This window comes from Delphinus delphis, chromosome 5 (genome assembly GCF_949987515.2).
Source record: "Delphinus delphis chromosome 5, mDelDel1.2, whole genome shotgun sequence".
Classification (NCBI taxonomy): domain Eukaryota; kingdom Metazoa; phylum Chordata; class Mammalia; order Artiodactyla; family Delphinidae; genus Delphinus; species Delphinus delphis.
The window spans coordinates 17,707,819-17,943,690 of NC_082687.1; the positions used below are offsets into that span (position 1 = coordinate 17,707,819).

At 40.8% G+C, this 235,872-nt stretch overlaps 4 protein-coding genes across 16 annotated transcripts; 2 read left to right on the forward strand and 2 right to left on the reverse strand.

Annotated features, from left to right (window-relative positions):
* Positions 1-1,246: 1,246 nt before the first annotated feature.
* MTTP (microsomal triglyceride transfer protein) lies at positions 1,247-46,807 on the forward strand. Its single transcript, XM_060012023.1, has 18 exons — positions 1,247-1,398; positions 7,133-7,320; positions 8,792-8,935; positions 14,808-14,915; positions 16,126-16,242; positions 16,529-16,668; positions 18,413-18,563; positions 20,706-20,863; positions 23,849-24,017; positions 24,918-25,025; positions 29,468-29,680; positions 31,822-32,033; positions 34,185-34,282; positions 34,387-34,508; positions 35,868-36,095; positions 41,391-41,515; positions 43,777-43,947; positions 45,439-46,807. The coding sequence occupies exons 1-18, from the start codon at positions 1,338-1,340 to the stop codon at positions 45,608-45,610; spliced, it is 2,685 nt and encodes an 894-aa protein (XP_059868006.1). The 5' UTR covers positions 1,247-1,337; the 3' UTR covers positions 45,611-46,807.
* Positions 46,808-60,059: 13,252 nt separating this feature from the next.
* C5H4orf54 (chromosome 5 C4orf54 homolog) lies at positions 60,060-80,601 on the reverse strand. Of its 5 annotated transcripts, none has more exons than XR_009519497.1 (3): positions 80,506-80,601; positions 80,295-80,360; positions 60,060-64,870 (listed from the first exon to the last, which is right to left on the reverse strand). XR_009519497.1 is itself a non-coding variant. In XM_060012025.1 (3 exons), the coding sequence occupies exon 3, from the start codon at positions 77,543-77,545 to the stop codon at positions 72,218-72,220; it is 5,328 nt and encodes a 1,775-aa protein (XP_059868008.1). In that variant the 5' UTR covers positions 77,546-77,576; positions 80,295-80,360; positions 80,506-80,601. The 5 variants fall into 5 exon arrangements, 3 of the variants coding, with proteins under 3 accessions (XP_059868008.1, XP_059868007.1, XP_059868009.1); XR_009519496.1 differs by having other exon boundaries at positions 80,295-80,372; positions 80,506-80,587; XM_060012025.1 differs by lacking the exon at positions 60,060-64,870 and adding an exon at positions 72,218-77,576.
* Positions 80,602-98,113: 17,512 nt separating this feature from the next.
* LAMTOR3 (late endosomal/lysosomal adaptor, MAPK and MTOR activator 3) lies at positions 98,114-234,353 on the reverse strand. Of its 9 annotated transcripts, none has more exons than XM_060012029.1 (8): positions 234,221-234,353; positions 233,857-233,902; positions 231,242-231,276; positions 228,665-228,723; positions 227,004-227,137; positions 225,501-225,564; positions 222,803-222,862; positions 98,114-98,259 (listed from the first exon to the last, which is right to left on the reverse strand). In XM_060012029.1, exons 2-8 carry the CDS (start codon positions 233,863-233,865, stop codon positions 98,129-98,131), a joined length of 492 nt encoding a protein of 163 aa, XP_059868012.1. In that variant the 5' UTR covers positions 233,866-233,902; positions 234,221-234,353; the 3' UTR covers positions 98,114-98,128. The 9 variants fall into 9 exon arrangements, with proteins under 9 accessions (XP_059868012.1, XP_059868011.1, XP_059868015.1 ...); XM_060012028.1 differs by lacking the exon at positions 98,114-98,259 and adding an exon at positions 152,313-152,780; XM_060012030.1 differs by lacking the exon at positions 98,114-98,259 and adding an exon at positions 209,236-209,588.
* DAPP1 (dual adaptor of phosphotyrosine and 3-phosphoinositides 1) lies at positions 159,863-217,169 on the forward strand. The gene is made up of 9 exons (XM_060012027.1): positions 159,863-160,048; positions 179,914-180,036; positions 182,647-182,780; positions 195,802-195,932; positions 210,157-210,204; positions 211,593-211,655; positions 213,087-213,172; positions 215,629-215,716; positions 217,040-217,169. Exons 1-9 carry the CDS (start codon positions 159,948-159,950, stop codon positions 217,106-217,108), a joined length of 843 nt encoding a protein of 280 aa, XP_059868010.1. The 5' UTR covers positions 159,863-159,947; the 3' UTR covers positions 217,109-217,169.
* Positions 234,354-235,872: the final 1,519 nt, after the last annotated feature.

Consider the following 235,872-nt stretch of genomic DNA (forward strand, 5'->3'; position numbering starts at 1 on the left):
ACATCATAGGAAATGAAGTTCTAATCTCAATAGATGATAAAGACAAACAATTTTTACATTTCAGTTCTTTATACAAAAATATATTTCGAGAGGAAATATGCTTAACTGTGAGATTTTTAAATTTTAGATTTCATTTTGTGGCCCTGTCTATAAAGCTGACTGTCTTTTACCTGGGTTGTCTAGAAGATTTAAGCTTAAGGTTAGGATTCTAGAAAAGGGTTTAGAGAGAGATGAGGGTAGATTTAGGAACCCATTTTATGCTTAAACACGGCCATAAGTATTTTCAAGTTCATTCCAAAAAGCCCTTCACCAGCACTTTATTCCTTCCTTTGCCAAAACATCCCCACGTGCCCCCCCAAACCACCTCATTTTAGTAGGTTTTATTCATATCAGGTTTCTCTTGCAGAAGTTTACAAGGACAGAGTTAGTTTAGTTAATGTGGCCTTAGCCATACTAGAGTATTCACTTTAGAGAAGTGTCGTAATTAATTTTCTGTAGCAAAAGTGTTAAGGGCTGGAATCCCCCCTCTGAGTTTCTTCCTAGAAATGGGATTCAGAAAGCACAGGGGACTCCATCCAGCCAGTCTGGGGACTCAGACAAATGTTTCCTGTCATAGATATAGCTAGAGGTCTACTATGATAAACTCAATTGCCTGCTAGTATGTTAATGGTAGACAATGCTGATTCACACATAAGGAGAACCATCTAGGTTTCGGAACTGAATGTTTTAGCTAACATTATTTTGAAGTGATTGGTGGTGGTACAAGTTAAAATTTTTAAATTTAAATTCTAAAATTCAGAGTGATTTTTAAAATAATAGCATACACATGGTATAAAAAAATTCAGATGACCATACAAGACAATAAAATCCAAATTTATCTGAGTTTGCAAATCCTCACCACCCTCCCACATAAAGTGGTAAATGTGAAGACAGGCATTTAATGTTATAGGCGTGATGATAATTATGTACTGAGCAGAAAAGTATCACCACCAGTTTTCCTTGAATGCCCCTCAGTACTTCTAAATTTATAGGATGGTAGACTGGTTTAGTTTAGCTCTCAAAAAGTGAAAATTTTATTGATTTTTCTTATTGAGTAAAAAATAAATAAAAAGAGTGAGAGACTGAAAACTACAGCCCACCTAAGTTTAATCATTAATAGTGAGCCCTTCTGTGAACTTAGTTCCTGATTTTGGAGTTTGGAATCTGACCTTTCCCCCAAAGATAACCATTATTGTTGCAGGTTCTGAGGAGGGTCACTCCTTCGCTGCCATTGGAAGAGTCCACTTCTCAGTGACTCCTAGCTGGGAACTGGATGCATTAGAGGGTAGCTAGTCAATATGATTCTTCTTGCTGTGCTTTTCCTCTGCTTCATTTCCTCATATTCAGCTTCTGTTAAAGGTAAGTTTTTGTTGCTTTCTGCTAAACTTTAATTTTAATCGTTGAGGGAGAAAAGTGTATGTGTGTGCGTGTGTGTGTAGTGAAAGAATTCCAAATTAAGCGATCTTCAAAACCATGTAACTTTGGAATGTTGGTGAAGGCATGACTGGGTTGGAATGAAAAGCAAATTCAAATTCCTACATAAAGAAAACAGAGGTTCCTTTTAGTTTCAGTCCCTCAGACTAGCATGCTTCTTGCTTCATTCTCTCATTCATGGTTTATTTTTAAAAGGGAGAAAAAAAGACGCCAACTATTGTTACCTGCTGCTGTTGGTCACTCAATGAATGCAGCTCCTTCATTTGAATTGTAAAAGTAGATTTAAAAAAAAAAGTTCTTAAATTTCCTTCTAGTTGCCTAGCAATGTGATATCAAGAAGAATTAGACCCAATGAAAAAGGCATTTGACTTGCCAAAGGATTATGAATGAAATGGTAAAGGCTGTATTTAATTCCATTACTATTCAGAAGTGATAGGACTATCAGAGTTGGTGAATTACAGAAAATAAAACTACATGACGTAGATTTAAGAAGTAACACTTATCTTTGGAAAAATAGCGTTGCTCATTATCGTTTCTATTTTAAGATAAAATTGATTAAAAAACACATGAATTGATAACTTTCAGAGCAAACATTTTGAGTAATGACTTTAAAAAGCTGTATGAAATGTATTAATATGGAATCTTGTTTTAAATCAGCTAGTTTATGCGCGCCTTGAATTTCTCAATGTTGCACCTGTAGAATCATCACTTTTTAGAATCTCTTAAGAGGACTCACTGTCAAAGCCAGTTGGCCTAAGAAAAGACTTAGCATGATAGGGTCCAATTTTAATAACTGTGTACTCTTAGTAAGTGATAAAAAGTAATTCACCTGTAAACTTTTAAAAGCCTTTTGGGATAACTATGGCTTTTTTTCATAAGGTAAAGTTTGTCTCAAGATTTTTTTGCACAGAAAATTTCCACATGAGGAAAAGAGACAATCTTTGCTATTGGAGCAATAAAAGAGTGGGGGGGGGGGGGGTTAAATTGTTTCACCTAAGCAAATCACACTTTAGGTTCTTGAACTAAAGATAATATATATATTTTTACCAGATTCTAAAATGTTCAGTATTTAAAGATATAGTCCTTACTTGGATGAAAAGAAATTTTAATGAGAAAAAAGTAAAGGTTTGTAAATTATATCTGACAGAGAATTGCTATATAGAGAGCTTACATTTTATTATCTGTCAAATAAACTGTTGAATATTGGAAATATGAATGATTCATACACCATGAGATCAAACCAATACCATGATTATTTTGAGAAAAATAATTGAGATATAGTAGTTATTGTGGGCTTCTCTTTTTTCCCCCCGTCCTACAAAGAGTACATTGGATAACTTGATGTTTTCAAATACATGCATTTTTAAAGATTTAAACACACACACACACACACACACACACACACACACACACAGAGCAATGACATACAGGGAAATATGACTTAGAACATTAACAGATAGCTACGGTTTTTTGTGTGTAACTTCAGTGGCAAATCCAGAATTTTAGAACCTGAAGCTTACGCAATTTAGGCTCCATCTTTGAGAAAAAAAAAACTACTTTTTTACAAAAATATCCTACTTTTGCAAATGTTACTGAAAAAAAGATATGGCATGTGTACACAACGCTAGGGTCCCCTTCCAGGATCTTGGAAGAAGCCTGGGTAAGTGAGGGCTCCAATGCTTAAGCATTATTAACATCATGATATAAGCTGCTTATGCCAAATACCATGAATAAAAAGTACAGGACTTGACAGCTCTCTCTTACCCAGATGGGGTAATTTTTTGTATTATAGTACCATGGTTTAATTATAGATTCCTTGCCCTTTGCAATGATTGACATTTAATAAGCGAACTACATGTGAAGAGTTTACTTTAAAATCAGGCCATTATAAATTTTGGGATGTTATGCATCACTTCAAAACTCATCTCAAATTTAGTTGTCAATGCAACTATTTAGCAAATCCCCAGATCTGGGTGGATGTTGAGAGAGGTTGGACCATAAAGAGGATGGAGGAGGGGTTTAGAATTAGAATGGAAAAGGGTCTGTTTAGAAGAGATATGCTGATATGCTGACTGAATGTTTGGAAGACTCAGGTTTTCCCTACTTTTTCTGAATCACATTTTGTAATGGTGGGTCCATTCTCAGTGCCTTCTTTGGGTTTTCTTTATAGTGCTTTTCCTTTTGATAACCTGCCCATACACTTCCTATTTAATCTTGTTACCTGAACTGTTCCTTCACTCCCAGTCTTTCTCTCAGTCCCTGGCCCTACCATGCTTTTCAGTTCATTCACAATAATCATCTTCCATATTTTCTCCCTTATCCTTCATCCTACTCGTTTACTTCCGGCCTTCTAGTCTTCTGTCGGATTCGTAAATCCCATTACCTATCTTCCTTATCACCAACGCAGGTCTCTTCAAGCCTCACCTTTATTAACTTGTCTCTATTTTGTCTTTTTGCTTAAGTCAATGAACTATTATATTGATCTAAGTTTAATTAAAGAATATTTGAAGATATTTCTTAAAAAGTTCAAAATTAAGAGTTTTGTTCCTTTTACATGACTAAAAGTTTCACTTGAAGGGGCACCTTGAAGAGGTACTGACTCCTTCTGGGGCTAAAATTGATTTCTCATTCAATCTACCATCAGTTCCAACTGCCATTCTGCGTACTCTACAGAGCAACACCTTAAGACAGAAATTTAGTCACCAGTATAAATGGGACATGCCCCCACTGCCCAGTATTGCCGGATCTCTGAATAACAGAAACAGAAATATCAATAATTATCAAAGAGGAAAGGATAAAAGGGACAACACTTCAGCACCGTCAGCACTTATTTAAACCATTTTAGGCTTTATCTCCTGTTGAAAGAGGTAGGAAAAAGTTCTAGGAGAACAAAGCCCAGTCTTTCCTGTGCTTTATCACTTCCAAATCATAGTCAGGAACTGATATATATTGTCGCTTTTCACATTCTTTTGACCAGTCAAGTAAAAGAAAAGAAAAAAAAAAAGAACAACATGATAGTTTGGAAAGCTTTGGAATTAAAGAGAGGCTACTTTACTGCAAAGTTTTCATAGCTGCTTTAATCAGAAGACACCTTCAGGTAGTCCACAAAACTTGAATTTTAGCATATTCCAACGTCAAATCCTGCATCATATCTGCTATGTTGGATTATATGTGGAGTCAGCTTGTTTCAGCTGCCATATACTGCTTATCTTTCAGACTTGCTGTGAGGATTAGATAAGACAACATGTATTTCCTTTTTGCCCTATGTGGAATTTGATAGGTGTCATAAAAAGAAGGCCTCTTTGACCAAAATATCTTCCTGGTCAGAAAGCCAGTGTTTGACCCTGCAGCAGTGTCCCCAGTTAACATGCAGAAGAGGTGGAGATCAGGGAGGCTAGAGGGAGTCCCAGGCTTCACCTCCTGCAAGGTTTCTCCTGACTCTGTCTGCCTTCTGTATCTCATACCTGAGGTTCTGCCTGACTTGGTGTTTGGACACAGCCTGTTTTTGTGTACACACTTGGAGACCCCCTCCTACACTTCCTTCTCCTGGCTTTTCTTGATTCCTATTAAACGCCCTATTCCCTTTCCTTGAAGGTTTGTCAGATCATGTATAACTTCACCACGCAAAACTCTCCAGTGGCTCCTCGTGTCACTCAACCAAATTCTAAATCTATGCAAATGTCCCCCCAGGTCTCCCAGCCACCCATGGGTACCTATTTGACCTCATCTCCTTCTGCTATGTCTTTCACTTAGCCAATCCCAGCCTCTTTGGCCTCCTTGCTGTTCCTCCATTACACCTGCATGAACTCTCCTCAGGGCCTTTGAACTTGTTACTCCCTCTGCGGAGGGGCGGGGGGTGGGTAGGGATGTGGGGAAGGAGGGAAGGGGGATGCTCTTTCCACAGATATCCATGTGGCTAGCCTAAAGTATTTGCCCAGAATATTACCTTCTCACAAAGCTCTTTCCCTTAACATCCCAGTTCCCTTTCCTGTTTCATTTTTCTTCATTAGCACTTCTAACATACTTTATAATTTGTTTATGTACTTGCTTTTTTAATTTTCCATCCCTTCCTCATTTAAAGGTAAACTCCACAAAGGTAGAAATTTTGTCTGCTTGTTAACTGGTATAGCTCCAGAGCCTAGAAAAGTGCCTACTACCCAGTAGGTGCTCAGTACATCCTTGTTGAATGAAAGAATGAATGAATGAATTCCTAGCTCACTCCCCAGGAATGGAAGAGTTCAACCTAAAGGTTTTATGTGTATAGTATAGGTAAGAGCATGGTCTCTAGATCCAGACAGGGTGTTAGAGGCTCCGCCACTGATTTCCTGGGTGATCTTGGGCAAATTGTATAATCTCTGTGTCCCTCGATTTCTTCATCTATAAAATCAGGCTAATAATAGTACCCACCCCATTAGGTTTTTGTGAAGATTTAATAAGTTAATGTGTATAAAACACTTAGAACAGTTTATTAGAGACAATGTATTTGACCTTTTTTTCCTCTGGGCAGTAGGCGCCACAGTAGGTGATAGAGACAGTAAATAGTAAAGACTTTTCAGAGGTTTTCTAATTTCTGGCTTTCCAAGTCATTTCACTTCCTTTCTCAGCTGCCTCACTTCTGTCCTAGTCATCTCAACCTCCTTTCCTGTCCCTCTCCCATGTGCATATGTCCTGAGGGAAAAAAAAGGTATGGTTCCCTATATAGTTAACTAGGCAATGCTACCCTGTTAGCACTGAGGAAAAATGTATACTGAAGTCGTTTTTTTTACTATCTCCTGCGAGCTATGGATAGAAAACATACAAAGACTTTGTATGACCATAAACTGCAAGTCATCTCTGGGAAAGACTTGATCCTACTCTTTTACATTTCTTTGGGTTAAGATAAACTGACTTGGAGAGTGTATGAACTCCTCCATATATCAATTTTTTTTGGTCATAATACTGACTTGTATACTATTTGACATTAACTTGTCCCTGCCAGATTAAAGCCTGTGCTAGGATTTTATGTAGGAAAACGTCGTTTTATTCAGGAATAGCTAATTTAAATTTATATACGTGTAGCCTTGAAATGTATATTCGTACTAAAAGTTTACTAATTAAATTAATAGGATAAAGTACATTAGAGGGATATTTAAATACTCAAAATATCCAATGTAAGGGACTGCTTTCTAACTACTAAAATTACTTTGGCTTTGATCTCTTGTATTTAAATGATATGTTAATAACAAATGTTTTTTATTAAATTATAAAGCAATCTCTGGCTGCATCTCTACTTGAAATCATATTCATTATACCTCAGTAAAGCTGGGGTGGGGGGCAGGGAAGAAATCATATTCATATAATTTAAAGCAATACAATGATATTTCTTTAAAAAATATTCTATAGTTCAACCAGGGCAATATTTAGATAATCTGATTACTGATTAAGAATACAAACTAAGGTTTTCTGAAATGGAAGCTTATTTCTTTGTTGTGGTTTTTGTTGTTGTTCAAGCCAATAATTTCAGCAGATGGAGAAGTAGAACCATGTTTCACTTAGCAAAAATTTACTTCCATTAGCAAACATAAGCTCCCACTGTGTACCACTGTGCTAGATAGCACAGACCCTGGCCTGATGGGTGCTTTGCAACTAAGACTTGACTTGTGTCACTATCTTTATGCAGGTCACACAACTGGTCTCTCATTAAATAATGACCGACTATACAAACTCACGTACTCCACTGAAGTTTTTCTTGATCGGGGCAAAGGAAACCTCCAAGACAGCGTGGGCTACCGAATTTCATCCAATGTGGATGTTATCTTACTGTGGAGGAGTCCTGATGGTGATGACGACCAACTGATCCAAATTATGGTGGGCATTTTCTACCAGACAGATGCAAAGATTAGATGTCAGCAGTCTTTGAGAAGTGTACCATTCAACAGCACTTGTCTGTACTCTTGGTCATATAGTCATTGAATTTTTTGTCCATCACTAAAATAAGTAGAGATACAGTTTTGAAGTTTTTGCTAACCAAAAGTGATCTGATCTTTCCAAATTGTTGAAGCAGGCAAATGAAGGTGTATACGGGTGAGTAACTGAAGTATGATGTCCAGTTCTATATGTCATACTAATAGGCACATTAGACTAGAATCCATTTGAAGTGTTCTGAAACTAAGGAGTCTAGAATCCATGTTATGTGTAAAGCAATCGAGACCACTCTAACTGAAGGAGATAAATTGTGACCTTCCAATTTTTCTGAGTTCCTTGATCCAACAGGTAAAATTACCAATGAGGGAGTAAACCTATTCTGCATTCTTCTTGAGGACAGAACGAGGTGCTCCCCTGAATGGCAGTGTTTGGTCAGTTATGATGCTTTAGATTTAAGTGTTGACAAAGAGATTCAAATTATATGGCCTCTGGGGCCTGTTCCTGTTTCAATATATGGTGAGTCCACATTTGCTTTTCAAGGACCTAAAGGCAATAGTTTCTCTAGTATAGTCAGTTCTCCTTCTACAAGTCAGTGTGAAACAGGTACACAGGACCAAGATTTGCTTCATTGTCACTGATAAGCAGTTACTGATATACTTTATAATGAGGTGTTACTGCAATACATTTATCAAGTGATCTTTGCTTCTTTGGTTGTCTCTAATAGCTGTGTGTGTTTTCCAAGTTGGATCAAAATTTTATCATCCACCTCACTAAGCCATTTCTCAATAGAACAGTATTTTGCAGAAAACATTCTGTACCTCTTTGTTCAGTAATCAGACTGTTCATTTTAATTTTGTATGTACAAATAAAGTACAGTGGGGCAGGGCTCCTTTCAAACAAATGGTACAGAAAGTGAAGAGAGCAGGCAGACAGCAGCAGTTCAAAATAAATGAAGAGAGTGACAATGACATAAAAGAGCTATCTTCTAGCCACAATTATTGTAGACTTGAAGTCACAGATTTCTTTTTTTTTTAATTTCTAAAAACTTTTACTGGAGTATAGTTGATTTACAATGTTGTATTAGTTTCAGGTGTACAGCAAAGTGAATCAGTTATACATATATCCACTCTTTAAAAAAAATTTTTTTCCCATATAGGCCATTACAGAGTATTAGGTAGAGTTGAAGTCACAGATTTCCTTGATGTCAGTATTTTTACCTAATTCAAAAACCTAATTTTTAATATCTTCTCCATTCTTTTAAAGTTGATAATTAGGTCCTATGAATCATGAATTGAGAATGACAGAAGAAATTATGGCCAACCCTGTTTATTGCTTTACCATTTTATTTTCTAGGAGACTCTGATGGAAACAGACATAGGAAGTTTTTCTAATAGGTTTCTTTCCATGATTTCAGATAAAAGATGTAAACGTCGAAAATGTGAATCAACAGAGAGGAGAGAAGAGCATTTTCAAGGGAAAAAAGCCATCCCAAATCATAAGAAAGGAAAACTTGGAAGCTCTACAAAGACCTGTGCTCCTTCATCTAGTCCATGGAAAGGTAAAAGTGATTCTTGGAGTTTCACATTGTTTTTTCCAACTTCATATTTTTCTCTCCTTCAGTAGATATTATTTTAGGTGATCATGGTGTTGCTGCTTTTATGGAAAATGGAATTTTTCAAGAACTAATAAACAGAAGTTGCAAATTAAATGTTTCAGAAGTAAATCAAGGCATTGGATTCACTTATATTTCCTAGCCATTTATGTTCCCTATTTTTATGAAAAATCTTTATATAGGAAGTATATGTTTATTGGTAAGAGGCATAATTAAAAGGTACATTCCTTATTAAATTAGGAAGAATTCAAAAGATATTGTAACACAATAGGTCATCAGAGATGATTGGATAAATTCAGGAAAGTAGACAAATTATGAGAATGAAATGATCTAACTTAGATAAGTGATATTAACTTGTCATAAGAAATCAATAAGTGGATTAAGTACAAAATTGAAGCTTTTGAAGGGGTATGGCATTTCTAAGATAGAGCTGATTCTTTAGAAAAACATTTAGATTATTTTATAGCTACGACTGAAAAGCATTTTATATGTTAAAGTAATGAATGAACACTATAATATACATTGGAAATTTGCTCTGAAAATTCTGTAACTGTGCATTTCTTACGGTTTGAGTCTAGTCTATTAAAATGGTCTTACTATGTTTGGAATTGAAAAGAAACTTTGATCTGTGAATGATCAAGTATTACATATGTGGGTTTATGAAAAGTACAGATGTTATACTGACATGTATAAGAACATATCAGTATAAGATGAAAGCTTACTTTTAGGAACTAAAGTAGAAAAACAGAAAGGGATCATTATAGTTAAAACTACAAATCTCTAAAATTTCTCTAGATCCAAAATTTCTAGATTCAAACTAAAAGTGAAAACAAATACTTTAAAATATAAATTTCAGACATGAAATATTTTGCTATTCATGATGCTCATTTTTAATAAAGTACTAAAAAGGGACTCACAAGAAGGATTATTATATCATCGCTCTCCTGTAACCAAACATGAATCACCATTTCAAGAATCCTTCTCTTCCTTCTCCACTTGTGAAAATACTTACCATGCTTCAGGCTTTGCTTGCAGACCCTTTCTTTTACAAAGTTCCCACCCTTCTAGCCAGCTGGAAATAACCACCCCTCTTCAGAACCCTCTTAGCACTTTATAGCTCACTCATGCCCCTCATTACTTTCCTTTTGGTCATTTGTGTTCATTGCTAGATTATGGGTCTTGGTGGAGAAAATTGCTGTTCCTCTTGATATTCCAGCCCTTCTACTCCCTTCCTCCCCAAAGCACCCAGAACCAAGCCTTGCACTGACCAACTTGGTGTTCTGAAAGCCTTTCCCAAACCCCATACTCCCCTGAGCTTATTTCTATCCAAGCATTTATCACACTGTATTGTAATTCTCTCTTTAGTTGTCTGCCATCCACATTCAGAGTAAGCTTCTCCTGGGTGGCAGTTGTGTCTTTATCTTGTATATTCAGCACCTTGTTCATAGTGGGAACTCAACAAATGTTCGTAAATTAAAGGAATGAACAAATAAGGTTATATGGGGCTAGAATGAGTCAGACTTTGAGGAAGTCTGTGCCTATTGTTGCTTAATAAAAGCTAAAACATACTTAGTGCTTAATGCCTGCACTGACTGAAGGCATTACATGAATTCTCTCTTTATCCTCATGACAGCCCTAGGAAGCAGGTGCTACTTTTTGGTCCTCTTGTAATAGATGGGGAAACCAAAGTTAAGAGAAGTAAAGAAACTTGCCTAAGGTCACACAACTGGCAAGTGGTGGAGCTGGGATTTAAAACAGGTTTCTGTGCTGGAAACCTCTATATTTTACTGTCTTTTCGAGCTGGAATGTACTTGGGGGAAAAAAAATGTCTGGCTGCCTTGTAGTCTTCTTTTTATTCTTCACTGTATCTATTAACTCACTTGATTTTCATATGGCACAACTATATTAACAACATGAAATACTGTTATTTTCATCTCTGGCCTTCCAATGTGGCAAGATGCTTGATTTATAAACTATTAATTGCATTTATAATCTTAACGACAAACCAATTATTTTATAGCCCCTTGGGTAGCGGTTGAGTACAAAGTCTTTTGTTACACATACAAAAGCACTCAGTGCCCTCCCTGTTCAAAGGCTGGGATGGAGCTGCCACATCATTATTTCAGTGACTCCAACATGCCATTTCTACAGGAGCTATTACTTGTGATGATTTACTGTAGCTACAAGTCAAAGTACATTGTGATATCTTTCAATTACACAATAAAGTACTTGTTGGAAAAAACATGACCCTGGAGACTAAGAAGCCACCTGGACTCTTTTAGCCACATCACTGTCAGAAAGATCATTATTTAAACTATCACTTCATTTTACTATGAGAGAAATTATGAAAGGGAAGACTGTACTGCTGTTTTCTCAAAGAGTATTTTCTATCCCAGGCTCAATTTAAGAAATTTCTGTGATTTCAAGGATACTCATCAGCATGTATTTTTGTCCTCCCAGAGCCCCCTGTTTTAAGCTCCCACATTTACATTGTAAAAGATATCTCATGGAAATACTTACATGCATATTTATTGCACATATTTTTTTTCCATGCCTACTTATCTCCCCTACTTAAATGTTTGGGTATGACTCTAATTTTATCTACAAATCATAGATGAAGTCAGAAATATGACAGTTTTCTGGTTAAGACTGACATGCAAAAGATGCCTCAATTTACAGTGTTGAATGCTAATCCAATTAACTAGAATATTACCAGACTTCTGTTTCTGGTTTTTGCTCAGTATTGATTACATTAATCATGTGGCTGCCGAGTCTGTCCCTTGTTTTGTGCTGTTCCTAGACATTGATTTGCTCTCTGAATCTGGCAGTGTGGCTCCTGTACACACACGGAACCTCCAAAGGATATGTGGCGCCTTGGAAACCTTCTAATTCTTTATATATTTCTTCACTTGTCTGTCTTCCAATGTACCATTTCTTAGCTATGCTCTGTCTTAGATACATATGAAAGAGACATAGCTTCTGCTAAGTAGACCAGATAAAATGACTAATCTCTGTTTGCTGAGATCCTTTTTGTTTATTTTTGCTCTTTGACCAGTTAATGAAAATTTGTTTTCTCTTATTCTTAACGAATGTGTAAATTAAGGGAATGTATAGAAGTAATTTTTTCCTAAGGAAAAGAAATGTATAATCCCTACTGATTCCAAGGGGAGATTGGCCCTCAAAATTATCCCAGAAGAGGCACTGAGTCTCCTTTCCCACAACCCACCCTTCTCCCTCTATGTTTAGTTTCCTTGGGTTCAACTCTTAGTTTGTGACTAGTATACGATGCTGCCGGTCTCTGGCAGTTTGGGAGACTGTGAATTTAGATAAGAGTCCTGTGCTGTTGGATGTTCAGAGCTCATTTCAGAACTGAATGAAGTAATCAGCTTTATGGCCTGAATATAATAAAACTTACTTAGTTCCTGTTGTGAAATAATGAATTTAAGATTATTGTTGTGTCAGCCGTGTGGATTAAACTTCCAAGTTCTGATATTTTATTATTATTTTCTGAATTATCAAACCCTACTCGATTCTAACAGTTTTGACATTTAGCTAATATGGATACCAGTGCTGTCTTCACTTTGGATCTCATTGCTCTGCACTAAAGGAAGAGAATTTAGGCCCCAAATGTAGCAGGCAGACAAAGGGAAAAGGGACTTGTCCACTTCTCTAGTTCTAGGGAAACAATAAAAGCTAATAGAAGGAATGAAAACAATTTTTTCTGTCTCACAGTTTATGTTGCTCAGCCTTCCAGGAAAAAATTCAGCATACCATTTTCTTAGGTATCTAGCAGTCAAGATCAAAAGAAGTAGGAGTAACAGGAGAGCATTTAACCTTATGCATAGTCTAAAGATTAAATTTGAGACCTGGGTTTCCTGAAATTTTAGGTGAAACTTTATAAATAGTTCAGGCATATTTTGTAGCTTGGAAGCAAAGTGAGGATACTGATGATAGTACAAGCATTTTTCCCACTTAATGGCTCCTCTCACTTTCTGAAGTATTTAAGGCTCAGACCAAAAAAGTCACAGGCCTTAGGCATGTGCGTATTGCTACCAGTAAGCCCTTCTGACTGTGTATGGGCTCAAGCGATCTGGTTGTAAAGCTCTACTAGTCCTGATATTTGCAGATTCCATACTCCCAAATATTTGAAAAGAAATTTACACTATAATTCCTAAAAGGAAAGAAGACCTAGTTTACAAAATAGAACATCAGAAACTCAGCCTTGGTTCTGAGAAATTGCCAGTGATTTGTTTGAGAATATGATGCCATGGATTTTCAGACACTGAGATCACTATTCCAGTTCCTTTTTAAGCTGGACAAACACAATTCCAACATTTATAGGTTCATCCACTGTAATGACTAAAATTGTTTGCCAGATAAAGTACCTAATAAATCTATCACTAGGCAGAGTATATGTAGAAAATAAAAATAGAAAACTTGAGGCACTTGTTAGGATAATTCAGGCAAAGTATTTTCTTCTTCTAAGGGATGAGGAAGTTTTCATGTACACTAAATTGTTCAGATTGGTATTAATTGAATTTATTGCATAATGACTGAGCTTTCAGTTTTACTTGAGAAGTCATGGTTCGCTTTAAAGAGAAGTAGGAAGGCATTCAGAATATTTCTGGTAGAAATGCCAGCTATAATTATCATAGACCTTGGGAATTTTTACAGGGAAGCTATGTCCAACCTCTCCATTTCTAAATCATGTGACATGTTTGGAGTCAAAACAGAGTAAAAAATGACAGCCTACTTTCCAGAAAATGCTTTGTATTTTTATCCTTGTTTCCTAAACATGAGCTAAATGTTCAAAATGGTATGAGACATCGTTATTACCTCTGTGCCTATAAATCTCAAGGATGAAACAAAGCTAAGATAAGCCATTTACTAGTGCAGCCAAATCACACTCACCTTCCTCATTCCAACCTCTTTTTCCCACCTTCTGAAGAGAAACTCAAAGCAGCACGTGGGGCAGGCCATGCAGTGTTAGCACCCTAAACCTCAAGTCTTCCAACCTTGTATGTCTCCTTATACCCAAGGCCAACATGAATGCTATGGAGGGCAGAACATCAATCCTGTGGAATTTTTTTTTTTTTTTTTTTTTTTGCGGTACGCGGGCCTCTCACTGCTGTGGCCTCTCCCATTGCGGAGCACAGGCTCCGGACGCGCAGGCTCAGCAGCCATGGCTCACGGGCCCAGCCGCTCCGCGGCATGTGGGATCTTCCCGGACTGGGGCACGAACCTGCGTCGCCTGCATCGGCAGGCGGACTCTCAACCACCGCGCCACCAGGGAAGCCCAATCCTGTGGAATTTTGACCATGGGCATTTTGGCCACGTGTGGGCCCATATCATAGCCCTTAGAGGCTGTGCTGCCTCAGGAGTCTCAAGCATGGGGATTGCCATTCTCTTCCAAGAATCTATTTCTTTGATGTTATTTTAAACCTTGGTTAGTTTTTGTTTCAAGCAGAATCACAGGTAGAGAATACATTGACATGTTTGAAGAGAATGTTCCTGATTTCTCTTCCTTGGGCAATCCTTGTTTTCACAGAAATCCCACCCCGTATCGGTGCTCTCTTTCCTTCCCTATGTTACGCTCATCATATTTAGAGCCTTCATTAAAAGTCTCCTGAAATGTCGTATTTGGACAGTCTAGCTTCTTAGAAATGTAAAAAAAGAAGTCCCAGCTTTGGACTAACAGATCTCTTTCTCCCAGAATTGATAGGGGGTGAGAATCTAACCTTCTCTGCTATTTATTTAACCAAATCTGGTAAATGATGCATTTTTGCTCTATTTATGTTTGTCCTTTTTTTTTGCCTAGGTCAAAGAGTTCTACTCCTATCAAAATGAACCAATAGCCATAGAAAATCTCAAGAGAGGCCTGGCTAGTCTATTTCAGATGCAGTTAAGCTCTGGAACTACCAATGAGGTACTTACTAATATTATTAAGGATCCAGAAACGTATTTGTCAATAAAGTTACCAAAATTGTTTAGATGGGTTTCTATCTGCAGAAATTCAGTAAAAAAAAAAAGTTACTGCTATGGTAATGCTTAGAAAAGATGACTTGGGTGGTTATCTCATTTACATACGAAACGAATTGCCGTTTACCCCAATTTGTATTTGAATACAAGGTAGAGGGAATTAGAATAAGTCATACTAAAGAGACCTATAGAATGACGGAATGATAGAGATGCAAAAAACCTTGGAGAATATTCCAGTGGTATCACCGTGCATCACTATCCCACGGGGAGCTTATTAAAAATATAGATTCCCTGGATTCACTACAGAGATTCTGATTAAGGAGATTAGCATCTATATTTTAACAGTTTCTCAGCTAATGTAGACGCATTGTCAGTTGGAGGAACCACCGGTCTATACAAACCCTCCTCATTTTATAGATGAAGAAACCGAGGTTGAACTAGGGAAGTTGAGTGACTCCTTCAGTACCATACTTGGAGTCAAAAGCAAAGCTGAGTCCAAGTTTTCTTGTCTGAATTCAGCCAGTCCATCAGTGGGTGAGAAAATCTGATGGCAAGGCTGGGCCGAGGGAATGCTGGTTAGCTTTCTAGAATGAAGACTGGGGGTGGTGCTTGTAGAGGCCAGAGGGAAGACTCAGAGATGCTAAACTGAGTCTGTACTGAGACACATTTGCCTACATTCAAACTGTTGATGTGACTTATAATGAGTTGAATTAATCCCACAGGTTTTTAAGGATTTCGAATCATACTCAGCTCATCAAAGCATGTGAGCGCACGCATGCGAACATGCACACATACACACAGCCTACATGCAGCATTAAAAGTCAATTCCCCTTGCCACATAATTACCCACTTACGAGAGGTTTTGATTATGACCAGGCCATTTGTCCAGTTCCTATTAGACATTAGAGAGAAGTAGGAAATCCTTTATTATTCCTGGGGCAATATGAAGGCACTCATAAGACTCAAACAAAGGGAATGGAAAAGAATCCACACGCTGCAGGAAACACTGAATTCTTCTGCCTTCCTAGCTTGTCAGCCTGGGCAGAAAGTCAGTCCCCCATGACATATTAGAACCCCAATTTTCAAGCCACTTCCCACTGGAATTCAAATGGTCCATGTGAGAATCCCAAACATTGTATTTTTGCTTTTCTTTTTAGGTAGATATCTCTGGAGATTGTAAAGTGACCTACCAGACTCATCAAGATAAGGTGATCAAAATCAAGGCCTTGGATTCATGCAAATCAGAGAGTTCTGGGTTTACAACCCTAAATCCGGTATGCTTGCTATCACTTTCTTTGAGGCAACCAAGTAATTACCTTTTGTAGAGATTATTTTAAAATAATAGGTGAATAAGGTAACAATATAATTTGGGAACATTTATAATTTTTAGTTTAGGGTATTAATTTTGTATAATATCAAATGAATAGGTTTATCTTAACATATTGTAGGTTTGGGTGACGGGGAAGTTCTTGTGAAGATGAAAAGATAATTCACTGTTTGGCTTGATTCAAAGATAAAAAGCTAATTACTTGTTACAACCACATATATTTATTTATTTAGGTCTTGGGTGTCACTTCGAAAGGCACATCTGTCACTACCTATAAGATAGAAGACAGCTTTGTTGTAGCTGTGCTCGCAGAAGAGATACATGCTTTGAGGCTGAATTTTCTACAAACAATTGCAGGCAAAATATTATCAAAGTAAGATAATGTTAGAATTTAAGTTTTCTTTACTGTTCTTTGATATGTTATTATACTTGGTTTAAAAAAATATATGTGTGTATATACACGCACATGTATATGTAGTGCTTCCTCATTTTGACTGAGTTCTTTTAAAACAGTGATTATGTCTGTTCATCTTTATTTTTCATATTATCTACAGTAATATATGGCATGTAATAAATACTTAATGTTTTTAAATAGAATTTCATTAAAAATAAATTGTTAATTGAATAGAATTTAAATTTTGAAAAGGTAAACTACTTGATTCATTCTCATTTATTTTCTAATTTCTCTGTCAAATGATGTTAATGTTAAGCGTTAAAAAATGGTGGCATTTGTGAGTTCTCGCCTCAAGATTATTTTTTGTTATTGTTGTTAATAAGCACAGAAAAGTTCCATACTAAAGTGATGTGACAGAATTTTTGATGTGATTTATAGTACTTACATATTCGAGCCTATTATTTCAATTGGAGAAAATTTCTCTGGTCAGAATAGTTCTCACAGGCTAAAGAACTAGAATTTCAAATCTCAGAGTATGTATTATTTTCAAATTTTAATTCAGAAGAACATCTCTAGCATTAAATGTTAGTTTTATCTTATGTCTTGTTTCTCAAATGTTTCTTCTGAAGTAGCCCTAATGTCAGAGGTACATGGTTGCAAAATCTTGGGAGAAATGCTTCAAACCATAAATGCTTGAAATGTTATTGAAGTCTCCTCTGGATTAGAACCTTGTGTTCTCCTTTGTACTATATCCATATTGTTTTCATATATTTTCATATAAAATTAATATTTTTAATTACTTAGGTTTATCAGGTTTCCATTGCTCTATAACACACCACTCCAAACTTAGTGGTATAAAAAAACAACAATCGCTTTATTATTCTCACTCATAATCCTGGCACTTGCCTTGGTCCTGCTAGGCATGCCTCTCTTGGTGTCTGTTGTGCAGTTGCAGACAGTCACTGACCAGAGATGGTTCAAAGGCTGCTCCCTCACCTATCTGGTGTCTGGGCTGGGAGACTCAAACTACTGAGGCACCTTATGCATCTCTGTTTATTTCCATGTGGCCTGTCAACATGGCAGGTTTGGGTAGCCAGACTTCTTACATGGCAGCTCAATTCTCTCGAGGTATGTGCTGCTAGCGTGCCAGATGGAAGCTGAATTCCCTTTTATGACTTAGCCTTACAAGCCACATATTGAAACTTCTACTGTTCTCTGTGAGTCGGGGCAGTCACAGAGTCCTGCCCATGTTCAAGGAGAGGGCTGTAGATTCCACCTCTTAAAGGGAGAGAGGCAAGCTTCTGAAAGAGCATATCAGATAAAAATATTATTGAGGCCAGTTTTGGAAAACAAGATTTCCTAATTGTCTTAGTTAATAAGTGAAACGTGGTTGTACTGAAGACATCATTTTCAGAGAGCTGGGCTAAATCCAAAAGAGGTAACATCACATATCCAGGCAAATTTTCTTTCCTATAGTCTCTTGTCATAGTATTTTTACACTCCAGACTTAAATTTTCGAATCTTTGAGTAAAATTGTTGCTCCAGAAAAATTTCATAATTGTCTTGAGGTTTCTGTTACTGCTGGAGATATCACTGTTTGAAAGACATGGCCTTACAGAATTTGAATAAATTAGTATCTTGTTTGCCAAAAGAATGACAATTAGTAGCTTGTTCACTCAAAAGAATGCTGCTAATGTGACATTTCTCTTCCTTGGTTATGCAGGCAGAAATTAGAGCTGAAGACAACAGAAGCAGGCCCAAGACTGATGGCTGGGAAGCAGGTTGCTGCCATCATTAAAGCAATTGATTCGAAATACACGGCCATTCCCATTGTGGGCCAGGTCTTTGAGAGCGAGTGCAAAGGATGCCCTTCTGTAAGTGTGAGCAGCTGCGTTGTGTGGCCAAATCATGGAATAATCATGGCTTAAAGTTCTGTTTTCCTTTTGTCTCCAATGGAAGCTTCAGTTAATTTGTAAAGAAAGTTTACAAAGAACTACCAGCCACCACTGAGTTATAATGGCAGTAGCCTAATAATATGCACCCAAGGTGATGCATAATACAACAATAATTAACCAATGATTACCATCCACTCATTTCAAATAAAAAATGTTATGACTTAAGGAGAGCTTCCTCAGAGCAGCACTTAGAATGCAGTGGGAATAAGGACCTCATGAAGTTAAGGGGAAGCATGGCATCAAGAGCACAGACAGCGGTCTGAATCCTGAAAGTTCTGCCATTTGGTAGTAATATGTCCACAGGTGAAACGTTTTACTGACCTCAGTGTTCTCAGGATCGCTGTGAGGACTAAAAAAGGATACCAAACTCTTTGCCTAAATTGGGAACACTGATTTACCATGCCCCAACCTCCCCTACAGTTACAGCCAGAAATGAGATAGCACATCCCCAAGGCAAAGTGTAGATCATCTCGTAACATTTGTAATCCAGCAAAGAGAAATTTCATTTATTGCATGAATCATTCGTGATGTATGGCCACAGATATGACTCTGGGTTCCAGCATTTCCTAATACTTCACGTCTTGTCAGGAGAGCAAACCCTTGGCTTCAGGCTCTGTTTGTATCTACCAGAAGATGCTCTACCCTTGGCTATTATTAGTGTTGAGAAAAGTAGACACATCAAGCACTAATACCATAATTTGCTTAAAGTGTGAGGCACTAATTCCTTGCTAGTTTCTCAAATATACCAAAATTGAATTAAGGGAAAAACAAAATGAGACAAAAAAAGTAATTGTTCTCACACTTGGTTTTTTCTTTTGTTTTTCTTCCATAAATCATCTCATGTTCTGGTGTAATTTTCTAATGTCATATGAGATGGAAATTATTTAGAAAGTTGACTAATGAAACTAATCATCTTTTCTTACGCTATTAATTTCTCCCCCCACAGTTATCTGACATTATGAGCCATCTAAGATTTTTCATAACTATTTCTTCATTATTATGGGAAAGGTTTATGTCTTTGAGGAATTTGTTTTCCAACTTCAGTATAATGTCACCAGTGCAACCCTTTAAAGAAAAAAACAGATCTGACTTCACATTGATATGCTCTCTGCCCTCAGAAATGACCCAGTAAATCTTTAGCTAAGTACAACTGGAATTTTGTTTTGGAATATCCTCTTAAGATTAGGTAACCAAAAGGGACTTGAAAAAAGAGAAAAATATATATCTGTTGCTTATTGGAAGGAATGAGTAATTTAAAAACTGGCAGCATGGACATTATTCAGAGTTAGAGGTCACTGATGAGATTTAATACATTCTTTTACAACTGGGGAAAAGTGGTAAACTACGAAAAATAAGTTTTTAGCTTATTTCTAAGCCAAAGGATGTCATTAATTAGAACTATTTACTATTTTTAAAACCACAGTAGCATAATGATGGTGTATGTGAGAATTACCTTTATCTAAATAATACTCTACTTAACACGGATATATGAAATGAACAGTTCAGACCCCAGCAACATGTTTTACTATTGTTTGCAAACTATTTACTATTGTTTGCATCTCATACAGCAGTAAAATAAAGAGACTAGGGAGCTCAAATTATTACAGAAACTGGTTTTCAGTAAGGTTCCACTGCATAAGAAACCTGATACAATTCTTCAGCAGTTCTGATTTTTTTCCCCTCCAGAATATCCTGTTGTTAATGAAATTTTGGCATCATTTCACTATGGTGGTCAAAGTCTGGCCTCAGATAGAATTCCCTTGTTGTAACCATGGAATGACCCATATGCCCAGAAGCTTGAGGTCCTTTGAGCTAAGTGCTAATAGACAAAGACAGTCCTCCTACAGGGAAATTGTACACAGAGTCAGCAGGCCTCTGGGTTAGCCTCTGAGAGCCACAGTGGTATGGACAGGGGGCGATCAGATATATTGAGGTAAGACACAAAAAGCTTCTTTGGCTTGTCAGATACAAAGGAAAGTTTATGTCTGGAAAGAACATCCTTTGTAAGTGTGGATGTTCAGAATTATGAATGTGGTATGGGCCTGCGGCCATGTTTTACAGCTCTCGGAGCACTGGCAGTCCATCAGAAAACACCTGCAGCCTGACAACCTCTCCAAGGCTGAGGCTGTCAGAAGCTTCCTGACCTTTATTAAGCACCTCAGGACTGCAAAGAAAGAAGAGATCCTCCAAATCCTAAAGGCTGAAAACAAGGAAGTACTGTAAGTGCCCTGAACATTGTGTGGGGTTGTCTGTGGGAAAGCATTACTGGGTTATTGTTTATTAAGCAAGTAAGATCTCTTTTTAACCAACTGCCTCACCTTCCAATCAATTGTTTTGTTGTTTTGTGTTTTCATTGAACAGTTATACCTCAGTGCAGTAATGCAGTGGTTAATTGACCAGACATGCAATAACAAGTTTTCAGTAGTGACTCAGAGTGAACATTGTTTTTTGAGTATTCATGAGTTTACATCAGGTCTGGATTGGTACATAGATGGGGGGGCAGGGCTTCATGGTGACACCACGGTGCATGTGCTGCCTCACTGTTGTGAAATTGTGTTCCCTAGCTATTCATTTAGACTCGAAAAGATTTCGGAGTTGATTATAAAAACAAAAAGCGAATATGATTTTTTCAGTTGAAAATGTGCTTTCATTTTTATGTGATCATCCCCATTGAAGCCATGTTTTAAAAAGAAAATTGAGTACTGAGGTAAACAGCCAAAAGAATCCAGAGAAAAGAAATATGTACATTATTTGAATATTTGATGAGAGAATGCTTTATTTGACATGCATCGTAAAGAGAGTTGACTTATTTACCAAATTTACTTTGTAAATACAAATATACTTTCTAAGTAAAAGTGTTTTGGTCTTGTAATATAAAATTTGTCTGTAACTACAAATTCAACCATATGACACTAATTATCTTAACTGATGATATAGAACTTGGCTCAATTAATTTGACAAACAGTGGAAACTAGCCATTAAGATAATAAAAAGTAGAAAGTGGCCAAGTTACACACGCGCATGTACACACACACACACACACACACACACACACACACAGAGCAGCAGTAGTCACTGAGTTCAAGGGACTCAATTACCCAAGAATAAGAGAATTTAGTTTTTTTTCTGAGAAGTCTGTTTATTCTAGATTGTATTTGTTATTTACTCATCTTGAGGACACTAAAAAAATTGATATGAATTCCATATGACAAACCAAAAGTTAGTTGGGTACTATCTTCAAAAATAAATATTTAAACCAGAAGTTAAATATATGCAAAATCATAAATTCTCAGACTCTGTTTTAATCATAGAACTTAGGAAAAATATATTTTAGAGTGACTTATCTTTTTATCAAAAACAAAAATATGACAAGAATAGTGCAAAAATTAGCTATTTAGAACAGAGATTACACTAAGCCTTAGCCTATTTGTATCCTAAAAATTTTAAGGTGGCAATAATTTGTATGATTGCATGATGTAGTTTCTAAATCAGGTTATTTACGCAATATTGTACCATATCATAGGTAACACACACGTAACGTAGTACGGTAGAAAAGATACTAGGATGCGCTAATATCAGAAGACCTAGTTTTAAATTCTGACTTCCAACAACATACAACCTTTAAGTAGGTCATTTACATTTAGCTTCCCTGAGCCTCACTTTCAACATCTGTAAAATACAGAGAATAATTCCTTCTATTTATTGTAGGATAGTGAAAGTCAGGGTGGTGGAATGTAACATTTCCCGAAGTTTTTATTATGTGTATCTTATAACTTATACAATATTAACAAGTATGCCAAGAGGAAAGGCTTCTGTGAGCAACTGAGTTTGAAAAACACTGGAGAAACCAAGTTAAACAGTTCTCTGCTACAGAAATATCCAGCGTCTTTAATCTGATAATATTATGTATAAGTTTCCTTAAACATATTCCAAACTTACACGACTTTGAAAATCCCTTTTCTTAAAGCATTTGGTAGGACTAGTATTGCATGAAAAACACTTTAGGAAACACTGTAATTAAAGACCGTGTACTCCATTCAGAAAAACCTGAGTTCCAATCCTAGCTATATTTTTACCAGCTATGGGACCTTGAACAAACGACTGGATATCTCTGTTTCTTTATATATAAGGGAGAATATTAGTATTAAACTGATAGAGATGTTCAGTGAGGTGATGGTATTAAAACCAGAATATATTTATTGAACATTTACAATGTGCCAAGCACTATTCTAAGTGTTTTACATAGATCATGTAATTTAATCCTCTCAAAAATCCTAAAATAACTACTGTTTTTAGCCCCATGTTACGGATGAAGAAGTTAAAGCAAAAAGAAGTTGCACACCTAAAATTCCTAGTGCAATAATAGACACTTAATAAGTATTACCTCTCTCTCAGTTTGCTTCATTCACTAGGCTTTTTGTTAGGATCAAAATGGTATAGTGCAAGAATATCTTTCTTAAAAAGTATAACATATTAAATACATGTATGGTGTGAATGTGGAATAAAATATATATCAATACGTACCTAATATGTTCATTAGTATGGCAACTAGTTTCAGAAATTTTACCATCCCAAGACTCAGCCAACAAAAGATTCTTGATGAGCAGAATATGTAACTAGCACTTTCCTGCAGGAGTTTTGCTCTGCTCACAACTAATCATTGTGGTTGAACTTGAACTATACCATGGTGCTTTTTATTTTTTAAAAAATGAGCAAAAACATCTCTCTTGGATATAAATGAAAGTTTAAAGAATGTCCCACCTTTCCATTAAATAATACTGCCCTAGTTAAGTTATGTATTTGAGAAATGTATATATTTGCAAAGCTAATTAGAGAAAGAATTGATTTGGCGGACCATAGCTTTTATATATGACCCATACAGAAAAGTTTGAACCTAATTTATAATATTATTTATATGATTTTATTTATAAATCTCCAAATTATATTTGGCTTAGGCTAATACAGTAAAATTAATTTGTATATTCTGATTATACATTGAGGAGAAAGAAGGGAGTTAAGGGAGAGATTTCAAATAAAAGGGGGAAGGGTCTTTGGTGAAAGTCATTCATTTTTCTTTTGTTTAAATAAAAAATTTTTCACTTCTTTAGGAAATGTAAACCAATGGGGTCTATGAATGGTAGCGATTCAAAATAATTTCTTAAGCACCCTAAACATTGATATCCATGACCATGCCTTTTTTGTAGACCCCAGCTGGTGGATGCTGTCACCTCTGCTCAGACCCCAGACTCATTAGATGCCATTTTGGACTTTTTGGATTTCAAAAGTGACAGTAGCATTATCCTCCAGGAGAGGTTTCTCTATGCCTGTGGATTTGCCTCCCATCCTGATGAAGAACTCCTGAGAGCCCTCGTTGTAAGTCAAATGGAAACTGCAAAAATAAAGGCTCTGGGCTGCTCTTAGGAATCTAGGCAGTAATTAAATTTGCTAGCATCAGAATACAGGCTGAAATACAGCCTTCTGATTAGTCATATTCAAATTCCTTTGGACTATTTTCTTTCTGTTAATCATTAACTGTACAGTAGATTATTTCACATAGTGTCTTCTTTGTAATTCCTCTAAATAACTTAAACTATACTTTATGGAAATTTAAAGATTGTGTTCACCTATCATATAATGTAACATAGGACAAAATTTCAGAGGGGAGAGGTTTTGATTATGCTTCAAAATTTGATTTTAAAAGATTTATTTTGACTTCAAAAATCTTCATGGTATTTGATGTACAGTACATTGTATAATGTATAATCTTATACATGTTATATATATATATATATATATATATAAGATATAATTCTTCTGATATTAAAAATTATATCGGAAGCAAAAGCTAGAGTTCTCTTGGGTCCAAGGTTTAAAAACAAAAAGTGCACTTATTCACTTATGATTTAGGGGAATAGTTCATAATCTTTTTAGAAAATGGGTTTGTTTGAAAAATCTGATACCCATACATAAAATTACCCACACATAAAATTTTACAGATCAATTTTTGGATTCACTGACCCAATGAGCCCAGTCCATAAACCTCTCAGGACTTCACAGACCCATGTTAAAAATACCTGAAAGAACTCTAAGACTTTTCAACCCAAAGCTAGACAGTGAATTTGTAAGTGTCCCCAAAGCAAAATTCAGAGTTTGCAACCTAGGAACATAAAAACAATTTCCTCAGACTTTGGCTACTTTGTTTCTTTACTTAAAATATCCCTTGGAAATGTTTAAATGTTTCGGTAACCTATTTTATCCTTGTTTGGCTAATAGAGTAAGTTCAAAGGTTCCTTTGCGAGCAATGACATCAGAGAATCCGTTATGATCATCATTGGGGCCCTTGTCAGGAAGCTGTGTCAGAATGAAGGCTGCAAACTCAAAGTAAGTGCAAATCCAATCTCATTTATCGTATCTATAGTTCCGGACCAATCTATTTAACATTTACTGTGCTGCCCACCATCGGGGCAGAAATCAAATTTGTATGGTTTTTATGACATCAAAGGACTATGACTTCTTATATTTTTCAATTTCCATAATTATTTGAGTTGGCTGGTTTACTTCAGCAATCATATATCAAATATCTTGGCTAAACACAAAACTCACATATAAAAACATCCATTCAGTAGTATTTAATGAGTGTTTACTCTGTGCTAGGCATTATGCTAATACCTTAATATAAAGATACATAAAACATTCTACCATCCTCAAAGAACTCCTAGTCTGTTTATCAAATGCAAACAGATAAATAATAATATTGAAATATAAAAAGAGTGCTCTGGGGCTTCCCTGGTGGTGCAGTGGTTAAGAATCTGCCTGCCAATGCAGGGGACATGGGTTCGAGCCCTGGTCGGGGAAGATCCCACATGCCCCAGAGCAACTAGGCCCATGCGCCACAACTACTGAGCCTGCGCTCTAGAGCCTGCAAGCCACAACTACTGAGCCCGTGTGCCACAACTACTGAGGCCCACGTGCCTAGAGCCTGTGCTCCGCAACAAGAGAAGCCACTGCAATGAGAAGCACCGCAATGAAGAGTAACCCCCACTAGCCGCAGCTAGAGAAAGCCTACACGCAGCAACAAACACCCAACACAGACAAAAATAAATTAAAAAAAAAAAAAAAGAGTGCTCTGCAAATACTACAGAAGATGCACCAAACTATTCTGCTTGGGAGTGCTGGGGAAGCTGTCACCAAAATGATAATATCAAATAGCTTAGCCTAGAAGAGGTTTTTAGGTGAAGAGATAGTCTTGTGGAATAAAGGACGTTCTAGGAGAGATACAATAATGTATAAAAAAGCCCAACTCAAAATGAGCCTTGTATGCTTGAGAACAGTGAGAAATTCTGTGGGGCTAGAGCAAAAAATATGTATGTTTGTGGGGCAGATAGGTGGGAGTGCTGATGAAGGAAAGAAGGGAAGAGAGAAGAGAGGTAGGCTGGATCTCTATTAATGGCAAGCTAAGGAGTCTCGACTTCATTCTGTAGAGAAAAAGGAGAATAATGTGGTTTTTAGGTGGTGAATGACACACGCCGATTTTTTTAACCTAGGAAGAAGCAAAATGGTATATAGACTGGGTGTCAGCTGCATTAGGGCCAGTACGATCTGATCAGAAATGTTTGCAACAACCTGGGCACGAATTAATAAAGGTCTGAATTAACATAGGTGCTGTACGGTAAGAGAAGGAGACAGATTCAAGAGCCCTTTTGGAGATAGAATCGATAGTATTTAGTGACTGATGGGATGTGGGGAATGAGAAAGAGGTGAGAATCCAGGTGACTGTTAAGCTTCCAGGTTAGGATACTAGATGTATGGTGATGTGAACCACTTAAGCAAAATTTATATAGAACCTGGTTTGGGGGTGGGAGGAGGGTAGAGCTATTAATTTGGCTATGTTTTGGCTATGTTTGAATCCTTTGGGACACCAGGTTGAGTTGCCCAATAGGCAGATGGCCACATCCATCTGTAGCTCAGAAAAGGAGTTAGGACCAGGAATAGAGAGTGACTGAAACCTTAGGAGACAATGGGATTACCCAAGGGAGGCATATAGGGTGAGAAGGAAACAAAACAAAGGATTACATTTAAAGTTCTTCTGATAATGGGACAGCCTAGTTATCACATCTTTAAAGTTACCTTATGAGTCTAGCTGTAAACTATCCATCACTGTCATTCAGTTTTGTTAATGTTTTTGAGCAACTTTTAAAAAAATGCATCTTTGAAGATAATGAGACTTGGCTACCAAATGGACCATAGCAAATGTTCAGATTTTCTTTTCAACTTTCTGCTGTGGAATACTCATCTATCTTTTGCCCATATCAAAGACATCTGGATAGAAAGAAAACGATGTATTCTAAATACACATTTAAGGCATCTGCTGGGCACACAATCCACAATACCTTACTGTGCAGAAGGTACCTGCGAAGCTATCGAGTGCTATAGCTGTTCAGCATTTACTGGCATGAAAGCTACTGCCCTATGACAGTCTAAATGGCAGCTACACAGGTCACAATGAGTACTAAACCTCTATTTCTTTTTTCTATTTGTTTTTCCTTACATTTTGATCTCCCTGTATCCTAATTTCTTTTTTCACCAAATTTATATTTGAAAAAATTCAAACCTATGGAAAAGTTGTAAGAATAGCACAATTCCATTAATATTTGTATACCTGCTTCATCTGGATTTGCCAATTGTTAACGTATTATCATATTTGCATTACCTCATTCTGTTTTATTTCATTTTATATTATTTTGGTTGAACCCTTTGAGAGTAAGTTGCATGCATCTGACATTTTATTCCTAAAGACTTTTACTTCTTATTATTCGAGTGCCATTGCATCTAGGTTCTTATAATGGACAAAATACATATATTTACATTTATTAAATTGCTAGTTCATACTGCTACCTCCAGTTCTACAGGGTTCTTCCTCTCCTTCCGTCATTCTGTAATTATACCTTCCTTCTCCCACAGTGAGAACCCTGGTTCTCAAGAACATTAATATCCTGATTCATTTGCTCAATCCTAAAACATGTACAAAATAATTTTGGAATTGTTACACCAATGTCATTACAAAAACCAAACTGACTTAAATAAAGTTCAAGACTTCATCACAGTCTTTTTGACCTTAGAATATATTTCACTAAAGGTATACAGTCAGAGGACTATGTTCAAACATTGTTTGGATTAATTCTTTTTTATTCTCTTCTGTTTAGTTATGTTATTACTCATTTGCTTCTGTTTGAAATCAATTTTAGCCACCTTTCATCCTTGTTGACTTCATTTTATTTCTTGAACATATGGAATAGTAACATGATTCAAAAGTCAGGACTTTATTTGAAAAGTATTCTCAAAGAGGTCTCATTCCCTTTCCTACTCTTCCACCCATTCTCACCTACCTTTTCTATGTAAGCAGTATCATTAGTTTTAGGTTCTCCTTTCTGTTTCTTTTTGCAACAGTAAGCAGATGTACATACACATTTTATTTCTTTTTTCTTGCACAAAATATAGCCTTATATACACTCTCTTGCATCTTCTTTTTTCCACTTAACAACATACCTTGGAAATCACCCCATACTGGTTCACAGAGATCTTCCTCCTTCCTTTTACAACTGCCTAGTACTCTATTGTGTGTTAAACTGAGGCACAACAGTTTATTCTCCCATGTATGGTCATTAGGTGGTTTCCACTATTTTTACTATTACAAATAATGCTTAAATGAGTAATCTTAGGCACACTTTCTCTTAATTTTGGAGATATAGCTTCAGGGCCAGGGTATTGGATCAAAATGCAGATTTGTTAGATTTTGCCAAATTATCTTCCATGGGAATTGTAGCATTTTATGCTTCCACCTGAATGCCTATTTCCCTGTACGCTCAATAACAATGTATGTTGTCAAACTTTTGTATTTTTAAAGATCAATCTGGTAGTTGAGAAATGGTCTTTCTTTAATTACATTTGAAGTTTAGCATCTTCATTCTCTTTTGGGGCCTTTTATATCTTCCCTACCCCCCATCTCTCCCATGGTGTGTGTGTGTGCATGTGTGTGTGCACGTGTGTGTGTACCTGCAGCCTGGTTTCAGCGTTTATAAATCCTATAGATGAATTAGATCTTAGGAACCTTTCCTTTACAGATGATACTGAAGCCCCTAAAACATACGTAGCAGCAAAGGTAAAATAAGAACCTAGATGTCCCTATTTCTAATTTGCTTTTCCATTAAACTGTTAACTTGCTAGTTCATAGTTTCTAGGCCAGAAAACTAAAAGGCCTTTTCTGATTAAAGAATATGTTTGAAAAATACATGCTACATAAAAGGCATTCAAGGAATGTTTTTTGAACAGTATGTCAGCATTAATCAAATTTGGAATCAAGTGGAAACAAGCACTTTTTAAACATTTAGAACAAGACCTTACAGTTGGGTGCTAAGTGCTTTCACCGAAGTTGTTACTAAGGAAAAGGTGTGTGCCACTGTTTAGGCACCATCTAACCATTATTTTAGAATTTCAGTGAATGGGCAGTTTTAGGAATAATCGATCACAAGGGAATTTTAAAAATGACTTTATGCATTCAGAATGTGTTTAAAAGTAAATATGCCCATTATTAATTATACTCATTGCTTCTTAATATGTTAATGTATGTATTTTTAAAAAAAAACAACACCATCTTTATCAAGCTTTACTTGTTCATTTTCATTGTGTGCCTCAGTCAGGCAACCAGTGTAAAACTTTCTAAAACCTTAGGCTGTTATCCTGGACACAAGAGTGAAGCTGATCTTACCCAAGCTTTGTTTAATATATGGTTATGCATATGTCTGATGTAGAATGTGATTCTTTAGGGAGTGGTAGAAGCCAAGAAGTTAATCTTGGGAGGACTTGAAAAAGCAGAAAAAAAGGAGGACAAAATGATGTACCTGCTGGCTCTGAAGAATGCCCGGCTTCCGGAAGGCATCCCACTCCTTCTGAAGTACGCGGAGACAGGAGAGGGGTCTATCAGCCACCTCGCCACCACCACTCTCCAGAGATATGATGCCCCTTTCATAACTGATGAGGTAAATTCTCCAAGAATGTTTGCAACATTCACAAAAGGAAAAAAGCATGCCTAATCACAAGTCAGATGCAAACTTCTCTGAAATCACCCTATTTTTTTTTCCAAACTAACAATCTCTCTTTCCTGTTAGAAATAACTCTTAAATTGGATTTAAGGCTCTTCTGAAGCAGCCTCACATTTTGAATAGATAATGTCCTATATCCTGAAGCATAAATATTGAAGCACATTCTCTTGTTTTATCACCAAAGGTAATAGATAATGCTAAGATATAGGAAGTCAAGAATGTGAAAGGAAGATAAAGCAAGGGGAGCTGAATCTAAAGCTAAAAGATGAGAAACGGTCAGGCAGAAGAAAGGATATGTGTGTTGGATAGAATACGAGAAAGAAGTGGGAGTCTTTCAAGCAGGGGAAGCATATGGGTGAAGACCCACAAATGGGAAAGAGGGTGGAATATTCCAGGAAAAGAAATAAGTCCAGAATGACTGATACATGAAAAGTTAGGGAAAACATCTCTGCAATATGGTTATGCAGCCTGTACTTGAATGTTTCTGGTGACTAGAAGTTCAATATTTCACAAGACTTCTTCATTATTGGACAACTCACACTGTCCGATTTTTTTGCTCATATCAAGGTGATATCTTCCTTCCCGTGACTAACACTTATTTGTCTTAGTTTGGCTTCCCCTCCAGCAGGAGAATTCTACAAGTATTCGAATAGAGGCAAAGTCCTCTCTCCTTTTGGGTACCAATGCCAGTTCCTTCAGCAATTCCCTGTTAAATATGATTTCAAAATATCTTCCCCAGGATGAATTCTTATTGTCAAGTGGTCTTCTTAAAATTAATATCAAAATTCAATAAAGTACTCCAAATGATAATAAAAAAAAAGAAACAAATTCTTTTCTGAAATATCTTTACTTCCACAAGTTTTAAGATGCTCTTAAATTTTTTGACACTGGAATAACCTGGCTTAAGTACTACCATGATGGTTCCTACAGCTGCATTTTCAGGAAGCCATCCCAGCTATACTTTTTTTTAGGGCAGAGAATGTTTATAAAGTGTAAGATAAACTGCCTGTTGAGAATGATGTTCCCGGTTTGCAACTATGTTTTGTATCACAGTTGATAAGCTGCAAAGTGTGGTAATTAGGGTCATGAGTTTTTGACATAGACAGACCAACATATGGATTCTGGCTCTGTCCCTTCCTAGTTGTTTTTGCTTAGGTGATTCTTAATTCCTATATACCTGACAACAAAGCTCAACATTTGCGGAAGATAGAAAAAGACAGAGGAAAGTAGAACTGAAAGAAATATTTATAAATGCCTAGTACAGAACCCCAAGCACTGCATATTGTTAGGCAATGCTAGTGACCAATGAAATTATTTGTTGCCGCAGAATGTAATTATTTTGGCAAATTTTCTTTTCTGTTAATGTTTTGTTAAAAGAAGAAAATCCTCGAATATGACTTATGGACTTTAGATGGTAATGATGTATCAATATAGATTCATCAAATGTAACAAATGTACCACTGAGATGCAGGATGTTATACAGGAGGAGGTTGTATGTTGGGGGGAGAGGGGAGGCATGTGGAGCCCGAGGTATATAGGAGTTCTATATTTTAAGCTTAATTTTGCTGTGAACCTAAAATTGCTCTAAAAAATAAGAAGTCTATTAATTAAAAAGAAGAAGGGAAAATTCTGAGGTACCTCATTGTAAGGAAATGTAAGTTCATATAGCCATCTCTCTCCAGAGCCCCTTTGCCATGTGGCAGTAGTGTCTTTGAAAATTCTGTGGTTGTTAGGGAATACCATGATATGCTGCAATAACAAACAAGACTCAAAAATCTCAGCTTCTCATCCCCTCTATGGCTAAAGTAGGTAAAAGAAAATGTGGCCCTGAGCTCACTACCGTAGTAGAAAAGAGAGAGGAATAAGATACACCAGCTCTTAACTGCGTTGGCCCAGAAGTTACCCACAGTGATTCCATTCATGGTCCATTAGCCAGAACTATGACCCCAACATAATTGCAAAAGAATATGGGAAATATTGGAATACATGTCTATTTTATGAGCGTTAACTCTTCCTGCCCGATATCAATTTTAAAAATCTAGATGCGCACTAACTAAGCTTGAACATCTTACGAACAGGTGAAGAAGACTATGAACAGGATATACCACCAGAATCATAAAGTTCATGAAAAGACTGTGCGCACTACTGCAGCTGCCATCATTTTAAATAACAATCCATCCTACATGGAAGTAAAAAACATCCTCCTCTCTATTGGGGAGCTTCCCAAAGAAATGAATAAATACATGCTCGCCATTGTCCAAGACATCCTACGTTTTGAAACGCCTGCAAGGTATGAAGCAGTGCCCCGTCTCTGCTTATCCAAGCTTATTTGTATATTGATGTGGTACATGTGTGGCTAATAATAATGGTGTGGTCTTTATGCTGGGTTATGTTGCATAAAACCAGAGAGTTTGCCAAAACTATTTGGAGGGCCAGATTAAACAACTTCACTTTGGCACTGTGATTTGGAACTCTGGGTATGATTTTTTTACTCTAGGTCTCCCGTTCGGTCTGGTAACATCATATTGCCAAATGTTAGCAATGTTTTAAAATCCAACTGTATTTTCAGTAGGACTATTTTTATAACTAGCATCATAAAATGAGGTAGGTTCCCACCAAATGGTCTTTCATCTTAACTTTCCAAATGTTAGGAATCTTTGAAGCCTCATTTATCACAGGTTAAATGAATTTACCATTTGAGTTTAAAACCATAGACAAGACCCATGTTTCAGGACTATTCAAAGTACGAAGTATGGAATCAGCAGACTTCATTGCTCTCAGTTACTCATTGGAATCATCTTCCTTCCAGTTCCCAAGTCTCTTCTCCCAAATTCACTGCTGTCCCTTTTCCTCACTGAAATCAGAGGGCCAGGGAAGGAAGCTCCATTTCCCCTGAGTTACATGCCAAGCACTGCCTTCAGGAAGGATCATGTTTGCGTGTTCCCAGTTGAAAAGGGAAACAGACATGGGGGGAGGGTGGGAAATAGGAGAAAGGAAATGGGAAAAAAGGCAGTAAAGATCGAAGGAAAGAAACAAGGAGTAAGACTGAAGGGAAAAGAAACAGGAGGAGTAAGTACAGACAAAGGAGCAGGGCAAGTAAGGAAGCAGGGGGAAGCAGATCAGAGATGCAGAAAAGAAACAAATTCTCTCTGCAGCCATGTGTACCTGGTCAAATGCATTTGATTTCTCCTTCTATTGCTTTGCTTTTGTGAGACTCTGTGGGGGAGATCCTGGGTGTATTTGCTGCCATTGTCTTGTGAACCTCGTGATTCAGGGGACAGTAAAGAGGAGGCAGCGGAGTAGAGAGCAGCCTGGGAAACATGAGGAAGCCATCGCGAACACGGCAGGTCAGATTCTCAAAACTGAAAGCATCAGAGTTGGAAGGGACTTCAGAGGCCCCCTCGCTTGCTATCTCTCTCCAGTGAGGGGGTCTAGTCTCCTGGCAGGTGGTGTCCAGACTTTGCTTGCACCCCTCCAGTGGTGGGAGGGTCACCACCTCTGAGGGAACTTGTGTCATCATTTAGAGACTCTCTCCATTACTGCTTTGCATAACTGAAATCTTCTATTGGCCCAGATTTTATTCCTGAAGCAAAGTGGAAGAGATCTAATCATTCAGCCACATGCAGGCCCTTTGAATATTTGAGGACTACTCTTCATCTTTCCTTTTTCAGGCTAAAATCTTATAATCTAGTGATACTGGGGGAAAAAACCTATAAGATAACCATTCTTCCTCTCAGTGATGTTCTACCTCAGAACTAGGTCCAGATTTCTTTGGTTGGTTATTTTGATTTCGTTTTTGCTGAGTTGTTATAATTTTATTATTACTGATATGATTAGTGTTAAGTAGTCAGGAATGGAAATATCTCAACACTAATTAGTTAAGTAGATAAAATAGAGGTATGGGGTCAGGTTTAAGACTTACTTTAGAGGAGACTATTGGCTTTTACTGAGATGTTTCTTTAAGTGAAAACTACACAAATATAGAAGAAATTCCTGGGAATTTGCTGTTATATATCATTAGCCAGTGATAACATTAGAGGGTGTAGGAAAACATTTAAAGAAATATTGGGCAACCTCTCCAGTTTGGTACAACTTTCCTTAAAAGTATCTACTATTTAACAATAGAACCACGATGATTCAAAGAACATGTGTTTTCCACTCCTGAGGTGTGTCCATCAGTCAGCTTAAGCCATCTCATAGCTGGCTGAACTCGCCTCGCTGTCATTTTGATACCAAACTGAATTTCAAATATCCGAGGAATGGAGGGGAAAGCCCTCATCCTGATGCTGGTACTCCAGCTGGCGCCTCCCCAGTTTTGGAGTGGCATGAGGAAAATTTGGCCCCCTCTTTTTTTCCACTGAGGATTTGGGTTCTTTCCAAATCTGACCTGGGAAACAGCCATTACCATGAATGTGCAGCTTTTTCCTTTTACGTGTTACAGCAAAATGGTCCGTCGAGTTCTGAAGGAAATGTTTGCTCATAATTATGACCGTTTCTCCAAGAGTGGATCCTCTTCTGCCTATACTGGCTACATAGAACGTACGTAACCCAAAAAGGGGTTCTCCCTCCCTGCTCCGTCCCCTGCTCGGTATTGCTGGAACTGTTGTTAAATTACAGGTTTGTTTTTTTTTTTTTGTCCTTAGGTAGTCCCCATTCGGCATCTACTTACAGTCTTGACATTCTTTACTCTGGTTCTGGCATTCTAAGGAGAAGTAACCTGAACATCTTTCAGTACGTTAGGAAAAATCCTCTTCATAGTATTCAGGTATCTCATGTTTCATTAATTTTGCTTATTAAAGTATGTAAGAGGTTAGTGTGCAGTAAAATAAAATATATACTAATGATAACACTATAGAACGCATAAATTAATGGTGGATCTATCATCATCTGCAAGAGGCTGTATGGTTTACAGTCCCAGAGAGAGTTTCAAACATGAACTTGAAAACTTATATGTTTTGAGTCACTGGACTTGCCAAACATCCATAGTTTTTTCAAAGGTACACATAGTCACAAAATTGAAGTCATGCCAGTATTTCTCATGTATGTTTTAAAAACTGTTTTTATCCGTAGATATATTCCCTGGAGCTCCAGATATTTAGTTATAGAATATATTTCCTTCTCTTTGTGTTTCTATGAAGAGACTGATTCCCCATAATAAAAGCTTTCATGATAGAATATGGTTCTCCAAAGAGTCAATCTATATTTTTTCAATATTGCTAAGAGAGAAAAGAATAAAGTGTAGGCATTTGACAACTGGCTGACTTCCATCCCTTTAGTTTTACCCCAAATGTGGTGACAATCTCTAAAGGCTTCCTAATTGTGAAATATACTTTCTTTATAGTTTTTATGCATATCAAACTATAGCCTTCTCAATAAGCTCATTTAAGCTTTAAAAACGATGCAATGTATATAAACTTGAGATCTTATCAATATTGTATTACTACACCTTTGGTAGGAATCTAGTTAGGATACTATGCTTTCTGTCCTGGGTAATCACCATCTGTTTTCTGATATGCATTCTGAAATGCCAAATGCCCAGTGGCTAAGGTGCTGGGTGTGGAGGACAGAGAATCTGTAGGATTCCTGTGTGTGGCAGAGATCAGGATGTGAGGCTCCTCATAGCATTCATCATCTTTTCTTTTACTGGAGAAAATTTTATGTGGAAAGGTGTGAGTCATGGCTTAGAGAGTTCCACATCCTCTCATAGGGCAGACTGTCCCAACACTTCTCCGCCTCTTTTTAGGGGCTCTACAAGATAGCCGATCCACCATGTACGACAGTTCTGCAGAGACTGAGTCTCTAGGATGACGCCATTAAATGGAAAGCTCATGGTCATTGCAGTCAGACAGAAGGGGTTTGAGACTTACCTCTGCCATTTGAGCTTTTTTTTTGGCCTCATCTGCAAAATGGATACAAATCATATGAACCCCAAAGGGTGGCTGTGAGGAGTAAATGAAGAAAACGAACTCATATTCAGGCCTGGAGTTGTTTTTGTTTTGTTTTTGCCTAGCAACTGCAAATGTTTGAGTTTTTGACCCCTGGGAAAGTTCTAGTTGTCAGCTCATCATCACGTACAGAACAGGCATGGAGCTAGTGTCATGAATGCTATATCCATTTTCTCTAGGTGGTCATTGAAGCCCAAGGACTGGAGACCTTAATTGCAGCCACTCCCGATGAAGGAGAGGAGAACCTTGACTCCTATGCTGGCTTGTCAGCCCTCCTCTTTGATGTTCAGCTCAGACCTGTCACTTTTTTCAACGGATACAGTGATTTGATGGCCAAAATGCTGTCAGCAACTAGCGACCCTATGAGTGTGGTGAAAGGACTTATTCTGCTAATAGATCATTCCCAGGTAATGCATTCTGCAACTGTTTACTGAATGTACCAGGCATGCTTTAAATGTACTCCATGCTTGGAGGATACAAGACAAAGTTCCACCCACCTTGGAACTCACATTCAAAGCATTTGAACCTCTTGGTATTATTGCCCTTTCTCTTTTGCTACAGGTAAATGTGTTTTCTTTTGTCTGTATTATCTGATTAAGTCATCTTTTCACTGTTGAGGCAAAAGAAGAAGTACTCAACATAATATGAGTATAATATATAATGTCATTTATATCTCCATAGAACTAAAAGGTGGGGGTGGGGGGTAACCGATGTGAACAGAGACAAGAAATTATGGAGAAAATAACCTAGGATTCAACAGAGAAGAGATGGCCTTATCTCTTCACTTGGCTTTCCTGGGCACAAGGGCTTAGATGATATTTTTTTCTGAAGGCAAGAGCTAAACTACATGGCTTCATAGTTACTGATGACATTTGTCACGACAACAATGGTAAGATCCAAATAGTGCATCATCCCTGCCAAATTCGTAGAGACACAAGCAACCACTGACACCAACCACACGTTTAATGGAGACCCTGCCCCAAATTCTCATGTTCACAGAGCTTACAAAGGTTCACTCATTGTTAAAGAGTAGGATTACTTTCATTCACTTGACCTGCATTCTTCAGAATAGTTTTCAGTTTGCTTCACCCCTAAATCTTACATTACTGTACTAAGGTACGACAATACTATATTCTGTGTGGTAAGATTTAGGTGACCAGGTGACTGTGAGATGGGAGTGGGCTGCGTCATGGAATTTTTTGAGAAACAGAAAAGGGTTAATCTGAATAACCTTTGAGTTTGAGTGTTTGATGCTTAAAATTTTTTTCTTTAATGGCTTGACATTTCCTGCCTTACTAAGCATAGCAATATAAAAATGGAATATTTGCTAAAAAAGGATCTTATGGGAACTCCTTAAAGTGATCACTTGCACTCTGATTTATAATTATTAAATTAAAATTTATAGACTATAGGACTTGCTTGGGAAGTTTGCTTTTGTGGTTTAATAAATTCATAAGTAATAGCCTAGTTTTGACTTTGCCTTCACTACTTACTTTCTGTGTGTTCTTGGGCGGTTACTTAATAGCTTTAAACCAGGATTTGCTACTCATAAAGTGAGGCATCTGGAACAGATGATTCACAGTTTTTATCAGCTTTGTTCTTTGCCGGATAATTTGAGGATCTTGATTTGTTGGATTCTGGTTATGAAATCATAGATTTTAAGATCTGGGAGTGACCTTAAATATCAGATTTACTAAAACTCCACCAGAACATCATTGGTTGAAACTAGATGCTAATTCCCTATCTTTATTATTCCTCATAACAGTTCAGGATAGCTGTATATAACAAAAGAAGCCAGTTTGGGGTAGCTTAACCAAATCGTTTGATTTTTATCATGTTACAAGTATTTGGAAGTAGGTAATCCAGGATTGATATGGAAACCCTAAGATATTGTTAGGATCCAGACTCGTTTTCCTCAGGTTGGCCATCTTTACTTGTGGTTTTCAACCTCATGCTTGTCACCTCATGACTATCACATGGCTGCTGCACCTCCAGCACTAACTCTCATTCCAGGAAGGAAGAGAGAAGGGTAAGGTGCAGCAGAGTCTGAGACTCTTTTTCAAGAACTGTCCTGCAAGTACTATTTCTACAAAAGATAAGCATCTACAAAAAGAAGTCCTTTTTTATTGACCCAAACTATGCCATATGGATATCTCTAGCTGCAAGAGAAGCTAGTAAATATAGTTTTTCAATGGTTGTATTGACACTCTGAACAAAACTGTGTTTCTGTTAATATGAATGAAAAGAAGGACAACCAGCAATGCGTTTCATGCCCCTTAATCCTCAAAGTCACAGAAGAAAAATTGTTCTCAAATTATATTATAATTTTATACTGCATTTTTCCATTGAAGTATTACCTCTGGAGAGATGTATTCTTAATGCAAGAATCTCTGAAGAAGACATAAGAGTGCTGAGAAAGTAGTCCACATTTTAAGATGCAGGAATAATAACAGTTCAGTACCACCTGTACGTACTCACCTACCCAACAGCAATGCCTAATAGTCTGAATGGGGGTATAAATCTTGATGCAAAGATAAGTAATAACCTAGGTCAGGGTTGGCAAACTTTTATGTAAAGGGCAGAAAGTAAATAGTTCAGGCTCTGTGAGACATATGGTCTCTGTTGAACTACTCAACTCTGCCATTGTAGAGTGAAAATAGCCATAAGTGATATATTAACATATGAGCGTGGCAGTGTTCCAATAAAATTTTATTTACAAAAATAGCCAGTGGGTGAGATTTGCCTGCGGGCCATAGTTTGCCAACCCCTGATCTAGATTTATCTTGCATGATTTTTGTCTTCATTAAGCTAGGGCACTGCAGGCATATTCTAAGAGAAAGGTCTTCCCTTAGTTATTGAACATAGCCCAATGCCAGTGTCATTTAGATTGGAGTATTTGGCAGATCTGAGTTTATTATACAAATATACTGTTTGAGTCTCCCTGGCTCTGCAGAGCACTCCAGTAATGCCATCCTAGCTTCAGGGGCACATACCACTCTAGGTCAAGTGCTGACATTGAAGGAAATGTTGGCAGCGGATGACCGGTCACAAACGCCAGGGCAGATGGAATTACTCTGTGCTTACTCTCTCGCTCTCTTTTTGCAGCTAACTGGATTACTCTTCAGAGAAGGATGTCTGATAAAGTCAGATTAACAGGGGGATCCTCTTTAGCCAGCAAAGAACATATTTTCCTGAATGGGAGCAATGGGATGAGTTGTCAAAATATCAGCGTCTGAGCTGTAAGAAACACCTTTAGGCCCAGAAGTAAAAGATCAAAGGGGTCACATTAGCTACAAATACAAAGCTCCAGTATCTTATTCTTCTGGTTCATAAACAAGGATTTAAATAAATATGTCCTCTTGGTGACACAAGGACATAAGCCTATGCTTTATCTTGTTTGCAATATTTCTCAGAACAGGCTTCCTTGCACACTAGGAGACAAATGACAGTTATGATTTCCTGCTAGCTATGCATGTATGGTAGTAGAAAAGTCTCCCCACGAGAGACAGTCTGGGTATTCATTCTAGCTCCACATGCAGCCTCCAAGCCTAATTTTTCTTTTCAGTCTTCAGATATAATGCCCACCATGGAAGATTTGTATGAGAATTAAATGAGATAAAAAATGTAGAGCTTTGGGGGCACAGTAGGTGCTCAAAAGCTGTTAGTTCTACTTATTTGACACCCCTCAAAAATTAGAACCACTGCACTATGTGGTTTAGTCCCTTTCATGAAGGAAAGAGTGGTTTGTCCTTCTACAGGGGTCAGTGGTCTGTCCTTCTATTGCGGGGGGGGGGGGGCAAACAAATTCCTCTGTGACTATGCATAAGAATTCTTCCACGATCCCTTTGCAGGAGAGAAGTGGAATATTCCCGGAAAGCCAAGGCACTCCTCAAAACCCACACTGCAGTGGAAATGCTCTCTCCCCACAAAAGGCACCTTGTTTAATAGCTGTGAAATGTTCTTTTCCATGGCAGTTGGTGTGTTTTGACATCCACGTAATGTATGGCCAGTGGGAAGGCTAAAGTCCACATCACAGACCTCTGCCGAGTTAGGTGGACTAAGAAGATTATAGTTTTCAAATGGGGAAGAGAGAATATGATCCAAATAAGGAAGTACTTTTGAGGCAGGGCATACAATAGGGCCAATTTGGAAACAATGACAGTAACAGTGCAAGTGCAGAACTCACATCTTGTTTCTGCAGTTCATGGGCATAGGTTACAATTGGGACATGATTATCGTGGTTTTTTCAGGATAATTTGTCTTCCTTCATATCAGTTATGATGCATGAGGTAACCCCTACATCCCACCACCACCACATTTTGTTCTGGACCTAATGTAGCAGTAAGTATCCTTAGGGCTGTCTCCTAATACGGCCCGAGCTCTGTGTTGAGAATCTCATGCTTTCGTCCAAGTATCTTTCAGACTGAAGGTAGTTTCATGCCACAATCAGACTTTTCTAGTAAACCAAGTTCTACGATTGAGATTTCTCGCCACATTTTTTTGAAAGTTGGAGAAAATTCAGGGAGATCAATGATCAACACAGTACTTTCTAGGAAGTGAAATTGCGGCATTAATAGTTGGTGAAAGCATGGCTTATTTGGTCTGAATAGGGCAGTTACGTAAAGAAGTGAGTCACGCTGCCAGTTGCTGTGGACCTAAGATCTTTGGAGGAATATCAAAATTAAAGGTACTGAGCCTTTTTCCCAGAACCGTTATCATTTCAAACACTGTCCCAAGGCAATCTGATTCCAATCCAGCTGGAGAATTTTTCAGCCAACATCACCCTGTCTAATGTACATAGAATTGCAAGACTTAAAGGATAAATGCTGGCAAACAGCATAAAACAATGGTTTCCAGACAACTACAAAATTACTGAGGACGGACTATGTTCGTAAATGAGTACTGTCCCTCTGGAATATGCCGTGGAGTTCATGTTGGTCCTTTTTGTTATTTTGGTGTCATTCCAAATGTCAAACAATAGTGTATTATGGCTTAGTTAAGTCGCCTTGCCTTACTTTCCTAGCTTTCCTTTCCTAGGCAATTTCTGGAACTTGTATACTGCACCGGCAGTTTTGATCCTGCCTTTCATTTACCAGCAGGATGCAGTTTACTATATTTGACACAGAAGTGGTAAAGGACTTCAAGAGATCATCTATCCCAAAGCCTCACCCTCCACTCCAAAGCCACACTGGATTTCTGACGGATATGCTTTCATTTTGCCTAGTCTTGTGGTTCTCAAATTTAGGTGCAACAGAAGCACATGAGGGCTTATTAAAACACAGAGTTCTGGGCACCACCCTCAGAGTTTCTAATTCAATAGGTATGGGGCTTCCGTTCCTAACAAGTTCCCTGGATGCTCATGTTATTTGTCAGGGTACCACACTTTGAGAACCATTGCCCCTCCCAAAGTGAGGCAAAGATTGAAAGAAAGCACCCTTGTCAATTGACACTTCACTTCTTTAGTATTGTAATTGACTAAATAATTTAGCAAATCAATAATCCACTTCCGTGATCAAGGTTAGGATGTGTTTCCAAGCCTAGAGAAAGACTTCAATGTTAACACAACTCAAATGGTATTACCTACAGCCGGAGGTTGAATGTGCCTTTGGAAAGGGGGCTGGCTACATTGTGCCCCTCCCCCTTCCCTCCTCCTTCTTCTAATTCTTCTTCTTCTCACTGTTATTCTATATTTTTGTTTCTAGGAGCTTCAGCTGCAATCTGGACTGAAGGCAAATATGGATGTGCAGGGTGGTCTGGCTATTGATATTTCAGGTTCAATGGAATTTAGCCTGTGGTATCGTGAGTCTAAGACCCGAGTGAAAAATCGGTAAGCATATGTAAAGAACCACAGAGATAAAGTTTTTTAAAAATTTTATTGAAATATAGTTGATTTGCAATGTTGAGTTAATTTCTGCTGTGCAGCAAAGTGATTCAGTTATACATATATATAGTTCTTTTCCGTATTCTTTTCCATTATGGTTTATCACAAGATATTGAATATACTGTGCTATGCAGTAGGACCTTGTTGTTTATCCATTCTCTATATAATCGTTTGCATCTGCTAATCCCAGACTCCCAGTCCACCCCTCCCCCACCCCCTCTCCCTCTTGGCAACCACAAGTCTGTTCTCTATATGCAGAGAGATGTTTTCGGAATTGTTTAACTTTCCAACTTCTTGAAATCTGTGCTTTCTGTTTGTAATCATTAAATCGTAGAGTAGAGAGTAACCATGGGAAGTCATTCTTTCCATAGCGTCTTATGAGCAGCTAGGTACCTAATATGACTCAGCCAAGGATCTCTTCGCTTTTAAAGACATCCACGGGCAGCTTGCACAGTGGATGAGACGTTCATCTTCTCTTGGTAGTTGACAATGCTGTCAGAAGACTTTACTTTTAAGCAATTCTTTTTAGCTTATACCTCTCATTGGGATTTAAAATCTTTCCTCTTTTGCTGTCTTCAGTGGAGAAAAATAAAAAGATGATCACTTTTGTGAGAATCTAAGTCTTAAACATTGAGTCCTTAAGTGTTTCTATTAGTGTTCATTTTTCTAAACAGAATTTTCTCCGCTCTTTTAGTTTTTCTAATTGACCCATCAGATCAAATGAAAGTGTTTTATTTTGAACTTAAAACAATGTCTTTGAACCAATGTGATTGAACTTAAAACAATGTCTTTGAACCAATGTGATAATCAAAAGAATTATTCTTCTGTTTGTTGTAATACTGAAGAAAAGAACACGAAAATGCAATTGATTTTTACTTTTTGGATATTTAAAAATACAGTGGGGCAGAGGTGAGATAGGAGTGCTAAAATTAGATTTTTAGTTTATTTTGAACAATGGATGAAGGAATTGAGAAAAATCAAAAGGTGGCACATTTAACATGAAAGGTGACCCTCTGTTACTAAAAGGAACCAAAGAATGAGAAATGGGAGAGGCTTTCAGAGTGATAAGCAATATAATTTAGGGCTTCCCACTGCATCAGTCATCTTGGTCATCTTTTTGATGTATTTTCTAGACAGAAGTTTACCCAAATTAAACTGAACTGAATTATTTTCAGAAGGAAATCAACAACAGCTACAACAAAAATTTCTGGCTTTTTAAAAGAGACACGGTATCCCTAAGTGTCTGCCAGTGTCCACATTATAGCCAATTCATCTTCAATTTTCCATTTGTTCATTTAAAAAATATCTCTTAAGCCTTTGTTGAGTGTAAGATATTAGAAGGTATTCAGGGATTTAATGAATTCAGGGAAAAGGATTCAGGGATTTAAATGATACCACCTCTGACCTACTTTTGCACTGGCAATAGCAGCAGGTGTGCTGTGAGAAGCGCAGCAAAAATTAGTAGCCTATTAAAAGAGCACGAACGTACAGCTCTGATTTCATCTAAAGTCTACAATTAAATTAGAGTAGTCCTAGAGGTAAGCCTTCTACTAGGATTGTTTATCCTCTTCATTTTCATCCAAGCCTCTATCCTAGTCAATCCAATCTGTCTAGGTGATCACTGGAGAACCTATGATATCTGTCCTTGCTGGGGCACCCAATATACATGCTGTAGGAATGGTTCTTTGTGATACTGTATTTTTCAAATATCTTGGCAACCAAAGACTTCTGTCATCAGAGACCCTTTGGAGAAAGGAATGAAATGGAATTGAGGTAGCTACATAGAAGCCAACAGAGAGATAGTTACCAAGACAATTGTTGTAAACTTCAGCTGTCTTCTGGGTGAGCTTATACTTTGTTTTAAGATAACACAGGTATTTCTGACTTCCTGATAGGACCAGGTCCCAGGCATGTTTTCATCATGGCTCTTGGTATGCCCATACCAAACATTAATGCCTGATAGACATTTCATTCCCACATCTAGAATTGAAGGCTGGGGGAGGACTCAGGAGTAGGGCAAAACTTCACTGCCCAGTTGCTGGGACAAACCAGTTCCTGGTTACCGACAGACTTCTAAGCACATTTAGGTCACCTATTAGTCCCTTAAGTGTTTCTTTCCAGTTATCAGCATGAGAAATTCAGACCCTGTGGTCTGTTAGTTCAGCACAGTTAAATGTGATTAACAGCTTATTTTGTTCAATTCTTAGGGTAACTGTGGTAATAACTGGTGACATCACAGTGGACTCCTCTTTTGTGAAAACTGGCCTGGAAGTTGGTGTGGAAACAGAAGCAAGCTTGGAGTTTATCTCCACGGTGCAGTTTTCTCAGTACCCCTTCTTAGTGTGCCTGCAGATGGACAAGGATGGAATTCCGTACAGGTAAGAAGCAGTGCTTATGGAATGTTCCAGGGCCAGCCCCAGTTCACCAGGAACTTGCACCCAGTTTTGAGCATTCCGTTACAGAAATTAAAGGAAAATGGTAAAAACCCAGTGAAACATGACTTTTCTTTAAATGAGTAAAAGAATAATTGATAAGACTAAAAAAAAAAGTTAGTTTCTAGGATACCAAGAAACTGTAATGACTAGTTCATTTGATTCTGGAGATAATATCATATTCTAGCCCAGAAATAATTTATCAAGGCAACAAAGGGATTTGATTTACCATAAGAATTGCCACACAGTTTCAGCAAAAGCACTAGATGCATACTTACTATCAGCTATCTTCACAGCTGTCTCTTGGACAGAAAGTTCAAGACAGAACATCTGACAATCATTTACCCTGGTTTAAGAGCCCAAATGCATCACAATGTTTAGGTAATCCATACAACAGCAACTTGACCTGGTTTAAGTTTTGGCTCAAGCTTAAGATTTTGGGATTTTGAATTTAAAAAAAAAAAAAGCCTTTTAGTAGAGTACTTAGTGTCCCAGAAACTAAATATATAACGGTCCATGTAGTTTTCCCAACACCTTATCCACTCTAGAGCTTTTCATTTACACTGTGCCCTTTGAATTTTGTAACAATTATTCTAATAATACTATAGTGAGGAAGTAGGATGCTTCGGGTCTAGGGAGCACTGACTTTTCTGTAGTGGGTGTAGAGGTCGCCTTGACATGCACGCTTAACCATGAAGGGAATCTGTATACTTAAAACAGAGAACCATGTTTTACATTATCTCCTTTGATAAGTAGGGCAGAGTTAAGCACCTTCTTTCTTTATTTTTTTAATTTCATGATCCATGTAAGGAATGCTAGATGATGTAAGTACAAATATGAACAGGTTATGTTTTTACAGAAGAAAAGATTGTAGATTATAGTACATTAAGCTGTTGCTAATTTATTAACCTATGTCTAGAATAAACCTCCATTAATACATTTTAGAAAATCAACCTTCCAATGGTCAAAATGCAGTGACCAGCAGCCCAGGCACAAGGCTAACTGGTTAGGTTCCACATTTCACTTGGGCCAGCGCTCTGGGGATGTTTCCCTGTCAGCATTCTCAGCTTAACTCCAGTTGGATTTGCTCCTTTCTCAAAAGGGGAATGCTCCAGAGGTGGGGCTCCTGGAATGAGGGTGGGGGACATAGCAAGGCCTGCAAAGCTTAGCAGCCTCTGCAGAAAGCTGCGAGACATTTGGTCCTTCATTCCAGAAGAATGAGTAACAGCACTCCCGTATCCCAGGCGTGTGAAGAGAAACGCGAAGAAAAAAAATCACCCCATTCGTGGGAACGAAAGCTAGTCGTCTTTGGTACTCACATCCTTTCTCAAATGGCTTTGAAACAGAAGCTTCAAGTGTTCACTCAATAACTTGGCTCTGACGGGGGTGGGGTGACTTTAATATGTGTGTAATTTTGTTATTATTGTTATTATGCAGGCAATTTGAGACAAAGTATGAAAGGCTGTCCACAGGCAGAGGTTATGTCTCTCGGAAGAGAAAAGAAAGCCTAGTAGCGGGATCTGAATTCCCGCTGCACCAAGAGAACTCTGAGATGTGCAAGGTGGTGTTTCCTCCTCAACCAGAGAGTAGTTCCAGCAGTTGGTTTTGAAACTGATGGGGCTGTTTCACTGGAATCCATCTCCCCGGAAGGGATACGATGTGACGTGCCTAAGTACTTGCTCTCTGAGAGCACAGTGTTTACATATTTACCTGTATTTAAGAGCTTTTGTAAAAAGCAGTGAAAAACCTCACATAATTAAGCTTGGGCCTGAATCATTCAGTACTACCTACAGTGTCATTTTGAGCCAACCTATGTGACACTTTTAGTAGCATTCTTAGTTTTATTGTATCTCTCTCAAATCACATTTAGTACTATGAAAATAGTTCTTCCCTAAGAAGAAACTATTGTTTGTAAAAAATAAGACACACAGACACACATTCAGGAGAGCACAATTTTGTTTCAACAATTTTCAATCAATGTATATGAAGCCCTTGGTAGAACCTTACACAGCTTGTTTCTATGAAACATGCCCAATCAGGAAAAAACAGACCTTTTTTTCTTGGAGAGGGGAGCATGGAGGAAAGGGATAAGACTTTTAATGGCCTTTGGCAGCCATCTTCAGGAATTAATATTTATCTCTTCTGTTAGTTTTATTGAGTATTGAGGTAGGAGGCACACAGAATGAACACATACCATCTCTCCTTTCTGCTGGCCATGTAGTCAGATCGCTAGAAGAAAGCTAGTGAGTCCTCTGCCTTCTGCCTTACAAAAATGCCGGACTCAGCATATCAGAATTAGAAATATTAATTTCAGGAACTCCATTAGATTTTTTCTTGTGCTGTATCTCTTTGAGACTATAATGTGGTTCACTGTCCTTTGTAAGGGACATCCTCAAATATTCATCATTTTATTTTTCACTCAACTGTTTTGTGGTGGAAGTCCCAGTCTGTTGGACTGCAGTCTACAAAAGCCAGAATGGCCGAGAGAATTTAATAATGCTTTGAGAACCTGATGGATTTGGACTTCTAAAAAATGAAATCAAGAAAAGAGTGTCTCTATTTGTACAAATTAAAAGAGCCACGTTAACCATTTTCAAATATTTACTGACAAAACAGATACATGTTTTGATAGCGACAGGCCCAAAACAGATAACAGGTGCTCACTTGTCCATTAAACACACACACACACACATGCACACATACTCACACACACATGCACACACACACGGGAAGTTTAGCTAGCCCGCCACTAGTTGTAAATTTAAAATGATGTGTGATGAAATAAATATGTGGAATTCCTATTGAATTGCTTTTGTCTTCCGTATTTCTCTGTTCCTGCCACTTTCTGAGCCCAGACACATATACAGCTAAGCTTCTGAAGCTCTATAGAACAGGCCAAATGCTCTAATAGGTGGTCAGAGCCCTTTGGAAAATACGCTATTGAAAATAGCAGCAGAAGCAGTCAGAAGCTCTTAAAGACCGGCAAGCTTAAAAACAAGCTCTAAGCCCAGTTTTTATAAAGCTCTGGACCTGCACACGTATTGTTATGTTATTGAGAAGAGAAAAAGGAATAAAAACAGGAGGGTTTCGGGGGTACTCTTGGTGGTGGTGGCATTGGCCTTGGAGGAAGCGCTCTGTAGAGATACTCATGCTGCCGCAAAAGCAAGTTGATCCAGGGCACTGAGCTTGAAGACGCTGTGGGCTAAGGAACCTCACCCATGTGACACTTAGTAAATCACAGCTGCTTCTGGGATAATGACTTACTTAGTACGTAAAATAAGAGCTTACTTAAGAGTGATGACTGCAGGGTCATGGCTATTGCTGTTATGCCATTTCCCAACTGCTTGTCTGCCTGGCTGAGTCAAATATGGCCACTTATTTGGAGAATGGATGGTACCTACCAACTCTAACGTGCTCCAAAGAAAAAAGAAACCTGAAGCATAGAACAAACATTAACTCCTTTCTAGATAAATGAGACAAATTTAAGAGGAGTAAGGTGATAGTTCACCTTTTATATGACATATTGGAACCAGAAAGACTTACTTGGCATCCTTATTGTTGACCTGTTTCAAACACCAGTGTCCAGACGGCTGACTTTTGCAGAGGTGGCTGTCTCGGAACTTCACGACCCTCTGGCATGAGCCCCTGTGCCCAGTCAGCCTATCCTTGCAGACCTGAAGGATTTAGCCTGGCTGTTCTACAAAGCGCTACTGTCATGCCCTGTCTCTCACAGATGTACTGCCCATGGAAAGTTGCTCTCTGCTTCTTTGAACCTGACCACCTTCAAATACATTTTTATTTTTACTTTTTTTGCGGTACGCGGGCCTGTCACTGTTGCAGCCTCTCCTGTTGCGGAGCACAGGCTCCGGACGCGCAGGCCCAGCGGCCATGGCTCACAGGCCCAGCCACTCCGCGTCATGTGGGATCTTCCTGGACTGGGGCACAAACCTGCGTCCCCTGCATCGGCAGGCGGACTCTCAACCACTGCGCCACCAGGGAAACCCTCAAATACATTTTTAAAGCTAACACTTATTTAGCGCTTGTAAGGGTCAGGTATTTTTAAGCATCTTACGTATATTAAAAATTATTTAATTTTCACAACAACCACATTTAACGGGGAACGTTATTATTTCCATGTTGTAGACTGGCACTGTCCAATAGAAATATAATGTAAACACAGATAATTTTGACTTCTGTTTATAAATATAAACCTGTTTAAAAATAACCATAAATACAAATGTAGACTTGTAATATAAATGTTAATAAATATAAACATAAGCAATTTTAAATTGCTAGTGGCCATATTCAAAAAATAAACAGAAACAGGTGACATGAACTTTAATTATTTATTTATTTATTTATTTTTTGCGGTACGCGGGACTCTCACTGCTGTGGCCTCTCCCATTGCGGAGCACAGGCTCACAGGCCTAGCCGCTCCGCGGCATGTGGGATCTTCCCGGACCGGGATATGAACCCGTGTCCCCTGCATCGGCAGGCGGACTCTCAACCACTGCGCCACCAGGGAAGCCCTAGTAATTTATTTTTAACCCACTATATAAGTATTATCATATCAAATGGGATATTCTATTTTGGGGGAGAGGATTAGGTCTTGGAAATGTGATATATAATTTGCACCTATAGCACATCTCAATTTGGATTAGCTCATTTCAAGTGTTCAATAGCCACATGTGGCTAATGGCTACTGAATTGGACAGCACAATTACAGATGGAGAAACCAGGGCACAGAAGACACTTAACTTACCCCACAGGAGACCTTTTCTCAGCTAGGAAATGGTAAAACTAGAATTCAAATATAAGCAGTCTCACCCCAGAAACTGCTCTCTGAATCCACTATATGTCCCAGATTGTTTGGGTTTTTTTAATTTGGTGCTAAAAGAATACAAATAGTTATGAAAACAACAAGCCTAGAACAGTGGCTACAAAGCTTTAAGCTATGCTACAAAGTTCTGAGAGTCATTGCCTGGCTGTAGTTCTCTGTAGTTCTAGGTCTCTTTCTCTGACAGCATCAGAAGTCCTTGTACGCTCACAGGTCTCGACATTTTTCTTTGCCAAGTGTCCTGTGTCCCTTCCTCCATGAAAGGTGCTTCATCCCTAGAGGCAGGTCTGAATGTGCTACCAACAAATGTTCATTTTTTTGATAGCAGCTTTACTGAGATGCAATCCACATCACATGCAATTCATCCACTTGTAGTGTAGAATTCAATTTTTTGGTATTATATATAAATATAGTAGAGTCTCAAAGTTGTACAACTATCACTACAATCTATTGGGGAACATTTTCATCATTTCAAAAAGAAATCTGTACCCCTAGCTCCTACCCCCAATCTCTTCAGTCTCCCAGCCTGAGGCGATCACTAATCTGTTTTCTGTCTCTATAGCTTTATTCTGGAGATTTCATATAAATGTAATCTTATAACTACATGGTCTTTTTTGACTGGCTTCCTTCACTTAGCATTATGTTTTCAAGGTTCTTCCGTGTTGCAGCTAGTATCAGTACTTCACTCTTTTTTACAGTTGAATAATATCCCATTATGTAGATATGCCATTTATCAGCTGATGGACATGTGGGTAGTTTTCACCTTTGGCTATTATGAATAATTCTGTTATGAACTTTTGTGTACAGATTTTTGTGTGGGCATATGCTTTCATTTCTCTTGGGTAAATACCCAGGAGTAGAATTGCTGGGTCAAATGGCAACCCTATGTTTAGCTGTTTAAGAATTGCTAGGTTGTTTTCTGAAGTGACTACACCATTTTATACGCCCATCAGCAGTATATGAGGGTTCTGATGTCTCCACATCCACAACTACAATTTTATTATCTTTCTTTTTGATTATAACCATCCTAGTGAATGTGAAGTGATATCTCACTATGGTTTTGATCTGCATTTCCCTAACGACTAATGACGTTGAGCATCCTTCAATGTACTTATTAGCCATTACATATTATTACATTTTTTTGGAGAAATATTTATTCAGATCCTTTGCCCTTTTAAAAATTGGATTATTTGTTTTTATTATTGACTTGTAAGAGTTCCTTATATACTTGGGGTGTAAGTCCCTTATCAGATATATGATTTGCGAATATTTTTTTTCATTCTGTGTGATGTCTTTTCACTTTCTTGATAATGTCCTCTGAAGCACAAGCATTTTAACTTGTGGTGAAATCCAAGTAATCTATGTTTTCTTTTGTTGCTTGTACTTTTGGTCATATCCAAGCAACCACTGCCAAATCCAAGGTCACAAAGACTTACCCCTATGTTTTCTTCTAATAGTTTCATAGTTTTAGCTTTAAGTTAAGTATTTAGTCTATATTGAGTTAATCTTTTTATATGATGTGTGGTAGGGGCCCAAATTCATTTTTTTGTATGAGGATACCTGGTTGTCCCAGCAGCATTTGTTGAAAGATTATTTTTTCCCCACTAAACAGTCTTGGCACCTTTGTTGAAAATCAGTTGACTATAAATGTAAATGCTCATTACTGGATTGTCAGTTTTATTCCATTAATCTGCATGTTATCTTTATCCCAGTACTACACTCTCTTGATTGTCGTTGCTTTGTAGTAAGTGTTGAAATTGGGACTTGTGAGTCTACCTACTTTGTTCTTTTTCAAGATTGTTGTGGCTATCCTGAGTCTCTTGAGTTACCATATGAATTTTAGGATCAGCTTATCACTTTCTACAAAGCCAGCTGGGATTCTGATAAGGATTATATTCAACCTGTGCATCAGTTTCAGAACTATTACCATATTAACCATATTAAGTCTCCAGACCCATGAATGTGAGACACCCTTCCACTTACTTCAATCTTTTAAAATTTCTTTCAACAGCATTTTGTAATTTTCAGAGTATAAGTTTTGCACTTCTTTTGTTAAATTTATTCCAAGTGTTTTATTATTTTTGATGTTATTATAAATGGAATTGTTTTCTTACTTTCAGATTGTTCATTGCAAGTATATGGAAATACAATTTTTTTTGTATTTGATCATGTATCCTGCAACCCTGCTGAACTCACTTATTCTAATATCTTATGATAGAAGGATTTTCCATATAAAAGATCACATCAACTGTAAATAGAGATTGTTTTACTTTTTCCTTTCCAATCTGAATATCTTTAATTTCTTTTTATTGCTTAATTGCCCTGGTTCGAACTTGGAGGTTGAAGGTTGAATGCAAGTGGTAAGTGTGGACATAGCCAAGATGATGGTGCTAGTGAAGATGGCGGTGAGGGTGATAGTAATGAGGGATAATAATAACCCCCGAACCTGAAAGGAAGGCTCAAATCACTTGGCAACGATCTGGTTCTATTTTCACTAAGTAATATATTTTAAAATTCATAAAAACTTATTTGAAACCTTAAAACACATTCAAAATAGCCTAAATGCACTCCTGTACAGGGAGGAGGAACAGAATTCGAGATGTCTATCCCGACATTAAGAGTCTGTTCCAGACTCAGATGGATCACAGCTTTGTTGCTTCTTCTCATTAATTTAGTTGTCAGCTGAGACAGTGGGTCCAGCAGGGGAGTGGGGCAGGGAGGCCTGGCTTGGAATTCCAGTTCTGCTACCTATTGGTTGAATGATTTTGGGTATATGACTCTATCTGTCATCTCTAAAATAGGTATGATAATCCCTATTTCACTGGGTTGGTTTAAGGATTCATTGAGATAATGCATGTATAGTGTTGCGCACACAGTAGCATTTGATAAATGTTATTTTCCACTTTCATCAATTTTTTTTTAAATTTTATTTATTTATTTATTTATTTATTTTTGGCTGCATTGGGTCCTTGTTGCTGCGCGCGGGCTTTCTCTAGTTGTGTTGAGCGGGGGCTACTCTTCGTTGCGGTGTGCAGGCTTCTCATTGTGGTGGCTTCTCTTTGTTGCAGAGCACGGGCTCTAGGTGTGTGGGCTTCAGTAGTTGTGGCGCATGGGCTTAGTTGCTCCGTGGCATGTGGGATCTTCGCGGACCAGGGCTCGAACCCGTGTCCCCTGCATTGGCAGGCGGATTCTTAACCACTGCGCCACCAGGGAAGTCCATCAATGTTGTTTTTAATGTTAGAGATGTGGTGCGCAATGTTCTTATTTACCTATGATCGGTTTCAATAAAATGGGGTTTGTTTACATGTTCTTTCTACCTCTACCTTCCAACTAGTCAGACAGCACAGTGGTCGTGCTTCTCTAACTCTCAGGGCTTAGTGCAGTATGGCTGGGATATCTGCACCTCTCACATGCAGCATCCAGGAAAGTGGGAAGCAGGGGAGGACAGTAGTGAGGGCGATTCTGAGTAAGATACTCCTGTATATCTGAAATCTCACTTCTTCCACATAGTCCTGCTATATGAACTATATAAACTATATAAACTGCCAAGGCTTTCACATCTGTGAAATGAGCCTCTCCTCATGGGTTGTTGTGAGGATGAGGTGAGGTTATGCGCCAGCGCCTGGTACACAGCAAGAACTTAGTAAGTGTTCACTAATATTCACTTTCAATGTGTGGTCCGATAGAACTCCTGACAGAAAGCAACGTGTTACGTTATGACTACTCCATGGAGTGAATCTATTTTCTGGACTTTCATCCGTGAGGAAAATGGGTTTTAGGAAGATTACCAGGCTTATTTATTTGCTTATCATGAAAACACTACTTTCACATTGTAAGATTATTCTCATATTTTGTAAAAACATGACTTTCATCCGTTTCTCTACTTGCCTAAATTGACTTCAGATTTCACCAATCCTTTCTTTACCAAATTCCTTTGCCTTTGTTCTCTGTGAATGTGATAATTACCGAGGAAAAAGAATAAGTATTTCCATGAGGAAGCATGGAATGAATCAAAAATTCAGCCTTAAAATAAGCAGGTTCCGGTAGAAAGTTCTTCTAGAAAATAGTAAGAAGGACTCCATATCATAAGTGACAGGTACAACATTTTTGAGAACAAAGAAAATATGGGAAGAAGATTGCATCTCAACTCAGTCATTATCCTTCTTCAGGACTGGAGCAGGATATCATCTCTGTGTCTAAACTTCTGCGTGTTCTTAGTCACCGTCACCCTCACTGTCTCTTTCTTTTTCTCTGTCAGGATCCCTGTAGGAAACAGGGCCACTGCATAAAACTGATGGCACATCCAAACTGGGTAACTTGAGAAGAGCTTAATAAACCTTAGAAAGATAAGGGCAGGATATAAGGAAACCTCAAGGGTGATACAGCACCTCCAGGCTCATAACAACAGGGAGAAGGAAAGGTCAAGGGAGATCACTGGAACCCAAAGAGCCTAAGCCATGTGGACCGATGGCCTTGGATTAAGGGACACAAGCAGCCCTCACCACCTCCACCGGAGGGAACCAGGGAAACAAACATTCTGACTTCACTTTCTTTTCTCCCTTGGATCTCCTGCCTATGGTACCCATTGGCCGAGACCAGCCACAAGGCAGGGGGCAAGAGTTTCTATGGACCCAGACTATCCACAAAGATAGAAAGGGTAGAGAGGGGTTTGCAGGAGAAAATGGAAGAAATCTAGCCCCGGTTTATATGATAGGTTCTCCTCTACAATTTATTAATTTCTTTAATTAATCATCTTACAACGTGGAGAGTCTATTAGGATCAAGAGATATACTAGGTTAAAAAAATTTAGATGGGTTGCCTCAACTCAAGAAACTCAGTGAATTAGGGGAAACAATACAACTACAAATAATTTTAGTACAATGAATAAATGTTGTAAAAGCAGTGTGTTCACAATCCTAAGAGAGCATAAAGAGGAGACAGATAAAGAAAAAAGCATCAAGGAGGTGAAATTTGAAGGAGGCCGTATGATTTCTTTACCTCTCTTCATCTACCGTTTCACCAGCATTGGCTTCTTTGTGCATCAGCTTCCTTTACTGTCCAGGACATCTCAGACCCCCAGATGGAGTCAGGTCTGTTTGTCTTCAGCTTGAGTGTGCAGACTGTTCACATTCTCAGAGAGCCTACCGCACAACTGCATATGCTATTTGATGAGATTATAGAAGAACATAAAAATTGATATCAATAAAAAGTCCACCATTGGAGGTACTTTAGGTAACCATCTACCTTCCATAATGGGATTACAGTTAAGCTAGAATGAGTTAGTCATCCTTTGCTACCCTCCTATTAATAAAAGTTTACTTTATTCACAGCTGACTTGGAACAGCACGTAAACCTGTATGCTATTTTCATCCTTCTGTTTTTACTAGAAAGATTCCTGCCATAATCTAGGATTACATGTAAAAGTTTGGACGTTCTCTTTTCAGAATAGGCTTTAGGTTTAAATTACCTGATTCTTTTGTTGGTGAAAGTGAGTCACCTCCATTCTGTTTTGAGGTACCTATCCCCACTTCTGTATACTTCTTCCACTCAATCTGCCTGAAGATCAACCATGTAAACACAGTCATGAGTAAGATTTCAGTGTGAGATGAATCAAATTATTGAGAAACAAAGAGTTGCTTAAGAGTGGACATGGTCTAATATATTCCCCAATTAGGGAGGAAGACGTCAGCTCTTTAATAAAATCTTAGGGGCCTTGGTGAATACAAAGCACTTACGGGATGAGAAGACAATTCCTAAAAATTAGAATTATTTGTGCTTAACCAAAGTCTTCCACAGTCTCCCTCTACCCTTTTTACTCAACATTTTATATTACACCTGTTAGGCAACATGTACTGCTCTAGGCACTTCATAGGTATCCAATCGTTTCATTCTCAAAACAAGGTAGAAACTGTTATTATACACCTTTTGTGTATGGAGAACTGAAGAACAGAGATATTCAGTGACTTGTTTAAGATCGCACAGCTGGTGGAGAGCAGAGTCAGGATTTAACCCTGGAGTCTCCCTCTAGAGTTTAAGCATGTAACCATTGTCCTACACTACCTACCCAGGATCCAGTCTAAGCTCCTAAGCCTGGAAGTCAATTTCTTCTCCCCACTCAAGTCCAACATTTTATTCCAGCCTCATGTGCACTAGTCTTCACAAAGAGCACACCTCCTGTTCCTGCCACGTGCACTCTCCAAACACACCAACATTCGGCTGTTCTGGTTCCTTGGCTCTCATCCTTCCACCTGCCCTTCTGCCCAAATGAGTCTTCCCAAGCCCAGCTTCCGCTGCATTTCCTATGCATGGAAGCTGCCAGCTACTGAGCCACCTGCTTCCCAGGTACACTTATTACATATACCACCACTTGTGAATTAACCATACCAACCTGCCCTTCTCTCTTTCCTTATGTCATTAAAATTTTCTTTTATTATGTAGATATCCTATTTTCCCAAATGAAGGGTGAGCTTCTCAAGCTCAGGGCCACGTATATGTCCTTAGTATCCTCCACATAGCACAGCCGGTGTTCAGTAACTACTGAGCTATTCCCCAGGGATGTCAGTACATTTGTAACTTTCAGGATGCTCAGACTGCCTTCAGTGGCCAAGGAGACATTTGAAGCAGACAGAGCCTGCTGTCTGTCAGAGCCTCCATAGTGAAGCAATGTCCCTCATGGCCCAGTGCTCTAACGTTTTCCTCAAAAGAAAAAAAATAAAGGAACAAACAATAAGGGCTAGATTAACTTTGCCAAAAAGGAAGAAAAGCAATATTTCTTTTCTTATGATAAGCAATTTAATAAAATAAACATGATTTCATAAAAGCTCCTGGTCAAAACACAATTTTTTTATAAAATGTTTTTCTTAATTACAAAATACTTCAGATGGAAGATAGAGGGAGAAACATCTATGCATTTAAGATCCAGGTTTGGCACTTCCCTGGTGGCGCAGTGGTTAAGAATCCGCCTGCCAATGCAGGGGACACGGGTTCGTGCCCCGGTCCAGGAGGATCTCACGTGCCGCGGAGCGGTTGGGCCCGCGAGCCATGGCCGCTGAACCTGCGCGTCCGGAGCCTGTGCTCTGCAACGGGAGAGGCCACAACAGTGAGAGGCCCGTGTACCGAAAAAAACAAAAACAAAAAACAAAAAACTCATCGAGGAAAACGAGGGTGGGAGGGGAATATCTCTCTGGGGATGAGTACACTAACATGATGGGCGCAGAGCATAGTTTTCCAGTCAGGACATCAGCCTTTTGGCTTCCCTCCAAGAAAGAGGTCAGCTGGTGGTTGCCAGCGCCCTGTGGTCCAGAGCAGTGGGTCTCAAAATTGTGTGCAGAAGAATCACCTGGAGGGCTTGTTAAAGCACAGATTGCTGCCCCTCCTCCCCATTTTGGATTCAATTGGCCTGAAGTGTGCTGAGGATTTGCATTGAAACAGGTGAGGTTTCCCAAGTAAAGCGCACACCGTTGATGGCGGTCACACTTTGAGAGCCTTGCTCTTGAGAAAAAGGAAGACACTTAAAGTCATAAGAAGACCACCGGTCTCTCCTAAAGTTTGTAAGCAGTGTGTGTGTGTGTGTGTGTGTGTGTGTGTGTGTGTGTGTGTGTGTGTGTGTGTGTGTGTGTGTATTGGGGGGGATTGTTGGGGGGTTGAAAGTAAGAGTTTGTATTTTGGGCAGGGAAATATGTATTTCAGCAAATCACAAGGAGCTTCTCATCCCTCAATCGTCAGGATAATTGAATAAAAGTGCTAAAATATAAAGTTTCTAAGTGAGGTGTTTGCATGTTTCAGGGTGGATGGTGGGGAGACATCTGTGTGAAAAGTTTTAAGAATGTTTACGTCCTTTTATTCAGTAACTCTACCCAGAGGACTTTATCTCAAGGAAATCATCAGAGATGCTTGGACAGATTTGTGTCCAGATGTTCATTGCAGCATTTATTTTCATAGCCCCAAACCATAAAAACTAAGTACTTAAAAATATGAGATTGATTCAACATGGTATGATACAGCCATATAAAGAAATTTAAGATATAGCTGTTAAAAATCACTCCTTTAAGAATACTGGAAGATAAGGAGGTAGGTTTATAAATTTATGAAGAAAAAATAGACTACAAAATAGCAGGTAAAGTATCAAATACACTTGCAAGTATTTATTTCTGGAGGCCTTTTGTTTAGTGATTAAGAATTTTCCCTACTTTTCAGTTTTTAGAAATTTTAACATTTTCTAAATATCCTTCAAAGAACATTCACTATTTTTATAAACAGGAGATATCCCAAGAAATGGTTTGAGTATTTTTAAACACCCTGTATAAGAATGAACTTGAAGTTTTCAGGAGCAGAAATGTTATAATGGAGAGGTATATTGTAGTAGTTAATATTTCTTGAATACAACTACAGGGCAGGGGTAATATATATTATCTCACAATTCTCTCTTTATAATAATACATAGTATGTCACATATTATATGTAATAATGTTATTCTGCAATACTGCATCTAATGTGTGTTTGTGTGGAATATACATATGTGTATAATAAAACTTGTTTTCCCTCTCTATCCAGTAGTACTGAAGGTATATAAGCCTTCAGGGAAGATTACACTCAAGGGACAATCTGTTGATTGCCTTGTAACTTCAAGGAGCATGAAAAATATATATACGATTTTGCTGTGTCTTGGATGACTATCTTTTCACACCACTTCTGTTGGATAAACTTGCTGCCAAAGGGTTGAGTCCACACTACTTCTCCATACACTCTGCCCCTTATTGCCCTTCAGCAGCTCCCTGCTCCCTACACAACTAAACAGCTTTTTCTTTTTCAGTCTCTTGCTATTGCGCTGGTTTTCTGGTTCTCTTCACACCTAGCCCTCTTTGCTCCCTGCCTGTCCCATGCTGGGTCGCTGGCATGGATCTCCTCTTTGTGGCTGCTGGCCAGTTTCCTCTTTCAATCTCTGTGCATTTGACAAGGCTTACACTGGAGAGCTTCATCAGCGTATCAGGCATTCTCACCATGTTTAAAGGCTTCCTGAAATCCGAACCTCTTCATGAATCAGAGCACCTGGCATATAGCAGGCATTCATTCATTCCTCAACAACATTGATTCCCTCCATGCTGGAAATACAGCAGTGAAATTCTGCCCTCTGAGATTCCAGCATACTCCTAACACACACAAAAAGCATGCCCAGCAAATCTTGTATAGACCATTCTCATTCTAGATTTTTTCTAAAATCTTTGACCGAGACTACACTAATCTAAGAACTAACTTTAAAACTCCTTTATAAAAAAGTATCTGTTTACAAACACCCCTTAATGAGGATGGGGGTTAAAACAAGTTTCCAAATTATTTGACACTCTTTCCATTGAGAGCTGGGACTGTGTTCCTGCCCACTGAATCTGGGTTCTGTGATTGTTTGTCAAACAGAGTATGCTAAAAATGACGCTGTGTCACTTCCTGAACTAGGCCGTGAGAAGTGGGCAGCATCTGCTCCTGTCTCTTGGATACTCATGGTTGGAACCCAGCCACCATGTTCTGAGGAAGCCCAAGCAGCCCAAGGAGAGGCCCAGCTGAAGAGGAACTGAGGCCCTTGGCTGGCTCCAACTGAACTCTCAGCTGATAGCTATCATCAGCTCTCTAGTCATGTGAGTAGATTGTCCCTGGAAGTCACGCTGCCTTCTGAAGCAGAGCCAAAACTTCCATGCCGAGCTCTGCCCAATTTGCAGACTCACAAGTTAAACAAATGATTTTTGTGTTTTTTAAGCCATTAAGTTTTGGGGTGGATTGTTACTCAGCTACATAACTAGAGCAATGGTTCTGGACATAGTGCCGTGGATCTGCTTTAGTAGGGCTTTGTTAGGTGGTTAAATTGCTCTATATAAGAAATAATAGGGGGCTTCCCTGGTGGCGCAGTGGTTGAGAGTCCGCCTGCCGATGCAGGGGACGCAGGTTCATGCCCCGGTCCGGGAAGATCCCACATGACTCGGAGCGGCTGGGCCCGTGAGCCATGGCCGCTGAGCCTGTGCGTCCGGAGCCTGTGCTCCACAACGGAGAGGCCACAACAGTGAGAAACCCGCATACTGCAAAAAACAAACAAAAAAAAAAAGAAAAGAAATAATAGGAAATTAGAGGATTCTGAGCCAGCAAGCTAAGGAGCAGAGGAAGCAGAGGATGAAGAGAGGGAGAGGGTTCTAGCCATAGGCAGGATGGCTAAAGCACAAATGAACTCAACAACCAGCAAAATTACCTAGTGCCAGAGATGGCAGGGGACTGTATAAGAACAGGGATGCCAGTGCTCAGGTTTAAGGTGTTTGCTAATGCAGCTGGCTGCTTCGGGTGAAGCACCTGCTAATCTCCATCCCATGTACCCTAAGCCTTCGGCAAAACCCTGACACACATATACAGTCTCAAGTCTGGAATACTCAGGACGGGATGGGTGTCCTGCAATGAAGCCTGCTGGGGCAATGCAATGCAGAGTAAAGGAATGCACACTTGAGGCAAAATGGAAGAATGGAATTTGAGAATTCACTGGAAACAAGAGCTGGAAGCCAGAGGTGAGTCAGGAAAATACAAGGCCTAGAACAGCCCTCAACTTAATTTCTTGCCCGACAACCCCCACACCCTGGACATAGGTAAGGGATTCTGGATCTGTATGTTCTTGTGGAATGTGGTTTCAAGTCTCTTGGGGGTTCAATCTTAAGCTTTCTAGTGACTTCAACTAGTGCTTGACATTTTACGGTACTGATCCTGTGCAGTGGGTCTCCAAATGTGTGCTTCAGATATTTAGGTTTTGAAGGGGCCAGACCACAATTACTCTGCTGGGCCTCAGTGTGGACCCTCAGGGACACTCGTTGTCTGGGTTGCTCTTTGGTGTCAATGGAGCATCTCTCAACTTGGTAGGTGCCCCTCACAACGCTACTTAAAAATGTAAGCAGTTAGATACCTTCGGTTGATCAGGTGAAACACTCCGGGTACAGGGAAAGACCATACCAGACTCTGACCTCCAGAACTGTAAAATAATAAATTTGTGTTGTCTTCAGCCACTAAGTTTGTGGTTCCCACAGCAAGAGAAACTAATACAACCTGGATGTGAAACATTATAATAGAGTATTTTAGGTAAAGGAAGGATTTAAGTTAGAAGACAGAAGAAAATGAAAATGTCCAAAGCTTTTTTCTGAGTTAAAATAAAGAGAAAGAATGCATGTTTTCTTTGCATTTACTTTTACTGGAAAAACAACAACAACAACACTTTTTTTTTTTTCAAAAAGAGTCAAAATAAAAGACCATTACACAAGATCGCACAATCACAAATGCTGGCAATTAAAGGTAAGTAAGCTAGTCAGTCTCACAGAGTCCTTGTCTAAGTAGTTTTCTCCACATGCAATCCACTGACAAAGTAATTCTCAGAGCTTTTGGGCTGGATTCACAGTCACAGTGGCCATGCTCACTGCATTCCATAATTGAATCACATCAGACCTCAAGTAGGAACTCTTCCACCAAGATTTCTATCTTGAGAGCAGTTTAAATGTTCATGTTCTTTCCATTTCCCACTGGCTTTTTTCATAGTCAGGGGTATAATTCAGCGTTATCCAATGTCTTTCTCCATTTACCACACAATTTACTCTCCTCTGTTTGGGACCTAACTTCCTCAGTCTTCACATTCTCTTCAACCATCACTGTCTTTACTGTACAATAAGATGACTTCAATGTAAATATAGAAACCTACATCTTCAAAGGGGGAGAAAAAGAAAGGACCACCTGCTAGAAAAAGATACAGGGATGATAAGTAATTTCAGGGAGCCCTGGATAGCACTTTTTGCCATTAATACCAGCTTATAAAAAGCAAGTAGGAAACTTTAAAAAAGAAATCAAATTCGACGTGTTGTGTGTGTGTGTATGTTTTATTCTGCACCATTATGAATCAAATAGGAAAATAACTAATAATATGCTCTAGCTGCAACATAAAACAAGAATGTTAACAGCTTACAAATGCTACTGTGAACATTTAGTTCTCTTCTGAGACAAGGGGCATACAAATGAGTCCAATTTTCAGAATCCTCCCCTGGGCCTTGTAATGACATGTGACATAGACGGACACTTTTTTTTCCCCCCAAGGACCAGAGTCTGCAATTCCAATTAGATTCAAGCTCAAGGTACGATTTAGCAAATGCTACATGCTTTATTAATGATTTTATGCACCTGTGAGGTCTACTTAGGACCCAGAAGTTAGTTAAGAATATAGAAACAGTCTCTTGAAAATATGTATCATATCTATATGTATACTTCCTTAGGAATTATGTAAAAGTCTAACACAATTTGTGAAGTTGATTTTTATAAGTAGTTTTGTAAAACAAACCTACACATAATTTTTCCCCTCAACAGTACTGATAAAATACAGGGCACCTTTTTCTTTCAAGTATTTGGGTAAAACAGCATACCCTGAGAATTTGGGGTGCAAACCTACACCTTGTAAACTGTAGAATGAAACTCCTCAAGCACCACATTGGAAAATGTATACCGTGATAGCTTTTAAACAGAGACTATTACTGAATGTGTTTTTTCATGCACATATAATATATACTTATCATGAGATTATAGTCAATCTACTTAAGAATCAACACTGTCCTGCACTCCAAAGTATTATTTCAGGTAGCATGAGCATTCAGTTTGCAGCAAACACTGACTTCCGTTTCTATGAAATATGAAAATAATTAAAATGCATTAAATCTCTTTAAGAGGCTAGAATGATGAAGTTAAATCTGAAATTAAGAAACTTATATCGCTAGATATTTTCTAGTGATATAAGGATGGATTTGAAATGTGTGTTAACATTTAAGATTTATCATAAAGATGTCAAAGTGTCATTTGTTTTAGCTTACTTACTCAATGATATCCAGAGAGCCAGACACATACAGACATACGGAGACACAGGCAGACATACAGAGAACCGATATGTTAAGTCACGAACTGCATATCTGGGCTTCATTTCATCCTGAGGGCAATTTCAGTGAGTGCTTTTTAAGAAAAATACATTCTGTTGACTTAGATTTTCGTACGGGTTACAAATTTGTTCAGTTTTCCAAAAACAATTCAAATGGGGCATATTTCAACCTTACCATTTAACCAACAGGGAAAAATAGGAAATGGATCAAGATTTCTACACACAATGCCCTGTGATTCATCTGGAAAACTTAGTCACACATGTAACCCTGAGAGGAAACGGCGAAAGCCAGACTCTGCAATGCTAATTAGATTCAAGCTCCAGGCACTATATAGGAAACGCTACATGCTTTAGTAATGGTTTTGTGTACATGAGCCCTAAAAGAGTAGTTCAGCAGCTAAAAGGACACTGGTAGGGTAATAGTTTTATGGGTCGGAAGGCTTCATAGACTCTTGGTTTTTCCTACTTAACTTGGGTTGAAAAAGGAAGGGCACAACTGTTTTATTCAAATATCAATTCAACCTCAAGAAATAATAAAACAATGAAAATGAGGATTTAGATTTACCTCATGTTTTTAAAAATGTTCCTCGCTATCACTCGAGGTGGTAAATGGCCCGGCAGGTTTGATTTGCTTTCTTATGGCTTGATGAAATGGAAAGCCATAAAATTAACAGTAGATGATATGGTGTTCATAGAATACTATTGTAAAGTCACATTTTAACCACTTGGACATTTACTACATCCACAGCAGCTTCTCAGAGGACACGGCCTCTCTGATAGAACCGACAAATGAAAAGTTCTCCTTTCTTTCCAAGTTTCTGTCCTAGTTTACCTCAATGTGAGAATTTAAGGCTCAGATCTGCTGGTGATAAATCATGATAAATAGCGATAAATAGCTTATGGGCTTCCCAGACCCTTGGTAGGTAAGAACTCTACCACATGTTCTAGGAAAGGAGATGTCTCTCATTTTGAAGACCTGGCAATCCGTTGACTACTTGACACGAGCACTGGGTTTTCCTAAAAGTCATGCACATATAATATATACTTATCATGTATATATTATATATACATGATATTACATGATATTATATATACATGATATTATATATACATGTCATTCTAAAACAGTTTTATCAATTCTGCTTCTACCTGCCAAATCCTATCTGAGTTTCACAAGATGTGTTCAAATACGTGAGATTTCACGGTGCTGCTTTAAGTATTCTAAGCTTAAGATCTTTGATTGAGTCTACTTTCTTATTTCAATATTAAGTGACCTCTTACCCAGCACATCTCTACTGAAAATGAGGAAGGGCTGATGCTGTAAGAGAAGTTTCCCAGTGGTGAAAAATCAAGCAAGCTCTGGGGTGAATCTGTTGATGTACTTGGGTGAGAAGACCTCTATGACAAAGGAATAACGCTTTCCCCAATATGGCACAAGGGCATCTTTTCCAAACACAGAGACTGTTTCATATTTCATGTTCCATGTCTCAGAGAGGCTATCGCTTCATGTCATAGCTCATCAGCCCAATGACTGATTGAATTGTGACCAGAGCTGACTATTCCTGCCTCAAACCTTTCCTTTTACCCAACAGAACTTCTTTTCAGAGTAAGGTCCCTTTAAGGAAGTTCCTGAATGTGAAATTGAGGTTTTTTTTTTTTAAAGAGTCCAACTGAGATGGAAAGCATAAATACAAAGTAATGAGATTACACAAATCATACAAAAATCAGTCTCTCAGTTTTTCTACTCACACCTTCAGTTATGAGTAGTATAAAATTCTGTGGTTTCCAGAAGCTGTTTTAAGCAGAAACCAATACTGATGATCATTAAAATCAAAATAAGGCTTTAAAAAAATTACCAGAATGCTTTATCTTTGAACAAATAAGTAAATAAGAGGAGATTCCTTTAAAAAAAAAAAGTCTGGGAGAACCTTCAAGTTATTGTTTTAAAAAGTAAAGAAATATTCCAACGTAACATTTGTTGAATATATATTGACTCGTTATTATGATGAGCTAAATATTTATCTGTTCAATCAACTCTTCAAAACTCACCATGAACACTCATTAAAATAACCTTCAGAACTGGGCGACAACTGAGGCAGTACTGAATGTCAAGGAAAGATTCTGTGATTTAGATTCTCGACATCTCTAAAAACCATAAAGAGCAAATGATATAAACCTAGGTCACTGCTATGGGTATGGCTAGGGCTGGAGATAATCGGAGCCACCAAACCAGTGTTTACTTTCTACTCCACTGCCCCAAACAGGTCACTCTTCAGACTCCAAATAATCTGTGAGAGACAGGAGTGTGCAACTAAGGAGGGATCATTGAAGAAGAAAAATAATCCTATACACTCATAGCAGAGGTTGGATTCTGAGGGAAGTAGATATTTTATACCTTTCTGAAACTAAGAACTTAACTTTAAATGCAACCACTGGCTCTCTAGTCTTTCAAGCCATTCTATTTTACGGCAACAAATAGTGTCATAGCATTGTACCAATGGGAAAGTTAAAACAAGGCACAAAAGTTAAAACCACCTTTTCACAATCACATTTGAAATCATGCTAAACCCAATAAAAGAACATGTAAAACATAACCAAGAGAATGACTAGGCATGATCCAAAATGCAGACCCATCATATTTAAATCCAAACAAGTGCTACAACTCTGCCAGCCAGCCCTGATATATTCCAAGATTCTGCAGGGAGATTTGTGATGCAAATTACTGATTTGCTCATTCGGTTTACAACAGAACCAATCCTACTCTGTTGTATGTTTTGACTGAACTATGAGAACATGTAAGAGATTGTTTGCCTAGTCACAAATGCAGGAGGGAAAGATGAAGGGAAAGCTTATATTCTGTATTAAAGTATAAAAAGAGATAGTTTTATACAGGAAAAATGCAACCATTCAATCAGCTTTGTAAAACTAAAAGAACACAAGCTGTCTTAACAGGGTTACTCAGGAAAATATAGGAACTTACACACTTGGTTTATAGAAGCAAAAACTAAGAATAACATATGTAGAGGAAGGTTTCCAGATAACTTCTTAGTGCTGTTACAATGCAGCCTTTTGATTCAAGAAGATTCGTCCATCTTTCTGTCTTACTCCTATAAACAAACATAATCAAGGAAAAGATTGTTAGTAAATCTCGCTCTTAAAGAAGGAAGAAAAATGACAAAATACATTTTATTTAACTATTTGGCTAATTTCAGTGTGAATAATGATGAAGTTCACATTTTAAAATGTGTTTGGTGAGTGTGTTTCTGAACCTACTAGACACATCCTACTGACTTTAAGAAATTGCCTCGTGGAACCCTCTCTTTGAAACTTGAATTAAATACAGTCAACCATTCAAAAATTATTTTAAAGTTAAATATTTAGTTTTACTGAAACCATCCATAACAGAGATAAAATAGTATAACCGATATGTTCCTAAAATATACAAAAATGATATTTAAACTAAATTGAAACATTTGAAATTTACCATGAGTTATTAATCTAGTTAAATGAATAAACTCTATACTCTAAAGTGAATGGTCACTACTTAAATTATTTGGAACTTCATATTGTGCATTTTGTTTAAAATGAGATATACTGGTTAGAGCCTATAACTTAGTTAAATCCATTCTAAGACAAGCATTGACATGTTCAAAAGCTTACTGAAAATTAGCCCTTTCTTTCTGTTAATCTCTTTCTCTATATATATCTATTAGAACTTTGCCTAAAAAACATTTTTAAATTAACCTTTGGGAGTTGATATTTGAACGTAATATTATGAAGACAGAAACAGAGTGGCCTACAGGTAGTATTTGTTAGGGATTAGAAGACTATCATGTGAAAAGTAACTTCTAAGAAGTATCAAATAACAGCTATCTAATCAATTATATGCAGAGTTCTGTGGCAAAGGATATTTTAATCCTGCCCTCTAGAAACTGACCTGTGTTAAGTATATACTTAAGGAAAAAGAAGTCTATAAGAATAATTATGGGTTTAGAGAATAGCTCATGTGTATATATTTCAAGTTTGTTGATTTTACTCTTTTGTGTTTTATACCGAGAAATGACTTTCAAGAAGAAAGGGACAGTTGTGGGTTTGGAAACTTCTCATTTGCTAAAGAAGTTTAAAAGTTTTTTTTACCTTAGGACACACGGAGTAGCAACAGGAAAAAAATATATAATTACAAGGGGGAGGAGAAGAAAATAGACTAAGAAGAAAAGTTTTAATGTGGATGCAAGGATCTAGTGACAAGTCGAGCTGAATTCCATCGCGAAGCAAGGTTTGCAAGGACTCTCTGAGCAGAAGGGGGACAGAGAGAGAGAGAGACAAACAGTGAGAGAGAGAGAGAGAGAGAGGGAGAGAGAGAAAACAGTACAGGATGGGGAGAGCAGTCTGAGGAATGGAGGAGAAATCTCTTTCTACCAGCTGCTGGGGTCATTTTCGGGGATCCACAGTCCAGACACGGCCTTTTCATTCTTTGGCAGGATACTGCTTCCGCTTACATTAACTTTCGAGGAATTTTGTTTGAAACTTTGAAAGTAAGAAAATGCTCCAATTCCTATTAAGGATGAAATAATAAAAATTGCCGGTTCAACCTAGCAGAGGGTCACGAAGAAGTCAGTAAAGGGAGAGGAGTGACTGCACTGTGTCACCGGGCAGTTTGGCCTGGATGACTTCCCATGATTTTAGGACCGGAACACATGACAGAGTTCAGCAGGGATGTTGGGTCAGATTTTCCTTTGCTCCACAGAGGTCTGTGCCCAGACTGAGAGGAAAATCACCACATGCAGCTGGCCAACTATGCCCAGAGTTGTGTAACATGCTGGAAAGCCGTGGGGCATACTAGAGGACCCCGACCACAGCCAACTGGCCTGACCCAGGGGATCAGGCAGCCCAAAGGGGACTGCAGAGCTGTGGGCATGACCTCTGGTTTGGGGAAATATCAAGCAATCCTGGGTACGGGTCCCTGGTGCTGTCCTGAGAGTCTACAGGAATAAAGGCTGACTTTCTGCCTTGGTGGAGGGCCCTGAGAGATGAGGGGCTTCTGAGGCATTGACGAGCTTCTAGTCTCCAAGGGAGATAGAACTCTTACTACATGCCATGGACTTTGTGCCACATCCTTTGCAGTGATTTTACCATTCAATCTTCACGACGTTCCTGAGAGGTATCCCCATTTTACAGTTGAGGAAACTGAGGTCCAGAGAGGGCAAGTCACTTGTCCAGAGGAGGAAGATTTTGCGCCAGGGCTGCCTGACTTCATGGTGCAGATACCTGGGTTTTAGTCAAAGCCACACTGTTTCTCTTAGACTGAAAGTCATGAGCCCATCAGTATCCAGTGGGATCCCACGCTCAGGTGACAGACCACACTCGCCCATCCCCACATACACACAAAATTATTACGGACCACACACACACTGGGAGCCACAGCCCCTAGAAGTGCTGGAACTGTTTCTCTTTGGGACATAGGAGAGCTAAACTTTAATCAAAAGAAAAACACATACGGAGGCTTAGTATACGCTAGACATCGCCAGGTTCAGGGTCAAATTCTTACCTTATTCCCTCCCTCTTTTTTCCCAAATAAGGGAAGAAGGACAATTCACAACAAGGAACTGAGACGGGGAGGGCAGAGAGGGAGAAAGTGGGCAAACTAGGGGTCATCAATAAGAGCATGGGCCCCCAAGCTTGAAGGGCCTGGATTTCAGCTGATCTCTTAATCTGGGACAAGTTATTTTTTCATTTGTTAAATAGGGGTAAGAATAGTACCCACTCGTTTAAAGAATCAAGTAGCACCATGTTAAATCTTAGTAGATAATAAATGATTAATACACATTACTTTTCATTTTTTTATTAATTTTGTAGAGAGTTGAGAAGAAAATATAAGGCAATAAAATTGTAGAGAAAGGCACAAAATAATAAGAATGGGGAAAGCTACCATCCAAGAAAAGAGAAAGGGAGAAAAGAAATGGCAAAAAAAAGACACGAGGAAGATAATAAAATAAAACAGCAGCTATATATAATAATCAGGAGAGGAAGCCACAATCAAATTAGGAAAAATATAGATATAAATGAATTGACTCAAGAACGTAATCATGGGATGAGCTGGAAATGAAATGTCGAGCTTGCAGCCTGCAGCCAGCAGCCTCGTCCATCACCTGGCCTCGTGCACAAGGCTGCAGAGAACGCAGGTGAAGGAGCCGCAGCTTCAAGCCTGCCCTTGAAGCTGTCCAGTCTGTGGTGACAACAGACTCCAAACAGAAAAGGGAGGAGAAGGAAAAAAGCAAAGTGGGGCTTTAAACTAAATCAACTTCAAGTGAATGGGAAAGGAGAAACCACAATAAGGAATTAAAAAAAAAATAGCAAAGAACAGAAAGTAAATTCTCAAATAAAAGGCAAGGGAAGAAAAGAAGGGAAGTAAACTGTGGGCCCGACCCCAAGATGGAGGACCAGATAGAAGAGTGGCCCTGGGGAGAAAAAAAGAAGGGGACTGGGAAGCAGGAAGAAAGAAGCAAATGGAAAATAGACTCTGGTCTGGGATGATTTAGGTTTTGAGTCCCAACTCTGCCCCAGAGGGACACTGTGACTTACGAAGGGTCACTTAACTCAGGGGGTAGAAATGACTCTGAGGGGGTGAGAAGAAAAGAAAGACCAACGATGCAGGAACAACATAAAGCACACTCAGAAATGAAGAAACAAATGGGTAACGTTTTACAGAAAAAAGAATAGACATTCAAAGGAAACAAAATAATTGTAATACCCACTGGGTAGCAGGCATGGTGCAAATTAAAGTTTTCTGTTGTTATTCTTACACATTTATCTTTATGCCCTTGTAAACGGTATTTAGTATCAAGTCTCAAATTTTAAAACAAAAATATGGTATCTAAGTGGCTGGGCAGGAGAAAGCAGGAAAGTGAATATGTTAGGAAAGGAAAAATACAGCTACTTGTCTCGAATGACAGAAAACAAAAAACTCTCATCAGAAAAGGCATCAAAGGTCCTGTGGAGAAGGAACTTCCAAAACTAAAATGAACAAATAACAAAGGCCTAAAACAGAAAAGGCCTAACAAAAACGGAGAGAGTTGTGAAGTTTTGAACTGTTGTGCTCAGCACACTGGTGTGTTATCAATGGGTTCCTGTTGTGACTTTCCGGCCACTGCGCCACCGGCTGGGAACAGCCTGGTCCATTTATCACAATGTGTGATGTCATTACTAAATACAAACAAAATACGTAATATTACTACTTATCTTCTGAGATGGGTTGTGACCTGGCAAAGTTTGAGGAGCACTGCAATTTTCACCACAGGAGGAAGAGAGGTAGGGAAGACCCTACCTATGAAAGCAAAACTAGAGGAAAATTCGTAACAGAATAATCCGAGAGTAGCAGCAGCTGGCTATGCTCAAATCTACACAGGGGAGAAAGAAAGGCTCCCTGTTACAACGTGCAGCTAAAAATAGATGATGAAATACTTATTATTTGAGCTGGAAGGAATCTTAAAGGTTAAGACAGGACTTGAACACTGGTTTTGCAGTTCTGCATGTACGGTCTGTGTCCTCCAGCTGGCTCTTGGACTGTGGGACGGTACCAGGTCACGTGTGGCTTTATAGCCTCACTGCAGAGTACACTGTGCCTGGCGGAGTGTAAACATGTAATTCACGTTTGTTGAATGAATGATGGAATTAGTGCTTTTTGTTCAAATATTCATTTCACAAATGTCTGGAGAGGCAGAGCAGATCCACTGCACTTCTCTGTCCTCCTTCTTGCGTTTCATGCCTCCTACCAACAAACAAACAGCGCATGGCGTGGTCCAGGAGCTGGGAGCCAGGCCCATCCTGGCTCTCTCACTCTCTGGGGACCTCAGCAAAACCATTTCTTTCTAAGCCCCAGTTTTCTTCTCTGTGAAATGCCGTGCTTGGATCAAACCATTTATGTGACTTCTAGTTGAAAGGGGCACATAAAACCCTACCCTACCGCAAGGAAAAACTCTGGAGTAAGTCTGGTTTTCAAAGGAAATCTCAAACCGAAAACAGCTTCCAAGCCTTCTCACACTGACCATCCATCCGTATGAACAGCAACTGATGGATGGGGGTGTACAATGTAATTTTTGATATATCTGAACCGTGTTTAAATTTTTTTCACACAAGGAAAAGAACTATACACTTCTTTTTTATGTATCTGACTTTTCTTTGGAAAGTGGCATAGAACTTTCAGGATGGTGAGTTTTGAAGGATTTTTATAATAATTTCAATTATTATCTGAATTTGGGTAATTAGATTTTTGCCTGTACACAAAAAGCTAATAACTAGCTCCTGACTAGTCTTTTGCTTTCTATCTTTAGGACTGTGGACTAAAATAAAGGTTAAAGAAGGGAAAGCTTTCAAAGAAATCACTGTTCAAATCTCCCATACAGAAAACTCTGATTTGTATTTGTGTCTGATGGAAACAACTCCAGGCCTAATCTCTCCAGGCTCATCAGACAGGAGAAAGGCCAAAGGCAGCTGCTACAGGGACACGATTCGAGCGTGTGCCCGGTTCCTCCCTCCTCTGGGCCCTGTCCTCCCTTCCCCTTGCTCTGCACCTGCACAGCCCACACAAAGGCCTCGCAGGATTAGCTGCTCCCAGAGAGCCGTAGGTAAACATCCCACCTGTCCAGAAGATGAAAATGCTTTTATCTAGAGGCTACTCTTTTCCTTCTACAAAATGAATTCTCTAAATCTGCCCCTCTTCCACATGCATATTTCTTTATTTTCTACACCGAACAATAGGTACATTATTTATATTTAATCTTCCCTCCCCTCTGTATTTGTGGTCATTACATAGGGCCCGTTGCAAATTCTTGGAAAGGAAATCATCTGTTTCTAGATTGCAAGTAAAATGAGCCTTGTGCTTTCACCTGAATTCTTACAGAAAGACCCAAGGATTTTTGAACAGTGGCCTAAGAAATGTTACTATGCATTACATTTCTTGCAGTCCAAGAAATGTAATGCATAGTAACAATCCCTTAATTCGGAAAGGTTTTATATTTTTCAATACACTATTGTATCATCTGGCATTCAGATACATTTTGAGGAGTAGAGATTACTGACACATGAGTGTCATGTGTGCTAGAGAGTTTGCATGTCTAAGAACACACAGCCGGTGAGAAGACGCTGGGACTCTGATCTAATGATCCTACTTCCTAATTTAAGGCTCTTTCCTTGAAGAAAGAAACAATGTTCCTGTTTCTTTTAAGCACAGAAGAGAGAGGAATGGCTTATTTCTTTCATACAAGCATAGAAAGGGCTCCTCTCCTAAAAATGAAGGTTCAGTATGATCTTACCAAAGAGTGAACCTCCTTAGAAGCATTTATGATGTCAACCCTTCCTCATGTGAAGAGGACAGGAGAATGAGAGGGCAAATTTCTCCCCACAGGGCTGGCAGCTTTGTGCTGTATCTGAAGGTTGCCCCTGTCTTATGTTTTTGACCTGAAGTGTCCTGGTTCGGAAAACCCGAGCTCACCTTTCCTATCAAGTTCCATGGACTGTAGTTACAGCCAGGATTCCTGTCGGTGAATCTGAATTAATTTGGGTGTCAGGATCTACGTCTGCTTCATCTGATTTCCTTTAGTGGGGGCAAGGGGGAGTTGATTCTTTTCTGAAGGGAGAGGATGCAGATAGGAAAATGAGTGCCCTGTAGGGATCAGCAGCAGAGCCTAGTGGATTCAGTCTGAACGAACTGGATCAAACACAGCAGCTCCATTTCAGGAGTCACTGCAGGCCCGGAATCTCCTCCTCCCCTGGAGGTCAAGCCGAGTGTGTGTGTGTGTGTGTGTATGTAAAATACCTTAAAGACTGGACTCACCTAAGAAAAAGTATTCTGATGGTCTGAAAACAAAAACAAGAGCTTAAAAATATAGCCTTTTTGTATAAGAAACTCCAAGAGGAAGATGTGGTGGAGGGAGAGAAGCCTTTCTGTAGATTTTAGAAAACCTCCTAACAAGAAAATGTCAGTCTTTGACTCTCTTTACTCTGAGGAGTAACCAGAGTAACGGTGTCCCCAAGGATTTTCGTGCCTGTCACTGGGGTTGCTAAGAATAGAGTGGAGCTCGCTCACTCCACAAAATCCAGACCGGGTTTTTATTGCTTCCCCCTGCCAGTCTTCACCCAAGGCTAACCTGAGAGATCCAGGGTTCACCTCCCTCCCACTCACTGTGGGAAAAACACTCAGGCAATTTGAAAAGGTCAAAGGGGAAAGGCCAGCTGTGGGACTGAGGAGTGGGCAAGAAAATTAGCTCCTTAATAATACGGATGCAGTTTTTGCTCTGTTCTTCCGAAATGCCCATTTCTAGAGACAGCCTCCGCTGCTGTAAGTCTGCCCCTTCAAACACAAAGAAATAGGACTGCTGTTAATCCCTTAAACGTGATTATCGAAGTGATGTCCACTCACCAGCAGCTGTGCCCTTCTGCTTTCTGGTGGCCGCCCATCATCTGTGTTCCACCACGAAGCTCATGGTGGTGCCGTCAAAGGAGGGGGGGGCGATGATCCGCGGCCCCAGGGGCTGCGAAGTGATGCTGATGACAGGCTTGCCATGCAGCTGGGCAAAGCCCTTGGCCCCCACCAGCTGGGATGTGGCCGCTGGGGCAGAGGAGGAGGTGGGAGACTGACCGGAGGACATGAAGTAAGGGGCCTCGGTGAAAGATGCAGCTGCCTCTTTGCTGGGGGGCTCTGCTGCCACGGGGGAGAGCTCGGCGCCCCTTGGAGTGTGAGCAATTGGCGTGGGCTGCAGGGCATTGGTGGGCAGCACCGTGGGCAGAAACCCGGGGTAGATCATGTAGGCGGGGCCGTAGGCCCCCGGACTCAGGGCCAAGGGAGGCCCGGGGAGGGACATGGGAGCCACAGCCTGCTGCTGGGAGGTCATGGGCACGTCCACATACTGCCCCGTCTCGGGGTCAAACAGTCTCCGGGTCATGGGCTGTACTGGTGTGTCCACCAGATAGTACTGGCCGGTTGTCACATCCAGGAGCATCTTGCGCTGGGTCTGCGGAGGCTGCGGCTGCTGGAAGGGGTCTGTGGGGACCGGAGCTGGGCCCACAGGTGCCGGGGCAGGCATGCCTGGTGGGGAGAAGCAGAGGACCTGGGGCTGGGCCCCCTGGAGGGTGAAGGGCAGCAGCTGCTGGTGGTAGATCGTGGTGGGGGGATGCTCGGGGCTCTGTGGCTCTGCGGGGGCAGCTACCGTGCCCCGGGGGTCGTCAGGCTTGGTGCGCCAAGCTGGCCGGCTGGTTCCGCTGACCTGAGAGCCTTTGGGGCTACTGGGGACCTGACTGCGGGCACTCAGCGGGGGCAAGCTGCAGAGAGTGGTGGCTGAGGAGGGAGGGGCCTCCCTCCCCGCCCCAGGCCTGCCTGGAAGCTCCCCAGCTGCAGAGCTCCCTTTAACGGGGATGGTCAGGTAATTCTCGCAGTCGCTGTGGCTCTTTTCCAGATGGCTGCCATTCTTCCTGTTGGTCACCTCTTCGAGAGATGCCCGAGAGGCCGGAGAGATCTTGAGAGACCGGAGTCCCTGCGATTTGATGCCCTTTGCCGCCGAAGGGCTCTCTGCAGCGGGGCCTTGTGGGAACTTGCCAGCGACACCCCCAGTTTTCTGGGTGCTGCTGGCGCTCACTGTGAGCACGTTCCGGTGGCTGGGGAGCGGGGGCAGGGGCTGGGTTCTGTCCACATCCTTGTGCACCGGGGGGATATAGAGGGACCGGGGCCTCTCCCTGGCCAGGTTCTCAAAGGCGGCCGCGCGGGCGGACACACTCTCGGCGCTCGGGTTGGAGTTCCTCCGCTGCAGACGCTCTATGGGGCCCCCTCGCAGGACCACACCTGCGCCTTTGTGCCCGGCGCCCCGCTCTTCCGCCCCACCCACCCGTTTGGCCAACTTGTCGGGGTCCCGCTCAGCACCCCCGGCCCCTTCTCTCTCCTCACTGGCGATGAGCGACAGGACGTGGCTGTCGGTCATCAGGGGCAAGGGGTCGCTTTTCCGCTTCCACTCGTTCCTGTTGAAGCTGTACAGCTCTTCCATGGACCTCACAGCCGCCGTCAGCTTCTCCAGAGCATTGCGAGATGTCTTGGGGCCTCTTCCTTCCTCCTTGACCTCCTCCTCCTTGGCCTTCTCTGGGGTCTTCTGAGCCTTGGAGACGATCTTGAGCACGGGCAGGTACGAGCCCTGCTCAGGCTTATTGGGGGCGATGGTGGCCACGGGCAGCCTGCCAGATGCCCTGTGAACCAAGACTGTCCCTTCCGGCGAGGAGGAATTCAAGGCCCTGCTGCTGCCCTCCATGCCCACGTTCTCCCTGGGCTCTCGGTCTGTGCCGTCTTCCCTCTGGTTCACCACAGCCTGGCATGTAATCACCATGGGGGACAGGGATTCCGAGCCACCAGCTGCAGGAGCCAGCGGCCTGGGTTTGGGCCCGGTCAGCCCCTGCTCTGGGGTAACGCTGCCCTTGTCACTGCTGTCCCCTGACGCTTTGATGAGTTTCCGGACATCTCTTACCTGGTGGAGGGGGCCTTGGGCCTTGGACTTGTCCCTGACATCTCTCACCTGGAACTGGGGCACTTTTTCCAGGTTGTCCCCCCGGAAGAGTTTCTGCTGTGCCCTGCTGTTGTCCTCAGTGGTCTTGAAGAGGTTCGAGGCGCCGCCACTGGCCAGTTTGGGTGTGAGCAACTTGGCGATGTTGAAGTCCGAGCCCGGCTGCTGCACGCTTCCCAGCCGGATCTTGATCTCGGGAGCCTTGGGCCTGACCACTGCTGTGGAGGTGGCCTGGGCAGCGGGGTGCTTGGTGGCCTGCTTGCCCGGCTGCTTGTCCTTGGGTGTCTGCTGGATGTTGGGGACAAAGAGGCGAGACATGATGGTGGACTTACTGGCAGAGATCTCCCCGAGATCAGCCCTCCAGTCGCCCCCTTTGGGGAGTTTCAGCTTCCCGATGGGGGCCTTTTCTTCCCGCTTGTCAGCCTCCTTCTCCTTCCATGACCGGAATGCACTGTTCTGACTACGGAGGAAGATGCTCTTGACAGTCTCTGATGCACTCTTTTTAATTTCACACACTTCTACCGGGGGTCCATCGGCGAAATTACGGCCGGAGCCTGCATGGCTCTCCCGAGGGGCACTGGCTTTGAAAACTGGGGATTTAGACCCAGCTACGGACCCCTCCCCACCTGCATCAGACACGCTGACCACCGTGTACTCAGAGCCGGCCTCCGAGTGACGAGAACTCTGCCTCTGCAGGCCCTTCTCCCGCTGCTTCTCACCCCCGGGGGGAGTGCCCTCCGTCTCCTTGGAGGTGCTGGAGAGGTTATGGTGGGATGTGTCACTGACTTCTCCCCTCTCCATTTTGAACTCATGTTCCCGCTGCATCTTCTTGGAGATGACGTTTTTGAGCAGACTGGAAGCAAACTTGGACTTCTTCTGGGGGCCGTCAGCTCGGGAGGCAAGCCTGCTGCCCTCAGAGGTCTCCGAGCCATCATCCGTGTACACTGACCCGGGGCCCTTGCTGGGGCCTTTGGTGGCCCTGCAGGGCCCCGCGGCGGAGCTGGCTTTGCTCTCACTGCGTAAATTCAGAGGCTCGAGAAGGGTGACCACGTGGGAGCCCGACTGGACCTGCTTCTGGAAACACAGAGGTGTCTCCACGTGTTTGATCTCCCCCTCGACTTTGCTGACCACGAACTCCAAGGCCTTGGTCTGGGACTTCTTGGACTGGATGTAGAGCTGGTCTGCGGTCGTCCTGGCCCCACTGCCCTTCCTCAGACCCGCAGCCATAGAGGCAGCGCTGCTCCTGAGGAGACTCTGTTCCACCCTGGCTCCAACGCCTGCGCATTTCAAGTCCAGGAAGGCCGACCAGCGCCCAAAGCCGACTTCGGAGAGCGACGAGGACTCCCGGGAACTGATGTTCAGAGCCTCAAAGTAGGGGTAAGCGAGGCTCCGGAAGGCCCGGGAGGTCAGGTTACGCACCTCTTTGTCGGCGTCGTCCAGCTCGCTCACGGCACTGGAGGCCCCGCTGGAGGAGTCCACCAGCTCCTTCGCCCGGACGGCCCCGCACCGCGTTTGCAGGCGAGCAGGGACGGCGATGAATTTCTTCGCATGGTCCTGAGCCACGGCTGCAGCCGGGTCTTGCTTCAGTGAACTTGAATTGTGTTCAGCAGCTGTAGAGACGCGGAGGCTCATGTCGCCTTCATGCTTGGCAGCGTAAATAATGTTTTGCTTTGCACACACGTTGCTAGGCTCATTTATAGCCCGGGAAGTCGGTTTGATTGATAGGAGGATCTGGCCTGCTGCACTCCCGCAGCTGCTTGCGACGGCTGAGGCTGCCTCCAGCGGCTGCAGCAAGGGCTCACACGGGGTGGCAGTGCCAGGCCCCGTGGCTGGGGGAGTGGGGTTGCTGTCCGAGGGGCCGCTGCCCACTTCCGTGCTGCTGGTGTCGCCACCGCTGCTGTCCGCGCTGGGGCGGGCGGGGTCACTGTCGGTGGGGCTGGGTGTCCGGGTGGCGTCGGTGCTGGGAGCGGTGCTGAGGTAGCAGCTGTTGTCATCGTCCTCTTCGCTCGGCGTGGTGACGTCCTCTGGGGTCTCGTCGCTGCCACCAAAGGAAGCATAGTCCACGAATGAGTAGATCACGTTGTTGTCCTCGAAATCCCAGCGGGAGGCCAGGCCCACGTCGAAATCTGTGTCCTGCTCTACCTCGCTCAGCTGGATCTCGTGGGTGGTGATGTAGTGAGCCTCCTGATTCTGGGGGGGGTCCCTGCTGCCCTGAGACTTGGCAATCATGTCTCTGCACTCGGTTCTCTCTCCTCCTCCTGGTTTTTCCCCTTCTTCTCCTCCCTTGGGCTGGCAGCTCACTGCGTTCTCACAACTGTCACTCTCAAAGTCTAACAGTGAGGACGAGGTGGCCAGAGCCCCCGTGGATGTGGTGGTATCACCCGTCTTGGAAAGGCCACCTTCCTCTGCTTTGTCCACCAGGGCGGAGGAGGGAGACGAGAGGCTGCTGCCTTCATCAGTGCCGGAGAACTGGGGTCCGGAGGCTTCCAGGGAGGCAGGATTCTTCTGGGGGGCTGGAGCCTCACACTCTTGGCTGCCGGCTTCGTCTTGGGCTTTCTCCTTGGGGCTGCTAGAGCCCCTCTGATCCCCCGGGCGCTGCTCCAGAGTAAGTCTCATGGTCCGGGGACTGTCCCTCTGCACTCCAGCTGAAGTGCGCATCTCCACATATTTCTCTTCTCGCTGCGAGGAGGCCGATGGCTTGAGAAGTGGCCGCAGCTGCTGCTTGAGCTCCTGGCGATCTTGAGCTCCGCTCACCCCCTCCCTGACCTCCTTCGGTCTGGCCTGCAGATTCAGCTCAGGAGGGGCGCCTTCCATTCTGAGCCCTCGCCTAGGTTTCAGTGACAGGAGAAGACAATGGGGAGCACCGGGGCGGTCCCGGGCCCCTCCCTGGCCCTGGAGGGGCTGCAGAGTAGCCCGAAGCAGGGTCCCACGTGCCTGGATTGGCCCCAAGGCTATAGGCACCACTGCCGCGGCTGCCACCAGCTTCCGGTTCTTCAGCCCCTGTGGCGGGGCCCCGGCGAGGCTGAGGGAGGAAGGAAGGCTCCTGGATGGGGCGGCAGAGGTGGTCTGTGGCCAGGGGGCTGCGGCTCCGGCCGAGACCGTGGCCAGCTTCCCGTAGCTGAGCTGTTCTGTCCAGTTGTTTGCCTGGCACCATCGGCAGCTAGGAGTCTGAATGCCATCGGCCACGGAAGGAGCAGCATCTGTAGGCCGACCCTGGGACTCCCAGAAATGAAAGGAAAGCATGTGCTGTTTCTTGTGAAGCCTTGTTCCTTTCCTGGATGGGGTAAGAGTGGGTCACGTCATTCCAGAAATATTTTTAGTGTCTATTCCCTAGTCATACGGAAACCACACTTGAGGGTAGAGAGAAGAGGCTCTAAGATGAAGAGAGAGTGTTGGGGGTGGAGGAGGCATGTGGGTTCTAACTGAAATCAACCAAATGTCCTATGTAATCTATTACAGGGATGTCTAGCAAGTATGAAATTGTTCTTTACTGACTGTCATCTTTCACTCCCAAGTCTGATTAGATGTTTTTTTCCCCCTTGTTCTTAAATAAAACCCAAATTCAGCATTGCATTTCAAATCAATTAAGGACAGCTCTGAAAGACTTCAAAATCTCCCTTGAACATATGGTAGCTTTAAGTTTGTCTCAAAATCTATGCATTTCCTTTCTCTTTCATCTCAAATCAATCAAGTTCTGGTCATAAAACTTTTCACAGGAATAAAACACTCTGTCCTTCCTTCCCCAAAGTCCTACTTTACGAAACGTAATCTGTTTGTTTAAAAATAGGAAGAAACCCTTCTAGAATCTTTACTGTGCACTCGAAGTGTACAGGGGCAATTTTTAAAGACTTAGAACTTAACATTTCAAATAAACTTTTAATTATAGTCACTAAAAAGGAGCACATGGGTTAAAAGTGACACGACTTCAAATCCCTACCACCTCAAGCAAGTTCCTTAAACTTCTAAAACCGTGGCAAGACAATAAACCTCCACTTAAATATAGCCTGGGCTGCAGCCTCACGGGTCAGTTACACTGGCTGAATTCCAGACCTGCAGGGCACCAAGTCAAAAGGCACAGAAGAACAACGAATACTCTTACCCTTCCTGAGTACAGTGCGGCTTGGAGGGAGGTTCAGAGAGGAAATGTGACCCACTGGCATGCCCCGTGGCAACGAAGCCCAAATCCCAGTTCACTGGCTCTGAGATCCTTCCATTTCAAACAGTTCAGTAGTTGTGTAAATGAATTTGCCAGGCAACCCAAATGGGGGTTCTGTACTGGCCATCCCCAGAGCAGATCCCTTGGCTGCTATCCATGGAGAACCACGACTCTTGGTTTGGTGAGATCTGGCCCTCATCGTCTGCCAGGCCCAATTCCACCACTATACATAGTCTATGTGTCACTTATGCCGATTGAATAAAGCACTATTTTAAACATTCACATTTGTGGGGAACAAAAATAACACCATCAACCATCCCCTTCCAACATGAAGGCAACCCTCACACAGAAAAATGTTCCTTCCTCTGCATGGGCGTGGGAGGAGGCATGGAGTGGGGGCCCCTAGCAACTGAAGCATCGCCTTCTCATCCTTGGGATGTGGACGGCACAGCCCTGCCATTCTCCCCAGGACAACTCCCTTCTGCCCACATCACTGCCATTAAAAACAGGACATAGGGAAGGCTGGCAATATCAAGTATCACAATGTGGATATAAAGCCAGAGCGCTAGATGAAGAGAGTAAAAGAGAAAAGGAAACAGAGAGGGGGAGAGAGGAAGGGAACGAAAGAAAAAGAAGGAGAGAGAGAGAGGATTTGCTACATTTGCAATCAACTGTTTTGATTATGGAGAACCGTGTGCAATGGCACAAAATCGTGGATTTTTTTTTTTTTTTTCTGTAGGTGGACCTCTCACTGTTGCGGCCTCTCCCGTTGCGGAGCACAGGCCCCGGACGCGCAGGCTCAGCGGCCATGGCTCACGGGCCCAGCTGCTCCGCAGCATGTGTGATCGTCCCGGACCGGGGCACGAACCCGTGTCCCCTGCATCGGCAGGCGGACTCTCAACCACTGCGCCACCAGGGAAGTGCCCTGGATTCCTAATGATAATAAAAATTTTAAATCATAATAATTACAATATGAGTTACAAAGTGTTTACTATGTGTGAGACGCCATCTGAAGCACCTTTAAATGTGTCTGTATTAATTTATTTAATTCTCATCACAATTTGGTGAGTTAGGTACAATTATTGTAGTGGTTTTACAGATGGGAAAGCTGCAACACAGGGATGTTAAGAAATTGTGGAGCAGAATTCAAACCTGGGCTGTTTAGTTCCAGACTTTGACCCTAAACCGTGATGCTACAGAGTCTTGCTGACTTCCACGCTCAGATACTCTCTAGGGCGCCCAGATGCTCAATTAGACGGGAGCAACGCATCCTAGGCAACTTCACCTGCATGACCACAAGTCAACCACATCACCGTTTCTCGGTTTTGTTTTGTTTTGTTTATATCATCAACCTGTGTACACATTATGTATTCAGGGATTAAGGAACATGAGCGTATACATAAAATGAAATAAAATATAATCGGCTCCTCCAGGCAAGTAGAGTGTTCTCAATGCCCCATTTCAATTTTGCTTTGAAGCCTTGGACGAGAAACCCTGAACACTTCCTCAAGCTCTGTGGGCCATGCACACTCCACAGCTGAATAGAAGATGGAGTTTCTGCCCATCAAGGCAATTATAGTCTAAGAAGAAATTTTTCCAGCACTTTCCATATGGCCCTGTCTGTCATGACAACTCAGCAGATTTGAGCAGTTTTGCCTTGCAGTTGGCAAAGTACAAAATTGGAAGGTCAGATGCCCTGGATGTAGGTTAAAGCATAATTGTCTAATGCCCTGAGTTCTGGAAACTTACTTCCAGAGTTTTGCTTCCTCCAGAGAGTGCACCCCTAGCCAAAGCCCCCCAGCAAAGAGAGAGGGTTATCCTAAAAGAGGTACTTACCTCCAAAATATCCGTGTGCCTCCTTTTCTCTCTTCTGTCTAAGTGAATGCCAGTGTAGGGAAAAATCTGTAGAAAAACCTTTTTTAGATAAGGTCAATTTCCGAAAAGTGGGGTTTAATTCAAACCACAAATTCTGTTTAAAAATCAAAAAAGCAGAGAATTTGGAGTAGGACAGATTCTATTAAAAGATTTTAAAAAAAGAAACTCATACCTGGAAAAACAAAAACCAGTTGTAGGGTAAAGTAAAACAATTAAGAACACCAAACTTCTGCCCTCTGGCATTTTCAGAGCTCTGGATCAGTGTATGTTACTATGCAATACTCTCAATTCTTTTGAAAAAAACTTTTGTCATTCATTAGCCATAGAGCCTTATATTTCCTCACATGACTACAGTCATCTTTTTTTTTTTGCAGATGAACTCAGTGGTTGCCTACCTGATCTCAGCTCTTGAGCAATTAACAGTGACTAATGCCACCAGCATTAAACCATGTTAAGCAAGCATGCTTGCTAGACCAGGCAAGGTATACTCGGCAGACAGCTTTATATGGGAATTCAAAGAGCAACAAAAAGGAAATGACTCGTGTCATTATTTTTATCTCTGCAGAGAAAGTTTCTTAGCATTCCCTGAAAGTCTTGTGAAATGTATCATAGTAGGGAAAACTTTAACATGATTAAAGAAATGAAGAATGAAGGCCAGGCTATCCACCAACTGGTAAAAGGGTATGGTTATGTTTCAGGTCTCTGACAGTGACATAGTATGATAGACAAACACCTCATTTGAAAGGAAGAACAGTTTATCAGAGGTAGACTGGAAGAGCAGAAATGAAGAGGTAGGTTTAAACTCTGGCTCAAACTAGGAGTTGGACAAAAGATTTTCCAAACAGAAACAGTCTCAGGATTCTCTGGGGTGCAACAGGAGAGAGAAAGGGAGAGAGAGAGAGAGAGAGAGAGAGAGAGAGAGAGAGAGAGAGAGACTGATTATATTTTGTGTAAGGCTTTCCATAAACACCTTCACGCCTATCCACGCACACTGATGAAGGAGGCTTTGCTTCAGGCCGCTGCTTAATGCCCAGAGTGTAGCCAGCTGTTCCTCTTCCTGGCCCAGGTTGACACCTGTAAGAATTACATCTGAAGGAACGGCACCATTTTCATTTGTTTGTTTGGTTGGTTTTTTGGCTGGTTGTGCCAGAGTGTCTATTATTTAGTTACTGATATAAATGTTTTACACACTTTAACTCTTTAAATCTTCTCAAAAACACCATGCAAGGGCAATTATTATTCCCATTTTATGGATAAAAAATTGAGTGAAGACATGTAACCTGGATGACTTTTCCCAACTAGTAAGTGCTGGAGCCCTCACTACTGGCTCCGAGTGACTCAAGCCCACACTCTGTTGATGGTTGAGTTTTCAGTCCGTGAGGTGGAGGTCACAGGCTCCTTCCCAGTGCTGGCCAGTTAGCTGTTCCACAGCCTCCACCAGCTGCCTGCACATGGGAGAGCTGGTCACCATGGAGACCAAGGAAACGGAGTGGCAGGATTAGTGTCAAACTATCCCTGTGAATAGAAAACAGCATGTCCCGTGAGGATGAATAAGTAGCACTATCTTCTTGTGCAAAGAAGAGCACGTTATCGTAGAAGCGTGCCGTGCACATTGGAGATGCAACCTCTTAGCTATGCCCTTAAAACTTGGAAGGACAAGAAGGAACAGTTCACCACCAGAAATAAAATGTTCACAGACACAGGGCATGCAGAGGGCAGAAGTGGTGCAAGAAGTCCTTTACTTTTCCCCTTGAGTCAGGATGTGTATTGGGTGTTGCTCCTCTCTGGTCCCTCCCAGCCCACCACCTGTCTCAATGGTCTCCTGCACATTTGCCCTCCCTTTCCCCAGACCCATGCCCCTTCTTCTTCCTCTTTCTCAGTTGTTTCCATCTCGTTCTCTCTTGAGGGAGTAGTGGAGTTTCGGGTGTTCCAGATCCTACTGGATAAAGAAAAATTATCCCTTCCAGACCAACCTCAAAGTGAAACTTGGACAGGACAAATAAGTCTTCTTCTCTGGAATACAGACCACTTTGAAGAGCCTAACTCTCAATGTTTGTCCATCTCACCCAAGGCTGTCTGTTATCCTAGCCTGTGGGAGGCAGGAGCCTGAGAGGGCTGTTGCTAAGGTGGCCTCCTTGGTCTGGGAGAGCAGGTCACGGAAGGTGCCTTCTTAGGGTTTCACAAGTTACTGTAAATTTTTTCTGGTTGGTGTTGAAACAGAATTTAAAGCATCAATCAATTCAGCTGTCTGTCTACGGAGTAACATCAATGGCTTATTTCTGAGACTTTAGAAAGGAATTTTTTTTTTTGCCTTTTAATTCTTGATATTGCATTTTGGGGGCTAAAATCATGTTTCTGTTTTGTGTTACTCTGGAAACTATTTCTTCTCCCCACATTTCTGATTTCAGGCTGCAGCAATTTCAAACCGGAGCCTTTAAAGATATACTCAGTGTTTTATTTTTCAGCTTTCTATTTTCTATGACTATTTGGAATCATTATGAAAATTAATAGCTCATTTCTTTCCTTGCTTCAAATCTCACATTTAAATCTGCTCAAAATTCAAGTACTGAGATGCAAATTAAGCAACTTTTTAGAAAACAATCTGACAGTTTCTATCTATCATACATAATAAGACCATTAGGGTTTAATAACATACGTACAGGAATGCTTATTGCAATGTGTTGTGACAGCAAAAATAAATTGGAAACCATGTGAATATCAACCAGTAGAGGACGGTTGATGGATTACAGAGCATGCACGCTATAGCTCATTGTGCAGACATCCATTCTTCAGACATGAAATGAAGAGAAACATATGTTCCAATCTTGGAAGAATTTCCATGAAAAGAAAATTACAGAATAAAAATGTATTAGTATGATTCTACTTCAAAAACAATAATAAAACTTACTGAACATTACTTACCATGTAGAAGTATAACACCAAACTGACATTGTTTTTGTATATGTAGGAAGGTAATATTGAACAATTATTATTAAATTTTCCTTTATGCAGCTCAGTGTTGTTTGAACTGTTACAACAAACAAGTTTTTCTTTTATAATAAAAAAAATTTATTTTGGAAAAATTTCATTTCTCTGTAAACTTTCCTTAAGTTAAGCCAATGCAGCTTAGAGTGGAAACAAAGACAACTCACTGCAGAAGACCAAAGAGACTTTTTAAATTTACTTTCTTATTTCATTAATGTAGGAAATGAAGTTCAGAGACTGTAAGTGACTCACCCAAGGTCACACAGCGGCAATGAATAGTAGAGGAGGAGTAGAATCCATTTCCCCTGACTCCAAATTCAGTGCTTGTTCCTGTGTTGCTCAAACTTAGTCATCGAAGTGACCAAAGGGAATAGGAGATCAAATTGCATTCTCAAAAAATTGGAGTATGATCCCTAAAAAAGCAAATAATTTTATTGTGGAGTTACGTTTTACCTTAAAAACTAATGTCGATTAAATAAACAAAGTATTGCCACATGCAGCAACATAAATGAATCTCACAAATGTAATGTTAGGAAGAAGCCAACTGCAAAGAGAACATACTAAATGATTCTATTTATATAAAAATCTGAAACAGGAGGGCTTCCCTGGTGGCGCAGTGGTTGAGAGTCCGCCTGCCGATGCAGGGGACACGGGTTCGTGACCTGGTCTGGGAGGATCCCACGTGCCGCGGAGCGGCTGGGCCTGTGAGCCATGGCCGCTGAGCCTGCGCGTCTGGAGCCTGTGCTCCGCAACGGGAGAGGCCACAACAGTGAGAGGCCCGCGTACCGCAAAAAAAAAAAAAAAAAATCTGAAACAGGACAAACGAATCACTGGTGTTGGAAGTCTATCAGGATGGTGGTGACCTTTGGGGGTAGGCTCAGAGAACGGCCAGTGGGGCCTCTGGGGTGCTGTAAGTTCTATTTCTCCATCCGGCGCTGGTTACATAGATGTGTTTACTTTGTGAAAGTATATTGAGCTATATGCTTACGATTATTCACTTTTCTGTACACACGTTACACAACATGTTCATTAAAATATTAATGTGATGTTTACAACCATAATATACCCGTATCTAATTTCATGGTTTTTTTCCAATCTTGAAATAAAGTTGACAGCTTGTTAAAATGTGCAGTATTTGTCACTTCACATTCCGCTTGGCAAACTCCAGGGTGTCTCCAGATGCACCAGGACCCCTGGTATTGATGAGAAGCGAGGAGTCACGGCCATCCTTAGCTGCAGCAGAAGTCAGGATATTTGGGGCCAGTCAACAGAGTGTTCCAGAGCTTGGGCACTGGAGTTACACTGCCTGAGTCTGAATAATGACTCCACCTCTCCTAGCCGTACAACTGAGAACAAGTAATTTAACTTCCCTTTACCCCAATAGGGTACATGTCAATAGAGCTGGGAGGATTAAAACTGGATAATCCACTTAAAGCACTTAGCACAGGGCCTGGCCCAGAGTAGGCACGGAATAAATGTTAATTATTGCTAACTCTTGTTATGCTGTGTGGAAATTTTAACCCTTCTCTACCTACATGTGTATCTCCCATCTCCACCTCCCAACCAGAACACCACATGTTGCTTTATACGTATCAAATGTTCAATAGTTTTTAATTGAATTGAATCCAATGCTTCCCCGTGGTCTGTAGGAGAAAGTCCAATCTCCTAGTTTTCATTTAAGGTTGTCCCTCGTTTCATCCCCATCTATTTTCCAACTTCAGTTTCTTCGCTCTTCCATACTAATCCCCTGTCCCAATCATGCAAGTCTAAAACAATTGCCAGGCGTGCCTTGCACTTTTGTATCTCAGAATGTTTCATTGCTTATGTCTTGCACTGTCCCCACTTCCCATAATATCCTTCCTCCTTCTCTGTACCTTCTATAATTTAACCAATCTTTTAAAACCGAGATTCAACTGATCTCCTATAGCAATGCTTCTAATCTTTTTTGACTTACAAAACCCTTTGAGAATTTGACAATTGCAATTTAATAATTCTCTTTCTTAGAAAAAATACGTACACACATACAAACCACCCAGTTCTGGAAGTTTCACAATCCCTCTGAGCCCGGGTCCAGTCCCTCACCTGTGGTCCTTAGACTACTATCACCATTAGAAAGTGACTCTTATTCTCAATGCCCATAGTAATCCCTCTCTGGACTAATACATTGTCCCTTCTTTTGACATTTATTTTCACTTTTTTGTGTTTTTCCTCATACCCAGAATGTAATTTTCTTGAGGATAAAGCCTTTGTCTCACACATCTGTTTGCCCACAATGACTAGGCAGTATGCCTTGAACATAATGTGTTGACTGTTCACTTATCATCTGTCTTCTCTCCTCAGGTGATCTCATCCTGGCCCATGGTTTTACATGCTTTATGTTTGCTGGTGCCTGCCAATATTATGCCTTCAGCCTAGCCGTTGTTCCTCAATTCCAGATTCTTATACCCTGTGGGCTACTTGACGTTTTCATGTGAGTGTCCAATAGGCATCGCAGATATAACGTGTCAAGAAGGGAACTCGTGATTGTTCGCACCACCCTTCCCCTTCCCCAGACAACCTTATTTCTATCCCAGGCTTTTCCATCTCAACAGTGGTACTTCCATCAGTAGGGAAGCTGGTCCTCCCTTTTACTCTCCTCATCCCCATCCCATTCTGTGGTAAAGTCGTCTTAAATCAATCTCCAAAATATATTCCAAAGCCATCTCCAGAGCTGACACCATGGCCCCCGCCCTCACAGCTCTCACATGGCCCCCAAACTGCTCTCCCTCTTTTCCCCTCAAATTCATTCTTCAGCGGCTAAAATGATATTTTACAAATACAAAGGAGTGCTACCACTCCCTCTCTTAAAACCCTTTCCATTGCTCTTAGAATAAAGTCCAAACCACGCACAACCTGGCTCCCACCTGTGTTTCCAGGGTGGGCTCCCTCAGTGGTCCTCCAGAAGCCAACCCTTCCCTGCCTTGGGCTATCAATCTGTCTGAAAAACCCTTCTTCTTTCCCCCTGGCTCTTGAATACCTGGCTTCTCCTTATCCTTCATATTTTAGCTTAATCTTCATTTCCTCATGAGATCTTCCCTGACCATCATATTTAAAGTGGGCCTCAGAATGACCGTGTATCCCATCACTCTGTATATTCCATTCCAATCCAATTACCTTAATAAAATGTAGGTCTTTATTTACTGCCCATCTTTTCCAGCAGAATTTAAACTCTCTGTAGGCAGGGGACATGTCTGACTTGTATATTACTTCAATCCCAACATCTAGGAAAATATAAGCTCCTCAGGGAAGAGAATTTCTTTTTCTTTTCTTTTTCTTTCTTTCTCCCCTCCCTTCCTCCCTTCCTCCATCTCTCCCTCCCTCCCTTCTTTCCTTTCTTTTTCTTTTCTTTTTTGCTCCTTTTGTTCTCTGATATTGTCCCCAGTACCTAAAAAATGTTGTGCCACTACTAGGCACACAACGAACTTTTGTTGCCTGCGGCATGAAGACTAGGGACTCAGTAAATGCTATTTTGTCTACTTTATTGAATCAATCAGTCAATCAATAGTTTAATTATTACTTTTGGGTAACTGGAGAAAAGCTAACAACATTATTTAGGGAAAATCCTCCTTAAATGACCAGCTAAAAAGGATTTATAACTAACGTACCAGAGCACTGTGATCTCTGGGAATTATTAACACATTGTTTATAAACGGTTTCATCCAAAGTCCTTAGAAACACTTAGTACTCAAAAGTCAGCAAACGATTCCCTCATTATCTTGTTTACCTTAAAAATTTGCCTAGTCAAACACTGTTTTAAATAAAGCAGACATAAACTTCTGAATACACTGTTATCAAATAATACATATTCAGAATGAATGAATCCTAAAGTAATGACTTTTGTATATAATTCAGCTCAACAGTTGATGAGGTAAATTCAGAAGAGGCCTCTTTGGAACATGTCGTAGCACTTCATCAAACCAGTCACTGCGTCCAACAAAACTCTCTGCTGTCTGTACATCGGCCAATTATATCAAGCAGGAGCTTCCTGGGTCCAAAGAGACCTCTGAATACATAGTCTTTAAAAGGTCATTCATCAAGAACGACTGTTTCCTTTAAGCTCCGAAAGCTGACCATTTTCTGCCAGCAGCCACGGGTGATGAAGGATGCAAGGAGATCTAACTTTCACTGCTGAGCATCTAGGCTTAGTGGGATTACAAAGGAAGGAGAAATCAGCCAGATACATTTCAGACCCACAGACCCTTCTTATATTTATAACAACATGTTTTCCTAGTAACAGTTTATTTTGCTGAAAACATTTAATAAAAACGCTCAGAGCCTCTTAGGAGAAGATGGCTTCACATTCCCTAGTCAAGCACCTGCCTGACTTTAATGTGGTGCTATTTTAGTCCCTGGAAACATATACCGCCTTCCGTAAGACTCAAGTTGGTCTCTGTATAATCACCAAGCTCACAGCCCCTAAGAATAGAAATAGGTGCAGAGGATTTTTCTGGCTAACTCTGGTGAACTGTGCTCTCTCAAGCCCTTAGCAGCCAGGGAAGCAAACTCATGGGAAAGAATACCATTTCTAACTCAACACAACACACTCTAAAAATATATATATTTTATTGAAGTATAGTTGCTTTACAGTGTTGTGTTCATTTCTTGCTGTACAGCAAAGTGATTCGGATATATAAATATATATATATTCTTTTTCGTATTCTTTTCCATTATGGTTTATCACAGGATATTGAATATAGTTCCCTGTGCTATATGGTAGGACCTTGTTTATCCATTCTATATATAATAGTTTGCATCTGCTAATCCCAAACTCCCAATCCATCCCTCCCCAACCCTACCTTAGCAACCACAAGTCTGTTCTCTGTATCTGTGAGTCTGTTTCTGTTCAGTAGATAAGTTCATGTGTCAACACAACACACTTTTTTTTTTTTTCCGGTACGTGGGCCTCTCACTGTTGTGGCCTCTCCCGTTGCGGAGCACAGGCTCCGGACGTGCAGGCTCAGCGGCCATGGCTCACGGGCCCAGCCGCTCCGTGGCATGTGGGATCCTCCCGGACCGGGGCACGAACCTGTGTCCCCTGCAACGGCAGGTGGACTCTCAACCACTGTGCCACCAGGGAAGCCCACAACACACTTTTAATATGAGAGCTCACAAAACATTTTTTCACTGATGTTGACACATGTTCTCCTAGTTTTGAAAGTTCTTCTCACCTGAGTTTTCTCCCAACTATCTTCGTGTAACTAAAGTAACCTCTATACAATTCTGGATAAGACCTCACAGACTGATCAAAAACACAAAGAGAGATTTGGATTGGTACTTGGGACCAGGAGACATCCTTCCCTTGGGCCTTTTCACTCACTAAATGGCAATTTTAATTCACAGTGGAGTCACAGGCTGGTTGGGGCCTATGGGTTTCTAAGACTGTGCTTAAGGTGAAAAAGACAGGTAAGGTCAAAATTACCCTTGGAAATCCCTTAAACTGCCCATAAATTCTGATTTCAGGGTTTTGAGTGTACAACCCTGTATAACGTAATTTGCGAATCTGTATGATTATGTACAATAGGTAATTTATAAGTGCACATGTTTATTCAGTATATAATAAAAAACATATATGCAGAAGAACACTTGATAACCTTTTATTTCCAGCCTCCCAGCCCCCCACAAACAGAGTGGCTGAATTTGCGTAAATCAAATTTACTGGAATTGCAGATGGCCCTCTACTTCAGCAATCAGAGATACCACCTGGGCTCTGAGTTCTATCATGAAACCTTGACTTCCATTCTATGCTTGAAACAAGCCCATTAGAACCAGTTGTGTACCTTAGATATTATTCCCATGGAAAAACTTTAATAAATATCAACAACCTTACTTAGACAAACAAAACATTCACAAGAAACTCATATTTGGGTCATCTGATTATCTAGAAAGGCAGGTAGTTTTTCTTTCTAAGCCAGAGCCCTGATCTTTTCAAATTCGCATCTGTTATTTGCTGCCTTTCTTCCATAAAATGATTCATTTTATTCATTCATCATTTGATTCATTCACTTGATGGACTTTTGATGTTGTACTTGAGGTTTTAAAAAGCCATTACATTTAAAACATGTTCCATTTCTAATATTGTAGTATGTAATCAAATCTAAATTATTTGAAATGGCTGAAGTGAATGCTTTGTGGATGTGTATATTTGTGCATATGTGTGTGTGTGTGTATGTGTGTGTGTAAGTGGAGGGTGAAGAGGACTGCATTTCACAACCTCTAAGCACAGTTATAGCTCTCAGAATGGACTCTAGAGCACATGTTTACCCATTTGCTGCGAATGGATGTGTTTTACTCAGTTCTTGCTTTGCAGAGCTGCACCTTTTAAAGTCCAGCTCTCATTGCTACTAGCATAAAAAAGATCATGCTGAGGACTCCACAGAAAAAATAAGAACGCTCTCCTCTCTCCGGTGTCTGATGAGTGTAGAATGTAGAATACTGTCAATGAGAAACCAGGCAGGCAACTCTGAGAACTGGGATAACCAGAGCTAACATGTTGAGGGTGAGGATTAAAGTAGGTAAAGCATGAACGTGTGAAGTACTTAAAATATTGCCCAGCATACAAGGAGTCCTCCATGGTTGTTGGTATTGCTTCTATTGCTGCTCTCATGATAACAGGCATCCTGGGAAGGAGTTCAGATTGTTTTGAACCATCTAGTGAAGGTTTTATAACTCACCGACCCAAGATACGACCAAGATATATAAAAGGCTGGTAGAGTTCACTTTTAATACTAGATATCCATTTGAAACAAAGACTCAGCAAAGCCTTTCATCTTTTATAGCCTTTGTGGGGGGAAAAAAGTAGGCTGTGATTTCTCTGTTGGAGAATGAGTAGAAATCTGGAGGAAGAGTGACTCTATAGGTTATTTAGTTCAACCTAGTTAGTGTAAAGCTGATAAAATTGAGAATCAGACAGGCACCAAGGCAACAGACACTTGTCACGACCAGTGTCTACACTACAAGTAGGTCTTCTTCCCACATTTGTCCAATTCTATGGGGAAAGGAAAAGCAAAATCACATTTAACCATGAGATTGAAACACAGCCCAATCTTCTTTAAAGGATGTGAACTCTAATGTGTCTTTTTAAATTAGTCCTACTATGAAGATTTAACTAAACCCAAAAAATTTTCAGACACTTGACCAAAGCTCTAGTTATAAATCTCTATGAAGAGTTGAACAGTTGAACAATTTATGCATTTTCATTATCTATAATAGGTAACCTACCTGTAAAAGAGTAATCAATCAGAATATAAATAAACACCAAAATTAGATTTATTGTTATAATTTTGCCTTGGTTCGGTAATACGTGCTTCCATCATGAGAATACCTGCAACATACTTGCTATACTGTGAGTTATAGAAAGGAGTGAAGAAACTAGAAAAATAGGTATGTTGTAAAATAAAATAATGATTATTATAGATGTAATTACATGTGTGCAAGAAATACAGGGTAATAACTGAGACTGCTACAATACAGAAATGAAAATTTTTTATCTTTTACCTTGTAATGAATTTACCTGCAAGTTGAAAACAAGGAGATTTTTGCCTTCTCCATAATCCTCATCATCACATTGTCATCATTATCATCAATACCTTTTAATGAGTAGTTTTTATGAGCCAGCAACATGCTAAGTGTTTTACATATATTATCTAAGTAATCCTTACATCAGTCTTCTGGGTTCGGTTCTTTTTAGAATCGTGAAGCTGACAGGACAACTGAGGCACATCTTTCCTAAGGTCATACTGCTAGCAAGTGGTGACAGAGCAGTGATTTAACTATTTCCAAAGCCTAACTTCTGAATCACTAAGCTTTATTGCAAAATTTGGTAAATCTCAATGAAAGGGGTAAAAAATCCAAAACCCTGAAAACATTTTCAAATGGAAATTAAACTGTACACGAGAGACCAGATAAAGTTGATGATTTATTAGCGCTCTAGGATTTGAGGGAGGATCGTACCTTCAAGTTCTATGTGACACTGTGTTCATTATCATTTGCTGACAACATATTCTGCCACAACTTAAGGGTTTAAACCAACATGTGGTTATTATTTCACACGATTTCTGTGGGTCAGGACTTTGGGAGTTGCTTAGCTGAAGTGTTCTGGCTCAGGATCTCTCGTGAGGTTGCGGTGAAGGTGTCAGAGAGGGCTGAAGATGCATGAAGGCTTAGCTGGGGCTGGAGCACCCACTTCCAAGATGGCTTACTCACACATTGGCAAGGAAATCCAGTTCCTCACCAGCAGTTGGTAGGAGGCCTTAGTTCCTGACCATATGGGCCTCTCCATAGGGCTGCTTGAGCGTCTTCCTAACACAACACCTGGCTACCCCAGAGCGAGTGATCCAAGAGTGAGAGAACAAGACAGAATACAGGGTGCCTCTTATGATCTAGCTTTGGAAGTCACGTACCATCACTTCTGCCTCATTCTCTTGATCACAATGTGGGAGGGGACTACACAAGGGTGTGAATTCTAGAAGGGAGGGATCACTGAGGACCATCTTGGAGGCAGGCTACCACGAACACCTTCCAAAACTCCCCATCATTGTCAACTGAAGTAAATGGTGATTTTTACACACAGTTTCTATTAGGATGTCTAACCTAATCACGATGGCCATTCTCAGGTATTATTGTGTTCATTTTCAGGAAGTTTTCCTAAAATATTTGGACTTAAGAACACGGGCAAAGAGAATTAATTTGAATGTCCTCTCTGGATAGTATCCTTTAGCAGTCATTATCCAACAGTCTTCCATTATTATCCCATCATTCCTTTATTTTTCAAGGATATTTAGATCCTGGGATTACCACCATCATCATCATTATGGTCTTTCTTGGTATTGAATGGAGCTATAACAAACATAAGGGCCAACATAAGACCCTGAGAAATACTCCTTATGTTTTTTTGAATGACAAGAATATATGAGGGATCCTCTTGACCTTCTTCTCATTTCTGTGTCCCTGACATTATAGCATATTCTGGCATATAGTGATGCAAATAAGATGAATGTTAGAGCTATTGTTGGTGACAAGAACTTAGTGACCATTCTTATATGGGATAATCTTTGAAAGAGAAAGTTCTAAAATAGCTTCAAAGAAATTCAGAGGAAGATAGGCTACTAAGGATGTAGAACTCTCCATGGGAGCCAGATGGCCACGAAGAGAAGCTAGGCCTTGTGGGCAGCTCAAGCCATGAAGGGTCTCAGCTTCGTGGAAAGGTAGAGCCAACTATGACATCCTGGTTGGTGAGTCTGCCTCAGGAAAAAATGACACTGACTGGGTTGAAGGGAAGAAAGGAACTTGGTATGATCATGTACCAGGATAGCTTTGCCAACAGCCCAGCCTATGGTAAGCTCTTTGACACTTGTATCTGGTCGCCTCTAAAGCCGGGACAAATCCAGTAGTAATAAACCATGAGGATAATGTCAGAGTAGAAAGGGTCAGGGTTGGAGAGTTGGGAGAGATTTGTATGTGAGGCATCTAGACACACATACCCAAACAGACACTTTATGAGCTGACCCCCCCCATTTTTCTGACGTCATCCTTACTTCTCTCCCCCCTTACTCTCTGTTCCAGCCATAATTTTCTCTTTACTGTTTTGAAAAACATGAGGTACTTTTCACTTTTGCGGTTTACGTTGACTGTTCTCTCTGCCTGTAATACTCTTCCCCAATCATCCTCATGGCTAGCTCCTTCCCCTTTTTAAATGTCAATTTCTCAACGAGGTCTACCCTGGCCGCCCTATTTAAAATGTAAACCTGCTCCCAACTCGTCCACTCCTGATGTACTTTCATGGCTCAGATGATTAAATAGTACCTACTACTTTCTAATATACTATAACATTTACTTATTTATACTTATTTATTATGTTTTTCATTGTCTGACTCTCTTCACTGCTAGAAATAAGTTCAGTGAGAGCAGGGGTTTCTGTCTGTTTTGTTTACTCACATTTCCAAGCATCTAGCAGAGCACCTGATGTGAAGTAGGTGCTCTATAAATATGTGTTAAGGAAATAAACGATTTACATATTAAAGGGATGAATCTTGATGCACTGTGGAGAGAAGACTTCTGGAGAAGAGTGAGAGGGGAAGCAGGAAGACCAAGTAGGAGCCTAGCATTCTAGTTCAGGTGAGAGGTGACAGCAGCTGAGTAATCCTGTTTCTGGCCCAGTTGCCTTGTCTGAACAGAGCTGGCCTTCCCGTGAGTGATTGCTGTACAATGTGTCCCCGTTTGGTCCTGGCCTTACTCTTAAATCTTGTTGGATAGTATCTCTTTAAAGCCCGGCTTAAATGTTAATATCCATGTGAAGCCACAATGAACTTCTGCCCATCCCAGGCCAAATTCATTACTACCTCGTCTTGTTTTCACAACATCTTGCCCATCCCTTTATATATAACACTCGTTGCACTGTATGAAAATTAGAATACATATCTTAACATAGTCATGAACGTGTGCTTCTCCTGCCAGATTGTGAGGCCCCTGAGAAGAATGAATATGTTTTATTGGTTTTTATCTTTGTAACTAAAACAAGTTTAATGCCTGCCTGTGGTAAATGGTCAGGAAATAAATAACAATTAGTTTAGATCCAGATTGATTAATTTCATTTTAAAGAGGGATATCTTTTTGTCTTAAACTATTAATTTAATCGTGTGGTAACAATTGATGTAAAATGATTATTTTTGAAAGAAGTCATGCATTTTTACAATTTTTAAAGTCATTTTTTTAAAGTGAACGAGAGGAGCTACAATTTCTGCAATTGAATTTTTTTAAATGTAGAATAGTTCAAACATAATAGTTTGCATTTTGGTTTTGGTTTTGTTTTTTTCCCAGAAGAAGAAAATCAGAATTTGAGGCAATCGCTCATTAGGTCCCAAGTTTCTGGTCTGGAAGGTTAAGCATGTCTTCAGCTCCAAAGGAGCAGATTAAACCAGCTGTGCTGTCAGCTTGAGGCATTTGGAAGCTGGCCAGAACTGCCTAAGAATTTTTTTTTTCCTTCTTATTCTCTTCCTTTCTGCCAGGCTGGCTCAGTGAGTCCATTTGCAGAATCAAATGAAAATCAATCCCTTTTATGCAAACCTTCCTGAAGCAGCAGAGCTATGTTTGGTCACAAGAGCAGAGGTTCGTGCAGTGAAAGCTCTTGTGGTGATTTCTCTCCACCCAGGGCTCGCCAAGAGCCACTCCACCATGCAGTGATGAAAGGGAGGATCAAACAGCTCTCTCAAAGCTCAGCTCCATCAGACTGCCCTTTTCTAAATATAGCGCACTTCAGTAAACACCACTGTGAATGTGCAGTGTGCCTGCTGGGGAATACATTGCCACCACCATCAAAATTTTACGTATGCATGTACATATCTAGATCTTATTGGACCCTCTTTCATCAACGAAAATACTAAGCAAATTGTCTTTTTATTTTAAACTTTGACATTCCATCAGTTTCTGCTCAGTGCTTTAGATAAATTAACTTGAGAGAAAGGGCTCTGAATGACGGAAGGTTGAATGAATGAAGTTTAACCACAGACAAGGTTGAGTTCTCCGAAATTCTTGAAAATATTACTGTAGGCCAGGTTACTGAGGTCCACGGCCCTGTGTCCAGGATATGACACTTTGCCAGTCAAATAAGGACTGGGTTCATCAAATGAAGACATTGCATTGCTTTAGACAGATTCTCCTGAGCAGTGTTTCTGATATAATTATAAAAATGTGTTCTGTTTTGTTATCTGAAGTCCCCAGTGGTGAAGGTGCTGTCCTTATTTTTGGTTTACATTCACCTTTGATCCTGATGGAAATTATACATCTTTGTTCTGGAGCCAGCACCTGGTCCTTAGGCTTCGGTTCACCCTCCCCTAAAAAAAGATCAGGTGAGAAAGCATACGAAGTGTGCAAAACTCAACAATGGTTTAGGACATGCACCAAGAACGTGGTCTCCAGTGGGAGCCCTAGGGATCACCATCAGAGGATGTGAAGGTTCAAACTGACTTTGACCCACGAAGCCCCCATGCGGGTGGGAGAGACGTGGAAATCTAGGGGTGACGCTTTCTGAGGTGAACTCCCCTCACCACTGGGCTCAACCACTTTAGTTTTTACATGGAAGAAAGTTTGGAACCTCAGTGATTCATGACTCCCTCCATGTATGGTTTTTAATACCTGTGATTTGGGGCTGGTGTGGTTTTTCATTACTCTACACACCAATTTCTACTTCATTCATCTATCAAGTCAACTCAACACGTTAGGATCCCAGTTTTAGAAAAAAAATCTTTCAGTCTTGAATCAGACAGAGAAAGAAATAAAACATGAGATAATGCTGGCCAAATGTGAGAGATGTAGATTCTGATAGACAGGACCAAAGAGGGAAAGTTAAGATCCCCAAAAAGACTTACAAAATATACATTAAGGGTGGTTTTCTTCTTTACAAAAGGATTCCTCAGTAGGTTCCTTTAAATCAGAATTACGGAGACCAAAGCTGTCAAGTGGTGGAAAGAATCAAAAAGTCTTAATTAATGTCCCAGCTACACCATTCATTAGCTATGTGACCTTGAGCACTTGTCAGTTAACATTTTTGAGCTTCTGTTTTCTCTTCTATAAATGGAGATAACAGCACCTACTTCACAGACCTGTTAGGATCAAATGAGATAATTTGTGTAGAAGCACTTGGTTAACATAACTCATTTATCTGTGAGTTCAGTGAACGTTCAGGGAGCACGTACTATGTGCCAGGCACCATTAGGCACTGATATTATGATCTGCACAGCATGTGACACTTTCATTTGCAATCTTCGTCTCTTAGAAACTTCCAACTTGGTTTGTATGTAGTATAATCCCAACTTCTCAGAAATATATCAACTGGCGGGAATTTCCTGGCGGTCCAGTAGTTAGGACTCGGAGTTTTCACTGCCGATGGCCTGGGTTCAATCCCTGGTCAGGGAACTAAGATCCCGCAAGCCATGCAGCATGGCCAAAAAAAAGGAAAAAAAAAAGAAAAGAAAAGAAAGAAAAGAAAAGAAAAAAGAAATATATCAGCTGGGTAAAGTGAAAGAAAATAACACACATTTATTTACCTTTTGTATATTTCATATGCACCACGAATTATGAACAAAGGGTCTACTTCTAGAAGACTTACCATCCTTATTGAAATGAGAAGTTTTGGGACTCTCAGACTTTCCCAAACACAGAACGGAAACGAAACACCTCTTAGTGTGTGGGCGCAGATGTTACTGAGGGGCTGGCCATTCTGAAGACTCTTCCACGTTCCTCTGCAGTCTGTACCTTGGGCACATAGCAGGGCATCCTTGTTGGGGCTGGTTTCTATATTCCAGAGCCAGGCTGTATTGAAGGAAGTTCTGCCTCAGTCTGTTCTGATGTCAAGTGCCTTGTACGACCTCCCTGTGTCCTTCCTCAGCTGCTGAGAGCCCACTGCCACCGGCCCTCCTCTCCTCCCTCAGCCCTGTGTGAAGCAAGGACGGTCTCGGTCTTGCATTAGATCCTGAAAGCGACCATCAGTAATCTTGCCTTACCCTCACCTCTTCTATTTAGTAGGACTTATATGCTGCACATAACATTTCTCAAGCAGCTTTGCGGACTACGTCTAGAAACTTCTGTTTGCACAGTCATAGGGAGAGGGAGGGTAGCATTGCACGACTTCAAGAGATTTTAAACACATTGCGGTCTGTGTCAGCGGCATCTCCCGGAGCTGTGCAGTGCACAGCCTGGCAGCCACACCTGGTAGCCTTGATAGGAAAACTAGAAGCTTGGGAAGATTCCCTGCAATTGAATCTGAAGCTTGATCACATGTGAAATCCACACTCTGTCTGTCCCCCAAAATTGTTTTGACCACTTGAATCTAGCTTTCTAGCCAGCAGTGGAAAGAGTTCTGTCTAAGTACAGGCATGCTTAATGCCTTGCAATCTCTCTCCTCTCCTTTATCCAAATAGTCAGATAGTCACCACCTTAGTGCAGGTCTCTGTCATCTCTCCCCTGAGTTCCTGTAGGCACCTCCTATCTGGTCTCCCTGCTTTCTGTCCCACCTCCCATCACCATCCATTTGCTAGTGTTGACAGGGTGACCCATCTCAATCACAAATCCGCTCATGTCGTGCCTCTGCTTGCAATCCTTTAATACCTTTCCATCGCCTTCAGGATAAAATCCAGACTCCTTAGCATGGATATAGGACCCTTCATGATTCTGGCTCGTGTACTGGTCTTCTGCTCCTGAAACACCGTACTGGCCCAAGTCAAGCCCAGGCCTTTGTGTCTAACATTTGCTTTGCCTAGAATGCCCTTTCACCCCCTGCCCCGCCCCCTCCTCCTGACCAAACCCAGCTCAGATGTTGAAGACAAAAGCAGGGACCAGGCAGTCAGCAATGAAACTATCTCTTCAGCCCACAAAGTGTGGAATCTTGAAGAAAGGTCAGGAAGAAAGTCATAGCTGGCCCTGCACACGCTGGTTCACAGGGGCTAGATGCTGGTGGCAGGAAGTTCAGAGAGCTCTGCGGAGAGCAAGGCCGTGCTGAGTCTATCTCACTGCTTTCCTTCCTGGCTGCTGGGCCGCCACACAGAGATAACTAGATGGCAGAAAGACCCCAGAGGCACAGCCTCAAGTTGCCTGGAAAATAAAAGTCAGAAAATGTAGCAGAAAAATTTAAGTTCAGGAACCAGAAAAACTGAGTTCCGGTCACAGTATCTTTAGATCTCAGCTTATCATTTTATTGTGAAAGGACTGACTCAGTGGGAGACTTTCATATTGTGCTTCATACAGCCCTCGGGGTTTCCAGATGTTTTTCAAGGGCCACATCAGGGGAAGAGATGTCGAGGGAGTGGATGCAGGTCCCCCAGAGCATCCCCACTCTTGTCCGATATTCTGTTCCTCTGTGTAAGATCGCATCTGAAGAAAGGGTTATGTTGCTTAAAATGCATTGGAAAACCTGAAAAGAGATGAATACACAGCAGACATTTCATGAACCGACATACGCTTCATCTTCTCCCAGGGTTAAGGAGGACTTGTTGACCGATGTGGTCAGTGGGAACTGGGCACTGCTTGTGGCTGTTCCTTCAGCAGCCTACCTCCTCTGTTCCCTCCAGCTGGGCTGCATACCGTCCGAGGATCAGTTGGACTTTGTCCCCAAGCCCATCAGTGCCAGTTGTGCTTATGATTTTGATTGTATTCTTTTAATTACATATTATATACACCAGTGTAATACAGTGAAATGAGTTTCACGAGTATTTCTATGAATGCTAAGGAGAAAGCTTTGGAAAGACAATGAAAACAAGTCACTAAAACTATTGCTATGGAATTACGTGTGAGCAAGTTGATTCTTTGGGGAAAGACTGTAAACACCTAGATGGAATCTACTCTCAGATTGTTTCACAGGTATCTTGGAGTTCTAATTCCACTTTAAAGAAACCCAGCCGGGGAATTGTGCATGGGGCATCAGAAAGTGGGGTTCACCTGTAAGAGGCAACAACACAACTCCAAGCAGTGTGTCCACACTCAAAAGAAGACCTGGGGCTTCCCTGGTGGCGCAGTGGTTGAGTCCGCCTGCCGATGCAGGGGACACGGGTTCGTGCCCCGGTCGGGGAAGATCCCACGTGCCGCGGAGCGGCTGGGCCCGTGAGCCATGGCTGCTGAGCCTGCGCGTCCAGAGCCTGTGCTCCGCAACGGGAGAGGCCACAGCAGTGAGAGGCCCGCGTACCGCAAAAAAAAAAAAGAAGACCTGGCCCTAAATTAGACACTGGAAAATAGACATCTATGTTTTAAGGTAACATAAAATATTTAAATATATATGCATATTATTTTTATCATTTTCCACTTCGATTTTTTCAATTATCTGATAGTCTGACCACCAATGTATGTTTGTGTATATATCTAGAGACAGACTAGAAAATATTCTTTCTGTAAAAACAAACAAACAAACACAAAAACAAACCCAGAGCAACAGCCCAGGATCCGAGGTTCTGTTGGCATTTTTCCTCCAAACAGAGAAGACACTTCTATCGAAGTGGACCTTGACTGGCCTTGCATTTGTGCAGCTGTCAGGCTCAGCGGCCACTATAACACAGACAACACGGTCGTTTCCAACTTCAACAGGTGTCCCTGATTTTTAGTCTTTCTTAAATTTCAGCAGAGACTGCAGTATGATCATGGAAAAAAAAATTTTGGACTAGAAGAAGAAAGATAGTCGAGGGTGCGGAATGAATGGTGTGCCCTGGGGGCCTCTCTAACTGGTCGGTACATTTGTGGTACCAGAGGGCTCTTCTTGGCAAACCCAGTATCAGGAAGATTTACTGATTCTGCTTTCAACTGTGATCAGTCACTGAATGACTTAGCTCGTTTGCGTCAGGTAGTGACAGCACATCTACCACACAAATCCATCTCTGCCCAGTGGTAGTTGTAACTGTTTACAGCAAAATCTGCATTACTAGAGGTCAACAGAAATGTACCAACTGGGTGGGCATTGGCCTAAAAAGAGTAATACATTAGTGAAAGGAAGATGCCCTATTTCAGTTGGTGGAGGTACAGCCATTGTGCAATCTGAGTGTGGATCCCTGGTATGTAAAGCAGTTTTGTGAAAGAATAATAATTTATTTTATTAGGAGTTTCTATGACCTGTAATTAAATTACAACCTTTAGTAAACAAATCAAGAGCTTAGTGCCTTAAATTATAGATCAGGCATGAGCTCCCAGAGTGGCATCTTGGCCCAAGTAGAATTCCACCTGGGAAAGTGGACTAGGTCTCAAAAAACCTCCAAAAAGTAAATCTCCCCTACATCCAGCCACTCTCTGATCTCCGCAGCCCCTCTTCTTTATGATAGCCATTGTCTCAGTTCGACAGATTTTATGTATATTAAAATATGTTTTCTTTTTATAACACAGTTGAAATCACATTTTATATACGTTCTGCAACTTGCTTTATGTGTCTTATTTTTTACGCTATACCTTGGTGCAGAGTTCTCTTCATAACCAAAGATTATTTAGCTAGCTAGCTCATGTCATACTTTAACGAGGGAATATGGGCATAGTGGGGAAAAAAAGCATGAAACCAGTACAGAAGGATACAACTTTTTCAAAAACTGCTGACAACATGAGAGATACAAGAGATCATGTGAGGGGTGGGGAAGGGGCTGACATCTGAGAGGAAGACATTTTCTTTTTAACATCTTTATTGGAGTATAATTGCTTTACAATGGTGTGTTAGCTTATGCTGTATAACAAAGTGACTCAGTTATATATATACATATGTTCCCATATCTCTTCCCTCTTGCGTCTCCCTCCCTCCCACCCTCCCTATCCCACCCCTCTAGGTGGTCACAAAGCACCGAGCTGATCTCCCTGTGCTATGCAGCTGCTTCCGACTAGCTATCTGTTTTACATTTGGTAGTGTATATATGTCCATGCCACTGTCTCACTTCGTCCCAGCTTACCCTTCCCCCTCCCCGTGTCCTCAAGTCCATTCTCTAGTAGGTCTGTGTCTTTATTCCCGTCTTGCCCTTAGGTTCTTCATGACCCTTTTTTTTCCTTAGATTCCATATATATGTGTTAGCATACAGTATTTGTTTTTCTCTTTCTGACTTACTTCACTCTGTAGGACAGACTCTAGGTCCATCCACCTCACTACAAATAACTCAATTCGTTTCTTTTTACGGCTGAGTAATATTCCATTGTACACATGTGCCACATCTTCTTTATCCATTCATCTGTTGATGGACACTTAGGTTGCTTCCATGTCCTGGCTATTGTAAATAGAGCTGCAATGAACATTGTGGTACATGACTCATTTTGAATTATGGTTTTCTCAGGGTATATGCCCAGTAGTGGGATTGCTGGGTAGACATGTCTTTTAAGAGCAGGGATAGGCCTGCTGTGATGAGCCTTACCACCTTCTGTGAAAAGCAGGGCTAACCTCAGTCTCAACGAGGCTTCATTTTCCAGGGAGCAACCTGTAGAACAGAACTTGAGGAATATCAGGAAATGTCTTCCAGCACTGTCATTATCCCCAGCTCATCTCTGCTAGTTTATAGCACCTCAAGTAAGGTACTAATTAAGTAGGAGTCAGAGTTTTTGAACGCCAGGCTTTCTGGTGAAGTGGGAGTCAAGCTATTATGAGGGCTCTTTATTCCCTTGGTTAATATTTTTCCTTTCCTCCAGGACTGTGCTTACTCTTTGTGGGGAAGCTGAGAGAGTTTAATGGAGGCCTCTGTATTAACAGGGCCAACTGGAGCACAGTTCTTAAGGAGATGAAGAGTCTTGGGTGTCTTTACCTTCCATCAGCATGGATGGAGTTGTTGGATTCTACAAAAAGGGCATTGGCTTTGGGGTCAGACCACGGGCTTCGGTTCAAATCCAGGGTCTACTACCTACTAGCCATGTGACCGAGGCATGACTTAATCCTTCAAGCATATATTTACTCATATGTAAGATGAGGGATATTAATAATATAATAATATATAATATTATATATAATAATATATATAATATATATAATATATAATAATATATAATAATAATAAATATAATATTATAATATGATCCCATTATAGGGCTATTGGTAGAAGTCACTCAGATAACGTATGTTCTCATGGGTCAGGTCCCTAACCACACTGGGTCAGGCACTGTGCTAGATTTCCAGAGATTGGACACATGTTAAACACGTGGTGGTCAGTCACTAGAGACTTGTTGAGCTGACACGATCTCCTAAAGTAATAGGGAGACTCAAAAATAAAACAAATAAATAAACACCATCGTCAAAAGGGCTTTGGAACTGTGTTATGAGACAGTAGATTAAATAGCTCTTTCCACATAAGTTCCACAGGCCTTCTTCCCCAGAAACAGAAACAGAGAGAAGTAGGGAGAAGAAAAATAAGATTTCTTGAGACTAAAAAAAAGATTCATAGAAATAATGTATGTAATACGTCTACTGCAGCATGATTATTAATGAAAAATTCCATTGTGAAGGGTCACAGCTTAAACCCTGGCCCTGTTCTCTTTGGATGCAGATACTGAGGACAGTGTTTCTCAACCTCGGCACTATCGACATTTTGGGATAGATATGGCTTTGTTGTTGGGGGCTGCCCCATGCTTCTTAATGTGTTTAGCAGCACACCTAGCCTCTACCCACTAGATGCCAGTAGCACCCTCCTCCAAGTTTGACAGCCAAAAACGTCTCCAGACATTGCCAAATATCCCACGGGGGATAAAATTGCTCCTAGCTGAGAACCAGGGCTCTAGGGTCTATTTGACCAAAGAACTTAAGAAAAAATATATCCCCAAGGAAGAGACTCAGTACCCAGGCTTAGCCCAATAGCAACACCTCAGTTGCTGGGACACTTCTGAGTGTGGGTGTTTCTGCCACCCAGATCTGACCTCCAGTCCAGCTGCATATTTGTGCCCAAAGGGGGACAGGACTACAAAAATTGGAAAGATCTGCTTTCACGGAAGTGTCTCCGAGACATTGAGAAATATCCCTCCTTGCCATTGCTCCCTCCTGCTAGCTTTCCTCTAGCCACCCCGCCCCTTTGATATTCCGCAAACATACTGTATTAATTGTGTCTTTTATTCTGTACTTTGGCATCTTGGGGCTTGCTGACCCTGGTGGGACTCCCATCCAAGGGCTAGGCAATTTCTAGAGAGAGCAAACAGCTTGTCTGTGAGTGTGCTCTCCTATGCAAACCAACCAACCCAGAGCCCATACCACCAACTGCCCCCTTGCACACTCAGGGCAACTATCATATTTCCCTGCTCTAACCACCTCAAGACCAGATACCAGACAAGTAGGGACAGTCCCTCTTGCCCAGAGCCTGCTGTAACTATTCAAACTAGCCAGTTCTAAGCTGCATACCCTCCTTGCCCGTTCCTTCCCACAGAAACCATGATAAAGGCTCTTCCACGTGTTTCTCCCTTGCTCCCTCAGCCTCCAACCCTTGTGCTTCTCCGTGTGTCCCTTCCTCGTGGGATCTGTGAGCATAAGAAATGATCTTTTCAATAGCAATTGTCTCCTGTTCCATTGGCCTCTCCATACCTGGAAAGTAACGGAACCTACTTTTAAAAACACCATGTTGTAGACGTTCATAGCTCCAGGGCTTTCTCCGGTTCTTCAAGCACACCTGCCGCTCCTACCATGGAGCGTTTGCCCTTGCTATTCCTTCTGCCAGAGATGACCCTCTTTCTTCAGAACCCCTCCCCCCAGACCTAGCGAGCCCACCCATACCCACATCTCATCTCAACAGCACCTCCCTCACAGAACTTCCCTGAGACCCAGCCTGGGTCAAGTCCCTTTCGCATTGTTCTCAGGGCATGCTACTTTTTCTTTGTGGCACTTAACATAGCTTGTGTTTGATTCCCTGGGCGATGGTATGATTCAGGTTTGGTTTCCTCCATAAGACTGGAAACACCAAGAGAGCAGCAGCTCTGCCTATTTTTCCTCACTTTTGCATTCTCAGTGCACTACCCGGTACATGCTATGTGTTCAATATTTGTTGACTGAATGAATGGATGAATCCCTTGGGGACTCCTAGAAATAAGAGGTGGAGCCTTTGAAGAGAACCTGAAGCCCAGCAAAAAAAAGTTGGAAGAGAGTCAGAGAAACGTATTTTATTATTGTTAACATGGCTTCATTTTCCCCAGGCAGCTGGATCGTAAGAGACAACATAAAGTTGACAACATAAGGTGTTAAATAAATTGTGGTATATACACATGACGGAATATCATACAAGCGTCAGAAATCATCTTTGCAATCTAAGTGTCTCATACTTATGTCATAGTCATAAAGAAACACTATGTAGTTATTCAAGTTATATTGCAAATTTAATTTTTTTTTTTTTTGCGGTACGCGGGCCTCTCCCTGTCGTGGCCTCTCCCATTGCGGAGCACAGGCTCCGGACGCACAGGCTCAGCGGCCATGGCTCACCGACCCAGCCGCTCCGCGGCATGTGGGATCCTCCCAGACCGGGGCACGAACCCGTGTCCCCTGCATCGGCAGGCGGACTCTCAACCACTGCACCACCAGGGAAGCCCGCAAATTTAATTGTGTTAACATGTGAAAATGATCCTGACATATTATTCAGTTTAAAAAAAAAAACAGGTTTTAGAACAATTTGTAGAGGTTGATATTGCCTTGTTTAAAATTAGTATGAAATTATAAATATGTGCTTATGATACGCCAGGCACTGTGGAAAACATTTTCCCTTTATATCAAGTATCTTATACTTATATAAGTATCCTTACAAGGAAGATAATATTATTAGTAGAGATTTTAAAGATAAGAAAATGAAGCTTTTAGAGGTAGAACACTTGTCTATGGCTCAGAGATAACTATATTATTAGTGATCTTCTCCAGTTAGTTAGGACTATTTGCTTTCTCTATTTGCTAAATTTTCTTCAAATAAACATGAGTTAATTTAATTTTGCAATAAAACATAATAAATTTTAAAATACATTTAAATGTTTTTAATGGCAAAAATGTTCTTTATGCAGTATTTATTGTCAGATAAGACAATAAGATAAATTTTATATACAGGAGACCTTCAATTATGTTTTCTAAAATGCTGAGAGAACGTACTGGAAGGAAATGGATACAACTGTTATAAATGAGTCTTTTTTTCTCTCTTTATTTAGGCGTGTTAATTTCCCAGATTTCTTACAATGACTTTGTATTTGCCGTCACTATTAAGCAAAGTTGCCAAAGTTGCCTACTGTGGAGCAGTTAGCCCTGAGATGCTTTAACTTCAGGCCAATTCCCCAAAAAGTATCTGAGGCAATTTCAACTCTCCTCCCACAGTGTCAGGTGTGCAAGAAAGAGATTGAAAATGTTTTCCTATAGCAATATTCATTTTTATTTCAAATCTTCACTTTCCAAGAATGGAAAATCTTGGTCTCAATACATTTCACTCTCCTTCATTTCCAGCCCACCTCTTCCTTCACCTCTGTCTGCACCCCCATCCCAGGGATTAACCGCAGTGTTTTAGCACATCTCGGATATCAGGGAAAGAGTTACATATGTTAGTATTTCAGAAATATTATCCTACCTCACATCAGCGGTGCTGAAACACTGAAACAAGCAATCTTGATCCCAAACCAGACCAACCTGGATGTACCCGTCTGAGTGATTGGCCTTTGCGGGGCAGGACTAAATTATAAAATCCATCCTCCTGTGACTTAGTCAGCCAGGCCGACAAGAGCTCTCTTTCCTCAGGTTGAGAGTTTACTGTCAAATGGAGATAGAATCCTCTTTACCTAGAAAGGGTGGTCACACCAGGTCATCCTGGAGGGAACTAAAAGAGTACATTGAAACCTAAGCGGACAGCTGCTTTTGCCTAGTAAGTAGTCTTTCTGCTCTAGAGCAGATGGTGTTGGCAGTGCCACGCAAGTCACTCTGGAAAGACACAAACACATTTAAAAGTTGGCTTTGACGTTCCACATTGAATATCCTTTGAGTTTGTACCTACATTTAGAAAATATATCTTTTTGAGTTCACATATATATATTGTATATGTATATATATATCTTTGAGTTTGATACATACATGATATTGTATGCCCATATCACTAGCATTTATGTGATGTTTACTTGGCAGGCGGGTCTGTCCGTGAATTTTCAATGCCTGTCTAATCCAGCACTTGGCACACACTGGGCGCTCAGTATCTCTCTGCTGTATCGATGATAAACAGAATCCACCTTTTCATAAAAGGTGAATGTCCACAGATAATATGCACATAGCTATGACACAATTCAAAAGTATTTTACCTATAAAATGACCCCTGGGGAGTCTTAGGGAAAAGAGTGTAACTAGCTGCTTTTCCCAGAGCTCCAGAGTTGGAGCAGAGTTACCTGGCTGCAGGAGTCCACCTGGAGTAGAAAATACTTAGAGCTGCGCCATGCTGAGTGTGGGGAGGAGGGAGTTCCTCGCGTCATCCTCGGGTATACCAGGTTCAGACCAGAGTGGAGGCATGCCAGGGGACCCGCAGAGAGTCAGCTTCAAGAGCAGCTTATCTCACAACTCAGGAAAGCCTCAGGTAGAAGAGCATCCCTAGATATCCTAGGACCAGCCAGAAGTACACAGGTGGTGACTCCTCATAATGGCTGTGAAGTAGGAGATAGATGGGCCCCTGGGCTGGCAGCTGGCATTTGTCAGGTGGAGTAAAATGGAAGCTTTGTTCTCCCCAGATGCTCCAAGGACAAAGCTAGTGGCAGAAGCTGAGCTCTGCTGAAGTAAAGAGATAAGATGACCACTCCTGAGGTCGAGGAACGCTTCCCTGTCTGCACATGCGCAGGAAGGCTCCTTGGGGGGGTCAAAAAGGGAGAGGCCACCACCCCATGATACGTGTGGACATGCACCCACAGACCTCTGCGGTGGGATCCATCTTAGCAAAATGTTGCGTACCTGTGTCAGGGAGGGTCCTGGGACCAGTCAGGTGAAAAAAGAAACAAGATAATTGGCCAAATGTAAACAAAGACCCGGAAGGACTGTCCCATATAAGGGATTTTAATCTCCTCTTTACTGCGCCCCTCATTCAGGACTCCCGCACTCCTCTCCGGGTGTGTATTTCTGCCTAGCTAACTTCTGCCTTAAATAAGTAAACTTTCTCTGTGTGCTCTCCCATACGTTGTGCTGTGTCTCTAATAATAAACTTTGTACCTGTTTTTATATTTTTTGCCTCCTTGAAACATTCTTGTTTTCAAAGGGGGGAAAGAGCTAGGGCCCCTTTGCTTCTAGCCTCTAGCCCCTGGTGGTCGGGTGGCTAGGAGTCCTGGTTTTCATCCAGGCTTCCCAGGTTCAATTCCTGGGCAGGGAACTAAGATCTCTCTTAGGACCACTCACTGCTGTCTCTCCGAGATCAGCTGTAGAGTGTTAGCCTGTACTCTTCAGAACCTGGTATTAGAATCAGACAAAAATCCAAGCTCAAATATAGATCTCATAAAGAGTTTAGGTATTTGGAACTTGGTGTCTGTGGACACCCTCTGTTTTCATTATCATCGTCATGATCGTTAACTTTGCAATTACATTTATTTGAACACCTACACACCAGGCACAGTGCCAAGTACTTTGTTTCTAATCATTGCAACCTCTCTGGACGTTTTCATTATCTCCACATTACAAAAGAAAACATGTGCCCCAGAGAGGGCTTACATCTAGGAATGGGCTTGCCTTCTCAGCTCAAAAATCTATTACTGGAATCCAAAAAAAAAAAAAGGTTCTGAAGAACCTAGGGACGGGACATGAGTAAAGACGCAGACGTAGAGAATGGACTTGAGGACACAGGGAGGGGAAGGGGAAGCTGGGACGAAGTGAGAGAGTGGCATGGACTTATATATACACTACCAAATGTAAGATAGATAGCTAGTGGGAAGCAGCCGCATAGCACAGGGAGATCAGCTCGGTGCTTTGTGACCGCCTGGAGGGGTGGGATAGGGAGGGTGGGAGGGAGACACAAGAGGGAGGGGATATGGGGATTTATGTATACGTATAGCTTCACTTTGTTATAAAGCAGAAACTAACACACCATTGTAAACAATTATACTCCAATAAAGATGTTAAAATAATTAAAGTAAAAAAAAATCCATTGCTGACTCCCCGTTACCTAAAGTTCCCATTTGTATCTATATTTCAAAGAACCCCAGATGGAGCCACAGAGGTACCTCAGGAGTCGTCTCAAGGCAAGTCACAGAGTTCCTCCCTGAAGCACACATTTGATGAAGCTTCCCTGATTTCATCTATTTCCAATAATAGGCAGTCATGTAAGGTTTCATTTCATTTCTTCAGGGCTCTGCTCTGATATTTGATAAAAATAACAGAAAGAAAGAAAGGAAGAGATTGAAATAGGAAGGGTAGGAGGGAAAGACGAAAAACGACTGGCCTAAAGAAGAAAATCTAAACTTCTTAATTTTGGCATTTCCAGACCTTCAGAAACTTTCCCCAGGATATCATCCCTTAAGGAACCACAATCTCTATTGCGGTACGCGGGCCTCTCCCGTTGCGGAGCACAGGCTCCGGACGCGCAGGCTCAGCGGCCATGGCTCACGGGCCCAGCCGCTCCGCGGCACGTGGGATCCTCCCGGACCGGGGCACGAACCCGTGTCCCCTGCATCGGCAGGCAGACTCTCAACCACTGCACCACCAGGGAAGCCCGACAATCTCTATTCTTGACCACTTTTACTCCTGCTTTTAAAATTGTAAAGCAAAAGCAACTTAGTTTGAAGAAGAGCAGAGGAAGTGAGAGAATTTAAATTCTGTGTCCTGTCTGATCTTCAACAGATCACGTGCCTTTATCTTTGCAATCAGTTTGATTCATTCCATAATGTTTCCTGAGAAGAAAATCCAAATGTTAAACCAAGGTAGGTAGTTATATTTCCAGTAAAACTAAAGGATTATTCTGATGGTATTGCAGAGAAGCTATCATCTGTTGAAGCAGATATAAGAGCACTACTCGTGTAATTTACCTTTAGAAGGCATCCTTTAACCATTTGCATGCCACACATTTCCTTTGATCACCACCGTGCTGCACACATGCTCAGGGCTGCCCTTTGACATGAATACTCGTCACAGCTGACACTGCTGGACACAAAATCATTTCTGACTGGCCAACTGGCTACGTTGACTCATCAGAATATGGATCTCTAATCTTTCTTAAGACGATAATGTGGCAACACAGAATGTTCTTTGATTAAGACAATTGCAAAAATATAAACGACCATAGAAATAAATTTTCCAATAGAAAATAAATCTTAGAATTATAGAACATGCTTATGGGTGAATCAAAAACCCTGTATGTTTAATCAATGCAATGTCTAAATGATGCCAACACTGCGTGCCAGAGGTCAAATCTATTCTAAAATAACATCTTACTTTTCCTGAATCATTCCTTTTGCTGTTGTAAAACAGTGAGGGTGGGGCTTCCCTCGTGGCGCAGTGGTTGAGAGTCCACCTGCCGATGCAGGGGACACGGGTTCGTGCCCCGGTCCGGGAGGATCCCACATGCCGCGGAGCGGCTGGGCCCGTGAACCATGGCCAATGAGCCTGCGCGTCCGGAGCCTGTGCTCCGCAACGGGAGAGGCCACAACAGAGAGAGGCCCGCGTACCGCAAAAACAAAAAAACAAACAAAAAAACAGCGGGGGTTACAGGAATTTAGAAAACGACGTCTCAGAGTTTTCTCGTTGGTGAGTCACCGAGCAGAACCCGGGGCAGTGAGTAGACCTGTTTACATGAGTTTGGTTACTCATTGATAGCCTCTCTCATCTGATGAGCTAAGATCTAAAGGTTTCTTTTAGAGAGGAAATAGGTGAGGAAGATAAGCTTCTTTTGAGGTTGAAATGAACCTTAGCATCTCACTATCTAGTGAACGCGTGTCAAGTAAATCATACAAGTTGTACAGAGTGGATGAAGGCTTAAGGCAGAACATCTAGGGGCCCAATGTCACAGAGTCCTCCATGAATGGAGTAAAGAAAATGATGATGGCTCAAGATAGAAAGCTTGAGTTCCCACAGACACTCTGAGAAATATCTTCCTCCCCAGGGGCCAGTGAAGGGGCAGAACTGAGGACACAGTGATTGAGTGGCCCAGGATCCCCCCAAACCTGGAGATGCTAGTTGGAATCAACTTTGGGAGAGACCATCACCATGTTTTTAACAGTGCTCATCCAAATGTGTTTAATTTACTGTAGCAAACTCAGAGTGGGATTAATGACAAAAAAAACCCAAGGTGCAGTCTCTAGCTAAGAAGGTGCAGTCTCTAGCTAAGAAGGTGCAATATCTAGCTAAGAAGCATGGGATTAGGTTTAGTCAGATTAAGGGGAAAAATCTATGCTTTCTGTGTCAGCCAGTTCTATGCTAGAGTCAAAGACGAACGCTGCCTCAGATTAACTAAAAGATGAAATCATTTTTCTGACTTGGTGACAGTGAGGACGAGGGGAGCAGTATAACATGTCCTGAGGATGCTGTGTGCAGATGACAGGGGCCATCCTAGCCAGGAGGCTGGAAAGAGACAGCGGTACAGCAACAGGAAAGGTAAAATACAGGAGGGAAAGAATCAGGACAGCTTAAGGATGTTTAACCTCGTCCAATCTGAAACTTTCCCTGTAGGCATGTTGATGTATTTGATATGGTCATTCAGTAGCTGGTGGGAAGTTTTGAAGTCCCCAGAGGTTACCAGTGGTTACTTCTAACGATGAAAAGAGAATTTACACAAGCAACAGCTTTGTGAACACAGCAGTGGCCCACAGCAATACTCTTCTTAACCCAACAGCAAGACTCAGAAAAGATTTATGATAGAAATCTTGAAATAGGACAATGTCTTGTGCAGAGTGGTGAGTGATACAGAAAGGCCTTCTTAGCCGCCCCAGGCCCACTAGGGCCTCTTTCCTGGGATAGTTTTCTAAACCCAATCTCTGGATTTTGACTTTTCAGTAAGGATCAAATATCATTTTCAGATATAACCCTTGTTAAGGTTATTGCTATTGGCCAGTTTTTAGAAATGTACACTTTAAGTGGGGCCATAAGCACAGACACTTTTTTTTTTTTTTAATTGCGGTACGCGGGCCTCTCACTGTTGTGGCCTCTCCCGTTGCGGAGCACAGGCTCCGGACGCGCAGGCTCAGCGGCCATGGCTCACAGGCCCAGCCGCTCCGCAGCATGTGGGATCTTCCCGGACCGGGGCACGAACCCATATCCCCTGCATCGGCAGGCGGACTCTCAACCACTGTGCCACCAGGGAAGCCCCAGCACAGACACTTTTGAATGAAATAATCCTTTATGCATAAGTTACCAAACTTTGTATCACGTGATGGTGTTACCATGAGTACAGCTAATTGGCCAAGGGCAGGCAGGCCTTTGAGCCAAAGGCAGTCATCTATAGCTCGGCCAGTAGCTTATGAGCTGAGGAGCCATAATGATGCATAATAAGGACGCTCCCTAGGCACTTCATGCATATTGCAGTCAGATGCTCTCTCTCTCTCTCTCTCTCTCAGGGAGTTTAACTCAGGGAGACGGAAAAGAAAAGAACCTGAAAGATGAAGGAATAAGGCAGTAAACAGAAGCCTGAGACCGCCAGGTAATAGAGGCTGTTTTCAGTGGCAATAGAGAGGTAAGAGCAGTAGAGGCAAAATGTTCAGTCACCACAATGGTGGAACGCTGGCATAGACAATGAAAGATGTGTACTGTTGATGGAATGTGGACGTAACCAAAGGCCAACCAAATGAGAACAAGAAAAGGCTCTTGCTTGTTCTGAGCTTGCTATAGCAAGGGAGTTTGCTACTGTCACCTGAATTTGGGCAGAGGCTCAAAGGCAGGTAGAGGAGTGCGAAAGCTTTGTAGTGGACAAAAGGGGAGGCTTCAGCTGTGCCCTGATTGGAGGCTGTTGGCCTCTATGGTGAAGCCATAGGCCGATTAACTAGAAGTGGGCCATCCAGTGGGGTTGGTTAGGGGTGGGTACTTCTCTTTCCCTAACTGGTTCTAAGTTGGAAGCAGGAACAAAAATTAGGGAAGCTGTCAGTTATTAAGCAGGTCCCAGCCATGTTGGACTGATTATTACAAAAGTTATTGTTTAGCATCCTAAACTGTGCTAGAGATAGCAATCTGGCTTCCTGCAAGTGTGACTTAGAACAGGTGGGCTTCCTGGGTTGTTTACTGCAGGCGAAGGGTTGGTTTCCGGGGCAACTTGCTGCAGTGTGGGTCAGAGATCTGTTTTTATACATGATCTGGCCATTGTCCATTTGTATATTCGATCTCTCAGGAATCTTTAGCATTTGTGTCTGAACTGATAATCCAGTTCTCCATATGACCTGACACTATGGTGCTTGAGACAGTTCCCCTATATTTTCTGCTTCTGAAATGTTTTCTGTTTCCAAAACTGGGACTGTTTTAGGTTTAATACAAAACCTCCTATATCCTGGGAAAGCCCTCAGTTCCAGGCACATCGGGATGGTAGGTCATCCTACTTGTATACATTCTTTCAGTAGCCCTAATTAACTGAGTTAATAAGCAAAGCATTGATGGTTTTTAAAATCTCATCATGCTCAATATTCTCTATTCCTTGAAAAATAAAACAGCCTAGCTAACGCAGGGCAACATGATATCCTCGTTTTGTATAATCAGAGTAGTGAAAAGTACATTTGTCTAATATCATTTGCATATGAGTGAGATAGAATGCCGCCCTGGCAATTAGGAGGCCTGCGTTTGCTGCCAACCAGCTCTGTGACCTTGGATACATTGCAAAAGAGCATAATGGTCACCTGCACACGTTGTGGACACAGTGTACAGGCTTGGTTTTGACAGTTCCTTCTCTAAAACTTCGGAAAACTGATTTAATTTTTGAGCCCAAATTTTCTCATTTGTAAAAATAGAGATTCTAATAATCTAGATTTTAAGATCATTGTAAGAAGCATGTGAAATAATAATGTATGTAAAACAGTTATCCCATTGCCTGGCATGTAATATGCTTCGATACATTTACGCACGTTGCAAATATATTTTCTTGCTGATACCTCCTGTTATGGACTGAGTTGTGCCACCCACACCCCCCCAAAAAAAAAAATTCGTATGTTGAAGTCCTGATCCCCAGTAACTCAGAATGAGAGTATTTGAAGATAGGGCCTTTATAGAGGTGATTAAATTAAAATGAGGTCTTAAAGGTGACACCTCATCCAATATGATCGGTGTCCTTATAGGAAGAGGAAATTAGGACCCATGCAAGAAGATGATGTGAAGACACAGGGAGACAACGGTCATCTACAAGTCAAGGAGCGAGGAAATCAACTCTGCTGACACTTTGATCTCATAGTTATAGCCTCCAGAATCATGGGAAAATTTGCTGTTTAAGCCACCTAGTCCGTGACACTTTGTTATGGCAATCATAACAATCTAACGTACCGCTTAAAGATGATACCATCCTAATTTAAATAAATAACTTGAAAGAGAGTAGCAATATATTCAATACTATAATCTGCTATTTGGTTGGTTATTATTTGATTTGATCTATATCTGATTCTCATACATAAACAAGAAAATATCGTGCAAAATGTTTCTATTCAAGAGATCGCTATAGTAAGCAAATGTTTGAATGTCTCAGAATCAGTGGGTTTCTAATGATGTCTACTGAAATTACATTACTTTTGTGCTATACAAATCTTAAAATCACCTATTGGAAAGCAGATTTCAATTTTTTCACAAACACCTGATTCCTAATCTCAACAAATGAGAAAATCTGTGTTCCAAAGAGCAGTCTACAGACTCCATGAAAAAATAGAGTGTTTTCATTGCCAGACAGGCAGGAAGATGCCTCTTAGAAGAAATGGCTGTTGTCAGGAGGGATTCCCTCTTCCCCATCAGTCAGGCTCAGTTGCCAGGACTACAGCCTGGCCTCAGGGTACAGTTGTGAATCTTCAGGTGCTGATGAGCTCTAGTGCGTTAACCACCACACAGCAGGGTACTTCATCCAGGGAACTGCTGGAGAGAGCCAGGGGTGGCCCTTGTCCTGAATCTGTCATCCCTGTGATAGATTAGCTTTTGATAAAGCACCCAGTTAAGGGAGGGAAGAATATTTCAGTGATTCCAGTTAAAAGGTCAAGGCTGCAACTTCAATGCATTAGACTTTTCAACCCAAAAGACTTCAATCCTTTTCTCTTAATTGTCTGATAACAGATGCAGGTTGTCTGCAAATGCCTGACTGGTTTTCAGAGAGACTAGGGTTGATCCATTTCCTACATTCCCGGAGGAGAGTGTGAGCTACTCTCACTGAAGAACCAACTATCAGCCTGGCTTTGGTGTCAATTTCCTCCAAAAAGACAGGATCAGTGCAAGAGAATAAAATCAAATTGAATTAAAAATAAAATAAAATAAAATAGGCAATCTTGCCACGCTAAGTTGCAACCACAACTAAAACAAAGTAACACCACAGCAAATATGCTGTGAAGCACAGTAAACTTGCCCTTTCAAGAAAAAGACATGATAATTTGGTGCCTTTCATTTGGAACACACACCGGAGCTTTGAAAAACAAAAAAAACTTGAGACAACCAAGCTCATGGAGGTTTAAAAAGGCCAGCAACATGGAGTATCTAGGAAGGAAGAAAATATCAAACTAGTATATGCGGAGTGCCAAAGCATCGCATCAGTGTGAAGCCCCAATTTAGTCGGTCAGCTACAACTATACCGCATGCTTTGACGGCAGTTTGGGATATTTGGGTCTCCTGTAACATCAGCCTCCACATGCTTCTGAGCTCGATTCTCTTCTGCTCCCCTGATGTTAGCTGGGGGAAAGGGATGAGGGTCAAGGTTGGAGGGGGACATGAATTGCTTCTCAGGCTGTCAGAGAAACAGCTGTTCCCTCCTATCAGGGACTGGATTTCAATCACGGTGCTCTTTACCTCTTTTCCAGTTTTCCAAATTTAAATTCTATAAACATTTGGGTATTATTTATTACTACAGAAAATAGCTACACTGATTTACTTTTTAAATAGCCTTTCAAATATTTTGAAATCATTTAGCACTATAATTTGAGAATCCTTAGTTTGGGGAATGTTTTGTTCTCCAAGGAGACAAATGGCAGTTCCCAACCCACAATTACAAAGTTAAGGGAATGTTGCCTGTGACTCTAAACTCTCAACTTCGTTTTTCCGGTCAAATGAAAAGGAAGGTTAGGGGAAAAGAGGGTTTAAGTCTTTAGTCTTTGGAAAGTTTGCTCAGCCTGCAAAATCCCTACCAGTCTTTCGCCTTTTCCAGGGACTGTGGCAGTGAAATGCCTGATGACTATAACTTAAAACAGTTTTAATAACCTTCTCCAAAGGTATGGTTTTAATTCAAATTTATACTTCTGTTCTCTCAAAAGCTGACTTCTTTCATGCTTGCTTAATTCCTTTCTTGCCTTGTGCTACCGTAATTATTTTAATATGAATCAAATGCAAAAGGATAGAATTTTCAACCACATCCCTTTACTTGATAAAGTCCTACGTTACACCACGGCCCAACTCAGAGCCTTCTAACAACCTTGAAGAATCTTCTCCAAATGGATCTAGTTCCATCCTCCTGATTATCCTACAGCATCATGTTTGTCCCACCTATAATAGCACTCAACACGTCAGAAATGTCTCTCAACACTGGATTATAAACTCCTTGAGGAGAGAAATAGTACATGATTCTTCTCTGCATTCTCAGGGTCCAGCACAGTCCCTGGAATACAGGGAAAGTAAATCCTTATTGAATTGAGTTTTCAAGGCTCTGTTGAAGTCAAAGACATCTTTGGACACCTCTGTTTTATGAAAACTCATCCATGATCCAGGTGCTAAAAAATAAAGACAGTCCCAAGACAATGTTTATACATGATAGTCTATCTTTGTGATGATTTTCTATAAAGTTACAGAAACAGTCTCAGACCTGTAACATGATGCTTATCAGGGCCGTTGTCCTCGGGATTCATAAAAATGATTGAGGGAAGAGCTGATGTCAAGATCCTCGCAACTCTGCAGGCCAGAAAAAAGTAGCACAACATATTTTAAGATCCATGCAGCTCTGAGGGCTACAGTTATTAAAAGGGTGGCTAGAGCATGTGAAGGACCTTCTGAGTTCTCTCTCTTTCTATTTCATCAGGAAGGGCAAGGATCAAAAAGAATCAAATCAATCTTTGCCTTGCATGCTTGTCTCCATGACCATTAAATTTTCTCAGTCACATATATTAGTGACACCTGAAAAGGGCTTGTGAGTTCAGAATGTGACCATGACTTTTCTTAACATACTAAGGCCTCATTCAATAAAAGTGTGTAATTTACTCTTTGCTGGGCACAATGTTAGATGCTGGGATTGTGGCAGTCACTAATGTTTTCCTACTCAGAGTCCAATTGTCTTGCCCCTTAGCTCCTTATTAATTTTGTTCAAGCTAACAATGTGCTGAGATGAAAGTCTCAGCTTCCCGGAGTCTCTCAGAATTGGGGGTGGCAAAGCAACACTGTCATGGACAATAACATATAAACTAAAGGTTTCTGGGAGGTCATCCTTATGCATTTAAGCCATGTGGGGGACAGGTCTCTGATACTTGCAGCTGAGTGAAGACAAGACAGCCAGGCGAACCCAAGTTGGAGTGTGGCAGTTATCTGCCTGAGTAATGACGGGGCTTAAATGTTGACATCTCATATCCTGAGCCTTTTATCTCTCTACCGACCTGAAATCTTCTCCGTGGGTGGATGAATGAGAAGAATTGAGGAAATACACCTTCTCCTGTTTTAGGGAAGGAAGAGGATTATGGGCCCATATGATTACCATTCACGGCGTGGGCGTTTGCTGTAAGGCAGCATGCGTGTGAATGAATCCATTTGGATTTGGGAGTGTGGTCCCGGTGGGTAAAGAAGTGAAGTTCAAAGTGAAGGTCATTTCCCACAGTGCTATGAAACTCCTCCAGGGCAGCACTCTGGCCCTTCCCGGGGAGGAAACTCGATCATTACAGGACACAGAAGGCATTTATCTCCTATTTCTCTAAATCCAGATTTCCTTACAGACACTGCCATTGATGCCCTTGAAGAGGAGGCAGTCCAGGGTGAGAATTTCCTTATTAGCAAACAAATTATGGCTGAAAGCCAAGACCACTGGTAGAGGAGTATTGGGTTTGGGGAGAGGGGGCAATGCTAAATACAGTGAAATGGCATGACTGAGTTTCCTGCCTCTTTGTTGAAGTCACCTCAGTCCTGAGATCATCTTTGTAACCATCATTCGCTTTTGACTGGAGAAGCAAAGTCCCTCCCACTGTCACGGGTAAAGATAGTAAGAAACTGGAAATGCAAGCCTTTGAGGAGCCAGGATCCTCTATAGGGAGCAACCTCATCTCGATAACACAGAGATACTAAAGCGACTCCAGCTGGCCTGATGGGTGTTCTGGAGCTCAAACAGCTGCTTCCGGATGCAGCATTCCCACTTTTCACAGCCTTTTGGCAGAAAGAGTTATTGGCTCACTCATGGGATAGAAAATCTTTCCAATTAAGCAAGTTGTTGTAAAGGCACAAGGAAGGAGCTGGCAAAGTTTCCTGGAGGAGCCCACCTCGAAGGGCAGCCTGACTCCACACCGAGGGCAAGGGTGCTCTGTGCACATCAGACGCTTTAGGTCACAGACAGGGGACCAGGGTGCCTAGGATAGGGTCCTGCCCATTTTTTCTGTACTATCTCATTTCTGGTGTTGGAGTCTTTAATTTTTTCAATCATAACCGTAAATCCTTTCTGGGCAGCTGTGTGTGTGTGTGTGTGTGTGTGTGTGTGTGTGCGCGCGCGCGCGCGCGCATATGCCTGTATGTTTGGAGAGAAAGGAAAGTGGGAGGGAAGAAAAAGCCTCCTACTCCCTGGAGAGTGATATATTTGCAGTCATGAGAGATGTTTATAAATAAATATACTTAAAGTACTTTCTGAATGGCTCGAATATGAGAAACATAAAAAAGAAAGGATTGGACTAAAATAAAAAGTGAGTCTCAGGAAAGGGTCTTGCTGTTTAGTTTAAAGCGTAGGCTTTTTTCCCCTCTCCATCACCTGCCTATCCGGTCTGGGCTGATTCATCTCGCCAAGGCCAGTGACTCAGCAGAGCGTACATCCAGCAGCTACTGAGTGACACCCCGGGAGCCGCAACTGTTGGTCTCTCCTCTTCTGAGCGGCAGAGTGACCTACAAGGCATTGTGTCTTTGTTCTCGCCGTTCCTGTCTTGACATACATGCGCATGGCTGTGTGCATTTTCCGCGCGTTTCCGTGTTGCCTCCTTATCATAAAGTAACCCAGTAAAGGGCTGCTAGATAGGCCGCCTGCAGTCTTCTGTCTCAAGCCTGCAACTTTCTTATCTGACTTGACATTTACAACAGCTAGATGGCTCCAACCCCTGGCAAACATTGCTTGGAGCTGTGCACCAGGGGTGTGTTGCTTTGTGATATGATTAAGTAAAAGCACATGCTTTCTCTTTTGTTGACTTTCTCTGTGCTCAGAACTGCAGTCAACCCAATCAGTAAAATCCTGATGCAGCAGATGAGAAACCCCAAGCCTTCCTACTGTTACCAAGAAAAGCCCATACTCAGCTCCCTTGATCCCCTCAAGGGAGTTTACCCTTTACCTGGAGACCAGTAATTTCCCTCCACGTTGAAAAGCCCGGAATTGCCATTAGATGGAGCTCAATGAAAGAAAGAATAGAGGATTGGCTATTTCTGGGTTAGAAAGAAGTTTTAATGTCCGAGAGATGAAACCTCCATGTAAATTCAGTAGACATCTCTCGGACATCAATGTAATCAGTGCAAACTCATAAGCGTGAATGTCAGTGAGGAAACTGCTAAGTGTGGAATATAAGGCTCTAGGAAATGATCTCAAAATCAAATAGAATAATCTAGTTGATATGACAGCGTGTAGAGCATACGAGCAAAGCCAGAGTCCTCGTAATGTGTAAAATGAGATCTCTCTAGCTTGTTCCCACTTCCTTGCTGCTCGGGCACCCACACCGCCATCTCACAAATGGAGCAGACTAGAGTCAAAGAGACGTGCAGCTTGAAAAGAGAAAGGTTTACGGTTAGAAGGCAGTTTCCAGTCTCGCTCTGTGCGATGGTGGCGCGACGGCCGAGCCAACTGCCCAGCCAGGCAAGATTGTTCTCCTTTGCTTTATGGATTGGGCCAAATTAGGTTGTACACGATCCTATGTGAAACAGGGAAAAATGTATGTGTCGTGGGAAAAGTACAACCCTTCTGAGTGACACAGGGGGAAAAACCCCTGAAGATGTTTGGTAACACCAAGCCAGTAATATAATTTAATGGTATCATCACCATTTATATTCCATTGAGTGACACTGGGAATTTGCGAAGGACATTTCATTTAAGCACTTCTGTGTGGTGAGGTTTTCTACTACTGTAGAGCTCAAAACATCAAGGGAAAGAAAAGAAAAATAAATCATTTCACTGCATTTATTCGTACCCATACTAAACCACAGTATGTGATTTCTGGCTATAAGCATTTAAAAGGTGAATTTGGTTCTATGAACTGATCTGTACTGATCAGTTTTTGAAAGAAGTCATTTTTCTGCTCTTTTCTAATATACACATATACAATTCTTCCCTTAATGCAGGGATTGACCATTTGTCCTTTCCTTTTCCCCTGTAGACATCACTTGACACATGAGAAGAGATGTGCCTTTAACACATTTGTTTGTAAATCAAAATATGTTTTAAGGGGCTTCCCTGATGGCGCAGTGGTTGAGAGTCCGCCTGCCGATGCAAGGGACACGGGTTCGCGCCCCGGTCCGGGAAGATCCCACATGCCGCAGAGTGGCTAGGCCTGTGAGCCACGGCCGCTGAGCCTGCGCGTCCGGAGCCTGTGCTCCGCAACGGGAGAGGTCACAACAGTGAGAGGCCTGCGTACCGCGAAAAAAATATATATATATGTTTTAATTGCAGTGGGACAGTCTTTATTACACTGTTAGGAATAATTTCAGAGGCAAAAAACACATCTTTTAGGAGGTGAATAATTAAACTGTTGTAAATCTTTTCACATAAATAGAAGTTGATACGTTAAGTGTGCATAGTATTAAATGTCCCACAGAATGTAGTAAACTGTGGCACTCTCTACACCTATGGTAGGTGTTCCCAGTTTGACCAACCAGCTCTTGCTTTCCAGAAAGACTTCCCAGAGGTCCTCAAAGATTCCAGACATCTGAGCTCCTCCACCAGAATTCTGGTGACAACCCCACGTGCCTTCACTGACATCCTGATTTCCACTCTGAAAATGACCTGGTCTTGAGTCTAGTTACATCTAAACACAGAGGTGGGAAGGTATCAGGAAACAATAAACTTGTTCTTGAGTCTCCAGGAAGATACTTCCTCCCAAAGAATCAGGGAAGGAATCTTGAGATGCAGGAAGGCAAGATGCCAGAAGAGGGAAAGGACAACAAAGCATAATTAAAGGGTCGTGACCTTAGCCTGTGGTTCGACATGAGGCTTACCAGTGAGTGCCTGGGTGGAATATTAATTTGGATTTCTATTCCTGCATTTACCTCCTTTGAAAAAGAAAAAAAAAAATGTAGGACTTAGTGACTGACTGGAGAGTGAGAGGGAAAAGGAGATCGGGAGGATATTGGATTCCTGACGTGGATGACCCATGGGTGATGGGCTCTTCACTGTGCTCAGGGTGGACCCTTCTATAAGTTCAGTGCTAGGATAAATGCAGAACATGTCTGTCCGCAAGGGTAAAAGTGTTATAAAGAACGGCAGTACTATGACTTTATATTTATATAATGCCTTGTAGTTCTCCAAGTATTTTCAAAAACACTATCTCTTCTGATACTCATAGCAACCCAATAAAATATGTAGGTTAGTTATCAATAGCCTCGTTTTAGAGATAAGAAAACTGAGGCTGCAAAAGCTTAAATGATTTTCCAAAGGTCAAGGGGGAAATAGGTGGCAGGGTGGGGCTTGAACTTTAGTTGGCTGACTCTAAATCTTTAGGCCACTGAATTTAGTATTTAATTATTTTTCATAACTTTATGAGTGTTAGGTTGCTGGTTTGAAATTAGAGTATAAAGTCTCTGAAGCAGAGGAATCATAGCATATATTTAGTTCTGGAGTTTCTTGATCTTAGCACTATTGATCTTTTGAGCTGGAAGTTGTCCTATGCATTGTAGGGTGTTTAGTAGCACCCCTGGCCTCTATCCACTAGACCACTAAAGGCCAATAGCCTTCTCCAAGTTGTGACAGGTAAATAGGCAATCAGTCATTGCCAAATATTCCCTGAAGGGCAAATCACCTCGGGTCAAAAATCAGTGAATTTAGTCATTTCACAATCTTGGGCACTAAAGAGAAGCCCAGTAAATTCCTGGTGATTGATTGGAAGCTAATACGCATTCTGAAATGTTTTTAATAGAAAGCAATCAAACAGGGAAGTTAAAATGGAGTGTAGTCAAGGCCATTGCCTTTTTAGAGATTGGAATGGTGCCTAACAAATCAGGAAGGCTGTGATGGTGACTGTCCTTGTGCTGACTAGCAGACTTAGTTTAATAGGGATCAGTTTGGGAACAGAAGAGGGACATTGTTTCTCTCAAACGTAGGTATGTGCACAGCCCTGCATCTCCCGGCACACAGCAACAGCGACTCTTGAGTAGAGGACGCACTCATGTATATTTCATTTGTTTAGAAATCCCAGCCACCATGCAAGAGCTCATTAACGGGCTGGAGTAGAAGGAACCCAGGACTTGAGCACCTTGGGAGTGGAGTCTATTTCTAACCCTGCTACTAATCAAGGAGTAAGACCTTTGGCAGGTCACTGCCCGGCTCTGAACTCAGAGTCCTCATTCATAAAACGGGGAGGTTGGAATGTATTATCTTGCAGGTACCTTCCAACTTGAACATTTATTTATGATTCTATGATGCAGGTCCTCAATCCTCTATTTGCAAACGTAGATATTGCATGTGTTCCTGAATTCAAACTCTTCCCATTCTTTCAAAAATAGTAAAGTGCATAAGCTAGTTTTTATAACGCTTCCAGTGAGGGCTGAGGCAACACTACCAAATTAAACACATTAGTATTTCTCCAGGAAAATGTATGGCTGTTCACACTCAGTGAAATAAATTAAGGTAATTAACAGCCTTTCATCTGTTCAGGGAAGCTTTTGTTGCCAAATGGGTTTGCCACAAATACAAACAAACAAAAACGCTTTTGGTATTCAGACCACTTTAAACTTCAGGATTGTGGATATGCTATCGTGGATGTGTACTCAATTCTGATTATTGATATTTCACTAATAAATCATGCTATAGGTAAGTAAATTCTGTTAAATAAGTCTAGGTATACTTTTTTTTAACCCTTTGAGAGGTATAGTTTCATTAAAAAAAAGAAGGTCTTTTCTTAATATTTATTTTCTTGGTTCCCCAGTTTCAAAGTTAACACAATAGGCATTTTTTTCAGGCCTCGACTTTTATTCTACTATTTCAGTATGACGCAAAAAATTATTATCCCAGGTAATGCGTATGGGAAAAGTACGAATGAAAATGAAATGAATTCCTTCTTTAGCTTAATGTAAAAGCATATAATAAATTTCATGAAAATAGTAACTGAATGAAAACTTATCAAAATAAATGTAACAAAATTAACAAATAAAATATTATTGTTTGTTTGTCTCATGTTATGTTAATTAGGGTCACGTTAACCTGCAGTTTGGCAAAATGAAAAGGGAACAAGATTCAGTAAATATCCTTCCCGGGGCAGTAATACCAGAAAGCTTGGGTCGTTTCCGGCTGGGACGGACGTCAGGCTCTCAGGTCAGACATGAGTCTCACTCCTACGGGGTCTCCGTTTTCCAAATGACTATTAATAGTACTGCCAACCGTGGCACCTTCCTTCACTCACGCAGCCCTTTCTGTCACATATTAATAACACTCCACAACAGAAAAAAACCTCTGAACTAAATATGTTTAAAAGTCTTTACCAAATAGAACATGCGTGCTCATGGTACTGAAGGGGAAAGTAAGGGAGGTCGTGAGTCGACAGTAAACGTCATGCGATCTTTCAGTCAGGAGCCAGGAGCAGAATACAATTGTCTCGCACTTTCTGTGAGCAGCCAAGTGTGAAGCTGAAGCTTTACATATTTCAAGCCGTAGAGAAATGAGAGAGAGAAAGTGTTGGGGGAGGGACAGAGCGAGGAAGGGAAGGAGGGAGGGAAGAGTTTGTGAAATGGTGTCGGTTACAGAAAATTTCCGTGCAACGTCCACCGGTTCAGTTGCCCATTTCGTCTCATTCATGACTCTGCTGCTGATAAATGTCAGTCACGGTGCTAGGGGTGGGGACTACAGTGATGAACGAGACGCTTGAAACTTAAAGCTTAGTGGTATAAACAGACAGTAAACAAGTTAAGAAAAATATAATTTCAGATAAATGCTGCGCAGGAAAACAATCGTGTCATCAAATGACACGCCACTTGTACGGGATGCTTCCGATGGGATTGTCGGAGAAGGCCTTTCTAGGAGGTGAGAGTTAGACTGAATCCTGAAGGAGGAGAATAAGTCGGCCCCAGGAGGCACTCCCAGTGCCAAAGCCAGAGAGAGGAAAGGGCTTGGAAGAGAAAGGAGGCCCGGGGATGAAGCGGGAGAAGAGGCAGGCTCCAGGGCTGCAGGGCCAGTAAGTCAGGTTGAGGAGGCCGAGATTTAGGCAGGGACAATGAGAAGGTCCTGAAGGGCTTCATTCAGCAAAGGAGAGATGGGCTGGTTTATATTTTAAAATGAACATGTCAGCTGCTTTGGGGAAAAATGGATTGGAGAGGGGAAAAAGTCAGAGCACGTCTGAAGGCTGATGCAGACGAGGATATTGCAATTTAAGAACGTTCTATTAGGGCTTCCCTGGTGGCGCAGTGGTTGAGAGTCCGCCTGCCGATACTAGGGGACACGGGTTCGTGCCCCGGTCCGCGAAGATCCCATATGCAGCGGAGCGGCTGAGCCCGTGAGCCATGGTCGCTGAGCTTGCGCATTCGGAGCTCTGTGCTCTGCAACAAGAGAGGCCGCAACAGTGAGAGGCCCGCGTACCACACACAAAAAAAAGAACGTTCTAATAGACTAAGGACTAGTTAACGAGAGAATGAGATATTACCTTTTCATATCATTGTCCTCCAAGCCTATAATTTTTATAAGCTTTACGTGTATCTTTTTATATTGTCAAATTGCAACCTCTTTATGATTAAAATACAGATGCATTTCTTGGTGTGGATGCTTTTTTATAATCCAAATATAGACAAGACTTTCACAAAGACCGTATTGTTAAAGACCTAAGCATTCACACTGTCGTCAGATGAACAATTCCTCTTTAACTTGTTCACCTCCTGTAGGATATTAAAGACTTAAATTTTATTTCCTTTCAACCTTTATCTTCCTAGATTGAAAAATATCTGTCTCATATATATGCCCCTTTATTATTGTATCTATTTTCAGTCCTCCTGCCTCTCTTTTTTCTCCAAGTTGACTAGTGGATTTTCTTGAGGTGTGCAATTAGCACGGCATCTGAAAAGCCGAGCGTGAATCCTATGATTTATTTTGTTTCTTTTAGAGCAAATTTTTACCTTGTTTTGGAATTTGTATTATACTTCAATGGGTCAGCAGTTTGTTTCAGCTCAGAACCATGAAAGGTGAGGAGGACTGAAAGGTGAGGAGGACATCTGTTGTTGTTGTTGTTGTTGTTGTGTGTGTGTGTGTGTGTGTGTGTGTGTGTGTGTGTGTGTGTGCTGGCTTTAATGATCCTATTGTTAAACTTCTTAATCAGGATTTCATATGTTGATGTCAACTTTAGTCATCCTGTTAAGACTAAGCTTTGTGTTCATACTCATAATGACTTGCTGTTGAGTTGTTTTTAGTGACAGCTTTTGTTTGCTACACACCTCATTGGCTTGCTTACCAACACCAGTTAGATGTGGTTCCCTCTTTCATATCCAAACCAGAACACATTTGGGTATTCCTGAGACTGTATAGAGCGTGTCTTGTTTGTTATATGAACCTAACCCACCTTGTTGTTTTCTCATATTAAGAAATGTAAATCTACTTTGCTTTAGTGGAGCTATTTTGGTAATGTTCAAGCAATTTTGGTTCTGTTTAGGGAGTGAATTCAAGGTTTCCATCACTTGATCTGGGCTTTGTTAATTTTGTCCCAGTAATACACCATTTTGATTTATCTAAATAAAACATTGCTTCCCCTCCCCTCAACCGAAAGACTCTGCTTTCATGGTTGTCTGAGTAGCCTCAGTGTTCTCACTGGTGAAATGAGGTTAAAGGAGGGATTTAATTAGTTATATGTTGGTGTGTAACCAATTTCCAAACCTAGCAACTTATAACAAGAACTATTTACTATCTCACAGTTTCTATAGGTCAGGAATTCAGGAGCAGCTTAGCTGGTTGGCTCTGGCTCAGGATGTCTCATGCAGTTGCAATGTCTGCCAGGGCTGCCGTCACCTGAAAGCCTGAAGCTAAAAGATCTGCTTCCGAATGTTCACAAACTGAATCTGGCTCTTGGCAGGAGGCCTCAGTTCTTTCACAGGGCTGCTTGAGTGTCCTCCTGACATGGCAGCTGGCTCCCCCCGGAGGTAGGAATCCAAAAGAGAATGAGGCTGGAACCAAAATATCTTTTATGACTCAGCCTTGGAAGTCACATTCCATCATTTCTGCAACATCCCATTGGTTACCTAGGTCAGCTGTATTCAGTGTACACCCAGGCATGAGTACCAGGAGGTGAGAGTCATCGTGGACCATCTTGGAGACCCCTACCATAGGACGTAAGCTAGAACAGGGAGAGGCATACAGGGGAGGAAGAGGCCGTGGAACCAGACACACGCCATGACAAGGAGACCAGCTGTTGTTCTTTTGGGGAAGTCCCACTGGCTAGATGCAGAAGCTGGAAGGTGTGGTAGCAGACGCCACTTCTAGAATGTAGAGAGCTGTGCAGTGTTACACATGTGTGGATCGGGCATCAAAACATGGCATCGGTTCATGTCAGAGCAGGAGGTATTCTGATTCAGATGGGCACTAAGCAGCATCTGGAAAAATATTTATTATTCACTTATATATTAAATATTTACTGAAGAACTATGGGCACTGGGCACTAAGGATACAATGGAAAGATTGACTCCCTGACATCATGAAGCTTTGAATTTAGGAAGGACTGCGTGTAAGTGAAAAGGTCACTATAATGCGATGAGGTCTGTGATAGGAGAAGCACAGGATGGTGGGGATTTCATAAGAGGAACATTTGACCATAATTTGAAAGGTCAAGAGAGATGAAAAGAAGAAGTGACATTGGAACCAAAGCTTGAAAAGGAGTTGGAGGTGAAAGACAGGAAAACAGAGAGTATTCTAGACTATGAGCATAGCACAGGGAGCAGAGATGACCCTGGAGCAAGAAAGAACAAGTCCCCTAAAGCAGATAAAATGTGTCCGGAGCTATGCATGTAACCCTGAGAAGCAAGAGTGAGAAGGAAGTGGCGATCCAGTGCAGGGTTTCAGATGGGGTGACGGGGCAGAACCACAACCTTGGGATGGGGGGAAGCTCAAGGGGAGGGAAAGGAATGTCCAGCCCTGGAGGCACAGGGATTCTCTGAAGTCTTCCAGACAGGAACTGTGAGACTGGAACCGACATGGGCGGGAGGTCACAACAACACAGGCAGCATCTAAGGTAGGAGGTCTCTAAACATCTAACCATCTAAGATGAGAGGTCTGATTGTTCATATCAGAAGCCATCACGTTCATGAAAGTGCTGGGATAGGGGGGACCAGGAGAGGTGGGGAGTGACCCTGAGAGGATGAGGCAGTAGATGTGCACAGGAGTCCTCAGACAATAGTGTCCAGAGGATAATGCAGAAGTGAAGATGATGCAAATAAGGGTCAGGAGATAAACCCACAAACTCTGGACAAACATCCCTTCATGCAGGGCCCTAAACTTCTTGCCAGGAGAAGAGTAGCTTCTCAGAAACCCTCCCCAGACTAGACAAGATGAGTAAGGGGAAACTAGCCTGCTTCAAATTAATGTCACAAGAACAAAGCAGAAATGTAGCTATCCCTGGAGCCTAACATTAGAGCAGACCTGCGGGAGTCAGACTGGGTCCTGTTGCCTCCATTAAATCAGAGATCTTCAGGATTAGATTGGGAGATTGCATGGGCTGAGCTTCCAGAAAGGGCTCATCAGTGGTCCTGATGGTGAAGAAAATAAGTAGGACCCAACATCCGACGGTTCTTGACCCATGGAAAATGTGAGGCTCTGCATTATTTCATACCGTGGTTCTTAAACTTTATAGTCTGCATTAGAATAAGGTGAAATCCTTATGAAAGGCAGATTTCTAGGGCCCACCTCCAGGCACTCCAATTCATCTGATTAGCAGTGGAGTGCAGAAATCTGTGTTTTAAGAAGACTTGCTGGGCAACATTGATGGACCTAGAGATTGTCATACTGAGTGAAGCAAGTCAGTCACTGAAAGACAAATATCATATGATATCGCTTACATGTGGAATCTAAAAGAAGGGGTACAAATGAACTTATTTACAAAGCAGAAATAGAGTCACGGATGTAGAAAAAAAACTTATGGTTGCCAGGTGATAAGGGGGGGAGGGATAAACTGGGAAATTGGGATTGATGTTATACACACTTCTATATATAAAATAGACAACTAATAAGAACCTGCTGTATAGCACAGGGAACTCTACTCAATATTCTGTAATGGCCTATATGGGAAAAGAATCTAAAAAAGAGTGGATATATATATAACTGATTCACTTTTCTGTACGCCTGAAAGTAACACAACATTGTAAATCAACTATATTCCAATAAAAATTAAAAAAAGAAAAAAGACTTGCGGGTAATTCTGAGGCCAAGAAGGTGGCAGATCACACTTTGAAAACAATTATTTGGAACTTAAAATTTAGCCTAGTGGGTAAAAGTGTGGCCTCTGTGTAGATATCAATGCCCAGCTCTGTCACGTCCCACAGTCTCCCAGAAGGTCAATCTATGCCTTGGTTTTCTCAGCTGTAAAAGGAGGTGATGATACCCACCTGACTGTGAGGTGGCAGAGGTTGGACAAGTTAGGAAATGTAAAGTACAGAGCCTGGCACAGTTTGAATACTTAATGTTAGCAATTAACTGCAAATTCATGCAAATAGTGCTTGAAAAAATGTTACATGTGAAATTCCAAGCCTCATGGATTTTTTCAGGGCTAAAGATTTATGGTAGAAGAAAAAAGAATAAAATTTACATCAAAATCCATTTCTGTCTCAGCTGATCTGTCAAATACTTTATTTCTTTCTGCCTATCCTGAAACTCTTAAGCTCAGTATAATTATTTGAAAATGTTAAAAATGGGAGGAAGTTAGAAACAATATTGGAAACACTGATTAAATGGTATAAAGATGATGATTGTCATTTGTGTGACATGCTTCTTGCCTGTCTGCATTCAAAGGGTGGTGTGTGTGATGAGCTCTGATTGGGCCCCCTCTGTCCACCCCACCACCCATCATGCTGGTCAGTGGGTGATACCACGCACTCGTCAAACTCGCTCGGCACTGATACTTAGATATCAGATAAGATAACTCGGCCCTGACCTCTGATTCGCTACAAGGAAGACAAGATTGATGGCAGCTTCCACCTCTGTAATTCTCAGCCATTCCCTCTGTAGGGATATAAGGCAAGTCATATTGTTCCCATTTTTATGAAAGAGGAAGCTGGAGCCCAAAAAGTATACGTGGCTAATAAAAAAGAAAATCAGTATTCAAACCCAGGCCTTCAAATGCAGTCTAGTCTTTAAAAATATATATATATATATATATATATTTAATAAAATGTTCTTTATATATATAAGATATATACATATCTTACTATGCTGTTCTTTTATATAATAAAAAGAGTGACCATTAAAAATAACATTCTACCTACCATTAAAAATAACATTCTACCTAGGACTCAAAAAAGAGAGAGAGAGAGAAGGAAAGCAATACGCTAACTGTGCCCATGAGGAAGAGTAAGCTAGTGATATCACAGTCTAAATGTTTAGGTACCCCCACTTGAGGGGCCTCAGGTATGACACCTTTGTATGACACATGTAAGAACTATACATATAAAACCTGTACATATAAAATGATTTTGAGCTCTACAGATATGCAGAAATAAACGTCATGGCAGTTGTCGAAATAAGAGTAATATGATACAAGGGGTGTTATTTGATGCTTGTATGGAGATTCTGATAAAGGGTATTTTCACACCTGCTTTTGAGAATATGTAGGAGAACCATACTCAGTACTAGTTATTGCGCACCTACTCTGTACTAGGAATTTTAAAGAGGTGATCTCATGTAGTCTGAACACAACCAGAAGAGCTGGGAGTTGGTGTCCACATTTAGCAGAAGAGTAGCTGAGACTCAGAGTAGTTCGTCCAGTGGGCTGGGACTTGTAATGATGGAGAGAGTTGCTATTTGAAGTCTGGTCTGTCTGACTCGAGTCCACAGGGTCTTGCTCCTACACCAGCTGCTGCAAATTAACGGAACCTAAAGAATTCTCATTTCTTTCTCTTCCGATTCCTTGATGCTGAGTCTGCTAAAAACCTGTTCTCGTTAATTGACGTTTCTCCCAAATCTGCTTCTCCTCCTGTGTTTTCTCTCTGTGACTCCCCCAGCATTCATTCCAATTAGTCAGGCTTGAAGCCTTTCTTTCATTCATCCCCCATCCAATCTGTGGACCAGTTCTGGCAGTTCTAATCCTGTCTTCATTTTCACACCACTCCCCTATCTCTGCCTGACAGAAACCACCTACTGTAATGCCTCACTACCTCTAGCCTACTAGATGGAAATAACCTCTAAAATGGTCCCTGATGATCCCTGCTTGTTGATATTTACACTTTTGAGTAAACTCCTCTCCTTGCGTGTGGCCTGGGTTTGGCAACTCGCTCTGTATGAATAGAATAAGGCACCATAAGTAGAATAAGGCACATGTGGTGGGAAATCACTTCTGAGACGAGACTACAAAAAGACTGGTTTCCACCTTGCTTGCCCTCTTTTGCTCTCTGCCACACTGACTTTGATGGACGCTGGCTGCCGTGCTATGAGCTGCCCCTTGGAAAGGCTCACGGTGGCAAGGAAGTGCCTTGACCTATGGCATCGAGGAACTGAGGTTCCCAGTCCAAAAGCCTATGAAGAGTTGAATCCTGCCTATAACTACACCCAGATTTCTGACTTACAGAAACTATAAGAAAATGAATGTTTGCTGTTTTAAGCTGCTGTATTTTGGGATAATTTATCATGCGGCAATAGATAACTAGTATATTTCCTAATGGGTATGCCCAAATCCAGGAATAGCACTGTTCATTTTTCTGCTGCCAAATTAAACTTTTAGAAATACAGTTCTGATTCCATCATTCCCATGTTCAAAACTTTTCAATGAGTCCTCATTTGCCTGCAGAAAGTATCTAAGCCTCTCAGCTTGGCAATGATGATGCTTTATCACCAAGTCTCAGAACACCAGTTAATAATTAATTAGGGATTAGTTGAGTGCAATAGTGTATAATTCAGATATCAGCTGAGGCTGCTCTGTCCCTTAAAGGCTAAATAAGATTGACTCAAACCACTGCTACACATTTTTGTGGAAGATCCAACATCCTTCCCAAGATTCCTACCAATTCCTGGTGGGTTTATGTTCTCACAGTCACCTCTGGCTTCATTTTGCTTCTGCTGAATTAACTCAGGGTACGGATTACCTCTCCATCCCACACCTGTTATGGTTCCACATCATGTCAACCCAGATATGGAACTCTGTCCCTTCCCTTGACACACACACACACACACACACACACACACACACACAACACACATAAATATTTCATACAACACTGTTGTGTGAAACAGACTTTACCAAATGTCAAGAATTTGCCTCACAGCTCAAATAACTTAAGTTGAATATTAGACATCACTATTAAAATATTTTTGGAAGGAAGGCAGAAAATAAAATATAAATTACTTTTGGTTTGTATTTGCACAAATACTGGAAAGAAGCACTAGAAAGTAAAAAGGCAATTACCTGGTGGGGATGGTAGGGGTGAGGGGGAGGGTGTCATGGAGTGAATGGGACAGAAGTTGAACCACAACATTTCACTGTGTCCTCGATGTTATTTGGATTTATGAATTATGTAAATGGTTTTATTTTTCAGGCAATTAAAATTTAAAAATTAAATTAAATTAAGAAATCATTTAGATGCCCTCCACTGGGAAGTTCTCAGTGGCTGGACTCTGAACGGCCCTCTCTCCTCCCATTTCTTCTCCTTTTACACTCCCTGCAGGGTTGAGTCCTTTATGGCTCTAACCTAGATTTTTCTTACTCTTAATTCAACCAAACACTCTTTTGTTCCTACTCTCCAGTTCAGCTCCAGGCCCGCTTTTCCACATTAAAAAACTCATAAAAGTGCTCATATGAGCAAAGTACAAAGGGAGACCTAGGGGCGGTTCTTTTAAATGCAATTCCTGTCCCACCCTTCCATTAGGATACAGAGTAAGTGAGGGGAGTGGGAAGGAGTTATCATTGGGACTCTTGATATCACAGAGAAATTGGAAGGGAGGAAACCCTAATAGATGAGGCTTTTGAAAGGATATCAAGGGCAAATTGTGCTTAGTAAACAACTTTACTTGGGACCAAGCTGACTGTATTCTCTAGCCTTCTCATGGCATCTTTGTGGGGCATGTGTGTCCTGGATAAGTGAATAAAACTTAAATTGTCTCTGATGAAATAAGAAGTTGTCTAAGTGACTTCCAATTCTATAGTGTAACTTTAAAACATCAGAATTTTTTTTAATTGAGCAAAAAATTGAACTGGCACTTCATGAAAGAGGATATGTAAAGGGCCAATAAACATATGAAAAGGTGCTAAATTTCACTGGTCATCAGGGAAATGCTGATTAAAACCATAACGAGACACTCTACACACTTACCAGAATGGCTAAAATGTAGTGTTGATAACATAAAGTGTTGACAAGGTTGTAGAGACTAGAGACTAGTGGAAGTGTAGATTGTAGAACCACTTTGGAAAACTGGCAGCATCTACTGAAGCTGAACTTCTGCATCACATGACTACCTTCGACCCAGCTATTTCATTCTTAGCTATATTCCAAACAGCTATGTGTACATATGTCCCCAAACCTGAAACTTCTCAAAATGTCCATCAGTAGTAGAATAGATACATTGTAGATAATTCACACAATAGAATATTATATGACAACAGGAATGAATAAACATAATATTAAGCACAAGAAGCCATACACAAAGGAGCACACACTCCATGATTCCATTTCCATGAAGTTGAAAAGCAGCAAAGCTAATCTAAGTTGTGAAATCAAGATAGTGGTTGCTTTATGGTAGTAGATTGTGACTGGGAAGAGGAGTAAAAGGAGACTTCTGGAATCTTTGTTGTGGTAAGTTTCTTGATCTGGGTGCAGTTTTCACACTGTGAAGATTTTATCAAACTATACCCTTATGATTTATGTATTTTATCCATACATGTGTTACATAAACAGTAAGTTCTACCCCAATAAAGAGTTTTTTAAACACCTTATGGGCAAGCTTAGTTTTTGTATTATTTATCCATAGTTTTAGAACTACTCATCCCAACTGAAAATTCCACAGAGACAGAGATTTTTACTTGTTTTGTGCATAAATATCTATTGAATAAATTAATGAAGGAATTAAGCTCAGGTATTGATACCAAGAGATAACCAATGACTGTCTTTAGGTATTAAGAATATATTCCATCTAAAAAATACAACAAACTAGTGAATATAACAACAACAACAATAAAGAGATGAAGATAAAGATAAAGAGATCACAGATAAAGAGGACAAACTAATAGTTACCAGTGGAGGGGGAGGGGCAGGAGAGGGGTGTGGGAGTGGGAGGCACACACTATTGGGTGAAAGATAGGCTGCAAGGATGTATTGTACAACAAGGGGAATACAGTCAATATTTTGTAACAGCTGTAAATGGAGTGTAACCTTTAAAAATTGTATAAAAATTTTTAAAAAATTAAGAACTTAAAAAATAGTACATAAATAAAAACAAAACAACTGGTTGTAAATAAAGTCTTTATCGTCCTGAAAAAAAAAAGGATTCTAGTCTAGATATTTGAAATTTTGAGTATTAAGAAATCACCTGGACACAGTGACAAAGTTTTCATAATACGTGGAATATCTGGGGAGACAGAATAGCTTCACATTGAAAAGCATGTGGTTAGGGAAATAATTCAAATCCCAGCCCTGCCACTCATTTGCTGTGTGACTTGTGAACCTCTCCCAGCCTCAGTGCCTTCCTTAGATAAATGAAAATAATAACACTAACCACTCCATAGAGTTAACTGGAAGAGTAAGTCAGAGTATGTTTCTGAAACCAGCACATTGCCTGACTTATATTGGAAGTGTTCCGTAAATGTTTCGTTATTGCTTCCAATCATAGATAATTTATGTACAATTTCTATGCCATGGTGAAGATATTTAAAAAATTTACCTTATGTTAAATTCAACTACATTTTTGTAAACAATTGAAACATTTAAGCCCTCAATTCCACTGATTATTTTTATTCTGCTTCTTAGCCAGCTGTGTGACCTCAGGAGGTCACTCCACCTTTCTGAACCTCATTTTCCTCAGACATCAAATAAGCAAACAGAAACGAGCAATCCCAGATTAAAGGCCCTGGCAATGTTGACATTCTATGTATACATGTTTGGCTTCTATACCTTCCTAACTGTATCCCACCACATCCCCACACTTCTTCACACATTCCATGTGTTAATCAAAAAAACAGCCCACAGTTCCAAGGTTCGCTCATTCCCTGCCACCTGCATGCCTTTGCTTTTATCTCAACAGGCCCATGCACATCCAGAATGCCTCCTCCTTCAGCAAGCTCTCCTCGATTTCATCCTGTTGGATACCATCATCCTCTCCTCTGACATCCTGGGATACTTAAAGTATATGTCTCCTGTGACAACATCATTTTCTACCTTATATTTTAATTATTAGTTTACATTTTGTCTATTTCAGACTCTGAGTTCATTTGAGAGAAAGATATTTGCATTGCTGAAATGTACTCTGCCCATCAGAGATGTTTACCAAGAATTTGTTGAACTACTTAATTCATTTAAGAATGTTAATACCGTCAAGGCACAACTTACATCACAAAAGAAATCTTTTCATATTAGAAATTTAATATTAGAATCTAATATTAAAACATCTGAATCAAGTGATCAAGAAGTCATCATTATTTTAGAGGACAATATGTTTCTGCATCAAGGTTTGTCATGAGACAGCTAAATCAGTTGCGTCTGGTAATTGCTATCCCATAGGCCTTTAATCTGGAGAGAAGGACCATAAATGCCTGTCTGAGAAAGTGTGTGTTCATTTCTGAGACTGAATAGCACTAGCTTCCTAAGTAGGGCAGCAGGGAGACAGTAGAAGAGCTGACTCTGTTTGTCTCATGTTGTTGGTCTTTCTCTCTCTGGCCTCCTGGGTGTAACAGATGCAAAAGAAAGGCTTTGCACAGTTATAGCTAAGCCAGGAGAACCAACCCCAGGGAGGGTTCAGTTAAGCTTCATTAGTTGCTAAATATCTTTTGCAGGTTGTTGCTAAATTAAGTTCTGTAGATTAGTGACTTTCAGTCTTTCCATGCACAAAGCCGACTGTTCTTGCTCCTGTGAGTACTCCCTAAGGAAGTCATAGCCGTGATGATCAATGTGGGCTTGAGAGCTAAACTCAAGACCAGAGGGGTTATCAGGGTAATAGGTTTTTTTTTTTTAAGTCAGAATATAACATAATGATGTAGAATGCTAGCAGGTATTAAAACACAGGTATCTTTCAAACAAGAACCTTTACAAAATGATTTACAGAGAAAAGACAGGTGTGTCTGTTGCATCTGCAAGGAAATGATGACATCTGGCAATCAAAGACCAGGGGTAACTGAGAACCTCCTTCCCTGCTTCTCTCAGATTTCACTCTACCTGGAAAGGTGTGTCACACTTCTTGTTCCAGGGAGAGTTTCTAAGATTCACAGCAGAACTGTACCTTGCCTTGAATCATAGTTACATTGTCAAGGAAGAAGAATGATACATACTCAGACATGTTTTGCTGAATTTGTTAAAAAGCATCTCAATTTTGAGTTCAGCACTTACTGGAAAGCAATATGAAAATATGTATTCAAAGTTTTAAAATGTGCCTGTACTTTTTTTTTTTTTTTTTTGCGGTACGCGGGTCTCTCACTGTTGTGGCCTCTCCCGTTGCAGAGCACAGGCTCCAGACGCGCAGGCTCAGCGACCATGGCTCACGGGCCCAGCCGCTCCGCGGCATGTGGGATCCTCCCGGACTGGGGCACAAACCCGTGTACCCTGCATCGGCAGGCGGACTCTCAACCACTGCGCCACCAGGGAAGCCCAATGTGCCTGTACTTTAACCAAGAAATTGCACTTCTGGAAATTTAACCTAAAGAAACAGTTCAAGATTTGCTCCAAATATGTACTTCTAAGAATATTTGCATGAGAACTGTTTGTAAGAGTGAAGAGTCAGAAATAACCTCAATGCCCAACAATAGAGGATTGGTTACATCAATTATAGCCCAGCCATATGCTTGAGTATTATGCAACTCTTTAGAGGGATGTTATAGAAAAAGTATCATTGCAATTAAAAGATATTCACTATACATTCTTAACTTGAAAAATAATATGTAAGTTACACACTGTTAAAAAAAACTCAACAGCTAAAATGTATTCAGTATTTACTATGTACTAGCATTTTGGTGCATTTTCATACTTAACTCTAAAACAGTTCTATGAAGTAGGTATTACTATTACCTTCATTTTACAAATGATGAGTGTTCTCAAGGTCTTATGATAGTCAACAGCAGAGCCACAGGAAAAAAGAGTGAGAGAGGGAGAGAAAACTCAGAAGGGAGAGATAAATGAGGATACGACATTGAAAATGATCTGCTGCAAGATGTTAAAAGTTGATCTCTCTGATTGTATGGGATTGTGTGAATTTTGTTGTTTTCTTCTTTTTGTGCATATATTCTGTGATTTTTTTCCTCTAAGGGGCCTGAGTTGATTTCATAATTAGAATTGCTTAGTCTCTCAAGTGTCTTTTCTTCTCCTTAGTCCTTTTCAGGATGGCCTCACATTTACAGGAAGGAGGTCTGGCTCACATGACCTCATGGTTGGGGGAATGGTGGGTAAGACATGAATCCACACAGAGTCCTTTAGATCTTGCCACGCTCTGCTGCAGAGCGGCTGGTCTCAGGTGCTCCTTGGACCAGTGAACACTGAGGTGCAATGAGTCTTAGCTGACTTTTTGGATAAAGTCTTCCATTGCCACATGGTCTTTGGCCACTGGGATCCTCATTCTCAGTGACCACTTCTTCCCAACCCCAGGCTTTACAGATCAATGATGTTCTAAGAACAACTGTGCTCCTATAAGTCAGCACCTGGGCACATCTGCACCACATGAATAATCTGTGTAAACTGGAGTATTACCTCTTTTTTTATTGTGTTGAGAACAGATAACATGAGATCTACCCTCTTAGCAAAATTTTGAGTGCACTTAAACACAATGTTGTACGGCAGATCCCTAAAACTTACTCATCTTGCATTACTGAAACTTTATATCCATTTCCCCCGTTCCCTAAGCCCTGGCAACCATCACTCTACTTTCTGCTTCTATAAGTTTGACCATTTTAGATAAGAGGTTTTATCTCTTAAGCTCACTCCTGCTGGTACCCTTCCACCGTCTCTCCAAATCTTGTTGGAAATGGTCCCAAGGTTGGCTTCTCATAGAGCCTTGTAGCTTTTCTCCAGCACACTCAAGGATGTAGGACTCCTCTGGGTTGTTCTTTCTCCGTCACCCTCTGAAAGCTCCTTTCTTCCCCCTCAGTCCATCCCCCTTAGAAGGAGGAAGGCTTTCCTCCCTTCTTCATTCTATCAGATCGGGACTTTCCTTAAAGCCATCTTTATGAACAAGTACAGCAAGCCTGGTTCTTGATATGCTAAAGGTGAGTATAAAGGAATTTTATAATTTTCTTTCTCCAAAATGCCTAGCTTTCAAAATTATCATTACAAAATCATATTTTGGATGCCAGAAGAGGAATATTAATTCTTTCTTTCTCTTGATATTCCTGATGCTACAATTCGAAACCTTCCTAAGTGAATCAGTCAGAGGTAGCAAATGGATTCCTTTGGAGGATATAGGGGAGCTCGGTTCAGGAAAATTCAAACACATAATATTTGTATCTCCCTAGTACATTGCTATAGAAAAGATTGAAATTTGACATAAAGATTGTGTAATTAGGGAACAGGACAAATTATGAGGACTTTCAAAGTTATAGAAAAAAATCTAAATTAGTGGAGGCTTAAGAAAAATGATCAGATATTTTGTCTTCCTATAAAGCTCTGGGAAAAATATTCTGAGAACATCCTCTGAGAGTGCTAGGTAGTGGTGTACTCTGAATGGGAGTTAGAACAGAAAGGCAAATGTGGAAATGGCCACACAGAAGTACTAGTGAAATAAGTAGGATACTTCGAAACAGAAGTCCGTGAAGCCAACTCAAAAGTAAGAGGAACTAAAAGAGATGACAGTGGAGAACCACATGTAACCACCTGTCACGAAAGCTGTCAAGAAGGAGGAGCCTGAGCTTTGAGGTCACACAGAACACAAATCAAATGCAGCTTTGCTAGTTACTGATGATATGACAACTGGAAGTGACCAAACTTCTCCCTCACCCTCAGTTACCTCATCTGAAAGATGGAGAGGGTAATACCTAATTCAATGAGATGTACAGAGAATAAAAATTAGATAAGGAGTCAATAAGAGTAAATAATGTATGCAAATTTCTCACAGCAGTGTGTGGCATAGAATAGATGTTCAGTAAACAGTGGCTAAGTAAAACGCATCATCACCATCACCGTCACCACCACCATCATTAGAAAAGGCATCGTATGAAAAACTAGAAAAAGGCTCCTGGTCCAGGCCTAGAGGAATCTGTTAGAGGTCATGACACAGATGATGAGTGAGAGCCACAAAAGAAAGTGGGAGATAAACCAGACACTTAAGGAACTCGGAGGGAAGGTAAAAGGAGAATGGGGGTGCATGTGGGATCCTTATGGATAGGCAAACAGGCGTGGTAGTAAAATCAGACTCCATGCAGCTGAATTCAGAAAGGTCATCTTGCTTCCTCTGCTTTGAGCCACACAACTCTGAAGGAAGAGGGAAGAAGCTGGGAGGAAGAAGAGGAGAAAAAAATAGTGTCCGCTATATTTAGATTTTCCCAATTGCGGTAAGAGCCGTGAATCCTGTAAGCCTCCTCCACAAAGGTAGCTTCAATATCCAGGCATGAAGCCCCTTCTGAGCACAGGATATGTTGCAGCCTGGGTGTCCTCATGCTGCTTCTGCACAGGGCCTGCTCTTCCCCTTCTTCTCTTCATTTCCTCATCTTCCTGCGCAAGGCAGTTTTAACTATTGAAAAATCTTTACTAATTGCTCTGGCTGGTGCCGTGCTGGGGACAAGGCTCCTGACACACGTGGGTGGGCACAGTGGCTTACCACTCGGGATGGGTGTTTCAAGGAAAGGAGAGATGCCACGGTGAGGCTTCCTCTGGGAAAGCCTTCCGTCTGGCACAGGATCTAGGAGCGGTGTTCCAATAGTTGCCCCCGTTTAAGCCTGTGATCTGTTCTTTCACTGCGGTTCTTCGAGTCTGTGGAGCCTGTTTCTAGCCTACAGCGTGGCAGGCCCGGCCCCCGTGATGAGTGTGTGGGTGAATGGCTGCCTCCCTCTTTGTCTCTCTGTGCTCTCCTCTCCAGGAGCCCCACACAACTACGCGACCGAAGAGCAGACGTGTCTGCGGGCTGCTTTGTGGTCTACTTCTCTGCCAGGCAGGACAGCGCTATGTGGCAACATGCTATCCTGGCGTGAGTAAAAGCTTGCTTACCTCTCCCAGCAGACCAATGCATATGTCTGTTCCCACACCACATACGGTTTCACAGCTGGGTGGCTCTAATGATAACAGAGAATTATTTTTGATCTACATTAATATTATTCTTTGCCTACAATCTCTTCTTAGAAGGACATTGTTAGGAAAGCGGGGCTGAATTATCTCATCTTCATCTATGCATTTCTGTATGTACAGAGGTTCAGGAAAAAGCAATGTTGCACATTCAGAGAACTTGGAAATGAATGTTTGCATTATTTATACTATAAAAATGCTCTTCTCCCGTAATACAACTCCAGAAATCCTTTACTCAAATCATTTACTATGATATAAATATTGTGGCTAAAAGTACTAGCCTTTGGCTTATTCTGTCCTCCAAGTCTCAAAAATGTCTCTTCATTTAATTAATGCCTCAGTCTCAAATCACATTTATTAGCATACGAAAATACTGGCCAGGTTCAGATACCCAAAGTCTTCTGAAACTCAAACACAGCATTAAAATCCAAAGTCAGCTTAATTGATTAACGATCCTTATTTGTTAAGGGCCTGCTAGTTTTGTTCCATTCCACTCAGTTCAACAAGTGGAATGTGCCTTGCCAGGCAGAGGGGAGACAAAGATGCCCTCAGACACCTGATGGTCTCCTGGGGACAGCTGGAGCACAAACACGTCATTTCAACCCGATGCCGGAGTGCTCCGGCTAGTCCTCCCACCGGTTGCTATGGGAACAAAGAGAGGGAACAATTTAGCAGTCTGCAGTTTGGAGAGATCTGGAGGAATTCTCCACCAGACCTAAGATGTGAAAGATGTGTAGAAATTGATCAGGCCAGGGGAGAGGATGGACACCTGCATTCCAGCAAAGGAATTTACCCCCTCATGTGACGTATGAGTGAGGAAATGACAGTAGATGAGGCCAGAGAAGTTTTAGGTTACCCATAAAACATTGCTAGAGTCAAGCATTTTGACCTACAGAAATGACAATTTCATATGGTTCCACCATCTATCAGAGGGAGGCAGTCACAGACAACTTTGTATTAATTCCAGGTTGAAGAATTTGCACTTTTTCTTGCTTGGGGTGGGAAAGTAATGAAGAATTGTAACTAGATGAGTTTCAAACTTTACTCTTTTTTGTTTCTGCAGTGCCCCTTCTCTCCTGAGCAAGCACCTTGTTGCTTCACTTAGAATATTTCTGTGAGAAAAAGAGTCCCATGCCTAAAGGCTGTTCAGCTGGCAAGGGCACCTCATCTCCCTAAGGAGCGCTCACATTAATGATAGGTCTTTCTTGCTGCTCGAAATTAAAAGAAAAAAATTGCTGACATTTCTATAATGCTTTTTAGGTTATTTTATGTACATCATTACACAGCTTTAAATATGTAACATGTATTTAAATTTACATTGTATTCAAATTTACATTAAATTACATTGTAATTACATATTTAAATATGTAAATTATAATACAAAAAATTATTTAATTACAATATCTGTACATTTCCCAATTACCAAGAACTTTCCATAGGTGTATAATAACCACTTCCTATAACTGCAGTATCAAGTTTTCACTATTTTCCTTTCCTCTTTATTTCATCTGGAATGTGTCCTGTCCTTCCAGTTGGCTCTTCTGAATCTTTACAAATCTCTGACTTAGGCATTTCCACTAGATCAATAACCCCATTCATACAAATGTGATTCTGTGTGTTTCTTTTCCTCCTTCAATTTGCTCACACCTGACCAATTTGTATTCAAAGAATTCAGAGACCCTGCATTGTTCTTTCCTCCAGCCTTCTCCATCTTTTGGTCAGAGTATGCTGTAGGCCCTGAATGCTTCACTGCCTGTAGCCAGCAGAGAGCTATGTGAGTTTTCCATGTATTTCTGCCGTCTAAGCCCCTCTATTTCCTGAGCTCATGCCTCATCCTCAAGTCCACTCCTTCCTAAGGCTCTTCTTTATATAGTATAAAGCAGTTGTTTGGAGCTCCTTTTATCCATTCATCTGACAAATACTGTTTGTTGAGCTTATATTATGTGCCAGGCACAGGTGTGTTATCTCTATGTATCCAATGATGAACAAAATAGACATCATCCCAGATCTCAAGGAGCAATAAGGAAATATATGTTGTTTCAATTGGGTTAAGTGCCAGGAAGGAAATAACCAAGGATCACTGAGGAGAATAAAAGAGGAGACCTACTTAGAATGGTCAAGAAAGACTTCTTAATGAAATGTCATTATAGCTGGGATCCTAACAATTTTTCTATGATACACTTCCCTGATTTTCTCTTTGGGGACTTTTACCCTTGTCCTTCATTCACCTCCTAGGATTCTTTCATAGAGGTGCCTTTCTCTGTTAGCAAATCTCCTAGACTAACACACCCTTGCCCACACCTTTTTGCAGAACTGGAAAAACTTGCTTTCCTTGTTGTCATCTCTTGCCTTAGAAATAAAAGAGTGCTATCCTCTGGTGGCCTACACATGGGTACACGAGCCGCCAACCGTGCTCTACTATGTGGTCAAAATAAGATCCCCTCTATAGATCGCCCCACCACCCAGACAAACTTGGCCATTGGGAGAGAGATTTGGCACCAGGCGCCACGTGACCAATTTTATCCTGTTTTCTGAAAGCTTTTCTGATCCAGTCCTAAGATCTTTTTTCCACATTTTGATTTCCGAATTTCTTCTGCTGCCTCATCCCCTCTGAATGGCATATCAAGGTTCCCTTTAACCATCCTCCACGTGTCTAATACATCTTTAATGGCTTGAAGCGCCTTTATTCCCTGGACTCTCAGCTTTGGGAAGCAGAAAAGCACAGTGGTTAAGCACACAGCCATGCACTTGAACCCACACTTTACCACTTCTTCCTAAATGACATCTTTGGTGATATTATTAACTTCATCTTCCCCTTTCCACAGTTTACAGCACACTGTAATGTAACACTTTTTCTGATAGTTTTACTGGTGCTCTTGGGTTGGCCAAAAAGTTCATTCGGGGTTTTCCAGAAGATGTTACAGAAAAACCCGAATGAACTTTTTGGCCAGCCCAATATTAACTTATCACACCAGATTTAACCACTGCATAATACCATTTAAAACCCCTAATCAGTTCTGAAAGAGGATGAGAAGTTTTTTTTTTTTCCCCTGTCAATGGCTCTTTTTATCATCCCCTTTCCTTGATAAAATAAAGCTAATAAATGTAAAACAAATCTAATTACTTTGCTGTTCCAATGAGTGTGGGTTCCCCTCACACCCATTCAACAAGATTTGTTCCAGCAATGAAATTCTATTCTTCCACACATCTCTTCTTCCTTCACAGAATTTGAAGTGCTACAACCATTCCTTTGGTTTCATCTCAATGGAATTAATAATCAAAGTACTCAGTGCCTTGCTGTGGCCAATGTACGTTGTCTGCTTTCCTAGTAAATCCAGAGAGTCATGCTTTCTACATAAAAATGAAATTCCAAACAATACTAAAACCGTTATACTTTAGTAGGATGCTAAGGATAAACAGTAATAGATTTCTTAATCTCCAAAGGTTGAACCATATTCTAAACTTGATGAGAGACAGTTAGAAATTCTGTATTTTAAAACATATGTCTTGCAGAAGTTTCAGAAATGATTTTAAGCATCCAGCCTCTTCTGGTTCAAGATGTCCCCAAAAGCCCCTGAGCTCATCCTGCCCCTTTTGAAGGACCTCTCTGGCGGCTACTTTCCTCTCCATTATGTGACTCACAAGAGTAAAAACTGTGCCTTCCTTAAAGTCTCTCCCATTGAGATTCTATGAATGTTACTCATGCTGGGTAAGGAACCATCCACAAATTATTTAAGCTGTCATTGGTGTGAGAGTTGTTGTTGGAATATTTTTGGTCTTTAGGCAAATATATTTTTAAGCAACAATTCAGTTTTATTTTTGGTTTCTAAAGGATTTTTAGGAATCAGGGTGATCAAGAGACTGTTCTAGCAGTCGAAGCTTCCGACTTGATTTCAATGGCTTCCGAGATGTATTTGCCAAGTGAGACCATGGTGGGAGACAAAAGAGATACGTGACCTCAGCCCTAAAAATGCCTGCCTTCTGGCAGCGAAGATCAAACTAACTAGGATCTTTAAGACAGTGAGAGGCCAAGACATGCAAATTGGGTGGTACTGATGAGAAGTGTAAGAGCAGTTCAGAGAAAAGACAGAAGTGTGGTCTGCAAAATCAGGGAAGGCCTCAGGGAAAGAAACAGTATTTTAGACTGAACTTTAGCAGTGCTTGGGATTAGGGTTGATAGGGTAGGCAGGAAGGCACTGTAGTCAAGAGAAATAGCATAGGCAAAAGCATGGACATCTTTCCTGGAATTCTCAATGGAGGAGAAAAATCTTCAGCCTCCAGCCTTTCCCTCCAAGATGTGTGGGTGCCTGGCCCTCACAGGACTCTGAAAGCACCCCAACACTGAGGCCCATGTGTGTCAAGTGAGAGAAGACGTGGACATCTATCTCCAGAATACTTGTGAGCAGTCTCTTGATTTTTTTCCATTAGATTTTGAAAAAAATAAATGAGCAAATGTCAGATTCAAATAGATCCCCCAAGAAGGATAATTTTAATTGACTGTTTGGGACTGGAAGCCTGTCTGGGCACGTATAAGCACACAGATATCAGTTACCTTTGCTTACTGAGGAGGAGAACGTGTCTCAACAAAGCTTCTGCTAGCCAAACTGATTTAAAATGACACGGTCTTCCTCCGCAGCCTCAGGGATTAGCGAGAGCGACAGGCCCAAGATCACCTTCTCTACAGATGGCTTCTGAGGACATCTGTACTTAATTAACTGTCACAGTCGATGGCTACATCTGAACCTGATATTCTGTCCCAAAAGAAACACGAGGTTATAATAGTACAACGCCGTTGAGCTCAGGACCTGGAGAAAGTGACTCCAGGCTATCTGTCCCGGGTTCAATGACTTTTGGAACGATGCTGGGTCTCTCTGAGCTCCTGTGTAACTCTAAGTAAGTCAGGCAAAGGTACAACTTATTATGCTTTCTTATTGCTGTGTTATTACTTTTTCAATTTGTCAAGCATGTTTACTGAGCATTTATTTAGTCTGTGCAAGGCTCTCTGCAAATGTTTGAGGGAAAAAGGGAAACACAAAGGTGAACGAGGCAACTGATGTCTTCAAACAGTGTAAAATCTTCTCTGGTATCTCAGCAGGGCAGAGTAAGTCTGAGGCCATAAGACAGGTACAGAATATGCCAAGGGAAGCAGGGAGTCGAGTGATTAATTCTGAGGGAAAGCATCAGGGATGACTCCTCATAAGTATCTTTTGACTTGTATTTGGCAGAACAGACAATATTCTGACTGAGAAGAGAAACATTCGACCATACTGGAAGTGTGTTAACAGAAGTACCAGAATATGCAAATGCAAGGTGTATTTGGAAAGGATCGGGAGCCCGGTGTGGTTGGAGGGGATATAATGTAAAATGTTTTCCAAGGTAGGTTGAAGTTAGATGACGGGGAAGTCGAATGCCTGGCTATATACAAATAATAATATACAAATAATAAAGAGTGACTCAAAGTTTTGAGGAGGATATAGCATGTAAACATAGTATGTAAATATTAGTATGTGAAGGATGGCAGAATATGCCACCCCAAAATAGGCCACTTGGGCATGTGGATTATTTTGAGCTGAAGGCAACTGAGAAAAAGCAGACACGAGAAAAGCTCCCCACTCTCCTCTTATTTGTCAGTCTAACTTACAGGGCCCCATTCAATAATCCTAAGGTGGGTGGAAAGAAAATAACTTTTCCCTCCCCTACATATGCTATCAGGAACGGGAATGCTGGATGGGAGATTTTTAAAAAGGCCAGTTAGGACTAGCATTCACCTTATTCCTAGAGTGAGATGATGGAGGCCTGACCTGGTCCAGAGAGGTTGAGAAGGGCTAAAAAAGAGGCTGATTCAGTACAAGGTACAGAGAGGAGGAGAGCATGGCCCCGAATCTAGCTGGAGTTGATGTTTGAAGGCCATCTTCCACCACGCTTTTCGCTAACATCCCATCTCATGGATGGGACCTCAACCCTATTCACAAGTAAAGAAACTTAAATTTACAGACCTTCTAGAACTTTCCAGACCACAACTAGCTATGAGTAGACTAAGGCTGGCCAAGGATCTGACTTCAAATCCAGTAACTGGGAGAATAAAAATAGTTGCAAATGAGGAAGAGGGAAATAACCAGAACCAGGTCATGAAGGGAGACACTGAGAGACACACTTGCTCTTCAGCTGCCTGGTGACCATCAGGGTAGCGGTCACCCAGGGGTGATGAGAGATACTCCCTCGTTCTCTCACAGCACTTGACAGAGGTGACGGCTGCTAGTGCAGATATTTGGGAACACTTAGGGTGATCTTTTGTTTGTTTTCTGTTCCTCTGTTTGGAAAGTTAACAATTGGGGAAATATAAGTTTCAGTTCTGGTGAACCTTCCAAACTAAAAACAAGAAGAAGGAAAATATTCTGAGATCAAATTTCTTCTAGAAAACTTCAGCAGAGTGTAGAGGCAAACGTTATGGGAAATCTCGTAACAGAGATACAAAGGCCACGAGCATTTGTCTTTTAAGCGGGGAGACCAGGTCTTTGGCCTGATGGCATGGGATGAGGTTCATTTATTTTAATTACATCTACTAAGACCCTTATCTACATAAGCAATTGCTTTTGGCCAATTAGAAAGCGTTATGCCTTCCTTGAATGCCATCTTGAAACATGCTCTTTCCCAAAGATTCTGAGGAGGGGGACTTGTGATCTTGGGGAGCTCCAAAGAGGTGGTCCCCCAAGAACACACCTCTGCTCTGAGAAGCCTGTAGGTCTTGCCTCAGGAACAGGACGGGCAGCAGCCCTTTGACCAAAGAGCTCATTCAGGAATGGCAGAAGTAAAGCAATTCAGTGGAATTCCTGCTGAAGAGTTCCAAATTCCTCTGAGAGAAAGTTAATGCGCTCGTGTATTTCCAGAGCAATTATTAAAGATTTTATTGGTTGAAAACTTTTAAAAGATTCAGATTACTGGAATTAATACCTTTAAGTGATCTTGCCCAGCATCTAGATAATCAACTTGAACAACTTCGGTAATAACATTTGCTTTTACTCCTTCGAAAACACTTGTAAAACACGATTTGGAAAATACACTCTCGAATGACAAACACAGAAATATAAAGCAAATTTGGTACCCAGATGTGGGCATTTTGATATGTTTATTCATAGTTATTATTGAGCAGTGTGTTGATCCAATTGACAATTATGATCATTGTTACCTTCAAAGGAATATTTACAGCGTAGGATTTCAGAGTAATTGTGTGTGTGTATACGTGAGTTTGTGCGTGTTTGAGGTTTGCCTCAACTTACAGAAGAAGACTTGCATAAATTTGCCTCGTAGGAAACTCTTTGTCCAAAAAGAGTTCTTGATTCCTGTACTATATCATTACCTTACAGTTTGAGGATAATGAAAACGTCATCTGAAAGGAAAAACGTGCTTAGGAAATTCGCTACGCCTCTTTTTGATTTTTTAGGTAGTTTCCACAAAGCTGACATGAGGTTTTTTCTTTGTGACTGTTTCTCTTCCAAAAGAAATGAACAAATATATGACTGAGAAGATGTTTTTAACAAGAGTGAGTTTTACCGCTGTATATGATCCTAAAACCAAACATTCTCAAGACACGAACGTCCCAAGCGAGGGGAAACAAACAATAACATTCTCTGTAAAAATGCCGTCTTGCCACTAATAAGAATGAGTGTTGGTGATTACAGCTAGCCGTGATGCAAATTCCCATGACACAGGGGCAGTGTGACATTAGGCATGGAAAGTACAGACCCTTTCTCAGAGCCTTGGACACCCTCTCCGGTCAAGTCCTCTCTGCCCCAGGCCTCTTTCTGGCTCATTCCCAGCCCATGGCCTCTCATGTGGAACCTTGTTTAAATCTGCCAGCTCCACCGGGTCCTACACTCGGTGGAAACTTATCATCTGCCCATGCTACTTCCCATCCTCCATGCTGGAAGACGCTGCTGACATGTAATACTCCAGACTTCCAGAGTCATTGCCAGGAATTCACTATGTTTCATGGCAGGCGTCCATGAACCACTCTCCTCTATAGATGGTCAGGCTGAGTCCCAAGGAGTGAATGACTTGCCCTTTGAAAACAGAGCAGAGGCAGAGCCAGGTTCAGAAGGTAGGAGGGCCCCCCTAAAAAATGGGTCACCCCACATGCAAACTCAGGAAGTGAAAATGTGGCCTCAAGCTCTACGGCAGGGGAGGACTTTTAGTCCGGCTAAATATAGTGACCCGAACTGGAGGACAGCCAGCGCGCAGGGTACCAGCCTCACGGGAGCATTCTAGGATCCTTAATTGCCACAGGTGGGCTGCATAGTTCTTTTAAAGCTCGCCTAAAAATAAACCTTCAATGAGTCTAGCTCCAAGGGTTGATTGTATTATCATTATAAAAATCAGGATGAAAAAAGGTAGTGGTGAGGAAGAGAAAGAAGAAGTAGGTTATTCTTTGGAAACTGGAGGAGGTACCTTCCACGAGTTGCTGGGGAATGATGTTGAAAATCGATATTTTTTTTCATCTTCTTTTTAAAAATGTCTTACAGACAACTATTGTGTTTGCTGTTTACAGTATTCTCTTTGTTGTGTAGAAGCCCGAGAAATGTACCTGTCAATCTGTGATTCCTCACTGCCTGAGGTCTGACCATCTCACCTCCGGAGATGTCTATTTGCAGCCTGGGGCACCAGCCCTAAGCAGGGAAAAGTGAACCCACCAATAGGCCGGCAAGGTGCCTTCTCCACTCCCTGGGGAGCCCTAACCTCCTTGGGTGCAACAGGAGAACAGGGTGGGAATGAACAAGAGCTTTGGAGCCAGATAGACCCAGAGTTTGAAGCAGGGTTTCACTCTCACTGCCGTTTCTAGATGCAAGCCTTGGGTTTTTGTTTCTACCTCAGAAATAATAAAATACCCAACCTTCAAACAGAGGTCACGAGATCAGATGAGGGAATGGCACAGGGTGGCTTTCAAAGGGCCTGACACGTGATACCGTCAGTCCACTTTTAGGGGTCCTTGCTTAGCATCTAAATAATCACCTTGAACAATTTAGGTAATCGCAGTTACTTTTAGTGCGACTAAAACACTTTTGTTTAACAAGGTTTGGTGCTGGGAATAGAATACTGGGGACAGCATCAGTTTTACAGTGGCTTCCATGGGATAACTTGCAGAGACTAACTTATTTTATGACTATCAGAAATACAGAGGGAAGACCTCTTCTTTTTTTTAAAATTAAAAATTTTTTTTATTTCTCTTTTTTTGGGCCGTGGTGTGGCATGCGGGATCTTAGTTTCCCACCAGGGATCAAACCTGTGCCACCTGCAGTGGAAGCACAGTGAAGTCCTAAGCACGGGACCAACAAGGAAGTCCCAAGACCTCTTCTTAATTGGTATTTCACATGTCCTCTGATTTTTTTTATTTGACTACCCACTTAAGGTCAAATGAATTTCCTTCCTGGATAGAAGGTGAGTGAATTACCGGGGCCCAACTATGCCGACCTGGCTCCTTGTTACACGTTTGCTATCGGGCATCCTCCATACTGTCGTGTGCCTTTTCCCTTCCTGAAAAGCAGAAGCCTTCGTAGCCACATCTGTTGTTCTCTTCTTCCCCAAGCTAGTGACTCTCTAGTGTTCTGTGAATTCTTCATCCAGTAACATTGGACTCACGTGGGACCATTTTCTGCTGAGAGATTTCTCCAGACACACAACCTGCAAGCTGAGTTTCCCGGTCCCTGAAAGCCACTTTCTCCTCTCAAACGTGTGCATTTAAATATAATCCTCAATAAACAAACAGTTTGTGCCACTACCAGTTGGCCCCTTTTTTTGTTTGACTGTTTTTATTTCCACCCAAGTCTACTCCTTTGTTTTCTTCCTGTAAAATCTTTTTAAAAACGAAGTTTTACTTGGAGACTTTTAGCTTTCCTGAGGCCCGGGTTGGTGAATTTCTATTGGTTGAATTTTGTCGATGTGATTGAAAAATTCTAATTAGAACCCTCTGGGGAGTTTCTCTGCACGCGGCTGTATGAAAGAAGAGCTGGAAGGATGACCTGACACACCGGCGAGGATTAAACAGACATGTCACTTTGGGGCTGGGCACAGCTGCCGCAGCTCGTGCCCCAGCCAGTAACCCTGGGACAAAGGTTTGCTGTGATACATTGTTATATTTTCCTGGGTGCTTAGAAGGAGACCTCTTCAAGGAAGGATTCTGTAGCACTGTTGATTCAGGTGAAATTGGCTGCCTCTCCCAGCTGATTTAGGGTCACCAAGGAGTCCCCGGAAATAATCCCCCTACCTTATTCTCTGAAAATGGTCCAAGCCTTTCATCTTATAATTAAAAGGTCAAGTGTGGAATCTAAACAACCCTGCTAAAGCCACCGTGTGCCACTTTACAAGAGAGTCACCAACTGGTCAGGGAACGGTCACAGGAGACGCCGTGACGTCTTAGAAGTCCCCTTAGAAGGAAAAGCTTTGGAGAAGGGAATTTATGAATATGTGCTGTCCCTGGGCCAGTCCAATGAGAGGAAATAGATTTTCTCATTAAGGACATCCAGTGAGGTGTCTCAGGACAGCCACTGCCCCGACCCCCAGACTCTCACGGCCCTTGCTTTACCTTAGAGCCTACAACCCACCATGAACGTCTAGCCCTTTGGGCTAAGATTTGTCTTTTTCCCTGAGTGCCTATTTTTGGTTGCTGTTTGCAGATGTAGGGGCTGGGGGTGCCGGCAAGGAGAACACCAGGTTGCTTACACTTTTGCTTCTCAAAGTTCGGCCCATGGCCCATCACCTGGGTTGATGTTGATGAGAAATGAAGTATTAATGAATTGGAATTAAAGTCTGTATTTTAACAAGGTCCATGGATGACAAATACGCATATTAAAGTTTAGGAAGCACTGACTCGCAGCTTAATGTATACTTGTTTTTGTTTTTGTTTTTGTTTTTGCGGTACACGGGCCTCTCACTGTTGTGGCCTCTCCCGTTGCGGAGCACAGGCTCCGGACGCGCAGGCCCAGCGGCCATGGCTCACGGGCCCAGCCGCTCCGCGGCATGTGGGATCTTCCCGGACCGGGCACGAACCCATGTCCCCTGCATCGGCAGGCAGACTCTCAACCACTGCGCCACCAGGGAAGCCCCTAATGTATACTTATTTATTTGGGGTTTGCATGTCGGAAAGACAATGGACCATTTCTGGATGTTGAAAGAGGATATGAGGACACAAGAAAGTGGACCTCATTCTATTCCCTGGTAGATTTACTTGAATGTCTCCAAGGCCCATCAGCTTGGCTGTCCTAGGTAAAGCCCCTTTACCAGTTTGTCCCCGTGCTGACTCGACCCACACCCTCCACCCGCCAGTGGCCCGGTCCAAGTCACTCCGCATTCTTGTGTCTGTCTCGAGGGTCCTGGAAGGGGAAGGGAGTCTCTCACAGACACTCGGGCCTCTACCTACTGCTCCAGCTGCCGCTCAATTCTTGGGCAGTCTCTGCTTCCAGTCTCTGAAGTTTAATGCTGCTACAGACACAGGTCTCCAACCGCGCATGGGAAAAGTGGACACGTTCCAGACCTCCAAGCCCAGAGCAGCTGTTCTCTCTTCTACTGTCACCTGGAGCGCATTGCCATCTGCTTCATGGTCTCTGATACTCACCTCTTTTTCAGGTAAGAACATCTCCATCCACGTGGCCACCTCTTTTCTGGAGAGGAGGCCAGGGACAGAGAAAGTTGGGAGAAGAAAGGAGCCTCATGCAAGATGGTGGAGAATGTGATCAGACGGCAAAACTGATCCCTAAGTAATGCTCTGGGGAGGGGCTGAAGAAGACATTCAGCAGAGAGAGACTAGTATTCAATGTGAAGATTTTCTCTGAGCTGTACTACAGTATGAGTCTCTCTCCATCTCTCCAAGCAAACCTTCAGTAAAGCTTGCTGTCTCCAACTCTTTGGCAGGAGAAGTGAAGTTCGAAGGACCACGTGTGGCCAGAGGTCGGGGGTGCAGTGAGGGGAAGCATCGCCTGACCTAAGAAGGCAGCCGGCTGGCAAAGTGACCCAGATTTCAGTGGAAGCCAGAGTGGAGGAGAGCAGTAACTACGAAAGTGTAATCTTGGGGAGATCCTTGGATTTGCCACAGGATATGGGATGGGGAAGGCTGGAACAAGTACTTTTTAAATTAAAGGAGTGAAAAAGAATAGATACATGTACATGTATAACTGAATCACTTTTCTGTACACCTGAAACTATCACAACATTGTTAATCAACTACACTCCAATATAAAATAAAAAGTTAAATACATAAATTAATTAATTAAAGGAATGAATACCCCCAAAACGGATGTGGGTCACCTAGGAAACAGTTACACTACTGAGTGTCATCGGGCCCTTTCCTTCCAGGACACGAAGTGCAAGAGGGTGAGAGAGGTTAGGTTGAGCTGAGGTCAGGAAAAGCCACTGCTACCTGCCTGCATCGAGCCCTGAGGACCCCCTTCGTCACTCCCCAAAATCCAGCTTCTGCCCCTGTCTGTCAGGCATGTGTGTGTCTGAACCCTAAGTCTGGATAAAGTTCAAATTCCCTTTCATGGGACTCCAGGGCCCGCAAATTGCCAGTGATATTGAACAATCCCTGACCCCTAAGAAGGCTTGGAGCACACAGGGAGGATCCTCACGGGGGGCCACCACACCCTGACGCCTGCAGAGAGCTGAGTCTCAGCTGAGCTGCAGCTGAGAGACACGGGCACAAGAGAACTTGGCGTCACTTAGCTGCCCCCGTGCAAGCAGGAAGAGATCCTGGCCTTTCCTGCTTTTAGAAGTTCTCCTTTCTCCCCATCCCCAGCCCACTGCCAGCCAGCACACACAGATGTTTCAAGGGAATGACTGCGCCTACCTTGGCGAAGAATGTTGACAGGTGCAAACATGGGCAGCGGGCACACCATGCCCAGCTTCCTCGGCCCAGGCTTACCGCACTCATCCTTTACCCGCAAGGCCCCAAATCTGTCACCATACCACTCTTGGTCTGCAGGCTCTTCCCTAGTCTCCAAGAGTCCTCAGCTTTTGGAGGGTATAAGAATTACCTGGGGCAATGGTCAAGGATGCAGATTCCGGGCCCTGGGCACGGCTAGGATTTTGAGGCTGTGGACACCCTGGGAGAAGCCCAGCTCCAGTGCTTGGTCTTGGTTATCCAGTGCGCTAACTCCAAGCTCCCCGCCCTCCAGGGTCTTCTGGAGCCATTCATTTTTCCGTCTACATGGCCTTTGGATCCTTAAATTCCCTTCAGCTTCATCCTTTCTACTTCTGGTATATTATTGTTTTAACAGTCACCTACTTCATCAATTTAGCCAAGGGCCCTCTTTTTTAGTTTCCCTGATCCCTTCATTTTTCTTTTCTAAAACCCTCTTCTAGTTCCTCATAATTCTGCCCTTCCTCCTGCTTTCTCACTCCACTTAACCTTCTAGAAAAAAAATCACCTTTGTAATAGTCCCTTTAATATAGACCAAAAAGACCAAAATAAAACACAATTACATTTTAAGGGAAACTTCTCTTTATTATCATTAGAATGTTTAAAATACCAAAGACCTCACATTTATATAGTTAACCAGAGACCTATAGGCCAGAAAGGAGCAGTGACAAACAATCTACTTCAAAATTCTTGCTGTGGCCAAATCATGTTCTGTGTCAATGAGCGCCACTCTCAATTTGTTGCTGCGTGCAAGTTTCCTCTAGTTGTGGCGAGCGGGGGTTACTCTTCATTGCAGTGCGCGGGCTTCTCATTGCGGTGGCCTCTCTTTGTTGCAGAGCATGGACTCCAGGCGCGCGGGCTTCAGTAGTTGTGGCATGTGGGCTCAGTAGTTGTGGCTCGCCGGCTCTAGGACGCAGGTTCAGTAGTTGTGGCACATGGGCTTTAGTTGCTCCGCGGCATGTGGGATCTTCCCGGACCAGGGCTCGAACCTGTGTCCCCTGCATTGGCAGGCGTATTCGTAACCACTGGGCCACTAGGGAAGTCCCTGAAATGAAACTTCATTCAGTGAAAGGATTCTGCTCTAGCCGTTTAATAGTTAACAGTTAATAATAAAAGACTTCTACTTTAGCAGTTTGATAGTCACCCACATGCTTTATTTTACATGAAAAATTAGATGCTTTGAAGATTTATATTTACTAACTGGGGGGGGGAAGTAAGTACTTAAAATATATTGTAATTGCAGGAACAAAAATCATTTCTAGGTATACAATTGAAGTTTTAGGTTCAAATCTCTTTTTACTCATTCAAATCCTTTTGGTAAGGGTCGGAAAGCTTTAAAGGCAAGGAGGGCAGAATAATGAACGGAACCATTTAAAGCCCGATGAGAGAGGTAATGAATGTTACTTGAATCATTTAATGGTTTGGTTTTTAGTATATCTTCTACAAATGAGGTGTTGGGTAGTAGTGCTTAAATTCGGCTTCTTTAATAAAGAGCTATGCATGCTTTTATAGATAAGAGGAAAAAGCAATGGATCTAATCTCCACTCTGGATAAAGCAGCCGCCGCAGAACCCCCTAACCGGTGCGGTATGACTGCCACCTAGTGGCGGCATATCCTCACCACAGGAGTCCTGCCCAGTGGAGGTGAAGGAGAGGGGGAGCCCGAAAGCTCCCGGATGGCAGGGCTGATCTGCAAGTTAAAGCACCCGGTAACTAGAATAAAGTTATATTTTTCTATCATGTCAACTCTTACAGCTTCTATCTTAAGGTCTATTTTAAGAAATATACTTTTATTGATTCAGTTTCAAAAAGAGTTATATAAGGACATGAAACCTTGGTTTTCACTTGAGAGTTTATCTTTATTCCATGCAGGCTCCAAATGGACAAATAATATATATCATATGTGTGTGTGTGTGTGTGTGTGTGTGTTTGCGTATCATATATAAAATATAAATTTGCATGAATTTAATTCTAGCCCAGAAAGCATTTTGTGACTTAAAAACCCTGAAGTTTGCTGGCTTTGGAATCAGTAAGGAAAGAACCGTGAGCTAAGTCAGATTCACTCAGCTCCACCACTGACCAGCTGCCGGACCTCAGACAAGTACTTTATTATGTTCCAACCCATTTGCCCAACGTGTTAAACAGGGGAGTTGAAATAGATTCTCTCTAAGATGCTCTCCATGAAAAGTTCTAAGACCTCTCCTGTTGATTAATTTCCACCCTAAGGGTGACCAAACATTTTGAAATTATAGCTGAGCTACTCCATTCCCTCTGCACTCCCCATTGCCACTCCCACAGCATTATGGGTGATTTCAAGGCTGACCCATTTTCATAACCTGGTTCTGCCCTGGAGCCTCCAGAGAAGCTAGAATATCTCAGAAATATCTCAGCTGGCCAGCTGGTCAAATAATTTTTGCTCTTTGCTATTTGCCCCTATTAGTTAGTACAGCAATCTTTTCAAATGAACTCAGATCAAGACAAAAAGTATTAAAATAAGGCCCACAAGATCTAAAGGTGTGTAACCTGACATAGTTTCACTTTGTTGAGGTAGCAGCTAATTTTTGCAAGCTGGAAAACAAAAGCTGGTGTGTTTGAGGTTTCACTTCAGTCCGTGCTTTCACTATTCAGCAATCAGTGCAAAGACAGTTAAGCATGACCTTTCCATACAGACGGTGCCACCCTTCACCAGCTCAAAGAGCACCTGTCCCGTTAACCCTTGAAGGCAGATGTTTGCTTATTTTTGAGACCTAGTTTGTTAAAATGGCAGAGAGCGCTGAAGTAAGGACTTTGCGGAAGGGAACATAATATCACTTAATCTGCTTGCACTACTTGAGAACAAAGTCATACTGCCGTTCTAGGAAATTAGTCGGAGACACATAAAACAAAGCACTCTTCTTAAACCACATGTACACGTGCTTTCTTAAAATTATTACAAACACCGCTCTATTTGAAGGCATATTGATCACAGCGATAAGAGGTGTTCTGTTGAATGCAATGGTCCCCAGCTTCAACACAGAGCATAATGCGTACTGCTTGTGGGCAGGAGAGCTTCAGCAACCCTGCAGGATTGTTCCAGAAAGTCCGAATATCTCAAAGTTTAAAGGAATCTTAAAAGCGATTTCCTCCAAATACAAGAATCCTTGTATCAGTAGCTACAAAGGCAGGGTAAATGAGGGGGTGAGAGCAATCCAACCCCAAGATAGCCAGTAAGGAATGAGAAACAATGATAAACCCCATGAGAAGTCAGTCTGCTTTTGTTATCACCAGCCACCAGCAATTCTGAACGACCTCAGTGATAAGATGCTCCTCTTGGCAGGGGTAGGCCATCCCCACTCCCCAGACCCACCCTACCCCATCCCCTGCTTTCTACCCTATCTGGCCTCTGATTTAATGTTAGGTGACTAAGAGCACGCTCCTTTCTAATTTTTTAAAAAGAGGTTTTCTACTTCATATCTCCTAATTATCGAAGTGATATTTTATATCTTAGAAGATACACAAACAATATTAAGAAGCATTTAAGAAATTGTCGGGCTTCCCTGGTGACGCAGTGGTTGGGAGTCCGCCTGCCGATGCAGGGGACGCGGGTTCGTGTCCCGGTCCGGGAAGATCCCACATGCCACGGAGCGGCTGGGCCCGTGAGCCATGGCCGCTGAGCCTGCGCGTCCGGAGCCTGTGTGCCGCAACGGGAGAGGCCACAGCAGTGAGAGGCCCCAGTACCAGAAAAAAAAAAAAAAAAAAAAGTCATGCAGTGTCACCTCTACCCCAGGCCTAGCTGACACCACCACTTGGCTGCTTTGTATTTCTCAATGACTAAAATTTACCTTTATGAACTATTTCCTGAGCGTCTGAGAGCCTACACCTTGGGTCTGCTGATGCTATATTTTCAGAACTTTAAATCACCGAGGAAACCATATTTTCTGTAGGAATGCTTAGGAAAGTAAAATCCAATGTGTTTATATCCTTCCTTTCCCCTTCAGAGAAAATCCTTTCATTTGTTTCTGGTTTTCTGCTCTCCTGAGAGAGGAAGGGATCAGAGTGAAGTTTATACCTGGAAGTTGGCGAGTTATAGCCGCATACAGACAGCTTTATCCAATAAAGAAGCTAGGACTGGTTATCTAGACGAGAGAAGAAAACGAAATAGGGTCCCAGTTAATTCAAGACAACCAATTGCCTTGGCCTTTGATACTGTAGTAAGTGATCACATAATTGTGGCAGAGAACACAGAAGTGGCAGCTTGAAATAAAACTCCAGCTGACATACTTTTAAAAGCAATATGGCAGCTGTGAGCTGGCCACAGAATTAGGAGGAGAGCTGGAAGACTTCCCTTTGGAAAGCCGGCCTGCAGCTGAAAAACAATGGTTAGTTCTTTCTTCCTCTGCTGTTCCTCTGTTCCAATTTAATATGAAATGATAATTTCTTCTTTTTCATGGGTGGGGAGAACAGCCAGTGGGAAACAGAGTAAGGGTCCCTCAACCCCAAGCTGTGGTAACCTCAGTCCGTGGTAATCCCAAGTCATGGTTTCCCTTTACAGAATGTATCCTTTCTTTCCCACCAGCATCAGTGATGGAGAAGAGATCATGCTTATGTAACAGTTAACAGTTAACCAACCAAAGGAGCTAAAGGACCATTCCCTCTGTGCTGTGAAGAGCATGAGTAGAGCTGCCCTTGCCAGGTAAGCAGGTGTGAAGCAACGCTGTGATATGTGAGCTTTCTGTAGAGACGAATAAATTAGGAAAAGATTTAAAAGGGTCTTCAACCCGGAGGAATGGATAAGGAAGATGAGGTACGTATATACAATGGAGTATTAGCCATAAAAAAGAACAAAATAATGCCATTTGCAGTGACATAGGTGGACCTAGAGTTTGTCATACTGAGTAAAGTAAGTCAGACAGAGAAAGACAAATATCATGTAATATCGCTTATATGTAGCATCTAAAAAAAGGGTACAAATGAACCTATTTACAAAACAGAAATAGAGTCACAGATGTAGAAAACAAACTTATGGTTACCAAGGGGGAAAGAAGGGAAGGGATAAACTGGGAGATTGGGATTGACATATATACATTACTATACATAAAATAGATAACTAATAAGGACCTACTGTAGAGCACAGGGAACTCTACTCAATACTCTGTAATGGCCTATATGGGAAAAGAATCTTAAAAAGAGTGGATATATGTATATATATAACTGATTCACTTTGCTGTACACCTGAAACTAGCACAACATTGTAAATCAACTATACTCCAATAAAAATTAATTTAAAAAAATTTTAAAAAGAAAAAGTTTCTTGAACAATTATAAGAAAAAAAACCACATGGAACTATTTCTTTTGAAAAAGTTCTTCTTAGAGTAGTCCCAAATGTTAGAAATTCAAATCTGGGGAATTCCCTGGCAGTCCAGTGGTTAGGACTTGGTGCTTTCACTGCTGGGGCCCAGGTTCAATCCCTGGTCAGGGAACTAAGATCCTGAAAGCTGCGTGGTATGGCCAAAAAAGAAAAAAGAAAAAGAAAAGAAAATTCAAATCTGGACAGAATAGCTCTCCCTGAAGCCTCTTTATGAGAAAATTGATGATTTGAGTGTGATAGTCATCCCGACGATGACTATCTTGATAATATTTATAACATTTCTTGAAAAAAAAATATTTTTCCAACAAAAAATAAGATGTTCCAAAATTGTTAAAACGCTTGATTGTTTGTGCCCATTTCTATGTGCAATACAGTGTGGAAAGAATTCAGTTCCATGAACAAGCATCATTGAAAATAGAATAATGAAATAAATAAGAAGTGAACTATGTGCTTTTAAAAAATATTCTTTGTGCTTGTTTGCAAAGTGTTTGAAAGCAAAAGTAGCAGTTTCTTTAATTAAAAGAAATAATGTAGCATGTGACCAATCTAATATAAAAAATATTACCAATAGTTTATGACTGTCCAGCATTTTACTGAAACCATCTAGTAATTCTGTGGCAACTGGATCCCCTATGACGCTGAAAGCATGCGGACTTAGTGGAGCAGAGGGGTGGGAGGGGTCCTGGGGAACACGGAATAAGTGACAAAAAGAAAGAATGACAGCAAAGGAAAGGACAACAGATGGGATAGCAAAATGAGAAAGGGAGGGGACAGGAAGATTGAAAAGGGGATGAGGGTCATACAGAGTGAAGTAAGTCAGAAAGAGAAAAACAAATACCGTATGCTAACACATATATATGGAATCTAAAAAAAAAAAAAAAGGTTCTGAAGAACCTAGGGGCAGGACAGGAATAAAGATGCAGATGTAGAGAATGGACTTGAGGACACGGGGAGGGGAAGGGTAAGCTGGAACGAAGTGAGAGAGTGGCATGGACATATATACACTACCAAATGTAAAATAGATAGCTAGTGGGAAGCAGCCACATAGCACAGGGATATCAGCTCAGTGCTCTGTGTCCACCTAGAGGGGTGGGATGGGGAGGGTGGGAGGGACACACAAGAGGGAGGAGATATGGGGATATATGTATGCATATGGCTGATTCACTTTGTTAAAACAGCAGGAACTAACAAAACATTGTAAAGCAGTTATAAAGATGTTTTAAAAAGTAAAAAATAAAAATATGTTTTTTAAAAAAAGAAAAGGGGATGAGGGTTGTCTTAGTAAATTCTGCTACTTTCCTAAAAAAAAAGTTAAGCAAAAGAACAACCAGAATTTGCTTAAACAGGAACGGAATGGATACTAAAACCCTGAACAAAGAGTTGTAGAAAGGAAACAAGAACTCTGCCCGGCTCTCCCCCTATCTCTGCTGTGTTCACATTCAGCACCTCCCTGGCCAGGACTGGCCTCTGCTGCAAGTGGACCCTGTGCTTCTCTCCAAACAAACTGTAGCCAAGAGAATTTTAAATGTTGATGTACCATAATCAGAGCTCAGTCTCCACTCAGGAATCTCTCCCTGGCAGTCAGAGTAAGCCAAGGTCTCACACATCACTGACAAACGGATCATAGGGAAGGACTGTAAGAAAAGCTGGAATAATGCCAGGTGCCGACCAGCCCCTCCTCTTGGAACAGCTCTGCTATCTTGGTTTCCTATAAAGCGGTCTCCTCAAACTTTAACTCGCACAGGGGTCAACTTGGGGATCTTGTTTAAATGCAAATACTGGTTCAGAGGCGCTGGGATGAACCCAAATTCTGCATTCTAACAAGCTCCTGGGGACCCTGCTGGTCCTCAAGACGCACTGGGAGAAGTGAGTTATAGAGCACCCAGGTGAACCTTGAGTGAGTCAGGTGTGACAAGAGGGAGAGACAGAGAGAGAACAGGCGAGAGAGAGAAGCATACTCTCTCCTGCAGGTTACATACACAGAACACAGGAAGCAACATATGTTCTTTGTTCATTCATTACGGTACTTTGTCCAATTCCCCAGCATTCAGAGTGATGACAGTTTCCCTTCTGGACTTTTCGGCAGCTGGCATTCTCTACACATGAGTCTGGACCCAGAGCAATACCAGCTGTGAATAAGCCCAGGGAAGGAAGTGGAACTCGAAGACTCTAGGAGTTCTAACCTGCCCTGTTAGCTGGGCACCCGGCTGGCCCCCCTGCAGCTTTTCCTACCTTCTTCTCACCCAATCCTTCTTCCACGGAGGAACGATAATTGTCTCTGAATCGTGCTCAACCTGAACGTCAAGGGTATGCTGGAAAGCTTAGGTGATTGAAGCAGAACTATTGAGAAAGTGCTAAAAACCAGACTTGAGTCTGATTTCTTTACCCCTTTGAAAGATGTTCCAGATCCAGAAGCTTCCTCGACGTTCCTTCTGTTTGTGTGTGAGACGGAAGGTATAGGTGATGGAGTGCATCCTGGACAAACCGGAGGCAAATAGCACTAAGGAAAAACTATGCTTTGGCCTCATGAAGAGAGTTGGAATTAGGAGTCACTCTCAGTTGGAGCAGTTTGATCTTTATTTCCTTTGCCAGAAGCTGCGAGCGGCACGATGCCGTGTGGGTGTCCTCAGAGGTGCTACCTAGCTTTGCATGTTTCCTGACGGAGGCAGCACTCCTGCCAGCACCTAAGTGGGGAGTGTCGGTGGGAGGAGTAAGCAGGTTTCACTTCCTTGCTGGTTGGAGACTCAGCTACAGCTGGCTTCTCTCTCAGCGGGGAGAGGAGGGCGTGAGGGGCAGCAGAACGTGTCTCTCTCTGCCTCTCACCCAGAGCACCTCGCAGGGGCTTAGCGGACGCGAGGGGTGCGAATGGGCAGAGCAGAATCTCCAGAAGGGAAAATGAGCATCCAGGATCCTTCAGATCTGTGGAGCAGGTCGGACGGAGAAGCTGAGCTGCTCCAGGACTTGGGGTAAGTGGGCAGGTCCCCTTTTCCAGGCGTTTATTGGGTGAACCTTAACTCCTCACCCCTACGCAAATGCTCATCTTGATGAACGATTCTCTTTAGCACTCCTTCTCTCTGACACCCCAATCTTCTATCCTTTCCACTTTACTCATCTGTGTCTGTGGGGGCCCAATTCCATTGTGAAAGTATGGATTACCTTTCCACATGTGAAAACAAGTAGGTGGAGAAAATGGGACAAAAAAATCAAATGCTGGACGTTCTTTGAGATTTTAGGGACAGAACTGGGCTGTAGTCGCGGTTGTTGCTGGGTTTCCTTGTTATTGATCTGGTCTATGAATAAATGTGCAATAAAAAGTGCTGAGCTCCAAGCTACTGACAGTAAGAGGGCTGCGCTGCTGGTGGGATAAACAGAAAGCCTAGACCCTACAGTAAGGGAGAGGGACTTTTTCAAAAGAGAACGAACGAGGAAGTGTCTACAGCAGTGTCCCATGTGTGTTTCTTTCTCCTGACACTGCATTTGTGAGCTCTTGTATGCATGTATGTCTTTTAGGGCAACTTTGAGCCTTTTAAGTACTAACAAGTCAGGAAGAGGATAAACACTCTGCCCCAGACAGGTTACACATTTAGGTAGGAAGAGGCACTGTGGTCCTGTCTTTAAGAAGGGACCAGATGTGACAACTCATCAGGATACTTAATAAAAGAAGCAAATGTTACACAAGAGAGGCGTAGGGGATTTCCTACAGAAACTGCTCCTTTCCCCTGAAGCACCGGGAATAGCCTGGTGAGGCTGATTTTGACACCTGTGATTCCTAAGAGGCGAGACCTGCACCTGCTGTCTCACTAAATAGCTCTAATCTTCACAAACACTCAAGAGCTGTGATCATCTCCATCTCACAAAGGAAGAAAACAAGCACCAAAGGGATTGAATAACTTGCCTGCGGTCACACATCAGTTACCAATCAGGATTCCAATCTGCCAAGTCCACGTCCTTATCCAGAGAAAAACTAAAATAGGGATGAAATCTCTCTGCGTCAAGACTGCAGAGATTGTATTTTGGGGTGTTGTAAGCGTTCTCAATAAGTCCTGTCTTTAGATTTTAAACTTGAGGTCTCAGAATTGAACTTTACCTTCATAAGGTAAATCAAACGTAACAGCTAGACTTTTCAGTAAAGTAAACTCCCCTTATGGGGAGTCAGAGCTCCAGGACACCTCTAGCCTTCTAGACCAAATCCCCAAACTGCAGAGGTAAAATGTTCCCTGAGCATCCAAAGCGGTGTCACAGAGTCCAGGCACTAGAGCTGGACCCTGGGCTCTCACTTAGATCTGTATGAAATTATTAAACTATCATTCTTTATGTGTTTGGTTATGTGGATTCCCAGCCCACGATCGGTAGGAAACCACAGAGGAGAAGAGAGACAAAGGAAATATTCAGCTCTGGTCCTTTAATTCAACAATCTTTGAGCCTAGGCTCTGTGCTTGAGTACCCTTGGCACTCACTTGGATGACAAAGATGAGCTAAACACTGTCTCTTCTCCCCACCTTAGTGCCCGTAGCAGGAAGCAACCTTAGGTAAAACCCACTAGGAAACAGAACTGTGTCTTCCCTCCATGTGCAGAGATGGACATTCAATTCAACCCAGAAACACCCCAAAAAGGTGCTTTTATGTCCATACTTCACTATTTCATAAAGTCTGGAAATGTCTTAAACATTGGAAGATGGTTTCTGTAACAGGCAAGTTACAGTGGTCTAGGGAAATTGCTCTACGGTTGTGGTTCTTAACCTTGGCTGTGCACTAGAATTACCCAAGGAGTTTTTTAAAATTCCTGCCCAGGCCACACACCAGACAAATGACATCAGTATCTTGGGGCTGAGCGTTTTCTTTTTTAAACTTTCCAAATGATTTCAGAGCAAGACCAAGGTTGAGAATCACTGCATAGAATAGAAATCCAACAGAAGCACTGAGTAAATGTGCCCTTATTTGTTGGATACGTACCTGAATCTTAAAGCCATTAATAAACGCTGACATTTCGTCTGTGGGTTTGGGAGCATTTTGTTTAACAATTTTATTGAGGTATATTTTATAGATCATAGAGCTCACTCATTTCCAGTGTACAATTCAGTAACCTGTAGTGCCTTTAAAGAGTAGTACAGCCATCACCATAAATCAATTTTAGAACATTTTCATCCCCCCAGTAGGAAACCTCAGAAGCATTTTTTAAAATATACTCAGTGGTGTGTTAGTTAAACCACCTGGGTGAGGGATAGCCCTGATTCAAGAGTCTGCCTGTTTCCCTGGTATAAATACTCCAATCACAGGCATTTTCAAGCTGCCAAGGGTTTAACTACAAAATTCCTGAGAATTTAATAATGGACTTGAGTTAGTACCTGTGCCTCTGGGACAGTCCTGATATACCTCTCATAGGTCATAAGATCTGAGCAAACTTGAAAATGACCTGTTGCCTCTGGCAGAATTCTGAATAAAATGAAACTTCTTCTTTGAACCTCTAGGCTACTGGTTAGGTATAATCTACCCCCAAACTTCTAATTAATTCCGTTTTTAAAACGCTCCCTAAAAACAAAATGATTTAAAGCAGTTGATAGATAAAAAGTGGCTGGTTTTAATGCCTTCATTTTGAAATCGTTTTTAATAGGTTATCTGAGTAGTTAGATAGGTTCTTACCTTTGTATTTTTGATAGATACAGACAGACAAGGCGGTGGTTAAATTAAAGAGATGGGATCTTTGTTCTTTGGTCCCATTTTTCTTCAGGTTCTGGCATCTGTAAGCTCTGCAGATTAAACCCTGCATTGCAGCAAATCCATCCCCTGCCTTTCTAGGACACACACGACTTGCTCAGAAGACATTCTTTCTAAAGTACCTAAATCAAGCAACTCAGATGCATTTCTGTGTCTCACATGCAGAGTATCAGTTTAAAGACACTTAGTTTCCTTCATCCTAAACATATTAATGCTTCCAGAAGCAAAGGGGAAATAACACAATTTGCAATGGTTGCTCAGCTTCACGTACACGTTGGCCGAATGGGATGGGGGAGGGAGGGGCAAAGGCTGTGGAGAACGGTCGGTGAGAAGCAGGAGGTGTACTGGGAACAGAAGGCAGGCTGTGTGTGGCTTCCAAAATGAAGCGACGGGGCTGTGAAACAAATAGTGAATATTTGAGGCACCCCCTAAGGAACAAACTAGGATAGAATTGCTAATCAGTTAATAATTGATGATTCCAGCAATTCTTTGATTCTAACAAAGGTTCCTACAAAACCATGTAGTTTTGTATGTAACTACAAACTACATAACTACAGACACAAAAGGGATACTGTGGAATAAAAATATTTTAGCATATATTTAGATATTCAAATTATCTACTCAGACATATTCCTTCAAGCAAGAAATATAATAAATGTTCCCTTTTTTATATATTTTCCCGTCTCAAATTTTATAAGGAAGTGTCTGTGTTTGGCTGTGCTGTCAGAGTCAAGAAAGTAGACTCGAAGCTCTGGCAATTTAAGTAAATTAATTAAAAACTAATTTCTCTACTGCTTCCCATATAAGAGAAGGTTGGAGCAGATCAGGGATCAGCAAACTTTTTTTGTCAGAAGCCAGGTAATAAGTATTTTAGGCTTCGCAGGCTGTATGATTTCTGCTTCAGCTACTCACATCTGTCATTGTCATGCAAAAACAGCCGTAGATAACACAGAAACAGATGACCGTGACGGTGTTCAAACAAAATATTATTTAAGGACGTTGAAATTTGAATTTCATACAATTGTCACGAGTCATAAAATATTCTTCTTTTTTTCCCCTAACCACTTAAAAACGTAAAACCATGCTCGGCTCACAGTCTACACCAAAACGTGTACCCTGGTAGGAACTGGCCCTCACATGGTGGTTTGCTGACGACCCAGGGGATAAGTAACAATCACCAAAGCGCGGTCTTATGAAGAGGCAGACATTTTGCATTCAGGAGCTCTGGCCTTCAAAAGGTATCTACGTTCCGGCTTTACACATGAGGAGACTCATTAGCAGAGAAATCAAGCTGCCTGGAGTCCCAGAGAATCTGGGTCCCAAGGCCATGCTTATTCCACCAAACCAGGTTGACCTCCTGTTGTGAGGGTCATTGGCCAGCACCAGGTCGTTCACAGAGTTTGGCCTTCACAATAACACCATCAATACAGTATGATTATACTCATCTTATAGAGGCAGAAGGCGACTTCAGATCGGTCAAGTGAACTGTCCAGGTCACAGACCTCATAGGTGGTGCCCCGAGAGTGCCTAGGCGCGTACTCCAGAGCTGACTCTCTCTCCACCGCTGGAAGAAGGTACACCTTCTAAGAACCGCAATTTAGTAAGGCTTGGATGCTCACCATGTGCCAGGCACTATTTTAAGCCTTTTGCTTGTATGACTTATTAAATTCACACATCACTGCCAGGGAGTTACTACCACTAGTGACATTTCTGCTCACAAATGAGAAAAATGAAAGACAGTGCTTTTATCACATGCTCAAGATGACACATTCATAAACCTTCAAATCCAGGAGTTTGGCCCCAGAGCCCACATGCTTCTCCACTAACACAACTTCCTGCTTATTATAGCAGCACTGTTAGTGCTAGTGAGAACTGAGAGAAAAAGTAGTTCTGTGATTGCTACCACCAACACATTTTTTTACTAAAAGACATTATTCTTTCACATGCTTCACATAACAGACATGCATATACAAAGCCAGATCAATATCCTAATTCATCAGAACTTCTTTGAATTGTGTGTAGATTCCTTTCTTCGGGGCTAGGCAAATCGAATAGGCTCAGAAAAGCATAGTAAATTCAAAGCTTTAAAGGCAGCTGTTTACAGAGCTGATACCAAGTAGAGCAAAAAAGCTTGTTCCTCTTCTGGGCACAATTCCGTAATCTTGGACTCTAAAAATGGGAGGTGATTCTCTTGTGGCCGAGCGAGAGTATGTAACTAGTGTACAGTTTGATCTTGCTTGGACTCAAGCGAATTTCCTCTTCAGTTGTTGTGTTTCTGTTCCTCTGTGGGTAACGGTGACTTCCTTCTACTTACATGTGGAAATCCAGCCACACACGTTCTCCACATCGAGTGGGTCACTTTGTTTCATTCATTCTCTTTTCCATTTTTTCATAGACCTATCTGTTGAATGATGACATTATGCAAGGCAGTGTGGGAGTTACTGACAGTAAGAAGTGGTTGTCCCCTCAAGGAGTTTACAGTGTAGAGGACAGAGAATGCACGAGTGGGTGGAGTTAGAACGCAGGATAGAGGGACTGAGGGTCATTGCAGTGTCTACATAAAGAACACAGCAGATGGCAAGAAAGGAGGAGATCATTGGATGTGGAGAAGATGGCCTTGGAACCCATAGGATTTTTGTCAGTTGAAGGCAGAGAAGAAGACATTTTCTAAAGAGAAAATGGCATGAATAAAGCAGTAAAAGTGGCAAAACATATGAATATTCAGAAAATAAAAAGTGTCCACATGGACTCAGACCCTCCCAGTCCCTGGGACCAAGCAGTTACTCATCGTTCAGTCTTGCTCTGGTCTTTACCTCTCAGAGTGCCCACCTTCAGCTACATTCTATGAGAAAGCTTCCACCTGGCTTTCCTCTTCTAGTTTCTAGTGTCATAACCATACACTTAGCCTGTTTTGTTTTTTTTTTTTTTTTTAAGCCTGGGTTAATTTCTTGCTCCCACCAACTCCTCTCAATGATCCTGTCAACTAGGATAAATTCCTAGTCTGAGCCCCCATGCTCTGGCTACTCCTCCCTGAGGTGGACCTGTCTGAACCCAACCACAGCTCACGTAGCCAAGTCTTGGCTGTCACTCGGTCACCTACAGATTCCCTGTGGTCTTGCTTCCCCAACTACTAGTGCCTGCTCCTGTTATCTGTTGTTAGACTTTCTTTGCTCAAAAATATTTAAGTTTGGGCTTCCCTGGTGGCGCAGTGGTTGAGAGTCCACCTGCCGATGCAGGGGACACGGGTTCGTGCCCCGGTCCGGGAAGATCCCACATGCCGCAGAGCAGCTGGGCCCGTGAGCCATGGCCACTGAGCCTGCGCATCTGGAGCTCTGTGCTCCGCAACGGGAGAGGCCACAACAGTGAGAAGCCCGCATACCGCAAAAAAAAAAAAAAAATTTAAAAAGCCTAAAGGCAACAACTTAATTTGTTTTGATAAAAGTATAGCTATGTAAGAGAATGTTGCTTTTTAGAGACACATGTTGAATTACTTAAGATTAAAGTGCTATGATATCTGTAACTTACTTTTAAAACATTCATCCAAAAATATATGAAGGAAATCTGGCAAAAATTATTCCACCTAAAATATGGGTATTATTTAAATGTGGGTATTATTTATACTCAGTTTTCTACTTTCTTGTATATTTGGAATTATTTATAATAAACACTTTAAAATAATAAAATGTATTAATTATTGAAAATCTGGTGAATAAAGAAAAGCACCAAAAATGTCAGCCCTGTACCACCTCCCAAAATGACATATTGCTCAACTTCTCTCCAGTCTTTAAAAAATATTTTTCTGTAAACACACACACACACACACACACACACACACACACACGTGCACGTAGATTGAATTGCGCTCGTACCATGCATATAATTTTGCTCTCACTTTCTGGTAGCATACATTTTCATCATCTGCTTCTTGTTCGTTCTCAAAGCAGGTTCTGGGTCTGGTCTTTCCCAGGCTATCCTGTTGCCCTGTATTAAAATTTGAATATTTAGATTGATCCAAATTCCGGAAGGCCTTAAGTAGATTGAGTTTGGACTTTGGTCAAACATCATTTGACAATATGTAATCATTGAATGTTTATAGGAACGTGGAACTACATGGTCATCATGGGTTTTTTTTAAGGTAGATTAATCTGGTAGTTGAGCATGATCTATAGTAATGAGTCCAGAGACAATAAAACTAATGAGTGAGAGAGTTTACAGATTGGTGTATAAGAAACTAGAGTGAGGACCTGGGAATAGTAAGGAAGGAACAGGGGTGGAAGCCAGTAATTCTACTGAGCTAAAAACATAAGTGATTCACAATCAAATAAGAATGAGTTCTGCTTTTGTATAGTTTTTCAAAATGGCATCAAAGCAGTTTTGAAAATCTTAATGGCACGAAATTCTTCTAATTCATCCATGGTTTGCTTTCTCATTGTAAATATCTAAAGTTGCCTGGGTCTCATGTGATTGCTCGTATGATTCTGACCCCCCACCAGTTGAGTCTGTACTTTGGGTTAATTCTCTACATAATCTTAGAATCATTTTCTAGATGTCAGTCCTAAAGCCCTAAGAGGTTTGGCCACCTGATCTAGGCTGAGCACCGCACACTCTTTTTGACAGTGATCTCCTTAGGGGCAGGGCAGTAGGTTATGCGTATTTGTCTATTCCATCCAAGCTCAGCACTTGACGAATAGCAGATGTCTAAATATCTGAATTGTCCCAAGTTGGGTCAAAGCCAAGACCAGAACTCAAGGTCGCTGACTTCAGCCCACCACACCAACACTGGTGACGTACTTGTACTTATTACCCTCAGACTCACTCAGTCCTCTTAACAAAAGTTTTTACTGCTGGGACAAATTGACATTGGTTAGAGGCAGCATCTGAGCAATGGAATAGACAGGAAATAACTAATGAAACAAAGATCTTTTTTTTACATCCCCCAAAGTTTGGGACTTTTTCCTAGAGTTATAGCTTCCTGAAAGTGACCTTCTCTGTCTCCTGTCCCAACCCACAATGGTAGGTTGTCAATGGCAACTACAGTCCAAAGACAATTACCCTGAAGCAGCATTTTATGATGTATAGAGGATGCAAGAGTAACCACAGTAAGTGCAGAGTCAAGCTTGATTCCACTCCGAGATGAGCCCTCCTGAGAGAGCCTCTGGTTTGGAATCTCTGCCCAGGCGTTCAAGTCCCCCTCAAGCTCTTATCCATGAAAGTCTCTGAGCTTTGGTTCCCAGTCCAAATCAAACATTCCCTGAGCCCCAACCACTGGAGGAGCAATGATGCTCTTTCGGTTTTACAGCCATTTGTGTACTGTGCTGACCTGGGGACTGGAGAGGACCTCTGCTGGAATGAGACGCAATTTGCCTCCCAGCCCCCATTTCCCCATCCATGACTCTGCCCTCGGGTCTCTCACGTCTCTGACAGCCCTGGGTGCATTGACCCATGTCATGCTCTGTGGGTCTGTATCTTTCTCTCACTTTGGTTTCTCTGCCTCTGTCTCTGGACCACTCTGATTGGGTCTCTATTTGTGTTCCCTAGGTCACTGTCCCTAGGTGCCTCTGGCTATCTACATGAGCCGCTGTGCCTTTCTCTTGTCTCTAGGTCTGTATACCTCTCTTTCTACAGCTCTTGACTTATGTATCTCTCACTCTTTGTGCCCATCTGTGTCTCTGGATCTCTGAGTCTCTCTCTTTCTGTGTTTCCATCTCTCAGAACTCCTTGACTCATTCATCAGGCTCCTTCAAGAACAAGTTTATCCTGGTTTCCAACTCCCACAGAATTATCATACCCCTTCAGTCTTGTTTCCCTGTAGCTGAACCTTGACTCCCACAAAAAAACACTTGGGGCCCCACCTTTAGTTCATTGTTTGACCAAATACGTACTCTGCCTCTGTCATCACTCAGGTATGCTTCCTAAAGCCTGGGGCAGCTGGCCTCACCATTTAGCTCTGCTATTAGCATTTGTAAATGTGGACATTTAGAATGGTAATGTGGAAAGCCTCAGACAAGCTGGTTCCATCACAGAAACCTCCTGATTGGAAAGACTATTGTCTTTCTTCAGCCTCCCCTATGTATCACACTACGATACATAGAACTTTCAAACTTTTTGCAAAGCCTCTCCTTGGTTCTCTCCTTGGTCAGGGTCCATTTGCTATGATCAATGGAAAGGTAAGCCCACATCTGTGAACAGGGGACTTAACATGTTTATGTGGTCAACACCACATTGTCACATAATATACGCCACGGCCTGACTATAATACAAATTGCCGCACTGATACTTTTTGAGCTAAATAAGACATTTCCTTTTCCTTAATCCATGATTTCTGATGGCGTAAAGAGTCAAGGGCTTCGTGTTTTCATGAAGTCAAAGTGTCTAGCACCCACACTGTGAACAAATGTACACAAAGGCGAGCAGCAGTCAGGCAGATCCCATGGAGTGACTCAAGTGCTGAGGACACATGAGCCCAAGTTAAAATTGCTTCGATTGAGATTGCCTAATAGATTCATCTTTTATTCTATCACCATTGTGTTAGCAGGATTCTGAGGCCAAGCACAGACCTAGCAAGCAGAAGACAGATCAATGAGCTGTTATCCATGGCCTTAAGAGAAGCTCTGTTATCCATGGCGTCATAGGTTACACATTTACCATCTTTGGTCTAGAGAGTTCAGAAAGTGTGTCAGCATCATTCAAAAGTGAGACTAAGGTTGAAAATGAAAAAAAAAGTGAAAATTCTCCAAAGAAGAGAGCTTTCATTGGCTGTTCAACTCCAACGCCTGTTAGCCCTTCTTACACAATTAGGAATTTCTATTATTGCTTTGGGTTGAAACGTATGTCCTCTTTATAAGCCTGAAGGGACAGAATCTAGGTTCTATGTCACTTCTCTTTGCCAGGAAGGGGAAAAGTATGTCATTAAATATATGAATAATCTGTAAACATGGGTTACTAAGAAATTTTCTCCCCAAGATGTATGTAATGTAAACGGATGTATGGCTCATGTTTTACCATGCAAGACTGATTTCTGTGCCCACTTGTTCTTCCAGTCTTGTTTTGCATTACTCCTCAACATAGACCCTCTGTTCCAGGTAGGCATTGTGTTTCCTGTATACACCATGCATATGTCAACCTCAGTGCCTTTGCTTATGCTACTGCTCTGGTTGGAATGCTTTTTTCTCTCACACTTGATGAATTCTATATCTATGCTTCAAGTTCCAACTCATGGTATTCTTCCTCCATGAAGTTTTCCCTGATCATTTCATCTCCTCACGGGCTCCTCCTTCTATACCATTTACTGCCCCCATCACTAAGATGGCAGCTATTGGGGGATTTTTTGATGAAATTTGCCACAGATCCTTCTCTTTTCCTCTAAGTACTTATTTCCTAAGTACTGTAAATCTCCTTAGTACACTCTTTGCTCTCTCTGTCCCGCTTTTAGATACCACACTCTGTACACTCAAACCATCAAGGTTATTGAAATGAGTTAAAGTTTTTAGGACCAAGAGTTCTTCAGCTCCATGCCTCTCAAATGCTAAACTGCATAGCAATCATGTGGGGCTCTTGATAAAAACAGATGATAATTCAACAGGTCTAGGAAGCCTGCAAATGTGAATTCCTAACAAAATCTCAGGGTATTGAGTGGAAAGGCTTCGCATTGTTTTTCAAACACCAGGTACAACCCAAGAGTGTTCTTAAAGTGTATTTAGTGGGTCACAATCAATATTTGTTTAAAAAAAATAGAAAAGAATATAGTAAATAGTGTTTAGAAGAATAGTGTTGTTTCCTATAACACTTTTTGGGTTTTTTTGTACGTTTATAACGTAAGTGTGTGTGTGTGTGTGTGTGTGTGTGTGTAGAGAGAGGCAAAAGAGAGGGAGGCAAAGTGCATTTTATACCGTGGGCTAATTCGAAAAGTTTGAAAGCCTCTCCTTTAAAGGACAGAGCAGAATGAGATATAAACTTGTATCAGCAAATTAAGACAATGAAACCGATTGGGATAAGAAACTGTGAAGGCTCCAATAGGCAGGGGCAATTTCCCAGAAGGTTCTAACACAAAGGGCACGGGAATGAGAGAAGAGGCAGAACTGAGGACCAGCTTTCTGGATCAAGCCCGACTGCCTTCTCTGTGGTTGATCTTATTTCCTGTATCTTACTGAGAGGCAGCTACGAAAATTCTTTAGTGAGTGGGTGTTTCCTGATTTGTTACTGTATCATGGGAGGGATAAGGCCACTGTTTCCTTCAAGGCCAGCTGTGGGTTTGATAATCTCATAAACCCAGTACAAATATTCTCTGGAAGCTTGATGAGCCTCTGCTCACTATTAGCCCTGAGACTTATTTATGACGATGTGTGGACCTTGGGGGAAAAGGAAAATACAACATTGCTTCGAAAGTTCTGTTGTAAAGAGTAATTTCTTGCTCTTTTTTACTTCTTTAGAGAAAATGAGACAAAAAGGCTTTTTTTTTTTTTTTTTAAGTTTCAGGAGAATGAACCCTATCCCAAATAGCAGAGAAGTCGTATTCCCGGCACGCAGCACAGTGCCCAGCATATTCATAATACGTTGTATAAATAGCAAAGTGTTTACCTTGTTCTCTTCTGCAAAAGTTAAAGACTCATATAAGAAGTTTATTAAAGAAGTCAGTGTTCCAACATGAAAATAAGAGAGTTTTCCTACCAGGTGTTATTATTAGTCACCTTGGCAGATGAGAAAGACAGAGGTTGCTACTCGTGTGGTGTCACATAACGAACGCGTCAGAAGTCATTGGAGCAGAAGGACTCATTGCTAAGGAAAAGAGTGGAGACAAAGGCCAGCTCTCATCTCACAAAATTTTCACTGACACTGCATGGGTGTTTGTGACCCAAGTTAGCTGCTTATTAGCATTCCTTTTCGCTTGGCAGTTCCCAGGAGCAAAAAGGTTTCTTATTGCACTTAATTCTAAAAACATCATCTTTCTAATGCAGCTGTGGGAGAAGTGGCAGAGCCGCAGAGGAAGATGACTTGCTTGGGGGTTTTAACCAACAGCAGGTCTAGCGTGAATCAGCAGCATGATGCAACTGTCAAGAAACGAATGCAATCTTGGGTTGCCTTACGGTGTACCTGGCAGCCAGGATGGGGAGATCTTGTGGGGCTTTGTTTTGCACGTCAGGTCTTACCTTGAAGATAGATTTTGAAAATTTAGAAGGTATTCAGAGGAGATAAGTTCTCTGGGTGATCAAGGGACTGAAAATCTATTGTGAAAGGAGAAGTTGAAGACGATGGAAGCAAAAGAGGGAACATTCTAAATGCTTCTAACTATTTGTATAAGTATCATCTATATAACTCCAAGAAGTAGCTCTGAGACCATCTGTTGAAAGCCGTACAGCAAGAAACGGTAATTTGATATATAGGCAAGAGTTTTCTGGCCATCAATCATGGAAGTATGGAATGGGCTTGCCTATACAAGTAGTGAGTTCCGCATCATTAGCAATATGTAAACAAAGATTGAATAAGGGTCTTATTAGGGTTTAGACTTTGTACAAAATTTAGAAATATAAACCAGGCTGCTAGTTGTGATTTTCTCTGCGATGAGGGATTATATGTGGCTTTTATTTACTAAGTTAAACATTTTTAATTATTTAATTTTTAAAAAAATAAAAAGCAGACATGGCTTTTATAATCACCAGAAGTGAGAGAGTGAAGCCAATGAAGCTTCAGCTTCAGGTCCTCTGCCTTGCACAGACCCTAGTGATGTAGTTAAAATAAATGTAGTCAACTCAAAGTCCCTGAACATTACAATTTTAAACACCCTGAAATCTTACAGCTCATTTATGAAAGAAATTTGATAGAGGTTCTCAAATTTTCTAACGGTCCTAAAAACTTCATTAGCAATATCACATCGTGAAGTTGAAAATAACTTTTCTATGCTATCAATAATTTTAAAAAGCATTATAGGCAAAAGAGTGGCTTCTTATTCTATCCTCTATATAGAAAATTGTAGTATACAATTGTTTTTAGATGAAGAAATAACCAGAGATGACATGGCCAAAAGTATAGAGAAAAAAAGGTATAGGGGTATGTAAACACTTAATTAATGAATATAAGTTGTTTTCTCAGTTTTGAAATGTTTGTGGTATTTGTCAGTTTTTTATTTTTATTTTTTTAATTTGTGATATAATTGACATATAACATTATATTCATTTCAGAAGTAAAATAAATATAATGATTTGATAATGTATATATAGCAAAATGATCACTGCAATCAGTCCAGTTAACATCCATCACCACACATGGTTAACAAAACTTTCTTTTTCCTGTGATGAGAGCTTTCAAGACTCACTTTTCTAGCAACTTTCAAATAAGCAATACAGTATTATTAACTGTAGTCTCCAAGCTGTACATTACATCCCCATGACTTAGTCATTTTATAACTGGAAATTTGCACCTTTTGGTACCCTTTACCCATCTCACTATCCCTTCCTCCGCCACCTCTGGCAACCAGCAATCTGTTCTCTATATCCATGAACTTGGTTTTTCATTTGTTTTTTGTTGTTTTATTTTTACTTATTTATTATCTTTTCATAGTTAAAGCTTGGTGACTTTTTATTCTTTTTTTAATCAAAATATAGTTGACATACAATATTATGTTAGTTTCAGGTGTACTACCTAGTAACTTGACATTTGTGTGCATTATGAAATGATTGCCATGCTAAGTCTAGTAAACATCTGTGCCCTACAAAGCTATTACAGTATTATTGACCATATTCCTTATGCCGTATATTGCATCCCTGTGGCGTATTTATTTTATATCTGGCCGTTAGTACCCCTTAATCTCCTATACATAGTTCACACACAACCCCCTCCCTTACGGCAACTATACATTTGTTTTCTGTATCTCTGAGTCTGTTTTAGTTTAGTTTAGTTTGGTTGGTTGTTTTGTTTTCTGGATTTCTCATATAAGTGAGATCATACGGTATCTATCTTTTTCTGTCTGACATTTCGTTTAGCATAATGCACTCAAGGTCCACCCATGTTGTCAAAAATGGCCAGATTTCACTCTTTTTATGGCTGAATGAATATATATATATATATATATATATATATATATATAAAAAACATTTTCCTTATCCATTCATCCATCAATGGACATTTAGTTGTTTCCATGTCTTAGCTATCGTAAACAATGCTGCAATGAATATCGGGGTGCATATATCTTTTCTAATTAGTGTTTTAATTTTCCTCAGATAAATACCCGGGAGTGGTATTGCTGGGTCAATATAGTAGCTCTATTTTTAATTTTTTGAGAAACCCCCCTACTGTTTTCTATAGTGGTTGTACCAATTTACATGCCCACCAACATTTTCTCCACATCCACACCAACACTTGCTAGTTCTTGTCTGTTTGACGATGGCCATTCTAACAGGTGCGAGGTGGTAGCTCACTGTGGTTTTCATTTGCATTTCCCCAATGATTAGTGATGTTGAGCATCTTTTCATATATCTGTTGGCCATCTGTGTGTCTGCTTTGGAAAATGTCCATTCAGATCTTCTGCCCATTTTTAAATCGGATTGCTTTGGATTATTTGTTTTTTTGCTATTGAGCTGTATGAGTTCTTTATCTATTTAGAATATTAACCCATTATCAGATATATGATTTGCAAATATTTATTCCCATTCAGTAGGTTGCCTTTTCATTTTGTTGATGTCAGCTTTTAAAATTTGTAATCTATTGTGATTTCTCATTCTAAATAATTATTCTTTTCTTTTTTTGGTAATTTTACATTAATTTTCATAAAGAGACTTTCAAATTTTGTAAGTTTCAAGCCCCTTAAAATTGGACTCTTCCATCTAATAATCAGAAGAACAAAATAAAAAAATGTTAAACACAGTCCCAATTACAGGAACTTGAGGCCCATGCAATTAGGACTCTATGTAATGAGCTATTGTATATGCGTATTAATCCATAAAAAGCCCTGTAGACATCAGCCAGGGAACTGTCAGCATCCAGGGCCCAGTATAAGACAGCATCAGTCTCCCCCCAGCTTCGTCTCGCCATGCCTGACTGCTGCCCTTTGGCACTCACCTGAATTACTCACCCCACCCCACCATGCAGGGCTCTGACCTTGTACATACCTGGCATTCTCTTGCTTCTTGGCCTTTGTTCCTGTTATTCTCTTTGCACAAAATAGCTCCCTCAACGATTGTCACTCCGTATCCCACCAGACTTTAAATGGAGAAAAAGTCTCTCTCTCCCTCCCCCGCAAATGCTAGGTCATTTCCGGTGTTCAATAAACAATAGTTGAATAAGTAAATTAAGTAAAATAATTAAATAAAGCCAACATTAACAGGGCCCTGGAGGTTGGATCAAGGTAGACATACAATTTTCTCTTTTTCAAATTTTAGTTACCCAATTAATATATGCATGTATTTTATTTTATTTTTCATTAGAACAAGCTAAATTAGGAAAATTTGATTGCGCTGAAGTCCCCTTTAACAACACCCTCAATGCTGGCTCCTTCTTTTAAGGACCAAACTTATGAGTTTGGTGTGTATTTTATCAGACTTCTAGTTTGTGCTTTTATATATTATTGTATGTGTTGTATTGTTTGGAGGGAAGGAGAGAGATTTTTCAAAATGAAGTGGTTTCAGACTATACCTGCCACCAGTTCCTCTAAACTAACAATGTGTTTTGGGATCTGTCAACTTTGATGTGCGCGGACACAAATATTCACTCCATGTTTCTCCGTGGGGGAGTGATTAGCATTCTGAGCGGGACAATTCTCAGTTGTTCAGGACTGCATCGGCCATCAGAGGGTGGTAATCATTCCTGGTGCCCCCTCACAATGTGTTGGTAGCACCCAACTCCCTGCCTTTAGCATTTGGCAACCAACAACGCTCTTAGCTTTTCAAACTCTTTCGGTTAACTTCTAACATAATCTCATCCTATGAGCACTCACTGCACTGCACTTATCTGTCATCTCACTGTTGGTAGATATTTAGAATAGCTCCTAAATTTTATTCTCACAAACGCTCTTCAGTAGACACCTTAATTCACACTTCCTTCTGTGTACATGTGAGTGTTTCACTAATAAGCCACCAGAAGTGGAGTCGCTGGTCATGTGTGCATGTCCAGTTACACTAGATGTGCTAAGTTCCCCTCCAACTTAAACACCTGCCAACAGTAGATGATAATATCCAGGGCCCCCAAATTCTCCAGTACTTAATGCTAATCCTTCAATTTTAGCAGATCTGGTGGATTACAAAAGTACTGCATTGTTGTTTTAATTTGCATTTTTCTGATTAATAGTGAGACTGTTTATTTGAAATACATACTTCCTCTTCTGTGAAAGACTTTCATTTTCTCTTCTGTATGTGTACATATTTTAATTTTTACTACATATGCTTTATAATCAGAAAAAAATAATGCACACCTTAAAAAATAACTTACATATTCTTCAAGGCCTACTTAGATGTTGGGTCATTCAAAAAATGGCCTTGATCTTTCCTCCTATAACCCCCGCTGGATACTTTACTCTCTCTTGGATGTAGTTTGCAAAGTACTTGTCTTACCCTCTTGACTAGATTAATGGTTTCTTGAGGCTCGGCCTGGGTTTGTGTTTCCTTTGACCTGCCTAATACAATGCCTTGCACAGATTTGAGCTTAAGAGATAAAGATTTATAAAGTTAAATGATAGAAGGTAGAGAAGGTTGACTGTGGGAAAACTACCAGCTGAATAAGACTGTATTTTCAACCTTTTATTCTTTATGTACACAGTCTTGAACCATCCTTACCAAAGATGGACATATTCCTGCAAAGGGTATGTAATGTTATTTGGCTTTATAGTCACTTCCCTGGAAGATATGCTAATCGGAAGTTCCTAGGAAGGGATGCTTAACTCAATTAAAACAGGGAGTTTAGGTATTTGTGGAAGAGTTGTTTGGGGAATGAGGGTCCTCATTGCCCTGCAGACATCATGAAGCGTAGGTGGCTGCCTGGCAGCCTCTGTCTTAGGTTTGCCCAGGCCCAGGACTCCACGAAAACTGTGACAGTGATGTTGACTCAACCAAGTGATGTTTCTCACCCAGAAATTAACACTCGCTGAGATGTTCCAAATTAGAGCACAGTGTGATCCTTCTTGCTTTATATTCAAGGATTTCTTATGTGTTTATGATATATAGCTACTGTTTAAAAGATTACCATAAAAAAGTTCTCAGTAAAAACTGCCAAACTGGAATGATCAGAATTCTATAAATGGTTTAGATAGACATCAGATCTTGTTGAAAAGAATCCCAAGGAATGTTCAAATTCTTTACATTTTAGAATTTTGTTGATCAAATTTTGTTGCTTCAAGGGACTTCCCTGGTGGTCCAGTGGTTAAGACTCTGCTTCCAATGCAGGGGGCGCGGGTTTGATCCCTGGTTGGGGAACTAAGATCCCACACACTGTGTGGCCAAAATAAATAAATAAATAAACAAATAAAAAATTTTTGTTGCTTCACATAAGTAATCTATTGGCTCAAACTAAATGGTTTGCTGAAATGTTCATTCAAAAAATAATTACAGGCAAAATGTATTTAAGAACTTGTGACCTTGTAGAGATTTCACTTATCAAAAGGAGTTAGAATTTTGTCTGTAAACAAACCTGACGTTTTTGAGAGCCTCACTTTTAGCTCCTCCAATTGTCCTTTTTTTTTAAAAAAAAAAAAAAGAGGTATAATTAACATACAACATACTAGTTTTAGGTTCCAATTGTCTTTTATAGTAATTTCATTCCGTGAAGATTTGAGCATGTCTGGGAATTAGTCGAATGAATGGGTAAATAAGTCAATGGGATTTCTTATAAAATGCTTCACCTTGCCATTGCTTTCAGCTAGCAAGCACATTTCTAACACAGGGTGGAGGCATCTCTGCCCCAAAGAGGAAATGTGCTAAAGAAGCAGATATTAGCAAATGCAGATTTAGAAAACAGATAGCTCGGAGACCTATGTAGAAACTTCCTTCTACATTTAGTCTTACGTTTAATTTTTATCATCAGGTGAAAATATCGTGCCACAGGGACATCCCAGTAAGATCCCTCACCCCAGAGCAGGGGTCTTCCTTGTACACCATGCACATTTCTTTAACAGTACTTAGTTCACTGACATTACCAATATTTGTGTAATTGCTTGTGTTCACTTCCCCTCCACTGCCCTGGACTGTGGGTTCCTTGCAGCAGCTACTGTCCCCAGGACCTAGCTTTCTGTTATCTGCAGTAAGTTGAAAGTAATCAACAATTATATTTGAGCAACAAGAAAATCACGTCCCAGAAGATACATTGCAAGTTATGGCTTTGTGGATCTCAATGGCTTCGTGACAACTCCTAATGTGTTTTGAGCCCTGCTGTTTGCCAAGCCTGTTTTGACCATTTCATATGTGTTAATGTGAACAGAACTTACAACTGGCCCACAGGGTACAACTGTTACTAATTCTATTTTAGAGGTGAGAAGACGGAGACTCGGATTGGTTAGGTAACTTGCCCACAGTGGTACAGCTAATAAGAGGTGCCACCCAGATCGGGACTCAGGCAGATTGACTGCAGAGCCCACGGTCCTCATCACCACACTGAACTCTCTCTACCGCTCATTAAAAAGAACAGGAAAAAGCTGTCATTAGGAAGAAGGAGTGAGGTGCACAACAGTGTGCCTGGAATGCTCTTATTTCCATAGAACTGCGGTAGCAGACAGGCCTGAATGCGTCTAAATGCACGGGATACCTCTCAGGAGGAAGCACAAAAAATGGTTAACGTTGGGGTCCTCTGGGGAAAGGAATGGGGGACTGAGGATTAAGGGAGAGAAAAAAGCTTTATGTTCATTATGTTTTCTTTTGAACTACGTAGATTTTTTTTCTACTGTGGGTATATGTTACCTTTTCTGATGTGTTTCTGTTTTCTGGTTTTTATTTTTTAATTTTTTTTTTTTGGCTACATTGGGTCTTCGTTGCTGCACATGGGCTTTCTCTAGTTGTGGCAAGTGGGAGCTTCTCTTGCTGCAGAGCATGGGTTCTAGGCGTGTGGGTTTCAGTAGCTGTGGCACGTTGGCTCAGTAGTTGTGGCTCACGGTCTCTAGAGCGCAAGCTCAGTAGTTGTGGCTCACGGGCTTAGTTTCTCCGTGGCATGTGGGATCTTCCCAGACCAGGGCTCGAACCCGTGTCCCTTGTATTGGCAGGCGGATTTTTAACCACTGCACCACCAGGGAAGCCCTGTATTTTGTTTTTTAAAACACACACATCAGTTTGAATGTCCTTGGGACTTCCCCAGCTGTGCAGATATTTGTCAGTTTGAAACACTATTGGATGGGGCTTGCATCTCAGTATAAAACATCTGAATTCCTTGTGCTCAACTTCATTTCCCTCATGACAACGGACTCTGGTATAACAGCTCAGTGGTGTTCTACACTGCAAAAGGTGGTACCACACTTTCGAAAGAGAGTGTGAGAGAGAGACCAAAAGAAAGAGAGAAAATTGGCCAAAATCTATTCTTATGGTTATTTTTGACTTGGATTTTTAAAAAACTTTCTGTCTACAAAGTAAAGTGTGTGTTTGTTTGCTAGGACTGCAACGACGAGGTACCACAAAACGGGTGGCTTAAACAGCGGAAACTGATTCTCTCACAGTTCTGGAGGCTAGATGCCCGAAATCAAGGTGTCAGAAGGGTGGGTTCCTTTGGAGGGCTGTGGAGGAGGATCTGCTCCAGCCCGCCCTCCTTGACTTGCAGGTGGCCTTCTTCATGTTCACATGGCATTCTCCCTGTGTGCAAGTGTGTCTCCAGAAGTCTCCTTTTCACAAGAGGACGCCAGTCCTATTGAATTAGGGCCCACCTTAATAACCTCATTATAACTCACTGAAGACCCTATCTCCAAATAAGGCCCCATTCTGAGGTACTGGGGCTTAGCACCTCAACAGGATACAATTCAACCCGTAACACTCTGCGATTAGCCAACTCTCTCCTTTCCCCTTCAGCCTCATCCAGCAATTTCCTTTTCTTGATGTTTTGGCTCAGAGTTTGGTCTCGGGCCTCCCAGAGTGGAGAATATTGCTGAGAGGAAAAGCCAGTGCAGGAAGAGTCCCCCTGTGGTTCACCCTGAGTGAAAGCGCTGCTCTCTCCTCCGCAGGTGGTACCATGGTAACCTCACCCGACATGCAGCCGAGGCTCTTCTCCTCTCCAATGGATGCGACGGGAGCTACCTTCTGCGGAACAGCAATGAAAGGACAGGGCTGTACTCTCTCTCTGTGAGGTAGGATGCCTAAGAACTCTATAAATTCAGTGGGGTCTCACCTCTTATTTATCGGGGCACTGACTCCATGGTCACACTCAGATTGCCAGAGAACCGAATTCTCTTGATTCCTGCTAGACCAGCAGGTCCCAGGATGCCAAGCTCTGAGTGGTGAGCCTGCAAAAAACATTCTTGCCCCTTCCATTGGTGGAGAAAAAATGTTAGAGCTGAAGGAGGTTTTATGAATTGTTTAACCCAGAACTCTTGCTTGACTGATGAAGAAACTGAAACCTGAAGTGGTAAAGTGTCTTCCACCCAATAAATCAGTGATAGAAACAGCACCAGAATCACATCCCTGAAACCTGGCCCGGTACCCCTTTCACTATTCCTTGCTTCCTCTGGAAAATCAGAATGACTTGTGGCTGTGCAGTTTTCATGATCACAAACTCAAGCAGGCAGTATGCAACTTTTAGTTTTTTTCTATAAATGGACTGACCTTCTTTCTTGAATTTCCATTTCACCTATTAAGAAAGTTAATCTAGGACTTCCCCGGTGGCGCAGTGATTGAGAGTCCACCTGCCAATGCGGGGGACACGGGTTCGTGCCCCGGGAAGATCCCACATGCCGCGGAGCAGCTGGGCCCGTGAGCCATGGCCGCTGAGCCTGCGCGTCCGGAGCCTGTGCTCCGCAACCGGAGAGGCCACAGCAGTGAGAGGCCCGCGTACCGCAAAAAAAAAAAAAAAAAAAAAAGAAAGAAAAAAAAAGTTAATCTAGTGCCCACCATGTATGCCCTGCTCAAAACAGTGATTGTCCTTCCAGGGTTTCTCTCCCATCCCCTTCCTCCTGGTTGGCCTCCCTTTCAGAGAAGGTGACCTAGTCACGTGATAATCGGGGGGAGTCATTTGTTATCTGTCAGCATCTGTCACCTTGGCGTCCACTGACATGTAGCAAGTCTTTCTGGGTTCACAGGGAGTTGCCCCTGGGTCAGAATGGTGATGTGAGGACTCCATGTAATTGCCCTCGGCCACCCAGCCAATAACCTCAAACCATTATTGTTTTATTTTATTTACAAATTTTCTAAAAAGCATTTTTGGGAAAAATATTCACCAGAAATAGAATTCTGCTTTGGGGGAAACAGGAATTGTGCTTTCTCAGATCAACAGCAAACGTTAAAATTGCATTAAAGTGGTTAGATGGTTGATCCTTTACCGCATGGATCTCCCCCAGATCTCAAACAAATCTGTGCGATTGTTGGCTAAAAGAAGGTTAACTTTTCACTTTCGTATGTCTTGCCTGAACAATTATAAGCTCCTTACAAAGAGATGATATATATATTACATCTATATACAAAGTTAAAATATAAAATATTAATTTCCATTACAAGCACTTAGAAATGCTTTAAAAAATAATAACCACCAGCAAAAGTAAGAGGAATCACAGACCAGCTCAGGAGAATGATTGTTTTTATTCATTTGGTCATTCGCTTCCTTAATAATAAATGTTTCAAAGCATCCGCTCTGTGCCTACCACTTTGGTAAGTGCGGTAGAAGATTCAGAGACCTTGACATCAGGAAGTATAGCCTCACAGGGGCAATAAGACCATAGCCAAATACCTTACTACAAAGTAGAGCACTGTAAATGCCATGAAAGAAAACAAGGTAAGTGCTTGGGTTGTTGAGAAGAGAAAAGGCAAGTAACTCAAGCCGGAAGTAGCAAGCAATATTTGATAGAGTAAGTGGCATTTGAACTGAAACTTGATCAGGAACGAAGTGGAAGAAGTCACAGGTGAAGGGAGCTGTACGAGCTAAGGGACAGAGGCAGAAACTCCTAGGAGAACAGTAGGCGTGGCGGCACTGCAGCAGTTCCCAAGGTGTGGTCCCCAGACCAGTAGCATCACCAGAGAGCAGGTTAGGAATACAGATCTCAGGCCCCACCCCAGACCTACTGAATAAGGAACTCGGGGGGTAGTGTCCAGAAACCTGGGCGCTGCAGGTGATTCTGATGCTTGCTAAAGTTGCAGCATGCCCTGCAAGAGAGGAATAGTGGAAGTGAGGCTTGAAAGATAGGATTGGGTCAAATCAAGTATACATATATAAATTTTTTAAAATTTAATTCTCTGCCTTATTCCAAAAATGAAGTGGAGAAAGACAATGTAGGAAATCTGATATTTTATGCAGCAGGCAGTGGAATAGGTATGGGGGGCAAAGGGCTGGGCTCACATAACTGATTAAGTGACAGAAGCAGAATTTGGATTGACTCCCAAACAAGTAAGGGAGGAGGGCCAGGCACAGAGAAGAATACGGGGAGGGAGTGACTTGCCATTTCTATCATCTCTCTTCCTGCGCTTCTTAAACTCATGCCCCTTAAGAGGTTAATGTTCAAAGACTCGTTCGGCAAGTCAGAGAATTCACAGGGAGCACCGGCTCTTGTCTTTCATTAGAATGAAAAATTGAGAGCACGCTCTGCCCGAAGAAACCAGCGCTGTTCTTTAAGTGCCAGTGGTTTCAGTGATGGTGTCATAACTCTCAGCTTTTAGAAGGTTTAATGGTAATGCTAATGCCTAAGGTTACATTCCCCTTCAAAAAAGATACTCGTTTCTTAAATAATGTTAAACATTTTTTTCCCTTTTAGAGCCAAAGACTCCGTCAAACACTTTCACGTTGAATATACTGGATATTCATTTAAATTTGGCTTTAATGAATTCTCATCTTTGAAAGATTTTGTCAAGCATTTTGCAAATCAGCCTTTGATTGGAAGTGAGACAGGTAAGCTATGAACAGACACTTGACCTGTGAGATATCATTTCAGGATGGAGGCGGGACAAAGCGGATTTCAATTAAATAGTTGTCACTTCTATTGAATTATGTGCATACTATAGGCAACTGGATATGTTTAGAAACTTTTTTTCCAATTACAATGCCATATGCTACATTAAAATATATATATATATATTTCAGTATATAATATACTTCAGTATATTATATACTTCAGTATATTATATTTCAGTATATATATACTTCAGTATATATATATATGTGTCAGTATGTTAGTATTATTTTTAGGAGAAAACAATGTGCCTTGTGCAAAATAGGTATTTTTCTCAGAATGTGTTATTTAATGGATTGATTAAAAGCACACATTTCTTTAAAATGACCTATTCGTTTTATAATGATATATACAGTAAACAAAGAAAGAACAAAGGAAAGAACAGCTTTTTGATTCCTCAGAAGTTTAGGTATGAGAAGTTTGCATACCGGGGAGACCCCAAAATGATCATTTTGAGCAGTTTTTGAGCATTTTAAAATGAAATGCAATTTCCCAAAGATCATTGAATATTAAAAATACTGACTAGAAATTACTCTCCTGAACAATTTCTTAATTTCATCCTAAAATTCTGTTTCTCTTGTCTTGGTTTCTGATAAGTTTTTACATGGCACTTAAGTATGGCTGGAAATAGTTTAAAATTTCCTTTCTGGGTGGTTAGAGTCAAACCAGAAAATTCAAGTTAAAAAACAAACACACTCGCTTGGTATTTAAATTATCTAACTCATTTGTCTATACTATTTAAATAAAGTAAAGGATTTCCTCTGTATTTGTGACATAGAATCACAATTTTATATGTCCTAAATTGTTGATGATTCTCAGTTAATCAAAAGTTGGACAGTTCCAAGAACCAAGCACAAGAGGAATTCAAACCTTAATAGCAGAGTCAGTTGCTGCGAATTTGTACACACTCATTTTCGTGGTAAACTTGGTTAGTGGGCTTTTTGTTGATCACACTGGGAGAGATGCCACCAGTGCCTTTTCCTTTTCTGCTATTTCTGTGGCCTGAATAGACCCTGATATGACTCACACAGAGTCAAGGAAAGACAGAAAGCACAGTGGAAACCACAAAATAGTTGACTTACTTTATACTGACCATACAAGGTCTTTGATAGATTATTTCAAACCATAAAATTGAAGCAGTCATCTTTTTTGTTTCTGGTGGAAATTCTCCTAATCAACTCTGAAAATTACTTTATCATTTAACCAGCAATAATTCTCATAAACAAAGGGCAAGTGGTAATGATTTTATTTCCTTTGCTACTTTGGTCTTGGAAAGCATTTCAATTTCAAATCCCTTCCCTTCAGACTTATTTCTTACTTGTGTCCCAATCTACACTCATTTTCGTTCAATTCTTGGTCACTGGCAATGGACAGGAGATGTTGAAGCCAAGGACTCTGTTTTGTCTACTTCAATTTTTGTCCTTCTCTGTGTCTCCCAGGTCCTGGTACAGTGCATGGTGCTTTGGGTGAGTGAATGAATAAATGAATGAATGATGACTGTAAGTTGCAACTCTTTGTATCCTTCAAAGCCATTACCATAGTTACTTTCCAGCCTCCTCTTCTCACGCCAAGCAAAATCAGCTCCCTTCTTTTAAACTCTCCCTCTAGACTCTATTTTCAGTATCTTTGGTCATTCTCCGTACTCCTTTCCAAACTTTCTCCAAGTTAGGAAAAAGTACATATTCTGCCTGCTAGCAAGTTTCAAAACCCCCCCTTTTTTTTTAAAAAGTTTTTTTGTTTTATTTTAAATTCTTTTTAATTGAAGTATAGTTGAAGTACAATACTATATGTTACAGGTGTACAATATAGTGATTCACAATTTTTTAAAATTTTACTCCATTTATGGTCATTATAAAATATTGGCTATATTCCCTGTGCTATAGAATATGTCCATGTAGCATTTTTTAAGCACAATAATTTGTACCTCTTAACCCCCTACCCCTATACTGTCCCTCCCCTCTTCCCTCACCCCACTGGTAACCGTTAGTTTGGTCTCTATGTCTGTGAGTCTGCTTCTTTTTTATTATATTCACTAGTTTGTTGTATTTTTTAGATTCCACATATAAGTGATATACAGTATTTGTCTTTCTCTGTCTGACTTATTTCACTTAGTATAATGCCCTCCAAATCCATCCATGTTGCTGCAAATGGCAAAATTTCTTTTTTTTATGGCTGAGTAGTATTTCATCGTGTGTGTCTATGTATGTACCACATCTCTGAGATCAAAGTGAACGCAGTACTTTCCGGTTGAGCTTTTCTGGCACTGATCCAATCACTAGGTGAAAGGATCACCTAAGACTGCACCAAAGTAAAGGCTCCTCAGATTACATTTGGGTCAATATTAAGCTTCCCAGCAAATAGATTCATCTGACGAAAGAAGGTTTGTGATTAATGCAATAGGAATTATAAAGATTTGTAATCCAGACACCTATGGGAGTTTTCTTCAAAGTGACAGAGGGCGGGTGGTGGTGGTGTGATGAATTCGGAGATTGGGATTCACATATATACACTAATATGTATAAAATGGATGACTAATAAGAACCTGCTGTACAAAAGAATGAATACAATAAAATTCAAAACTTAAAAAAAAAGCTGAAACTTGCTGTAGCCTTATCATCACTATAATTGTTATTTTATTTATTGCAAACTTAGGAAACTGAGATTTTTGCTCTCCATTGCCTCTCCTCTGTTCTATTCATTACCCAGTTGGGAATTTGTTGCTATTTAAACCCCTGCTACAGACCCTGAGTGCCAATAGATATGTACTTGACAAACTGGCTTCCGGCTCTTGAGTTAGATCCCAGTAACTCTGAAATATTCCTCTTATCTGTCCCTGCCAGCTGAAGGCAAAGCCACCAACGCTGGGAACAAGGGGCAAAACCCATGACATAGGAGCTTCCGTTATGCCCCCTGAGAGTAATAGGCCTCAGGAAACAAGATAACCTGCTGAAGCTATGATGGCTTTTAAGCCCAGATGGTCCTTGGAAGTCACGGAGTCAGCAGTGTGACCTATGAATAACAGTGAATGGAAACTGGGATTCCATCTTCTAAAAACAGATCTCTTCTTGTTCATTTAAGAATTGGTTCCTGGGGACTTCCCTGGTGGCACAGTGGTTAAGAATCCGCTTGCCAATGGAGGGGACATGGGTTTGATCCTTGGTCCAGGAAGATCCCACGTGCTGCGGAGCAACTAAGCCCTTGCACCACAACTACTGAGCCTGAGCTCTAGAGCCCGCGAGCCACAACTACTGAAGCCTGTGTGCCTAGAGCCCGTGCTCTGCAACAAGAAAAGCCACTGCAATGAGAAGCTGGTGCACAGCAATGAAGACCCAATGCAGCAAGAAAGAAAGGAAGGAAGGAAAAAAAAGAAAAGAAAAGAAAGAAAGAAAAGAAAAGAAAAGAAAAGAAAAGAAAGAAAAGAAAAGAAAAGAAAAATAAAAGAAAGAATTGGCTCCTGAAGAAAAGGGAACCCTCCCACACTGTCGGTGGGAATGTAAACTGGTACGGCCACTATGGAAAACAGTATGGAGATTCCTTAAAAAACTAAAAATAGAACTACCATATGACACAGCAGTCCTACTCCTAGGTATATAGCCAGACAAAACTATAATCCAAAAAGATACGTGCACTTCTACGTTCATAGCAGCACTAGTCACAACAGCCAAGACATGGAAACAGCCTAAATGTCCATCAACAGACGAATGGATAAAGAAGATGTGGTCCATATGTATATACACTGGAATACTACTCAGACGTAAAAAAGAACAAAATAATGCCATTTTGCAGCAACATGGTTGGACCTAGAGATTATCATACTAAGTGAAGTAAGTCAGAAAGAGAAAGACCAATACCATATGATATCACTTATATGTGGGATTGAAAATATGGCATAAATGAACTTATCTATAAAGCAGAAACAGACTCATAGACATAGAGAAATGACTTGTGGTTGCCAAGGGGAAGGGAGAGGGATGGACTGGGAGTTTGGGGTTGGTAGATACAAGCTATTACATTTAGAGTGGGTAAACAACAGGACCTACTTTATAGCACAGGGAACTATATCCAATCTCCTGGGATAAACCATAATGCAAAAGAGTATTTTTTAAAAGAGTGTGTATATATACGTATGGCTGAATCACTTTGCTGTGCAGCAAAAATTAACACAACTTTGTAAATCAACTGTACTTCAATTAAAAATTTAAAAAATTTAAAAAGAATTGTCTTCCAGTGATCAGGAGACCTCCAGGCTGATGATTCCTTCTTCACCATCAGATGAAGTGTAAATTCTTATTAAAAATTTTGGTCGGTTAAGGATCACCAGGGGAAGCATTTGTCTGCACGATGGATGAGGCCCTGCCAGGGTTCTGACCTCCAGATCCCCAGAATGGGAAGGACTAGAACTGGGTATTTCAGGCCACTCTGCAGACCAGCCCAGACCCACTCAGGCCAGCCTCACCCTCCAGGGCCTGGGGAGGGAGTTTATTTAAGAGAGACTTTCTCACACTCATTCACCGGCAGGAATGGCATCACCTTTGAGGGCAACAGGGAAGATGTCCAAATAAACAACAACCGTACACTTTTGCCTCACAATTTTATATCTATTTAATGTCTTCAGTAGAGTGAAACCAGAATTCTTGGTCCTGGGTCATAAGAAAATATTTGCTCTCAGGATAGGTAAAAGTGTTAACCTAAAGGGATGAATACTCTTTTAAGATTTCTTTTTCCTATTTTATTCTTATTATGTAAACTCCCAGGATTTCTGCCTCCTAAGCTAAAGAATGAAGATCTTGTAAGCAAGGTCTAACCCTCCTGACAACTTTAAGATTCTATTATAATTTTCCCTTTCCCTTGTTGTAATCTACATTTAATCTCTCTAATCTGCATTAAAGTTTCCGTTCACTCTAATTTCTCCTTATGAATACCCACAAACACTCTTAAGATATTTCTCATTCTCAAAACCCAATCATCTCCCAAGTATATCATAGAGATATATACAATGTACCCACTTGCTTTACTCTCTTCAATGGCCCATTTACCTTCTAACATATTTTTAATTCACTTATTTTTTTAAAACCTTCACACTCATATGTAAGCTCTATGTGAAGAGGGATTTTTGTCCGTTCTTTTTCCCTGTTATGTCCCAGCACTAAAAGAATAAACACTAATCATTATCCACAGCATTCTGTGGTGGGTATCCCATTACCAAAGCCCGCATTGCAGCTTTCATGACAGCATCGCCACTAGCAAGCTACTGACAATTAATGTTTACTTCCAAAGTGGATACAAAGCATAATTTGAAAATGATGATTTGTGTTGTATGTACGCTCAGTAATGATCAAATTCAGACTCTGCCTTTCATTTGTAATAGTAAGATGTTATGTAAAACTTCTATTCATATTTGTACAAGGCTTCTAAATTCAACTCAAATAGACTTGGAAATTTGAGACTTTTTTTAGTATGAATATGTTTGGTCCATTATTAATTTTTACTGTTTCCTCTTGTAACTGACTGAGTGTCATCTTGGAAAATGTAGACACCATTTATCTTTATGCTTAAATGTCCAAATAGTATTAAAACAAAAATCGCCTTTCCCATTACCTTTTATTTATATTGCAATACTTTTGTACATGAAATTGTCTTGTACAATTTATTACAGGAATTACTGTGTTGTTGCTTTAATCACCTAACTAGCATGAAAAAATATGGTATAAGTCAAGTGTGCTGTGTTTGTGCTTTACCCTTTATAGTAATTGGTTCTCAATTTTGAAGATCCTATCTGGTTCTTTCTTAAATGTCAAATTTCCACTTCTCTTTTTGTTTTGATGTGGGGATTCCCAACCTTTTAATAACTGCTACAGTTACTATTTTATTTTGTGACACCAGCCATTTTACCCAGCCAGCATTTTAAAATAATTAATTTAAAATTAATTTAAATGTGAGAATTATGTGACGCTTCTGAAAATAATTGGTGACAACTTGGAACGTTGCCAAACCATGACCAAGAGTCGCTTCTTTAGTTTATGTTTGCCAAAAATATAAATCTTCTTAGTTTGTAGAGGAGCTGTGTTTGAAAAAGGAAAAAGCAGGCAAGGAAGAGAATGAAACAAATCTTTGTGGAGTTTTACTAAGTTTGAGGTATGCTACTAGATATTTTCACATATACCAAGTTATTTAATCTTCTGAACTACCCACTATAATGTGTAAAGTGGTCCCATTTTCAGATGAGGAAATAAAAGCTCAAAGATTTTAATTTATTTGCCCAAGCTGCGCACATAGAAAGCATCAGAGCTGAGACTGGAATCCGGGCTAACTGGTTCTAAAGTGTGTGCGCTTTCCACTCATTTTGCTGTCTCCTGAAACTGGTGTCACAGTGACACCGAAATACAGTATCGCCACATCACAGCATGGCCTTGAACGGATTTGAATGGGAAGAATCCCTGCCACATGATGTAACAGAATGCTTGTAGGATACGGCAGGCCTACAATACATGTTTTAGTCCTCAGTCTCTTTAAAACCTTTAACATTTTTGGTATGTGATATAAAGCCACTGTTCTAAAGAATGTGACTCAATTTGAACTTCTGTCTTCGTGTTTATTGCTCTTCTTAATTTATTTACATAAATTGCCATTGGAGAAACTATACTAGGAAATCATAAAACAAAAGAAGGCTGACTAGGAAACATCCCCCAAATACTTAGCCCCATCTCATTCATGCCTCTCCAGAAAGGATATAAAATAGCCTACATAATTACAGTAAAGTAAAATAAAATTTAAAGTTTGAAGAGAAGGTGGAGGAAAAGAAAAATGAGAGGCAAAAATAAAATGACATCAGGACTAAAGTATATCAAGTGAATATTGTACATTTGCAGAAACAGGAGAAACATTTTGTTACTAAGCATCCTAATATTTCTTGCCCTTCAGTTGGGCCTGTGCTTTTAACTAGATTTACAGAATGTTGGATTTGGAAGGGAGCTCAGAGACCATTTCATTTCTCCTTTACAAATGAAGAAACTGAGGCCTGGTGAGAAATGTTGAAGCAAAAACTCTCCTCTTCTTTCCTCAAGCTTCCTCTTAAAGAAATCACTTCTTCGAATTTTGATTTGTACATGTGATCTCTGGCCCACAATAGCCAAGAACAGCATTTCACATGCCGTAGAGAGTTTCCATGGTGGTCATTACCACCAAGGCTGAGAAAAACGTATGGTATAATGAGTAAATATGTGAACTCCCAGTTCTAACTCCAGCCTTTGCCATGTATCAGCTAACTGTGTGTCCTCGGGCAAGTTATGTGACCTCTCTGAGCTTCAGTTTCATCATCTTATAAAACTGAGCTGATGGTAATAGTTGATATCTTAATGACTTGCTGTGAAGATTGAATGAGATTAGGCATGTAAGATATTTAGAATCATTCTTAGCGTGGCATAAATACTTACTCATTATTACTGTTATTTAACGAAGCCCTTTTATGGTAATTCATTCCAATAATTATATGCGAGAGCTGTATATTCTTTGGCATATCATGAAGAGTTGGTTTAGGGACAATTGGATTAGTGTTTATCAAATCTTTGTAATGTCCTCTTCAGATTTTAAGCCAGCTCCATAGTGCATTCATTTGAAAGGTAGAATCAAGTGCTCCAAAAAAAGTGACCTGATTTGACTTGGTTGTTTAACAGACTCTTCTTTTTCTCTGGCTAACTGGTCTGCTTTTCCTACTTCAGTATATTTCTCTTCTCTTACTATTTTTAATATTAAAACCAATATTAAAACCCCTTCATCCATAAATGAATGTGGTTTTAATAGCCCCCTTTTATGATGAGTTCAAGTTTATTTGCAGAAAAGGTAGCAAAGAGAAAGATCTTAAATATTCTTATAAACCCCCTTAGAAAGTCACTTCCCATTGGTGGGAGGAGATAGAGGAACCCACCATGCATACACCAGTTGGAAAGTTTGCTTTCTGAACCTGAGGGCAATAATAAAACATGGATGGATATAATCTTATTTTATTTTAATTCATAATTAACAAATACGTATTGAGTGCCAGCTATGAGCTGGGCATTGCTGGCCACTGATAACACAGTGATAAAACAAGTATCATCCTTGCCCTCAAACATCTTACAGTCTAGGTGGGCAACCTGGCTGAGTAAGTATTGAATACTAGCTTTAGTGCATAAAAGAAATATTCTAAACAAAAGTGTTTTTTTTTAGGAGCTATATGTGCCCTGCCCTACTCTCTATTTTAGATATCAAACCAATGCCTAAGGCTTGAGACTGCCCTTACACTTTTTCTGAATTCCTGCTGGGATACAAGATAAGGAGTCCTTCAATGCAATCTCAAAGTATTACACACTGAGTAGGTGTCCTATAAGTTACAGTACAGCCAAAGCAAATTTAAATACGTGCCTCGATCCTGCTGTGATCACTTCAAAAATATACCTCCGCCAAGCATTTCTGATACCAGGTTTCATGTCAAAGGCAGGAAACAGCAGTCTCCTCCTTCATGTAGTTTAGAAACTGAAGTGAAACTTACAGCGAGCATTCCAACCTGTGCTTGCAGATCTGTGTCTCTTCTCCCTCTACCAGCCCTCGTCTCCTGTTGCCTTTTATCTGAATCTTCAAACCAAGTCCTGGGGTTAATTTTGTCTGAATATCACTAACCCAGAGTTCTCTCTAATGGAGCCAACGTGCTGTCTTGAACCTTGGGTGGAACTTATATAATGAGTCTGTGGTGGCAACATTAGATAAGTTTCGTTTGACTGCAAATGACAGAAAGTAACCCTGGCTAGCTGAATTTTTTAAAAAAAAAAAAAAAGGAAAAGAAGGATACAGGGAGAAAAGTGGAATTTTTTGGAAGGATATTCATATATCCGCTCAGAATTTAAGGGCAAGCTAAACCACGAGAGACAGTAAGTAATCAGCCCAGCGATCATGGCAACTCTGTAGCTTTCAGCAAATTGAACTGCCTGTCTTCCTCCAGCTCTGATCATCTCAAAAACGTACCTCCACTGAGCGTTTCTGAAACCAGCTTTCACGTCAAAGGCAGGAAACAAGTCTTCTTCATGAACTTAGAAACTGAAGTTAGTGGACCTTTTTCCCAGAGAAGTGACTAAGCAGATCCCTGGGTTGGCCCAACGAGTGTGTCCAGGTTAGGTGTTTGTGGAGGAGGGCCAGGGTCTTTGGGGTCTACTTCTGTGTAAGGGGATGGAACGATTTCTACAAAAGGGGAAATCATTGTAAGGCTAGCAGCCATGCCAAGAAGTCCATATATTGGCCCTTCCTTGGGCAGAATAGTTGGCTAAGGAGACCTGTTTCTCAAGAGGCCATACTTTTATCAATGGAAGTTATTTTATTCATTTATTTATTTATTTTCGGCTGCGCCATGTGGCATGCAAAACTTCCCCGCCCTGGGATCGAGCCCATGTCCCCTGCATTGGAAGCGCAGAGTCTTAACCACTGGACCACCAGGGAAGTCCTGGAGTTATCATTTTATAAGTAGTTTGTCATTTTCTTCATTCCACCATTCAATCTAGCCTCATTCATGGTCTTACCAGTTAATATCTATCTATGGTCAATTCTGCTTTCCTGGTTGACTCAATAGCATTTACCTTAGCTTAGCTCTTCATTGGTTAAACTTCAGAGGAAGTTTCAAAATGGAATTTGGGTCCCCACAATGGAGATTTGGAGAGCCGAATGTGGAGTTGTTGTCCTATCCTGTCCTTGCCCCAGACCAGGGTAATCATGGACCTGGAAGAGCCTGGTTCATCTCAGGCTCTTCCCTGCCTTAAACCTGAATTACTGCGGCATTCATTCATCCATTCACTCATCAAGCCTTCCCTATGTCAGAAACTCTATCAGGAGGTAGGGATACAAAGATAAATTTGGCACCATACCTGCTCTGAAGGGACTCACAGGGCTTGGAAATGCACGTGTTGGAGAGGCAATGGCTTTACAGTACCAAGTGGTTATGGCACTGCAGGCTCAGGCAGCAACCCTGGCCCAGAGATCCTTACACTGCAGCACAACAGGCCCCTATGGCTATGCTTACCTCCCAGAAACTGATACCGTGGTAAGCAGGGTAATGACCACCCCCCCAAAAGCATTCACATCCGTCCCCGGAAATGTGAATGTTACGTTACATGGCAAGAGGGAATTAAGTTTGCTGATAGAATTAAGGCTACTAATTAGCTGACTTTGAGATGGGGAGATTGTCCTGAATAATCAGGAGCAACCACTGTAATCACAAGGGTCCTTAGAAGATGGAGGTAGAAGAGGGAGAACTGGAGAGAGAGCAGCATCAGAAGGACTTGACCCACCGTTGCTGGCTTTAAAGATGGAGGAATGGGGCCACCAGTCAAGGAATGCAGGCAGCCTCCAGACGCTAGAAAAGGCAAGGGAATGGACTGTCCCTTAGAGCCTCCAAGAGGAAAGCAGCCCTGCTGATACTTTCTCTTTAGTGAGACCCATTTCAGACTTCTGACCTCCAGAACTGTAGGATAATAAATTTGAGTTATTTTAAGTCACTACGCTTGTGACGATTTGTTACAGCTGCAATAGGAAACCTGTATAGGTAGGCATATACCTGGGGTATGCTTGGTTCTATGCAAAAGGGCAGAGGATTGACCAGGTAAATCTTTCTTGGGCATCATTTTAAATATTATTTTCATATTAAGCATATGGAAAAGGATGAAAATTTAGCATCAACTTTGAAGATGAAGCACAAGATTTCGCATTTTTTTCTTATTTGCGAGCTGCTTTGAGCCCTGAGCTCCCGTCCCCCTCTCCTCCACTGTCAGATGAAATGTTTAAGAGGCACCTGTTTGTCTTAGTGCTATGTCGTCGGTGCCTACTAAACTACTGCCATTTTTATTCTTAGCACATCGTTACACTTAGATCTTTCTCATTTTAAAATCCACACCCAAAGATGGCACTCATTGGAATTTCACTCAAGGATTTAAAAATACTCTGTATCAAAGCATAACAACATCGTACGTTGTTATAATCCTTTCACAAACACTTCTTTATTTGGTGCTTAAAGCAACTTCATGAAGAAAGCGTAATTATGCTCACTTGTCAGAGGAAGAAACAGAAGCTTGTGATAGAATGTCCAAAGTCCACAGGTGCTGAGTGGCCATGGTTGCTCCTTCCACGATGCCTAGGTGGCTGCCAGGAGGTGTTTCTCTGGGGTAGGTCACTTAGAAGCCAGCCCCCAGTTCACCAAGCATCTGCCGTGTCACAGGTGCATCCACAATGCCCCTGAGCCTGCATAACGGCTGCTCTTGATTTAGCTGTTGCTGCTTTCATTATGACTGTAAACCTGTAACTGGCCCCTTGTCCTGATATGACTGGATCTGTTCTCATGAAAGAATCACATTGACAAAAGGGTGTACAGACAAGGTGCATGAACAGTACTGGAACTTCTCATAACTGCAAGAGCCATTCTTCACTGTGTTCCCAGGGTTCCTGAGGTGAATTGGGTACAGAGAGATATCAGAAGGCACGGCTCTGGTTTTGCAGTCAGTACATTGTATGTACTCAAGCCTCATAGAAAGGTTTTGCTTTGTTTGTAGGTTTATCGTTATTATTAAGGGCTTTTTAACTGCAGAGGAGGTATTTTCCTTTCCTCCTTGTCTCTTTCTTACTGCAATTCAAGGTCTATACTTTCTATGAGCTTTCTGTCACCCTGTCAAAGAAGGCTTCCCTGACCTGATATAAATACCACCCTCCCCAAACCCTCTTTTCGCTCTCTGTTCCTTTGCATTGCTCTGTTAGGGTTTTCATAACGATTCTCTCACTTGACATATTCTTTTGTTCAAATATTTTTCTGTTTCCCCTGCCATGAGAGCAGACGCTACATCTCCTTTGTCTGTTGCTGTATCTCCAGGGCCTAGACAAGTGCCTGGCACTTAGTAGAGCTCAGGAAATATTTGTTGAATGAATTACTGAATTCTTTGCATCTCCCCCAGTGTCTGGGTCTGCCCTATAAAAGACCTGAGTGAAATTTTAAAAGCAAGAAGCCATAGCAAAGGGAAGAAAACCCTTAACTTAAGTCTTTTTGTAGTCAGTTTCTAATTTCTGACTGACTGATTGACTGGGGAAAGGGAAGGATGCAGAAGGGGGAAATATCAATGTTGAGCTGAAAGCGCTCCGCCCTCTGAATGACTCGCCGAAGCCCCCAGTGCCTGGCGCCTGGGGGGACCCTTTTTCTGCCAGGACTCCCCTCCTCCAGATGGAAGTGAAGGTAATCACACAGGAGCCCCAGCCTATTTACTTCATGTTCACTAAAGAAAAGCAAAGATTTCATTTCCTCCAGTGTTTATTGGGTGGTAGGAGATACTACGGAAAATGCTACGAGTTCATATTTTTCAGGTCCACTGATTTGTTGCAAGTTGTTCTGAAACCAGTGAGAAGTAGGGCAATGGAATAAATCCTCCTATACCCAGAGTATTTGATTCGTTTTGTTTGCATGGCTTTTGTAAAGCCCACCTGGAAAACCTCCAGTTACAGCTTTAAGGTCTAGAACGGTGTTGCCTCCCCTAGGAAAGAGTTTCTGAAGCATTCCATAGAAAGGCTCTTCTTATGCATGATCTTTTTGTCTCTGTGGTACTTTTTCTACCCTGCCACCAGTGACATCTCACCTAAAAAGCACAGTTACCACATAGGCTCCCAGCATGCTTGGTTCACGTGGCCAACGTTGGTCTCATCACCCCGTTCAGTTAAATGACTATGTTCATTGCTGGCTCTGTCCCAGCACGAGGAGGCCAGATATCGTCTCATCCCGCTTTGTATCTCCAGCGACTGGCTTAAGTGCCTGGCATGTAGTTCGTACTAGATACATGTTGAGAAAATGAGTAAGTGAATCCATGAAAAAACAAGAGACTTTACAATTCAGCCACAGTTATCCAGTTGTTAGCATTTGGACCTTATTTCTGGGGAATCTACTTACAGTTTTTTGTCTTCATTCAGGCACTCTGATTGTTCTGAAACATCCCTATCCAAGAAAAGTGGAAGAACCATCCATTTATGAATCCGTCCGGGTTCACACAGCAATGCAGACGGGAAGAACAGAAAACGACCTCGTGCCCACTGCCCCTTCTGTAAGTGGCCGTCAATCTACCCACAGGGCTCACTGTCTAAAAGCGGTAACAGTTACACACTTTTAAAAATACATTTGTTCACATAAGAGTTCTAACTTGGGATATAAAAGCTGGAAACGTTCGAAGGAAGGGAAAGGAAAGGTTCCTTCGAAAGGAAAGGTTCGAAGCCTATGACTCAGTTCATCTGGTCCAGGGTAAATTGTAAAAAATTACAATGCGATAGTGATAGGATTTTTTTTTAACATCTTTATTGGAGTATAATTGCTTTACAGTGGTGTGTTAGTTTCTGATTTATAACAAAGTGAATCAGCTATACGTATACATATATCCCCATATCCCCTCCCTCTTGTGTCTCCCTCCCACCTTCCTTATCCCACCCCTTTAGGTGGTCACAAAGCACCGAACTGATCTCCCTGTGTTATGCAGCTGCTTCCCACTAGCTATTTTACATTTGCTAGTGTATATATGTCCATGCCACTCTTTCACTTCGTCCCAGCTTACCCTTCGCCCTCCCCGTGCCCTCAAGACCATTCTCTACGTCTGTGTCTTTATTCCTGTCCTGACCCTAGGTTTTCATAACCACTTTTTTTTTTTGGACTCCATATATATGTGTTAGCATACATTATTTGTTTTTCTCTTTCTGACATACTTCACTCTGTATGACAGACTCTAGGTCCATCCACCTCACTACAAATAACTCAGTTTTGTTTCTTTTATGGCTGAGTAATATTCCATTGCATATATGTGCCACATCTTCTTTATCCATTCATCTGTCGATGGACACTTAGGTTGCTTCCATGTCCTGGCTAATAGTAAATAGAGCTGCAATGAACATAGTGGTACATGACTCTTTTTGAATTATGGTTTTCTCAGGGTACATGCCCAGTAGTGCGATTGCTAGGTCGTATGGTAGTTCTATTTTTAGTTTTTTAAGGAACCTCCATACTGTTCTCCATAGTGGCTGTATCAATTTACATTCCCACCAACAATGCAAGAGGGTTCCCTTTTCTCCACACCCTCTCCAGAATTTACTGTTTGTAGATTTTTTGATGATGGCCATTCTGACTGGTGTGAGGTGATACCTCATTGTAGGTTGTTTTTTTGTTTTTTTTCTTTTTGCGGTATGCGGGCCTCTCACTGCCGCGGCCTCTCCTGCTGTGGAGCACAGGCTCCGGACGCGCAGGCTCAGCGGCCATGGCTCACGGGCCCAGCCGCTCCGTGGCATGTGGGATCCTCCCGTACCGGGGCACGAACCCGTGTCCCCTGCATCGGCAGGCGGACTCTCAACCACTGCGCCACAAGGGAAGCCAATAGGTCTTTAATCCATTTTGACTTTATTTTTGTGCATGGTGTTAGGGAGTGTTCTAATTTCATTCTTTTACATGTAGCTGTCCAGTTTTCCCAGCACCACTTATTGAAGAGGCTGTCTTTTCTCCATTGTATATTCTTGCCTCCTTTATCAAAGATAAGGTGACCATATGTGCGTGGGTTTATCTCTGGGCTTTCTATCCTGTTCCATTGATCTATCTTTCTGTTTTTGTGCCAGTACCATACTGTCTTGATTACTGTAGCTTATAGTAGACTCTGAAGTCAGGGAGCCTGATTCCTGCAGCTCTGTTTTTCTTTCTCAAGATTGCTTTGGCTATTCAGGGTCTCTTGTGTTTCCATACAAATTGTGAAATTTTTTGTTCTAATTCTGTGAAAAATGCCATTGGTAGTTTGATAGGGATTGCATTGAATCTGTAGATTGCTTTGGGTAGTAGAGTCATTTCCACAATGTTGATTCTTCCAATCCAAGAATATGGTATATCTCTCCATCTGTTTGTATCATCTTTAATTTCTTTCAACAGTGTCTTATAATTTTCTGCATACAGGTCTTTTGTCTCCTTAGCTAGGTTTATTCCTAGGTATTTTATTCTTTTTGTTGCAGTGGTAAAAGGGACTGTTTCCTTAATTTCTCTTTCAGATTTTTCATCATTAGTATATAGGAGTGCCAGAGATTTCTGTGCATTAATTTTGTATCCTGCTACTTTACTGAATTCATTGATTAGCTCTAGTGGTTTCCTGGTAGCATCTTTAGGATTCTCTATATATAGTATCATGTCATCTGCAAACAGTGACAGCTTTACTTCTTCTTTTCTGATTTGGATTCCTTTTATTTCTTTTTCTTCTCTGCTGTGGCTAAAACTTCCAAAACTCTGTTGAATAAGAGTGGTGAGAGTGGGAAACCTTGTCTTGTTCCTGATCTTACTGGAAATGGTTTCAGTTTTTCACCATTGAGAAAGATGTTGGTTGTGGGTTTGTCATATATGGCCTTTATTATGTTGAGGTAAGTGCCCTCTATGCCTACTTTCAGGAGGGTTTTGATCATAAATGGGTGTTGAATTTTGTCAAAAGCTTTCTCTGCATCTATTGAGGTGATCATATGGTTTTGTCCTTCAATTTGTTAATATGGTGTATCACGTTGATTGATTTGTGTATATTGAAGAATCCTTGCATTCCTGGGATAAACTCCACTTGATCCTGGTGTATGATCGTTTTAATGTGCTGTTGGATTCTGTTTGCTAGTATTTTGTTGAGGATTTTTGCATCTATGTTCATCAGTGATATTGGCCTGTAGTTTTCTTTCTTTCGACATCTTTGTCTGGTTTTGGTATCAGGGTGATGGTGGCCTCGTAGAATGAGTTTAGGAGTGTTCTTCCCTCTGCTATATTTTGTAAGAGTTTGAGAAGGATAAGTGTTACCTCTTCTCTAAATGTTTGATAGAATTCGCCTGAGAAGCCATCTGGTCCTAGGCTTTTGTTTATAGGAAGATTTTAAATCACAGTTTCAATTTCAGTACTTGTGATTGGTTTGTTCATATTTGCTATTTCTTCCTGGTTCAGTCTTGAAAGGTTGTGCTTTTCTAAGAGTTTTCCATTTCTTCCACATTGTCCATTTTATTGGCATACAGTAGTAATCTCTCATGATCCTTTGTGTTTCTGCAGTTTCAGTTGTTACTTCTCCTTTTTCATTTCTAATTCTATTGATTTGAGTCTTCTCCCTTTTTTTCTTCATGAGTCTGGCTAGTGGTTTATCAATTTTGTTTATCTTCTCAAAGAACCAGCTTTTAGTTTTATTGATCTCTGCTGTTGTTTCCTTCATTTCTTTTTCATTTAGTTCTGATCTGATCTTTATGATTTCTTTCTTTCTGCTAACTGTGGGGGTTTTTTGTTCTTGTTTCTCTAATTGCTTTAGGTGTAAGTTTACATCGTTTATTTGAGATGTTTCTTGTTTCTTGAGGTAGGATTGTATTGCTGTAAACTTCCCTCTTAGAATTGGTTTTGCTGCATCCCATAGGTTTTGGGTCATCGTGTCTCCATTGTCATTTGTTTCTAGGTATTTTTTGATTTCCTCTTTGATTTCTTCAGTGATCTCTAACTCTTATTAAGTAGTGTACTGTTTAGCCTCCATGTGGTTGTATTTTTACACATTTTTTTCCTGTAACTGATATCTAGTCTCTTAGCATTGTGGTTGGAAAAGATACTTGATACGATTTCAATTTTCTTAAATTTACAAAGGCTTGATTTGTAACCCAAAATCTGATGTATCCTGGAGAATGTTCCATGAGCACTTGAGAAGAATGTGTATTCTGTTGTTTTTGGATGGAATGTCCTATAAATATCAATTAAGTCCATCTTGTTTAATGTATCATTTAAAGCTTGTTTTTCCTTATTTATTTTCATTTTGGATGATCTGTCCATTGGTGAAAGTGGGGTGTTAAAGTCCCTACTATGATTGTGTTATTGTCGATTTCCCCTCTTATGGCTGTTAACATTAGCCTTAAGTACTGAGGTACTCCTATGTTGGGTGCATAAATATTTACAATGGTTATATCTTCTTCTTGGATTGATCCCTTGATCATTATGTAGTGTCCTTCTTTGTCTCTTTTAATAGTCTTTATTTTAAAGTCTATTTTGTGTGACTTTATGAGAATAGCTACTCCAGCTTTCTTTTGATTTCCATTTGCATGTAATATCTTTTTCCATGCCCTCACTTTCAGTCTGTTTGAGTCCCTTGGTCTGAAGTGGGTCTCTTGTAGATAGCATATATACGGATCTTGTTTTTGTATCCATTCAGCCACTGTATGTCTTTTGGTTGGAGCATTTAATCCATTTACATTTAAGGTAATTATTGATATGTACGTTTCTATTACCATTTTCTTAATTGTTTTGGGTTTGTTATTGTAGGTCCTTTCTCTCTCTTGTGTTTCCTGCCTGGAGAAGTTCCTTTAGCATTTGTTGTAAAGCTAGTTTGGTGGTGTTGAATTCTCTTAGCTTTTGCTTGTCTGTAAAGGTTTTAATTTCTCTGTCGAATTTGAATGAAATCCTTGCTGGGTATAGTAATATTGGTTTTAGGTTTTTCCCTTTCATCCCTTTAAATATGTCCTGCCACTCCCTTCTGGCTTGCAGAGTTTCTGCTGAAAGATCAGCTGTTAACCTTATGGGGATTCCCTTGTATGTTATTTGTTGTTTTTCCCTTGTTGCTTTTAATATTTTTTCTTTGTATTTAATTTTTGATAGTTTGACTAATATGTATCTTGGCGTGTTTCTCCTCAGATTTATCCTGTATGGACTCTGTGCTTCCTAGACTTGATTGACTATTTCCTTCCCCATATTAGGGAAGTTTTCAACTATAATCTCTTCAAATATTTTCTCAGTCCCTTTCTTTTTCTCTTCTTCTGGGACCCCTATAATTCAAATGTTGGTGCATTTAATGTTGTCCCAGAGGTCTCTGAGACTGTCCTCAATTCTTTTCATTCTTTTTTCTTTATTCTTCTCTGCAGTAGTTATTTCCACTATTTTATGTTCCAGGTCACTTATCCGTTCTTCTGCCTCAGTTATTCTGCTATTGAGTCCTTCTTGAGAATTTTTAATCTCATTTATTGTGTTGTTCATCATTGTTTGTTTGCTCTTTAGTTCTTCTAGGTCCTTGTTAAATGTTTCTTGTATTTTCTCCATTCTATTTCCAAGATTTTGGATCATCTTTACTATCATTACTCTGAATTCTTTTTCAGGTAGACTGCCTATTTCCTCTTCATTTGTTTGGTTTGGTGGGTTTTTATCTTGCTCCTTCATCTGCTGTGTGTTCCTCTGTCTTCTCATTTTGCTTAAGTTACTGTGTTTGGCGTGTCCTTTTCGCAGGCTGCAGGTTCGTAGTTCCTGTTGTTTTTGGTGTCTGCCCCCAGTGGCTAAGATTGGTTCAGTTGGTTGTGTAGGCTTCCTGGTAGAGGGGATTGGTGCCTGTGTTCTGGTGAATGAGGCTGGATCTTGTCTTTCTGGTTGGCAGGTCCATGTCCGGTGGTGTGTTTTGGGGTATCTGTGACGTTTTTATGATTTTAGGCAGCCTCTCTGCTAATGCGTGGGGTTGTGTTCCTGTCTTGCTAGTTGTTTGGCATAGGGTGTCCAGCACTGTAGCTTGCTGGTTGTTGAGTGGAGCTGGGTCTTAGCATTGAGATGGAGATCTCTGGGAGAGCTTTCATCATTTGATATTATGTGGACCTGGGAGGTCTATGGTGGACCAATGTCCTGAACTCCACTCTCCCACCTCAGAGGCACAGGCCTGACAACCGGCTGGAGCCCTAAGACCCTGTCAGCCACATGGCTCAGAAGAAAAGGGGTGAGAAAAAGAGATAAAGAAAGAAAAAACAATAAAATACAGTTATCAAAATAAAAAATAATTATTAAAAAGAAAAAAGAGAGAAGAGAGCAACCAAACAAAAAAACAAATGATAACAACGATAACACCAATGATAACAAGTGCTGAGAACTATACTAAAAAAAAAAAAAAACTAACAAAAAACAGACAGAACTCTAGGACAAATGGTGAAAGCAAAGCTATACAGACAAAATCACACACAGAAGCATACACATACACACTCACAAAAAGAGAAAAAAGGAAAAAAATATATATATATATGCTTGCTCCCCAAATTCCCAGCCTCAATTTGGGATGATTCGTTGTCTATTCAGGTATTCCACTGATGCAGGGTACATCAAGTTTATTGTGGAGCTCTAATCCGCTGCTTCTGAGGCTGCCGGGAGAGATTTCCCTTTCTATTCTTTGTTCTCACAGCTCCCAGGGGCTCAGCTTTGGATTTGGCCCCGCCTCTGCGTGTAGGTCGCCGTAAGGCGTCTGTTCTTCGCTCAGACAGGACGGGGTTAAAGGAGCCGCTGATTTGGGGGCTCTGGCTCACTCAGGCCAGGGGGAGGGAGGGGCACGGAGTGCGGGGCGGGCCTGCGGCGGCAGAGGCCGGCGTGACGTTGCGCTAGCCTGAGGCGCGACGTGCGTTCTCCCGGGTGAGTTGTCCCTGGATCCCGGGACCCTGGCAGTGCGGGCTGCACAGGCTCCCCGGAAGCGGGGTGTGGATAGTGACCTGTGCTCGCACACAGGCTTCTTGGTGGCGGCAGCAGCAGCCTTAGCGTCTCATGCCCGTCTCTGGGGTCCGCGCTTTTAGCCGCGGCTCGCGCCTATCTCTGGAGCTTATTTAGGCGTCGCTCTTAATCCCCTCTCCTTGCGCACCTGAAACAATGGTCTCTTGCCTCTTCGGCAGCTCCAGACCTTTCCCCAGACTCCCTCCCGGCTAGCCGTGGCGCACTAACCCCCCGCAGGCTGTGTTCACGCTGCCAACCCCAGTCCTCTCCCTGCGCTCCTACCAAAGCCCGAGCCTCAGCTCCCAGCCCCGCCCGCCCCAGCGGGTGAGCAGACAAGCCTCTCGGGTTGGTGAGTGCTGGTCAGCACCGATCCTCTGTGCAGGAATCTCCCCGCTTTGCCCTCCGCACCCCTGTTGCCGCGCTCTCCTCCGCGGCCTCGAAGCTCCACCCCTCCGCCACCTGCAGTCTCCGCCCGCGAAGGGGCTTCTAGTGCGTGGAAACCTTTCCTCCTTCACAGCTCCCTCCCACTGGTGCAGGTCCCGTCCCTATCCTTTTGTCTCTGTTTTTTCTCTTTTCTTTTGCCCTACCCAGGTACGTGGGGAGTTTCTTGCCTTTTGGGAGGTCTGAGGTCTTCTGCCAGCCTTCAGTAGGTGTTCTGTAGGAGTTGTTCCACGTGTAGATGTATTTCTGATGTATTTGTGGGGAGGAAGGTGATCTCCACGTCTTACCTGTTCACCATCTTGAAGGTCTCCCTTCAGTGATAGGATTTTAAAGACCTCGGAAATGGCACTTAAATCCCGGCCTTAGTTCACCAAAGAAGTTCGTGGTAGAATGGGCCAGAGATGTTTATGGTCACACAGTTGGCTAAACTGTTATTCTACAAATTTCTTAAATTAAGAATAGAAAAATCTTCTTTTACATTTCAACCTTCTATGGAAGAAAAAGATTCTCCACCTTGGCTGCAATCTCTCAGGATGTTATTTTTCCCTGGCCTTTTCTTCCTTCACTGAATGAAGGGTACGGACAGAAGGCACTTGCATTTCTTTGCAACGTGTGAGCCACTGTTCAGTTTCAGTGTATCTGGGACTTTCATTGTTCTCCTCAGTCCGTTTACGTTTGTTCTGGGAGCTGTGACCCTGCAAAGATTCTTCTCCAGCACCCTTTTCCCTTCATCATGCGCAGCGCTCCCCTATTCTTTCCCTCTTCCTCGTTGGCTACATGCTTTGGTATAAGACATCTGCATGTGTGCCGATGATAAAGGGGACAACAGCCAAATGAAATCTCAAGACCTAGTTCTAGACAGCAACCATGATGCTTGAAGATGTTCAGTTACAAATTATGTTAAAACACACGTGACCTTTTTGTCTTTGCGGTACTTTCTCAACCCCGCCAGCAGAGGCATCTCTCCTAAGAAGTAGGTTTACCATGTGACCTCCCTGCTTAACATCCTTCGGTGGTGCCCACTGTCTTCATCCGCCTGGAACCTGCTCACCCCTCTGGCCTGACCTCATGCTCCTCCTACACTCACGCTATGGACCCCACCTCTCTCCACAACTGTTCTCCTCTTCCCCTCCCTGCATCAGAAATGCTGCCAACACTGCTACTGTCCCCTCATCCTTACAGACTTGCATCCGGGATCAGCCTCTTCCAGGAAGCCTTTTTGGATCCCTCTTAGCTTCCTCTAAAATGCCCCTCCTCTGTGCACCCTGGGCTCACCTTTATCCTGGAATCATCATACTAGGGGCTGACTACCTGCACGCTGTCTGCCCTCTCCAGGAGCCTGACACTTCGCGGGACAGAAATCATTGCCTGTCTTCATAGCTTTATAGCCTAGCCAGGTTCCTGACATATTACATTGTTACTATGCTACATCTACTCAAAAATAAAAATTCTGGAAATTGGTTGAGAAAGATGTTTTAGCTTTGTTAGAGTTAGAAGGGCAAGTATAAGACCTCAGAACTAGAGAAATTTAGGAAAGCAAGACAACAAATAGTCTCACGTCAAAACAGACCAAAGAACACATTAAGATCTACCCTCTAACCAATTCTTTGTTTTCCCGTTGACGGGACTCTTCCTAACCTTCCTCTTTACGATCCTTACCCCACCCCCGATCACTTTAGCAGCGTTTTCATTTGTACTCTCAGTTAAAGTTTACATTCTCATCTGTTACCTTCCCCTAAAGATCTCCACTCAAGGTCAATCGAACCATACCCTACTACGTGCATCATTTTTCAACAGTAAAATGCAGATAAGACCTAATTTGTGGAGCTGGTGTAAGCATGAAACACAGCATACTTAGGTAGATACAGCCCTCTTGAGATCAAATTCTGCAAGTCTTATTGCTTACCTTCTTTGCTCGCTCCAGGTATCAGATGGATTCACCTTCAAATATGAATATACACAAAAGGTTCTGTATAATGGAGTTTTTAAAACAGTGATGAGTGGATAGTTGAAAATGTCTGCACTCACACTGTATAATGAGAGGTCCATGCATTTATTGTGTATTGATATAGACAGCAAACGCTAAAGGTTTTCTAGTGGATTTTGCAGTCACACTATTCCTCACTAAGGAATGATTGGTAACTGGACCAGCCTGCTGGGGAACCAGTTCTAGTCTGATTAGAAGCTCTTGTCCCTTGCTGAGCACAAGAGTTCACAGCCTTGATTGATTACTCCCATGCACCTATGATACTGCCCCTCCACCCCAACCTGAGAGCTCTGAGGGCTTCTAGACATCTGCCTTCTCCTTTGGGGATGGGGTTCTTGCACAAGCTCTGGCAGTGGAGGAAGAGGATTAAGTGCTATTTACAGGAAAAAGAACTTGCTTGAAGTGAAAATGAAACTAGGTGTCTTATTGCCCAGAAATGTAGATGTTTCTGCAAAACTGTTTACCATCCTTTGGCAACCACATTTGGGGAAATTACAATTTATATATTTTATACACAACGTAGGATCGTGCTTCTGAGATAGGATGAAATTTAACTGATTCATTTATTTAACAAACTTTTTTAAAAGTGCCTACAGTGCACCCAGGACTGTTTTAAGCACTGGAGAGTTGGGAATAAATTAGGTAAAGGTTCTGCCCTCACTGAGCTCACACTGTAGTAGGGGGAACACAGACAATCATCAACAGAATATTATAAACCCAGATACTAATAGGTCATAAAAAGAAAAAGTAGGATAAGGGTAGGAGAGGGAAGCAAGGGAGGCCTCTAGGAGGAGGTGACATTAGAGCAGAGGCTTCACAGAAGGGAAGGAATGACTCAGGTCAGGATGTAGAAGAGCGTTGCAGGCAGAGATCAGGACAAAAGCCTCGAGGTGGGAACTAAATTGAGGCCGTTTAAAGACTAGTAAGAAGATCTAGCAACTGGCATGGAGTGAGCTAGAGGGAAAGTGGTAGGAGATGAGATTATTGGGGTGATGAGAGTCAGATCATGTAGCCAATGGAGTTCTCAAAGCGCAGTGCCACCCAGCTGAGTGTTTGGAAATTTATGAGCATTTCAGTTGTCACAATGCTCTGGAGCACTGCCAACATTAGTGGGTGTCTGGAGCTGTGAAGGGTCTGGGACTTTACCCTTCTTGCCAGCTAACAAGTTCGCCTGCCACAGTTTCACAGGTGTTGAAAGACACAAAAGGCTTCTGCATGTCTGTCTTTTCCTCTGAAGGGAGCGCTATTTCTACCTTTTCAGGCTGTCTGCTATACAAATATGCTTTAAAAATTGATGTGGGACAAAGGGCTATCGGTGCCTTGCTCGTAAGACATGGAGAAACAAAAGAGACCCCTGGAGAATTGTCCAACAATGGGCAGGGGTCATGGAGGCTAAATATCCCACAACACATGATGAAGAATTACCCAAAATGCTAATTGTCCTTTCCTTACACAACACGAAAGGCCTTGTAGGATAAAGTAGAGAATTAATTTTTTTTCTAAGCATTGATAAAATAAATCATGGGAGTTTGAGTTACAAAATTTGTTTAAGTTTTAAATTTTTTAAAAAGATAATTTTCACTACTAAGTTGAAAATGGAGTCGGGGAAAAGTTGGAGGCAAGGAGACCAGTTAGGAGGCTGTGACAACCGTCCCGGTGAGAGACTGTGGTAGTTGAAACCAGAGAGGGGAGTAAGAATAGTAGTTAGAACAGGAGGAAGCCATAAGAACTGGTCAGCTTCACGATGTGTTTCAAATGTAGAAGAAACAAGACTTACTGATGGATTGAATGTACTGTGCGAAGGAAAGAGCAACGGAGTAAATACTGCTGTTTACTGAGATGGCTGAGATTGTGGAGGAATGGGGGATGGGAAAGAGGTGTAGTTTTGGACCTGGGGACTGCAAACCACCAGTTAGTTTTGTTAGTAGAGTTTACGGGAGGTAATATACGTCAAGTGCTTGACATAGACCAGAGCCTATCTCAAACGTTAGCTCATTAGCTTCCTTAGCTTCCCTTTTGTGGTATTTGACATTTTTAAGAACTCTCTTCCTCTAAAAATTCTGTTTCCTTTGCTCCTGCAACCTCTTTCTGTCTTTATTATGTTATCTTTTCAGCACATTTTACAGTTCCTCTTCTTAGACACCTCCCTTGCATGCTGGCCTTTCCAGTATTCTGTCTTTGAAGCTCTTCTCACAGTTTTGGTGTCTATCCTAGTCTTTTTCTTGAATAAATATATATATTTTGTTAACTGCACAAAGTCATGTTTGGTTTTGTCCATTTAAACATTATCACCCAATCCTATTCTAAAAGACAAATGCTCATTAAAAACAAACAAAAATAAAAACTCACAACCTTAATAACCTAGAAGATTTGTCATTTAAAGAAGGTTTAAAAGGAAAAAAAGGGGGTGGCAGAAGAGAGATTTTCTTACAAGCTTTTCAGCAAGTGTCACATTTTCTCCTTAAATGGGAAGGATTTCAAAACAAAGGTGAAATGGCTTAAATAGAAATATTCATAAAAAGGAACTTTACAGAATTGTCAACAATATTAAGACAACATTGACTAACCAGTTTCATTATGGCGTCTTCCCCCACTCTGCACTGTAGAGTTATAATATGCTTGTTTAATTAATTATATATTGTGAACATCTTCCACGTCACTACATAGTCTTCTAAAACATAATTAAAACAAATTCCTTAACATTTCATTATTTGGATATATCATAATTTATTTTGTTAATTCTCTATTATATTTTACATGCTATTTTTTTATTTTCAATAACTGCAAAGTTATAGAAAAATTGAAAGAACAATACAAAGAAAGTAAATTGCCTGCATGATGCCATCACCCCAGTACTTCAGTGTGTATTCCCTACATGCAAGGACATTTGCCTCATGACCACACGGAGCCATTCAAATGAGGAAACTCACATTGATACAGCACCATGGTCCCATCCACAGATCTCATTTAGGCGTCACCAGTTTTCCCAGTAAGGCCCTTTAGAGCAAAAGGATCCAATCCAAGATCACAAGTTGCTTTTATTTGTCCTGCCTCTTGAGTATTCTTCACTCTGGAACGCTTCCTCAGTTTTTCCTTGATATTGTGACTTTGACACTTCTGAATACTAAAGGCTAATTCTTTTGAGAACTGTTCCCCAACTTTAACTTATCAGCTGTAACCTTGTGATTAGATTCGGGTTTTGCATTTTTTGGTAGAAATACCACAAAAGTGATGCTCTGCATGTCTCACTGCATCCTGTCAAGTGGAACACGATTTCAATTTGTCTTATTCCAGTGTGTTTGATGACTTGATTAATCGGTGTCTGCCAGGTTTTTCACTCTGAAGTCACCTTATTCCCTTTGTCATTAATGAATATTTTGGGGGGAGATTATTTGAGACTAAGTAGGTATCCTGTTCCTCATTAAACTTGCATCCACCAATTTTATCATCCATTGATGTTTCTTGGCTGCTTTAATTATTACTGTGATTGTTGCCAAGGGGTGATTCTGTGGTTGTCTTATTTCTTTTACATTTATTGATTGTCATTCTACTGAAAAGAAAAGCTTTTTATTCTTTGAATTTATCCAATTGTTTTTATATTATGGGTTCTAATCATGACTGTTATTATTTATTTTCATCCCTCAAATTTCCCCAGTTTTGGCCAGTAAGAGCTATTTCCACATGACTTTTTGTATCCATACAACCTCATAATTCTTTGAGAATTTTCTTAATTTCTGGTACAGCAAAGTGTTCCAGGCTTATCTTGTACTTTTCTTGTATCCAGCTCTACAATTAGCTATTTCTGGAGAGTAGTACTTTAGAAATCCAGATCTGGTTGCTACAATTGCATTATTAGCAGAATGTCACTCTCCCAGCCCACTCTGCGAACAGAGCTAGGGAAAATATGTATGTCTATACATATGTACACTTACCTATATTGCTGTCTGTATTTCTTTCTAGTTCTATCTATCTATCTATTTATCTATCTATCTAGCATCTAACCATGGGTTTGCACCCATACCTCCAATCCTACTCTAGTTCCACAAGGCTTTTTTTTTTTTTTTTTTGCGGTACCCAGGCCTCTCACTGTTGTGGCCTCTCCTCCTCCTCTTCTATGAAACAATTTACCCTTAATTATTTTGCCTCTGCAGACTCAATAATCCAAAATGTTAACTTTTTTCTATTTCCATAATATAATACCCAAACTCAATTCAGTCAGTTCAATTTTGTTTAGTGTCAAAATAAATCAAGCTGATTATTTGATATCAAATTCTCCAATGTTATTTAGCATTATTTAAATGAACGCCTGGGAAGTTCATCCTTACTTAAATGCCATAGAACTGTAGAGGAAGTGGTCATATATTATTTCTAGTTTTCACTCTCTTTGTTGCTCCTTTTTTTATTTGGTAGGGAGAATTCCCCTCAGGGAAACTCCCAGGAAAAAAACATTGACATCAACAAGTCATTTCCCAGTTTTTATTCATTTTTTTCTTACTAATATAAGATATATTATGACATTATATTAGAACATAACATCTTACCAGGAATTTAATTTCTTTGGAAATTTATGAACTTAGAATATTTTTCATCTGAGGGTCCTGGTTTTATGCAAATTTCTATTCACACAGTTCCCCACCATTCCTTACATTTTGTAGGTGCCAGCTAAGTGTGTAATGTTGTCACTCTGGAATTAATGATGAGTGAGTTAAAAGGAATGACTCATTCTCACTTCAAATCCCTTTTGGATGAATCCCGTGTAAATAAGTCTGCACTCATGAAAATCTGTTCCATGGACTATAGGTCTCAAGAGGCTGTCTGCAAAAAAATAAAAGGGGGTTTAAAGGAGAATTACATGATAAAATAAATGTTGAAAATGCTATTTCTAATGTTCCTTCTTTACAATTCATGAAGCACATTAGCATAAAACAGACTCCGGGAAGTACAGAAATCCTTCTTTGAAGGATTAAAATCCTTCTTAATCCAGGGTTTCCCAGATACTGACCCCATGTCAGTGTGTGTGGACATATTTATGGGCATAACACCCCACCAACAATGCAAGCAGCTGGGATGCACACACACACTTTGCCCAATGCCGACTTTTATGAGTGGTATGATGTGGCTGATTGTTTGCAAACTGCGAACTCGTGTTAGAGGAGAATCTGTCCATTGTTGCCTGTTGCTACAGAATCACACCAGATGATCTGGTCTGAAAACAGTCTCTCACAACACAGGGAGGATTTTCAAGTGCCTAGATGAAAACTGAGAGGCAATTACTTAAAGATCAAAGGCAAACTTGTGTTTCATTTTAAAATAGGACAGAAATAGAAAAACAAAAATAAAGTTGTGATAGCTCTGGGCTTCACTTGTTTCGTTCTTTTTTCAGCTGGGCACCAAAGAAGGTTACCTCACCAAACAGGGGGGGCTCGTCAAGGTAAGGAAGCACGTTGCTGCCAGCCACAAAGAAAGAGAGCACGTCATGGGGGCTCAACCCTCATTTTGACTTTTTAAAAAGCAGAACCTACTTATTTTGACCCAGTTATAGTATTTACCTGTTTCCAGAGTTCATCTTTATGGGCAATATTAGTCAAAATTCTGGAAAATGACTTGACTATTCTTTGGCAAAGCCGAATGTATGAGAATAGCCTACATTTAATACCCAAGAAAACATATAATCCTTTTGATGCAATGATTGAGGATGAATGTAGCAAGTTAACTCTAGCACATATCTTGGCCTTTTAAGATTTTTTAACAAAAAAGAAGTCAAAATTGGATGCAATGTTTACCTAACAGTAGGCCCCAAAAGACCCGTCACCAACATGAATGTAACTATATTATAAAATCCCAAAGAAAACAAAATTTAGGACTTTACTAGTTGGGAGGGTATCCTCTATTTATGTGATTATACCTTTAAAGTTACTCTATTCCATTTTCACATGCCAAGAAGACCTTCATGGAATGTGTCTGTTCTTTCCCATTTTAAGAGTCAGGACACTTAACCTCTCAAGGATACTGGCCTGCTTGAATTTAACCTAAGTATTTAGTTATTTGTGTCCCTACTGGACTGGATGCTCCCTAAGGAGAGGAAGTATTCATGTTCACAGCATTATGTTTAAATCCAGTTACTTCTTTTAACCGGGAACATTGCCACCCAACATCATTAGTGTTCTGTTAGTACATAAGAAAGAGGCAGTGGGTAACTGCTGTTTTTCCACCAAGGTCATGGAGCTCTTAGGCAAGGTTTAGAATAGCATGTGGTTGAGCTTCCTAAACCTCAATCTGCTTATTTGTAAAACAAGAATAATAATATTGGGTTGGCCAAAAAGTTCGTTCGGGCTTTTCCATAGGCTAGTAGAAAACCCCGAACGAACTTTTCGGCCAACCCAATACTTGGCAATGTTTGGGGATTGGCTATAATGTATATAAACCTCCAAGGACAGTGTGTAGCCTCAGTAGGTGCTGAACAATGATATCTGTTTTTATTATGGAGTTTTATTAAGATTATTAAGTCTTATTAAGATGGAAATTTCAGCAGTTTGTTATAAGTCACCTTGAATGTTTATGATAGGTTATTTCTTTTCACTTGTTTAAAAATGTTGGTATCTTTGCCTTCGTTGTGAGCTTAATGCATGGAATCATTTTAATATTTGAAACTTTAAAATTTTAAGTTTTATTTTGAAAGTTTTTCCCTCAGAAACAACACCACAAGAATATCTTATTGTATCTAATCTTTTAGGTATTTTTACAACAAAAGGAAATTATCTAGTTCAAATATTGTGGTCCTGTATTCAAAACCTACATGTTTTAATTTTTTTTTTTCAGACCTGGAAAACGAGGTGGTTCACTTTGCACAGAAATGAACTGAAATACTTCAAAGACCAGATGGTAAGAAACATGGTCATATATTTTCCCTTTAAAAGTGAACCCAGTACCACTATGGAGAACACTACAGAGGTTCCTTAAAAAACTACAGATAGAACTACCATAAGACCCAGCAATCCCACTGCTGGGCATATACCCTGAGAAAACCATAATTCAAAAAGAGTCATGTACCACAATGTTCATTGCAGCTCTATTTACAATAGCCAGGACATGGAAGCAACCTAAGTGTCCATCGACAGATGAATGGATAAAGATGTGGCACATATATACAATGGAATATTACTCAGCCATAAAAAGAAACAAAATTGAGTTATTTGTAGTGAGGTGGATGGACCTAGAGTCTGTCATACAGAGTGAAGTAAGTCAGAGAGAGAAAAACAGATACCATATGCTAACACATGCATATGGAATGTAAAAAGAAAAAAGTGGTTCTGAAGAACATAGGGGCAGGACAGGAATAAAGAGGCAGATGTAGAGAATGGACTTGAGGACATGGGGAGGGGGAAGGGTAAGCTGGGACGAAGTGAGAGAGTGGCATGGAGTTATATATACACTACCAAACATAAAATAGATAGCTAGTGGGAAGCAGCCGCATAGCACAGGTAGATCAGCTCAGTGCTTTGTGTCCACCTAGAGAGCTGGGATAGGGAGGGTGGGAGGGAGACGCAAGAGGGAGGAGAAATGGGGATAAATGTATATGTATAGCTGATTCACTTTGTTATACAGCAGAAAATAACACAACACTGTAAAGCAATTATACTCCAATAAAGATGTTAAAAAAAAAAAAGAGCCCTGTAGATGAAATGTCTGCCTTCAAAATCCCTGAAATTTTATGAGCACCTGAAACATCCTATAAACGATTGGAGATGTGAATTCTTGATTCCTGATATGAGCAGTGTTCTTTTGCAAAGACGAGATGTGTATCCCAGACACGGCTCTCTCAGGCTGGCTAACCTCTAGCTCCCTGAGGACATCATTCCCTCCGTCTAAGGCAATGGAATTGTTTTCTTGCCACAGTATTAACTGTCTCTTGCAGCAGTGTCCCCCTTTATTAAAAATATGTCCATTTCTCATGCCGATTTCATTAAACAAATTTAAAATTATTTCATCTCTTATCTCTCCTACACAAAATTTCTGAGTAAGTGGATGTTTAAAAACATGGGAGACAAATATGACTCCCTTCCATGTGTTAAAAATCCATCTCCACCAAATTTAAATTGACAAAGAAAATCTCTTCCTAATGTCCAGTTTCATGAAAAGCCAATCCCCAGATGAGCATGTGACTTCCCTTAGGAAGGTTTTCTATAATCAGTCCCCGTAGTGGAAGGAAAGTTGACAGTCGCTCATAGTGGAGACCTGTTAGAGGAACAAGTGATGTACAGATTTGTATGTGTGTTCTTATGATGACACAGTTTGCCCTTTTATTTTTTTAAGTCACCAGAACCAATTCGGAGCCTAGATTTAACAGAATGTTCGGCTGTACAATTTGATTATTCACAGGAAAGGGTGAACTGTTTTTGGTAAGTTGTTTTATAAAGTAAATGTTTTTAAAATCTTCTTGCCAGACAGTTTAGCAGAAGAATAAAAAATTGTATGTCTTAATGTGTACAAATGTTCTGATCTGAGGCAAGTGGGTTTAACCGTCACACAGGGCATGTATGTCAGAAGTGCTTTCAGCCGAGTGTGACATAATACCTCATTTAAAGTGACTTAAACAAGTAGGAAAATCTCCTGGGTATAATTGTTTAGGTTGTACACTGCACAAGTATGATGCACTGCACAAGTAGGATGCCATTCACATCTTAGACAGCTTTTACTCCTTTGAGGTGTTTTATTCAATTTCAATTACAACCTTGTTGACTCCAACAATGAGTGATTTGTATAATGATGACAATTCTGGCAGACGGCACAAAAGTGTTTTGTTCTGTCACAATCAGTATATCATGACAATTTTCTAACTGGGAGAAGTAAAGTATCTTGAGAAAAGAGTGTCTTATTTCTCACCCTGAACTAGTTGAAGGTACGTTGCAGACATCATGGCACTTTATCCCTGAATACTTAAATTTGCATCTCCTAAGAAAAAAAAACCACCTATAGAACTACAATACCGTTGTCACACCTAAGAAAATTAACATTAACTACTATTAATGATTGTATAGTATCAACCAATAATGGAAATCTTTTTAAAATTCACATAAAGGTACCATATGAATTAACAGGGGTTATATTTCTCATATAACAAGCAATTGGGAGATAGGCAGCTACCTTGACAAGGTCAGGTCCAATGTCTCTATAATTGTCTTGGTCTTTTCCTCATGCTTACTGCTTCAGGGTCCAAGAGAGCTACTCTAACTGTAGGCCTCACATTTTCATGTAAGCCATAAAGAAAGATGCTGGGATGGTATTAGCCAGGTCCGCCCTTTGTATCAGGAAAGCAGACATTTTCCCAGAAACTCTTCTATCGGATTGTTCCTCATCTCATTGGCCAAGACTGAGTCCCATGGCCATCACTAGCAGCAGAGGAAGCTAGAAAACAGTATAGTACGATCATAAGTGGCTCCGACTAATTATAATTTATCACCTGGGGTTCTGTTAGCAAGAAGAGAGGAAAAATTATCTGTATTAACAGGCAATTGATCATGTCTCTTTCAGGGAGGACAAAACAATGACAATTCCAACAACTGGTTCTGTACACAATATCACACCTTCCCCCCAGCTCCCCCTCTCTCTACTCACTGCCCAACCGGACCTCACATCAGGGTTTACCTTTTATACACAGGGACTTACCTCTTGTCTATTCAACATTAATTACTGGTATAACCAGATGTGCTGCTTTGGTTTTAGGATATAGAAACCCTTCTGATTTCACTTTAAGGCTTTTTTTTTAAATTAATTTTTTATTTTTGGCTGCATTGGGTCTTTGTTGCTGCGCGCGGGCTGTTCTCTAGTTGCGTCGAGCAGAGGCTACTCTTCGTTGCGGTGCGCGGGCTTCTCACTGCGGTGGCTTCTCTTGCGGGGCACAGGCTCTAGGTGCTCGGGCTTCAGTAGCTGTGGCACGTAGGCTCAGTAGTTGTGGCTCGCGGGCTCAGTAGTTATGGCTCACGGGCTCTAGAGTGCAGGCTCAGTAGTTGTGATGCATGGGCTTAGTTGCTCCGCGGCATGTGGGATCTTCCCCTACCAAGGATCAAACCGGTGTCCCCTGCATTGGCAGGCGGATTCTTAACCACTGCGCCACCAGGGAAGTCCAAGGTTTTTTTTTTTTCCTTTTTCACAAAAAGGACAAAAAGATTTTTAGTGTTTGGCATCTCAACTGTAAGGACAGGAGGTGTGGGTGAGATATAAGTCTGACGATTTTGACTCTATAGCCAAAGAGACAAAGGAGGAGTTAACTCTATTCCTAGAACAGTCTTTCATGCCAGTAGGCAAGTTTGTCTTCCCTTCAGCAAAGATTAACTCATGGCCAGAAGTGGGCAAAATAAATAGTTGAAGAGATTTATTGTCTCTTTTTCCTGCCCTGAAAAGTTAAAACTGTCTTCATCCACAGAGGGCAGTGTCATCCTCGCTGAAGTCAGCTAACACAAATGAGCTCCTTCAATAAACTCTCTTATCTGTCTTGCTTGTTCTTTGAATCATAGCACAAGTTCTGAGTCATTTAACAGATCAGCTGAATAAACACATATGTGTATTCAGTCTAAGACATGAACAATAAAGTGATCTGGGGGTGACCTGGACCTTTTTTTTTCTTTGGGCTCTCATTAGAAAATACAAATTTGGCCTGTAATACTAATATGAATCTGCAGCCTCAACATTTCTGCGTTTGCTGGCAGGACTAGCTCCGTATATACCAACTCCTCAAGTTCTCACCCAGGTTCTTTGTCAATTCTTTTTCCCCTTGGAATACTCTAATTAGTGCTCAACTAATAGATGTTCAACCAACAATCTGGAGTGTCTTACACTCTTTCTTTTGTCTTATCAGCTTAGTATTTCCATTCAGGACATTTTATCTCTGTGCAAAGACAGGAGTAGAAGCTGACGAGTGGATCAAGATATTACGCTGGAAGTTGGTGAGTTATTCATGTCTCTGGATACCTAGCACTCAGAAATCACGTTGATGATTTCAAACATATTTCTATTGAAAGAGTCAGACAACCCCCGAGAACGGACAGGAGGTCTACTTGCAGACTTATGGAAGAGTCTGTTCATTCTTCTGGGATGTGGAAGGGATGGAGATAGGAGTAAAAGCAAAAGAACGAAAATGCACTGGGGTCTCAGCCCCAGAGCCTAGCCTCGCACCCTGGTGTCTATCAGGCTTCCTTTAAGTGTGTGGGCTGGTCCAAGTTTGCCTGGAGGAGGACATGTGGGACCAGAGGCCAGACAGAGGAAAGCAGACATATTTCTATAGTAGAAAATCCTTTTATTTTGTCAGAGAAGGAGGCTTGCCAGAGAGACTTAGCTTAATGTCCAGTGTAAGCGTTACTTTGTGCCAGTCAAGGACCAAAGGTGTGTTAATTTATCTGCTTTCTATGTACCTCCCAGGAGGAAGACAAAGGGCTTATAAGAATTTACTAGTCTCATGCATTTTTTGTGTGTTTGCAAGTTAGTGAGTTGTTAGCCAAGAACTTGTCCTTAAAGCTTTCTCAAATTTCCTATAAATACCATCTTGAAACCCTTCATGTTTTCAACTACAGACAATTATTCCTAATTGTTTAAATGAAATTAGCTGATATATACAATCTTATTGAATATTCCTTTCCAAATACTGGGATTTTTGCTTTTGGTTATCTTTTCAGTTTGAGATCCAAAGCAATATACTACTCATTCTGAGACAGTTCCAATGTATTTGATATTCAATGGGGAAATACTCTGCCATATGAAGCTTTTGCTCAAATACAAATCATTTTTTATTTCTTCTATTTTGTAACTATGCAAGTGACACAATCATTATAGAAAATTTAAAGTAAAAATATATCAAATGCACATCCTTTCAGACTTCTCCCTCTGCAAATAAATATTAGAAACAAAATTTCATCATTCTGCAGTGTTCTTTACTTGCTAACTCCACTTAACAATATATCATGAACATCTTTCCAAATCAATAAAGTTAGATCTATATCTTCATTTTGATTCATTGAATAGTATTGCATTTTATGGATTACTAAAAGTATTAGGCCAGTTCCCAATTTGTGCATGTTTTAGCAACCACTTTACAGTATAGTCTCCTGAGAAAAATACAGAAAACCAGAATAAAGGAGGGGACATGATAATTAATTTGTAGTTGCACGGTTTTCTTACTAGTCAGCATTTCTTATTTAATGTTTGTTAAAAGCCAAAGTTTGTTATCTTAACGTTGCTCAATAATAAATACACGTGGGTGTGCTTTCTTGCAGTCTCAAATACGAAAACAGCTTGATCAAGGGGAAGGCACAATCCGATCTCGGTCATTCATCTTTAAATAGACAGACCTTCCTCGATGAGGGATGCCCTGACCCAGGAGCAGGGTGGAATGTTCCTGATGTTGTGATCCACAGCAGGTTTCAGATGAAAGCTAAGGATTTTTCTGTAGAAACAAATCAAAAGCAGATGCGGATTTGGACCTCTCAGAAGACACCACATTTGCTGACTCACAGAAGACTGCTGCCCTTCAAGATCCTGCCATGTCCCTGAGAATACCGAAGGCTCCTTGTTCTGATGGAGACGGATGAACCACTGCGACCAGGTGTGCTCGATCTTAGAACACGTGATGGGAGATGGTTTTTGTTTTCCCTCATTGTTGTCCCCAAGCTGGTTGACATTAGTTACCCAAAGTCCCACTCTGCACCAGGGTCAACTCATCTGACTTCCAAGTTGTGCTATTATCCAGGAAGGAAACAGCTATATATGTAGCCCGAGGTTTAGACGGCTTTTCAGAAAGTGTATTGGGATAGCAAATGTCCAAGACTGGGGCAGAGGAGCAGTGTTGTTTTTACTTTTTTTCCCCTTTATACAAAAAACAAAACAATTTCCAAAACTAAAATGGAAAATGTTTGTAGTATTTATTTTCTCTTTGTAAAAGGCTCAGATATCTACCGGGTCCTTTCTTCCCCTCTAATGATAAACCTGTGAGAACTAAATCTCCTATGGGCTATTGGGTAAGATGATAAGGATAATGGAAGGTACAATCTTAAAAAAGCATCTTTTAGTCATTTTGGGGGAAATGCTTTAAAGAGTGAGAAAACATAAATTGAGGAAGAGTGATAAAGTAGTAACTTGTAGTTTAATAATAATTATCACGATAATTATTATTATAACAATAATAGAGCACTTGTAAGCACTAAGTTATCTTCATCCAACACTTCTCAAACAGACTGAAAGAAACTTCCAAAGTAGAGTGTGTTATAACAATCCCTTCCCCAGAGTGAGAGGGAGGTATTTGCCCAAGAGAAGAAAGATGTACCCTGCACTGCACGGAGCACCCTACACCTTATTCAAGAGGAACTTCTTTTGTCTATTGAGGGAGTAACACTAAATCCACATGCAAAGGGTAATGCTGTGTTTGTTACACAGCATTTTCAAGCCAGAACAAGGGGATTGAAATAGGGGGATGAGACACTGGCATCCAGAGCTCCTAAATAGATTTTAACCCCTTCTATTATCTTTATTAATAACTGCTTTTTTAGACTGAAGTTTGAAGGGAGACAAAAGTGGAGGAAGAGCCCAAAAATAAGGTTGTGGAGCAAAGCTATGATATGACGCTGCTCTTGCAGTCCAAAGGGCTACCTTGTTGAATACGTTTCTTCTGTTATTTAAACATCTAGGACTCAGAAATTACATTAAATTTTTGTATGTTTCAACAAGGTTTTTAATGTATTTTGTAATGTTTGTATCATACGGAATATAGCAAATGTCAAGTTAAAATGTATTGTGTTGGGCTTCCCTGGTGGCGCAGTGGTTGAGAGTCCGCCTGCCGATGCAGGGGACACGGGTTCGTGCCCCAGTCCGGGAAGATCCCACATGCCATGGAGCGGCTGGGTCCGTGAGCCATGGCCGCTGGGCCTGCGCGTCCGGAGCCTGTGCTCCGCAGCGGGAGAGGCCACAGCAGTGAGAGCCCCGCGTACCGCAAAAAAAAAAAAAAAAAAAAAGTATTGTGTCAAGTTTGCAAAGTAAGGAGTTAGACATAAATCTTCACTGAGACGTACAGTTTTGTTTTGTTTTCTTAGATCCAAGGGTGTTGTGTAGGTAACATTGTTTTCATTTTTTGTAAAATATGTCATGTTTATTTACATTCTTTGGTTATGTTTATTAAAAACAGCATGATTTTGCTGTGCCTGTAATATTTTGCTACTGAAGTGTTTTTAATAACTGTAATTTAAAAGAAATATAACCAATTAATATCATAAATAGCAATGAAGAGTCCACTTTGGTTAGACTATGAGCTACAAAGGATTGAAAGATTCAGAGTTGAAGAAATAGTCCCCGTCCTCAAGGAGTTTTCAGTTGAATATGGAAAAGATAAGAAATACATCCATGACGACGTACAGAAGTAAATACGATAAATACTTCAAGTGAGGCACACAAAGCTATATGATGGAGTGGGCTTCAGCTGGGATAAAGCCATTGTTTGGAGGGTTTTGACATGAAAAGGGCGATCTAACATACACCATGCAATTAGTACTACCCCAGATGCTTTACCTGCTCTCTTTACCTGTCTCAGCCCTGAAAAGTGATCATGATTTCACCCCGAGGGATCTCAGGGAAGGGCCCTAGGACGAGGGAGGATGATTCGTGCCAAATCGGAGTGGGGCTGTTTGGGAGAATAGCTGTCTGTGTCAAGCTCTGTCGCTAACAGTATGTGCTCATCATAAAGTACCTCAAGACACAGCCGAAGGATTAGCAGTTATTCTCAGAAACCCCCCAACCCCGGGAAAATCTTGCCCCGCAGAAGCACTGCTGCCTCTGGACCAGGAGAGCCCCGCTCAACGGTAAGATGGCTGTTACTGCCTCGGAGGGAAACCCGTCCCTATTCCTGGGCCACTGGACAGGAGGACACTCAGCAGGCCACAGGCCTCTCTCTCCAGCCCAGGGCACTCGGGAGACTGGGCTCTTTGGTCCTTCCCTCTCACTCACGCTCGGGGTGCAGGTCAGGGAGTTACACTGAGTCCCTGTTTCAGGCAGAGAGCAAGAGAATTATTACAGGATGAATATAAACTCTACTTCCCTCCTCTCTACTGCTACTTCAGGTCAACTGCAGCAAACTTGTAGTTTTGCCAAAGTCTTCCCAGCCACATTGAGCCTACACTCTGCTCAACACGATTCAGGCTGTCTGGGCATGACGTCGAGCAGAGCTTCTTAAATTATCTATGGAAAAGGGCCAGATTAATTTTCTTTTAAAATTTATTTTCTATCACAGACTGGGAATTTGTAAAATCCAATACGTTATTAGAACACTGAAGTAAAAATACAACTATCACAATCCCAGTTTTTAAATCAAATTCAATAGACATGGTATGTCTGCTGTTTTTTAAACCCTTAACCCTCAACTTCTGTAACTTATTTTGTACTAACAAACAGAACAGTCCAGTCTGTGGACATTTCAAGTAGGTCTGGCTAGTGGACAGCCACGTAAAATAAAGCAAGAGCCTTCTTGAGAAAGAATTCATCTTGATGCTGCTATGAAGGTATTTCATAGATGTGCTTAATAACATCTACATTCCCCTGAATTTATATAAAAGAGGTTATGCTCCATAACATGGGTGGGGCTCATTCAAGCAGTTGAAAGGCCTCAAGAGCAAAACTGGGGTTTCCATGGGGAAGAAATTCTCCCTGTAGACTGCAGCCTCAGCTCCTGCCCGAGATTTTCCAGGCTTCTGGCCTGCCCTGCAGATTTTGGGGCTTGCCAATTTCCAAAATCAGGTAACCAGTCCCTTGAATTAAGTCTAATTCATGTATATATCCTACTGGTTGTTTTTTGGTGAACCCCAAGTGATACAACTTTCTTTCCCAAATACCTCATCACCATTTTATTATAAATTTTGTTGTTTGCTGAAATATTTTATTTAGTTAATTTTATCACTTTTGGATAGTTAACAATTCAATAAGTAAAGTTTACAGTGAAAAGGGTCGCTCCTGGGAACCCTGTCCCCCAATTACCTAGTTCCACTCCACCCACGTTACCACATTCTGTGCATCTTCAGAGATACCTATCATATACAAGCAAATATGAATATACATCTATATTTTTTCTTCCTATACATAAGTTGTAACATAGCACACAGTTTCACACCATGCTTTTTCTTCTGAACATTATGTTTGGGAGATCATTCCATCTCAGTACCCAAAGTCTTCTTCGTTCTTTTTTCCATTGGGCAAATGTAGAAATTTCTTTAACCAACCCTCTATGATTAGGGTGAACATATAATCTATCTAAAGTGGGACCCTTCAGAGTTGAAAGGAGCACTAATAATGACACCGAGAACAGCAGGTATAAAATGGCATTGTTACAAAAAAAAAAACAGGTCACCTCATCTATGATGGATACTTGTTTCCAATCCTTTAATGTTATTAAATTGCAATGACTATAAGTATATACTTTTCACACATCCATATGCATCGGTAACATGAATATCTAGAAGTGGAATTGTGGGCTTTTGTGTCAATTTGACTCAACATGGGGTGCCCAAATTAAATATTTTGTCTCTGTGGGTTCTCTTTCTCTGGAGAATCCTAATACATTGGGTAAAAGGTTATGTGCACTTGAGTTTGGTAGAGATTGCCAAGTTGTCCTATTTAGAAGGATATAACAATTCACACTTCCATCAGTAGGGCATAAAGAATGTCTGTGCTAATTTTTTTTTTTTTTTTGCAGTACGCGGGCTTCTCACTGTTGTGGCCTCTCCCGTTGTGGAGCACAGGCTCCGGACGCACAGGCTCAGCAGCCATGGCTCACAGGCCCAGCCGCTCCGCGGCATGTGGGATCTTCCCGGACCGGGGCGCGAACCCGTGTCCCCTGCATCGGCAGGCGGACTCTCAACCACTGCGCCACCAGGGAAGCCCTGTGCTGATTTTTTAATAAACCTTTCCCAATTGACTTATGATGTCATCTTCACAATGTTTTAACTCCTCATAGGTATGTACTAAAGTCTGTTTCTGGGTTGTTCTGTTCTACTGATCTGTCTAGTTGTGCACCTGATGTAGTTTTACACTATCCTTTAAAAATAATCTATTTTTATATTACCTTTTCAAAAATTCCTTAGAAGTTTCAACTTATTTTTCTGGATGAACTAAAGAATAATTTAACTATTATACCCCTTAAAATAGAAATTTTAATAGTAGCAGTGTTCACCATGCAAAGGTTAAATATCTCCATTTATTAGTTCTCTTTCCTGTGGTGGGTATGAATGTATGTAGGTATACATATAAAATTACCAGTAATTACAATTTTGGTCACCTCATTTATAAAAGACTTTCTTGCTTCATGCATCACTGCATTGGCAAAAACTTCCTGGACACTGTTAAATAATAATCTGGATAATGGGAATTCTAGATTTTAATGGATGTGTCTAATGCTTCATTAGGTTATAACAATTAACTATTTATAGCATGCTGCAGGTAAAACATATCTCCTGCCTCTATTTCTTTGTAAAGGCTGTTGTTCTTGCCCAAATTAAATGCCCCATTCTGTGTTTTCTATAGCATCCTGTGCACAGCTTCATCACAGCACTTCCTATACCTGTTCCGTTTACTAAGCTGTACATTCTTTAAAGATAGGTACCACAATTTAGTCTCATATTTGTAGAGGATGGGAGAAGAGAGGGAAGGAGGGAGGAAGAAAGGAAGGCAAGAAGGAGGAGGCAGACACAGTGCCCGGCTGATCTTACTGTACAACTTGAGAGACTGCATTCGTACACGTCATGTAAAATGCACTCCTGGAGCAGAGAAATATGATGTACACTGTGCTCCTTAGAATTCTGCAATGTGGTAGCGCTAGTGAATGGCGCACAGTAGGTGCTCAATGCCAGGTACCAGTGACAAACTCTGATTGTCAAAGATCCTAGGAGGAAATTAACAACCTTGAATGGACTGCATTCCTGAAAATGAAAAGCACATGCTAGAACTGTGATACCAATTTCAGAGATTAAATTAGGCTCATGGATGAGGTTTATTTTCCAACTCACAGTTTATGTTAGGTAAAACGGTCTCCAAACCAGATGTGAAACAGTCACTTATTCGTGTGGCTGAAAGAGTGAATTAAGTTAATTATAGTCTTTAAACGTTTGAAAATAGTCTGGGGGAAAAAAACCTACATAGTGCTCAAACTGTACTTCTAAAAATACTATTTTATTTATACTCATGTATGAAAAAAAAGGGCTATACTACCATGTTTACATACATACCAATATTGGAAACAATTCAATAATGAATCACATCTAAATTTTATAAAGAATACACAAACATTAAAAAACACTGATTGGTTACAGAAAGCAGAGTGGAAGAAAAAAACATTAGCTATCATTTTCATTTCCATTAAAGAGCAGCACCCTCTGAGAAGAATCAAATCAGTTAGTAATACTCACCTATACTGCAAAATAATATATACAAAGGAAAGTTAGTGATTGTACTGATTCTATTACTTTTACTAAGCCATTTTATCTTCCTCTCAATGCAAATAAAATAATATGAAGAAAAATATGTCCTCACTATTCACAATAAAAAGAGTCTGCTTCATTCTGCAGGCCTGGCATATTGTACAATAGGGAGCACTTCATGGCTCAAGTGGATCAAAGTATCATTTTGATTCTGAGCCACCGAATAGAATCTCATGCATATTTGGTGACTGGACTAACTCCATAGGAGCTGTGATAGATTGAACCATTTCTGTGGAATCCCCAGATCTCACAAATAAGAAAAGGCCCTACACAAGAAAAGATAAGAATCAATCTGTCCGTAAATTCTATCTATAGGCTCTTTCTCTAGTGTAAGGTGGAAAAAGGGGCCCTTTCTTGAGTACATGGATACAAGTGTTGTTGTGGTCTAAAGATTGCTGGATTGATACTGTCTGATATAATGAAGATAAGGTATACACAGAAACCACTGCCAGATTAAGAAACTTCCACAACTTGTCTCAATTCTTCAAATAATGGAGCAAGTTCCTTTTCTAGGCTGACAATTAGTCCTAAAACAAAGGGATTAAGAAAATTTGAACATTAGAAAAATGTTTATCAAAATGTATAATACTAAAAAAGTAAGTGAGACATAGTTCATTCTCCATTACTAAAACATACTTAAAACAAAATATTGTAATTCTAAATAATCAAAAACCCATATTCATTATGAAGTTTATTTTTATCATCTATTAACATAAATAAATGAAAATATTTATATGTATTAAAAGATGTAAAATGAATTACATATGTGCTATAATTTTGTTAGTTTTGAAAGGAAAACTTTAATTTATACCTTATTATTTCAAAATCTGCACTGATTCAGGAATAATACACATGATTTTTACTAAAAAAAGGTATACTTTTTTCCTGAGCCAATTTTAATGAACTTTATCAAGATAGGTAGATAGCAAAGGAATAATCAAATATTTATTACATAAATTCAATAAAGCTAAGATATAAATGGGTATTTCAAATGAAAACAATAATTTTAAAGATGCTTGGTAGGAGTATAAAACATACACTGAAAGAAACAAACTAGTCTAGAAATTAGCTTCTCCTTAGTTTACCAGAGTAGAAGGCTATATATATCTTAAATACTGCTTGTTTTATGCTCAAATAAAGATCTTCCTCTGTCTCACAGAGCACTAAAAGCATCTGGGATACTCAAGGAAATGTTCTAAGTATCAATACTAAAATACAGTTCTGCACATTATCATAATTTATAACAACTGATGATTTTATCACATGACTGATTTATCAGAACTGAGGTTTAATATACTTAAAATATTGACACCACTTCCATCCTATACAATTTATAAAGTGTTTTCACATGTGATATTTTATAGCTTCAGAACATTTAGAAATGGAAGAGACCCAATAGATTATCAAATCTAAACCCCTCATTTTAAAGATGAGGAATCTAAATACAGGCTTCAGTGACATAGCTGGAAACAAAGCAGGCTCAAAGAGCTTGGAAAGAGAAAAAACAGAAAAGGAATGCATAACAGTTCTAACAGTGGTGAAAGCTGAAGGAGACAGACCTTAAAAAAATTCCACTTTAACCAAAAGAGGAAAAAAATTACAATTCAACTGAATACTGTCATTATTTTACATGAAAATAGACAGTGAAGGCTACTGGATACAATGAGATCTTACTATCCTCTTTAGAAAGTACAGCTTCCCAGTGTTCGTCCTCAAATTCTTCCACCCTAAAGAAGAATGAGTATATTCATCCTAGTCACACTCTTTAAATTCTCAATCACATTCATCTTGCCCACTATTGTTCAACATTTTATAGATTGGTCTATATGGAACTGAACTCATCCTTGATCGTTTTTACGTGTTCTGTTTGGTTATCTTCTCTACTCTTCTTTGTTTTCTTAAACTGTTGTAACGTGAGCAAGATATAGCATTCAAGAGGTGAAGATAACATGTAGTTTTCCTTTCTATCTTAAACGATCACTTACCTATATATACACTGTCTCATTTGAACTAAAAAATAAGCGCACAAGATCGAGAAAGCAGACATTAGCTCCATTACACAGATATGAAAAACACAGTTCAGAGAAGTTACACTTCCAGAGATCAAGGAACAGATGGTAGACTGGGCCATGAATTTAGGTTTTCTTACTCTAAATCTGCTATTCCTATCATATTAGACTGCTCAGATATGGTATTATAAAGAATTAAAAGCCGTATTAAAACACACCTGTATTAGCATTGCTGCTGGCTATGAAACTCACCACCAAAGGTAAACGATTGAATTGAACCACCTAAAAAGAGAACAAGATCTAAATAATATGTTACATAGTGAAAAGGTAGTGTAATTCAGATGAAATATCTTCATCTTCCAAAAAACTTTAAATGGTCAATGTGTAAGATACTAGCCTAACATCATGGTATTACATCATGAAAACATGCAACAGTGAAAATAAGTATTTCCATAAAACAGGCTTACTGATTATCTCCTAGAGACATTAATACCACTTAGCCTGGAAAGTTTTAAGGTGGGGCTGTGTCTTCATCTTTTTTTATCTTCTAAAGCCCTGCAGAGTGTCAATTACATAATAGGGTCTCAATAAATATTTGATAAGCAAATAGGTCAAAGCAGTATTTCTCAGTCATTCAAGTGGTTATAACTTAATGATCTTCTGCCTCCTCTGAACCACTATAATTTAAATTAATTTAAATTTAAATTAACTTTGAATCAACTATCTTTTTAAAAAATTTAGCTTCAACCTAACCCTTATTGGCTAAATTAAAGGTCAGATGGGCTGGTTATCTCTTGCCTAAAAGACATTAAAATATATAACTTTTAAATTAAAAAATGTCACTTATGTACCATCAGTAGTACATGACATACTCTGGGAAACATTGTTCTAAAGTAGAAGTGATTAATTTATTCTAAAGAAGAAAATCCAGCTGGAGGTCAAGAGATATGTAGCAACTAATTTCTTTCCCACAAATAATAACCTCACTTATTTTATATATTTCAAACCAAATGAAGGAATTAGTAGTGATAACAAATTTAAATAACTTACCATTTGACTTTCAAGGAAAATTCTGCATCTGTCACTACCACAATTAAAAAAGTGTGGGGCTTCCCTGGTGGTGCAGTGGTTGAGAGTCCGCCTGCCGATGCAGGGGACACGGGTTCGGGCCCTGGTCTGGGAAGATCCCACATGCCGCGGAGCAACTGGGCCCGTGGGCCACAACTACTGAGCCTGCGCGTCTGGAGCTTGTGCTCCGCAAGGGGAGAGGTCTCAACAGTGAGAGGCCCGCGCACCGCCATGAAGAGTGGCCCCTGCTCGCCGCAACTAGAGAAAGCCCACGCGCAGAAACGAGGACCCAACACAGCCAAAAATAAATAAATAAATAAATAATTAAAAAAAAAAAAGTGTGTCATTTGAGAAATCACAGTTGTTAAATAAGCTAAGGGCACCATCTACTGGAGGTAATAGTGACCTGACTTACCCTTTTTAGGATAACATATACTTTACTACTAAATCTTCTAATCTAATTTTCTATATTAATTAATTCCTGAAATGTGAAAAAAATTACTACAGTTTAACATAACCAATTTGAAGGTTAAGATTTTATAATTCCATCCCCTTCGAAACTAAAATTTAGAATTATAAAACAAACTACTTTATACAGAAGACATAATAATAGTTGAAATCATCAGCAAACCATTTGATAATTATGAACTTACCTGGTAGGTGTTATAGTAACAGATGATACTCTTATTTTTTGAAAGTCCAAGCTTGCTCCCTTGGTCTGTTGCAAGGGCAAAAGTAGACAAGAAACCAGGTCTCAAAGCATGCTCTGGAGCATTATCATTGGCCACTGGAAATATAAATGATTTAAGTAAAAATTATGCAGGAAATATGGTAGGGAAAAGATCTAGAGCACTTTTTTTTAACATAAACCTGTAAAAAATGGAGCACAATGGTTATGCTTCACAATACAGAAAATCATATTACTAACTGGGTCTCATCAATTTAGGTGGGAAAAACCACTCAGCCAGAAGTTAAGTGATCATATCTAAGGGAAGAAATGTTGGTTCTCACAATTTTTTAAAATTTTCAAATGAATACTAATTGTTTCCATTTTCTTAATATCTAACTTAAAACACAGATTATGATTATCAGTACAATTAATAAATTGAATGTTTTGGTTAACTGAGAGCAAAGCTAGAATAGTAAAAAAAAAAAAGCTTCAAAAACCTTTGCTCTTATAAAACCCACAGAAGTATCTTTTGTAGATGATAATAATTCTACAACTGGCCATGTGTTTTAAGTTTCTTTCACTCATGAAAAGGTCTAAGTGGAGTTAGTTGTACCAGTAAGTGCTGAGCTTAAGGGCTTTTAACACAGCGATCCTCAGAAAGAACATGAGAACTGGAAAATCTCTGAGATTACTTTCTTCAAAGCCCTCATTACAGAACTGAGAAAAGGGAAGTGACTTGCCCAAGGCTACCTATGTTCTATGCTGGGTTAGAAAGCACACTGGATCACACATCAGGAGATGATGGGTTCTTTGCCTATCTTGTCACTGACGCATGTGCAACTTTGGACTGACAATGTATTCTTTGTGCTTGACCATTTTCATTTATAAAATGAAAGAACTAAATTAGCTAATTTCTAAACTTTCTTTCAATTCTAAAGTCTGAAATTATCTGACATATATGATAACCCCAGGTGGAAAATAAATTGTAAACAAAATATGCAGAACATTATTTACTCTTTCTGTGACATATATACTTTAAAAATAAGGTAAAACTCAGGCAAAAAGAAATCCTTTTCTTTCTTTTTTTTTTTTTCCTTAGGTTAACCAGTTCTTCTTTAGGCAAAAATTATTGTTAGATTCTGGTAAACTAAAGTAATTGTGCAGTTAAAAGTTTTTCAAAATCTTACTTCCAGTAAGGAAGCAGAACAAGAAAGAGTAAACAAAACAATAAATTTATGTTAATTCAAATGTATGGATGTTTATCCTAAAACTACTAGCAATACTGATAAAAAACATATATTGGGGGAGTCTGTGTGTATAATATATCTAGCTGCATATATGCCCACTCTCATCACTTAGATTTACTAATCGTTTACATAAAATATCTTTAATGGGAAACTGCGTTTGTGATGAATCCATGCTTAAACTCTGGACGATATCGTGATACATTTGATATATAATAAGTTACTTAAGATTCCAACCCAGCCTTCAACACACAAAAGCAAACATTTCCTCCCAAACTAAGACCATCTCCTGAATGTATTGAAATGGGTTATTTTATGCTTGCCTTCTATATTACTCAGATATAAATACATTTTTATTCAAAAGCAAACAGGACACTGGCATGTAATTGCTCCATTTTACCTTTAATGACAGGCACTCCATCTCTATCTGACACAACAATAGCATGGAGCCCCTCAACACTAGAAAGAAAACAAAAAGTTAAAATATTATAAAACATTTTCTCAAAATACGTACCTTCAAAGTCATAATGGTAATTTTCATGTATTATTTCTGAAAAATCATGGGAACTCAATTATTGATATAAGCTCCTATAACATGTTTGCCAAAACTCTTCCACCATAACAAGCAAAAAGAGACACAGTTGCCTTCACACAACTTATAATCTAAAAGGAGAGCAGCTATCATTCAGATCACCTCATGCAAATATAAAACTACAACTTGGGAAGTGCCATTAAGAGATATGTGGGGATACGTAAGCCTATAAAAGGGGGGTTGATTCAGACAGGTGGGTCAGGGAAGGCTTCCTTGAGGAAGTGGTATCTCAGCTGAGATGCTATGGTACTAAGAAAAGAGGGGCAGAAAGATCATTGTAAGCTGAGGGAACAGGACAGAAAGAATGGAGGTCATACAGCAATCCTTTCAGCCACGCCTACACAAAAAGTAAGCAGAATGGTTAAGTCTACAGCTGTGAAGTTAGAAAGACCTGGTTTCCAGTTCAGAGTCTGGTGCTTACTGTTTAAGCTACCTTGCGTCAGTTACAAAACCTCTAAGTCTCAGTTAATCTGAAAATGGGGATAAGTGTACTTATTTGGCTACTGTGAAATTTAAAAAATAATGCATGTAAAGCAGAGGGTGGGTGGTACATAATTAACATTCAAAAATATTAATTAACATCAATGTTGTCACCTGTGCACACTGAGAATGACATAATTTATCCATGCAGTTTAAATACTAAATTATTAGTGAGAATCCCTAGAGCACAAAAATGTTGAAAATTATAATGGGGAAACATCCTCAAACTTTCATCATTTACAAAGGACCTATAGCCCCTTAAGTATAACACAAAGCCTACAGTCCTGTAACTACAGGCACACCTCATTTTACTGGGCTGCACTTTACTGAGCTTTGATAACCCTGCACCGAGCAGGTCTATGGGCACCATTTTCCCAACAGTATGTGCTCACTTTGTGCTTCTGTGTCACATTTTGATAATTCTCACAGTATTTCAAACTTTTTCATTATTACCATATTTGCTATGGTTATCTGTGATAAATGATCTTTGATGTTACTATTGTAATTATTTTGGGGTGCCACAAACCATGTCCATACAAGATGGTGAACTTATCTGATGAATGTTGTGTATTGTGACTGCTCCACTGACTGGCGGCTTCCCCACCTCTCTCCCTATTCCCGGTGACATAACAATATCGAAATTAGGCCAGTTAGTAACCCTACAATAGCCTCTAAGTGTTATAGGGAAAGGAAGAGTCACACATCTCTCATTTAAGTCAAAATCTAGAAATTTGATAATTAAAACTGCTTTGGACAGTTCCAGCTTGGATGGTCATTTTTATGGCCCTGCCCTACTGTGCACAGCTGAGGCTACTGGTACGGCTGATCATTAGGTTGAGAACAGAATCGGCAGCTTGTCTTTACAGTTGCCAGTACTAGGAGGGAGACAGTAAAAATGAATCTAAGTATCATATTAACATAAAGTCAATGGTGACAAATAACACTTCAGTAGTGATTTCTTTCTGAGTAGAGAAGAATATAGATAAATCAAAACTAGAAGATAATACTAATTTCAAGTGCTCTGTAATCAGAGTAAAGGCACAAGCCTAGGCAAACCACACAAACCAATTTAGGCAAAAATCCAAACAAGTGTTTTTTTTTTTTTTCTTTCCCCACCTATGTAAATTGACATCTAAAACCTTTTTAACATCAAACAGATTCGGAGAATAAGAAATAAAAAAAAAAAAAAAGGATCTCACTACATATTCTGCTATACTAATTCAAAGGTTATTCAATTCTTCTGGAATGTGAGAATGGATGTCTCAATATATTCCTCTCTTTCAAGCCCTTAACTCTAAGGTATCATTTTACATTAAACTAAATGTGAATTTTAATTCAACTAAAGTGACAAAGTCCTTTGAATCAGTAAAATACCTAAAAGGAAGTCACTGTCCTCAACACAAGAGCCTAATTTACAAAATGGTACATCAAATGGACTGTGGGCAGGTGGAAGAAAGCCTTGTGATTTTTCCAAGTATGAGCTGCTAAGTCTAGCATTTTCCGGTTATGTAGACTCAGCAATTAGGTCTTACAAGCAATGTGAAAAATAAAGGCAAATTCTTAGGTTTTTTTCCCCTTGAAATTACTCCAACTACGTCAAAGTATAATCCAGTAAATCGCTATGAAAGAACTCTAAAGTGGCAAGAAATCTGGGTTCTAGCCCTCTGGCATTCACTAGCTGTTTAACCTCAGACAAGTCATGTAACTTCTCTAAGTGCTCATGTTGTTTATCTGCAAACTCAAAGCACATCACTTGTGCTACATAAGATTATGTTAGGTATTTGAAAGTGCTGAATAATAGCATAATACACATATATTAGTCTAAGATAAACAGAAACAAAATACTACATAAAATTAACATATGTTAAGCAGAATTTATTTACTAACAAATTAGTAATTTTTTACCTTGGTAATTTTTTGTACAGGAATCGTTTTAGGTCCTGAAAGAGAATATAAAAAATCGTATTATAATAATAATGCCTTGTACTGGTTCTCTAGACACCGTCCTATCCACATCTCAGGTAACTTAAGTATTCATTCATAACCATTCTTGCTTGTGTTCTTTCTCTTTCTGATTTTGATGCTTTAACTAGCTGTGTGATTTCCAACAAGTTAACTAACCTTTTTCTCTAAGCCTCAGTTTCATTATTTGTTGAGTAGGGATAATTATAGAACCTACATCATAAGATTGTTATTGAACTTTATTGATACGATGCATGTAAAGTGATTAGCATATCCAGAAGTGGAAACACAAATACATATTAGCAGTAATATTAGATCATACTTTTCATACTATTGTACATCTTCTTGTTGCTAACTTTGTGTTCACTTGAGAATATATTATGAACATCTTTCCATATCCACAGACTTTCTAACATCACTTTAACAGTCTTGGGTAAGTTGACAAGCTTCTCTGAAACTCAGTTTCCTCGCATGGCTAAAGACAAACCACAATGTGTGTCAAGTGTTTAGCATGGAACACAATTACGACTAAAGAAACAGAAGACTACATTGTCTCATTACACTCTCTCATCTGGGAGTTTCATTGACAATCCCGGCATCAATCATGAGCTCTACATAGGTAAATCAGACTGATTTGGCTCCTTAATCCCTACTATTCTCCAAACCTGGACGTTCACTTTATTTCATGTTATCACCATCAGCTTACCTTTGCACACACTATCACAAAGCTCAACTCATCACTTTTCATCCGAAATCCAGATTTCCCCAATCTCTTCTTGTTTCCACTAATGGCACTACCAATCCCTGTTACTTACTCAGCTTTGAAACATAAAGTAATATTTAACCCAAAACTCACATGTATCACTTTAAAAATCACTTGTGAAGCCAAATGTTTTTAAACTGATGTTCTTCTCTCCTTTCCAAATGATGTTACAGTTTAGGTTCAGTTTACTGTTTATGACTTACACTGGCCTCCCAATTGGTATGACGGTCTACCATTTCTACCCCACACATTTCTACACAATGCCAATAATCGTATTATTCTCCTTCTCTAAATCTATAGTTGCAGTGATTCTCAACCCTGGCTATGGAAAACACCTGGAGAGCATAAAAATAACTCTGATGCCTGGTTTGGAGGGGCTCCCCACATGATTCCCTGTGCAGCCAAGATCAAGAATCAATGTTTGAATGGCTCTCCACTGTTTACCAAATTATGTACAAATTCTGTAGACATCTGAGGCTCCCTACAATATGGTCTACAACTAATTTTACAGTCCTGCTTCCTACCACTCCCTCATACACTTCCTCAGCCGCAGCTGAAATGGATTATTCACAGCTCCTCCACATACATCTTTTCCTTTCCTATCTCTAACTTTGCTTATGCTATTCATTCTACTAGTAATACCTTCTCGGCCTTTAAAAAAAAAAATTGCTACTCATCATTTAGAGCTAATCTCAACCACCAAACACTCCAAACCAGCTTTCCTGATAAAGACAAACCGAGGCAATCCCTCTCTCCTTTGAATTTTTACACAATAATGTATGCACATGTATGATCACTTGCTTACTATACTTTTTTTTTTAACTTTAGAAACCCTTAAGGAAAGAAATCATACCTTAGTCATCTTTATTTCTCTCACAGCCCTTACTACAGCAATCTTTTCAAGGGAGATGCTGAAAAGAATTTAGTGATTTGATTATGCCTGGAGAATAAGGCCTCAAAAATATAATGGAAGACACCCAAAAATGGAGTGATAAAGGCATAAAAAGTTGCTAACTGTTGAAAAACAATCTTGCAACCTAAACAGAAAAATCCGATTCATATTGCTGTTGAATGACCATTTAGTGTGCTGGTTAAGAGCACGGGCTCTGGAGCCAGTCTGCCTGGGTTGCTATCTTGACTCCACAACTTCCTAGTTGTGTAACCTGAGGAAGTCACTTGATCTTTCTGTGCCTTAGCACCCTCATCTATAACACAGGGATAATAATAATAGTGCCTACCTCATAAAAGTTACTGTAAGAATTAAATGAGTGTATGTTCAAGGTTCCAAAGAATGTTTAGCATGTATGTCAGCAAAATAACAGTATGTAAACTATAAACAAACACAGACGTTAACAGTATTAATCACCTGCTGTTTCTAGGAGTGAAGTTCTCTAAATTTAGAATTTTGCTTGTATTGCTGTGCTAAAGAGGTGTTGGTTATAAATCATCTGCAATTGCTACAATAAGCTCAGAGAGACGTAACACTTACTGGAAAAAGATTCAGAGCAACAAACCATCATTTAGAAATCGAAATGGTAGATATGCAGAGCTTCTCTCATGCCCGCAGAACGGGGGCGTGGGAAAAAAAAAATCTTCTCAACCTCAGGCACCTTAGAGTCCTCCAAGCCCATTCCAGGCAGAAACTCGGGACCCCGCAAACTACTCAAATTAATCTCTCACTTCGGATCCTAGAGAAAATAATGAAGTGGAGGGAAGCGCTAAAACGAAACAAATTTGTACTTGGGAAGCGCTACCTCTCCCCGCCCTCTCTCTCCTTCCTCTTGTGTAAACTCACATCCGCCATGATGAACCCCTTCCTCTCGCAGGATCAGTCTCCACGCCTGAAAAAGAAACTCCTGATGACTCTCCTCTCACCACTTCCTCGCCCTCCCCACCTCCAACCCAATACGCGGGGTCAGCTTTCCTCAGGGTCAGACAAGGATCCGCGACTCCAGGGCTCGTGACAAGGAGGCTGAAGGCACTCGGAGTTTCCACATACCCAGACGGGTAACCGAGATGCCTGACCTCAGCCCACTTCACCCTCTCACACCCAAAACTCAGGCCTAAAGGGGAGGCGAAAGGGGCGTCCTCTCTTCCGTCTCACCGCCCGCGCCACCTGCGGGCCCAAGCCTAACACGGGGCAAACTGGCTCCAGTTACCTGGGTTTCTGGGCTGCCCGGTTCCCTGAGCTGTCACTTCAGACGACAGCTACTGACACAGGTTCCTCCAAAAGCCGCTGTCACGCGATTTGTAACCGCCTCCGTGCTCCAGGAAGCACTTCCCAGACCTCCGACCCCGGGGACGCCGGATTTCCGGGGAGGTGCTTCGGCAAAAGGGAGTGCGCAGCCGCGCGACGCGCCCAGCCCGACCCCTGCCCCCCAACCCAGGGGCTGCTTCCTGCGCCTGCACAGAGACCCGGACGTCGCGACCTCGGCTGTCGGATCGAGATTCCTAAGAGATCGCTGAGCCGTGAAGACCCCTGGAAAACGCAAGCAAGAAGACGTTTTTGTTTGGAGAGGGTGGAAAAATCTCATTCGTTTTTTTAGGGCCCGTTATCTTAAAACCTCTTCTTGTAGATGGAGAAATTTGAAGGGGTGCTGTTACACGCTGAACAGCAAACACCAGATTGCCCGTGATTAGAAGTCCCAGGTCCATAGGTTTCTGACCCCAATTTACTAGTCTCTTTTGGCTTTCCCATGGGTGCTACCCACGTACTGTGACTCAAGGCCCTGTCTAGATTGAATCGAGGATCCATGAGCTTTCTGGAGATGAGTTATGTGTGTACCTCAAGCCTCTACACATGCAGACATTGAACAACTTTCTTTCATTGGCTCTTGACTTAGAAGGCTATACCTTTAAGGACTGCCTACATTACTTTTTGTTTGGTGCATTGCTTGCGTGCACATTTAAGGAAAACCTACAGTAGGTGGTAGGAAAATGAGGTCTATGGGAACTTGTATTCGACTGATTGTCAACTCCAATCCCAAAAAGTAGAAGTGCAAAAGGAACCATAGTCCAAGACGTGGTGAAGAGATACTTATTTCCTAGTTATCCTTAGGAGGACGAAATGGTAAACTACAAAGCTCCCAGCTGTTACAAATGACCTCCTTGTCATTACAAGTGAACTTGACAGTTACATAGCAACTGACGTCATTGAAGATCACTTCCTTTTCCTTCCTTTCATTTCTTAGCTTCTAGGACACTGCACTTATTTTAGCTCCTCACCCACTCTAGCCTCCTCTTAAATGAAGGCATTTAAAGCTTGTCTTTCATTCCTCTGCTGTTTTTCCCTTTCCACAGTGTCCTGATAATGTGAGTCCTAAATCTGCACTTTTCATCTGAGTTCTACGTTCACATTTTCAGCTGCTTGTTGGATGTTGAATATTTGTACACATATGTCTGTCAGTTCTAACTCAAAGGCTCTAAAAATGCCAGTAAACCTGTTTCCTGATCTATGTCCATGTTGGTTCCAAGATTCCATCAGGTATCATGTTTGCTCTCTTTCCTTCCTCATGTTCTTTTCTTCCTTAACAATGCTTTTTTACATCTAGATATTTTCAGTTCTTCAAACCATTATTCCATTCTGCAAGACTGTATCAATAGCCACTTAACAATGGCCAGTTAAACTTTTCTAAAATAACGTACATTATTGCTGATCAAAAAATCTTTAGTGATATACCACTGCAGACAATAGTTGATGTAGTCTTTAATCTGGCACTAACATGTCATTTTATTTTACTTCTAAATGCACTCTATTGTAAATCCTATACTCCCAGCCGAATTGATTACCTCACCCTTCCATCCAAATGAC

Coding starts and splice junctions, on each gene's coding strand:
- LAMTOR3 (XM_060012028.1), bottom strand. Junction 228,724..231,241: donor CTGTACAAAAAATTACCAAG/GTAAAAAATTAC, acceptor TTTTCTTTCTAG/TGTTGAGGGGCTCCATGCTA. Junction 152,781..222,802: donor CGTTTTACCTAACATAAACT/GTGAGTTGGAAA, acceptor GTTTCATTTCAG/GGACTTCCCTAGTGGCCCAG.
- MTTP (XM_060012023.1), top strand. CDS start 1,338: ATGATTCTTCTTGCTGTGCTTTTCCTCTGCTTCATTTCCTCATATTCA. Junction 16,243..16,528: donor GGTTTACAACCCTAAATCCG/GTATGCTTGCTA, acceptor TTATTTATTTAG/GTCTTGGGTGTCACTTCGAA. Junction 32,034..34,184: donor CGTTTTGAAACGCCTGCAAG/GTATGAAGCAGT, acceptor TACGTGTTACAG/CAAAATGGTCCGTCGAGTTC.
- C5H4orf54 (XM_060012025.1), bottom strand. CDS start 77,545: ATGCTTTCCTTTCATTTCTGGGAGTCCCAGGGTCGGCCTACAGATGCT.
- DAPP1 (XM_060012027.1), top strand. CDS start 159,948: ATGGGCAGAGCAGAATCTCCAGAAGGGAAAATGAGCATCCAGGATCCT. Junction 213,173..215,628: donor GAAAGGGTGAACTGTTTTTG/GTAAGTTGTTTT, acceptor TTGTCTTATCAG/CTTAGTATTTCCATTCAGGA. Junction 215,717..217,039: donor AGATATTACGCTGGAAGTTG/GTGAGTTATTCA, acceptor GCTTTCTTGCAG/TCTCAAATACGAAAACAGCT.